Raw genomic sequence first — 288,358 nt, 5'->3', positions numbered from 1 at the left:
GCAAGTGCATGTAGTATGGCTCGTATAGCTAGATACACAAAGGATATAAAAATATATAGTGCATATAGAATGAAATCATCATCTGTTACAAATTTGGTATTGTTTATTTCAGTTTACACTAAGCAAGGATATGGTCTGTATACAGGGTTGTCTTGAATCATAGGAATAATATTGAAAAGCAGAAAATAATGCCTCCTCTAAGTGATTGCTTTTGCCTTTAGACATGCAAATATTTTTTCATCACCTAAACTATTATTCAATTTTGCATTCTTGCCATTCTGCTTCATTTAAAAAGAAAGTTTATTTCCCTTGTTTCACTTATCGTTATGCTTTTGTGCTATTCTTTTGATTTTTATTAAATACGACAATTTTCCACCAAAAAATATCATCCTTCCCAAATGTGACAGGGGTGATTTTTTTATATATATACTTTTACAAATTTAGCTTGTCCACTGTATTAGTGAGTTGGCACAATTACATCTTTCATTGTACTGTGGGTTCCTTTTCCCAGGTACAGACTTCTTGGGAAGCATAGTCACCCTGCAAGCCCCACTCCATGCTCTGGCATTCAGAATTCACCTGTTCCTAGAGCAGCAGCATCTTCTCTGGGACTGCTCAGTTCCAAGTATCTGTCACAGGGACCCAAAGATGACCACGTGCAATGCAGAACTGTATGTTTTTCCCCTCTAGCATCATAATCCAAACCACTTTTTTTTCAGTTTCTTCCCCTCACCTCCTCTCTTACATGAGGTCAAAAAGCAGGGGAAAGGCAATGTCATGGTCCAGAACTCCAGGATGGCTTTTGCCGCTATTCAATCACCTCAAGGCTATGCCTATTCTTAAATATCTTTGATCTTGTGCAGCTGTAAGATTGCTAATACTTTGGGTTTATTTCTGAGGAATAAGATGTTGAGTTTTGAACAAAGATTTTTAAAAACATCTGCATTTTCAACATGGACTGCAGTATGAAGAGAAAAAATTGCCATGCAGGTCACATTTTGGAATGGGGAGAGATCCTGTAATTTTATTTTCCTGCAGGAATTTTCTTCTGGAATTTCCTTCTTGGATCACATCACAGTAATCACACCAGAACTGATCACACTCTGTGCTTTCTCAGGCCCCAGCCCAGGTGCCCATACCTCCCACTTTAAGATCTTCTTAATGTTACCATACTTAAATAGTTTGGATGGAAAATTTCCTCTGAGTTTCTGGCTCATGGGGGTGTGGCGGGTGGGGGGTGGGGGGGGGGGGGGGGTGGTTGGTTGGTTTGTTTGTTTTTAATTTAATCATAATATGATGAATCTTCTGAAGATGCTATTTGGAAAAATACATTCTTTAATCACGTTATAGTGTTTTGGTATTTAATTAATATTAAATTGCAGTAATCTAGCAGCTATATTACTTGACACAGGGTCTTGAAATTTCAGTTGTTTGTAGGGAGGCAGAGAATTACCATGGCTCTATACCTCTTATACTTTTCATGAGACAAAAAATAAGGAATTTTAGATGCTTATAGTTTTCACTAAATTTTAAGCTAACATGTAGTTGGAGTCTCTGCCACTACTTAGTGTGCCACAAAATACAGTAGCAAAGGTTAAGGAAGGCCTTTTCTGCAACTAGTCTTGACATACATAAGTTGGGCAGAGACAGTTCTCATGTTTTTTCTTCTCCTCCTTTTGGCATCCTGGAGAAAGGAAAGAAAGTTAAAATGCAAAGAGTTAGAAAAAAAAGAGATGTCATAGGATGAGGGAGGCCATTATGTTGGGGGAGGGACAAAGGAGAGTTATAAAAAGAGGAAGAGAATAAGAAATGTATGAAATTATTTAGGAGTAGAAAGGGCATTTGTAGGAATTGTATGCTGTGTAAGTGAAAAGTCTATAGAGTAATCAGAAAAGTCTACAGTTGCTATAGCATACCACTTTGCAGAGCCTGGAAATAAATCCAGTGCTGTCAAGGTTCTGAATTCTGCCTACATATGGAAGGTCAATCATTTTTCCGTTCATCCTGCTCTTCTTGCTCCCATCATAACAGTCCACAAGAGGGCTTAATAGCTTGGGCTTTCTGCTGGTGTTGCTGAACCTACTAGCGGGCAGATGTGGAACAGGCAGTAGTACTAGAGAAAAATAATGGGCAGAGATCACTCCCGAAGCGTGCAGGGATGAGTGAGGAGGCAGCAGAAAGACTGGGGGGATGAAGGAGCAGAGAGGAGAGCTGACAAGAGGAGGAAACCGAGGGAAACCTTGGGAACATGAAAAAGAAGAGTTGTGACAGTGACATCCAGCTACAAACAGTTTGAGAAATATTTTAAAAATTCATTTGATAAACTGCCTCTTGTTTGTAATCATAAAACATTGAAGCTTTGGCTCCCTGGCTTTGCTCTGATCCCATTCTGTCATGTGCTCTGTGGGGTTTTTTGTTCCTGATGAAGTGCCATGTGATCTTTGTTACTTGCAGGTCTGAATATTGATTTCTGCTCTGTAGCGTGTTACTCCCTGACAGTCTTGAAGCCACCAACCACTGCAAGACATCGATCACAAAATTCCTTGCCAACCACTTTGGTCTAAAATTATCACTCAAGCTGTCACACCCGAACCCTGTAATGCTCTAACTGAGACTCATATGGGTAAAAGGGCAGAGATGAAAGAATTCCAGCTACTTACTGTTCTAACGCTTCTTGAGCTCATGATAAACATTTATTTTTACACCTGTTCTCTTACTTGACTATGGCTCCTTTTTATTAAAGAACCCTCCTTCTTTCACCATTCCAGCCCTCATCTGTTGGAAAACTACCTATTTTGCTGAGGTTTTTTTGTTTTCTTTCTGCGTGTTTTGGCAAGCTGCTCTTAATAAATTCTGTAGAAGGCAATAGAACAGAATCTGGCTCTCACATTCTTTTAAATTCTACACAGATATAGTCTGCATCATCATCTGGGCTGTGCAATGCATTGTAATAAAATCGCTTTTTGGAGTTGCTTCAGTAGAGATCCAAAATTTGCCAAAAACTACAAGGGTTTCACTGAAGTTTCACAAACCTGGACTGTCTTTGCACTTACCCTGGGCTTGGTTGTTGTTTTTGTCAAACTATGAAAATCTTAATTTTATGTAGATGAAATAGAGCGGGCAAGGAAAAGGATAATATTTTCTGACCTCCCTCTGATAGTTCAGTTTCTTCTAACTTTTATTTCAAATCAAGACTAATAGTTTTAAAACACTGATATTAAGATATTTAGCAATGTGGATCCTTGGTGAAAAGCAGTTTATGAGTAGATCAATATGAAACTGCAGCCCAAAGTGCTTTCTGCAGAAAGCTGCAGAAAAACTGAGAATTAATAAGGGTAATGCATTAAGTCTTAGTTAAGGAATTTACAAGACCTGGGTTTAATTCTTTTTGATCTCAGATTAATTAGATAGGTTCTTGACTCTACAAAGCCCATATTTTACTTTAAGTTCTTGTACAGAGCTATTTGCCTGCAGTTTCTTACTATTTGAGTCACATATCATTCACTGAAACACAAGTTATTCTGCATTTGTTCAGAATGGATGGTAGAACTGTAAGGCAGACCAGCAGCCTGAGCTCAGTTAGAGAAAACATTGCCACTGTTGTTTAAATAGGATTCTTCCTGGACAGAAGAATATGTGCACGTGGTAAAATGCTGTATTCAGGCATTTCATTAAATTTGACTGCATTTTCATCTGTTCAGTGCCTAAGCTTATAGTGCCCCTCGCCGCCTAATTCCTCAGACTCCTACCACTGATAGTAGTATGCATGCAACCCTCATGTTTGCCCTTGGATTGCAGGCTGAATTTTAGACTTGGCACATGTTTTTGAGATCAACAATTACATAGATATATCTCATCTTCCATCATGTAGTTTCTGTCATGTCTGCATAAAGTGGTATAAGGGATCAGGAAGAAAAACAGAGAGGAAGACCAAGGAGATTCCTTTAGGACCAGAGACCCTGCAAGGCTACACTATGGGCAGCCACTGCTGCAGTCTCTGTGTTCACAATGGAGATCGAAGTGTGATAAAGTGTGTAGGTCACGGTCATGAGTACCTGAGCGATGACTGTTGCATGAAAGTTGATGTTCTCCACTAGCAGCCACTGTTTGTTTTTCGCTGTTGACACAGAGCTGAGATGTTGTGTCTTGTTACCAGCTCTACACGGAAAGTGCCACTACCTTACTCTGTGCATGCAAATATTTACTGGATCTTTGGACAACCAGTTGGATCAGTCCAAAGGAGACAATCAGAGAAGTGCATACAGCAGGGTTACTACAGGGTCATCTCTAGGCTGCTACCAGGTTTTCTATATTGTCACTGCAGAGAAACAATAGGTGTGGCAAGGAAGAGGTTAACCCTTTGGGACTTCATCTCTACTACAACTTTTAGAGGAATCAAGACAAACCTGTATACTAGTTTTTTTTTCTCAATTGTTCAAAAATAAGCAATGGCTTTTTTATATTAATTGAGCAATCATCTCCAAAAATAAGATTTTTAAGATGTGTCAAGTTGTCCTCCAGAATTACTCATCATTCTTTTTTTTTCATGTTGATACATCAGTCTTTAAGTATTTTTAATATGTTGATACATGCAACAAAATAATTTATTTTAAATTTTATTTCTTTTATATGAGTCACTTTTTGATGTCCTTATTGGTTTAGCTGAGAAAGATGAGATAGTTTAGTTGCTATTATATTCTTCTAGAATATATCTTAACTGTTTTAATCAAACCAGGCTTTAAGTAAGCTGTTATTTTGTTTTCATTTGAAGCCTTTCTTTCTGACTGTTGTGTGACTTAAAAAATATGATGTGATACTAAAGTATTCTTCTCACTTTCTTGATTACAGTGCAGCTTGAAAATACAAATCCTAGAGGTTCAAAATTCAAAAGACAAGTAAAAATCCTATTTTTAAACATTAAATTTAAAGCTAATGACATTTTTTTTGAGATCTGTCTCAGAATCTGAACTGTCATTACACTCAGCCATGACAGTTTGAATTTTGGGACTTTTGATATTTCACAATATATGCATTATACCTCTCATAGACAAGGTCTTACTCTACACAGCCTTTCTGTAGATCCAGGTTAAATGTAGTGCCTTAAACATAAGACCACCTTTGCATATGCTGTTTAGGAACTGAAGTCTTGCTACTGTAGTGATTTTACTTACTAAATACATATAAAAATAATGTTACAAAAATAAAGTGAACTCTAGTTATCTTGCTAGCCAGAATTATTGCTGTGTCAAATATTACTGCTATACCAATTAAATTGGTATTTAATAACAGGCTTCTGTAAAATATTTTTATAAAATAAGTACAGGAAGGTAATTCACCTGTTGAAACACTTGTTATTTTATGATAAAATTAAGCTATGAAGTACTGCATACTGTTTGAGAAATTATTTAACGCTAATGTAAAAACAGGAATAGGTTTATTTAATGCTGTTACAGAAATCTATTCCTATTCTTACACTAATTTTTCATTGATTTTAATAAATATCTGATATTTTTGAAAAGGTGAATTTTGGTATTGTTACTAGTTAGCTATACCTACTGTTGTTCCATTTGCTGCCTTTTCAACAGAACGCTTAAGGAGATCCTTAAATCCAGCATGATGAGCTTTTATGTATATGTGTAAATGTTTGGAAGGCATATGAGGGGTGCTCTTGGTGAAGCTGCCTGGACTGTAAAGTGTTGCTTCTCTTGAACAAAGGTAGCAGATGCTGGCTGTGCTATATTATATTTGTTGGTTGGTGGCTTTTTCTTCACATAGATTTTGAAAAGGGAAAGCTTTTATTCAACTTTGAATATCTTTGATTTAACATTACTGAAACACAGAAATTAAAAATATACCCAGCACAATACTTGCATGTTTTTTTTCAGAGAATCTGACACCATCCGAGCAAATGGTGGGTGGGAACACACTGATGCCACATCCTTGAACTCCTTTGTGTGTTAAGAACAATGTCTGTTTTAAACAGAACATATACCTTAAATAAACCTGCTAGAATTAAAGGGGATAAAAATTAAAAAGATCGGAGAACTTGCCTGCTGAAATGAATCTTTTACTCAGTATGATGGGTGGCAGCGATAGTGATTTGCCTCTCTTTAAAAAGTGAGAGGAATGTAATGTGCATTTTGGGGTAGCAAAGTATGACTTTTCCCAATAATCCTGTCATCAGCTCATTTATTGCTTGTGACTTTAAATAGCTCCCTGAGAGCCCAGTGTGAATACCACCACCAGAGCGAAGTGGGAAAAAAAAAAGAAAAAAGAAAAAAAGAGGGGACTCGTAAAGAAGAAGTCATAAAGTCTGGAGCTCTCGCCAGATTTCCTTTGCAAGGTGAGGTGTGGCCCGGGCTGTGCGCGGAGCTGCCGGAGGGCCAGCCGCCCTCCCCGCAGAGCCCAGGACCCGGCCTGGCCGGGGGCCAGGCAGCCAGACGCCAGGCTCTGGGCTCCCAGCGCTGGGAGAGGCCGCTCAGCCTGCTTATACAATGGTATTATCTCAGGCCAACCACCGCTGCAGAAACTCTCAATGCTTCCTGTCCTTACAGCAGCAGCACAAACTGTCCGCTTGCAACCGCTTGCTGACACACTCACCAGCACTTGGTCGCCAGACTAGCTGTATAAATGTCTAAAGCTACTTCTTTCCTGGGATTTACAGACACTGCATGCAGTCATGTATTGTATTTTTAGTCGCTTCTGTCATGATCAACAAGATCATGAGTCACATAGGGAAAGAGAATAAGCTTCTATGTCAGGTTCTATAACACCAGCAGAGTCTTATAGAAAAAAGAGTATGAATTCTTTAATAATCTAACACTTCTTTGCAATAAATGTCAATTTTCATTACGTCTAAAGGCAGCGAGATATTTAAAATCAATTCTTCTGTTCTTTGCCTTCGTTTTACTTATAGTAAGGATTTGAGGAGTTATGAAGACTCACTTAATGTGAACTATCTTATGGGTAGGAAGGGTAGAAAACCTACTAGAAAGGAACTTTTATTTTACACAGCATCTTTTAAAAAAACCCTGAGAACAAGTCTGATATTGTCTGTCATGCATGTTTCTAACTCCATTTTGTCTCTTGCTGTTGAGGTATGTTATGTGCCCATTGGTGATGAGGAATAATATGGTCTCAATTTCTGTAAGATATTAATGAAATATTAAAAACTGACTTGTGAATATTTAATAAACATTGCCATTAATTTTAATTTAGAAAATGAATAGCTGTTTAGTATAAATTTATTTTAAAGACACAGTTGATTTAGAAAATCTAATATATGATTGATATATATACATACTTACATATATATATGTATTGTGGTTATGATGGGCCAGATTCTCAGCTTCATTTGAACTAGATATGTATCTGGTAGAGTATCTTCCTAGTGGAGTGGGGGAATAGACTCTATCAATAGTAGTTAAAAAGCTTAACTTATTACTTTGATTTCTGTGCAGTAACCAAATCTCATTGCAGGAAGAAGGAAATATCTTTCATGCTTACTAGTGCTTAGTCTTATATATCCCCTTACATAGTAAGGGAATGTCCATTGTTTAGTGAAGTGTAGAGAGAGGGGATAATTCAGGTCTTATGAAATGTAAAATTTTTATTAATACAGTAGCTGTAGTTTTGGTAAGGTCTATAATGCCAATGCTGCGATTTGTGCAACAGTGAGGTGTTAAAAAGATATAAGCCACAAGTTTTAAAGTGTTTGCCTTTTTTTCAGAAAAAAAGTCCATTATAATCATCATTCAAACCAGTCAAGCTGGTGCAGTCATCATAATGTGACATGGTTTTGTCTACATAGTTTGACTCAAATGGCACTATTTGGAGGAGGGCAGTTTTGTGTTAACACAGTAATGTTTACTAGATGACACCAAGCATCTCAATTTGACATACCAAAGAAATAGAAAGAAATTTTTCATGTAGGTTTTTATACACTGCTTAATGTCCATTAGATTTTTTTTTTAATTCTTCTGTACTTTTCTTTGTATTTTTTATCTTAAAATGAATAAATGACTGACTGACTTATATCTCAAGGAAGTTTTAATAGAATTTCAGGTGTAGAAGGTTTCCTGATAATCAGGAAAACATTGATTATTTGCCATATAGTTATCATGTGATCACTGTCTAAATCCATAGCTCCCTTTACAGAAAGGAAGATTGCAGTGCTTTTTGCTATGATCCAGTGGTATGACAGCCCCTCCCAGTACTGATGGTTGTAAATAAAAATACAGGATGCAGATGATTAAATCAACTACATAGATGTACGGTAAAACCAGTGCACATAAGAGTTAAAGCAAGACCTAGAAAATTGAGGTCCTGCTTGTTCTAAATGGATAGTGAAGATCCTGTGGTGTTTTATCAGAGCTAGTTGTGACTTACCATACATTCCTTGCTCATCACTTTTATTAATAGGTTTTTTACTAAATCCCCTACTGGTCCTGTAGTAGCTTATCAGAGTTCAATGAATTTGTTTAGATTTTAAGAAGGTAATTTGCCTTTAATTTTCTGGAGACCTGTTGGCTGAATTGCTTAGAATGAATAAAGTAGAGAAAAGTAGTTTTTTAGCTGGATACGTCTTGGTTTTGCAATTGCCTTGATGTAGAAATGAAGACCCTAATTTAATAACAGGTGTCTTCACATGTATTGCTGGTTTACTTAAAACTCATTCCTGCAGTTGGATCTGTATATATAACCCTCCCATCTGTACCAATCTAACTGTACTTTTAGAATCATATGCATGCCACTTAGATCAGATCATTCAGATTGGATAAGTTCATTTTACTAATAAAACGGAAAAAAAAAACCACCACCATCATTTTCATACAAAAAGTTTATCAGGAAGTTGTTTCACACATTGTTACTGGTGGAAGCATAGTTTCTGCACTGTTATTTCTACATCAGCCTACTCAAGCCCCCATTCTGAAGTGTCAATTGGAATGTTAATTTTTCTGTAGGTTTCATTACAAAATGGGAAGTGTTTATAACTACCTGTATATTGGATATAAGCAAATATTTTCAGGAAAGAATTTGTCCATACAAAAATTCCATGTATTTCCATTTGTTTTCTGGAAAGTGTCTAAAATAAAATTTGAAAGTTGACTGGAAAACCATTTATAAATTCACATCTATGGGTGCTTCCAGCTCACCAGATAACACACAATATTTGTATGATTCTTTCTCTAGTTATAATCTTTAAAAATGTGTAATATAAAGGATCCTCAGACTACAATGTTAATGTCACTTTGAAGTAGAGAAGTAGCTCATGAACTTAGGAGCTCTTATGTTTTTGTTTCTGAACTTATACTTTAAATATGTAAGTGATTGTTGTGGTTTAACCCCAGCTGGCAACTAAGCACCACACAGCTGCTAGCTTACTCTTCCCCACAGTGTGATGGGGGAAAGAATTGGGGGGGGGGGGGGAAGTAAAACTCATGGGTTGAGATAAAGACAGTTTAATAGGACAGAAAAGGAAGGGAATAATAATAATAATAATAGAATATACAAAACAAGTGATGCACAATACAATTGCTTACCATCCGCTGACCAATGCCCAGCCAATCCTCAAGCCATGGTGCCCCCCAGCCAACTCCCCCAGTTTATATACTGGGCATGATGTATAATGGTATGGAATACCCCTTTGGCTTGTTTGAGTCTGCTGTCCTTGCTGTGTTGCCTCCCAGTTTCTTGTGCACTCCAAGCCTCCACTGGCAGGGCAGTATGAAAAGCTGAAAAGTCCTTTCCCATGTTTTTGCAGCACTGGATAAACAGTCTTGGGGGAAAAAAGGAAGGGGAAGAAAAGGATTAGGAGGCATCAGTGAAGACTTTGAAGCTCTGGACTGGGAAAATCAGACTTTCAGGTGAGAAGGGTAAGGGATCAGATGATATTTCAGAGAATGAGGATGAAGAGGTGCATGGAAAAGTGGGTTTCAGAGGGCCATAGAAGCTTTGAGGAGACATTCTGCTGAGATACAGGATCCTTACCTTTTCTAACACTTCCAGACCTTTCCTTCCAGTCTGGTATTGGCCCTGACTTCCTGGGCTGCTGGGAAGGAAGGGAGAGAATAAATTCCTAATGTGAATAAAAAGGAGATTTGGTAACACCAGAGGTAGAATGATGGGAGAGGTGGAAGCACGGACTGACTGCAGCCACCTATAAAGCCTGTTTTCTGTCTTGCTTACAGCAGCAGACAGCAAAAGAAAACAGTAGGTGTTTGATTCTGAAAACCATCTCTTTTGGAACAGGTGAAATATTGCACCCCTGCTGCACAGGCAACATAAAGTTGTGCCTGGTTCAGATAGCAGCTTCTGTTGTAGCTGTATTTGCAAGTGCCACATTTTAACCTTCAGTAAATTGAGATCACAGCATTCTGAAATGAGGATTTCTTTCACTCATACAGGTTCATGTTCATTGTGGTTTCCAGCTGCTGTACTAATACTTTTTAATTATTACTTATATCTGCATAGCACACACTTTAATAACTACTATAAAGGTGATCAGACTTTGTATCCCACCCTCACGCTGTCCTTGGTACAACTGCATGCTGCATTGTGCTGTACATTTTCACAAAGACTTTCAGAGATGTGTTGAAATCATTGCTCATTAGGATCATAACTTCTGGTTTTAAAGGAAAGGCTTGTATTATGCTGCTTAAGTTAGAGATCCTCCCTTGGAATAGAATATTCTTCCAAGGGGGAAATAATAATTTCTACCGAATCTGTGTGATTGTCAAAACCTTTATAGACCTGAGTATTACTCACCTCTAAAGTCAAGTCAGGAAGGGAAGTGGTCAGGCATTACTATTTTCAGTCAGTTAAGGGTTGAAAGATTTAATAAGAAATTCCAGGAATTATTTTCTTAAAGTTTTGGGGTTTTTGGGGGGGGGTGGGGTTTTTTTTTGTATAATAATAAAACAAAAGAATGCTTATCCAGTTCTTGGGAGATTTCATAATTACAGACAATTTAGGCTGGCCATTTTATGGATGGTTTGATGTTCATTAGTGAGGCCTCCTGCTTTGGTATTACCACCCATACCCAGGTCAAGGACAAGTGCAAAAGACAGTCTTCACGTGGCTGATGAAGTCACTTTCAGATGGTTCCTGCTGCTTAACTAGTGTCTGTATCACTAAGTTATTATTATAAACACATCACTATAAATTAAGATAAGAAAGAATGAGGGAATAAAGGGAAGAGGAAATGACTGAGACCTCATATTTCTGAAAAGGCTCCAATAAAACAATTCTCTATGTATGACGATGGAATACTTGAAACTACTTTAAAATCCCTACCCTGTATTTATCTCTAGTGAAAATCGGAAGTCAGTAGTGTCACGTTGCATGTGAATTTGGCCACTAGCTTTAAACGAACCCATTCCATACCTCCACCCTTTCCTCTTAAACATCCCTCCTTAAAATACACTTCTTGCAAAAGGCTCATAATGTCTAGTTGCCATGAAGAGATTTGTTTGCCAGTTTAATAGCTGATCCCCTAAATGCAGTATGTGATAAGTTTAAAAATAAACCAACATAGCGCTTAGACATTGACTATAATATTTAGTCATTTATGGTCAACTTCCAGGTAAACATATGTTGATTTTATGCCTTTCTTCTTTGCCTGTGCATGTAAATACAATGTCCATTGCAAAATTATTCATAGATGAACACTTAGATGATAAGTTTTTAGGGCCAGCAGTCCTGTTTTCATATGGTACAGCTTTATGAAGCACTAAATTCAAATTAATATTAATTGAAAGAATGATTAAAAGCTGTTTAAAAACTATACAAAAACTTTAACTACAAACAGGGTTTTTTTTCTCACAAGTTCTGGAATCTTTATTTGTTCGTTAAAGCCTCAAAGCTTTTTGTATAATGTCCCAGATGGGCATGAAGGAGCAGCTTGAAATCTTAGGCATCTTGAGAGATTCAGCTAAATGTGATACATTTGGGTACAACTGTCCTGTGCCCATGCAAAAGACAGAATTGAGGTCCTTTAGTGAAGGAACAGAGAACTGTTTTATCTGTCTAATGCTTTGCAGATAACATTAAAGCAAGGGTAGGTGGGTTATATGCATGGGGTTATATCACTGGAATACAACATGCTGGGAACTATTCATGTTAAGGGTAGATATATCATTTACGATATTTAAAGGTCTGGGAGAAGTTGTGGATGCCCCATCCCTGGAAGTGTTCCAGGCCAGGTTGGATGAGGCTTTGAGCAACCTGGCCTAGTGGAAGGTGTCCCTGCCCACGGCAGGGGGGTTGGAACTAGGTGATCTTTAGAGGTCCCTTCCAACCCAAACCACTGTATGATTCTACGATACACATGGACTTCCTGGTATTTCCTAAACATGACTCCAAGCTGGTCTGGATGTTTGACAAACATGTTATTTAGCCAGCTACTAAATGAAAATTTATCTCTTTTACTTTGTCTGAATGCATTCTGCCATTTTCAAAATAACCTTCCAATTGTAATTGTTAAGCATAGATTTTGAATTATTAAAGCTAGATTTGTCTGTCTAGGTCTATAAACCTGTAGAAGCTCAAGCTACTAGCTGTTGTTGATTGCCAGTTGATACAGTTGTCTACATATTGTAGTGATTGCCATTTTAAAAGGTGATTGTTTTAGATACTCTTTGGTTTTGTGACTGAAAACAAACAAATGTAACGAACAATTGCAGAAAGTCAAAAGATAACTCAGAACATGAGTGCATATTTGGATAGAAAAATATGTATTTGGGACTGTGATGTACAAGGATTAATACCTCAGAGGTGGAGAAGTGCTACTACATGATTTAGATTGCAAATCTATGCTTTAGTTGGATGATGAACATAGAGTTTTGGTCCAAATTAATATAGAGGGAAGTTTAGATAGTGCAATTACACTTGGTATGCTCTTTATAGCTAGTGCAATTACACTTGGTATGCTCTCTATAGCTCCTGTCTCCCAGGTATCTTCAGAACTTGAAATGGAGAGCAGATGAGAGAGGAAAGGAAAGGGAGTTGAGAGCTGAGGCTTCTAGGCCTCTGTTTTATATATGAAACAGAACATCTTAAATATTCCATTCCATTTCTGTGGGGAAATATCTAAAAGAGGGATATGTGTCATATCAGAGAGATATTTTATTCTTCTAGATGTTACCACTTTCCACCTTTGTAAAATTTGTCATATCTTGTACAACTTTAGTTGGGTTTTTTAGTCATTATAAGAGTATTTTTGAATCAGTATCAATAAGTGTTTGACTTCTGTAGTAGTTTTAGTGGAAGTAAACTACAAATGTTCACATTAAAATTGAGACTGTTAGGTACCTGAAGAGTTTTAAAAGAACAAAGCCTTATAAACATGCTCAACTGCAACTTTAAATTAGTAGCACCATTTCTATATTTAACCAAACAGATACATTTTCAGGTTTGTTGTATAGGTTGTAAATGAAACCCAAAAGCCTGTGTTTGGATAATACCTATTATGCAATTGGTGTCATATCATTATTTTTTAAAATCAAGAAAATAATCAGAAGTTCAAAAGAATGAGTGTAAAACAGAACAATCTGCTAGAATTAAATGTATTAATCTTTTTTTAAAGATCTAGATGGAAAAATAGCATTTACGTAGTAATGGGCAATGTCTTTTATTTCATGCATAATATTATGGACACTTAAAACCTGGAGGGAGAATAACATTTTAAGAAAGCTTTTGTTATTAATAGTAAGTTTATCTCTTCTTACATTTCAGCTTTAAATAAGAATGTAGTAATAGGAAGTAATGAAAAATCTAACCAGCCTCTTTGAAGAGCTTGTAGAATTGAGGTGATGATGAGGCTCAGACAGATAAGAAAATTCAGCACAAAAACGAGACAGAGATGGACAAATGCCAAGATAAAGAAACCAGTAACATTATACAGAGATAATATATCTTTTTTTTTTTCATAGACCTACACTTATTCACCTTGGGATACTCCCAATTATTTTTAGGACCTTACTCATTTCCTAGATGACAGATTAGAGACGTTACATTGTCAAGTCCTTGTGATTAGTTAAAGAAAGTTATGGAAAACCCCTGTGTCCTTCTGCTTGATTTAATCTACTAGAATATAACTGTGATGTCTCCAGACTTCTAGTCTGAGGCCAAGAATTGTCCAGCATTTGCAATCAAATTAAATAGGTTGGTCCATCCAAGGAGTCATAGTTAAAGCGTTAAAGATCTCGCATTAAAATATAATTTGGAAAAGGTCATGCAGATGCTGTTTGCCATTCTTAGTAAGCAAGGTGATTGCATGTTTCAACTTCCAGTTTTAAACCAGAAATTGTAATAGTCGACCTCAAACTAAATAATGTAATCACTAAGAATATGCTACTGTAACAGCACCTTTATCTTTCATGGTTTTGCTTACAGCTAGATTAAAAGATGCAGTTTCACTCTGTAATCAGATTACATCATCCACACCTCGATTTCTTTGCTGGAGCTACATGAAATTTAACAAAGGACTTGAAATCTCTTTGTTTGTATTGGGAAGTAGATTTGTGTAAAAATATGAATAAGAATCCAAAAGTGAAGTATCTTATTTTATTGAATAGCTATTCAGTTTGATACAATTATTTTAGAAGGAAGGTAGTGCTAATTAAGGAACACCTACTGAAAACATCAGTGCATTCTCAAAACAAAATCTCAATCTGAATACAAAGTTCGCAGTTTAGGCTTGTTATATGGAAACTCAGATGCCTGCAGTATTGAACCGTCTGGCTTATTTTCAGTAGCATTCATGCAAGCAAATCAATCAGCTTTTGAGAAGGATTTTTCTCAGTATCTCAAAGCAGCCTTCAGCACACCTATCCTGCGTAGGACAGATGCTGTTATTTTATGTTGTTTGTTAAGTGCTAGGCATTTTACAGAAACTTACAGAGCTGGCAGTCTCACTCACTTTAGAAGTGACAAAAAAGAAAGCAGTAAACAAAAGATGTTGTAGGGAAGGAAAGACAGAGGATGTGATTATAAGCTGTAGTAATGCAGGAAAGCTTGATCTTGGCACTGAAGTAACCAAAATGCAAATTGAAACTCATATCTGCATGAAGATAAACTTAATTTTAAATTAAAAAGCATCCTAAGATTTAGATGAAGTCACAGTGAGTCTTCAGGTTTTTTTTTAAATAAAAATACTCATTTTGACTTTTTAATTGATTACTCTCCTGTATGCAAAATGGCAGTTTAAAAAAAAAAATTAACAAGCTGCTTGACAAATGGAAGTTACATGAGTTCTTTGTGAAATAACAGTCTGTTAAGGGGGTTGAGAAACAGAAGCATGTAATACAAGCAGGAAAAAGGAGCTACTTCTACTTCATCTTCCCAGTAGCCTGCTGTATTCTATCACATATGAAGCAGATCTTCCAGGAACTTTCTGCTCAGGAGTCACATTGTCATTGTGAGGGTTATTTTCAATTCCTGGTGGAATTTCTTGTAAGGGCTCTTCCTCAAGGAAGGCTTTGGTTCTCCCCTGTGAACGGATAGTTTAAAGAGAAGTTTGCCCACTCACTATTCAAAACAAACAAAAAATTTACCTGCATCAAAAATTATGCAGATAAAAGACATTAGCATTTTAGTCTTTTAAAGTTTATAGATGGCCTTGCTTTCACATGAGACAGTGAAAACTGACAAATTAATTTGTATTTTTCTGTTCCACATTCCTGTCAAGGTATTGCATGCTGTCAGAATGCTGCAGGCACTTCAGGGGAACAAGGGGGTTTTACTTATTCAGATATAGTTTTTCTTGGGTTTGTGAAAACTCACTTTTACATCATGTGCATTTTAGACTAGACTTGTGGTCTATTAAAGGTTAAGAAAAATACAGTTCCTAAAAGTATTATTTTTCCCTTTTATGGATGAGCACCAGGCTTTAAGACATCAGTGTAAATAGAGTTTCCTGTTCCAGGGAAGTTTGGCTACTGCAGGAGCCCAAAGGTCCTTTGGGAAAAGCTTAATAGGAACTATGAGTTGAATGTGACCTGAGGCTCCAGGAACCAAAGAGCCAGAACTGAGGGAAACACATTTCACAGCCCTTTTGTGCAATCTTAGGTCCCATAAGCACTTCTGGGAAAGTACACCCTTCATCATACACACAGTATTTATTGCTAAAGGAGAAGTCATGCTAATGGCTTTCAGAAATCATTCTGTTATCTGTAGATCTGTGACTTCTTTCCTTGAAGCTTGCTGTAACTTCAAAAAAATCTGCAGATTTGCAGAAATGCTGAGCAGGAATAAGAATGCTAAACACTTCTCCATGGCTGGTAGGCATTGTGCAGGATCCAGTCCAAAATGCTGTTTTGCATTCAACGTTTTTAGGAGTTTTCTGAAGAAAGTATGCTTGAATTACTACATGAATTCTGTGCCATTAGCAATGTTAATTTATCAGAACTGTGTGTTTATTTATTCAGAAATCAGTGTTGATTCTTTTCTCCTCCTTTGCTCACCCTTTCCTGTTCATGGCTGGGCAAAATTTGTGCGTGTGAAGAAGGAAGGAGGAAAGCAAGCTGGGTGGGTGAGATGACTTACTGTGATGCAGAGCAGCCACCACACATTTATGTTACTGAGGTTGCTTGTGTGAATATCACTTGAGTGCATTTTTTTCTTCATCTGACCAAGTTTTAATTGGACCTCTGCCACAGATTTTCTAATGTGACATGAAGTCAGTCATCTAACCTGTAACTCTATTCTATATAATTTTAAAAGGAGTAATAATGCTTAGTGGATCTTTTTTTTTTTTTTTAACTGGATGTGTTTTGGTAAAGAAAGGCATTATGCCCTGTCTCTGAAGGTACTGCTGTAATGCAAATAATTGAAACATTAAAATAAGTTGGAATATTTGAAGAACAACACTCAATTGTTTATTTAATGTTTCCATTGCTTTCATATTTCCATTTGTTTTCACTTAGCATTATCAAAAATAAGAGTTAAAAAAAAGAATTAACATTATTGAAAAACTCAAAGTATATTTTGAAAAAATAAAGCAGGTAAATTACATTAATTGAAGGGATTGGGATGAAATAATGCATTCCTCCTTTTCTTCATAACTATTCTTTCTTTGTGTTGCAAGAAGTTGTCCTTTGGAAGTCTGGAGAATAGCTTTCGTAACTAGAAATGAATTCTGTTAGATTACCACAATTTGATAATTGAAATGCTGAAATTAAACAAATATCCTTTTTAATGACCTAAACTTTAAAAAGTAATGTTCTCTCTCATTCTCCAAATTTTGCATATGCTAGGCAGTTTGTCTATAAGGGTTATTCATGTGAAGCAAAACATTGGGTGTGTGCTTTCTAAAGACCTCTGTAAATCAACAAAGCTATACATAGCACACTCTGATGTAGTTACCAGCTGATATTTCTGCAAAGACACTCCAAATGAGAGAGGAAATTCCAAACTTCCTTATTATTCCAACATGCTGAGCTTGCTAGTCAATAAAAGTTTTCCAAGTTTTATTTAGTATATTGGTGGCATTTGGCTGGTTCCAGTGGCAGGTATCCTTTGTTTCCTACTCTTCATTAGCTATGAACTTTTCATTAGTGTTGCATTTCTGAAACACTCAATTTTTATTATATGAGGTATAGCAATCAAGCTATTTCCATTTAAACATCCAAACTACATCCCCTTTTGACTAGCCAGTAGTAAAAAGCAGTATTACAATTAATAGTTTCACAGAGAGCATGCTGCTTTTGTGTATGGAATTTGGAGAGCTCTACTTTCAGGATCTTGTTTTATAAAAGAAAATTGCATGTAGAAGGGGCAATTAAGCCTAAATATTGTACAGCTTTGGGTTTTGCTTTTCAAGCTTTGGTACCATTCATGTCACTGTAAGTCAGTCTACTTCTGCAAACCCAGGCAATCCAAGCTGAAGGATAACAAAAAAAAAAAAAAAAAAAAAGGAAACCAACCAGGTTGATAGGAAAGAGCTGTGGTTAGTAAATAAACATACTTCACATTATACTGGAAAAACTGTGGTGTTGGAATAACAGTGAATAAAAGAAAAGCAAAACCAGAATAGTCATGTTAGTGACTAGAATGGGCGTATGTTTTAATATATGCCCATTGGCTAAAATGGGCATATATTTAGACAAAATCAGAAACATATCATCCTATTTCTAACACACAGGAAGAACAGAATTGTGGAAAAATGCTAAATTATGCACGTAGGAATGACTAAGATGTCATAGGAAAGCATCAGCCAAAAAGTGATTAATAGCGGAACAGATAGCCAAAGAGACGTATCTAGTGAAAGGCTGTCTCTTACCTGGAAAGAAGATGCTTGTTCTAATTTTGGTATTCAGCTCCCATCTCTGCTTTCTGGGGTGCAATTTTCAGCTCTGTGCTGGGGCAGGTTATCAGCCCATTGCCAGCTATATAACTGTCAGCCAAGCAGAGGTAAACTTTTGCATCCTTTTGTTTTTCTGCTTAGTAGATGTGGCTCCATTTTAAAAGGTACCTTGCTTTATTTAGTGCATAAAGGTGTTAACATCACCTTGAAGTCAAATTAAGAAGTTGAGATGACAGGGTGAAGATATATGAGAAGCTGTGGAATGGCATTGACAGAATTTTCCTCTCAAAAGTGCCGAGACAATTTAATTTTTCAGACATGAAAGCATCCTAGAATTGTTGTGGTGGTAAAAATTAAAGGCTCTGTAAGTTAGGTGTTAGATTCTTTTCGTTAACTTATCTTGTGGATCTGCATATGACAGTTCATTTTAATTTCTTTTTATTTTATTTCTCCTCAGATTTAAAAGAAAAACATTCCTTTTCAATTTTGTAAGGCAGATGAGCAGTTAGTACCGTTGTGGTATGTTTTGCTGTTATTGACATAGGTGCTCCAAAATAAACAGCTAATTTCTGAAGTTGGAAGTTTTTCAGGATTCTCTGTATGTGTTGCAATCCTGGAAAAAAGCATGTTTGGCTAAATCTGCTTATCTTTTACACAGATAGTCTGATTGCAATTGCTATACAGCATTGTTGCCAGGTATTTCTCAAACAAGAATGTACATATATTGTTCGTAAACTCTTTGGATTAAAATTCAGTGATCTCTTTCCTAAAGAGCCTTGGAACAAGTTTTTTTATCAGAAAATCATACCAAATAATAAAGCTTGTCAGAGTTCAAGAAGGCAGCATTTGAACATGGGGGTCCAATTTAAAGGTTGTTTTCATAACAAAGTATGTGTTAGAGTATAATATTTGTTGAAGCTGGGCTGAAAGACCTCTGTGAAGTCTTGTCTTGTCAGGTTCCATGATACTTGAAGAAAATATATACTGTTTGCATAACTATGCAATTTCTACTACTGAAAGGGAATTTTCAAGAAACTTTTCTTTTATTAATACCTGTAAGAAAATAAACCCTGTGGATTTTTGCTGTTTCTTTTTCACACTATTTTTTATAAGTCTGTTACCAAACATTCTACATTGTCCTTGATCATAGACACAGCTTCCCCAGAAAAGGGGTGTTTGAATATGACGGACTATAGAATAAAACTCTCTCTCTGTACCCTACTGCAGGCCACCATGGTACTCCAAGTCCTACAAACTGAGAGAAATTAGCCATGCCCTTTAGGAACTATCACTTTCTATTAATCTACATTTCATCATCTGGCATACTGAGCTCCCTTCACTCCTTCAAAGATGCAGTATGTGTTTCCTTATTCCCATACTGGTATAAAATAAACAAAATTCCAGAAATGGACTGTTTCAATGTCAATTCCATGTCTATCTGTTTCAATAATAACTGTTGTGTATTTTACATATTCTTCCCAGTTAAACTCATCACTGACTTGATTCCACCAAACACCTGAGGGCAGTAGGCTGAAATAGAACTACAAACATAAAGTCATAGGATTCTGCTGAAGCCACATTTTTATGTGGGATTTGGCATTAGTCTCTTTAACAAGTGGAAAAAGCAGTGGTTGATGCTGTGAATGTACATGCCTAAGTATAGCAGTGAGTTATTAAGACTGTGACTATTACCAGAATTTTTTTTTTAAAAAAATTACTGTATTCACTAGTTTTTGGGAGCATTCTTGGTGTGCTCTGGGAGAGACAAAAAACCCACAAGTCACTTTTTTTTTTTTTAAGAGAACTAAAAATTCTCACTAGAAATTTCTATACAGTAAATCAAGCTGGCACCCTTTCTAAATAATCAACAACATTCTAAATGTCAATATATTATTCTATTGCATATATTCCTATGCATCCACCTTCTGAAAAATATACAACTTTTGCTAATTTACAGTTATACCATCACAGGCCACTTTTTTCTTTGACTCTTCTAATTATGGGAAGCATGAGAAAGATGACCTTCCCTTTCCTCACCCTCTTCATTGTACATCAGAAGCTAGTATTCTTGTCTGCTGGAGTTCAGACAATGTCAAAGCGGAGGAAAAAAAAGAAAAAGAAAAACAATAATTCGGGCTGTCTGCCCATCCTTCTACTGTGTGAACAGGGAGAGTTTGAGACTTAGCATTTTTCATGGGATAGGATTGTACCAAGACTTAACAAATTAAAAAATAATGTTTAGATACCTCAGTAAAAGGAGTGATTTTGAGGGGAAGACTTTTAGAAACACATCTCAGTTATGGATTACCGTACAAAGAACTGGTACCAATTAAATAAAACTTTTTGTTTAAAGTACAGATATGAATGCAAACCAGGCTTTACCTACTAATACTTAGATTCACAGGCACAGTTTTAGGTTCCTACTTTTAAAGGTTAGCCAATAAATTTGGGCATATTGTTTAGTGCTGTGAACTTCTCATGAATTGAGTTTCTGCAATGTAATTTGCTTTGTTAGATAAAGTTCTATGTTTAATGTCTGTTGGTGTTCATCTTGGAAAGAGAGATGATCTACTTGAGTAGAAAACTGGTATTTATTTCCCAAAATTCTTAATAAAACAAAAAATAGTTTTACTGTTATTCTGCCATTTGATGATAATTGGGTTTTGGGGAGAGGTGTGTCTGTGACTCAATATGATTGCATCTTTTCATTACTTTGCTGGGAAATTTTTTAGAATGTTTTAAAATTTGTGTCTAAAATGATAGTTATACATTAAGGTATAAGGTAACTTCAAAGATAGCTTTAAGAAAGAAATACAGGTTTAAATTTTCTTTATCTTTGTCACAAAGTTTATTTGTTGATTCTGAAGGAATTAAGTTGATAAATGCAGTGCTCAGGTAGCAACCTGTGACATTTTAACCTGGGTTCAAAGCTTCTCTTGTAGTTCAGCTCCCTCAGAGAACCTTTGATGTTCTTACATTCATTCACCCCTCATTTGCTATTGTCTCAAGTATTTACCTTCTAGCGTTTATTTAGGAAAGGTATTCTAGGATGTAGCAGAATATCTTAAAACAGAACCATGGTAGGATAGAGATGCTTGCAGAGATGTTAATCACCCGTGATCTGTCATGTACTTAGATATAAATGGCAAGGTCAATACTAAACATATGTGATTCTGGATTATTTAAAAGGGAGGAAGAAACTGTATGCTTCCTTGAAAGATATGTCTGTCATTTTCTTTTTGTGATACTTTTCAAACTTGAGTACTGATTTTAATTTTTTTAACACCAACATTTAAGTTGAGTTAGAAAAAATTCCTTGAAACTCGCTTGAAAAATAAGCCTTTCAACATATAGTTACTTTTTGTATCCCTTATAATTTTCAATATTAGTTTTTCACAGCTCTGTGTGAGCAATTAGTAATAGGTGTATACAGAAGATTTCTTCTGTCTGATCACTGGAAATATTAAGTAGCTCATGAGGCATTTGATATCCAAAATGACTGGAACACCTGGCTTGTCTTCATCACAAGGCTGACCAATGGGACTAATGTACTTTATGCATGAGGTTGAAAATTAAACTGTGAAGAATTAGCATAATCTGAATGCCCAAGGTGAAATCAGAATTGCATAGTTATAACTTTCTCTCAAGGGGAACACTGCTGAGAGATTATTTGTTTGCATACTTCCTGGGTATAAGATTTATTTATTGAATTTTATTTTAGAAATGCTTTTTTAAATTCCATGCAAGAATCATTAAGGTCAGCTCAGTGAATTCACTGCTTGTTTTAGGGATCTACAGAGGGGGATTATTAAATATTGTTGAGGGCTGAGTGTAACACAGGACACTATTTGTCTTCTCTGCAGTTTCTGAATAGCAATTCCTAAATGAACAAAGCTGTACTATGACATTGAAATGGTAAAAGAAGGATTTAAGTATGGAATGAAGAAAAATTAGCAAGTTAGTTTCACAGTCAAAGCTAAATATTAGCATAATTCTTCATTAAAGTTTAAAAAACTAAGGATAGAAGGAACTTCAGGGGCTGACTAGTCTGCCTCCTCACAGGTTGCCCAGAGAGGTTGTGGAGTCTCCATCCATGGAAATAGTCAACAGCCATTTGGACATGGACCTGGGCAACAGGCTCTAAGTGGCCCTGCTTAAGCAGGAGGGTTGGACCAGATGCCCTCCAGAGGTCCTGTCCAGCCTCAACCATTCTGTGATTCTGTGACTGGATGCAAGGTCAACTGTAGCTGTGCCATTCTTAACAGGTGTTTGTCAGCCTAGTTTTAAAACATATTTATTCTCTATTCATAAAAACTGGAGGGTTTTGTATTTTCCATAGGCAATATATTCCAACACTTCTACTGTCTTCGTCTTCTTTAGACTCTTTTTCTTATCATTAAAGCTAAATTTTCCTTAACGCAGTTTAAGTATGTTATGATTTTCTGTCCTGTCCTCTGTGGATATTAATCTATACTGCACCAACCATCTAGGAACGTGAAGACTGTTATTTTGTCTCCTATTCTGTGAGGAGAAAGGAAAGCTTGCTTCACAAGCTGCAGAGAACATACATATCTACATAGCCCAGTGTGATGGGGTTTTTCTCTTCCTCTCAGCAGCATGACATTGTTGACTGGTGTTTATTCTTTTTCTTCAGTACTACTTCTTGATTTTAAGTTCCTCATCTTTAACATAGATTATTCCTACCTCACTAAAATACCTTGCATTTGTCCATGTTGAATTTTATCCTATTATGTTTAGGCCATTTGTGTAATTTTCAATATTAATTACGGTCTTGCTCTTGAAACTTCTTGATGCCCCTCCTCACTTGCTGGAAGTTTGCAAGTTTAATAAATATATGCCCTTTTGTATCAGTCAACTTGGTAAAAAGTTTATTTTTACTGCTGGTTGATCCATATAAACTCCAGTCTATTTGTCCTTCCATTTTGATAGTGAACCATTAATAAACAACCTCTGATTTTTGTTTTACAAAGAAAATACTTATGAAAAAATGACTGTGGCAATTCTGCTCTGTGTAAGTTTTACTGCAAGAAGAAAAAGATATCTATGAAACTTAGTGCAAGCAACCTGTGTATCTCTAATGACTATACATATTTATAGAGGACCTTATCCTGAAGGATTCAAAATTTCTATGCCAATTATATATAAGTGAATCCTTATCACAAAAATGTAGTTGTTGCTTGGAGAGGGTATAGCTGTAGTTTAATAATTCGCAAGTGGCACTACCCAGAGTTTAAAAATGCAAAATAAAAAAATACAGCATTTTTTCCCAGGGGGTTCTTCCTACTTATCTTTAATAAACTATCTCAAATCCCTAAGCTAAGAGCCTGAAATTATGCAGTATGAAATCACTGTGTAAACAAACTATGAAAAGTAAAAAAAAAAATCCAAATTGGAATTTTATGTATACTTAGTCAGCAGTATCAAAACCTTTATTTTTGTAAAAAGGTAAAAATGGTTTCTTATCAAATGGCCAAGATTTTTTGTATTATCCAAATTTGAGTGTTTAGATGTATAAATTAATTTTTCAGTATTTCTTATTTGTTTTTACTAAGAGTTTTGTATCTTGTGTATTTTGGCATCAAATAGAATTTATAAAAGGAATAATTATATCTGATTCATTCACTTATTTTTTAGTAGAGTAACTGTAAATAGTTGACTATTCATTATTTGCTAGTTTGCTTTTCTTATAGTCAGAGATGTTGGTACTCATTTAAAATCAAACTTCAGCTTGCCATAGTGCTTTTTGTAATGAAAATAAAATAATGAAAAAAATCAGGTACACTAGTATTGGTTATGTAGTCATGTGTATTATACAATAAGTGCTGATTTATATACAAATATAGCCATTTTTGTTCTATCTGTACAATTTGCCACTTTACAGTTTTCTAGGACCAATATGGAAAAACTTTATTAAGCTTAGAAGAAAGGAGAGTTAAGCTGCAGTTCCAGAATAGCTCACAGAATGCACAGTAGAATTGAAGGTTTAATTTTGGCCTTGGGTTCCTCACTACTAATTTTCTTTTGGACCATTGATTTACCCTTTTACAAATTGACTGTAATCAGTCTGTTACTGCTAATCCCTGACTAGTCATCCTACCAAAGGCGAATCTGCTAAAGAATCCTAATGATGCTCTGATTCCCCCAGAGTTTTAACAGGGAGAAAGGGAGTCTGAGACGAGTATCTTTAGGTTCAGCATGGAACTGCATTTAAAACTGGAGAGGGAAAAGGGAGAGGCACACGATCCATGGCCTTTTTCTGCTCTGCTGCAACTTTGGACCGGTTAGTTAGAACATATGTTTGTCCTGAGTTCCCAAAGGTCCAGAACAGAGTAATATTAACATATCTTTTTGTAAAGCATTTGTTGGATGAAAAATAGCATATAAATGCCCTTTGTAGTGAGATGGTATACAAAAGCTGAATTGGAAAAAGTATGAATTCTTTTTTTCAGGATGTCCTCAATTACAAGGTAAGAGCAGTAGATAGAGGCCTGATAAACACAACTTTTAGTTGATCATCTAGCATCACAGTCACATAGGAACTCTCAGGGAGTGCTATATCCACTTAGTGTCTTGCTTTAGTTCTTGATACAATGGCTGTTCAAAATAATGTCCAGTTAAGCTTGTGACAAAGGGGTGAAGCTGCAGCTACTTCTGTGATCTTAATGTGCTCAGTTGTAGACCCTTCAGAACCTCCTGAAATGGTCGTTCTCAGCTTCTTCCTTCCTGGACCACTCTTCTGTTTAGACATGCAGTTATTCCATGGAACTGGGGTCTGGTCAAAGCTCCTCCTCTTAGATTTACCCAGAAAGGTGGTTAAACACTTTGGATTGAGAACTTTGTTTTTTTAATAATTTGTTGCTGTGGAATTTATACAATTGATTTTTAATTGTTTACTTTCTGGAAAATTGTCTTAATACTATTAACCTTGCATCCAACCCTTCTAAGATTCAAGCTGGTTAGCCATTTTTAAATTATTTTTAACAGAGCAGTGGGTAATAATTGGTTCTTGAAAGAAAACTTTCCCTAGTGAACGTATCATGCTTGTAAAGTAACTAGGATAGATTTATTGATTCTGGCTAGAAATTTAAAACATAACCTTGAACGTTTTGTGATCTTCCCAGTGATATGTCCAAATTACTTCTGGTGCCATGTATTGTATTTAATTCACACTATTATTTAAATTATTTCTGTTGAAATATATTTAACTAAGTTATTTACTAAGATATATCACTGAAATTTACAGAGCTGAACAAGTAATTTATTCACAATAATTGCTATCAAATTCTGTCATACAGATATGTCTTTCTACTCACCTCTTATTTCAGTATTGCAGGACAGATTTTGATCTACAGCTATATAAACAATGACCTTAATGCATGTCTATTCTGTGCACAAAATCACATTGAATATATGTGAACCTATAAACATTTCTTATGTAGGTAAAGATGAATAATAACCTGTGCTTTGTAAAAGCAGCCAATAATCAGCAGTCTGTGTCCCTATAATTTATAATAATAGGAGTCTTTTGATCCTAATTAAGTATACATTTTAGGCAACTATATACTTCAGTATTACATGTTATTTAAAGTTTTTGTATGTACTGCCATTGCAGCTGTCTAATCACTCACTGCCGCAACACTGTTAGTTTTTGACTGTAGTACTCTAAGAAGAAATGTGTCATATACCTCTTCTCATCACTATGGTTTTAATCCAATAAACCCAACATGTGCAAGTACACACATAGTAAGCTGGGAAAGTATTCCTGTAACGTCTGTGCAAGTAATCTGCTTCTGTTTGGGACAGCATCTGAATGCATATCACAATCTACTAGTTTTCAAATACACATTTCTTATATTTCCGTTTTATTGAAAATATCTAGCAAAGGAAAAAATAGCTCTGGGTATTTTTTTTCTTTGAATATGATAATGCATGTTTACTAACCACTTGCAGGTATCTATGAGCAGCAGTGGTTTCTTTTGTTGAAGGAAATTTTGAAATGTGAAATTTGAAATTTCAGGCTGAGCCAATGACATTAAAGGCCATGGTTTATAAACACATACATAAAATCCATAAGCATACTATCAAATGTTTTGTAACTTAACTGTTTAGTGGAAAAAATACCTATTGAATATTTTACCTTTTTGTGTGCTTAACAGTAAGAGCTCTCTTGAGACATAAACATAAACCCTGTATGCGTCTGTCAAAGTCATTCCCTAGATTCCATACTCATGCCTGTATGTAATTTAGTAACTGAATAACTTTATCTTATCTCCTTGTTTCAATTTCAGATTAATTTGGTGCTCCTGTAAAGTGAAGTTCTGGTAGGCTAATGTCTAGCCAGTGCTGTGTTAAGATTCAGTATCTAGTTAGGGAAAGCTGACAGACCAGCAAGTCCCCATTAGTATGGAACCCTTCCAAAGACAGGTGATATATCCAGCCTCAGTCCTGTGATCACATATTTAAATAAAAATGAGTTGACTGTATTTCAGAATGTTTATAAAGCTACAGGCTGCAAAGAAAATCCTAATAATTAGTTTGAAATCATTCATACAACTATTAATTAGCAACTTACGTACAACAATTACTTACCCAGATCAAATCTTTGTTGCTTGGATTTTGGTACTGCATTAGTCAGACAAGTGGCAAAAAATGTGTGGCTGCACTGTTGCAAACCTGAAAGGGAGATTTAAAAATCCACCCTGCCCCCTCCCCAACTGATTGCACCAATAGATTTGCTTTTTATGGAAAGGAGATAATCAATGGGGCCTGATTTTTACTTATCAGTAGTTCAGGTCTGTGCTGTGGCATCTACTGACTGCTGGTTAGGAGTATCTGCAAAAACAAAATTGCTGAGGAAATGTATTAATTGGTAATTAAGAAAAAAACATGAAGAACAAGGAAGACATGAAAAGCAAAAGAAGTAATGTAATAATATTTCATGATATTGAAGGAAAAAAAGGACAGATACCAGGATGTATGCAACTGTAGGTAATCTTTTAGTGCCAGGAACACATGCTTGCTGATGTAACTGCATCTTCACTAGCAAGGTTTTCCTGTTTAGATAGGCAGCAGGGTAGTTTTACTGCTGAACGGATCTTGTGTTTAGCTGGCCTAAGATTAAAAAAAAAAACAAAACCAAAACAACAGAAACCAACTTTTGCAGCTCTGTTGGGTTCTGAAAGCTGCCAAGAAACTGCTATATTATGCCCTGTTCCAAACACTGAGTGGGCACACGCAATCTGGCCCTGGAAGGAGCTGCAGGTCCTTCCTGAACAGGACATGTTCTAGTGTTAGCTATGAGCTCAGACTTTTTTCTGTGCTTAGTTGCAATGCAAGTTAGATTACTAAAGTTTTTCAGTTGGACTTTAAAGAATAGATGAGAATTACTACTACATTAGAAGGCTTGATCCTCCCCTTGAGGAAAGATAAAGCGAGAAGTGTCTTTGTTTGAAAAGCTTTTATTTTTCTATTGAAAAAGTAAACTTTTCTTGCAAGAACCTAGCTTAAAGTATTCAATGGCAATATATCACAAATATAGTCTAACAACAGTAACGAGAAGGCTACCTAGGACAATATAAAATGTTTACATCTGTCAGTGACATGCTGCAGATATATGACTGGTTTCCCTCAGAAATGTTCCATTTGAAAGGCAAATGTAGCATCTTCTTCATTAAAGTACCTTTTCTGCTGCAGAAAGTATTAATCAAACAGCTACAAAATTCTTTACAGCTCTGTACTTTACTGTTCACGGTATGTCTGTGTGGCTCCCTTAGCTGACAGATACTCCTCCCAACAGCTGTAGAGTTTTTAGAGGGGTAGTTCTGAGGCCCCAGCAGGTAGCAGGTTGGCTGTACTACAGATGTTGGCTTTTGGGGAAAATGGGCTCCCTCTGGTGAGTGGTTGAGTGGTTGTCAACTGAACTACATAGGTGTTTTGGCTTGTCTTAGTTCAGATTTTATTTTTAAATGGACTATCACAGTACTTGAGCACTCACATGCTCTGGCATATAAAGTGTTGCTAGCAACTGCCAACGCTCGTTGTCTTTATTTCCTGAAGTGGCATCGGGCTTGCAATAGTAAATCTTGCAATTTTTCGCTAACTGGGAGGGAAGGCTAGGAGACTGACTGCTGGAAACAGATGCCTACAGAAGTTAGGTATTACAGTTGTGTAAGATAATTTCGGTGTGCTTCAGTTCCAACTCTGGCCTTAGTAAATCAGCAGGGTAGTTGGTTAATATTTCTTAGGCATTTTTCAGTTTATCATGTGCTGAGAGACTTACTACCTTTACTTTTTGCAGGATGCTGGTCTGAACCAAAAAGCATGAATATGCTTTGCTTTTGTAGCAAGTATATTTATACACATGTAAACCCAGAAATTAAAGCTCTCTAGTCATCCAGCTTGCTTCATTAATTCAAACTTCTCCAGGTTTTAATGGTAGAGGGCTGTCAACGCAGTACATCTAGGTACTACAGAAACTGTCTCCTAAAGAAGATTGGACTGAATTTTTAAAAGCTGAAAAGGCTATTAAATTTATCACTGAAGCAAGGTTTCTAAATTGAATGTTCTCGCAACATTCACATCTAGAGCCCCATTAAACAGGCATCCTATCTTAATGGAACTGGTAAACTGAAGATAGGTGGGTAGAAATCATCTTAGATCTTGCAGGTTGTTTGCAGTAGGAGTGAGGATCTCTAGTTCTTGATCTAGCTACAGAGTAAGTTTATTGAAATTCCTGGGTCAGTTTCTTTTTTAAGTTTTCTGTTCTGTGTGATAACTGCTCTCTCATCCTTTTAGTAAATACCCTTCAAAGGGTGTTGTGAAGATAAAAAGGTGATGTTAAGGGGACAAAGCAGGAGGAAAGGGGACTTTCGGTCTTAGGCTTTATTCAAACAGAAATAGGCTGCGCAAGTAAAGTAGGTGTGACTGCTGAACTGCAGCTAGATAATTCTAAACATATCTCAAGCCCAAGTAATAATGACTGGATCAAAAAAAACCCAGCCTGCATTGTTCAGCTTAGCTTGGAGGTTTCTGTAGCCTTTTATTTAGTTGCTAGCTGTGTCAGGCATGATCCAATGAGGGGCTGTTCCCTTCTCTCTCACAGCTCAGTCGTAGTCAAAGGTGTTCAGAACATTGAATATTAATGGATTCTAGGCAGAGAAATTGTAGACTTCATTGTGCCCTGTAAAAAAAGCAGATGCCTGCCACCAAAAGTGCTGCAAGTTTGGTAAATAGTGGTAGAAACATGATCAGATTGACTGCTTTGGATTTGGAAGATGTGCAGGTGTCTTCTTCTTATAATCTACAACTTTATATGATGTTTCAATGGAACATCATTGGAATGTCAATTAATATTAAATTAATATTAAATTAATATTTAAGTAATTGATATTAAAATTAAAATTAAGGTTATGCATTAAGAGTACTCAAGGAAAATAAATATCAGAAAACTGAACAGCTGCAGCTATCAAGAGATGAAACCAAGTTCATTTCCTGAACCTTGCAACTGCCTGGTTTTTTTCTTTTTGTAGTTTATTTATCTAGATAAATGTCAGATGTCAAAAGTTGTAGTGCACTTAAATCACTGAATGTAATTGCAAAGATACAATGAAAATCCAGAGCATTTCCACTGGTCAAATGTTAAAATTACAACGTTAAACAATTTGATATTTTGATCTGCAAGAACAGCACAAAATTTTTTATTCATATGTCTTGGTTATAAAGAATGCCCTTTTTGGTCATGTAATAGAACAGGTTTTTAAATACCATTACCTCTGCTTCTAATTTCAGGGATTAGGAATTTATTTTAAAATAAGTGTATCGTATTGTCCATCTTGGAAGAAGGTTTTATTCAGCTTTAGTGTTGTTGAGGATTTAAATCCATTCTTAATTTCTCTCTGATCTTACTTGTTCATCACTGCTGATTCATCAGAGCTGCAGATGGCAAGCCATTGACATTTGGATTTAGTCATCATTTAATAATTTTGTTAGTATCACTAACATACTTCTGCTAAACTGCTAGCATAGGATTATTTCCATATGCTAACATCCCAGATCATTTCTTCTGCAACCGTAACTAATTGGCATGATGGAACCATAACTGCACAGCTCTAGGCCTAGCTACTTTCTCATTTGTATAATGTAACAATTTTATTCTGGCTAAGGACAAAGAACTTTACACTTTGAAATTATTATGAAATATTGCTACCTACTAAAAAAAGCAGTATCTAGATATACACTACAAGATTGCAGTAGCATTCTATATAGTAGCATAGCCTACCTTCTAGAGAATCTTATGACATTGGTTCTTCTGGCCTTGTTAAGGATACTCTGGGAGCTGAGTGATGCCAGTGAAGAAATTTATTTCACTCCAGTGTAATTGGGATCAGCTTTTTAATCGTACAGTTACATGACTTGTCCTTCACTAGGAAGTGTCCCATCACTTTAGCATCTAGTGTGTCAGAATAAATCTTATATTAGTACAAGTTTGCAATAGCTCTGCTGACATAAAACCAGCATAAATACAAACGGGGCTAAGCCAAATTGTTTAGTTTCAGTTCAGATCCCTGATCTTTTGGAGTAGCTCCAGCATTGTATAAAGCATTCTTTTTTTTTTTTTTTTTTTTTTTTTTTTTTATGACTTGTATGTACTCAAGTATGAAAACTAACAGGATTTCTGTTCTTGGAAATTCAAGTGTAGGGGGGTTCTATCTGGCCCCAGCCATTGTACTGCTTCGTGGTCCTATGCAACTCATTCTCAAACTGAAGGGCACCGAAACCGTAATGAGGTTGGGAACTCCTTATGTAATCAAACTGCTGGAATTCTGTTTTACAGAGGAAAACGCACAGGTCTGTGATCTTAGTCTCATGAATTAATCTTTGTATTAAAGGAGTAGATAAATTTATGAATATAATGGGTGATGAGCCTTGGATCTAGATTACGTTGTTAGCAATTTGAGGAAAGTGCCATTTCTAGGTTTCCTTTCAATGTCATTTAAACTGAGAAGCATTTGCCATTGACTTTATTGGAATTTGTTTGGGTCCACATATTATCTATCTGGAATAGGTATTACAGAAGTACCTAGCACTCGCGTCAGTTAAACATGTCATTTCCCGTTGATTCCCATACCTTTGATTTATGTCTTCAGACGGGGGTAGGGAAGGCGTTACAGCCGCATTAAAGCCAAGCCCAAGCAGTCCCGTCAGCGGCAGAGTTAACTCCTTCCTAGGAGAAGGCACGGTGGAGGTTCTCGCCTGCACCTCAGGTCCTCCAGAATGTGCACCTCCGGAATTCAGCTTTAATGCAAACGCTCAATAACTTCATAGAAAAGTCGTTTCCTTCAAACAAGGAAATTTTCTGACTGTCCTCCAGTGCAATGACACGGGCATGGTACATGGCACTATGTAGGTGAAAGAACGAGAGGTGGCAAGATGTATGTATCTGTGTATGTACAAAGTACGTATTTCCTAGCACCGAGGAGAAAGGCTGAGCGAAATGGGAAGGTTGTCCAGGGCTCTCCCGCCTCCCCTGCGCTCGGCAGACCCAGGGCTGAGCCTGGCGAAAGGGACAGCACCGCAATCCCTGCACGGGAGTTCGGTTGCGGCTGAGCCCGGGGCCCCTCCGCAGATAAATGAATGGCACCTCTTCCTCGGTGGCTCCTTTCAGACTTCCAGTCTGATCGGTGCCGGGGCTCGCCAGCTCCAGCTTCGCCTCGGCGCAGAGAGGGCTGCGGGAAAGCGGGCCGCCCCCCGGGGAAGCCAGCGGGAGCGCCGGGGGAAGGGACCGAGCGGGGCTGCTTGAGGGGCAGGGCGCGGGGAGACGGCGGGCCGCGGGGGCGGGAGCCGCGCTGCCTCCTGCCCGGCAATGCCCCCCGCCCTGCCCGGCCCGAGCCCACTGGCCGCGGTGCAGGGGGACGCCTCGCCCCCAGCCTGCTGGCCGGAGCGGGTGGCTCTGCGGGGGGGCCCCACTCGTGTCCACCGGGAGGCGAAAGCGCTCTTACCTCGGAGTGGGAGTCGCGCACGTCCCTATCCCCCCGCCGGACGCCCTTCAGTCCTAAAAAGCGGGGACAGCGCTGCTTCACACACCCCAACGCAGCCGCGCACAGACGCGGGCAGCTTGTTGTGCGGGACCGTGCTGTCCCCCCAGCCTGGTGTCTGTCCCCCGCAGCTGCCGAGCCCGGGGCGGTGGTACGAGTTTCCACTGAGGCGGCTCCGCTCTGGGTGCTGCGTGCAGTTACGAGCAGCAAGCTTTCTGGGGGTTTGCGTGTTCATGTGCGTTTGCTAGAAAGCAATTTGCAGATTAAACTGACGCAGGGGGAGCGGTAACTTTTTAAATGTTGGGGACTATTACTTTGCTGTAAAGCAGCTAACGCTGTTTCGATAGTTAGAGTTTCTGAAAGGGACGGTTTTCATTTTTTTTGGTTTTTGATTTTTTTCCTTTCAATAGTGGGTCATTCCTGACCAGGGCCTCTCTGATCCACGCACTTTCCTAACGCAAAGTCCCGAAAAGTCTTCATTCGGGGAGATTTCTTGCACTATGCAGCGTTGTGGGGCTGGGCTGCTTTCATTTAGTGGTTTTGGACTGCTTTAAAGAGGCAAAGCGTGTTGCCTTTAAATACACGTTTAAAAAAGGCTCTTGTCTTGAGAAACTGCTCGATTTGCAGGAAACCCTCCGGATGTTTGCTGCTTTTCATGTGGCATTTGTGGTCGGCTCTGATAACGCTGGGAGCACCACTTCCAACACCGCATTCTGTAATGGACCTGAAATAGAAACACATCTCTCGCCGGAGGATCCCCGCTCCGCGCCCCCGCGCTGTGTACCGGCGGGTTTAAAAGGTCAATAAATCAGAAGGATGAACTCTCGGCGGCATTGTTAGGTTGGGAAAGTTAACGAATGACCCCAGGAGTCGTGCGACCACGAAGGTTTCAGGAGCGTCAGAAGAAGCTCTGTACTAAACACTCCAGGGAAGTGAGGTATTAGCAGAGAGCGCAACTGGAGACCGAGTCAGTGCTGTGCGGTGTGTTTTAAAGTTACAATTCAAAAATACCTAAACAGTCAAAACAGAAAGCGAGAGAAGAGGTGAGATAATTTATTTATGATGCCAGGGGTACTGAAAGGGTCACAAACTGCCAACATTTTCTGTAGAAACCAGGGAGCTTTTACTTTCTCGGCTAAGATTCAAAACACACCTTTCTTCCTTTGATCCCAGATCAATGAGCTGTAGAAGCAGTTTGCACAAATCTCCCAAACAAAGTCAGCGGCAGTTTGCTTAGTTTATTACCTCACGTTCATTATATAGAAAAACATTTTCTTTTCTGCTGGAAGTGACAGCCCCAAAATTGCTGTAAAGTGTATTTGTAAGCAGTCCCTCCACTCGCTGAACTTTTTCAGTGCAAGCTCTTGCAGGATTTGTTCCTTTGGCTCACGAAAATGTTTCTGCTAAATAGAGTAGAAGGGGCAGTTTGGCGTTTTAACAAGATCAGCTTGTAAAAAAGGTAATACTCTCTTCCACGCGTTAAACTCCTAGGCGGTCAGTTTTGTCCGAGTGAGTAACACGGCGTGAGCTGGGAACTGATCTGGGAGTCAATGGAGATGGACTGATTTCGTTAGGGTAGCGCATTGTTGCCTTCTTGGTTTTTGTTTTGCTTGGAAGTCGTCTTGCTTTCCCCCCTCAGCTGAGTATTCTGTTCTCTGCAGGGAAAAATATACACACTTCCCTCCTGCAGGAGTTTGCTTCAGACACGATTCGGATTCTGTTTAATTCTGAATTTCCTCTGGGTATCGGCCGTGCTTCGGTGCGTGACCTGTCCTCGGGCAGCTGGCCTAGGATGAAGGGCTGAGTCCTAGCACGTCGGGTCGGGAAATGTCACAACCTCAGCCACAAGACTAAAGTCACTGGCACACCAGCCTTAAAAAGGTACGCCCTGAGGTAGTGTCTCAAAGGCGTTGGACTAAAAACGATTGAAAAAGCACTGAATTCCTAACGAGTGTTCCTGGTTATTACTGCCAGTTCTGCGATGACAGTCGGCTTTGCGAGCGGATTATGTCCCGATGAACTTCTTTTGCAATCAATTTTAAATGCCTTATACTTTTGCAAGAACGGTGTTATTTTATACTAGTATGAGATCAATTTACACATACATATGTGTAGGAACATTGTTTCCACCTCCGTTTCTTCTCACAGCATCTGATACAAGGAAGAAAAGCAGACCTGTGAACAACGAGCTGCCGCTCGTTGTGTTGGACTATCGCGTGTGTTTGCACAGGGAAAAAAAAAACAAAACCAAAAATAAAACCTCCTCTTTGCTTGGTTTTAGGCAGATACTAGTCTTTTGGCAATGGTTTCGACTCCTCTCAACAGGGATAAATACAGGATACCATTAGTCTGGAAATATATCGCTTGTTTATAATCTCTAACAAACAGAGGGGAGCAGAGAGCATGGATGCAGAAGTGCCTCCAAAATTATCCTCCCCGGTGTTCGTCCTGGGCAGCTACCGCTTGCCACTGCGGTTTTCTTCTTGTTAAAATACCTGCTGGCTGTCAAGTGTAAAGGAGCAGGTTTTACGTTGCACGAAACAGGAAATTCAATGTTAGAATAAGTTAATGGTGATGCTGGCTTCATTCATTTCATTTCAGCGAGAATTCTCACAATATTGGTTTATTTGATCGAAGTGGCTACCCAAACAAAGGTGTCCTTAACCAAATAAACCTCTTTGATCTTCAGTTTAAAGCTAAGCGGTTTCTCAAATAAGCATTGATGCATTTAATAGCACCACATAGCAATGCAAATATTAATCAGAGCGCCCGTGAAAACACCGTATTTTACATTAGTTTGTGTGCCTAAGAAGAACATAAATGGTAGTGAGATAGAATTTGTGTTTATTCTGAAGTGACGGACTTTTTACAGACATCTTTGTATTTACAGTTTATTGATTCAGGCAAATCAGAGAAATCCCGAACAAGGCAATGTGACAAGCGATATGTACTGCAAAGCTCAATTTAAATAATATCTAAGGCAAATTACACTACATACAATAAATATTTGCGTCTTTGGCGAATACTGAATAACTTTATTACGACGGATGAAAAAGTGGGATAGGATATATTTCGTAGGATTTACTGTGGATTCGGTATCCTACTGCCCCACGCAGTTTACATCTTGCATGGGGTTACGAGGCAAAATATGCTGAGGTAGTACTGGAGGGTAGGAAGCTGAAGTGTGAGACACAGGTGATGCCTTGGCTTATTCTTCCCAGGTCACTTTCTAAGTCTGCCTAGGGAAGAAGCCCCTTGCGTCTCTCTGGGTGTTGCGGGGTATCTAGGTACGGTTGAAAATAATCTGTCTCTTCCACCTCCTTCGTGTCTCCGCTGGTCGGGGTTGTCCCTTTCTGGCCGGGCCGTGACGGGGGGCTGTTTGCCGGATGACAGGAGGGTAGCGCACGGCGCCGGTGGGCCGGTCTCTGCTGCCATTGCGGGGACCGGGGCTGAAGTCCGAGGGCCGTATACGAATGCGCTGTCGGTTCCCCCGAACGACTCCCCCGGTCCCGCGGGGGCGAGGGCAGCGCCGCCCGCACCGGGCCCCGCGACCTGCTCAGGTGCCGCGCCGCGCCGGGAGGAGCCCCGGGGCCGCCCCGCGCCGCAGCGGGAGCCGCCGCCACCGTCCGGCGGCGCGCCCGCCCCCGCGGCCCCATTGGCCGCCCCGCAGCTCAAATAGGGCCGGGCGCCGGGCACCGCCAGCAGCGAGCGGGGCCCGAGCGCCGAGCCCGTCCCGCGGCCCCGCCGGAGCTCTCGGCCTCGGCGGCGCGTCCCGAGATGAGCAGCCCCGATGCGGGCTACGCCAGCAGCGACGACCAGGCGCAGGGGCGGTGCTCGCTGCCCATCATGATGCCGGCCGTGGGCCCCTGCCCGTGGGCAGAGTCGCTGAGCCCGCTGGGCGAGGCGAAGGCGAAGGGCGAGGCGGCGCCGTCGGGGGCGGCGGGCGGCCGGAGCAAGAGCGAGGCGCGGATCCGGCGGCCCATGAACGCCTTCATGGTGTGGGCGAAGGACGAGCGCAAGCGGCTGGCGCAGCAGAACCCGGACCTGCACAACGCCGAGCTCAGCAAGATGCTGGGTGAGCGCGGGCAGGGGGGGTGCCGGCGGGCAGGGGGATCCCGGCGGGCGGGGGAAGAGCAGCCCGGGCGGGGCTCGGGGGCTGGAGGCGGGCGGGGGGGGGGGGGGGTGTCGGTGGGCGGCCGGCCGGCCGGCCGATCGGTCTGACGGTGCTCGTTGGGCGCAGGTAAATCGTGGAAGGCGCTGTCGCTGGCGGAGAAGCGTCCGTTCGTGGAGGAGGCGGAGCGGCTGCGGGTGCAGCACATGCAGGACCACCCCAACTACAAGTACCGGCCGCGGCGGCGGAAGCAGGTGAAGCGCCTGAAGCGGGTGGAGAGCGGCTTCCTGCAGCACGGCCTGGCGGAGGCGGCGGGGCCCGGGCTGGGCAGCGAGGCCGCCGGCGGCGGCGGCGGCAGGATGTGCGTGGAGGGCCTGGGCCTGCCCTACGCCGAGCAGGGCTACGCGGCGGGCGCGGGCCACTACCGGGACTGTCCGCCGCTGGGCGCCGCCTTCGACGGCTACAGCCTGCCGACGCCGGACCCGTCGCCGCTGGACGCGGCGGAGAGCGAGGCGGCCTTCTTCGCGGCGGGGCTGCAGGAGGAGTGCGCGCTGGTGCCCTACGGCTACGCCCCGCACCCGGCGGCCGAGTACGCGCCGGCGGCGGCCGAGAGCCCGGCGGGCGCCGCGCTGCGCCGGCACCTGCCGCCCGGCGAGGCGCTGGGGCCGGGCGGCTCGCTGCAGGGGCTGCTGGGCTGCCCGGCGCCGCTGCACGCCTACTACGGGCAGGCGTGCCAGCCGCCGGGCCCGGGGCGCGGCCCGCCGCTGCCGCCGCCGCCGCTGCCGCCGGGGGCGGTCGGGCAGCCGTCGCCGCCGCCCGAGGCGGCGCCGTGCCGGGAGCAGCTGGAGCACTTGCCGCAGGAGGAGCTGCTGGGCGAGGTGGACCGCACCGAGTTCGAGCAGTACCTGCGCTTCGCCTGCAAGCCCGAGCTGGGGCTGTCGTTCGCGGGCCACGACGCTGCCGGGCTGCCGGCGCCCGAGGGCGCGGGGCCCGTCTCCTCGGCCGTGTCGGACGCCAGCAGCGCCGTCTACTACTGCGGCTACCCCGACGTGTGAGGGACTCGCTCGGGGGCGCGCCGCGGACTGGCAGGGAGGCGCCCGGCCCCGCTCCGCTCCTATTTATGTAATTTATTTGAATCTTGAGAACTGACAGGGTGTCCGTGACCTGCTCGAGGTTTAAAAGGCGACGCGCGGTCTCGCTGTCTATGTTGTCCAGGTCTTACCATCGCTGTCCTACAGTGACGTGTAAAACTGTTCCTGCTGTGGAATCGTGATACTAGTTACACATGTGGAATACAATTTCTGAGATCTTATTCAAGATCCATATGCTTTTGTAATGTTGTACAGAGTGCTGGTTTTTATATGTTGGATTTGTACAGAATAATTTTGCACTTTTACAAATAAAGGGGAAATAATAAAACTGGTTGCTAATATCTCCTCAAAGAGATGTTATCGTCCTTTGTAATTGATTTTTATTGCTTTTTTAAACTACTCTTATTAACGTCCATTCCACTAAGCATTAGGTCCTGTCACCCTTTCTCTTAACATCGTCTTTTTCTGTCTCTCCTGCTCAAATTATAAACAAAACTTTAAGCGTTCAGGAACTGTCTACTCTATGGTGTTATTTTTTTATTTTTATTTCACCTTTATTGGTGGTTTCTTAGATGGGTGATTAATATGACTGAATTAAAGAAAAAAGTGACCTCTTTTATGTTTGAAGTGTAAAAAGGCTATACGAATGCTCTTACAGAAGTAGGTTAGGGTTTGGGTCTCTTAATGTAATCGTGGACACATGGGTTGCCATTAAGAGTAGCGACTGGCTGAAGGGGCCGGATAAGCCGTAGTTAAAGCACCTCCCCGGAGAGAATGTCTTTCGTGTCCCAGTAGCTGTCCTCGCTGCGCCGGGGAAGGGGGTGGCAGGGGGGGATATCAGATCTCCGCTGCGGAGAACGAGAGCAGTAAATCGGGGTTCAAAGTAGGTGAAAAACTTCGACACGAGCCTCTGAAGGGGGAGGCCGGCTAGGAGCAGCCCTCTCAGGCACCCAACCACGGCGGCACCTTTAACCGAACGTCACAGGATCTTACCTTTTCTTTCCTAAACAAATTCCTTATGCTACGTCATCGTGACTATAGATAGAAATATCTTTGTGATTGACAAATATGCACCCTGCAGTTAAACTTCAGTGGAAAAAGATGTTTTCATTTAGATGTTAGGGCTGAGTCCAGCTGTGGGGTGGGACTGATAAATTAATTATGTTTATTACTTAAATCGGGGGGAGGGAGTAACAGTAATCTGGGTCGTTTGTTTCCTAAGATAAAGCTGTAGAACTGAGCTCTAGGGAGGAGGGGACTGGGGCCGAAGTGGCAGACTTGTCCACTGATTAACCTGTCTTTCATGAGGACGGGAAATTAAATTGGGTGCATTTTCAAATTACATTTAAAGAGGCTACAAACATAGTTTGTGGCCGTGAAAGATAAAATAGTGTACAGAGACCCACATGGAAACTGCCTCAGTCAGTGAGTTTCAAGCATAGCTTCGTCAGCAAAAATTGACTATGTAATTACATACTATTAGTGAGTCTTGAATTAAAATGCGTTCAAACCCTTAGCATTCTGTAAAATAGTCTACCCTCTAGTTTTTCGATCTTCCCATTTTACTTTTCAGTCTTCAGTTCTCAGAGGTATGCCTAAAATACCCACCCTGCCACTCTCTTCACTCCTCTTCCACGTGTACACAAGAAAAACGATGTATTCCTGAATGAGGTAATGAGGTGGTACTTCCAGAGAAGGACATTAGATGTCTTCTTGATATTTTAATGTGGAAAAAATTATTACGTGTTCCTAAGCATAGACACACAAACCCAGTAAAGAAATACGCATGAGAAATGATGAGTTTGTATTGGTTGAGTTTTCCTTTTATTATAGGTTTTTAACCTACAGGATTAAATTATATTCGTTTTGCCCTTTTCGCATACATTCACAACTTTCTGGAGGGAAATCACTTTGGCTGGTTTTGGAAATAAATCATTATTATGCTTTTGATAACTTTGGCCACCATTTCTTGTCATTTTTATTTTAGGTGCAGCTTTTGCTTCCTTCTTTTCTCCTTCACCCTAACTTCTCGGACAGCTGAAAGTTGAAGTGAACTTGAAACTGTAAGTGGGCTCATGATGAAGGTTGAAAACCTTCTACTTATTTTTTATAATAATACCAGAAGTGATTGACAATAAATTGTGTTAAATAAATATACAGGTTTTGGAAAAGGGGTTGGGCAGCATAGCAGTTCTGGGTGCCAAATAGTGTGTGGTGATGATGTATAGGCAGATCTTACAACAACCCTTTGCACAGAGCTTTTGCAGACTCAAATCAAAGGAGCATTATTTTCCTGTATGTATCCAGATGTGTAGCTTTTTTTTTTTTTCCCCTTCCTGTGAGAACTGTCTGATCCTTCTTTAACATGTCTAAAATGTGGCAGGTTTATGCACTGCCAATATACTTGGAGCAAAATTTTCTGAAGCTCCATCCCAGCCCTATTTTCCATAGAGCATCCTGACTTTCTGATTCTAAATGTTATGCACCCAAATCTCCCGTAGCCCTTTTGAAAACATTAAACCTTCCTCATGTCCCATGAGTGTCTATGACAATCGGGTATTAAAAGAAGGACCCCAAACTGATTAATTCTCTTCCACAAGTATTTTCCATGGCACGGTTCTGGCGGTCAGGTGGTGGAAGTGGTTCCTACCTGCCTCGGGAGGCTATGGAGAAGGCTGCAAGTGTGTGCCACAGACCAAGGTGCCCCTTGGCCTCTTCACTCCGCCATACTCTCCACGCAGAGTCGGGGTCTACCAATGCCACCCCGTTCCTGGCACTGCACCCAGGGCAATTCGCTCCCTGGAAATGGCACCTGCCCTTCTCTTAGCCGTTCTGGTTTACTCCAAAAACTAAACCAAAAAGACCGAGTGACATCTTTAAACACCTCTCTAACCTTGCCAACAGCTGCTTTCCAGTTAAACCACGGCATCAGCAGGGCAAGGCCTTCAGGCCCCTTCCCACAGGAATGGTGAGTGGTCTCTGCAGCTCATGCAGGCCACTTGTGCCCAAAAAGTATTCAGCTCTTCTTTTTTCACCCGTCTTACCAATTTGTCATGTTTCAAGGGATCCGTAGTCGGATCTCGATTTTTCCTAACACAGCCAAGCTCCTCATGTGGGTGTTGCACTGCAATTAGAGGAGGTTGGGTTTTGGGTTGGTTGGTTTGTTTCTTTGGGTTTTTTGTTTGTTTCTTTGGGGTTTTGCTTGTTTGTTTGGGGGGGTTGTGTGTGTGCACGCTCTCTCTCTTCCTTAGGTACATGGGTAGAAAAGTAAGTAGGCCTAATCCGAGAGAAAGAGATTTCAGACAAAGGTACTGAATTAAAACCAGCTCAAGGTTCGTCTATACAGGGCAGGTGGTGGGGAAAAGTCAGGAGGCGAGAATAAAAACACACTTGCTAATGGAGAGTAGCTGGGACTGGAAACGTCAGGAAGTAGTGGTCTTGTGCTCTGAAAAAATCAACATTAACTTAGTGGATTTCTGTCCGTTTCTGGTAGCTGTATGCTTTTCAAACTGGGAAGACAGTAATCCGTAGAAGACATTAGCAGCAATACTGCTGCAGAATTTCTCCTTGTAGACAAGTTTTATTTATTTACGCGGCGACCCTGCTCTTGTTTTGGACTAAATACCTCCCCCGGCTCCCCCGCTGTTTACATCGCCGGTGAAGGACAACAAAAAAATCCTGCTTTTAGCATGCCCACACGGGAAGGCGTACTGAACACTACCACCAGCCACACAGGAGTGGGTAATGGCACGGCCGCGAACAGCACGGGGACACCCAGCGCGGGCGACAGCGACGGGTCCTTTCCAACCTTGTGACAAGCCTCAGTGAAAGCAGCACGGTGCCGAAGCGGCTGGTGGGGCCGGAGGGGGCTGCGTAGGGTCCCCGGCATTACAATAACCGACGGGTTATCGCCCTTCCCCTCCCGGGACACCCACCCCCCGCCGCCGCATCCCCCGTGGCTCTGCCTGCAGCCCGTGGTGAGAGCTGGCTGCGCGGCCAGGGCCTCACAGCTGTGAGTCTCCCGCAGTCCTCAGGGCTTCGCTTTCCCTTGAGACCGGGTGCCAGATTCGGTTGCAATAGCCCAACGATTCAGATGGGACAGAAAAGCAGCGCGAGTATCTCCTGGGGTTCTTTACTGAGATACTCGAGTGGGTCAGGGCCTGACAGCGGCTAACTCTCTGTGTTGCTGCACCGAGTAACGCGTGTTACGGACAGGGCTGTGAAATCCAGTACTTACATACCCACATTTGCTTAACGTTAAACAGACAATTAATGTGTTGACTAATTAAATGCCTGCAAGATCAGAGCTCAGTCACCCTGCTTCAGCTTCCCGTCTACAAAAAGAGGACAGCTTCTTTCACCTTCTGCGTGTTTGGAGGCTCTTAAACACGGCACCTGTCTCTGCGTCTAACGCAGTGCACTGAGCAGTCAAGGCTTCTCGCAGACTGCTACTTTGTGATACTTGATGTATTTTACCATGACTGATTTACTCAGGAGTTCACAAGAGGTCCCTGGCATAAAGAGACTTCGACTAAGATGTGAATCCTGTCCCAGAGCAAATGCTATGTAATTCTCCTTATTCCTTTTGACAGCTGAGTGACCTCTCTCTAGTTTGGATGCTGCTGAATCTACCCTCGATTTTATTCTTTGGGCTGGAGAAAAAACCTCAAAGCCCACAGTTTCCGAAGGAAAAAAAGAAAAAGAAAAAAAAAGGAAATTATTGTCATCGGGAGTAAGCAGTTTCTACACGTAAAACGGCAGGTTATGAACGCGCTGGCACTCGTGTAGGAAGAGGGTAAGTTATTTGTTCCCTCTGCCTGCTTTGAGGGGCGCAGAGCCGCCCAGAGCCCACTGCTGTTGACACTAACTGCTGATGTGTTCCCACTCCGGATTGCAGTGTCCCATAGGCGCTTGTCGCGTCCCAAGGCTGAGGACCGGGCGGAATTACATACTTATATTATTTCTGAAACTTGTTTCAAAGCCACCCTTTTTAGAGGAGTATGTGATTTTTTTGCCGCCCCTCCTAATGTCCTTTCTTTATGCTGCTGAATCTCTATTTTTGGCGCTCGGAAATCATTCGTACTCAGGGGAGCTGCTGATGGCAATGATGATTGGTAGAGCCGCTTCATGGGACAAGCCCTATAAACTCATGCTGTCAAGTTTTCACATGTCGTGCATGAATTGCGTGATGCAATTCACATCGCTGCGTGACGCAGCTCGCCGGACGGTGCTTTCAGCCGGTCAGCTATGATTCCATCCGGCTGGCCCCTTTCGTGTCTGCCGAAGAAAACCTGCAGCGTGCTCGGGAGGCTGCGTGTCTCCCGCCCAAATGTTCGGCACCCATCTCTCCAGCACGCCCCAGGCAGGGACGGGGACGGGGACAGGGACAGCGGGCGCCGGTTCCCAGGTGAAGCGGGCCGGTGCGGCAGGCGCAGCCTGCGGGTGGCGGATCCGCGGGGCGACCCGCCGCCGCCAGCGCTCGCCCGGCAGCCTCCGGGCGGCGAAGCCCCGCGGTGGCCTCTCTGCCCCGCTGCCAAACGGCACGAACGGAGGGCGCAGTGGCGGGCACGAAGGGGTGAATCGAGAGGACGGGGCCGCCGCGCAGGCGTCCGAGAAAGGCAGCGCTGCGGCTCCGGGCTCGAAGGCAGCCCGCTAAAAGCAAGGCGGAGTTGCAAGACGGGTCCTGTCTCCCCCGCCCCTGTCCCCGAGGATGTCAAATTTTTCCCTAAAAATCGACGCCCAGTTACAGCGGGGAACCGGCTGCCTGTTTTTATACTGGGGGAATTTAAAATACGTATCTAAAAAATACAAGTGATCTTTTGTGTGTGTGTGTTAAAAACTGGAGTGGAGAAGCTATCCTTTCCTGCAGTTTAAGTGTTTTAAATATAAATATATTCAGCTAATCTCTGTCCGAACGGTTTTCTGTCAAACGTAGGCTGACATCATTATCATCGTTATCATTAATGGCTGCTTGATCGTTTCTCGAGTGTGTACTCCGACCCTTCTCCCAGCCTGCAGGCATTTATATTCGCTTTTCCGAGTTCCAGACTTCACGTGGAAGATGAAGGACTGAGTAACTCATGTCACTGCTGTTCCTTGCTAAGGACTAACGCAAAATCGTTCAGTCTCGACTTCAGAGAAACGCGATCGCAGAGGTAAGGGGCAAGAAATTGTACGGTGCCTTAAATAATTCCCGTGTCGGTAGCTGGAGAGAAGACGGGGGGTTCCCCGAGGGCAGCGAGCTGTCGGGGGTGCTCCCGCCCCCGCCCGGGAGACACCGCTCCGCCCCGGCGGGAGCGCGGCCCGCCGCGCAGCCGGCGGAAAGAGGCTGACACGGAGAAGCGCGCCTTATTAGAGAGAAAAAAGGCGTTATCTTTAACGGCCGGCAAACTTAATTAACGAGGGCACGATTTATTCACCACCCCACCCCACCCTCCCCGTAACTGCACACCCTTTTTATTTAAGCGAGAAGCTGTAATTTCATGTACGACGGCACGGATGTTTCAGCTTGCACAGTTACGCTGCATAAGAAAACGGTCCAACAAATACACTCCGGGTCATGCCAACGCTGCAGATCGCTCGGCTGCTCGTTTATGGGCAACCTTTCTACGCGTTCCTCCTGCACGAAATATGGCACTACCGAAATACCTTCCGAGGTACGCGGTGAAAAATAGGGTTATTGGTACGATTGAAAATACGATCAAATACTAGAAAGCTTAAAATGGAAGAATTATTACAGCTGATGAGAATGTCCCATTTATCAGGACCGTGCTCGCAATGATGGCACTCGGACAGTAATAAAAATAATTCGCAAAAAAAAACCCCTCCCAAAAGATCGGTTTAGGAAAAACAAACAGTATTGTCTTCACAGCCTTTCTAAATAATGCGATGAACTGAGGGTCGGCTTAATTATGAACGCGCCGTGATTTAATGAAACCAAGTTGCCAAGGAGGCAAAGCACGGAGGGGGAAAGGCACGAGAGGATCCCGCGGAGCAGCGACGGTGACAGCCAGATGGGGAGAAATCTCTCCCCGTGGTCGGTGCTACGCCGCCGCGGCTGGGAGCGCGGCTGGAGCGAAGCATCTCCGCGCCGTCCCCACGGGGCACTTGGCTGTGGGGGGGACAGGGAGCCGCGGGGGCCCCGCGACCTGCTCAGGTGCCGCGCCGCGCCGGGAGGAGCCCCGGGGCCGCCCCGCGCCGCAGCGGGAGCCGCCGCCACCGTCCGGCGGCGCGCCCGCCCCCGCGGCCCCATTGGCCGCCCCGCAGCTCAAATAGGGCCGGGCGCCGGGCACCGCCAGCAGCGAGCGGGGCCCGAGCGCCGAGCCCGTCCCGCGGCCCCGCCGGAGCTCTCGGCCTCGGCGGCGCGTCCCGAGATGAGCAGCCCCGATGCGGGCTACGCCAGCAGCGACGACCAGGCGCAGGGGCGGTGCTCGCTGCCCATCATGATGCCGGCCGTGGGCCCCTGCCCGTGGGCAGAGTCGCTGAGCCCGCTGGGCGAGGCGAAGGCGAAGGGCGAGGCGGCGCCGTCGGGGGCGGCGGGCGGCCGGAGCAAGAGCGAGGCGCGGATCCGGCGGCCCATGAACGCCTTCATGGTGTGGGCGAAGGACGAGCGCAAGCGGCTGGCGCAGCAGAACCCGGACCTGCACAACGCCGAGCTCAGCAAGATGCTGGGTGAGCGCGGGCAGGGGGGGTGCCGGCGGGCAGGGGGATCCCGGCGGGCGGGGGAAGAGCAGCCCGGGCGGGGCTCGGGGGCTGGAGGCGGGCGGGGGGGGGGGGGGGTGTCGGTGGGCGGCCGGCCGGCCGGCCGATCGGTCTGACGGTGCTCGTTGGGCGCAGGTAAATCGTGGAAGGCGCTGTCGCTGGCGGAGAAGCGTCCGTTCGTGGAGGAGGCGGAGCGGCTGCGGGTGCAGCACATGCAGGACCACCCCAACTACAAGTACCGGCCGCGGCGGCGGAAGCAGGTGAAGCGCCTGAAGCGGGTGGAGAGCGGCTTCCTGCAGCACGGCCTGGCGGAGGCGGCGGGGCCCGGGCTGGGCAGCGAGGCCGCCGGCGGCGGCGGCGGCAGGATGTGCGTGGAGGGCCTGGGCCTGCCCTACGCCGAGCAGGGCTACGCGGCGGGCGCGGGCCACTACCGGGACTGTCCGCCGCTGGGCGCCGCCTTCGACGGCTACAGCCTGCCGACGCCGGACCCGTCGCCGCTGGACGCGGCGGAGAGCGAGGCGGCCTTCTTCGCGGCGGGGCTGCAGGAGGAGTGCGCGCTGGTGCCCTACGGCTACGCCCCGCACCCGGCGGCCGAGTACGCGCCGGCGGCGGCCGAGAGCCCGGCGGGCGCCGCGCTGCGCCGGCACCTGCCGCCCGGCGAGGCGCTGGGGCCGGGCGGCTCGCTGCAGGGGCTGCTGGGCTGCCCGGCGCCGCTGCACGCCTACTACGGGCAGGCGTGCCAGCCGCCGGGCCCGGGGCGCGGCCCGCCGCTGCCGCCGCCGCCGCTGCCGCCGGGGGCGGTCGGGCAGCCGTCGCCGCCGCCCGAGGCGGCGCCGTGCCGGGAGCAGCTGGAGCACTTGCCGCAGGAGGAGCTGCTGGGCGAGGTGGACCGCACCGAGTTCGAGCAGTACCTGCGCTTCGCCTGCAAGCCCGAGCTGGGGCTGTCGTTCGCGGGCCACGACGCTGCCGGGCTGCCGGCGCCCGAGGGCGCGGGGCCCGTCTCCTCGGCCGTGTCGGACGCCAGCACCGCCGTCTACTACTGCGGCTACCCCGACGTGTGAGGGACTCGCTCGGGGGCGCGCCGCGGACTGGCAGGGAGGCGCCCGGCCCCGCTCCGCTCCTATTTATGTAATTTATTTGAATCTTCTCGGGAGGGATTCGCAAACCCCGTCTGGGCGGAGATATGCTACTATCGTGCAGATTAAAAGCGTGGTTCAAACTGTTTTTCGACTGGTGTGCCGGCATGTTTACATCTTTTTTACGTCCATGCCCAAAGTTACTGTTGGTCTTGCGACATCATCACGGTTACTTGTTTGCCCAGAACACGTTTTTATTAGCTGTTTTTAACTGTGCTTTATTTATCCTTTTTATTTTTTTTTTTGTACTCCAGGAAAATAAATTTATGTACAGCTGTTCCTGTCATTCTTTTTGGCCGTATGGCCCTTTAGGGAGACTAATCTAAAGTTAAATCAGTCATGCCCTAAGGCGGAGTAAAGCGAATGCAGGTGCTGAGGGACACTCTCTTTAACCATTACAATGGCTCTAAAATGGTCTCCAGCACTAAAGATGTTTGCTCCCAGGCGTGGCTGTATTCCTGTTACATAGCTGAATGACTACACCTGTGCTGTCTCTTGGAGTACAGAACACGTGACTACTTAACTGTGTTTTTTGTAGTTTTTTTCTGGTTTGTAAGTGCCAAGTGGAATTTCCAGTTGTCATTAATGCATTGGGAAAAACCTCCTCCCCAAAACTATAGTCTCCATAACAAAAGAAGCTGGGTAAGTTTGAGATATTACTTCTAAAGTGTGCTTGGAAGCTCATTGGGTTTGGATACTTGTAGAGGTGAAGGTGATTTTGCTTTACATAGTGATTTCTGTTTGAACCGAATGATTCACAAATAATATTGGTACTGTAATTACAAATTCATTTACTCTCTGTCACCTACCTTCATGTAGGTTTATGCCATTTTGTGTCATGGGGTTCAGGCTTCTATTAGTAAGGAGAAGAAACAATGCAGCTCAAATGCTCATCTCAATTGCTCTCTATCAACTGCCAGTATCAATTAGCCATTAAACCAGGAGTTTTTTTCAGTGTGTTGAGCTGTACTGCTCTTGACATTTCTGCCAGTACAAGAGTACAACTACATCTCATTCTCATCATAACACTCAGGTGAGCAGAAAGCTAACAACATTTCTGATGTCTGTCTTCTGTTTGGAAGGCACTGGCTGGGGTCAATCTACAGTAACTGTAGTAGAGAATTTAAAATATTTTAATTTGCAAATGACAGTTCAAAGGTGATACCAATGACATTCATAACAAATATCTTTAGGTAAGTGTACTTTATCTTGCACTAGATTCTTAGACTACTGAGTTGTGGATGAAGAAATCCTGCAAAAATTCCATTTGTGTAATCCATGCTTGGTTTTATAAAAATTATATGATAAGGACCATTTTTTGAACACCTGTTATGTACACAGAGCCAGCTGCATTATCTTCAAGCAAATGATCTAGTAGAAACATAGTTGAGCAGATAATGTTTTATTTATTAATTCAGAAAGTGTAACTTTAGTTTGGAAGAAACCATGATTATGTCCACTGACTTCAGTGACATTTTTTAACTGTATTTAAGTGCAATAGTGAAAAAGTTCACTTGAAATCATGGTTGCCTCAGACTGTTGTAACATCTTTTTTCCCCCTGAACTTTACAATGAGGAAAGTGTGAAGGCCAGTGTCAAGTTTCTAGTATTAGGGGGTTGGGTGCAAGGTGGGAAATAAGACTGCATATATGTCAGTGTTTTAAGAACAACATAGACATTTTAATGAGATATATTTGTCTGGAAAGAAACATTGAACATGTTACAACTATAGGCTAGTATAAGTTTAACAACAGTGAAAACTCTGTAGCTGAACAGGTTGGATTAGTCCAGTTGTGGCTCCTAGATGACCAGTCCTAGTGATGACCATTGTGGTAGTCCTACTCCTTCAGTTACAGACTGCTAAAACTGTAGGAGGTGCTCTTGCTCATGCCATTGCACAAATGCCATTCTAAAAACCCCCAAAGGATAGCAAAGACAAACATTAAATACTTACTCTGAATAGATGTTTAGGTATATTGAAATAATATGTATTTTGTTTGTATTGCTTTTTTTCTTATATTGATTCATTACAGATGTCCTAAGACTCATGTTTTCTATAATAGAGTAGTATTATAGCCACAGTACCTAGCTGAATTATGTTATAAAATTAAAAAAAATCCTGCAGTAAAAGAAAAGCAGGGAAGGAAAGCAAGCTTCATTTAGGATATCCCAAAGTAAGGTTAAACAAAGAACTTCCAGAATTAAGGTTACCAGTGCAACTCTAATTAACCTTTAGTGAGTAATGTTATGATATAGGCATTAATTGTAAATCGTATACACATTTTCTATGGAACTCCAACCCAGTTAATCCATACGTTACACAGAAATGATACGTGAAGATTGAAACCAAAATGTTCTGTAATCATAGCGCTTAACAGCACTTTTTCCTTCCCAAGTTGAATTCCTCTTGCCTTCAATTGCACTTATGAGAGATCAACGCTTTCGTACATCATCCCAAACTGATTGCTTGGTGAAATGAGAGCGGCTGCTGCAGTGCAATCAATCTCGAAGGAAATCTGTTATTACATAGAACTGTGACTGTAGTATTTAAAGGGTGCAGCTCTCCAAAGTATCGTTAAATTGCCTTAACTGTGAGATGAGTATTTTACTGGTTGTTTGATTTCTCCTCTTGCTGGTCCCTTCTTCATTTGCTGTCTGCCTTCTAATACTGATTTCTTCCTAGAACTTTGTCCATCATCTGCATGAAATGAAGCAGCAACTGAGGAATGCCTCATCAAATAACAGTATTTATCCTTTCCTGCTATATGAGCCTGTATTTTGACCTGCCGCAAGGTGAAGACTGAGGAATGAACATTGTCAGTGGGTTTTTGAGATAGTAGTGCAGGACAACAAGATGATGCTGGGGCCATGGAATAATTGGTTCAATTCCCATTTCTGGAATGACAACTGTTACTTTGCCTCTGTCCTTTCTGTACTTTTCCTTTTGCTACAGTCTCCCTCTACTGTACTCTTTGCCTAGTTTATGTTCCTTTTGTTGCTCACGTCAGCATTTTTCCTTTTCCATAACAGCCTAAACACTCCTACCTAGTTTGACTATTCTCTTTCCATTCTCAAAATACTAGGCTTTTTCCCTTTGTTTGAAATCTACCCATATTCTGTCCCTTGATTGCTTGGCTTTTTTTAAACCTCTTTTTCTTTCCTGTTCATAGTTCCCCACTCTCTTTATCCTTACCCCCTGCTCCTCAGTACCTCCTGATTCTGTTCCTGTCCCAACTGTGTGCCCTCTTTCCTACCTCATTGCAACCCCTCACCTTTCTTCTTTTCTCTCTTCCCCCACTGTTGGTGCCTGCTGTTAGCCCATGAGGTAGCTCCATCTTTGAGCTGTTTCTCCTGCCTTCCTGTTTCACATTTCATTGTCCAGTGCTCCTCATCATGCTTTTTAGAGTTCATAGTTCCTATTTTAGTGTTTCAGCTGTAGAACTTGGGCAGCTTTTCACAGAGGACAATGGTAGTCACACCTCTGACCCTGAGGCAATGCTTATCCCAGGCTAAATATTAAAACTGTACGGCAAAAGGGTCCTAAGATTGATTTAATGTGGTTGAAAACATATTTTCTCTAGCCTTATTTTCAGAAATATCTGACCAGTTTTAGCTGAAAGTTCTGTACTCTGCTAGAGCCAGCTGCCTGGGATGAAAAACTTGTGGTCCAAATATGTTGCTAAAGCTACAGAAAACTGATTTCATGTTCTTGAAATGAAAAGTCTGAGATGACTTATGCTGTAGCCATCTGTACCAAGTTCAACATTATCTGAGTATAATATTCAGGCATTTGGGCCATTTACCAGAGGTGGGCACTAATTTAGGAAGAGGAACATAATTTAACTGTATTGGTTCAAGCATTACTTGAAAATACTTGTATTTTTCAAAAAATCCTACGCAGGGATAGTCTAATTTGTCCTATATTCATAGGCTACGCTGAGCACTTTCTCACTTATGCATAGTGTGGTTAACGGCTTCCCTTGGGTGCTCTGGGTACCAAGCTGGTTTGTGTGGCTGCCTGGCTCCTTGTTGGTTGGCTGGGGCTTGCCTGTGCAGCACCTACTTTGACACTGATGTCAAAGTGTGGGTGGTGTGGACTGAAGTATGATTCTTCACCCTGATGCTTTGTTGGTTTCCTGGAGCTGCTGCATGAGGAGTTTATGGGCTGGTAAGTATTGTACATGTCAATCTCTGGTGGTTCTGGCTGTCCCAATCAACTCAGGTTATCAGAGCACGTTTCTGGAACTCTTAAAAGGGGCTGCTTTCTTCTGTCAGGATAAATCAAGGGTCATCATACACCCAAGGCCACCAGCATGGTAAGCTGGAAATCAGGGCATGGATGCTCTTAAATATTTTAATCATATATACAAAATAATTTTATTAGCTTTTGTTACTTGTTTTATTTTATTCCTTAGAGCTGTTCTACAGAGGCCACATTGCTTTAATTAGTTTCCATATTAATATAGTGACAATGATATTGTTCCCTTTACAGATATTCTTAAAACTATTCATTTACTTATTGAAAATCTTAGTCTTTCTTAAAGGAATAGGATTTTCAGACGAGGGAAATATATTAAGTGTTTTAGCAACCCATACATTTATGGCTGTATGTGGAATGATTACTACGTTACTGTAAATTGGTATATAGATTTTAAATTCTGGGTTACAGATTGCAGTATAAAGTGGAGAAACCTAAGATAGTTAGTGGAGCAAAACCAGTTTAACTATTGCAGCATAGTGCTAAATAATGGCTAATTTATAATTCCTGTCAGGTAAATTATGAATAAGCACCTTGGCTTACCCCAGTGATTTAAAAATGTATTTAACTAAATGGGTGCATGATTGTGTAGAGACAGGGGGTTTCTCACTGGGTGTCTTACTGTCCATGGAAGACCTTGCAACTGAAAAACAGGTAGTACATTGTAGCATACTCTCATTATTTCTTTTATCTTTTGTATTTTTTGAGAATAAATGTAGTTCTAAAGCGTCTGTCTTGCATATAATTTATATTCATGCTTTAATTAAATCTATCTCTATAATTTGAAAGTGCCACAGCTCTTAGAATGTTAATGACGTAAGTTTCAAACTTTTGAAAAAAAGAAAATGAAACACCCAAAGGTTATGGTATATGTCACCTGACACAGATAAAACTGAAACACTAATCATGTTCTCATGAGTCCTTTAGTAAAAAGAATCTCAAAATGAGAAGCACTAGGAAAAATACAGAACATCTTAATGCACATGTAGAAATGCCATTTGAGATATTAATAAATTTAAAACACTGATTGTCCTGAAACTTGATGCAGTCTCCAGGAATTTCACACGAAATAAACTTTAAGTTTCTGTTTCCAGCTGTTTTCAGACTATTTCAGAACACTTGTTATAGGAATGTATTTCACCTATAGTGAAATAGTAATGAGCAAAGTAAAAATGTTTGAGGTGCTGAGGCTGTTTCGTTATGGATATCTCCTCTATTATTAAATAATTCATTTATATATCATAGCTGTACTGTGATACAAAAGAATTCCATGTACCTGACATTGAAAAATGCTGAAGTAAGGTTTTAGAAACAAAATTCTTCATTAAAATAAAATTTTACCATGTAGTTGTTTGAAGTAGGATTCTAGCATCTTCTGCATTTTTAATAAGCAGCAGTTCAGAGAAAATAAGTTTCCATCCTTTTCCTTATCAGAGAGAAAACTCATTTCATGGAGTATTCCATGGAGTTATCAGGGGAATATAGTTATTGTTCACATTGAGGGTGGCCGCTCCATTTACCCATAGAGAATATATTTAGGTACCAGTAAGTCTTGGGTTCTTTCCAAGGCATTGTGGAATTACTTTACAGTGTCTGATTTACTTTAAAGCTTCTTGTTATTGCCGTTTAGAAACAAAATTTATCCTGCACACATCCTGTGTAAAACAAAAATTTGTCCCATGTTGAACAAAGATAAAGAATATTAGAATATGTTTTTGTGGCTAAAGGTTGTGTTCAAATTAACTGGAAAGGTAAACCAGTATTTGTGAATGCATGGACTTGGATTGATTGATACAATACAAATTCTGGTTTCAAATGCACAGATTAGTATTACTTACTCGAGAACAGCTAAGGTATAGTCAGGTTAGGTAGCCTTGGTTTTGTTTTATGCTTTGATTATTGTAATGAAAAGTTACTGTGAGCTAGACTACGTGTATTTCCTTGATTACATGCATGTTTTTTCAAGATGTCAATATATGATAATTTTGCTCCTGTAAAATCCACAGTGAAAACAGTGAGTGGTTTCCATGAGCAAAATTAAGTAGACTTGGTATCAGATGAATGCAGTGTGTTTCAATTTTTCATACCTTTGAATTGGGTATGATGTCTGAAAGTTTAATATTACAAAAACACTCACTAGTATTGATGTGAGCACCTTGATTCACAATGGCCTGGGCTTGCTTTAAAAGGAATGGACTTAATTCACCTTTGATTGGAATTACAGGTTAAACCTGTAGAGAGCTATTTAATGCATGGAAAACTTGCTAGAATTTGTCAAGATAAAACTGCTATTGCTTCTATTCTCAGCCAGGATTTCCTGTGTTATTTCACTACAAATATTCTTGAAAGCAGAATGAGAAACCCATGTGCAAAACTAAGGCAAAAAAAAAGAGAAGATCTATCCTGCTGTTCCTGAATAGATCAGGGCAATATCTCGGGGAATAACCCACTGTTTTATGCCTAACGTATGGTCTGGAAATCCCCACAGGAGGTGTGAAAAATAACAAGGCTGTTATTTTGTTGTCATAAATTGAAGCGCCTGAAAAAGATCTACTCCTTCAGCCTTTTCTTAGTGTCCTGCAGGGAGTCTCAGAGAGACAGGTGTGTTTCATCCACATGAGAAGAGTCTGATTTCCAATTACAGCACCTAAAGCATTCCTTACTAACTTCCTGGCAAATGTAGCATCATCTATACTCTGTGTCATTAGTGTCGGGATAGCTACCTCAATCCAGATGGGTTCGTTGTACTGAGTGGGTCGGCATATTTATGTAAGTAAGCTTATGTAGTCACTTACAGTGTGTTCAGTATAATCTGTTCTGTAGTCATTTACAGTCTGTTCTGGTTGGAAGATGTAGAGAAATAGGCTTTGTCTTTCAAAACTCATAAAAATTTCATCCAGGTGAGTTTAATCTCAGGACAGACAATTTTCTAAACAGCCTGTCATTCAGTGAAACACTTTCTTTAGAAATTTGAGAGCTTTTACAAGGTGGAAGGTAAAAGATCTAAACAAAAACTTGCATCAAGGAGGTCAAGCTCAGAACACCACTGCTAAAAGAGGAAAACACTCGGTTTGCAAATCCTGTGTCAGGGCTTTACCCTGAGTGACAAATCTGAGGTTGTAGTTCCACAAACATTTTTCATGGTGACAAAACCAATACCACTGATCCAAGTTAATTACTAATTTTTGGTTTTAGTCCAGTTTTGCTCTGACAGTAGTGTTCATGGAACCGTAGCTGGAGCAACTTGTCTGCTTTGAGTTTCTGTCAGCACTGGGAGTTTTGTTTGTGGCTCATGGTGGACATGCAAGTGCCTAACATTTCAGGTGGCATCTGAGTGGTAGTTTTCAGCAGATCAGTATTGACGAAACTGTCAGAGAAGCAGCTAAGTGGTTTGGGTCTACATGGTACTTCCCTCTGGTTCTAATCTCAGTATAGCAAGACTGTAGCACCTTATAACTCTTTCTAGAGCAAAAATTACTGATTTGGCTTCATAGTTTTTTTCATCTTAAAAATGTAGAGCAGAGTTTGCAACTTGTGTTGTATGTTTTCATAACATGAAAAAAAATCAAATGTGCACAATGGAGCCTGAATAACTGCTCTCCCTCAATAAGCTTCATGCTGAGAATGTAGTTAGGTTCATGCGAACAGCCATACTGCCTGCCTTCAGGGGAAGTCTCACTAGGAAACATGACAACTAGATGGCTGAGAAAGGATAAATAATAGTTGATAACAATTTGTAGTAGCATAATCTTCATTTCTATACTTTATGAAAAAAAATTGCAATGTGTTGTATGTAATGTATGATTAGAAGCAGAGAGCAAATCACTTGTTTGTATTTGTAGATAATTCTCTAGTTTTAGCAGAATTTGAAAAATCCAATGTGACAGACAACTGAAACTCTTTAGGGGTAAATTGAACATGAATATTCTTGCATTCCTAACAACCTTGATGCTTCTGCCAGTCAGGATGAGCTGTTTGGATTGACTCAGTATACGTAAAGTGATTCAGAATGACTACTTATTACTATCAAAATATATGTCCTGTTAATAGTTCAGTCAGTATGGGGTTACTGCTGTAGAGAAGCCACCTACTGCAGTAACACAACATAGCATGTTCAGGCTTGTTCTGTTGCCTGACAACCTTGACATAATTGTGCTATTTCCTCTATTTGTGTAATAGTCCCTGGATACAACACGCATCCTTGGGCAAGAAATTTCATTTTACTGTTCCCAAACGTCCTTCATACAATTTGCTGTGTGCGCATGACCTGAGTATTGCAGAAATAACTGCACAAATCCTAAACTTTAGCAAGGCAGCTAGCTGCCCTTTGTAGTTCACAATCAATTTGTTTATTGTACTTCAGTTTGGATTTACATAATACCATAGCTTTTCACTTTACACAACACTAATACTACTGCTAAGAATTTATTTTACATAGGAGAAGTATTGGCTGCTTTTAGTCTCCTTTGGTTATGATCTCTTGATGGCAAGTGTGGCTGTCAGTGCATCTAAGGTTAGAATTTTCCCTTAAGTGAAGTATTAGAAATTCCTGGGATTCCTTCTGCAGTGTAACCTATACTGTTGCCCACCTCTGCAGCTTGGCAACTAAGCAGTCTCCTCTTCCTCCAGGAAAGATTTGATTCCTTCACTGCTCTGTTTCCTGCATCACTCACTTTTCCATTCAATACTTTCAGAACATGTTGCCAGTTGCTCTTGGTAGTGACAAGCAACCTGCCTTTCATTTTGGTTTTCAACTATCATAACAAGATCATTGCTCATCTCTGTAACAGTGTTGCTGGCATTAATGACAGTCCTTTTTGGGTTAGAGTCTGAAACATGATGTTGATGATGTGTAACCACACTAAATACATTTTCATGAAGTTATTAGAGACCTTTTTAACTTACCAGATCTTTTTCTGTCAAGGTGAACATTTTTGTATTTTACTGAGGTTGGTTAGGGATCTGAATGAAAAGCCAACAGACTTCTCACGATGATCTCCTATCACATGTAAAATTGTATTCCTGTTTCATAGAGAGAAGCTTAACAAACTGTCTTCATAGGCAAATACGTATTGTGGTATGTACTAGTCTTTTCAGGTGCTTTTTCAGGCTTTTGGCCTAATCAAGAATGTTACAATATTCTATTCATTTTTATTAATGGTTTAGAGAATCTCTACCTCTGCTAGAGATAAAATAACTGAACATCTCAAAAAAGGAACAGAATTGTTAAACATTTCATAGCTAGGTGACAGTAAGATTGCCTTTAACTTTGTCTTTGAATTTACATCAACAATAAGGCCATAGCATATCCCTGAGTTTTGGAAAAGTTTGTAATTGTTCTTGTGTGCTATGTTCCCATCTGCAGTCTGAGAAATATTCTCTCAAGGTTTTGAATGTATTCTTAATGGATTTTGTGACCCAAAGACCTTCCAAATAATGCTATACTTGCCTAACTTAAGGGTCTGACACCATTTGAGATGTCCTAGGGGTATTCAAGACAATAACACAAGACTGGCAGATATGACATAGGACCTGTTGAAGACCTGCATCCTTGTGGAGGAGACCTTGGTTGAGAGCAGGGTCTTGACTGGAGTATGTGATCGCTTATGAAGCATAAGTAGCTCCTTTTGGAGCTGAATTTATCATAGACCTGAGGTGTTCTTAAGTTGACAACTGGGAGTGAATCTCAGTGTCTAAGCTAGATAAAACCCCATTTCTGATGCTACCTCTTCAGCTGTCTCAAGCGTTACATGAAATGACTCCAGTTTGTAGATTGCCTGGAAATACTCCAAGCTTCCCTTTGTGCCAAGTGATGAATAACACTCACAGTGTTGTGACGTCCCATATAAACAAACCATGTTAACTTGACTCTTCATACTTCCTAAATTAGAACTACAGTAATATCCAGGAATTACAGATATTTTCCAATATCTGTAACCTCCATGGGTTCTCATGATTTACTTTAAAGCAAGAGAAGCTAACTGATTTCCAAAGTTTACCTCCGTTATCCTTGATAACAGGAAGGCAAACAGTGTCAATCTTGAGTATGAGTGTCACAGCTTGGAAAGCTCATTTGCCAAACAAGTTTTCCCTCCTCTTAAAGCAACAGCAAGGAGACTATCCTCTGAAGCACTGCACTGTATTTATAGCATCTTAAATACAAAGCACTGAGGAAGGGCAACTGATGGAAAAAATAACAATAGTCAAGAACTGAGGGGAAAAATTATTCAACTGGGAAGGTAATTAGCTTTTGTCTGTATTAGGCCTTTAAATCAATAGTTTTATACTGCTAGGTGTGGTAAAATTTTCAAAAGTGATAGTTATGTAATCTCCAATTTTCTAAAAATGATGATGTTGGAACTAGTGGAAACTGATGGCAGAAAATCTAAAAATCGGAGGTAACTTAGAGTAATCATGACATTCTATTTCACAATCCTGAGGAAGATTCCCTGGGATGAAAAAGGACAAACACAGTATTTTTCTTAAGGAAAGCCTGAACTGGAGGGTTGCAAATAATTTGGCCTAACTTTGATAGCCAGAAAGATATTAAAGCAAACAATTTACATTACATTACAAGTGTGAGAGGATAAAGAAACTAAAAGAAAGCAAAATTTTCAAGAACAAATTTTGTCAATTCAACATGATTTCCTATGTTAGCAGAGTAAGTAGTTGAGTGTTTTGGGGAGAAGCAGTAGATATAGCTTGATAATAGTAGAACTTTTGATGTTGGTATATGTTGCTTCCTCTCAAATTGAGGAGATGTGGTCCAGATTAAATCACAGTTAAGAATAGTTATCAGTGCCTTCACTTATAAATTGAAAAGTTGTTTTAGATGGAACCCTTATACAGGCCATTTGTTTATTTCATACTTTTAATAATAAGTCAGATGAATATAGATTATACTTTAAAAGAATTCTGGATTTTATCAATCTGGGAAGGGATGTAAGCATTATAAATGATAAAACTGGAAGTTCAAATTTATCCTGGTAATTTGGAGAAATAGCCTGAGAACAACAAGAAGAAATTCAATTAAAAAAAGCACAATTAATAAATGCACAAATATAAAGAAAAGAATAACTGACTCTATGAACGCTGTTAAAAAAGAGAAGGGGGAGAATCTTAAGGCAGCAGTAGCATGTGAACCAAGCCGCTTATCTAACAGAATACTATGGGTTATGGATGATTTAGAACAGTTTGAGCAGTTGCTGTTCCTTAGTGGGAGTTACTCACCTCAACTGAGACACAATAACTGACTGCAGTTACATTCTTAGTCCCCTGCAGTGTAAAATAAAATACATTACCTTAATCTCTTTCTTTTCTCATCACATTCCTACTGACCCCAGTCAACAAAGCTGCTGTGAAAAAAGCAGAGGTCATCTTGGCAAGCAGGAAGAAGAACATGTGTGACACCCAAGAGTTAATTATTTCACTATATGAAGTAGCTATGAGACCTCAGGTGAGTACTGCATCCAAGTTTGCACACCACGCTTGAAGAAAGATAGAGATAAACTAGGGGTGGGGGCAGAGGTTTGAAAACACGGTTTGTGAGTAAAGATTGAAGGCTCCATCTCTACTCATAGATGAAAGGTTGGTGATCAGCTGTTCTCCTTGGCCACGATGCAAAATTATTTATCTCAATTTATTTCCCCCCAACATAAAGTACCATTAAAAAGCACTTTATTAGTGTTTTGAATGCAAATAGAATTGTACTAGACATAAGCAATTGCTTTCACAATATAAAATATGGTAAGTGTGAACAAACAGTATTTCAGAGATTGTCATAACATGCATTTTGATATTTTCCTTTATCAACAAAACAGCATGAAGTTCTGAAAATGTGTTAACAAGGTATGACAGTAGAGTTGCTCTCGTTTCTTGAGTTGAATCCCAGTAGTGAGGGAACGGTTAGCAACAGACTGTACAGGAAAAGAATGGAACTAGATGCAACACCTAAACACCATATGGAGTTCCTATCTGTTCGCTCCTCACAGGCTTTCCCCTCACCCAGCTGTATGGCAAATGAGTCCACCACCTCCCTTTTCACTTACTCCTCTAAATTAGTCCCAGATACTCAGCCCCCTCAGACAGACATCTTCCACATTTCATCCATCAGTAATCTTCAGTAACCTCACACACTCTTCCCCATCCTGAGAACATCTGTACAGGAGCAGGCACCTACCCTTGGCAGGGGTAGAGAATGTATTGGGTTGTTCATGAAATGATGTGTAATTTTATGAAAATTAGTCTACTAAATAGTTTGCGCAGTATTTCACAGGGAGCGCCACATGCTGCTGAATCACCATCATCTGGTTGTGCAACATGCGCTCCATATGTCTCCATTTTATAATAGTATTTTCATTTTTATTAAAATTTTCATATTAATATTTTCATTAATGTGAAGACACATTCAGGGCCACACCTTGTCCTTAGAGCGTATCTAAACTCACCAATCTCTGTAACGTGGTCAGAAAGCTAGGGTCATCTACTGCAGGGATGTTTCTGCAGATTTAAAGCAAAGATCAGACTCTGAATTTACATTTGATCTTGTACAGCAAGTGGGAAATTGTCCAAATAACATTGGCTTGGATTTTATATTTTACTCATATAAGGTGACTAATTGTTTTAAGATTATCATCTGCGTTGTGGTAGAGGACAACCAGATGACAACCCCACACTAGATACTGTATAATCAAACACAATATAAAGGTCCCCCCACTTCAGAAAGATTGCAATTCAGAGACCAGCCGTAACAGGTGACTGGAATAAGCCTGTAGTTGAAAGTCAGGGAGAATAATAATTCACACCTAGTTAAGAGGACTTACGATATTTGGAAACATTTAGGGAGCAAAACTAAGTATCAGAAGAGTGCAGTTTTCTGCGTGCATTACAGTGGAAAAGAGTGTGTACGTATGTGTATAAAAATATAAAAAAGATCACCTTTCATATTTTTTTCCACTGCAACCTATCTGGAAAATTTATTGGATTAATTATTTTCCATGATTTAGTGCCTACTAAATGAAGTACTTGGTACCTCTGTTAGCTGTTAGTCTCTTGTAGAGAGTTCCTTAATAGCAAAATGCTAGCTGTTGACCAGAGAAGGGCATGTCCTTAGAATCATAGAATGGTTTAGGCTGGAAAAGACCTAAAAGATCATCGAGTCCAACCATTAACAGAACACTGCCAAGTCCACCACTAAACCATAGAATCATAAAATCATTTAGGTTGGAAAAGACCTTCAAGATCATCGAGTCCAACCATCATCCATGCCCACTAAACCATGTTCTGGAGTACCTTATCTATGTGCTTTTTGAGTACCTCCAGGGATGGTGACTCAACCACTTCCCTGGGCAGCCTGTTCCAGTGCCTGACAACCCTCTCAGTAAAGAAATTTTTCCTAATATCCAACCTAAATCTTCCTTGCTGCAACTTGAGGCCATTTCCTCTTGTCCTATCTCCAGCCAGCTGACAGAAGAGACCAGCACCCACCCCACCACAACCTCCTTTCAGGTAGTTGTAGAGAGCGATAAGGTCTCCCCTCAGCCTCCTTTTCTCCAGGCTAAACAACCCCAGTTCCCTCAGCTGCTGCTCATAAGACTTGTGCTCCAGGCCCCTCACCAACTTGGTTGCCCTTCTCTGGACACGCTCCAGCACCTCAATGTCTTTCCTGTAGTGAGGGGCCCAAAACTGAACACAGTACTCGAGGTGCGGCCTCACCAGTGCTGAGTACAGAGGGACGATCACTCCCCTGCTCCTGCTGGCCACGCTATTTCTTGTGGTTATAGGACCACTGCAGTAACAGTTCTTTATAAAGAAAAATAATTAGTCAATTGCAGGGAAAAATATGATGGTCCTAGAACTGTTTTCCACTGCTGAGAAAGCCTGCCCATTGTGGATGTTTTTCTTGACTCTACCCCCATGTGTCTGTGAATTTTTCCGTAGTCATGCCTAGTGAGTAGATTGAAAAACGGAGATGACTTATGGTAAGTCATTAAATTTAGTGTATATTAGAGCCAGAGACACTGACCTTGTCTGATACTCTAGCCATAAATCATAATTATTGCTGTAGGTGAATGTTCAGGCAGCAGTCAGTGGAAATCAAATGGCCATGTAGTATTTTGTGACATGAGAAATGGAACATGGAAAAGCTGGACTTGAACTGTGCAAACTCTTCCCAGTTCCTCAAGGTAATTGTATTGCCATGAACATGGCTAATCCTAAAAACACACACACACCTGATAACCTACATGCACCTCAGACTAGGAAAGAGGATCTCCCTTAATTGGTGAGAAAATAGAAGAAAATGTTATTGGCTTGCCTCAAGATTTACTGGTTGTTTTCACAACTAAAAGCTTTGTAATTGTTGATTTTAACCTTTCAGATGGCCAGGTTATCATGTTATGTTCCTAGTTGCCAACCTTACTTAAATACATTGTAGTAGGGAGCAAATCTCTAAATCAAACATGACCATTGATTCATATTAGAAAAACCAACAATATAATCAGGAATCTGACATAGCCAGTCGTGATGGAATATTTAAGTCTGCAGGCAATGTAAGTCAGGAGTGCATTTTCTTGAGAGTAATCCAAACGTTTTAGATTGGATTAATTTAGTTGTTTTCATCATAAATGCATTTGCAGGAAAGGTGATATCCTGTAAAGTTTTACTTAATGCAGATTTCTTTAGTTGGAAACCTGACTTTATAATACCTGACTCCTCCTTTCATTTACAAAACAAAGCTATTTTCTGATTTTTTTTCTTGATTGTGTAATTTATTTGAAAACAGCATTAAGACATTTTCTGGAAATTACTTTTTTTTTTTTCCTAATTCATGGATAACAGACTTCTTGATTCTTCCTACTAGAAAGATTCACTAAAAACTAACCTTCAAGTTAAACTTATTAATAAGAAACCTGAAAATAAATTTCTTATTAATTTCAAAATACTCTTAGCTGCATTTATGCCATATATATGTGGAAATTATTTTGTCTGATTTGTTTTTCTCAAAAACGAACACTTGGTTTCTTGAAAGTAAGGCATTAAATTGATACAAATAGGCTAACAACTGGTAGTCAGTTTTGAAAACTTTGGTCTGTGTATAACTGTTCTCACATAGACCCACATACACATCATTACAATACCTTATGTTTAAGAGCTTTATAATGCTTATGGGAGAGTAACACTGAATTTAACAAAATTAGTTTTGTATTGTTTGAAATACAGTAAATGCAAATGCTTGTCTTGTAGTATGCCTTAATATTCTTTTATCTGTACAGCCAACTTTCTGTAATGTTTTTCATTTGGAGAGTGGCCACCTATGGTGGCTGTTTATCCCGATGTGTATGCCCATGGGTAGGCAGCTTCAGTCTGTAATCCAAACAGAAATTTTCATTTAAACAAACGCAAGTCTGCTGATCCTGTCTCAGCAGGTGTAAATTAAGAAACTTGTGGAGTTGATGATAGCTTAGGGGCTCACAAGCTCCAGAGCTAAAATACTTGGCAAGATTGTGTTAGGGGACTATTCGAATTAACAAAGGACATGCTAATCCAAAATAAGGGCACAATTGCTGACAAATTATATTGAACTGGTTTAAAACCATGTTTCAAGATAACATAACATATAAAATAGGAGGTCCCCAATACAGCAAACAGAAAATCTAGAATCACTGCAGAACCTTTTAATTAGTGGAACTGTTACTTTCACCTTAAAGAAGAGATGAGGAAGTTTGTGCAGAAATTGAGTATAGGGCCACTGGGAGGAGAGACAGTCAAAAAGCCTATTAGTTCAGTATTTATGGATCAAGTATCATGGTTCTGAAGTTCATAAAGTTTGTTTTCCATCTCTGCAGACTTCCTATTCTTGTATTGAGAAACTTCCCAAGTTAAAAGCAGAAGTTAACTTAGTGTTGAAAAACTACTGACTAAGATACATTTTCAGAATGCTGCAGCATTTTTTAGATAGATATACAAAATATTTCATTTGGTGTTATTAGCAGAAGTTCAAAATGAAAAGTTAAATGATGTAATCCTTCTACAAGTAAATGATACTCCTGTGAGAAACTGCTAACAGGTCGTATAGTGTAGAAGAATGCCGTAGAGAAAATATTTTTTGTTTGTTTGTTTCATTCTTGATATCTTTTCTCTGTACCTGCAGATTTTGGCAGATTTTGGGACTGTGGGCTATAAACCATAAAATGCTGAAGTCAGTCTAGCAATGTTTACCTTACATGTCTGGGAAGACAGAGAATTGCCAGGAACAGAAAGCCAGGAATTTTCTCAAAGTGTACGTACTATCTCATTTTTCTGTGCTTAGCCTGCAGTGTGTATCCTTTTTAATAAAGTAGTTTATGTATTGTATGTAATAAATGGAAACACTGTAATGCAGATGAACAGTTATTTTGTGTAGTGGCAATTATTTTTACTGACACAGATACTTCCACCCCATTTGCAGACATACATGTTAACACAGATATTTGTGTTTTCTTTCTATGCTTTGCAAGCCCCTTCCCCAAATACCAGATTGGTGTCTGCCTTTAACAGGATAACAGTCGAAAACAGTATTACTGTGTTCAAAATGGGAAACTTTTCAGTAAGTTAACTACTCTGGGTTGTACCTTTAGTAGTATTTCTTCCTTTAGGTTTGAATTTAGCACAGTTGTTAAGCAAGTTAAAGCCTGCTGCTTGTCTGTAAAGCACTGCCTTCAGGACGAATTTTTCTGTGAAGACTTGCTAACTGAGTCCTTCAAAGTCAAATTGGGCACCCAAATAAAGACCTTCAGTATAATGGAAGGCTGATGTGAAAGAGAAGGAGCGAATGTGCGGTTGGACCATATTTGGGTGTTCCATACCATTCTGATGGGTTCTGGGGAAACGCCAGGCTCCCGGTTGCACTGGTGTTCGAGGCCATGGGTGCGGTAAATTTGCAAGTGTGGAGCTGAGTAGCTCACGCGTCATTACAAGTCCGGAGTAGGACTTCCTGCTGCTCCACATCTTTTTGTTAAAGTTGGGAGCAAGAGAGGTTTCCACTGCTTAATTTGGATGATACCTACATTGCACATTGTGGGGCTCAGTAGAAATCCCGTTCCTGATTACTGCTTAAATGAACTAGCTCAGGGGGTTTAGTATGGTCTTGGCACAATAGCTCCATGTGGACTAAAGTAACCCATTTCTCTCCGCTGCTGCTGCTCTCCACTCAAGATCGCTCCTACAGACTTAGGTCCCATATCTCCAAGCTTTCTTGTCTGCACAAGGACAAACTATGCTTTGTTTTCAGAATCACTCTGTCTTATCAGGATATAAGGAGTGTGGTACTACATACCGTCTGTCTCCCAGAGACAGCTGATGTGCTATGGAAAGGGAGGAGTCAAAGCCCTTCCCTTTATGGCTGCTTTGGTGACAATGCTGCAATGCACTGCATTTACGTTGAGTCAGATGGCAACGCACAAAACTAATGGTTAACAAGTTCTTAATGATTAAAAAGTGATACTTAACAGAATAATAATTTCATTCAATTACTTTGTCAATGATAATAGAATGAGAGGGGATTGGCATCACTTGCTGACTTTCTGTAAATACCTTTTTAAAAAGCATGTTGAAAACATAGAACCACAAGTGGGTGTTTGCAGGGCTGCGGGGGGGCAGGGGAAGCCTGAACAAACCCGGATTCTTCATTTCCTGGCATAACTTCTTGGGAAAAGATCTGTGGGAAACGGGGAATTTGCTGTCCATCTTTATCTGGGGGGAAGAACTGTTCTGCAAGAAAGTTCTTCTGGTCAATGTTTGCCTATTCTGTTACAGGGCTGTTTTTTATAGTGTTAATAAGACAAAGTAGAGTGAGAAAATACTCAGATTCCCTGCAATTTAATATAGCACAAAATGCCAAAAAAGTTTAGGTTTCAGGCTTCTGCTAGGCCACCTGTCTTGGTTTCCTAGCCTTCTGGCCTCTGTCTGCCCTGTAGATGACAGATTAGCTGTGAACATCCTCTATAAAAGGAAATAGTGTTCTATAAAATTCACACCAGGGTTTCCAATTTAGTATCAGAGTCAGGACATCCTAAAATAAAATTTGTCTCAAAAATAGGTCGGGGGGGTGTCAGGGTTAAAAGCAAACAATCTACTGATGTCAGTTTATTCTGTGAGAAAATATGCGTGGAAAAGGGGTTTAGTGTCTTGTTCAGGTGCAGTAGTTTTTTGCTGATGGGGAGTAAAGCAAAGCAAAACAATAATAGCATGTTCCGTGAATCGAGTGTGATAAAGAAGAGTTCCTATATAGCAAAACAGGAAGTTTAAAAAAGGCCAAACAATTGATCTTTGAGGACAGGAATGATATTTTAATTTTAACCTTTTTGTTTTGGCTTTAATTTAGAAGTTACAAAATGATGCATATCATTGCCAGTAAATAGCATTTTAGTGCATTCAATGCACACATGTTGATACATTAAGAGATATGAAAATATTTTAGATATTTAATTTTCTTTCTGCAAATGAAATAGAGTTTTCGCTACCTGAGGTGTGTAAATCAGGATGTTTATCTGCTTACACTACTTGTTGTCTTCCCAATATGTTTTTTCTATGAGTTGTGCAGCAAAAGCTTTATCTAAACTTTCCCAAGAATTTTATTCTAAGGACTTTTTTCCCTTCCTTTGTTAAAATCTATCTTTTGGAAATATTATTTTCCAGACCTTGTTTATGATTGAGATGGTTTGTTTTGGATGGCTAAGCAAAAACCATCAACTGTCTGACATTGTTAGTAGACTTTGGTCAAAAATTGAACTGTACCTTGACAGACACCTTATCTAGGCATTTGCATCTTGAATCCGTTTATTTTTACAAATATTAGTACTGTTTGTTTATTTTAATAAAATAGGCCACTTTATGTAATTGATAATTAGATATAATGCAATCTGATACTGTTAATCTCATCATAATTTTAAAACTGTGTCCTGTAGTGAACATTATACTAATACATAATTGAATACTATGTGATACAACGTATTAATGCTTTATATAAGTGCACCAGGTTTTTTTAATATTACTTCAATATTCACAATAAGCTTACAGTCTAAGATATTTACTTTTTAATATTGGAAAAAAAGTGGTTTTAACTAACAGGTAAGTACTGTCATTATTAACCTTTATGTTCTATCTCTTTTGAATATTTGGCTTCAACTTCCAGCCATTGGGTCTTATTGTATCTTTGCTGCTAGCCTGAAAAATGTTGTAATTTCAGTGTTTTCCATCTGGGTACTTAAAGAATATGATCAAATCATTGCTTCAGCTGTTCTCTGTTAAGCTGAAAAGATTGAGTCTTTGGAGTCCCGCACCATCAAACCTCTGAATCATTCCTGTACTCATCTTTGATGTCATTGCAGTTGATCAATGTTCTTTCTAACATATTAGCTTGACAACAGGTTATGCTTTTCTAAAAAAGATGCAGCACTGCCAAACAGAGATAATGGAACTTCTGTGCTCCTATTTTCTGCTCCTGCTTCATACTCCTCTTTTTAAATATCCCAGAATCACAGTAGGCCCTTTGGGCACAGGATTCTCTAAAAATCCATGTTCATTTGATGACCTTTTCAGTGTTTCTGATTACCAGAGCAGAAGTCATTGCCTTTGTTCCTATGCATGACTTTACATTTGCTTATCTTAAAATGCATTGGGATTGCTTGTGTCCACTTTACCATGTGATCTTGATTGCTCTGTATCAGTGAACTCTACCCTTTCTGTTATTTGCCTTTTCCCTAGCCTTCACATCTTCTGTAATGACTTTGTTTTCTTCCAGAAGTGTTAAGCTGGAGGAGATAAGAACTGATCCTATGGAATCCCATTGGAAAACACAGTTTATGTCCAGATACTATGTGGCTATGTTAGTCCAGTGCTGAGCAGTATCCTGCTTATAAGCACGTGCCCCTGCTTTCAGATGGGAATTACACAGCCAGCCTGGCCTTTGGCTGACCATTACAGAGTATGGGTGGAGCAGGTATGAAAGTGCCTTAATTTGATGATCTGAATATGTTGCACTGACACTATTTGTTATTATCAGCTGGACTTGTAATGCCATCAAAAAATCTATCAAACCAGTTGCCATGATCTAATATAAACCCACATAAATTAGCATGTAATTATCATTCTTAGCATTTTTATTGACTGAGTCCTGCTGCAGGCACTGTTTTATTTTATCCAGGATTTTTAAGAGCTTGGCAGGCCCTATAGTACTGAAATCATCCCAATTATATTTTGTTAATATTGACACAGACTGGCTTTCTTTCAGTGTCCTGAATCTTTTGTGGCATTCTCTGACCTGAAAATTGTGAAGCATTCTTCAGAGTTCCTCTGCCACTTGTTTTTCTAACTCACGGTCCCAACCTGTTGATCAAAAAATATCTGACTTTAGTAAGCTTTTTATAGAAGCCTTCTTTGTTACCACTGAAATAAAATAGAATTTCATCAACCTTGTGGTATGACTGCATGTGATTATCCATGCATAAAACAGGTTAGTGAACTATTCATTGTGCATTTCTGCTGGGTCCACATTATCACTGAGGATTTTTAGTAATACCATTACATTGCCTTTATTCTTAGTTTACTTAAAAATAATTCCCAATCTTTTCTCATCACATTTTTTTTATTGCAGGTTTTTGTGATTGTCATTAGTTTTCTTCTATGTAATTTTATTTACTTCTAAAATTATTTGTCTCTCAGATTGTGGCTTCTTAAGCAACTGGCTCATTTCCAAATTATTGCGCTTTAAAAAAATATTTTCTTGCAACTAGTTTCACTAAACTATGTTTAGCTTTGTGAAACTGACCCTTTAAAGTAGTCGATACACATATGCATCTCTATATCCATGTGAATGCACATGTGTGTATATATATATATGCAGATGACTGTTTTGTGGTGCCTTTGGCAACACAAAATATGAGGTCTCCGACCAGCTTCATCTGCGCCTTTTGTTTGGTCTTTATTTTCTGAATGTAAATTTCATCATACTGAGCCCTGTTTATATTTGTTATCACTAAGGGCAGTGTAATGGGTATAATTTTTCTATGCCAAAAATTCTGAAACTTTTGATATCAAGATCTAGAAACTATAAAGCCCATATTGTGGCTCGGCTGTCATTATTGGTAGTGCCTGCTAATCCCATTTAAGATTTCTGAACACTCCCCCAAGATTTTGTAACCCATCTTTTCCTAACTTTAGTTGCAATTTCACAACCTTCCGCCCTCTTGATGATGTGTAGGTTTTAGAGCAGAGTGGATAACACCAAAGGAGACCTGCAGCCTCTCGGTTTGCATCTTTGATTTGCTCAAGGCTTAGGCGATACCTCAGGGAAGAATACTGCTGGGAGTCTCAAAGGAAGCTACATAATAAAAAACCTAGTTGAGCTTTGAAAGGACTAAGTGAACTTCGGTGAAGATCACGTTGATCGTGTTCCTGTTTCTTTGAATCAGTAGGTAACACCCTGTGGTTCTGTACAGAGCTGCACGCTGCTGAAAGGCTTTTTCACGTCTTCTTGAGCTACAGGTTCAGCAGCCTGCAGTATCGCCCCCCGCCCTCCCGCAGTCCCGGCGGTATGGCTCATCTCCCCGGGAGCGGCAGGCAGGCGAGCAGTCCGCTCGGAGCTGGGCGGACCCGGGAGGAAAAAGCCCCCAGTGCTTGCTTAGCCTGGCATCCAGTCCGAATCTGCTTGAGGACATGGCGCTCTGGCAATTGCTCAGTGGTTTAGGATCACAGAATACCTGATGTTCTGGTTTAGCCAACCACCTCAGCTAGACAAAGAAGAGAGAGAGGGAAATCTCTCCACTCGCTTTATTAGGGCAGTTATCAATCCAGAACAGCCCAAAAGGCAGAAGACCTGTAGTATTTCCGTTGCAACTAATGCAGCTCCTTTGTAAAAGCACAAATAAAGAGACCTTGTAAGAACGGTTTATTAAAAGAGGCATGTTAGGAAAGTGGAACAGGTCCTCCTCGGCAACAAATGCTTGACCTCTTTGTATCCTTTTAATCAGATGGCTGCATTTTTACCTTTATTTATTTACTTAATACACTTCGACAAGAACAAGGGAACCTTGATGTTGCCTTTTTTTTTTCTTTTTTTTTTCTTTTGGTCATTGTGTAGCTCACAGATATTTGTTGCATCTGTTTCCTGTTAAGGAAGCTTAGTGCTGCCTTTTGTCCAGCAGGTGGAAGACTTGCTGCAGTATGTATAGCTCAGCAGCCAGTCTATATATAGGCATTTTTAAAAGAATCTGGGGGTTTTAAGCCATCGTGGCAAGCAGATGCTATTAAATAGGCAGTTTTTAATTAATACGTTGTTTGCAATGACTTTGTTAGTCAAGGAAATATAATGGTAGAGTAAAAAAAAAGGCAATCTCTGCACTAAAAAAATTAAAACCTGAATTCAGTAACTGAACCTGGGACATGCCGCTAGGGTAAATCCCAGCACTATAAATAGCTGTGCGAAGCCTGCTGGGTTTTGTTCTATATTCGTACTATCATCACAGCTGTAGAAAGTAGCTCCCCTTGAGTTCAAGGAATACACTTCCCCAGAGCACTGCATTTGGGAGATTTAGAAAGACTTTCTTAAAGTTCAGTGGAACAGTAGTATTAGTATTAACATTTATGTTTTTTGATCAGGGAAAATGTATTTGAAAACATTGGCGATATCTGTCCAGGGCAAGTAGAGAAGGCTGTAGGACTTACTGTGACTTACATGCAACTCAGCAGACAAGATACTGCTTCTGAGCCTGTGACTGTTACCCAACCTGTTAATGACGTGTTGCTCATCTTAGAAATGCTCTAGAATGTGTCTACAGATGTCTAATATGGGCAGAAAGAGATGTTAATAGTTGCTTTTAATAAATCATTGATCTGTGTGAAAAAAATTTATTTGTATGAAGTGGCTAAGAGTTACTTTAAATAATCTGTAGTATGTATTGTACATATTAAAGTGAAGGAATGTGCGAAGAGGTGAAATAAGACCTGAAGTGATTTTTTTGACTATGCACCTGTTAAACATCTTTATGTGATTGGTATGAACTAAAGGAAAAGATTGTAAAGAGATGGTTTATGGCTATAGTGATGTTAAAACTCTGTTTTAGGTACACAGCTACTTTGACAAATTAAGCCTCAGCAGTTATACAAACACTTAGTCTTCACCCTAAGTAACCAGTGAAAAAATGAAATTTAGTACATTTCTGTACTAAGGGAAAGAAACATTTGCCAGTATTATTGTCCTGTGTCTTCAAAGAGCATGAACAAGTTGAATAATGTGATCCTGGGACAGCCACAGAGTCGTCTTTTCAACCTTCACACCACCACTGTAGGAATTAAGAGTTCTTTGTCCTCCTTCCTCCATCAGTCTGCTATGTCTAAACACAGTTGATTTTTTTTTTTTAAATCCCACAACCCTAAATACCAGCTCACTTCATGCCTCTGCCTGTTGTAAAGCAGATCTTCCTTGCTATCTTTCACTTGCTATTGGAGTGGTCAAACATCAGGCTTGGTCATCTCAGGGAAGCCCTTGGTGTTATGCAGAGTACTGGAATGAGAACCAAGAAATAGTGAAGTTAATGGACTTAATAATGTATGTATACTTTGGAGTACCAGGAATATGCTAAAAGTTGTGATCTTTGGTTTCAGAGCTCAATGTCTTTCAGTATTTCAATGGCTCAGTGACTTAAAACTAATAATTAGAGAGCGCAACATCTTTTTCATATGACAGTTAGGGTACAATTATTTGGGAGATGAGGATCATTGGGCTGATTTCAAGTGGACTAACAAATACTGCAGAAGAACGGGATTTGGGGTAACAATGACATGGTGAGTCTTTTGAAAGGCCCTTTTTGAGAAAGGGGGAGACAAAGATGATGTATTTCCATTAGACTGATGAGCTTGGCTGCAATTATAGGAGTAGGTCTGGCAAAAGGTAGAGTGTGACATTCTGTCATGACTCAAGCAAATATACTTGTTTGCCAAGCCTGACTGTCTTTATCAAAGGTCTGCAGACATTACTCCTGAGGAAATTCAGAAATAAGATTAATGAGTTTCCCTACTGAATGTCGTGGCTGCAAGCTAGATGTTTTTTCAGCTTGCTCTAGTTGTACAGAAGTCTGATCTAACTTTTCAGTGGTTGTATGCCTAAAACTATTATCACTGTTATGCTACCTTTTGCTTGCCAAAAAAATTCAGATTTTGGTCATTGGATTTTGCTGTTCTGGGGTAGCAAAAATGGTGAAACTCTATGTGTAATAGGAAAAGAAGCGTGTTAAGAGTAGACTACTAAAAAGATGCTCCTAGCACTTACTACAATTCATGATGTAAATGTTGGGTCTGTGGTAAATACATAATGTTCTTCAGGTGAATTACTGCTTATTTTTAAACATAGTGTCTGTTTGACTTGAAAAGCTTGTTCTTTCTTAGTTGCTGTTTGCAATGTGGCGATGTACTATGGCTGATCAAGCTCTTGTGCTTGGGCAGGCCCACTGCTAAGAGGGTCTCATAGGTGTGAGACTGAGTGCACAGGAAGGCTAAATGGCTCACATAAGACTAAGTAGTGCCTCTGCTGGTTTTGTTGCAGAGAGAATTTAAAAGGCCTAATGTAAGGCATTAATGGAAGAAACTTTCTGCTTGCTACATCTGATGGAAGCTATTCAAATGTGATTTAGGTGATTTATAACATGTTTGTATACAGACAGAAGCGTGCAACCATTGTGGATAACTGTACTGAAGTGATACATATGCTTTTCTTCTTTTAATAGCAAAATAACGGGAAACTCTTAGCTGTTTCATTTAACTTCATCACAGCCGAACTGTTCTGTGAGGTGGAAAACACTGTACAGGCAAAACCCAAAGCCTTTGTGGTACTTGCTTGTGGAAGTTTTGTAGACTAATCTACAGCTATGGAAGATGATCTTTGTTTCACAGAAAAGGTTTCTCTTCAGTGTCAGTGAGCTAGGATCCCAGGTCTGCCCTTTCTTAGATGAACAAGCCTAGCCTTGTGCCAGACTCATGAAAATCGCTTAGTAGGATTCTGGAGTGGAAACATTTTTTTTTCCTTTTCTTGCCTTGGTATAAAGCTCTAAGGATGTGCGATTGATATCTGTGATGATACAGATTTCAGCTAAAGAGGAAGAAGAAAGCATTCAGATCAGCATTTTTGTCCAACTACATATTTTCTGTGAAGCGAAGAGATATATGAAGGAGAAGAACTTATTCTGACAACAGGGAGGTCCCCCCTTAAAACAGTGGTAGTATAGTACCTATACTTATTCCTCTTATTCCTCTGACAATTAAGTCAGATGCTTTCTCTGTGCCTGCTCTATGGTCCAGCCATTGGTGGGACTGAAGGGTGGTGTCACCAGAACTGTAAGGAATTTTGTGTTGTTTTAAGCACTAGGTTCCAGCGTGGCACCGTGTCAAGTACCCTGATGGAGCTTAGTGTCTTCCGGACTATTTGACCTGTTTTAAAAATTGAAGAGGGAGGATAAAAAAGCCCTAATTTAGGGAGCAGGAGGGTGTTTGGAAGCAGGTTTGTCTGAATTCCGTGTCCTGCCTCTTCTCTTAGCTGTTCTTCAATTACTCCAGTATACTCTGCTGCTTATATCATCAATATGTCACCAATGAAAAGAAAGAAAAGGAACATTTGGGATTCATTGTTTCAATATGTGTTGCTCATGCTAGTTTTGCCACTGGACATGTACCTGCAACTGCAGGTTTCATATGGCATCTTATTGATCCCACTACTTACTCAAAAAAAGGTGATATGTATGATCTTTATTACTCAGAGCATAGAAACTCAGCATATTATAGGGGTGATGCTAATGCTAATTTTAAAGTCTTTATAAATCTGCACATAACTTTTTAGTGACAAACGAGAGACATTCTAAAGCCATATAAAACATGTCTGGTTTTTGCAACTTGAAATCATGAATCTAAATATTTTTGATTTGGGTGTAATCCTCTTTTAGAAGCAGATTTCTTTCACAGTTCTAGAAGTCTGTGCCGTATGGGCCTGTCTTAATTTTTCTCTTCTTTATACTTTCATTGTGGTGTAGCAGAACCTTCAGAGCATAATTAACACATTTATTTTCAGTAGCGTACTTTTACAGGACTGTAGAAACAGTCTGTCTTGTATAGCTGCCTACACTGCAGAGTGAGCCAGAAAACTTTTTAAATAAACAAAAAACAACTGTACAGTTTAACAGAATATATGTAAAGATTAACTATCATTGTAATCACATAGCCTTCCTTCTCATGTTACTTTGCCTTCGTCTTTCTCATGTTTGAAATACTCGCAGTGACAGAGATTTGAGGTATAGCATCTGACAGGCGATAATGTTGCTGTGCTTGTGTACTTCAGTGTTGGCTTTTACGGGAATTGCACAACTGAGGCTATTATGCCATTCAATGATTTTAAGTAGATAAATAGTGCGGTAGCTATCTCAGTAGATTGAAGAGGTTTTCTGATTAATTGCTTATGAATGTCAGGGTGCGGCATGGGCTGGTGGCTCTCTGGGGCTGGGGCCTGTGGAGCCATGGGGTGTCCCCAGGCTGTCCCTGTCCTACCACCCTGGCCAGGAGCAGGGCAGGCAGGGGCACTGGGGCAGCCACAGCCCAGGCCATAGGACACCTCCCTGGGGAGGGCATGGAGACTGGCCCTGCTGCAGCATCACTGGGGTGGGGGCTGATTGCCCCAGGGGGCTGAGATGGGGTCCTGGGACCTTGGTTAAGCTGGTCAGGGCCAGTGAGCCCGCTTAGTGCCATCAAAGCCCCAGCACTGAATGGCCTGGCAGTACTTGATTCTCCATATTTTTTTGAGTTTCATGCTGTTGTAGTTCTCAGGATAGACCTTGTTAAAAAGACATGGGAAGAATTAGATTTAGAAATCAGCTTCAAAACCATCTGGCAATTTTACAATATGGAAAAAACACAGAGCAGCTCACTACATTTTTGGTAAAAAACACAGGTTTCTTCTGGAGGAAAACAGCTGCCGTATGAGACTTGCGCCCCGACTGCAAGAGGTAATTTGAGAGGTGTTAGAAGTGCCACTGACTTTGTCTTCTGTGATCTCATAATTCAATCCTGCAAACAGGTATGACTTCATACGGTATGTACTAGAGTGCAGGGTATCAACGGGATGACTTGCTACATCACCTGCTAAATAGGAAGTGCTTGAGGGCTGAAGACTAGCAGGGGGATGAGAATCTCCATTTATGTACATCCTTGAGATTTTAACTGTTAAACTGGTGCAACTGTGCTTGAAAATCTTCTCTTTGCTTGGAATTAATAAATACAAACCCAGTGAATTTGTTTCTAGTATCAGTTGACTCTAATTTGAGGCAGCAGGCATCAATGCTTTAAGAATACCTTTTACAAGGCCTAACTAGAAGTTCACAGAAAAATATCTGAAGGAATATTTTTGTTAAAGAATTTTGGTTAATTGAAATAGAAACATTCTCTAAAATAATGAGATTTCAATGGAAGTCTGGCAAAAAGTATTTCTGTCAAGTGCTTGTCTATCTATACATTCCCACTGAGCATAATCTATTTACAGATTTTGAGCCCAATTCCTCGTGCTACCACAGTACTCAGGGTTTGCACACATTCTGCCCTCTCATTAAAGGGAAATGTGCACTGTACAGTTCCTCTTGATTCTTATTTGGCTAAGTAGGATTTGTCTCTTGGCAGAGTAAATTGACCTGATGCATCAGTAGCCTTATCCAGATAAGTCCTCTTTTACCTTAACACTACATTTTATTTATTTTATTCTCTCGTTATTTTACTTTCATTCCTATTTTTTCATTATATTGTGTTGACATTTACCTGATTGCATCAATAGTGAAGATAATGGGAAGGAGTCATTTGTTTTCCAGTAACATGGAATGCTTTCTTCCTTTCAATTATTTATGTTTTGTTTCTATTTTGTTTTGTTATGACTTTTTCTAAATATGACTTTAAGATGTGTTTGCTGTGTGATAAGCCCATATAGGGAGGCCGCAAGTGATATTTCTAGAAACAAATCATGCTACCACACTGTGCTATAGGACACAGGTTGCATTGCAAAGATTGCTGCTGCTTTGAGTTTTTATTGGAAACAGGCTTTGATGGGGTGGTCAGTGCATGTACCTTGTTATAGGTGCTGGACTTCATAGACTTTTCTTTGGGAATGGAGTCCTACATAGGGGTAGACCTCTCCAGACTTCACTTTTGTTTGGGCATGTATGTTACACCGTACATCAGTCGGTGTCAACAGACAGAGGACCTCAAGGGGTTCTTCGGTTTCCTCACATGAAGACAGGGTCATTCCTGGCAGAGTTTATCTGACTTGCAGCTAGAATACTGTGTCCATTTTTGGGACCCCAGTGCAAGAAAGACAACAATAAACTGGTGTGTGTTCAGTGGAGGGCTACTAAAGTGGCCAGGGGGCCAGTTTCACAGGACTTCATTGGGCAGCATGTTTAAGGAGGAAAGGTCTGAATGCTGAATTTTCTATAGCACAGCACAAACATATGGCCCTCCAACAGAGCAAAGAGACTTATTTCCTGTGCCGACTAGGTGAACCATGAGATTATGGCCTTACTGCAGCTCTGGGAGTCAGGTATGTGAAACTGCACTTTAAATTTAGGGCAGGACTTGCCTTAGTGAAGATTACCCCCCCCCCCCCCAGCCACTGGTCAGCGCTCTGAAGGACCATTTCCATTACGGGACTCTAAGACCATTAAGGGATTTTTGCTTTTATGGTATTGTTATAGCTGGTGTGAAAGGCAGAAGTTAGATGTGCCTTGATGCCGCGGGAAACGAAAAGCTCTCTTTCACCTCCGGGTGGCACTGCTTAAAAACGCTTCTGTTTGCTTTAAGGCTCTTTGTAGAAATTGTCCTTCACACGTTTCGCAACTACAGTAGTTTGCATTGTCATGCACAATAGATAAACTGGCTTCTCACCACAAATCACAGATAGAGAGCTCCAGGATTTTGTCACTTTGTGCCCATTTTCCATATCCTACAATTTCAGCGTGCTGTTTTTCTGAGCACTTACTATTAGTATTCTGATTGTTTTTTCTGTATGCTACTTGATAAAGATTTTCCTACAGCTTTTACATGCACTATTTATATGAAGTTATGCTTACCTGGTGACAAATGGTGGAGGACGAATCAGAATAGGAAATACCACTTGGATCATTTACCTATCCCAGAGAGATACTGTGATATATGTTCTTACATATATCAAATATTACTCCCTTCCACTAGCAGGAAAAGTCCAGAGTAGCCATCTCCAAGCTTCTTTAAAGTCACAATTCAGCATCTGAAAACCATGATATTAAAAAGAAGGATTTCTGGTTTTAAATTTATCTGCATCTGGGTTGTGAGTTGTCAGGGAACTTCCAGGTTAGTCTCTTCTGAGCTGTCTTCGTGACTGAGTGGAGATGTAGTTATTCTTAATGAACCTGAGACTATCACTTATTGTCAGATTTTATGGAAGACACCACAGGCTATGAAAGTCACAAGAAAACTGAGACAGCTGGTGGTGTTGCTGAGACACAGGCTGTACACACAATGTCTCCTATAACACCTTGCCTTCCATAATCCCATCTCAACAGCACGTCCTCTCTTTAAACAGAAGAAGAGTTTGGGGCAGATGCAGAGTTATGGTGTTACCTAGATTCTGCAGTCATTTACTTAGGTCGGGTAGAGGCTACTTTCTTCCTGCATTTGAAATAGTCTGTTACTGATCCATTGATGGAATGCAGAGGTAGGATGTGGGAGGAGATCTGAAGAGGATCAGATATACAGTGGGGGAAGGAGGAGTCCTTGCTCTATTTAAAAATAAAATCTTATGAGCAGAGCATGCTAGCTATCATCATACTTGTTTATTTTAATGGTAGATCACTGTTAATTTTGGAACACTTAAAAAAGTTTTTGTGTAGCTTTAATTTACTTTCTGCGTCTCTGAATTTTTCCTTGTCTTCTGGTGCTGGGAAGAAGACCTGCAAAGAATGTTGAAAAGAAGAGAAGAAAAAATACCTCAGCATTTGGCCAGGATATATGCTTTGGTATTTTGCTCTTCAAAACCAGTTTCTATTTCAGACAAGAAGTTGTTCACCTACACACTGAAATATGAATATATTATGTGGTCTATTTTAGGCATTATATTTTGCCCTGATTCACCAGAGCGTTCCTCCATTTTCATGTAACTGCAGAAATTTAAATGAAACAGTATTCTAAACTACAGTGTTCTCAGTAAGGTTCTCAGTAATACCTTATTGCATCTGTCATGTAATTCAAAATGAGTAATATAACATAGCTTTTTGTTACATAATTTGATAATTTGCATAGATTGTTTGTACTAGGTGTAGGATTTGGAACTGTTCCGAAACTCTCCTAAATCTGGTGTTGGATTTCCATGGTTCCTGAACCTTCAGCAAGTCATATATTCTTGAAACAGCAAAGCCCTTTACCTGACATCTATCTTAAGCAAATAAAATGGTACCAGTGTGGTCAGGGGAATACAACATTTCTCTAAGTCACTGTCTCCTCAAATACTTTGCCTCTTTGGTGTGTTAATCTCTGCCTTTTTCTGTATTTAATATATCTAATACAATTTCTCATGAAAATGCTATAAAGATTCATTAACTAATGTTTGTACAATGTTTTGCATGCTGTCTTTTCTAGTGTAATTGATCTGTCTCATTAATAAGTAATGTCAGATTCTAAGAGGTGCCAAACTCTTTATGACACCCATAAGCTGTTATGTATTGGAGGTGTAGAATAAGATCTTAGATAAACTATGTTTTTAAAAGCTTAAAGCAAATATTTCTCTACAGTGTTGAACTGTATTGTGAAAGAAAATGTTTGTACAAGAGAAAGTTTACAGTACAGAAGACATGTTACAAAGAATCGGTCATTTACACACCACTCAAAGATTAACAACTGAAACTATGATAAGGGAGAAATCAGGCTGTTGCTTAACTGTTGAATAAAGTGTTTGCTGTTGCTATAGGTACTATAGAAAATGATACAAAACTAACATCAACATTTGCTTGCAGCTAGGGCAATAGCGTCTGGAGCACATTGTAGCTGGAATATGTGTGAGTGGAAAGAAGCAGTAACCATCACTTAAATATTGTTTATGTGACTTTGATTTTTCTCTCACATATTATAGCACTTCAAAGACCAAGTTGCTTTGTGGAGCATCAGGTAATACCTCTTTCACTTTTTTCCTGATGATTCTCTCTATAGAGTAATAATGTATCAGGATGGATTTATATTCTGATTACTCTGCAGCATATTATATTTGTGGGGTTTTTTTTGGAAGAGTTTGGGCCAAAATATGTTTGCAACATTTTGACAAATGTTAAATTTGTTAATGTGTTCATTGTTCTACCTGACATTTTCTCTGTCAGCCTTAGGAAAGATGTGTACCAATATTTTAAAATTTGGCTGGGAAAGTTAATCACATTACCTCATATCTGTTTTTCTTACTGGTTAATTCCATCTCCACAGGATCAGAGGCCTTGCAACTTTCTTTGACTTCAGTGACAGCCTTGTTTTTAAAAAAGAGACTATTTTTATTTAGATGATTAACCTTAGGTGCTTATATTTGAAAATTTTTTGTTAGTGATTATGAATGTGCCTTCAAAATAGATCAGATTAAGTGATGTCATTTAAAAAAGTTATAGGGCATGTTTCAGACTAGCACATTCTGTTAGAGCATAAAATTGAGGAAAACATATACATGAGAAAGAACAGTTTCATATTTTCCTTTGTAACTGTCAACTGCAGTCCTACCTATTCTTCCTTTATGTTTTTAATCAAGAAAAAATACTTTGCCCTTGTGAAAACTATTTTTTTTTCAGAGTTGTTACTAATTTCACCACTAGTACAGCTCAAATGAAATTAAAAGAGTTTAATTTGCAGAAAATTTGATTTAAAATTTTTGAAAAACCCTATAAACCACATTGGGATATAGGCAAACCAAAACCATTGTCTGGCTTATGTGGCCTATCCCATAAATTTTCTCCCATGTTTTGCTGAGTTAATGAAAAGGATAGTTTCTTATACTTATGGTGCCAGCAGTGAGCCCAAGCACAGTAATTGTCTATTTTGTTCTCTTTTTTCTGGCCACATAGTGCTATTGCCTCTTGGCTCAATGTGGGATGTACATTAGCAAGCAGTGGTAGTTATCTGTCAGTGCTGTTATACTTTTGTAGTATTATAAATTCAAGTTCATGGATTTTTCCAGCCTATCAAAATATATTAAGTGTATTCTGTCCAAAATCCATGAGAATGACACTAAGGTATCGTTGAGTGGCCAGATACATCTTCAAAATATTGCTTGCAGCATTAGAGAAAAACAGACACCAAAGCCTCTTCTTTCTTTCCAGAAAAAAACCCTGGCTGGAAGATTTGCAGTAAATGCTCCATCTCTGTGTGTCTTAAGCTCTAATTCTGGGAGATTGCACCTGTGGCTATGCAGGTCCTCTAGGAATAGGAGTGACAAAATACACAAGCTGTGGCTCTATGTGATTAGTGGAGGAAAAACCCTGAAGCTCTTGAGATGCCAGATATTTGCTTTAGAAACTTCTTAATTCAGACATTATGATTAGCATGCTGTATTAGCTGGCCTTTACTACTGATTTCCAGCGGTCTGCTCGAGTTGCTCTGTACTGGGCAGCAGTAGTTATATTCTTTCCATTGGAATTTGTTCATATTGTTTTTTAAATTACACAATTCTTGCTTTATCAGTTGTTCACAGCTTTCACACAGCACATGCAGATACACCATTCTTGTCTATGCAGGAAAACCGTAATGTTATAAACAGTATAAACAGTAACATACAACTGAAATTGTATGCATTTATGTACAGCAAAGCCTACAGTGTCTTACCGTGCTAGGCACAGTATGAACAACTTGTTGAGCATGGTTTCTGTCTCAGCACCCCCAGCCTAAATATGGAGATGCAAAGCGTGATGAAGGGATAGAAGATTTTTATCTGCCGTACCCTCTAGATCCTATTTTTCAGTCTAAGTGACATGTTTTAGAAATATTAAAACATACAGAACCATAAGGATTAACATTGCAAAGGAGACTAGCAGATCATCTAATTGGGGAGGTGGAACCTCTTCAGGCAGTTTCTCTTAATTTTATTTTATAGTGCATGAAGTCAGTTTGCCTTAAATCAATAAGGTATCAACTTATGGCTAATACCTACAGTGGTTTCATAAGATGAAAGACATGTTTGATGGAAGGAGTTGCTCTTGCGTAAAGAAATAAATTTTGTTGATTTTAATATGGCTAAATTGTTACAATATGTTCTTGTATACAAGCCTACAAAATGCTGGGCTGGGAAAACTGTGCCTTTCTTTACATTTGGACTCATGTTCTGATCATTCTTATGTAGAGATACTTGTGTTTTGTTATCTGCATTGCCAGAGAACAAAGGTGAAAGAGCATGTTCGGATGACATGATACCTGAACTCTCTTTTGGAGCCAGTAAATTAAAATGGAAACTAGTACAAAAATGATCTTAACTTTTTATATTGCTTTTGAGTGACAGAGGCCTGACTTGAGGTTTGTTTGAGAGTCAAACTCAAATTTCTTATTTAGAAAATATGAATTTTTTTGTGCCAAGTAGGACAAAATCATCAAGAAAAGCCATGAATCACTCCAGAAGAGGCAGTAGTGAATGTATTTTACTGGGATGTGGAATGGTATGTGTGATGGACCTGCCTTATTGGAGAAGTGAACTCAGCAGTACATCTTTTTTGATTTAGCTCCAGCTATGCTTTGCAGACATAGATTTGGAGCTGACATACGTCTCAAAGCTGAGCGTGTAAACACAGCAAGTTTATGTTCGCCTTTAAAGACAAACTCAACAAACAATTCTGGAGATGCCAAATTTTCCCGTGAGTTTCCTAGACACCTAACTTGGGACTGCAGATGCAGTGGCTAGGTGGATTAACTCTTACTGATATACTTAAGAGGAAAATATGTTCTACTTCTGTTGATTGTGCCTGGGGATGATTGCTAATAGTAAGGGGAATGACATAGCTATATCCATGTTTATAGTGCTGAAGTTATCTTAACTAACCTAATGGTGGCGAAACATACTCTCAACTTTTGTTACCTTATTTCCTATTTTATTCACATATCAAAAAGCAAGTGGCTTATTTGTATGGTTATAACCCTTTAAAAAATATCTTAATGAGCCCCTCCTTGTGAAGTGAATGTTCAATGCATTTACTGTTTGTGCCATGGCAATACATGCTTTCTGTTTGTTTGTATGTATTCTACTGCCTTGGTATCACTTTTGTCAACAGAACATGCAAAATAAATAGTATCCTTAGAAACTGTAAACTAAACAGGGGAACACAATTGGTGCCATATAGCTTGTGATCACATTTTGTGTTCTGAAATGTGATAAAGATCACCTGGGAATGACTTGTCAAGTCATAGTTGTACAATATTCAGTGACACAAATTGCCATCCATAAGATTTTACCTGAGTGATAGCACAGAAAAAGTATTTGTTGTTGTGCAAGGAACCAATTATGTTGTACCAATAGAACTATGACTAAAAATAGATCATATAAGAACTGTAAGATTGGGCTCTGTTTTCCTGTTTTCATCACGAAGTACTTCAAATGTGTAAATAGTTGTAGAATTTCATTCTCTTTCTATCTAACATGCACATTTTGTGTGGACAGTTCAAACACATAACTCAAACCAAATCAGGCAAAACTTGAGGACACATGGAAGAAGTGCCTTCTGATGGTTTAAAAGCAGTTGGTAAAATAGAATGTATTTCCCAAGAAACTGAAGGTGTGCACTGCAGCTTTATTGTAGAGACTTAAATTAGAGCATAGTGTTTTTAAAAACGTTATCCTCATAATTCCCTTCTCTGTCTGTCCTGCTCTGCTGAATTGTGCTGGCCATAACCCTCCAGATTTCATGAAAGTGATTAAATTTAGTGGCATATTTCAGGAATTCTTTTCTGGTCCATTTAATGTATACACTCTTCACTGTATTGGAGAGTAATAGGTGGTCTGTGCGACCCTTCAGTCTGACTTCAGCTGTGTTGTGCTGGTTTAGTAGAGGGAAAGGGAAGATCAAAAGGAATGAGAGAGAAAAGTAAAATCAAATAAAATTAAGTCAATCAGGAATGATGTTGAGAATTAATCGCTGTTTTTTGTAACTAGGCCAATGTAGTTTTCAGGCAGTAAATTTGAAAGGAAAAGGTTGTTTTTTCCCACAAAACTTGAAATTGTGAAAATCTTTGGTATAAGCTTTCAGGGATGCTTAAAAATATAAACAAAGGAAGGAATAAGGAAAAGCTAATGGACAATATATTAATCGGCAGCTGTTGAACTTCATAGTCTGTAAGCAACCTCAGACTCAGGATGCCACTCTGTTGTGGAATTTGGCAAGTTTGATGGGCCAGAGAAAGTATCTGTAGAGGCTATGTTTATGGGCTTCCTCCCTAAAACTCTGCTGCGGGCCATGGCCAGTGATTCTGGCTAAGCTGATGTTTGGTCTGGCTTACCCCCAGAGTTCTTAAGTTCAAAGATTTTTTTCTTCACAAAGATGAAAACCTTGCTTTTGCCATCCTGGTATAGGAGGATAGTAACACATAAAAACAGGTATTGTAGCTGTGAAGATCTGACTCAGGCATGGTATTTTATCACACTGACTTAAAGCAACCTCTCTTTCCACCACCGCCCCCCCCCACCCCGGTCTTGTTGCTGACAGATGACCCAACAGGATTGTTTTATTCTATCCATATACCCAACATCTCTGCTGCTGAAGGATTTCTGAAGACTATATGTCAAGGTAGAGCTGTCTAAGAGATACCTTCTGCCACAAGTTGTTAGGGTGAGCTCTTTGAAACATAACACATTAGCAGCAGCCTTTCAGAGTAAGACTCCATTAAAGCAGCACTTTCTGCATAATTTCCATTCTGTACGTGGCTCCTCTGCCCCTTCGCCAAAGCGCAATCTGCTGTGTTTCATGTCATCATTGCTCATTGTGATACATTTCTTTAGTAGATTGTAGGTACTTCCGTGTTGGGCCTTAGCTTTTTAAATGCCACGAAGATGTCATGAATATCTTCTGTGCTTCAGTAACAACATAGTTATCAGGAGTATAAAAATTAATAGGAAACAATCTAACTGACAAAACCGAAGACAATGCAACAACATAAGAAAATATCTTCGTCCCACAACTTCTTTACCTACCACCTGCAGCTAAAACCAGCAAGTCTCTGGTACAGATTTTTTTCCCAGCGATTTACATTTGCCAAGCAGTAAAAATGTTGTACTTTTCCTAACCGTTTGAATATGCAGGCCCACTCATCTTAAAAATAGTTCAGCTTTGAGTTTGTCTTTTTGTTCCTTTGACAGCACTCTCTTACAAAGCAGTATTCTTCTCAATGCGAGGATGCTTTGGTGCCATTCTAAATGAATGTGTGTCTTTTGTTAGTCTCTTCAGTCAGCAAATGTCCTATTGTTACATAGTGATCTAGGTCCCCAAATTCATAGAGTACATTTTGACAAATTCAGAACAAAACTTGTGTTTTGTTCTAGTAAAAGAGCCAGTGTAATATGTTCAACATTATATTTGCACTTTATTCTAAAATATATTTTGACCTCAGGTCTCTGCAGGAAGGTGCTGAGGGCTTTATTCAAACAATATACTTCACTGTTCAAATCAGGTAACTAAATTTATTTTAAATATCAAAATTTAGAGGAAGAAAAGGTTGAAGCAAGAACTAAGAGCTAAAAAAAGACAATCTTACAAAGCTTTAGAAATGAAATGTATTTTCTCATTCTGATCAGCTTAAGTTGCAATTATTTTCTAAAGAACGATTTTATCAGCATCTCAGAATCCCCTGAACAGGGGATTCTCTAATGCATTGTAAACTTTCAGATAAAAGCATTTTATAATTTTTGCATTGTTTAAGATCCGGCACTTTCAGAGCACGACTCCATGTACTACTTTAGGAAACAGAATATATTGTTTACTATCTGTGTTATTTTCTCCCACTTAACAACTTCACTTGTCCGTTTAAGAAACTTGCGTAATCAGTTTGTTATATATAGTTAGAGAAATCAGACATCTAGATATTTCTCCATAGCTTTGTGTTTCTGAACGACATTGGCTCTGTTTGTTCACTGTTTACATAATTTTGATTTTGAAAATGTTTATGAATTTGCATTTTGGCATTTTTATGAAAATATTTAAGAAAGAAATGATGTAGAATTTCATTTATTTCTTAAAGCTGTTAAAATTTTTAAAAATTTTTACTTTTGAAAATTTTCTGAAATTAGAAATCATGCAAATACTGCTATGGATAAACAGATGGAAGGCATGTTTTACAGGAAGCCTGAACAGAGTAACAGCTAGAAAAGTTTGGGCAGGTGAGAAAGAATGTTGTAAGGCCACAGTTGAGAGCTGCTACATTACACAACTTGTGCTAAGTTTGATAGTAGCTGAAGGTGTTCAACATTGCACATGATCTGCCTGCTTAAGCTTTAGGCTTTGATCTTGTTAATCACTTAAGCATTTGCCTCCTTTTAATTTTGACTTCAGGCGAGCCAGGCTACAAACATAAAACTACCAGATATTTAAGGGCCTTATTCCACTGGGTCTTTCTGTCAGATAAATTTATAATGTGTTATAATAGAAGTTGAACTACTGAGATGGTAGGAGCTCTTACATCAACATTGAGCGTAGTTCTATCTGTTTTGGCCATTGTCCTGGTTTCAGCTGGAATAAAGTTAATTTTCTTCTTAGTAGCTGGTACAGTGCTGTGTTTTGGATTTAGGATGAGAAGAATGTTGATAACACACTGATGTTATAGTTGTTGCTAAGCAGTGTTTATACTAAGTCAAGGACTTTTCCGCTTCTCATACTGCCCTGCCAGCAGAGCCTGGGAGTGCACAAGAAGCTGGGAGGGGACACAGCTGGGACAGCTGATCCAAACAAGCCAAAGAGGTATTCCATACCATGTGACGTCATGCCCAGCATATAAACTGGGGAGATTTGGCTGGGAGGGCACCGCGGCTCAGGGTTGTCTGGCCATGAGTCAGCGGGTAGTAAGCAATTGTATTGTGCATCACTTGTTTTGTATATTCTGTTATTCCCCCCCCCCCCCCCCTTCCTTTTCTGTCCTATTAAACTGTCTTTATCTCAACCCACGAGTTTTACTTTTTTTTTCCTGTTTCTCTACCCCATCCCACTGCGGGGGGTAGTGAGTGAGCGGCTGCGTGGTGCTTAATTGCCAGCTGGGCTTAAACCACGACAGTCATTTACAGCTCTACATTTATTACAATGTTGGCCCAGAAGATTGAACAGGATTAGTCTGTGGATAAAACCCCAGGCAACTGAAGCTGAAGCAGAGCAAGATGGATGTGATACTGGTGAACAGGAGATACTGAGAAGCTCTTGCCCATTATCCAGTCTTCTTTGGGTGAAAGATACACATTCATAACCCACCCTTTAACTTTGTAGTTGAGGACTTCTCCTGTATTGCTTGCTGATTCTAGATTTCTTCTGTCTTGGTGGCCTGTGGCCTGAATGTTGTTCTGTCTGTAGGCCTGTGGTAAACCTAGACATCATTGCTTAGGAAAGTGGCATGGAGTCCCTTGGAGACCTCCTCAGCAGCACCCTGTATTGTGAACACGCCAGCTTGCCTTCTGCTGGCGTCCCGTAGAATTTTGAATCACATTATCTAAAAGACACTTAATGGCCTGGACTTAGACTATCTTAAATATAGATTAAAACAATAACATCCTTCATCTCAAAAAAGGAACTCTCTAAAAAGAGACTGGAATTATGCTGGAAATAATATTTTTTTAGACTTAGCTTAAATAGATGAATAGAACAGCTTCCACCTTTCTCACTTCCCATCTTCTGAGGACAAGGTTTCAGTGGAAAAGGCACAGTTTTTCACAACAGGAAAGCTTGTTTTTCCAGTCCAGAATTTACTAACAATTTGTAGTCTTCTATATAAAACAAAAGCCTGTTTTAAAGCTTGCCATAAAGCAAGAGCCTGCATTGTGCATACTTCTGCCTCTGGGAAGAGGAAAGCAACATGTGATACAGGAAAATCAAAGTATTCATTGCAATACTGGGGAATGTACATACACTATTGTGACAAGTTTCATACCTTTGATATAATGGATAAATATTCACATAATTTAATTTTGGACTGAAGGAAATTTAAGGAATTTTGATCAGTCTTGACTATCTTACTCAGACACAGCAAATTCCAGTTTTTGTAATAACTGGGTTAAAATTTAATGGAAAGGCTTTTTCTGTGAATTTTTTTTTTACCTAAAACAACTGTTAGTGTTGCGCTTCTGTAGAAATCCAAGAACATCAGATTTATTTTATTACATCCTTTTTTTGATGAATGAGAAATGCAAAGCGTATTTCCAGCTTCACTTTTAGGTAGAGATAAGGCTTTGCTTGAAGTAAGTCTTATCTATCAATAGGCAAACTTTAGACAAACCAAAATATATTTTGTGGTTTAGGTTGTGTCATTAAACTGTTGGCCTCTCTACCACAGCAAAATGTAAAGAAATAAGACTGTGACCATTTCATAACAAGGGAGGGTGCTCACTAAGCCAGATGGCTTACCCGTGTTCAGATAAATCAGTCATCAGGTTTTTTTGACGCAGCATGACACATAGCGGCTTAGATTATGCATACTCTTTGCTTTCCAATTAGTCTTTCCAAAACTAACAGAACCAGGATTTGAATGTTCATTAGCCTTGTTGTGCAAGCTGCTCAGGCATCAGCTTTTAAAGGCTGGGACTGCAGTTATTTCAGTGAGAAATGAGAATCAAATTGTTGTGAGAGTTGCCTGCACACTGTTTAATAATGACATCAAAATAACAACCAGGGTAGGGGAAAAATAATTAACTAATTTGTTCGGATTCAGACACAGCTTTTGTGGTCATGGGTTTGCTGGTGTTCTCAAACTGAGCTCTGTGGTCCTTAATTTCCAATAGCTGTTATACAAACTCATATCTCATGACAAAGCCTATCCTTGTCTTTCTTTTGCAGGGTTAAAGATCGTGACTGAGTGCGTGTTATATATCTAATGCTCTTAATGGGTAATTTCATGCGCTAAAACCCCCAGGTAATAAAACTCAAAACAGATGCTGCCACCATTTGTACCTTAGTTTACTTGCTGTGTGATTATGGATTACAAAGAATTTTAGAAAAGATTGGACTTCTGGAATAGGGCTAGTCATTAAACAAGTTTCTTTCTCTTATATGCCAATGTCCATGTTAAAAATCTTTGCATTCAAATCCTCTGTCCAGTGTCAGCCTGTGGAAAGATGTTGTCAATAGGTAACTCCTGCAGCAATGGAGAGGAAGAATCTCTCCTCCTCCCATTCCTAAGGCAGCTCTTGCTCTTTGGCTGTTTCTGTGGCCCTGACACCTTGACCCTCATCTGATACATTTGCACCAGAAAAGGACATGTGAAAATGTGATTCCACCTCTTGACTGTTACTTGGATTCGGATGAACAAGTGAATGCCTTAAAGGAGAGCTCTCTGCTGTGCTGGTGTGATTACTTCTGGTTTTTTTTCCCTCCCAGGTACTTTTTGCAATAAAATTGTACCAGTTGGCTTGCCAAGAACTTTTCTTTTCTGTAGCCTAAGGGGGTAAAAACCCTGGGAACAGAGCTTACTCTGCTGTAGTAGATATTTTGTATGTGAAATATGTATTTCCAAATCTAAAGGTAGAAGGAAAAAAAGTAAAAGAAAAAACAATTCCTGGTACAAGAAAGACATGGACATCCTGGAATGAGTCTAGCAAAGGGTCACTAAGATGATTAAGGGATTGGAGCATCTGACATGCAAAGAGAGTCTGAGAGACCTGGGGCTGTTTCGCCCTGAGATGAGAAAAGTCAGGGGGATGTTGTCAGTGCGTATAAATAGCTGATGGGAGAGGGGTGAAGAAGATGGAGCCAGACTCCTCTCAGTGGTATCTAGTGAAACAAGAGGCAATGGTCACAAATTGAAATATAGGAAATTCCACTGGAATGTAAGAAAAAGCTTTTTTACTGTGAGGGTGGTGAAACACTGGCACAGGTCACTTAGAGATTGTGGTGTCCCTCCTTGGAAATATTCAAAAGCCGTCTGGACATCGTTCCAGGCAACCTGCTCTGGCTGACCCTGCTCTGAGCAGTGGGTTGGACTAGGCAATCTCCAGAGGCAATCTCACTTTCCAACATCAGCTGCTCTGTGAGTCCAAGCCAAAACCCTTACAACCTATGTCTTAACAGTCTGTTTATAATGATCTGAAGGGACACTAATATCTGCTTGTTCATATGTCTCAAGAGGCACTTGTAACAAATAAATTAATGTTTGATGGACAGACAATTCAGTCTGGATATTAAAGGAATAACTGGCACTTTCTTTGTCATAGAAGAGGACAATAGTCTTTACTCCATATGTATAATTCAGTGCATTTGACTGTATCCTCTAACCTCATTTTTCATCTATTTTGGATTAATGAAAGACTATAACTGCCTTTAAAAAGCAAGAATTTGCACAGCATTCATCATAGTTGAGAAAGGGGTCTGTGCTGGGACCTTGGGTACTAGAGAACTGGAATATTTCCAGAAGACTGTGGGTTCTGTATTTGTGCCATGATGCTCATGTGTAGAATCATAAATATATTTGCAGCTTTACCGTATGAGTTTCAAAAGTCATAATCTAAAGCTTAACTGTCAACTGAATCTGAACACATGCAAAAAGTGTATTTTTCTTCATTTTTTGTCTGCCTCAAAACCCACTATGCTCATTCATGTGAAATAAGTAAATAGTTGCTTGCATTTATATGTAGTTAAAGAATAATGCTACCAATCACTTCTGAAAATTGAGCTGCAGTTCTACATTTGTATCACACAAGTATTAATTCTCTTGAAGCTAACATTCCTTTACAGATCGAGTCAGAGTGAAAACCATATGAAAAATGTTGAAGTCTGCAAATGAATACACTGGGAAGTGATTTATCTCAGCAGGGAGGGAGCTAATCTTTTTCCAGTTTTTGTCCAGAAATTGGTAGGTTCATTTCATAGATAAGGCTCTAGCACCAAAGGCAAACTGAAACGAAGCACTGCAAAAGGCTTATGGGTGGGGACAATATTAGTCAGTACTAGCACAGGAGCAAATTTTGTCATCAGTTATAAATATCTTACTTGATGAAGTTAAGTGATATGAATAATTTTATATGACATTTCAACAGCACCCCTTTACAGCTGTTCTGTCAGTCTAATATTAAAAATATGAGCAAATATAGAATGGCAAATGACTGTGAAATAAGACTTATCAGTTTTATGTGTTTTGAGGTGTGTCTTTGCCAGAGATTGGGGCTGAGATGATAGATAGAAAATATGCCTGAGCATCGCACAACCTAGTGTATTATGCAAAGAATGTATCCCAGAAATATTACAAACTTTATGCTTTAACAAGTACATCTAGTTCTTAGATGTTAACAGAGAGCTCTTGGAAGCACTAGGCCAAATTCACCGTTGGTATAATTCAGTTTACTCAAATCTCTACTTTTTATAAAGAAACAGCAGAAGATTGGAGGAGAAACCAAATGGGCTTCTTTACCTTATACAGATTTTGCACCAGCATTTCTTTTTGCTTAAATGAATTCACTTTAGCTTTGCCTCCCTAGAACAGACAGGGTTGCTCCCTCATGTCACAGATCTCTTAGGTGTCTTTTCTGTCCCTATGAGCCAGCTTGTTTTGATATAATCCTTTCCTTTGTGAATAATTAGTTATGCTATATCAGTTTCTACTTTAGTATACTAATAATGAGACATAAGCCCAGGAAACACAATGCTACTACTTCATCGTAAACTTTGGAACAAATTTTTTTTCTCTGTATTTGTCCATTGACCTCACACTAAGATTCTGATCTGAGTAGAATTTATTGTTCTTATTGCATGTTCTCAAAGCAAATGTAGTGGCTAAATTTGATTCTTGGATACATATTTGTTATGCAGTGACTTCATGTGAGCTTAAACTCAATTTTCTTTAAATAGAAAAAGTTGCCTTTTTTAATTGAAATGTATTGGCTAATTACTGACATGGTTGTGAAAAGATTGAAGCAGTGATTTGACATGTAGTTTGTTTGCATAAAAGAGACATTACTGTTTGGCAGCATAAAAATATTAATCTGTCTTTCAGCAATGCATGCTTCATAACAGAATTTCATAAAAGTACTTTTAATACTGAGTAATTGTTGTGGTTTAACCCCAGCCAGCAACTAAGCACCATGCAGCAGCTCACTCACTCCTCCCCCACCCAGTGGGATGGGGGAGAAAATCAGGAAAAAGAAGTAAAACTCGTGGGTTGAGATAAGAACGGTTTAATAGAACAGAAGAAACTAATAATGATAATGATAACACTAATAAAATGACAACAGCAATAATAAAAGGATTGGAATGTACAAATGATGCGCAGTGCAATTGCTCACCACCCGCCGATCGACAGCCAGTTAGTCCCCGAGCGGCGATTCCTCCCACCCCCACTCCCCCCAGTTCCTATACTAGATGTGACGTCCCATGGTGTGGAATACACCGTTGGCCACTTTGGGTCAGCTGCCCTGGCTGTGTCCTGTGTGAACTACTTGTGCCCCTCCAGCTTTCTCGCTGGCTGGGCTTGAGAAGCTGAAAAATCCTTGACTTTAGACTAAACACTACTGAGCAACAACTGAAAACATCAGTGTGTTATCAACATTCTTCTCATACTGAACTCAAAACATAGCACCGTACCAGCTACTGGGAAGACAATTAACTCTATCCCAGCTGAAACCAGGACAGTAATGTTTGCTGGCTTTCTTCTGAGCATCTCTGTTACTGTAAGTATGCGCTTTTAAAGTCACGTTTTACTTTTTCATGCATCAGTAATATTGAATTACTTGTAGATATTAATTGAATGGCATGGTTATAATATCACAGAAAGATCCACTTGATCTTCTGCTGGCGCAATTTGCTACAAGTCCCCAGGCATTAGGATAGTAATGCCAATCTATGTCAGCTGGCATGTGGCAGACTCCCAGCTACTCAATTTTTATATTCTAGTTTTAGATGTCATGAAAAATGGCATTTATTTTTTAAGATGTGATCATAATGCTGATTTTCCTGTTAAATTCTAAACATGGTCTTTTCCCGTCATGCAAACATTTTTGAGATTTCAGGTTTTTTTTCTCATTTTCAGTGAAGACAGAGTTAAAATCTCAAAAGAGGGAGAAAAAGGAATTGGGAACCAACCAAGAAGAAAAAGCTTTGATCAGTTTGAAATATTTCATTTAAATGATTTGATATTTTGATTGTGATCTTTTCTTATTTTACCGTTTTAAAAATACATGGTAAGTTTCTAAAAGAAAAGTGTCTTCAAACCAAAGAACTGAAATTTCCTTTAGAAAATAGCAGAATAAGGTATTTGACAGCCTCGGGGTTTTTTTGAGCATTTCAAGTCCTGAAATGCACTAAACAGTGCATTTCCTCTGAATAGTTTCACTTTAGAGCTTCAATTATGTGGCCTAAGGTTATAAACTCTTGGTCACACTATTAGCTCCATTTCCTTGAATGGAATTACTTGGCCGAAGGACACAGTTTGTGTCAGTTTGCGGACCAGTTGTCTGAAATCCACCAGTATCAAGAGAAATATTGCTATGACTAAAGACTTACTATTGTAAGAGTGAGGATTTTAGCTCCAAATCCTTTGAAGATAACGAAGGCAAAAAGTATTTTCAGCCTCATTTGTCTCTTATCTATATTTGCTGTTACTAGGCATTGTGTTTAAAAAAGGAATATTTATGAGGCAGTAATTCTCATGAAACACCTTGATTTTTGGCTAGATGAATTGCACAAGTGAGGAGCTGCAGTTTCTGCATTCAGGGATCTGTGTTTCTCCTGGGGAGCTGCAGTGGGTTATCCTCGGCTAAGGGCCAAACGCCCATCCAGCTGCTCACCCACTCCCCTCCTCAGGGGGGCAGGGGGAGAAAGTAGGATGAGAAAGCTCGTGGGTTGAGGTAAAGTCAGAGAAATTGCATAGCAATTACTGTTGTAGGTAAAACAGTCCTGACTTGGGGAAAATGCATTTAATTTATTGCCAATGAAAATAGATTCAGATAGCGAGAAACAAAGACAAACAGTAAATCAACATCTTTCCTCTCCCTCTTCCAGGCTCAGCTTCACTCCTTCACTCCAGACTCTTCCCCCGAGCAGTGCAGCGAGGGATGGGGGGGTACAGTCAGTCCATAACAGATCCTCTCAGCCTCTCCTTCCATCTGATACTTTTTGCTCCAGGTGGGTCCTTCCATGAGCTGCAGTACTGCAGGAAAAATACTGCTCCGGCCTGAGGTCTCCCCAGGGCACAGGTCAGATCTCTGCTCTGGTGTGGGCTCTGCCAGGGGCTGCAGGGCAGTCTCTGCTCCAGCGCCCGGAGTGCCTCCTCCCCTCCTTCTCTCACCTTGGTGCTCACACTACCGTTTCTCACTCTCTCTTCTTCCTTCCTCCCCTGCCTGTCCAGCACTCTTGCCCTTTCTTAAATATGTTATCATGGATGTGCCACATGTGGCTGATGGGCTAAGCTGTGTCCTGTGGTGGGTCTGTTGGAGCCAGCTGGAATCAGCGTGTTCTGCATGAGGCAGCCTCAGCCTCCTGCCACTCCTACCTGTGTCCCCCCCCTGCTACCAAAACCTTGACACCGACACCCAATGTATGAGCTTGTCTGTCTGCCACCCTGACAACAGTGCTTTTGAAAATAAATCAGGGAATATACCTTTGTTGTATGCCATAAAAGATAGCGTAGTCTAAGACTGTTGCAGAAGTAACAAGTCTTTGAACTTGACAGCATATAAAAGCCCTTCCATTATCTAATAACACATATTTATTTATTTATTTATATATAGTACATATATATATATATATGTATAAACAATTTGGTCCCTTTAAAAGAATAGCTTTTATTATTAACTGTTAAACATGCTTTTTGAGAGCAAAAGATCACTTACGAGTCATCATTATCCCTTCCATGATCCCATTCTCCAACTTTGAGATTTACACTTCTGTTCTCGCTTAAAGTGATCACTAAAACATTTATATCATGATATGTCTTACATATTTGCTAATATACATAATGTGATTGGGAGCACATGTAATACAGAATGAAACTGAATTATTGAAGATAGATAAAAGATAAATCAAAATGAATCAGTTCAACAAAGCTCTGATGTATTTAAAATTAAGAAAATGCACGACTGCACTGGGGAAGGGTAAATAATAGTGGTAAAATTTCAAGCAGAATGATAGGAAATAAGGGCCAGAGGGCACTGATAAAAGAGAAGATTAGGAAAGTTTTAAAATTAAACCATGACTCTATTTGAAAAATGAGGGGAAAAAAATAATCTCCCTTTTTTTCTTCCAGAGAGATATCCAAAATTTCTCACTTGATCTTCAAAGTTTACAAATATTGATCCAAAATAGGCTGCCCTTGCAGACCCTCAATTTTCAGAAAGCATACACTAAGTAAGAGGAGCAAACCCTGGGATCTGGCTAGCATACAAATATACCATCACTACAGGTATTTCTGACTACTGCATGTAGCATGCAGTTCTACACTTGTGCAGGTATTTATGCTAAACCTATGTTTAATTGTTATTCCTTCTGAATAAGGAAGGACTTATGTATGTATTTAATTAATTTACTAAATTGATAATATACTTAATGGCATCTTCATTTCCTTAATGTAAGTTTTGCGGTGTTGCAATATGATCTAAATTTAGTTATTGCTAGGGTATTCAGCACAAACAAATATCCGTCTATCTCTTGGTGAATATACTTCCTTCTTTCAATGGATATACTACTTCTCTCTCTCTCTCTCTCTCCATATGTGTACATATTTATGAAAAAAATTTCAAATATATAAAGTAAAATAAATTTAAATGGTTTATGATACAGCAGATGGTGAGAATGTGGGAGAATGACTGTGAGTTATTTTAAAACCAGTATACAGGTAATGTTTGAGAAGGCAACAAAGAGAAACTTCAGATGACCATGAGGAGGACTTTGTAGCTGAACTGCATTCACAACAGCTTGGTCTCCCAGAGAAAGCATGGAATCCATCCCGAGGTTCACTGAAAAGAGTCTAAACAAAATTATCTAGATTCTGCTGTAAAGGAATAATCATGATGTGACTGAAAGGTTCATCGGTCTCAGGAATAACTTTTCACTTCTAATTTGCAGGAATATACTTCCCATTTTACTTTTTTACGCCAGGATGTGTGCGTGCGTGTGCATGCGCGTGCGTGTGGAGGGGGCTTGGGCATGGTTCTCGTTTAGCACATTAGTTTGCCAAGCTGGTGGAAATAGTTCTCACAAATAAAAACCAGCCTATTTTGAATCAGCTCCTTTTGTAGAGTACAAACATGTTGCTACTAATTAGTACTCCCTCGTCTTGTCTTCTTGCCTCTGCAGCTCTTTTAAGTTATATGTTGATAGGGAGTTTTATTTTCAGTTGCAAACAAGTTGTTTGTTATTTATTGGAGTATAAACAAATCCAGGCATGTTAGAAATTTCCTCTCAATTTAAATTTTCATTTTGAGAAAAGTCTATGAAAACGTGTAATTTAAGGAATATCACTGGCAATGAAAAGAAAGAAATATCTAAATGAAAATTTGCTTTTTAGCCCTGAAATGGATCCACACAAAAATGACTTTTCACCCCCATTCCCTACAGTGTTTCTGAAGGGAGATAAAAGTTAAGAATTAGTATCCAGAAAACATTCTGAACAAAGGCTATTACATTTTCTTTTTCTCTGTAGTTCAAAAAGGCAGAAGAGTAACTCAGTTCAGTTTGAGGTTATATATCTTACAAAAATGATGCAATGACTACAATATCCTCTGATATAAGTGGATGTACGATGTGGCATAACACATACCGTGTTTTTCAAGGAGCAAGCCTAATTCCCCAAAGCAAAAATAAACCTAAAATAGCATTAAACCAATAAGACAGTCTAATTGCTTAGAGACAGTTTGCGTGACCAGATTATAGTACGTCACTTCTTTTTAGATCAGTCTCTTCTAAGTAAACAGACATCCTTTAGCATCTGAGTATTTCCCTGTGGTGGTCTGCTAAGAAAAACATGAGAGGAGATCTATCCGACATCACTCTTTCCGCTAGCTGTTCTCTGTGATTTATTTGAAGTCCCAAGGATTGCTTATCTGCCGAGATAGAGAAGCAGAGCCCGCGTGCCCGCTCGCTTGCTCCGTGCGGTGGGTCTATTGTTCTGTCATAGCTCCTGAGAGATTGCTGTGGATTGACCTTGGCTGGTGACCTTATCAGAGGTGATTTTGCAAATACTGGTTTATTTCAGTAAGATTCAAATAACTTTTTGCAAGTTGCTTTTTTCTTAACACCTCTGAAGTGAAAGCCACGAGGATTATGATTCCAAGTAGAAGTTGCTCTGGAGCGCGGTTTTGTATTTCTGCATTATTTTTTCATTCTCTAAAGCCTTGTGCTGTCTTCTGCATCTCTGAAGACAGAGATAGCTGTGCCTGCAAAAAGAGGGAGTCGACTGCTGCTCTTCAGAAGAAAAGTGTAACTACATATATGTGCCTTTAGAGTCTTATGGAAGTATGGCCCATATTGATTCTAATCCATACCTTCTTTGTCGGTATAATATAAACTTCTATGTCATTGGCAGAAGGTTCCAAGATACTAATCTGAATATATCTCTCCAATTTAGCATCTCTTTAAACAATGCTAGATCTATATAAGAATACTACTTTCCTTCATTATGGTCTGAAAATCTGAGAATTTTTTCTTAATTAGTGTTTGAAATTGTCAAGAAGTAGTTAAGGGACAATGACATAAAAAATTAACTCATTAAAAATTGTCATTTTTTAATTGGAAAATCAGTTGAAAATAGATATTTTTCAATATTCAGTATACTGAAGATAAGAGCATGAATGCATGTCACAGAATAGCACAATATAATGCAGCTGTATCCTGAAGGGGAGTGGAGCATCTGAGTGTACCTCCTTTCCAGATGCAGTCACATTCCCCAGGCACTTTACAGCCAGTATTAGCTCGGTGCTTGGTACAGGCGTTGCTGATGCAGCATGGCAGTCCTCCTCATCTGGGAAGTAAAGCAGAAAGAGTAGAAATACATTTGGGTAAAATTCCTGGCTCTGCTCATGCTGTATTAGGCAAGAGAAAAGGGGAGCATGGGTGGTTGGCTGCAAAGCTGGAGTGAGATGAATAGAATCTGCAAAAGCAGAAAGAGAGTATATATTTTCAAAATACAACATAAGTGCAAATTTAAACACTTCAACATTATGGAAAACAGTAACTTTTCAGTTGGTTCAAAATTAATTGTAGATTTAAAAAAAAATTTTTGGTTTATGAATTTTCTGAGATTTTGACTCCCTGACAAAATTTATAAAGGCAAAATGTCAAAAAATAACAGTTGATGGGACAGCAAAGGACTTTTTTGTTTGTCTCAATTGAAGGATAATGGTAGTAAGAGGGAGGAAGCTTGATAATGTATCAACTTTCTGCTGTAATGGAGCAGCAGAAGCAGAAACATTATAAAACTGTATTGACAGCCAGGCCTTTCCATCACTGACTTCTTAGTTTTTAACGGTAGGTGATATGTTGTCTTCTAAGTTAACTCATCTGCTCTTTCTTGGCTTTGTGATGTTATTTCACTGGAGAATGACCACAGGGATCACTCTGGGGATCAGTCTGATCAAGAGAGGAAATGAACAGATCCTTTCCATTACAAATTATATGTACTGGGTTGTATCTGTGTCAAGCACAAAGTAAATGATTTGACTAACTGAACTTAAGAGAATAGAAAAAAATTTTAGCTGGTCACTTATTCTATAGCTTTGCCAACGTATGCTTCCCTTTTTTAAAAAAATTAAAATTTTAATACTTTAGTCTAATTTCAGTGCCTCGCATAATGAAACTTTAAAGTACTCTTCTTATTTTTTTTACTGATAGAACTTCTTGAAGACAGCAGGGATACCTTTTACCATTCTGTCTGTAGTCATATATTTAACTCACAGACCTCCTACTTACAAATATTTTTATTGCTTTTGGTAATTTAATTATAACTTGATTAAAATTTAATAACATTGATACAAAAGTATTTTTATTAAATAAAAACAAATAAATCATCTTATTATCAAAAGTTTAATTAAAATGAAGTAGTACCATTTTGTTTATGTATACTTTTAAATCAATATTACTGTATGTAGAAAAATTTATATTGACAACATCTGAGGCTTCATTTAGATAGTGGAAAAGACTGATAGATGGAAATTTGGTGGTGATAACTCCCCAATATGGTTTGATTCTTTTTGAAAGAGATGGACATTGCATTTCTATTTTTTATTGAGCCTATGTCCAAAAATCTTTATCCATCTAATGTCACTTTTTAGTACTATTTGAGATTAGAAACTGGCACTACGCCAAAAACACAATGCAGAAATACAGGCCAGATGTCTTCATAGAAAAAAATAAATTCATGTATCTAATTGGCTCAAAATTCAATATGAGTATAAAGTCAGTCCTTTGGTAAAATACCTGCCTTGCATGTGAGGGAGTTGAGAGGAATGTACTTCCAAATCAAAATGAAATGAAAGGGAAACAACAGGTCTGGGAATATGCAATCAAGACACTGGAAAATGACAATATAATCCAAAGCATATAAAAGTAACTGAAGATACCTGAGTAGAGTTTGTGTGTGTGCGTGTGTGTGTGTGTGGGGGGGTGCCTATGTGTATCTATATATACTTGGATATAAACATGCATATGCAGAAATATCTACTTATAACATTTGTATATAAGTGTAAGAGAGAATAAATGCAGCAGGGGGAAAACCAAGTATCCTGGAGGTCTACAGTAATAGAAGTGGTGCCTGTCTTCAAGTTTAAAACTCAGCGAGGGAATCCTGGGTTGATTTTAGGAACACACATTCAGCTCCATTTTTTACATCTAGTACTGCAAGTATGACAGTCAATTATAATTCAGTAGTACCCATATTTTCACAGATCTTCTTGCTTGCACCTACAGTTAACACAACTGAGTAAGCTAGGCTCCTACTGGGGATTTAGGTACAGTGATACAACACTGGAGGTGGTCGGCTTGTTTCCTCAGGGCATTGTCAGGTTTGAGTTAGATATCTTGGCTCCTGAATCCTGGGTAGATTGCAGGGCCTTTAGGTCGGGGTCCATATTTGATACTACTTCCATGTCTGTCAAAGAAATGGCTATCTAAACCTCGGCTTAAAGTTAGTTGTGTCTCACCAGTGGGCATTTGTAGCTATGAAGTCTGTTGTGGAATTAGATGTTGTATGCAGATCAGTCTTTTCTTACACAAAACCTTAAGAGGAGGAGCGTTGAGCTAGTACACTGTCTTGAAAGCTCAGATATATGGACTTAAATCCTTGCTTTAAATCAGGCAGTGAACTGGGTCTCTGGAGTGGTAAGAGAGCTCTTTAACTACTAGCCAGAGGAATGGAGGACAGCAACAGCTTGCTGCTGGGGCCATAAGAGGGGACGGTCAGGTTTCTTCAGGCAAGATGGGCAAAACAGTGGCAAGCTGTGCATTGCACCAAAGCTAAGACATTAAGCAGCTTAGTGTTGTCAGAGCTGGAGTGGTTGTACACGTGCCCAGCAGCAAAGCTGTACGGTTAGCAGTTTAGGAGCCTCAGGAGTCTGGGCACCTACAGCAGATCAGAGCAAGTGTTTGAAGATGTAAATTTTGATCAAAGACTTTAAAGTCTTTGTAGGAGGCAAAGCTGTATAATATGTCTAAGCCTTGTCTTTTTCCCTTCTTGGCCTCAATTTATGAACTCACTCTCTCTAAAAACAGCCTCTGAACTCCACCAAGGAAATAACACCAGAACCCAGCAAAGGATTTTATGGTGTCCTCCAGGAGGAACCAAAAGATCTGTCCCTCATAGTCACTAATGCTGCTGGAGCTTCCTAAGGTTTCTTTAGCTTATGCTTCACAATGTCTCTATGAAATAGGAAAGTTGGCAAGGTCATTGCACAGAATTTCACATAGACAAACTGAGAAACCTGGGGTTAAATTCAAGGTAAGCTGATAACAGCTTGGCCAGGGAACTTATGTGCTGCCTGCTTAATCCTTTCCTTTGACCATGCTCTTTGGGAGATGCAAGAAATTATAGTTATAAATTAACAGATTGGTAAGAAGTATAAGGAAGTTAAAAGAGTATAAAAAAATAATGTGTGACAACCCTAGCTGTCTTAATGAGTGAAATTTTCAGTAAAACATTAAAGTCCGCACAGGAGTTTTCTAACCAATACAGGAAGAAGTCAATCTTTAGTAAGCTGACAGCACCAATTAGATCTGCAGTTAGTTGTAACATAACTGTTTTTTACAAATCATGGTGTGCTAAGGTCAGTACAGGTGGCTGCATTATTAATTTGATGAAAGGGCTGGGAGGGTCATGAAGGCAAATGCTCAAGGGAGAAAAGAAGCATTTGAAATATAGGAGAACAAAACTACTGATAGGGAAAAAATTCTAGTCACTTTTTCCAGTTTAAAGTATTTGAGACACAGTAAGCGTTCACGTATCACTGCAGTGCATTATGTAGATGTAATACAAACAAAGCAAAAGGTAGTCTAGGATGGCTCTTTTTTCAGATGCCCATACTCAGAAAAAATTAAAATATGGCTAACCCTTCCCTTCAGCTAGTATATCTTACAGAACAGAGGGTACGTGTAGATGGTTAAATACACCAGAGGCAAGAAAATAAGGAAAACTAAGCTGAGAATGATTACGCATTTAACTCTGAGACAAGTCTTACACTCCAGAATGAAATTCTTACCCACTCAAAGACGATGGGTCAATTTGTACTTCTGCCAGGCGAGAAATTTCCAATAGGAAGCTATCTTCTGAACGCAAACAGGCGTTCAGATTTGAGTTAAATTTAGTGGTGGTCAAAAACCAGAACAGCTCAAACAGGACTTTTGCAGTCCATCTAACCATCCAGGCAGAGATCTCTTAAAAGCAGGGCTCTGGTTTTGTTTTGTTTTCCTCCCCAGAGGCATACTTTTTCTTTTTTCTCATTCTGCATCCCCAGCTGTTGGTTATCAAATCTATGTTGGAGAATTTAATGAATAAAAGTCTGTGGGGATTAACTTGATAAGAAGTTCATGTATACGAAACACCAAAATGCTGTTGTAATGCAATGGCTCAAAATCTTATCAGTAGTAACATATTAATAGTGGCACATTTTTTGGAAGGCTTTACTGGAAAGGATGTAAACAGGCTGGGCACACTGAAGGGAACTTGACCCAGGCCCCTGCTTCTAATGTGATAATTTCCTTTTTAGCTTGATAGCAGTTTCCTAGTTCCATACCGTACTGAGCAGTGCAATTAAAAAAAAAAAAAGCAGAGGTATAAGAGGTTGAAGAGACTTGGAAATATAAGGCACGTTATCAGCATTTTCTTGGGGCATGAGGTCAACAGTAATAGTTTAACTGGTGTAGCAACTGCTCCTTTTAAAGATGTGACTCAGGCTTGAATGATAAAGGTACCCAAGTGTTAACTGCTGTTCCATATGGCTCTGACTTAAACAAAGGGTGTCATTCAAGGGCCATAGGATTGCCAGGCAGGGAGGGCCATATCGCACACAGTTCTGACCCTGCTCTGACTCAGGATAATGCCGCAGAAAAGGCTGCTTATGTTTCTCAACCTGGGATGTTGGTTATCTGCTAAGGAAAAAAGAATATATCAGCAAACATGATAACATAATTGCTAACATATTTTTTCTTTCCTGGGCATCAGTTTCCTGGATATGATGCTGATCTTGAGAAACACTGAAGACCCATAGAATGAGGTGGAAAGTGTTAGGTTATATTTAGGTACTTGTAGCATTTAATCAGTTCAGTTGCTAAAGCAGAGTCCATAGAAAAGGAGGAGTACTTGATCAAAATCAGAAAGAGTAATGATAAAAATATTTTTTACAATTATTTCGGTGCTGTAATTTTCTGGACTGATACAAAGAATTTTGGAGTCAGTTAGAAACTTTTGCTTGACTTTGAAAACTTCTACCTGAGCTTTGGTTCAGCCCAGGGACTGCAGGCCAAGTGTTTGCTTAGGGTACTTGACCTAGGCTTTTTGCTGTACAGAATGGTGTTGCAGGCTAACTGCAGGCACTGGACCTTCAACTGGCCATCTCTGTGCTGCTGTCTTCCTAGAGGACACCCTTTGGAATCAAAACGAAAATGGCCACTGATGCCCTTGGTCATTGGGGTAGATCCTTTGGACTTATCTGTCACTGCGGTCACAGAGCCAAACATGAGTTTTTCTCTTTTCTCTTCTTTTCAGTGAGAGACAAGAACTGAAGTTAGTGATTGCCTCACAGTGATATGGTCATAATTTCAGGGACTGACCAGTCCATAACCCTTACAGAAAAATAGGACCAAGAGGGATATTGAGTACAGGTTAAATGTAATGTTTAGTATCAGAACTGAGAACTGAAGATGTTCTGGAGATAAACAGGCAAGTAATTTAAAAGTGATCATGACAGCAACCCAGAAAATTGTAATCCTGCTTGTAATTACAGTTTTAATTACTGATATGTTTTCTCATGTGGCCTGATTTTGCCTTCTTAAATTTTCTGGACTAATTTTATATTCCCCAATTTTTCTTTGCAAATGGTTTTCATAAAAAGAACAGCTGTTCTCCAAATATTAAGGCTAAATTCTTACAACATCATTTTAGTAGTTCCATGGATGTCAGTCAAGCTGCCCACATGAATGGATGAAGAGTGCTTTTGCATTGATATTGATTGCTATAGGACTGTGATAATTTTTGTGGCTTGTTAGCTTTAAGTCTGAATTAAACATAATTCTTATCGATGCTATTTTTACTATAAAGTTGTTGATTTCTCCTATCTTTTCAGAATATATGGAGTGTTTGTAGTACAAAAAGGAATGCAGTGGACCTTTTAAATTACATATGTCTGGGCAGAAGCTTTGTAAGCCTTGTGAATTCTTAGAGAATTAAGGGGCATTCACACCATTAAATGGTGGCACTTGTTTATCATCTTCACCAGGTCCCAGAAGTATTACTTTTTGGGTCTCAAATTCTAGTGATACACGGAAGCTACTGATGGATTAGTTGGTTATCAAAAGTGGCTTTTCATGCACTGGAAAGCTAATGAGGGTAGCAATGATATCTTAAATCCTGCACTTAAAAGAAAACCAACTCTATAAAAATTCCTGTATAAGTGGTTAAGTTAGAAAACATCAGAATAACACACAGAATTTGCACTTGTTCATCTTCTGAACAAGTGTAAACAACAGAATACTGACTGGACTATAAGCAGTACATTAGCTAAGATAGATTAAGGACCTAAATAATCATATTAATACAATATTTAAGTAAGCAATGTTTATAGCAAAATATCTGTGCAAGATTATGATTCAATGTTTGTGCCTACGCATCTTATGAGAGTGGAACTGAAGCAGTATTTTAAAACTTCTATAAACATTGAATTCTCTGCTAAGGAAAATAGTTAAAAAATCGTTACAGCATGCAGTGGTAGTGTCTACTGAGCAATGTTTTTGTTACTATTCTACACAGCTAGTTTTGAGAGCTTGCTGTAATCCTGATTAAGCAAAGAAGCTCCAAATCAGATTATGCATCTGGTAGCAATTAGATGGAACAGTTACCAGCCAAAAAACACATTCTGTGGTATAATTCAGCTACAGTTAGACATAATCCCCCTGTCTCTTCATAAATTATATTCACACACATTTATAATTGTTGCATTGCCCTTTTTCTAACATGTTGAAATGAAGAATGCCTCATGGATGACAAAAGTCCTTCAGGCTGTCATCTTTATTGAGTGTTGTGAAAGAAACTGTGGAACTATTTTCATTGTGTTATCTGAATAGAGAAAACATGGGAGAATCTTTAGCACAAAGAGCATCATCTTGACCAAATGATTGAACAAAAGCAAGAATTAATGCCAGAAGATAGTTAATAGTGTCAGAAGGTGAGTGGTAAAAGCTCCATTTTAACATATTTAAAATTTTTACCACTAAAGAATTTATTTTGAAGGATAACCCTACACTGATAAGAAGATAGATTAGATGACCTATGTTCCCCACCCACATTTTTATTTTATGTGGTTCTGTGAGTCTCTTGAGCAATCTAAGTAAACAGAAAATTATATAAATGAAATATTTGAAAGGTAAGTACAGTTTAAAAATAATATCAAAGGACTTGCTGAATGAGATGTTGGACACTCTGCTCTGAACAATGGCTACCTGAGGTGAACCTGGTCTGGTGATTAACATTAGCTGAGATTAAGCAAATGGATTATGATGTTTTTTCTAGCTGAGTGCACTTGGAATAAGACTAAGGATTTTCATTTCATATGGCATAGACAATCACATGTACAATTTATAAATCTCTGAAAACAATCTAACTACTCTTTTATTTACATAGGATGTGACTGTGGGTGAGTATGATGAAATTATATGCAGTACTTACCAGCTATATGGCATTAAACATATTCTTATATATTTAGAAGAAAGTCTTCCACTTAGTGTCTTTATAAAATTTAAAATCTTTGTGCATAAACTTTAAATGAGTGGTTTTGTTTATAAGAATGCAGGTAAAGGGATTCAATTCTGAATTCTGTTTGATTTTCTGGCAGAATAAAATTCTTAACATTGTAATTGCCAAAATATCTTAGCAGACATTCTGTATCATGTAATATCAGCTATTTCTTAATTTTAAAATAAAATCATTTAAGTATGAAAATTGATACTATGTTTAAGATGAAATGAAAACTTATTACAGTATGATCACCTGTAGTATGAAATAGTAACTTGTACAATATGTAGATTATTTGTTGAAATGTTTGCTATTTGTAAGATGCAATTATAAGGCATCTTCAAGATGCATAAGCAATTTCCACTATTAAAATTAATACTAGAAAATATTCATACATGCTGTGCTATGCAACCATCAGTCCGCTGCCAAAACTGTTTTATCATTCATTTTATGTTTTCCCAAGGAAAACTTGTTTTTCTTAGTTACTTTTGTGAATTCAAATTATTTCATGGTTATAATGAAAATTGTTTTTTTCTTTACATGTATATTCTCTCTCTGTTTGTTTTGGATTTCGTTACTTCCACAGTGTCAAGACTCAGTCTAATAATTATCTTCATGTAAAATGTATTGTATTTCTCTTCCAAATGTTGATGCTTACATAACTCAATGTTTTACAGAAGTACAAATATCCAGAACGACTTCTGAGAGGCTAATTCAAAAGCAATTATTATCAGTAGTCTCATGAGAAAATCCACCTGTTTTATCTCTTGTAAAATTGAATAATCATACAGTTAGTTAGATGAAATTCCACTCCATTTTCATAAAGGGTGAGAAGTTGTAGTACAGAGTAGCTGAGGAGCTATGTCTGTTCATTTCTGTCTCTGGCCATTAGTGACGATGACTTAAGAGTTTTCTCCCCTTCCTCAGAGATCCTGGATTGGACTCTTTTAGTGACCTCAAGTCTTCTTGACCAGTTAAATGGGGTAACACAACATTCAGTTTGCTCAAGAACTTTACTACTGTCATTGCTGCCTTCACTGGAGTAGAACATTTGCTGTGCAAAGAGAGTAGGAAAGTTTCTGTTGCAGCTAGCAATAAAAATGCCCTTATGGATTTCCTCTAAGAATATCAGTATAAATAGAATGATGCCTGAAGCATAAAATGGCTGGTTCAAATTGTGTCCCTAGTCTTAACTCACCTGTCAACCTCTCAGTTTAGAATTGTAATGCAAATTTAGGCATCTAATGAATAGATGTGTCCAAAAAAATGAGCAACTATAGCTCTCGGTGATTTCAGTTGAAGTGGAGCTCCTCCATACCGCAGAAAGTAAGCCATTTCACTAGCCATCACGGACTGGGTTGTAGAAGTTGCTGCAGCCAAGCTTGAAAATTTCTTCCTGCATATTCTTTAATTAAATACTTACAGATTTTTGGTTGTTTTGTTTTGTTTTAATTTTAAATGGAATTGTGATTACCTAAATCAATCTTTGTGAGCATTCTAGTGCAGACCTGTTTAGTTATTTTTCAGTTTTAGCACTTAGAATGAGTACAATTTACAGCATAAATAATGTATTAAAAGACATTGCTTCCTGTGCTCTGATCATTGTTGAAAATAATGAACGTTTAAAAACTTATTAACTCTTAGTGAAGGCAAAACACCCAAGCTGAAAACAATGCATTATTGGAAAAGCTGTAAGAACAGAGTCAGATAAAATCTTGTCAAATCGGACTTTATTTGAACCTTGACTGTCTTGAAAAATAGCAACATTTTCTTATCAGTTTCAGAACTGATTTATGCAGTAGTAAAATAGTCAAAATATTGTTTCCCATAGCTTCATTAAGAAAAATATGTAGGAGCCGGAAGACATTGTTCCATTAGTCAATATGGCAGCTACATAAAGGTGACATTGTCAAAGAATTTAATTTATATTATTTTGATGACAAACATATTCCCTGAGACTGCTATACAGCTGTTCAGTAAAACTACTAAAACTGCTTCCTTGAGGCTGATTAGTTGACTAACCATTTCTACCCTGTGTTCCAGTCAAAGCAAACCAATCATTAAGATAAAGCGATTTTATTCATTTAAAGGGTTGTCATTACAGTATCTGTATATAGATTGGCTTCAAATGAAAGGTTGCAGTGAGGGTGCTCTATTTTCAAGCATGAAGATTATCAATATAGTTGTCAGAAATAATCTGTTGTTTAAAAGAGCGGTATTTAAATGTTCCAATTTAAAGGCTACTTCTACTGAAGAATACCTGTAATTTTTGTGTCTGTATAAAGGATTTAAAGACTTTTCTCTTACTAAAAAAGTCTTATTTGATCAGTAGTTTTTCCCTCAGTATAAATGCAAATATTGTAGTGGTTTATGTATCATGAAATACAAAACTTATAATAGTAAAGCAAATGATCTGCCAATTTATGATGCAACTTAACTCTAAAACACGTTTTGGGCCTTATTCTGGTATAGTTTACAGTGTAGTAAATCAGGAGCCTTTTCTCTGACTCCAGTGGATTTGCCCTGGTATAATACTAGTATATGAGATCAGAATGAATTGTATTGTCTTTCAGTTTTGTTATTTTGGACTGAATATAGCTAATGCCTAGGCACAAATTACTCCCTCTTAGTAAGGATTTTTCTTATATCTTAATTATGAAATGTTGTCATCAGCTTCATCCTCAAGAAAGAAAACATCTAATTATCATTCTGGACTGATGCCATGGTTTATCCCCAGCTGACAACTAAGCCCCACACAGCCGCTCTCTCACTCCCCTCACAGTGGGATGGGGGAGAGAATCGGAAGAGTAAAAGTGAGAAAACTCATGGGTTTGAGATAAAGACAGTTTAATAGGTAAAGCAAAAGTTGCGCACGCAAGCAAAGCAAAACAAGGAATTCATTCACCACTTCCCATGGGCAGGCAGGTGTTCAGCCATCTCCAGGAAAGCAGGGCTCCATCACGCCTAACGGTGACTTGGGAAGTCAAACGCCATCACTCCCAATGTCCCCCATTCCTTCCCCTTCCCCCAGCTTTATACACTGTACATGATGTCATACGGTCTGGAATATGCCTTGGGTCAGTTGGGGTCAGCTGTCCCAGCTGTGTCCCCTCCCAACCCCTTGTGCCCCCCCAGCCTCCTCGCTGGTGGGGTGGGCTGAGAAGCAGAAAAGGCCTTGACGCTGTCAGCACTGCTCAGCAAGAATTAAAACATCCCTGAGTTATCAACACTGTTTTCAGCACAAATCCAAAACACAGCCCCATACTAGCTACTGTGAAGAAAATTAACTCTATCCCAGCCAAAACCAACACAACTGACAAAGTACCTTCTTCTAAGGCAAGGTCCCTTGTACCAAAATGATAAGAGATTTGAAATTACATTGGAGAGTTTTGGGAATATTTGCAAGCAGAGCTATGCTAACTTAATCCAACAAACAGTACTGGAGTCTTTGTGGAATTTAGAGATAACAGCTTGGATCCATTTAAATCCAGTGATTTTTGTCACAACTTGCTGCTGTTTGTTTCTTACAAATTCTCTTTCTGCACCTTTCAAAATGAAGACCATATTATTATTAGTCATAAGAAAACGTTTACATCCGTCTCCTCTTTCTTCCAGATTGCTGTCAAAATGAGTGAAACACCTTCAACTAGTTATTCAGTGAATCAGCCAAACTCCTCCGAGAGTGAACAGAGTTTATCCACGCGGCATTTCAATGTTACTGAACCTGTTGTGGCAAAACGGATCTGTTTCTATAAAAGTGGAGATCCTCAGTTTAATGGGATCAAAATGGTCATTAATAACCGGTCTTACAAAACATTTGATGCCCTGCTGGATAGTTTATCCAAACGGGTCCCATTACCTTTTGGAGTAAGGAATATTAGTACACCAAAAGGGAGACACAGCATTACCAATTTGGAGGATCTTGAAGATGGAAAATCTTATATTTGCTCCCATCAGAGGAAAATGAAGCCCATCAACCTGGAACAGGCTAGCAAAAAGCCGCTGGCCTGGCAGATCAGTAGGCCTGTCAGCGCTCGTCGTCGAGCTGTGCAATTAGCAAGGGAGAATGAAGATGGATTTGGCCATCGAGAAAGCAAAATAACAACTCCCAAAAAAATGCTTGTTTTCAAAAATGGGGATGTAAGACTCAGACGCACCATAGTGCTGGGAAAGAAAAATACACAAACTTTTGAGGCCTTTCTGGATTATATGAGTGAGTTAATGCAATATCCAGTCGTGAAACTATATACCACTGATGGCAGAAAGGTGAGAATAAAGATGAGTACTGACAATTTGTTCTATAATTTCTTCTAGATTATTTTTAATTAAAAAGGTGATTTTATCAATTCTAAGCTTGGGACACTGGTCTGGTGTAAGATCTGATGTGCTGAATTTCAGCTGTTTCCTTTCTATGCCTTTTGCCCTTCAGAAAGGCTACTAGCTTGGAGGAAATATACTGAAATCTTGCAATCAGAGAGAAGCAAGTGATAACATTTTCTTTTAAGTCATCATGAAAAAACACTTTTCTTTTTCTTACTCAGGCCTATTTCAGGCGTGATCTGAATTCTATATTTTTACCCATTTACACAGAAACTTCCTTTGGTCTTAATGCTGTTTATCTGTGATTTTTAATGTTTTAAAAATATGGTAAGTAGCACCTAATAGCCACACATATTTTATCATTACACAAATGCAGAGTGGTTTGCTATTAATTACTTGGAACTATGACACCTGACTGTCTATTATAGTTTTCAAACCATGGACCAGGTTCTGTACCTCTAAACCCAGAAGATGCAGCACGAATAATCCTGATTTTCAACTCACATACTCTTTTATAGAATTTTATCTCACTTAGTGTTTTATCTGTGTGTTGTTTAACCACAGAAAAGCACTTGTGATTATACCTAACAGGTGTCTAGAAAGAGAATTCCATGCAGAGCTCCAAGAGTTCAAGGGAAATCTTGCATTTACCTTCCATTTGGTAAAATTCTGTATTAGGTTGGGAAACTGTCCATATCACCTATACGTAAGTGAAGTGCAGTTTGTAAGACTTATCTTGCGGTATATTTTGGAACATAAATTCAAAACTGTTAGACAAGGCTCTGAGCATCTTGATCCAGTTAGACCTGCTTTGAGCAGAGGGTTAGACTACATGACCTCCAGAGGTCCTTTCCCATGTATATTGTTCTGTGATGCTGTCCTGTTCATCTGTGGCAGTACAGGTCAAGTACTTCTGGTGTATTCTCAATTTCCCCTTTCTTCCTCCAAATACATGTTCATAATTATACCTACCTCCAAATGTATATTCTTGTTTCATGGCTATGAACAGTCACTGTGCAATGATGAAACAAAATTACATATGCAAACACTTACAATTATAAGAAAATTTTGATCTGGATCCAAGTTGCTTCTTGAAGTCTTTTTATAATATATTTATATAACAAGACATACCCTTACAGAGATAGGAATTGCCTTATAGGAATTGAAAAATTAATTCCGTGCTGTGATACATATTTAATAGCCTGCTGCAAACTAATGTAGAGACTAAGAAGTGAAGATATTAAAGCATGAAAGGGATAAATCTCTTACATTATTTTTTGTGGTTACTAAGGCAGAGAATTTAATGTTACTTTTCTTTCCCAGGTTCCTAATCTTCAGGCCCTGATATTGTGCTCTGGAGCTGTAGTCGCAGCGGGGAGAGAGCCTTTTAAACCAAGCAATTATGATTCTCTTGGGTATTCACGCCCTGCTAAATTGCTTGGAATTGCAAATCGTGTGTACCCAAAAGCAAATGCCAAGTCAGAAAGTGAAAATAGTAAGTTCTTTGAATTAATTTGTATTTTATTAATTGGTTTACCTCTCTTAGCATAAGACATAAACCATGACAATCTTACTAGGATCAAGGATATTCAAAAAGGCCAGCTGAAACTGTTTATATCTGCTCTGACTCCTCTACAAGCATAAGAAAGATCAAAGTATTAATGTTCTTTTTAAAATTTAAGTTTCTGCTAAGTACTCAGCTAGTTTGCATATTTTCTTTCAAACAGACTTATTTAGAATATGGATGCAAATCTATAAGTATATTTTATTTTAATGCACTTGATTGTCATTGTTATTAATTTTTTGGTGTCACGGTTAATAACGGCAGTGGTAAAAGAGAAACCACAGGCTACTTCAGGCTCTTAACTAACTGAATTTCTTGAGCAAAACTTTTGTGCAGTTTTCAGAACTTACCTTAGCAAGTGGAGGTTTGGCTTATCATTGTCATGACTTTCACTTTTTCGTGTGTCCCATGCTCCACATAAACAGGAAAAACACCCAGATAGCACCCATCCACTCGCAAATTCATTGTGTTTTTGAAGCTGCTTTTGTCTAAATAGTGTCATCCTTTCCTATATCCTCATGGCTGTGATACATGTTTTTTGGATAAGTTTGGGAAAAGATACACAAATACGTACTTTCCCTTTGATTAGTCATGGAGTTGTGCCACTGACAAGGTCTGTAGGAGTGTGAAGCGGCCAGTGGATGATCAAGAACATGAGGAGCTATTAGAGAGAAGCCAGGCTAGCTGAATAGCCTGAGGTTGAGGGGAACAAAATGCTGCGATACCAGAGCTTTAGGTCATGTGGGAATCCTCAGCATTAGAGCATCCTGTAGGGCAAAGGTACTGTCTAGGGGGAAACTTGTTAAATCCAGAGGTACCTTGTACTCTTCATACAGCTGTATGCTGTACTGGAGAGCCCAGGGAACACTGTAATTGTTCCTGTACTGAGACTTTCCATGGTAATCTTGACTGTGTCATGGAGCACTTTGATACATAAGACACTTGGCTTCCATTTACTTGAAGGAGTTTCGTCCACATCCCTTACAGTTTATTATGTCCCCACCAAACTATTTTAGTTTTTCTCAACCTTCATGTTCTTTGACTTGCACAGCTTGAGAGCTGTTTGCAGAGCATAATTAATGAGTCAAGAGAGAATGAATGAGAACATTTTGAGAATGAAAGTTCTGCAAAAACAAAATGTCCTACCCAAATTTTGCTTTGAGCCAGATATTGGGCCTTGCAATGGTAGAAAATGTGAGTGGCTGAGAATCTGATAAGCTCCCTCTTCTAATCCTTAGTTAAGAGCAATTACAGAAAGAGAGAGAAAAAAACAACCCTCTTTTGTCTTTAACCTGAGAAATTCATAAGTATCCTGGGTAGGAGACATCACTGATGATGTGAGAGCCTGAAAAATCAAATTTCAGATGCTTTGTTCCAATTCTGTTTCCTGAGACAGAGAAGGTGAGATTTTAACTTTGGGAAGCATAAGGTCTGGTCTGTGTTAGAGGAGTTAGTACAAACTTTTATTTCTGATTCTGTTCATGGTAAAGCATATGCCTGGGAAACTTGCAAGGCGATCTGCCTGAAATTATAGATATGTATCTGTAATAGTAATATGTTAATTGTGAAAGCCTTGATTTGAGACCACTCGAGACTCACTTTAGAAAAAAAAAATATGTTTAAATTCAAGCAATGTAGATAAGTTAACATATTACATGTGTTAAAATACCTTTCTGCAAGTGAAACCTTTCTATTAAATGGTGGCTCCTATATATTTAGGTATCAGTAGCAGTTGTGGATGTCTTTGTGTGGGTGTACATGCACTGTTTCCCTCACACATGCAGAACTTGGAAGACAGCAAAACTTTATTTTTATCTCATGTTCTTTCATCTCTCACCTCTTCAGTGACAACTGCTAGAGAGAGATGAGATAAGATTTTTTAAAAGCCAAGTTATTACAGAGTAATCAAAACATATTTAGGGAATATTTAATGTGTGTGCAAACATATTGGGCCATACTCAAAATTAATTGAAGTCTGGAAGTATTCTCATTGGCTTTACTGATTTTTGCACCATTGTCTACAGTAGTGTAGCATAAAATGTATCTCAGAATGTCATGATTTAAATTCAGATTTTAGAAGAAGTTCAAGTGCTTCAATATTTACTTCTCTATAGAAGGTCAGTCCAGGGGACTGGATCTGAACCCTGTATTCATGTATCAGTGACACTACTCACAGTAATTACTCATGTGCTGCAGATTGTTGGATTAAGCCCAGGGAGATATATGTTCACCTTGACTGACACATTTTAGCACTAACTGTACGAACTATTAGGAAATGATATATTAATGATCACTCAGGCATGAAGAAGAAGTAAAGTTGGTAGCTTGAAGCCCAAACAAGCGAAGGCCTGTGAATCCCTTGAAAAGTTCAAGGCAACCTCAGCTGCCAACTAAGTATAAAATGAGAGTATTTAGTACTTTTTTTAGGCTTTGGAGCTTCAAATAAGACTAGCTCTGGCATTAGAAAGAACCTATTGCAAAATAAAATTAAGTGGAAAAGTAGTTAAATGCTTGATTCTGTATTAAAAATTGGTTGTATTTCTCTCTCTAACAACTTCTTAAAATGAACTGCAAGATTAGCCATGTTTTTCTCTTTACTTTCTAATACTCTGGTAAAATAAACACACTTCATTATCTTATTTTGTACTAATTTTTCTCCTTTCTTCTTTTCTCTTCCTTTGCTGCTGGTCTGCTGTCTCATCATCTGGATCCTCATGCATGATATTTGTCCGCTCTACTTTCCACCTACTGAATGAATTTGGGTTCTTTCAATGTAATTTTTGGTAGTAATTGCTGAAATGAGCTCTAGCTCAAGATCTCAGATATTCTCAGTTTCTTCTGATAAAGGGTCCAGCAATGATAACAACTCAAATGATAACAACTCACATTCTTCCTATGTTCCTGACAGCCATAATGGTATAGGAGGAAATCAGTCAGTTACTGGTGAAGACTTATCTGTGGCACAGTACGAAGACGACATTGAGAAATCTGTTCACCTTAATCAAGATGGCAGTATCACAGTGGAAATGAAAGTTCGATTCAAAATTAAAGAGGAAGAAACCATTAAATGGACAACCACTGTAAGTCGTGCTGGCCTTTCTGATGACAAAAATACCACCATTTGCAATTCTGCAATGTGTGCAGAAGACTGCTTATCCAATGTAAATGTATCAGAACATATAAAACCAAAAGATGCTCCATTTTTGAAGAGCTACAATAAAGAAGAGGGAGACTCATTACAGCAATTCAATGCCGAAGTGTCAGACAAGGAATCAGAGTCTGATTTAAAACCTGCTGGTTGTCATATCTGTGAGAAGGACAATACTGCAGATCTAGATGTAAGCAATGTACCTGAGGATAATATCAGGCCTCGCTTTTATAGGCCTCCCACCCCTGGGCCAAGGCGTGTTAGACAAAAAAAAGCCGTAGTTGAAAGTGTCACCTTGGTATCTGAGAAAGAGGTTCAGGAGAAGACAATAGGACAATTTTCCTACAGTGAGGAAATACAGAACGGAGAAAATAAATCTGAGTATTGCATGGTAGCTCGTTCAAGCAGAAAAAAATCAAGTGTCAGTAATCCAAAGTTTAGCGAGATGACTGGCAATGATATATTAAAGCTTTCTTCAGAGAATATAAAAGAAGAAATGCTTTTTAAAGTAAGCCACAAAAGTAATGATTTAATAGAAACCACAAATAGGAAGACGTTAGAACTGCCTGATGAGGATGAATTGGTGCAGAATATATTGGAGAAATCAGTCGTGGAACAAGGTACATATAATAGTTTAGTATCAACCTGCAAAGCTAACATCAGTGGTTTCATACCATCATCAAAAATTTACCAGGCAGCTAGACCAGGTTCAGCAGACCACATCCATGAGTCATGTGATATTAAACAAATAAAAAGATCACTGAGTTCTTTCATTACATATTCAGAATTATGTCAGTCAAAAGAAGAAACAAAACACAAAGCTGCTGATTTATTACCTATTTCTCAAGATCCAGTGCATTCAGCCTGTCCTGGACATAGCCAGATGAAGATGATGGTACCTCCATGTAGTAAAGCTCCTACTGAGAAAATAAACCCAGCAACTGGATTCTTTCCTACTGTTACTGAAAGTGAGAATCAAATCAGTGTCAGGATTGACTCTGTGGCGGCAACACATCTCATTGATGACAGTCAATCTGCATCTTCCCTCACCAAAAAGAAGAAGAAAAGAAAATCATCTAACTTTCTAGAGCAAGGTACATATGAAAATCAAAAAGATAAAGAAATTTCAGGGATAATTAAAAATGAGGGAATGCATATCACAGACAAAACCACACAGGATTCCACAACAGAGGCTATGGATAATTATTCTGAAATACCTCAGAAAAAAGGAATGGATTTTTTTGTAAAAAAAAATGATGGGTCTGTCAATTCAGACAAAAGCATATGTCCTGAAGATGAGTTCTATCACCAGGATTCAGTGGAGAAGAATGGATTATCATCTAATACAACCCCAAAAAGTAATAACAAGTTGGCCAAGGTAAAATTGAAGTCAGGCAAAAAAAAAAGTATCGTTTCATCTGCAAGGAGTGAAGATGGTTTAATGACAGTTGATTCAAACAATGAATCAGAACACAGTCAGAATACACTGAGTTCTGAGAAAGAAGGCACACATCTCACAACCAATTCTTTTGAACAGACATCTAACAACTCGGCAGTCATTTCATTGTCAGAAGTGCCAAAGAATCTTAACTTTGAAAAAGAAAAGGAAAAGAATGTTTTGGAAAATTTGTCATCAAAGAAAGAGAAAAAGCAAAAGGGGATGAAGAAAAATCTAAGTAAAGGTGCAAATAAGTTAAGCATGTCAGAGAGAGCCATTACACTAGAGGCTCTAAAACAGGAGGATTTTCAAGAGGAAGTTGTTAAGCATTCACTTGAAAACTATGTCCAAACTTGGCTGAAAAACTTGTTACCAAATTCTGTCTTACCCCCTATAAATAAAAAGGAAGGAAATGCAGAGAATAGCAATGTCTGTTATTTTCCTAAAGAAAATACTGATGCTTCTATAGATAAAGAAACCAGATTTATCACAAATAAAGTACATGTGACTGGAAAAAACCATCTGGTTGAACATAATCTGACAAAAAAACCATTAAAGCCTATTTGTGAATTGGGAACTTTAGAAGAATTAGCCAAGGATTCAGGTGAAATACAAACTGACTCTTTCATTCATGCTAATACAACTATAGTAGAAGAGGCCAAGTGTTCACTAAAGTCAGAATTTCATCATGATGGTAAACTACACTTGTTTCATGAGACACATGAAAATGATAAAAAAATGCCAGAAGTTGATATTCAAGATACCAACCTATGTCAAAGAAAAAAATCTGAAGTTGCTGTTCAAGTTGATTGCACAATTGTCAATGAGAAAATGGGAATTGATATTCAGAATAATTGCATGTCTAGCATGTTGCTGCATGAACTACAATCAACTTTGCTTGGTCTGCAGAAAGAACATAGTGGATGTATAGGAAAAGCTTGCAGCCTTTCAGATCTTTCTCCTTCAGCTTTTGGTTCTTCTTCCAATGTCGTCCTAGCTTGGCTACTTGTACTGAATCTGAGAGAGAGTTTGATTGGGACAAACAAAGATGATATGCAAAAAACTACATGTAGCTGTTCTGAAATATTTACACAGTTACAATTTCTGAAACAAACTACAGTCATGGAAAAAGTTGATGAACTGAAGGCTGCCTTCTCACATTTTCACCAATCAACAGAAAACAATTTATTACACTTTGGGGGGGAAATCAAAAAGCAGGACTCCACACATTGCCATGAGAATATGCCCATATCTGAAATTCATAATGGTATACATTTGCACGAAAATGAAAAATCTGTTGAGCCTTGTATTCCAAGGGACAGTGTAAATTCTGAAGAAGCTCTAAAACTGACTGGTGAATTAGAAAGCTGTTTTGATATACAGAAAGATCTTTGTAGAGAAACAGAGACTTTAGACTTGAGTGCTCCCAAAACACATCTAGATGGTCAATATGCTGATACTAATTCAAATACCTGTAGCCTTGCATCAGCTATAGAGCTACCTGAAAGAAATGAAGAAATGCCTGATAGCCTATATAAAAAATCTCAAGATGAAAACACTGATACATCACTCAATAATGAAGAGTCAGAAACTTCAGTAGAACCTAACTCGACAGTTCATAGTGTAACTTCTAATGATAAATATCGTATTTTAGATCAGGATACTTCTGAGTTAGAAGGTGAAAAGGATATTATACTTGTAACTACTGATAAAAGTGAAGATAAGAAAATTGATCCAAAGTCAGCAGATAATGACAAAAAATCAAATAACCAACTTAAACTAGCTGCTGAAACCTCTGTAGAATATAATAATGAGGATTATTCTGTACAGGAAGACAAGAAAGATGTAGAAACTTGTGAGGAAACCTCTGAGAGGTTATCTACAGTCTCTCCATTATCATTTTGTTATGAATCAAAGCAAATTACAGAATGTGATATGAGCGAAGGAGAACAGAAATTGCAAGTAGAAGAACCGGAGAATAAAATGTGTTCAGACACTTCTCAATTAAAAAAATGCTTACGAAGTCCTGCTACTTCAGACTGGTCAGATTACAGACCAGATACTGAAGAGAGTGATTATAACTTTAGAGCATCCAGTGATTTGACCAATGAAAGTGGGGAGGAAGCAGTGCTTGAAAAACATTATAACACTGGCTATGTAAAAAGAACTATTGAACGACTTTATGGCAAGACAGAAGCTTCATTTAAGCCTGACTTTCACAGAGGATTTCCATATATGTCAAAAGTATTTCAAAAAGATACTGAAGAATTCCACTCTGCAGTGGTGGAAAAAACCATTTATTTTTCTCAAGAACCTAGGTCTTACTGTGTAGAGAAATTGTCACATTCTTCACTACCCTCACAAGAATTTCCAGTAAATATAAACAAAGACGACACGATAGTGAGAAGAGAAAATACTTCTTTACCAACACCACAATCTACTCTTAACAGAGAAGAGACAAGTTATACTGATGACCGTTCAGGGGAATCTCCAAAGCAGCATTGTCAACCTAGTGTACGAGCTAATGAGGATGAAGGAATATTGATAGATAAAGGCAAATGGCTTCTCAAAGAAAATCATTTGATAAGAAGATCACCACCTGAACGGACTGGAATGTATGGTAATCTGGATACAACATCAACAGACACAGTCCTTGATACTAACAGTGATGATGTTCCGTACTCACACTTTGGCAATCTGAATCAGTACCCAGACCTCAATGAAATCTCTTCTTCAGAACTTGAAGACATGCCTAAACCCTCTGAAAATTTTTGCAACTACTTCAATATACCTCATAATAGTGATTCAGACCCCTTTCAGGATGACTTAAGTACAAAAAGCAAACCTAGCCACAATGGTAAGATCACTTCCCTTCCTGCAACAAACAAAGAAAAGATCAAACCATCAGTCATGGTAGGTTCTACTTCCACACATCTTTCCACACAGGCTGATACCAATTTTGCAGCCGTCACATCTGTGGAATTTAGATTGCCTGATAACAAGGTGCATCCATTGGAACAGCCTTTAAATGATGAACCCATACAGTTTCAGCCAACGGATGTTACTAATGCTAACAGAAGTGCTCTTCAGGAAGAAGATTCTCTGGATAAACTCCATGCTATATGTGGCCAACATTGTCCAATACTGACAGTGACAGTCACACCAATTAATGAGGAACAGAGAGGATGTGCCTACCAAAAGGCATCTGATATTGAGAACCAGCTGGGTTCATGTTTGTTGGCCAAAAAGAGTGAACATTTACAATGGCCAGGCGAAGATATAGTAAAAGACAAAAATAATCATGTGACTCTGAAGAATAACTGTATCAATAAGATTGCCAATAATATTTTTAATAGGTTTTATGTTAATAACACCTTAGATTTTATTAGTAACTTTGGAACACTTGCATCTTCAGCACTGAAAGACACAAGCAGTTTAGGGAAGTTACATGTTATAGAGGATATGAATGTAAAACCTGTGGAAGTCAGCAATTGTCAAAATAATGTATCCAAACACATACCCAGTGATCTTGTGATAGGCACAAATAGTGAGCTACCCAACAGAAAGCCAAAATTATGCCAAACCCTAAGAATAAGCCTAATTCATATTGTTGGAGAAAAATTTTCTCCCATGTTGGCAGATCCAGCAGAAACCTGTCATTCTGAAACATTTCTGAAGTGTGACACTTCTTTAAATAACATTGAACACAATGCCTCTGAAAATCTGAAAAATGAAAATGCCTTTCCTACAGAAGAAGATAAAGAAGAAGAAGAAGGAGGAAGAGGAGGAGGAGGAGAAGAAGTAGTTTGCTTTTGTACAATGGACAATGGAAGCAGTAAAGATGAGAAAGACTTGTAATAGACATCTTGGAATTTCTATAACACTAGACTAGTGAAAACGTCTTCAGAAAAAAAGTCACAAAATAAATTGCTAAATGCCACACCCAGTGAAACTCCCAATGTGAATACAGCCCAGACATAGATAAATATAAATCACAATTGTATATCATTGCTGAAATACAGATAATTACTTAGATTTTTATAGGGACCAACATAGGAAGAAAAGCTGTTCGTCTAAGACAGTGATTTCTTGGTTAAAAAACAGTTTTTCCCTGAAATGTTGTCTGCTCAGAGATATTCCATTGTATATTGACCATCTTATTTGTAGAGAAACAACTAGTGCTTATTAGAACAGAGAACTGAAATTTGAAATACCATCCTGAGTTTCAATATAAGATTCTTATAGTTCATGACATTTGAGAAAGGGGTTTGAGAATTATCTTTCAGTAGAAATGCTTTTTTCCAGAACAAAATCAACTGATATGTTTCATTTGAAATGAAAAGTAGGAAGTACTATTCAAACGCTGTAATACAATGGAAAGTCGGAAACCAAAGTCATGTTAATTTTATGTAGATTAACATTATCAAATTGCTCTTCTGGTTTTTAAAGGCCAACTTCAGAATATTTATGTGAGTAAAGACATCTTTCAGCCTGTATATGGGATCCCAAATGAAGTTTGCCTCTTTTACCGAGAGGATACTAGAAAAGGAGCGTATTTATTGCTACTGGGGTTCCACAGGAACTGAGAAGGGAAACTGTGTGTCAATGGACTTCCTGACTGCCCTTGCCATAGTCCTTTCTGAGGCAGCACTGCTCACTCTTAAAATTGTTCTACATACACCACAAGTTTTAGTTGTGTGTTCTTCTGTAATGTCTGTACTTTAAAAGTGGTCCATGTTCTTTTTGTCTGGTATTTTTTTGTAAATATGTTGTATTATGAGAAACTAAGGCATATGTAATATGTTTCAGGATTTTTCAATCTGTTATTAGAATTATTTTGGATACCTGTTTACAACATTTTTTAATATTATGTGTGCATAGTAAGCACTTACATGGTTTACAATTTTCAGCAAATGATTCTAAATATAAAATTGGAAAATATTTAATGTATATTGTGATTAGGCAGAGTATTTCAGTTTTTTGGTTAGATTTTAAACTCTAGAGAATGAGAATTTGGCCATTCTGTACTCTTGGAGGCTGTGTCTGGACTAACTGGAATGTACATGCTGCGATAAGCCCTGGATCATGATCTTTTGGTTATCATTGGGACCAAATTAAAGGCTGATGCAAATCCCTTTTGGCCCAGAGGCTCTGATTGTCTCCCTGCAGGACAGAAGGCACATGGAGGGGAAGTAGACGTTGGATCTGGAGCAAAAGGGGTTTGCAGTACAGGCAGGAAACCTAGAAGCGCTTTTCAATTCTTTTTAGGAGTCTGGTGGCAGATATGTTTCCTCATAAATAACTGATACTTTTCTGTTGTTTGAAGCAGTGTATTCTATGTAATAAATTAACACTACCACCCTAAAGCAACATATATAATCTAATATATTTCACACCAAATAGCTGTGTGTTATTTCCTATGCTGGCCTTGTTTCTGATGTTCTTCTCTCCATCTCCACATTTTTTGGTGTCCTCCTTTGCATGTTTTAGAACTGCTCCAAGTGAAGAGTCTCAGTGGTATTTTTTCATCATTTTACATGTCAATACAGAAATAAAACCTATGTTTGGAAAATGAAGCTCAAAATTACTAGAATCCAACTAAATGCCATGTTCTGCTTATCAGGCTTCTATGCTGCAAATAATGTCTAAATGTTAAATAGGCAAATTAACAGCTATATATATATCTCCATCACTTGGAGTCTTTCTGCTGCATTCACAGCACCTTAACTTTTTCAGATCGAGGTTCAAGAACCTTTAATCAGATGTTTATTATAGGGTTACTGAGCAAAGTAAGCACTAAAAAGGTGAGATGTGAGGTAGTGCCTGAGGTTACAATTAGCAGAGACCACAGCAAGTGCTGAAATTATTGTTATATTAACTGAAAGACTTGCTTCTGATTTTAGTATGTTAACTGAAAGAGAAGGAATGAAATGGTCACCTCAGAGCAGGAGAAAAGCTTGACAGTGAGAGGTACCATACTGTCATAGGGTTTATATATTCATTAATGGTTCAGGAAAGATATAGAATATTAAGTGGCTGAGATAGGCAGATAAAATAAAATTGCTTCCATTAGGTAAGATTGGAGAAGGCTGAAGAGAGAACCTCACAATGCTGGTGACTAGAGCAACATACTGATTGACAGAGGGAAAACCACCATGAGTAGTATGAGCTACTTTATATAGGTAGCTTAATTCTGCAAATTAACTGCAAAAGATGTACAGTCCTTCTGAATTAGTCAGGATAAAATATACTTGGAAGTGTCAAGCATATTAAATAATGTGTAAAGAACAGGACAGAAAACAATTCAGCAGGCATTCAAGGGCTTTACATAGATTATGCCATTCTTCTAGAAGGAATTCAGTTTTTGTCTTGCCATTATCAAAAAAGAAACAATGAATAAAACATATAGATCACAGTCCCAGGAAGTTTCAGTTTATCTAGTTTAGCTCCCTGCTAGAAAGAAACCACACAATTAAGTAATTCCATTTAATTACTAAATCTCATTTTAAAACTTGTTGTCTATAGTCATTATAGCTTCCACTGGAGGGATGTTCTAGAGCTTGAGTCCTTCTTCTGATGTCTGTCTTAACTGTTTCCTAATTTCTATCCTAAGCCTAGTCATGGTTAGTTTATATACATGTGTCCCAAAGCCGTCATTGTCATTGACTTGGATATGTCTTTTTCCTCCTTGGTATCTATCAATAAAATCAGACATTGTCTCAATTTTTTCTCCTACATAAACATTTTCTCCTTTTCCTCTAATCGTCATGGTTGTCTTTCTCAGGACCTTTTCTAGTTTCAATAAATCTTTTTTTGAATATGGTTACCAGAACTTTATGCAGTATTTGGAAGGTGTCTCTCTGAACTCTGGGACACTGACAATAAAATGTCTCTACATGGAGATGTCTCTCCTGGTGCAACTTACAGTCACATCGATGACTCACTCCTCTATTTTTTTTAAGTGATAAATTACCTGTTCATAGCATTAAGTTTTGGTAGTATTTTTAAAATGCATTTCCTTGAACTTTATGCTGTTACATATTATCCCTTTTCTACTACTCTGGATTTTCTGATCCTCTTATACTTTGACAATTCTTAGAGATTGTTACAGAAATTACCTACTTTATACAGTATATTGACGAAAATATGAAATCCAGATGAATTCCAACACTGATTCTTGAGAAACTTACTAGTATCCCTATAAATTAATACTTCTAATTTCTGCACAAACTTATAATTTCCCATTTAGCTAGTTATTTTCTTACTCTACAGTCTTGCACTAATCCAATTCTCCATTTTAGCTACTAATTTCTGATATAATGCTGGGATAGATTAGAGCTACTGTAGTTTCCTTGTCTACAAAGATGAATTCTCATCATCATGGAGGAGATCAGGTACTTGAACAATGCAAGTCTGGATACCTTCTGCCATGTATCTGCATTAAACTGATGCTGGTAATCTTTTTTTCTGTTTAGCTGTATATATCTGGACATAACTGTCTATTCATTTAAAATTTGTTCAAAAACAATACCTGGTATTGCTTTGGTGTGAGATACATGGGTTTTAGTCTCTCAGTGCACTCGTCATCCCATTCTGATCTGCCATTTTAAGTTTCCCATTCCATAGCCCATTCTTGTCAACAGTGCTGACACTTCCCAATCACTGTATGTCACTGTTCTTATCTAAAAAAAAAAAAAAAAAAAAAAAAAAGGCAGTTTTCACTTTATTGTAAAGGCGTACTTAGTGTTCTCAAATTCAGCACGTAGTGTACATAGTCGTCTTTGCTTATTCTCTTTTAATGTGTATGGTTAAATAACCTTTTTGGTTAATTTTCCTTTGCTATACCTTGCTTTTCAGTTCTATTGACTTCATTAACATCTTCCTTTAGTTTTGAAAATTTGCGTGTTTTAAATTGAAGACACTCTGGACTAATTTTACTGTGAACAGATATAAATATTGAGGGATTTAAAAAATATTAATCATAGAAAAATCTTATTCAATAAGAGTCAAGATTAGCATTTAATCTAAATACACTATTTTCTGTTTTTTTTTTTTTTCTTCTTTTTTTCTTTCAACAATATCTCACAATTAAATTTTCAAACAGATGTCACTGCCAGGGCATGACAGGCTTATATACAAAACAGTTACATAGTAGAGAATTTATTGGTAATCTTTACTATCCTTGACCTGAAAAAAATGGTCAAACAGGTCTTCTACTGACTTTGCAGTGAATATTCACATATGGCTAAAGGTAAAGACTGGAAACTATTAACTGGAAAGGCTCCAAGAGACTGAAAACAGTGTATTGGAGAAGAAGCCATTGCACGCAGTAATCTATAGTAATCACTACTATTTCTAGTGCGATGTATAGAAAGCTGGATGACATGGTTTTGCATATCTAAAAGTGTATATAACATAAAAACTAATGAGAAATGACTGATTTCTCAGAAGTGTTAGGCTCCTCAATTTGAATGTATAGAAGCAATGCTTTGGTATCGTTTATTGGTTTACATTTCTGAAATGCATAAGGCATATTTATCTTCTAAGGGTGTCAGAAGAAAGCAAGACCATTTAATTGTTTAATTTATCACTATTAAACAAGTTACTTGACTTTTATAGCACTGATGTTATCAATATCATTAGTCTAATTACCATGTTAATCCACTGTAAAAATTAGGAGTATTTAATGCAGTTTTCTTAATTTAATAAACTAAATTAAGACAAGAAGTTAGGTACACCTACATAGAGTGACTTAGATGTTTTATACACATGCTAGTTTCTCAGTTATAATTTAGATTAACATGGAGGATTATATGGTCACCTGTCATTAGTCAAGGCTTACAGAAAGTTGGAGCAGACACTGCTTTGGATAATGTACAGAACCCCCTTTGTAACAGAAACAGCAAGCTAACTTCAGCTGTGGAAAAAGCAGATTACAACAACTTTTGAGAAGGATCACACTGCTCTGTTGTCAGAAAATGTGATTCTGCCAGTTATTTCTCCTCCTCAGCTCTCACAGTTATTATTTTTTCCCTATTCTTTCACTTTAATTTGTTCAGGCTATAACAATTCTTGTAATGATGAAGTTTAACCTGTTGGTAAGCGTAGCTATTTGGCAATTTATTATTTAATAATGACAATATAATTGCTTAGGAAGCTTGGTACTATAGCTGCACATTCACAGTAGTTTCAGAAAAGTGCTGCTTTAAGAGTATCTCTTTAAAATTGAGTAGTGGTGTATAGTCCAAAGTTCTCATGATAATAAAGTATTTTAGATGCCTGCTCTTCAACAATATAACTTGTCTCAGATTCTGTCTCTGTCTTTTAAAATTTCACACTTTCCACTCAGGTTATGGACCTACAAGCATTTTTCAAACAAATAAGTAAATTTCAGAACACTACTGTGGAATTTCAATGTCTTGAGGTTTGTCCTCAAAGATGAATCAAGCATTATGTTAATGTCTCCCTGTCTCTCCCCTCAAGTATGGGAGAGAATATCTATTTTAATAGTTACTGATTCTACAATATTGGATTCCCCAAGGAATGTGTATTTTACACACAAAGCACAATGGCCACACGGAAGTAAAAATTTCCCCAATAGGTATAGCACAGTGGTTATAGCAAGATACAAAGAAGACTTATAGATTCTACCATCAGGTCTCATTAATATGTTAGATTTCATAATGTGCCTTTACTGTGCCTTGTTTTCTGCCTTTTATTAAAAGCAGTATTAATTATTCAAATATAACTGCTAAGTGGTATGGAGGACATATTCTCAAGTCATTTATTTCCTAGATACAAAGATAGTGACATGTCCTGTGCCTAGGTCAGCCTAATTATGAATTTCTTAAATACCTTTTCTTTTTGGACATGGCTAAACATGAGTAAGTAAAAATATTAATCCTACCTTATTTTTTCCAGAATGCCACAGAAAACTAAATGCAAATTCCTCAAATCATTGGTTTCACTAGTCCTCAAATAACATTCTGTTGCACCATAATTCTGTGTATGTATCATGATCAATGTCCACTGACTCCTTTAAGAAAATGCCCATAGCTAGCACTGAAAATACTGAGTGACACTCAAAACAAAAGTGGTTTTGCTGAACCTCACAACAGAACTTCAGGATAGCTTATTGCCTGGGGTTTTAGGGACACGGATCTCAAATAGTATCAAAATAAGTATCTCAAATAGTCAATAAACACAGAATTCATCATATCATTATGAGCTCACTCATCATTGTTATGTTATTTCTTAGTGTTTTAGCCAGAGCAGACAGGGTCAAAGATACTGTGATGGAGGGAAAAGTCAGTAATACAGGTAAAATGTGTAGCATAGATGAGTCATTAGATGATAGGGGGCTTCTGTAGTCTGTAAGGCCCTTTATTACTGCTCCTGTACTTTAAAGGAAGTTCTCTTTTAAGAAACAGTGATATTAATCAGTGGTGCAAAACGATCTTAGCAAGCTTGGGAGGTGCTTAAATGTTTACTATTTGAAATGGTTATCAGCTAGTTTGGAACATTGGGAGTGAGGGTGTCTTCTTAATATTCCTTCCTGTTATCAGCCAGCCCCCAGTGATACCATTTCCCTTAATTCCATGCCATTGATACTCAGCTTCCACTAAACCAAAGCCTAAATCCATATACTTGGTCTTGATAGTTATGAAATTTAACCATGAAAAGAGTATTGGTATCTCAGGGTATAATGCCAACACTGCAATGCAAGCATATGTTGATAACCCTTCAGTGGATTCCAAACAAGCTGTTACATCTGCATAACCCATCACACCTTTGCAGAGATACAGATCCTTTCTTAAAGATGTCTCTTTCAAAGCTAATTTGCAAGTCTTTTCAAAGCTAATTTGCTTTGAGAGACCCTAATGCCTGAAGTGATGAGTTTGTAATTTCAGAGCTAGCTTGCTGAGAGCCTGCATGGCTGTCATTATGCAGCACTGCACTGGGCAGAGCTAATATATCCTAAGTAAACAGAAAGCCATGTTTAATACAATTTAATACAATGTTTCAAAACTGTGTTTGAAAAGTGATCTACGTTCATGCAAATTTGCTTTTGTCATATGGCATATGCAGAGCAAAAGATCTGAATGCAACCTGACATTTCTTGATTTTTGCATGCCCAACATAGCAAACTCAATATTTACCTGAGGTAATTTTGTGAAATACGTATTTCTATATTCGTTGGCATGGTATTATTTAGAATTTTGATTACTGAAATGCATTTTGCTTAAGAATCTTGAGTCTAAGTAATTCAGTGAGTCTTTTTATCTTTTAATAGCTAGGAAATGGAAGGTGTCAGTCCTCACCAGTGATATGCCATCTGCAGGAACAAGCTCAAAGGTTTATATTACATTGTATGGGGATCACAGCAGTTCAGGGCCTATTTTTCTTGATGGAGAGGAGGGGAAATTATTTCAGAGAGGCAATGAAGACATCTTCACAGTAAGTAATATATATTCATTGTGTTGCCCTCTTGTATCCTGGCAGATTGCATGACATTTCAAAATCCATGTGATGGAAAGACAGTTTTTTTGTATGGTACACATATCTGGAAACAAGAAACAGGACTTCAATATAGAACTAAATAGTATCCTTTCCCACTCACCTATCCAAAGCTGATTTGATCCAACATATTTCTTGTCTAAGAACTACTCGTTAATTTACATAGTGCCCAAGAAAATACTGAGAAATATAGGACAAGAGATACTTGTTTAGTTCTTAAATTTGAAATGGCGCTACAATATTAAAAATGAAATGAGGAAGTGAAGAATTAAGATATGGAGTAAATTTTTAACTTTGTTAAATACCTGCTGCTTTATTTAAATAATGGCAATTTTTATACCTGTAATAAAGTCTGTCTAGCTGAAGCTGCTTCTGCTTCCAGTTACACAAGCAAATTTCTCCCCAGTCTGTCTTGCGGCATGGTGATTTAAGTGAGCCAGAATAGGTCTCTTATCAAAAGCTGCATAGCTTGAGTATGTATCTGGGATTGTCAGTGAGTGTCTGTAGCAGGTGCCAGCTATACGGCCATATAACAAACAGGTGCTTCCATTGTTAGTAGCCAGCATAGCAAGTCGCCTTCTGAGAAAAGATATTTAATGGCAACATTGATGAAGAGCTCACTTTTTTCACAGCAGCCTCGTAGCTGCTTGGGATGTAGGAAATGCAATCCTTAGCCCTCTTGAACCTGATGGAGTTTCTCAGAAGAATCCAGCACCTCTGAAAGTAGTATGCCATTTTCCATCTGTGATATCAAAAAACCCAGCTATAAGATTGAAAGGAGCAGGTAAAATAAGTAGCTGGGTACCTGACAGATAAAAATACCTTCTTCACAATAGATGTTGTTGGCTTTGTTTCCTGCTTCCATTATTGCAATTAATTTCACCTCCAATGACTTTTAAATGCAAAATATGGAAGCAGTCCCTGGATTGGGACCTAGGATTCCCCTTTTAGGTGAGTATCCATAGCACTGAATGCAATTAAGGAGTGCCTACTCTGAAATGTATAGAAAGAGAAAAGCCTCTCTGCTTGTGCTGTATGCTAGATCTCAGTTAACTCTGGTCTGTCCTTGCTGCTCTGTCTCTTTATTGTTTACAACACTGAGTTTGGGGAAGTTCATGGTACAGGGAACTCAGTTCACACCCACCTCTACACTGTAACTGAAAACATGAAAATCGAATTCTACAGAAAACAACAGAAGGGCAGCAAATCCAGCCTACATAATAAGAAAAAAAATGATACAGCAAGGAGGGAAGACACTCATGGTGTGTTTCCAGTTCCTTGAAGATAAGCTTTCTGTTTCTACACTTAAGTTCACAACTAGTTGTTTGAGTAACCTTCACACAAAGTTATTCCCTCAGCACCTTGTTATCTGTACTGGACACACTCATCCAGCCTGCCCAAGAGCTAATCTTTCAAATACAGCTTTTAAATTTGATTTAATTGAAATGATTTGTAAAAAAGAAGCATCAAAGCTGAATACAATTGTTTCCAAAATTGCAAGGCATACCTTCCTGGAGGTACTCCAGGTATGTGGGAGGTGATTGGGAGACAGAAATCATTTTGTAGCAGGGACAAAAGGTGAGATGCTAAACTGAGCCAGGTTTTAGGGTCAAGACACTTTTGGTTTTTAGTCATGCATACAGTCTGTATTCATCTCCCACTGAGGCCAATATTCAGTGGGGAGCAAAATAGCTACAGCAGCATCCTTAAGCCATTTAAATGGAGTTGGCAGGCCAACAGGTTTTTTGAGGGTTGTCCTTTAAAAGAGCCAAGCTTCTAATGATTATCTGGAGCAAAATATTTTGGAATCACGTGTTTAAGTATCAGAATATTTAATTCCTCTAAACAAAAATGTCACCTGGCAGTTACTAAACGAGTTTCTGTTGCACGTGTTTTCCTTTTAACAAATGTTCTGTGTTTCATCAGTTGTGTTTCTTTTACAGGTTAATACTGGAAACATAGGACATCTCTACAAAATACGCATAGGACATACGAATGCAGGAAACTCCCCTGCCTGGCACTGTGAAGAGGTAAAAGCAGTGAGAAAGAATTTTATCTTTCCAAAAGGGTATCAGCTATCACTATGACAGTAGGGTCAAAATACGAGTCAGAAAAAATCTCTGGGATAAGTATATTAACCTCATCAAATGCTTGCAGCTTCATTTAGGAGATTATTTATGAAGAAGTGTTTTTGTGTGGAATTAAAGGCAGCTTATGATGGTATGTCTTGGCTGTTTGTTTGCAGTTTAGTGAGACCTGTACATTGTTTCTTTAAAAATGTATGGCTGGGCAGCAAGACAGACTGCTGAAGCTGGCTGCTGTAGTCTGAGTCTTCTACAGTCTTTGTATGGTACAGTGTCTAGAGTTTGCCAAAACCCAGAAAGTCATTGAGCTCACTCTAGCCAAGTCCTCCTCAAATCTACGGCTGACACTGAGTCCTTTTGCACAGCACCAGAGCTACATTGCGAATGTTTCTAGTTCTGTGTCTCTGGGGAGAAAAAGACAATAACAGGTTCTTTTCCCTCTTTATTTAAAAAAGGTCTTGATTCAGGTAAAGCAAAGATAATAAAGCAAAGAGAATCAGCTAGTTCAAGCCTCAGTCATGAAGCATAATATATAGGTTTTCAAAGTATATACGTTTCTGGACTGGGAATGAAAGGATCTGGCTTTTATGCTTAACATCAGTGATGTGCTATGTGTGCCAATGATATGCAATGCATGCCTGAAACACTTCCCTCTGTGCCAGAGTTTCTTATCCTTCAGTTAAGAGACAGCAGTTTATGGAAGGGCTTTAGAAGCTACTGGTAAACTCATTGTTAGAATCGTACTTCAGGGTAAATCTAGATCTATCTAATGCAAAGTGTCCACTGAAGTTAAATATTCACTGATCAATGTTCAAACTCTGTGGCTATTTGATGCTTTAACTAGTTGTTTTCATCTGGGACTGAGACTCAGAAAGAAGACTAAGTAAGGTCTGGGCAGTGTTAACTGAAATTTAGGCAAGATCCTGTGAGTTCATACCTCTAACCAATGCATGTCTACATTGAAATATTGTGTCACTGATAGTATCACTCCATCTAAGAGGTTTCAAGGTAGAATTATAGGCATTATATCTATTTCAATTCAGGTGAGGATTGCCTGATTATAAAGCCTAGGTATTTGTTTTCCAGCTGTGCTGTGTTTTGGGGAATGCTGGAGTCAAAATATCATTTAAGATCCTTATTTCTTCTGTTCCTTGCTATTTTTCTTTTCATAAATGTGTGTGTGGAAGCAGTGAAGGGGTGGAAAATACCTCATAGCTTTGTCCTGTGAGACAGAGGGACAGGTTACCAGCAATTTCTAAACTGTATCTGAGTTAAGAAACTGGAAGAAAACAGTGGGTTTTCTCTTATAGAAAAGGTTCATTTGTATGCTTAATCTTGGTATTACAAGTTTTGGTTGTGATAAAATCTGACTCAACAAATGCACCTTTGTGAGTTTGTTGTACAGCACCCTCTGTGAATAGAGGCTGTACTGCCTGCTTTGTATAATACACACCCATTTAAACTGAGAGCTTAAAGAAGTCTGACAAAAAAGGGAAAGAAAAAATGAGACGTTATTATTCCCCTTCTCACTTCCCAGGTCAGATATATTTAATGAAATCAACAGTAAAATTTTAAAGGAAGGATTCAACACTTCAGTGTGTTCCATTGATTCTTGGCTTACAAATTTTGTTTTTTCTCCTTACCAATTCTGAGTCGATCAGGCACAGTTTTTAGGCAGTGATTCATCAGCCAGGGTTAGGTCATTCGCTCTTTGCAACTTTGGGCACAAAGTCAAGGAAAAGAAATACATTCAACCAAACACACTCTATAAGCAACCTAGTGTTTTGTGTTGCAGGGAGCCAAAGGAGTATAGCCACTGATTTCTAGACTTCATAGAAGAGAAACAACCTACAGAGTGTTGGTCCGACACTTATTATCATTGCTCCTTGGGGAACCTGCATTTTTCTGGAAGATCTGAAATGAAGAGAGGGTGCTTTACAACTGCAGAGCTTTTCTGGTAGTTAGGCATGCTAGTCCTCCATCAATATCCCATGATTTCTGCGGCTGTGTCTGTACTGAGATGGTATCGGGCCTGCAAATGACCACAAGGTGCTGCTTCGCTAACTCAAGATCCCTCAGTTCCCTTTTCAAGATCCCTCAGTAGATGTTGACATGCCAAGATGTGCCAGGTTTTTCAGACAAGATAAGTCTCTTTCTTTAAAGTTTAGTATTCAAGCAGTAAAAGTGATAAAAGTGTTTCCAGTATTTCTGAATTTGTTCAATATTCTAATTAAGGAGATTAGATTCTGCAAAGCACAGAGCAGGAGTGAAATTACAGGTAAAAGTGTCTTTGCTTCTCTCTGTTGGTCCAAAATCTAGTGTGGCTAGTAGTATAAATTAGCATAATTAGGGACTATTCTAATATACAGCAGCCTCTGAGGTGCTTACTAAAGAATACTTTGAAGTACAAAATAACTAGAGCTCCTTCCCTTCTTCAGCTGGTGTGCATATAGTCCTTTTTCTGCTATATGCTAGAATTTGGGCATGGAAGAAAATTGTGTGGGGCAGACTGGTGTTGGGGCTAGCACTTTCATGGTTTATTTATGTCACAAGCAGTGCTGAAGAATCAAAACCTGTTTTTTTCTTTAACTACTGTTCTGATAAGAAAATAAGGTAAAGGAATATAGCTGCAAGCATTGCCAAACTTCCCAGTGAGAACTTCTGCATTTGGTAAGCCATGCCACCTAGTGCCAGCCCACGTGGATATACCAGCTGGAACAACATGGCTATATTTTGTGGGATTGCGCCTGAGCTGATAAACCCTGTTTCTTGGCTGCACTTGAGTTACTCTGCCCTGCACGTTCGAATCTGAGTGAAAAGTTGGATTGAGGGCAGTTGTGTCTGGGAAGCAGACATGCCCCAAAACCATGGTTTTGTGATCGTGCCACAGAGCTCCACCTGCACAGATTTCAACAGCATCCCACACACTTCATGTTCTGTTCGATCTGGACTGAGATCAGCAACTTAAATTGCAATTCTTGGTGCTGTTTAGGTGCAGTTGCTGAATCTGTTCTCAGGGGAGCAGTTTTCTTTCCCTGCACATCGATGGCTGGCCTGGGACAGGGCTGATGGGGAAATATCTATGGAGCTTCCTGTTTTACAGCAGGGTCAGCCTATTCTTCCAGGTAAGCACAATACCACATCAGCTAAGTCAGGCCACAGACTGATGCTGAGAGAGGTGAGTTCATTGTTTTTCATCAGGCTCTCTATTACTTTTTGGCTGCTACAACACTTTTTCTGTGTTGTTTTCCTGTGGTTACTGGGCATGCTCAGGTAAAAGGTTAAGAATTTCTGGAAAGGAGATGGGGGAGTCTTTAATGCTTTGAATTTTACAGGTCCTTCAGAAAGACTCCTTCTTTGGTAAGATTTTCAGCATTTGTGTTTGCTTTAAAATACAGGCAATAGTAAAGACACCTCACATATGCATAACTACCATGAAGCCATCATACATAAGTCAGACGACAAACTCCAGTTTCAATAACTGAGGATTATAGCTCCAGTATGATTGTTGTAGCTGCTGTTTTAGTTTCTTTCTTGTAAGTGGCTGAGACAGGCTTCCAGAATACTTTCAATTTCTGGGTGTAGAACAAAACTTTAACAATATTTCAGAAGGCTATAAATCTTAAAGCTCCGTTACACACATAAAGATTGTATTGTAATTTTAAAGGTGAATGATGCCAAACAATGCAAAAATTATTGGGTGTTGCTGATGTTATGCAGTTTTAATGTCCTGCTCTACCACGCCAATTCCTGTCACCCATGCTGGTTGTTGTTGTTATATAGTCTCTCTGCTTCAGCAGTGGGAAGCGGGTGGAAAGTCTGTGCTTGCACTTCCCTTCTCTCCAAATGGCATTGTTCTTTTCTGGCCTAAGGAAAGTACGAGGGCATAGCAAGATCCTAGGAGAGATGTGGATGAGGGAGCAAGAATGCTGGGGCAGATTCCCATCCTGTAGGCTGTGATGACAGAGGGGGAAAAGTCATAACACCACCAGTATTACTTATGCTGAGCTTTCACTAGAGTAAGATCCACCTGGGACAGATTCCATGCTTCCCTTCCCTTCCGCTCCCCTCCCCTCCCCCCCAAATTATATCAACTGCAGAGGACAAGATTAATGGGATGAGAGAAACTTCAATTCAAAGTTTTCTAAAAACTACAGAACCCCTTTTTCAGAATGTTTAATACTATAGCAATACTTGGTGTTATGCTTATGGTACTTTGTGTTGCTCTTGCAAAATTGAAATGGTAACAGGCATTTCAATGGTAACAGCTGTTGAGGGTGCAGGCTAGAGGAAGAAAATATAAACGAAATTGAGGGGCAGAAGTCCAGAACATGGCCCATGGGTGTGGGGAAACATACCATGGGACAGTCACTCTCCTCGTAATAAAGAGCTGGGTGGCCTGGAGCTATATTTATGCCTATCTACGATGACTAAGCACTGAGATTAAGCGCCTGAAAAGAAGAGCAGAAAAACAGGTTTGTGCCTCATTAATATGTCTTTAAGAGAAAAAGAATAGCAGGAGAGATTTCCTCCAGTGATGTAGTTAACAGCTGTAAATGGCTCATAAAATGCTGTAGAGAGAGGCTGCCCAGCCCTAACCACAATGATTTTTGATCTTGAGTGGTTATAATCTTCATACCCTTGAGGACATGAAAAGCCTCAGAGGCAGTCAGCCTGCTTCCTCATAGGCTTAGTCTCTTTGGTCAAAAGACTTTAATATTACTAGAGTAGGGGGACATACAAGCACACTGGTATAAAACCCAAACAATCCCCCCCCCCTTTAAATAAACGTTAATTAATGATCATTAAACATGTTAGATTGAATATGCTCCAATCCCCTACTTGCTGTATTTGTTCTTCCCCAGATGTTCTCTTGCGTAATATTCTGGGACACTGACCTTACCCATCTTCTAATTTCCAGGCTTTTCTTTCTGAGTAGGTTGTTTCCTTGTTTCTGAGATAAAGATACAATGCAAGATTTTTATTAATAGGTAATCTTGGTGCATTGTAAAGTACAACGGCATACTTAAACTATCCTCTCAATCTGCATTTTGTAGTTAACAATTTCTCCCTCACACAAGAGAGGAAGAAAAGAACTTCAGTGCATTTCTGCCAGCCTCAGTATAAGAAGGGTCATGCTGAAGGCTTTGGAGAAGGCAGTTTCATCTCTAACTTAGTAATTGAAAGACAGGCTCTGTGTCTTTTTGCCAATATTATATTCCTGCATGAAACAGTGAAAAGAGAACACAGCTTTTAACTTCAGTGCAGATAGTTTGATAACAGAACAGTGAAGAGGTCTGCATTCAATCTGAAACAGAGATGATGAGAGGCACTTTAAAAACAATTTCTGAATAAAAAGAGGCTGAAACACTTTCTGATTCAACAGCCTTTCTTATTCAAAGCAAAAACGTCCGAATTAAACTGTTAAGAAGTATTACATAGAGACATTGTGACTCTAATGCTCAGGGACTGAACACCATTCATTTGACTTTTTATCCTCAACCACCCTAATTTTATCCCCTTCTGCTCATGTTTTATGACATAATCTTTAATTATGTAATGATGAACTACTTGCTGGGGATAAATCAGAGTTACACAGTGTTTGGTGGCTGGTGGACCTTTGCTTTTCTTTCAACCGGCTTCTCGGTATCACTTGGAGAAACTGGAAAGTAGATAATGAAGGGGGGAATGGTAGGAACAGAGAGGATTGTTGTGGTCTTAGACATGGGATTGTTGGTGGAGAAATGAATTCTCTGCCTCTGCCATGGTCTGTTCATGAGGTACCTCTTCATTTGGGTGCTGTAAAGAAAAAATTTGGTGAAGTAGATAGATCAGGTGGTGATATGGTAAATGATGTGGGTAAAATACAGTATTAATTAACAGTTCCTAAATGAAAACTATTTTGAGTGTTGAGACAGGTGTACTCCGAGAAAAAAATAGTACATGACTATGTTGCTAACTAAATATTGTCAAAAGCTTCTGTGCCTTAAATGTGGCTGGCTTTTGTCCAAATAATAATAGCTGATCTGAAAAAAGATAGGTGTTTTACCTCCTTGTTCTATCTCTCATATTCGTAAGCATAAGGGAAAGAATTAAATTTTGTAAATAATCTTAACCCTTACACTTTCTAATTTCAGAAAGATGTGTTTACAGATGTAATGTTCTACACTTGTAGACAAAAATAGATGTAAAGAATACAGTTCCTTCTCTTAATCTCTGTTCTGCACACTTTTCCATGGAATATCTGAAGGAAAGAATCATAGAATAGCTGAAGTTGGAAGGGACCCATAAGGATCATGAAGTTCAACCCCCTGCTCCTTGCAGGACCACCTAAAACTAAACCATGTGACTCAGGGCATTGTCCAGACACTCCTTGAACTCTGACAGGCTTGGTGCCATGACCACTTCCCTGGGGAGCCTGTTCCAGTGACCGACCATCCTCTCAGTGCAGAACCTTTTCCTAATGTCCAGTCTGAACTTCCTCTGATGCAGCTTCATTCCATTAAGAGAGTCACTGTTTCCTAGGATAAAAGCTGTAAGCATTGTAAATACTCATAAATACTTATTATAAAGCTGGGATGATCCCTAGGCTTATGAGAAGTAAAGAGAAGTGTAAAAAATTGTGAAAATTGCTTGAATTTTTAAGTTGGCTATTTTAAGCCTCTATGCTGGATTTATTAATAGCATATGTCTACAGTACAATACTTCAGTGGAGTTTAGAGTTACCCAGTCATCATCTCAAAATGAGTTAGCTCTGATGCTAGAAGCAAACTAGCACTAGCGTTCTGTGTGGGCATATTAAAATAACCTGTGCAGAGTGCTTACTGTTTTAGCTAGATTGTTACCATTACCCAAACTGAATTCTTTAAAAACAGCTTGTATAGTAACCTGCACACAAATGCCATGTAAATAAATGTGAGATAATCATTAAAAAAAAAAATAAGCATCAAGGGAAAAGTTGTAAACACTGAACGGCCACTTAGTGCAATTGCAGATATGTACTGATCATGAATAAATTTTCACTGGTTATTAGAAGAAGGTGTTTGTCCATCAGAAGAGTGAGATGTGGGAGCAACCTCCTTCAGAGGATTACAGTCAAGCTTCATAACATGTTTCAAGTGGAAACTGAAAATTGAATGCTGATAATGTTGATGTTGTTCTGGACCCAATGGTACAGAAACTCTTTTCTACGTGCAAGACAGAGAAGCACAAGGAAACCTATGTTTGGAAAAAGAGCTTGTATGCCAGAAAATGAGGTTTTCTCTCTCCCTTTCATTCTCTTCATACCTCACTTGGTCTAACAAAATATTGTTTCTGTATGTTGGCATAAACTTTGTTGTTACCATGTTTCTAATGAAGATTATAATTGAATGCTTTTATCTTAATTCTGATTTTATGGGGTTCCTACATCTGCATTTTAATGACCACCATTTTCTATTGATACATGTTTTTATGTATCATAGTCTTTATCCCAGTTTCATTGGATTTTCACTCAAATTTAATTTTATTTGCATTATCCATTTCTGTTAAATAATCAATTTATTGAATTTGAGTTCTAGGTTTTTCCTCCCAAATTTACAGCCTTTAAAGAATTTCCGTATGTAATGTAATAGAGGAATTCCATACTATCCTATTGCATGAATCAGTAAAATAATAAAACAATGCAACTTTCTGGATTCTGAGGTCCTAGAAAACTAAAACAATGGTGCTAGATTTTTGCTTGTTTGGTTAACCAGTGCATTCAAAATATTAATGGCTCCTGTTGCTTGTTATAGTTTTGATCTCACCACTTACAGTAAGCCTAATCTTGGATTTACGTTATTTACCTTTCAGCTTTATGCTGATTTCAGGTGATGCTGTAGGACAAAGACATACTATTGTGTATTTAAAGTTCAATTCTGTTTGCATTCCCCATAGTGACAGTCTGGGATGAAAAACATAAGTGTAACACCAAAGCAAGTTTGTACATTATTTTACTTAATAGTGAATAGAATTTTTAAGGTTCTATACTCTAACTGTCCTTGACACAGCTGTATTTGGACTCTACAGGCACATTCACAGCTAGATGTTATTGTAACTATAATAGTGTTTGTGATATGAAAGATTGTCATCTTTTATTGTCAGTGACTGTCTATGAAGTGCATGTGACAACAGGAGAATTGTGGAATGCTGGAACTGAGGCTGATGTCTATATTTCTGTCTATGGAGAAAGAGGTGATACAGGATCAAGACAGCTACTCAGATCACAGAAACCCAAGAAATTTTTAAAAGGACAAGTGAGTGAGATGGGGCGTTTTCTGATATGTTTGGCTGGCTTTTCTCTCTCAGGTGGGTGGTTATCCAAGGCAAGGTGCAGTTAGAAAAGAGATAATTACTGCATTCCAATGTTTCCCCAAAATTCCATAATGAAGCCAAAAATACTTTCTAAAGGTATACCAGTGCTTTTGGAAGACTGAATTTTCATTTATAAAATAGGTAAGCTGTGTACTTTTTTTTAATTCTTCTAAAAATTTGATTTAATAAGTGAAGAGAAAATGAAACTTCACATTTTATGTCAGCATTTTTAATGTTGAAATCTGCTGTAATTTGTAATTGTTTAGCCAATTAAGCTTTTGGCAGGTTTCTCTTTTCTGACTCTGATCCCATTCATTTGAATGGAACTACTCCCATTAGCAAAGTGATCAGGCTTATTTATTTCTTCTATTTCAGGAAACCTGTCCTTCTTGGTTTGTTCTCTCCTTATCATTAGCTGGTATTTCAAAGGATGATCTTTACAGAAGAGTTCTGTGGGTTTATGGGTCTTTGGGATTTGGCTGAAGAATGCTCTGCTTTTTAGATTTTACTGAAATTTTGTTGATTGATTACAGACTGACATCTTTGCTGTTGAAGCTGTGCACCTTGGACATTTGTACAAGATTGTTATAGGACACAATGGTCTTGGATCAGGTCAGAAATCTCTCTATATAGTCACTGAATACTGCCTGCAAATTTATTAACCTTTTCTTTGAAATACAATACATATTTCTAAAACTGAATATATGAAAACATTTTAGAAGTGAAAGACAAAGGCTTCTAAGAAAACTGTTCAAGTGACAGTTACCTTATTTATCATCACAAATTTCAAATATTTTGTGTTCACTTTCACTATACTCTCAACCATTGTGTTAAGGACACCATCGGCTACTGTTCTGTCATTTTTTACTAATCCCTACGGAAAAACTGTGAAGAAGGGGAGCGTCTGCATGATAAGACTTTGAATATGTCTTGTGCAGTCTGCGTTATAGGTAAAATGGGCTATTATAATTTTAGGTTGATTAGCATTATCAGTTACACTGTAAAGATGCAGTTGGAAATTTTGGCTACACTGTCTTGTCATTAGACACCCAATTAATGGTGAAACTTAAATTGCTTGCAGTCACAAGACCTGTTTTTCAAACTTGAGCCTAAATACTGTAAAACATAGCAATTTATTTTGAGCCATGATAAGCTGCTATCTAATCTTTTTGATATTTTGATTGGCAAAACAAATAAGTTTCATAGTTAAATGAAGGAGGGATGTGCAGCACTCAGGGCTATGACAGCCAGGGAGGGACCTAGTGGTTTGCAGGCCCGTAAGCAAGCTCTACAGTACCTGGAGCAGGTCCTGTCTTCTCTCCAGTCATCAGGACAGCCGGGATTCTAGCAACCTGTCAGTGGAGCTGCAAATTTTGCAGTTCCAGCAGAAGAGAGAAAGCCATAGGAAGTCAGACTTCATTAAATCTGCCTCTCATGAAGTAACTTTTTAAAAAATGTATTTATTCTAAGGAAACGGCTGGTTTCTGGACAAAGTTGTAATCAAGGATCCTGTAACAGATTTGGATTATACTTTTCTTTGTCACAGGTTAGTGGTCTTTCATTTGGCTTAGATTTTTAATAGATCTGTGATTCCTCATAGTTTTTCTTCTGAAATATCAAGGAAAATATGTGTTTCCTAAAAAGTGAGCTGAAATAGTCTGATTCTTTTTACAGCTCTCTGAATTGTCCCTGCCCCAAATCTCTGGTGCATTTGAGCTAGTGAAAAAGCAATAAAAAGTTCTGCCTAGGAACTTTCCATTCTTGCGCCTTGCGAACTATTTCAAGACGTGGTTTTCTGACACATTTCCCATATCCAACAGCTTGGACCTGACACCAGCAGGTCCATCCATTCTCCCATGTCATGTGATGCAAGGCTTTTCAGAAGAGTGGGTTGCTGACTCTCTAGCAGACTAATTCTACTTTACTGAAGTTAGTATGGAGATAAACTTGGGGTTCAGTGAGCTCAAGTTCAGACTTTAAGATCCTGTGAAAAGGCTATCACAACCACAGCTACCTGACCACAACTCTTTTTCTCATTTGCCTTGCAGCCTGTCACTGAGCTGCAACATAATTCGAAGCAATCCTAACTTCCCTGCCTTTTCCCTTGCAGATGTTGCTGCTCTGAATCTTCTGTTCTATAGGTCGTTTCTAATTTTATCTATGCCTGATTAATTCTCAACACCTTACGGAAAAATTATAATTGATAAAGATCAGTGCAAATATTAGGAATGGTAAAGTCCAGTCACGTATGAATCTAGCTGCAGCTTGCCAGTGGCACCTCAATTCTATTTTCTCCTCTCACTTCTGTGAGTGAATAAATAACTGCCTGAGACAGCTCGGAGTGAGCAATGTGCACAGTGAAACTGATTTATGTGTGAGTAAGGGCTTTCTGCCTATCAGATACAGCACCACATCTTTGCCTGACCTAATTTTGATTCTGTATTCTAGATGAGATGAACTGCTATGAAGAGATCTATAATGCTAGCTAGCTTCATACATAATTTAGGGAGAGTTCAAATCCATTTCAGGCAGAAAAATACAGGGTATGTGCTAGTTACTGTTAGAGTCCTACACCATACTTGCTGATCTTGCTCCCACAGTATGTGAATCCTTTTGACTCAAATGGAGTTAGACTTAACTTATGTAAGTAGATGTGAAGCAGGTCCGATGGCATTGTAAAAGTATAGTTCAGACATGGTAGAAGTGTTGCCAGTGTTGGATTTGCCTCCCTGTATGGGGATTTTCAGGGCATGGAACAATTTGCATCCTGCTGTAGCCTTCTTGCAGACAGTAAGAGCAAACATCACGACCACTGCACCTTTTGTTATTGATCTGGGATCAATATGAGTTCTCTGATTTGTAATAATTGGCTTAGGCCCTTGTACCTCAATCCAGGAAAGCATTTATTTATAAGTTTCATCAAGAACGAACAAACCAACCCATTTTTGCCAAAGTCAATCTCTTTTCACTAAAGCTGGATTTTTGTATTGCTGTTTGTCAGCCTTGAGACTTTATTAAATAGAACAGGAAGTATCAGTATGCAAGTGCCATGTATACAGTATTGTGGGAGTTGCCAGTCAAGGTTATATTACTGAAATGGGTTCTGGTTTTTAGGTGGCTGGACCAGGGGCAGGATGATGGCAATATTGCTAGAGAACTGACTGTGACAGATGCCAGCACGTTTCCAGGACGTAAGTGAAAATTGGTGGGGAGGAGAACCCAGCCTCACTGCAATGGCGTCAAATGGAATGAGAATGCTCTGTAAATTAATTACATGTTTTTTATCTGTACAGGACAAGAGCTAGAACTCAGGAGAGAAGAAACTGTAAGAATGTACCTTTCAATTTTTATTTAAACCATTCAAATTATGCTTTGAGTGAAATCAGGTCAGTTGTTCTCATGTATGTCAAATTCCTGTGTATCATCTTCTCATAAGTCTTTTCTGCTTGTTGTTTACAAAACCAGTGGGCTACCGAAAAGTGGAAATTTCAGAAAGGCAATATGCTTCAGTTTTACAACAGGCTCACCCGTGGCTTCATTTGCCTCAGTCCAGATACCAGAGTTGATGCTCTTGGTGACAAGAAAAACAAATATGGTAAAGTATTTTTCATGTGGGTGTTTGCATAAAAGATACAAGAAAGGAGGACTTTATAGTTCACTGTGATCTCATACAGTGATTCCTGTAATGAATAGGAGTAGATAATTATAATAAACATTTTCCTTACTTAAAATATTTACAGGTACTAATGGCTATAAGAACTCAGAAATTATATGCTTGGTTTATATATTAAGCACAAGAAAAAAGGCTCATATGGTATCTTGTCACTGGCTTTCCCTTACCAAATAGAAACTTGTAATCTGCAATTTAGTGCTCTCATGGAACTGCCATGGGAAGGACAGCTACAGCCTTTTGTAAATAGATCCATCTAAGCTAACAAGTTCAAATTTCCAGGTAAAGGTCATTAATAGGGATTATATAGGTGTGTGTGTGTGTATATATTTATAAAAATTCATTTTGTTCTATCCTTGTCATTGATTTTAATGGCACTCTTCCAGTTCCTCCTCTATATCAGCTTCCATCCTACCGTGTTACTAAGACTTAACTATAATAGATATCCTATTAGGCACACATATTTTCATTACCTTTGCAGTGATGGAGCTACTCAGCCTTTCTGACATCTTCCCAGGGACCTTACGCACATCTTTTTGGAAGTGATAGAACAGAATCTTTCAGGACACACCAAAGAGTGCATGGAGAGCAGTGCAATCAATACTCCTTAGCATGGCCTATAAAAGGACCTCAGAAAAACTGCACCAGAAAACTCAAATGTATAATACGGGAGATCAGTAATATTACAAACATTGAAAGTGGGTGTTAACTATGTTGTACTGAAGCTCTTATTAGTTAGCAGTTTTGGTGCTTGTGTTCAAAGTATTTGGTGATTCAAACACTGAATAACTCAAATCTCTTATCTATGGCTTTAAGATTTGCAAGTGTCTTAACTGTCTGAAAGCAGTTGCACAACATGGTATTGTCCTTCCTCCAAGGAGATCCATTTAGGATCACAAACTGTGAATTACTTGGTGACAGACCAAACTACCTGCTTGTAGGAATTTGGTCTCTAATCTGTGCTGACGCAGTAAGCACATCTTTGCTGCTCTTTAATGCTGTGTCTTCAATTGGTGGATTGTATCTGATTTGATTTAGACAAATCAGATCATTTAGACATCACAGAGTTCATAATCTTCTAACATGCAGAATTCAAGTTCACACTGTAGACTGTTTCCCGACTCTCATCTAGATGCACTTTCCTTTCTATAAATTAATGCATTTCTAATGGTATTTTTCAGACATAAATGTGACATTTTTATTGCATTCTGTACCTTTTCAGTACATTTTTACCTGCTAGATGTAAAATTAATGAGTGTTATCTCCAAAATTTTAAACGAATAATGTGTATAATTGTGCAAGTACCAAATCTGATGCACAACTACTAAATATCAGTAAAGATGATAAATATAACTAAATATATTAGAAAGAAAGATCAAAACAAAATTGGTATAAACTGACTGCTAATTAATTTAGATTCGAAGTCAGAAAAAATAAGTAGTGTGATCTGCAACCCCCCAAGGATTTAGTAATACTTAGGAATTAAACTGGTAATCAAAAAGAGCTTGATTTTTCTGAACAATATGATAAAGTTGCCCTGATATCAGAGGAACAGAGTTAGTGACACAGGAATAACCATGTATTCTCTTTTTATTGTTCTGAGTACAAAATGAACACAGACACCTATCATGCAACTCTTCTGCCTTTAGAACAACATCTTTCTCCCTTATCTTCTTTCAGATTTGTTTGTTTTACTTATATGTGCAGTAATTTACAAACTGTCTAGAATAGTCATGTGCAACAGAAGTCACAAGTGCTGACTTGGGAATGTTGTTTAAATTTTCATTTGGGGGCCCTGCTTCCTTGTGTGTGCTTTGGAATAAAATCCTCTGACATAAATTATCCACCTATCTTTCCTAATAGAAAACTCTGCATTTCAGATACTGATAGAACTGTTTATTTGTCTTCAGCAGATCTAAAGCAATATAATTCAAACACCTTCAAAGTGCTGATGGCATATTATATCATATGATGATTTGGTTTAGGGTTTTTTAATTTCTTAGGAAGCTTTATCTCTATCTGAAAGCAGAGGCCCATTGTGACAGTTATGTGTCTTCCCTATCTTGCCCCAAGGACTGGAAGCCCCATCTGTATTTTATGATTTCTGGCATCATCCTGATGGGCACAATGATCCTGGGCTGTATAATTCTCATGGTCCCAACAACACCCTGAAAATCTTATGTTACGGACACCACAGGAGTCCTCCAGAGACAGCTGCATCTTACAAATAGGCAATGTAATGTACTGGTAGAACAGTTGTTTAAAAAATCAGCTGTTGCTGCTGGGAAAAATAGAAATGGCACCACTTTAGCTTTTATCAGTATTTTGTAGCTATAAGAGGTAATTGTTCAGAAAATTGGCCAGATTTAAAATTTTAGAAGCCATGAACTATGCTGCAAGATTTGCTTTACAAATTCTGATATGGATACAGAGAAAATGGATTCTCTTTTCCTACCCGAGAGCTTTATGTTCCCTACATCATCTGTTATTTATCATGTAAATTCATTACTATAGCCCAGTTCATTAAGCTGGAGTCCTCAGCTCCTTATTATGGATTTTTTTAAATATATATGCTGATAAAAAGAAATTTGTTCCTTATCATTAGCTCTCAGAGTTTTTCTCCTCAAGGCAGTGAAATAGACAGTAGTCTCTAGATGCCCTTTCCTGAAGGAATGTGAGGATTCATTGATCAGAGAGGTCAAACTGTTAAGTTAAACACTTAATTAATTCTTTTCCCTTGAAAATGATAAATCATCAATTGTAATTAAATGCAAATATGAATTAATATACTTTCATGCTTCTAACATTTTTTTCATTTAACTCTTAGGTCTTTTTGATGTAAATGTCAAGAGGAGAAATATATGTATATTCAGCAGTCATCAGATGCCACGTCTTGCTCTTGCTCTTGTCAATGGCCATGTAATTGGAAAGGTAGGAAATGCTGTTACTGAATTCTGCTTCATAATTACATGTCATTGTTTGATTAAAAATAAAGCTGTTTTTAATCTGTCTAATAGATAATTGTGCTTCCAGTCAGATAAGGAGTCAAGAATTGCAAAACTGAACCCAGGAAATTGCCAATGAATAGGCAAATTTAGACGTACAGCTTTGTTTTTTCATAGTTTACTTTTACTCTTTGGTAGGATTTTTTTAATAGACTAAATGATTTGATGCAGGAATTCTAGGCCATTCCAAGCTGTAATTTATATCGGCTTGCCACATGTTGACAAGGTACATGGAATGCCCTAATATCGCCTCTTTTTTGGATAAGTATAAATTCTAAGGAATGATTTTAAATGCTCATTTTTCCTTTGTGTCTTTTTCTAAGTAACATGCCTGTCATAAGCCAACTGATACATTCCAGATTTGTTTTGATTAATTTTGATTTGTTTCATCCCATCTTCAAAGTCTTACTATTGCCTTTCTTTCTCAGCACTTGCAGTATAGAAGTAGGCAAATGGAGTTGTAGAGGTTAGTTCTTTCTGATGAAACTCTTCTACTGATGAGGGAAGAAGCTGTTTCCCTTTCACTTTTTTGACTTCTTCCCTTTATTTATCCAGTGGATAATTTCATAGTCAAAGCTGGTGCCATTCCTCTTTTACATGATGTGCGTTGACCTTAGTGTATTCTCATACTCATAGAATACTCATACTACTGAGTATTCTCAGTAGAGTTAGGTTTCTCAGTGGTGATAGCGTCAGGCTGCCAGGCAAACTGTCAGACCTTCTTGCAGGACTTTCTAGTGTTCATGTTCATTAGTGTAATTCTGATACGAAGAACCGCTTGCAGTCTGTCATGTTGCAGTATATCTTACTACAGAGAGGTTATTATCTGGGTACTTAAATTTGAACTTTCTCTTTTCTGCTTTGCTACTGACATGCTTTATGATTTTGAGCAACCTATGGAAAATCTGGTTCTCAATTTTCTTATTTTTAGTTACACAAGATGTTCCTTTTCCCAGGGAATGTGAAAAATGTTATCATTTAAAACTTTCTGAGGTCCTTGGAATGAAGATAGGTAAATGTAAACCAAAAAGGCAACACAAAAATTGCAATTGACCTTACAATACACACTTAATTATACTTTGAGGACATGCTGGCTCACTTGTTTCACAACCACTTCTAAAATCCATACAATTTTTCCTTTACTTTTGAAGGTATATTGAAACTGATAGACAATTTTTTTGAGTATGAAGCTTTTTCTTCAGAGGTTAATGTCTTGGAAATGAAAATTTTCTCTAGAAATATTGATTCTCTGAAGTCTTAAAAATGCCGAAAACATGTTAAATGATGTAAGGCAGAAGTCTTTTAAATTATTGGGCTGATTATTAACATTTTACATTTATTAGAATCCTAGTTTTATTCAAATATGAGAATGATAATGGAGTTGATAAAGTATTTGAATATGTATTTTGTATATTGTGTCTTCTATACAACGGGATCATGGAGTCTGCAAAACTGAACAGGCAAGCATGGATAGCGTGTTGCTTTACCCTTTCATGTAAAACTTCTGAATCCTTAAGTGTTTTCTGTGACAACAGTGTAAATGAATGAGGACAAACACAGAGGCAAAAGAAGGAGGGCTGGTGGTGGAGAATTACTGTAGTTCATTTCCTGACTATGTCAGGTTTGTACTTCTTTGCCATGTTTGTAGGCCGTGACTGTAACTTTCTCTCCAGTTGAGGCACCCAGGTATCTTTCATGTTATCCTCAGATCTGTGTCATCTTGAGATGAACTGTTTCTGTGCTTTGAAATTCCATGGAATCCACAATTTTAGGACTTAAGTGTTAGGACTGCAAATCTGAAAAATATAAAGATGTTTTCATACTAGACTGGTAGCATTGTGGGAACGCGAACAATATGGAAACTATATTGTGATACTCTCTATTTTGGATTTCTCCATATAGTTCATATAATTTCTTATTCCCACTTTGACTATGCTAGAGCAAAGACAAGACATGCTGTGAGCTCTGTGTTCACCTTCAACCAAATGGTTGTGCCATTCTCGAGTCGGCCAGGAACCCAGGTCACACTGTTACGTTCAATCTTCAAGGACAAGTAGCTGATGAAACAACAGGATATGCTGGACTTTCCAAAGAATTTGTTGTGCATGTCAAGGTAAGGTGAGCAGAGGGAACTTTAGAAGACTCTTCTAAAATTTACTGTTACAAAGCCGATTGTAGCTAATTGAATGTCAAAGGATTGCAAGCTGAAGAGGGATCCTCTCCCACCAGGTGGAGCGAAACCACAGTTTAACAGGGGGGCAGCACTGGAGACTCGTTCTCCTTTACCACTGTCCTGGGACGAGCGATGCCGATGCTGCCCCCGGTACATGCAAATAGGGTGGGCTGTTCCCCAGAAACGATGCACCTCTAAACTTTTTAGTAAACCTTTCAAAAGTAGGAAGGTAGGTGTGTACAGGAGAGCTGCCTGGGAAATTACTTAATGTTAAAAGAGAACAAGCCCCTTAACTTGCCACGCTCCTTGTGCTCTGGATGTTGTGCCGCGTGCTGCTGAACGATAAAAAGCAGGGAAGCTGTGGACTATGGAAGGATTTCCACTGTCCAGGTTAGTGTCTGCACAGAAAGCAGCAAATATTCAAAGGCTGGAGGTATACTTGAATTACTTGGGACTTACTAATTTACATTTTATACATGGAAATGCATTAATAAGTGCTTAAAATAAATTGGTATGAACAACACAAATGGCAAAGTTTAATATGGAGAAAAGCTGGGCTATTCACAAAGGATTTCTTGTCTCTGATCTGAAGGGTGTGTTTCACCATGGTGCCATCATTCTGCTCAATACAAGTCCCTGCCAGGCTCTGTCTCTTAGAGCTGATGGGACCTGCAGCGGAGCTGGTCAGCAGCAGCAGGAATCCTACTGGAAGGTGCATAAAATTGGCTCTGGAGTCTGCATGTTTGAAAGTGTGAGAAACCCAAGAATGTATCTGAAGATCAAAGATGATCAGTGTAATGGAACAGTAAGCAGTTCTTGTTTGTATTTCTTTCTGCAGATAGTTTGAGTAAACTGTCAGTGATAGCAGAGATTTTTTTTCTTTTACTTGTTTGGATAAAAATGGGATAAAACAGTGTTGACAGTTAAAATTTTTCAGATCTTTTCCTCCACTTGCCCAAGGAAAGATAGAAAAATATAGCAAGAGAAGCTGCCATGTCTATTTGGCACTTGATTGTAAAGATCTGATTATATTTTTAAACTATTGAGAATGTGGATGTAGTTAAAATTTATTGGTTGCTAGATAGCTGATGACTCTCTGTCAAGTTTCTGCTGTGCTAATTTAATTTATATTAAACAACCACAGTTATACTGGTGTGAGTTTGGAAGATGTTGAAGTGATGTTGACATCCTAGCTTTTACAAATGATTCTGTTTTGTCTGAAATGAACAACCTGATTTTTTTTTTCTTCATCATGCAACCACATAGAGTTTATTCTTGAAATACCTCACCAGTAGCCTGTATATTTAGTAATAAAATTAGGCTTGGGGGATGATTGAAATATTCTGATTTTTGTACCTATAATATTCTCCGCCTGCTAGGCATTTAGCTATTGCAGATTTACATTTGAGAGCAAGAAAGAGAATGAGACATTAGTATTTGCTCATTAGACTCAGTGTTTACTAATCCTCTGTCTGTTTGCTGATATGAACTGATATAATTGTTTTGAATGTGGCAGAGCACAAACATGTTCAGGGGTTTAAAGTGGTATTGAGTCTAAGTAAACTGGTGATGAAACCCAGTAATGAATAATTAAGATGTAAGTTGGTTAAGTGGGAAACTCCTTTGAATATATCCTAAACTTTGCCTAAATCTTAACAGAAATTGGAATGCTTTCATATGCGATCTTCCACTTACTCAAATTATGTGATCAGTGTTTCTGTTCGTGAAGGAATAAGCAAGGCCAAGATATGTATGTATGTGTGTGTGTGTAATAATGTAGGACATTGTGAAGAACCTAAACTTAATCTGAAATGTTAATTGAAGTTAGTAATATTGAAGTCTTAAGAAACATCCAACTTGCCTAGCTACATCAATTTAATTGTTGAATTCACATTTCTGTTTTCAATTTCCTAGGGCACAGGTGATGAATACTGTCACTTTAAAATTGAGAAGAATTTGGAAACTGGATCTGTAAGTCTAGAATCAGTGCAGAATAAAGGGATATATGTTGGTCTCCTGCCAGATGGCCAGACTAAGCCAGTCATTAACACTGGAGAGAGAAACATTTTTTTCTACCCACAGGTCATCAAATGTATGTAATTTCTTAATATTCTATGGTTTGCTTTAGTGATTAGTGTTTCTGAATGACAAATTCAAAGCAAAAGAGTAAAAGCTAGATTGACACTATTTCCTTTGTTGTGTTTCAGTAATTTTAAAGGTGAAAAGTTTATTGTGCCCACACTTAATTTCTCCTATGTAGTTAGTTAATTTTTCTTCATTTCTTTCTTTTTATAACAACAAATGATGCAGAAGAAATCTATTTCTTTACTGAACAAATAAACTTTTGAACATAAGAACCGAAACAGGTGACAAGTTAGAGATGGAGCTGACTTCCTGGGTCTATTCCCCATTCTGGCCACAGATTATGGAAGCCTGGGAGATGTTGTCTTGCTGTCAGCTATACCACAGTCTTTCCCAATTTTATAGCAAAAGTAGTAGACTTAAGAGAGGGCCCGCTTGGCAGTGTTCAGTTCTTTTTTAATGGTGTGAAATACATTGTACTTCCCCCACTAGTATATTGATTATGTGATTCTTCTGTCCCATAGCCAGCTTTGAGAGCTATTGCAGTCAGAAAGCTCCCTCACTAGGGAGCTGACCTGTTCTAGTCAACTATCCAGGACTCAGAAATTAGCTCTCAGCACACTCTGGATCACCGTCACTGGATTGTCTGCTCGTCTCTTCTCCTTCAGGAGAATGAATTTTTTAATTCGGTGAGCAGTTGGTTACCAAACATAGCCAGCTGACTTGGACTATAACTGAAGAAAACAGTGGAATTATAGTACTTGTATTCTTATCTGGTGGACGTAGTCACAGAGACCAAGAAATGAAACATCTCATGAAAATGCTAAACTAGCCATCAATTTGAAATTGAGAATTTGGTCAGATTTTTGCCACACACAGGCAGAACAGAGTCATTTTGAATGCTTTGACCAGCAAAGGGAAAGTATCAAAACATACAACCAGTCTTATTATTAACTGTTCTATGTATATTGTGACCGAGATATACAGAAGCATTATGAAAGTCACTGTAATAGCATCCCTACCTTTAAGTCCCTACTTGCTACAAGGTGACAAGAGTATTTCAGTCACTGTGTCCTTGTAGAAATGAGGAACGTATTTTCCTTTCTTACTTTTTGGAAGGGCAGGATTTTCAGTGGAAATTCTCAACAAAGCAGGGCTTACTGATGCCATTAAAATAAAGCTAAATGTTACTTCATTACAGGCTTGAGTTCTCCTGAATCCTTGTTACTCAGTAAAAGGAAGATAAAAGGAGCTGGTATTTTGTATGAGAGCAACCAAGATTGTCTGTTTGCCACTTCATATTATCAGAAATGGTCTCTAGCTGTTTTCATTTCAGCATCCCCACTCTTAAGAAAGGAAACATTGGGGGTGGGGCGGGTGGGAGAGAAGCTTATCTTGGGAAAAACTACATTTTAACAAGTCATTTTATTCATACATCAACGTTAAACGGTTACTTAGATTTTCAAAGCAGTAAAGGGGCTTTTATTGGTATGCCAGATTTTCTTCCACTTTTTGTGGCATGCTGCTAACAATAAAAGCTAATAATAGCTAGTGGCTGTGCAATACATAGAGAAAAGATTTTGGTGTCCACTCTGTTGAACAGTTGTGAGATCTGTTTGTCACTGAACATACGGGAAGCTTCTAAGCAAGAAAAAGCAAATGATTTGTAGCTGGTGACAGAATTTACGTTTCATTGTTTTAGTTGGCCGGGAAGAGCCTATGGGAACTTCTGCAGCACCCAATCAAGAGAAGAAAGACTTCAGAGAACCTCAGCTCCAACCAGCAAAAGCCCAGAAGCCAGTATCCCAAAGCCTTTCAACTTTTCCACCCTCAAGTAAGCAACAGTTTACAAACTAGTTGTGATATAGCATTATGTTGTGTCTGCCCTCCATGCACGTTTGCAGTGACTTACCTTAGGAAGGACAATGAATAGCTTTTCTAGACTATTGACTTATGCATGCATACATGCAACATAAAACACATTACCAGTTATTGTTTTTTGAAAGGGCATTGGAATGTGTTTTCTTCATAAGGCAACAATCAGCATGAAACTGTTGAATAATTTCACATTACTTTTTTTTTTTAAAGTAACTAGCCATCTATCATAAGGACTATTTCTGTGGAAATGAAGAGATCGATGTTATACAGAGCCCAATCCAAAGCTCACTGAAAGTAATGGAATATTTCTCATTTTTGCGCGCTCTCACACTTATGTTTTCTGCTTTTTTATTCACCGGGGGAAAGAGTAAGGTTTTGGTGCATTGCATGCCAGCTTTATACCTATGTTTAGGCAGGTAGGAATAGATAAACAATGTTCTGGTCATGCTTCTGGAGTGATACTCTACCAGATGTGTTTTACTAGAATAAACAACCACTTTCTTGTTCAGCTACAGAAATTGCATAAATGGTCTAAGGCAACGATTTCCCCAACTCAAAAATTTTACAGGAATATCCAGCATCTTAGTAACCAAAGCAGGTGTGACTAAGGAACTAAACAAAACAGGGAATGATACATCTCTTAAGGAGTGGAGATGATCATGTTTGCTTCCTGCCTCTTTTATTTCAATGTACCCAAGGACCCTGTCTGCACAGCCTGAATTGTGTCACACTGCCATGAAAAGCAGATGGGATAAATGGGAACTACTGGGCTCCACACAGCACACTGAGGCACATTCATGTGGTGGAAAAATATCTCTTACTTTGAGTGAGCTTTAAAGACAAGATTATATTAGCACTTCCACTATGGGAGACATGCTTAATCGGCTAGAGGTAGTCCCAAAGGCATTCACGTAGCAAATAAGTCAGATGGGTTGCTGCTTTGGTTTTGAGCTTGGTCCTCAGACTGCAATTTCAAAGTGTACATGAAAAGTCTGGCAATGGGAACAAGACATCAAATATGGGATACTTGTTCATAGGGTATAATGTGAAGTATCAGGAAGGATTTTAAATAAATTCAGTTGAACCCAAGTATGCTGGTTAAATTCAAAGCATAGGTGTGGGTTATTATTAATTACCATTAATTGTTTCTGTCAATGTTGATTCCATTCTTAGCTCAAAACACCTGCTTTCCCTTTCTAATCTATCAGACTTCATGTTGTATCATTGTGTCACAAAGCCTTCCCAAAGTGTCGTGGGTTGTCAGCAACTGGTGAAGTATGCTGTATTTGAAACCCATGGCAACAATACACAAGCCATCAAACCTGTTTTCAAAGAAGCTGGATGTTTTTAGGGTTGGATACAAAGGATCCTTTTATAGAAGCAATATCTGCCATGAAATTGGTTACAAAGAGTCTATAGCACTTAGTAGGAAGTATTTCTTACATTTATAAATGTAGACTCTGCTTATGCAAAATGAATAGAAATATCAAAGTTACTCTGCCCTTCAAAGAAAATATTCTTTAGTAAGATATTTTCACTTGGAATACTTGAAAGGTAACTGACTTTTGATATGCAGAGGTGAGCCTTTATTTTTAAACTGATATTCATTAAATACTCATTTGCTTTTTTCACTCCCAGTTAACATTCGAAAAAGGGTGATGTTTGTATTGAGTGTACAATCCAGCAGTACGCCTAGCATCCAAACTCAGAGCAGATTAACCCTTAGGCTGACCAGGCCATCTTTTTTGTGTCTGTGTCTGCTAACCAGTAGTTGTGTTTTTGTTGTTTCCACAAATGATAACTGATTTAGTATTAATTAAACTGAAAACTGTGTTACAGCAGTTGGGGCTTCTCCTGTTGCAGTGTGAGTTCTCTGTTCCTCAAGAAACTTCTTTTACTGTACAAGGATGATGGCAGGTCCCAGCTTCTACCTAAGAGCTCACAGGATGGAGATACTAGAGTGAGTGTCACAGACAAATCAGCTAAAATGCACGCAAAACGCTACATTATAGACTCAAGACCAATCAAATGTGCTGCCTAAAACAGAAGGGAAATAACATATATATGGTTAGAGGACCACAAAGTCTAGGGATAAAGTAAATGAAGCAGAAAACACTAAAAACTCAAACCAAAAATCATGGGTTTTTTTTAAACTCCTTTTTACTCTTCTGTTACCAGTTGCAAAAGCAAGCCAGCACCAACAGCCCTGTTGAAAATATAGACGTGTCATATTATGTATCAACTAGCAAGCATGCACAAATCTTATGGGATTTTCCAAATGACATGGTACTGGGGATTTCCTCTTTGCTTGTTCCTTGTGTTTCTCAAATCATGTTTAAATTTCAATGGTGAAAACATGTCTGTGTGTGCCAGTGAAAGCAAGGGGAGAGATGTCATTGGCTTCCATGACACAAATGCAGTCTGTGACGTCGAGAACATCTTTGTGGTTTGGTATTAACAAATTGTATTGCTGATAAATGATTTCTATACTAGTTACTATTAATTTTGAATATATTTTACTTACAAGAGAAATTAAGATACAAGTAAAATCTGATCTCATTTCCATTTGGTTTACATTGGAAATGATGATACAAAAAACTGTAATAAAATTGCATCAACTTTATTGTCCAAGCTTCTGCTCTAGAGATTAATTTTTCTGATGGTTCATTTCAAAACTGTCACTCAATCATATGTTCTTCTGCGACAAGATAATTTTCTTTTTGCTTTAGATTTAGGATAAGTAAATAAAAAAATAAAGTTATTTTTATGAAACTGTGTGCAGGATTGTGACTTCCTCATTCTCATGCAGGCCTATCAGAATGAATATTTGTTGCAATAGATTTACAGCATGGTGTCATGAAGTGTGTAAACTCCCATGACTAATGCAGGGAACCATCAAATCCTCTTTACAGACTGGAATATTTTTGGCCTGTAGCAAATCAATGCCACTGATTTCCATTTGTAAGAAGAGCCAGTAAATTATGAGGCAAAAAGCATTCCAAGCCTGTGAATTGTTTGGGCATTATAATTGTTTTCAAGAGATAGTAGTTTGAGATTGCAGTAGCTGCTTTGGGTAGCAATAGTCCGAGTATGGAATTCTTGTGCTAAGCATATGGAGCAGCCTGGGATTCCTTATGTTTGTTGAATACCTGTGCGTTTTGTGAAAATTTTCATCTCTTTGCTGTAAGAAAGGTGTGGGTTTAGATAGCTGGAAGGAACTGTAGCTTTCAGAGTTACAAGTGAGAAGCTAGGTAACTACAGTTACAGGAAGTTATATAGTCAAGTTCTCAAAAATATTTATTATACCAAAGCAACTACTTTGCTATAGTTCTCTTATTTCAGTCACTGAAAGACAAGTGTAATTAAGTTTTTATTTGGGTAAAGATAAGATATTTGCCTTTTGCTTTATTTTTGGTGTGTGGATTTCCTTTTTTCTTTCAGAATATCTTGCTCTCAGTTGTGATGAAGGATACAATAAAAACAGTGATTATTATGATACTATTGACTATTTCTAAATTACTATAACCATTCCAAAGTCATACTACTCCTGTTAGAAGCACTGCTGTAAAAGTCATGCTACTACAGTTTTGAATTTCCTAAAAATAGATAGACCAAACTTTAGACTCTTTACCAGGGCTGAAATTTCCTCTGATTCCAGAAGTTAGTCTTTATTTATTAAAGAACTTTGTACTGGATCCTAATTCCTTTGCAATTCCTCAGGCAATTATTTCACATCAGTTCAGAGTTGAATGCTAGTGGATCATAATTCAGGTTCCGTGCTTTAGTTACCAAGTTGATTTAACCTATAGGGCAACCTTATGATCCAAGCAACTATATAATTCCTTTTGAGTACAACTTTTAAGAAAAAAAAGCATTTATTTAATATCATAAAAGGACATTTGAGGAAATTTAAAGGGAAGATCAGGACCATAACTCAGTATTGAAATGATCGTTCTTCACTTACCCAATTTGCTTCAGCGATGTTTCAGCAGGATGTGGAATTTGTTGCTCGTAAAAGTTTTTTAAGAAGCAAGACTCAAGGATTCAAAACTGTTTTCCACTTTGCCTTCAAACTTATATTTCAGTGCTAGCAACAAAGCTCAGTCAGATAAATTTTGCAAATTTCTGTCATAGGTATTCCTTTATTTTGTTTATTATTTGTACTGGTCTCAACTGGGATGGACTTAATTTTCTTCACAGCAGTCTGTCTGGTTGTCGTGGTTTAACCCCAGCCAGCAACTAAGCACCACGCAGCCGCTCACTCACTCCCCCCCACCCAGTGGGATGGGGGAGAAAATCGGGAAAAAAGAAGCAAAACCCACGGGTTGAGATAAGAACAGTTTAATAGAACAGAAAAGAAGAAACTAAAAACTAATAATGATAATGATAACACTAATAAAATGACAACAGCAATAATAAAAGGATTGGAATGTACAAATGATGCGCAGTGCAATTGCTCACCACCCGCTGACCGCACCCAGCTAGTCCCCGAGCGGCGATTCCCCGCCCCCCCCCCCAGTTCCTACACTAGATGGGACGTCCCATGGTATGGAATACACCGTTGGCCACTTTGGGTCAGCTGCCCTGAATGTGTCCTGTGCCAACTTCTTGTTCCCCTCCAGCCTTCTCGCTGGCTGGGCATGAGAAGCTGAAAAATCCTTGACATTAGTCTAAACACTACTAGCAGCAACTGAAAACATCAGTGTATTATCAACATTCTTCACATACTGAACTCAAAACATAGCACCGTACCAGCTACTGGGAAGACAGTTAACTCTATCCCAGCTGAAACTAGGACACTGGTGCTGTGTTTTAGCCCGGTGACCAAAGCAGTGTTGATAACACAGCGATGTTTTAGCTGTTGCTGAGCAGTGCTTGCACAGCACTGACTCCATCTCTGTTTCTCACTCTGCACTCCCAGCAAGCAGGTGGGGGGGACGATGGCAAAAGGCTGGGAGGGGACACAGCCAGGAAAGCTGACCCCAACGGACCAAAGATATACTCATGCTCAGCAATAAAACTGGAGAGGAGTTTTTCCAAAGTAGTCATTCCTTGGGGACTAGCTGGGCATCATTCTGCTGGTGGTGACTGCTTTTGCATCACTTGTTTTTCTGTTGGTTTGGGGGTTTTTTTAGGTTGGGGGTTTTTTTGCTTTTTTTTTTTCCTTTGAAGTAAAGGCAGTTTAATAAGTGAAGAGAAAAACTCCCTCCCAGAGAAACCCAGTAAGGTATTTTTATCAAGCAAATAAAAAAGCAAAGGGTTCTGATAGCAAGGTATGTAGTACAGCAGGAACATATATAGTGATGCATTGGGAATTCTTCAACAAATCTGTATCAGTGGCTATTTATGAAATCTGCAAAATTGTAAGTGAATTCCATTATGTGTTTGGAGCCTCTGGACTCCAAAAGCTTGGTTCATAGAAAGCTACTTAATGGATGAAGAATGAGCTGGGGGATACAAAAGAAAATCTGCAGCACAGATTACATTCATTATGGTTAGCATATTAAAAAGTCTCTTTGCAGTTGCATGAAAAGGCCTCATGAAGAGCAGTTTGGGAATCCCTGCAGGAAACAGCATATTGACAATGTGTTGGTTCATCTTTTCAAATTTTGGGTTTATATCTGCCTCTTGTGTCAGAGCAGATTATAAATCCTTGGGGGCAAGGACTCCCTCTTTTGAAGAGGACTTCATGGTCAATGGTGTCATTATTGAAAAGTAGTGTTCCAGACATCTGATGTTTGTAAACTCCACTTTGATTAGAATACTCAGAACTAAATTCCTTCATCCCAAGAGAGTCTATTTTTTCATATCTCATGTGCAGAGGTGCCATTCGACATCTTTGCATACATATATATATTTTTCTCTTAAGGGTAGGTGAAAGATCACTAGGTGTTATTCTAAAGTGAAAGACATGTTTTCCAAAATTATATTTGCTCAGCTGTTAAAGCTGTGAAATTTATTCATAAAGTGGTACTGTGCTGCTATTGTCTCATTCATGCAGAACCTGCCTTAGCCCAAATGCTGGCACTCTATTGTTGGGCAAAGATATATTGTGCTCTTTTTTGAGTATTTTACAGTATGTAATTAATATTTAACTTGAAGAAAGTTAAATTCCTTAATATTTTTTTCATTTGAAATGAAAATTGTGTCTATTCTCAGACGTGTGATTCTGCTAATAATGTCCCAACACCAGGCATTAGAGGAGTATTTACAAGTAATTCTACTTGTTTCTAAATGTCAGGCTAAGGAACCAGAAATGTCGATTTAATGGCCATAGTTCTGCATCATAGCATCCTTACTCTACACCAGAATATGTATGAAGAATAATATGATGATAGTGCATGTGAGAGATACTCGTTCTTTTCCAGTTGATTCTTGTAGCTCAACTAATCAGTACATTTTAGTCTAGACAAGAAACATAAATCAATCTTTTCAGACTATCTCACTTGCCATGAAAAAATACAATCCCCTCTCTGTTATGGCCTCCTTATGTGCTGAAGTTACAACAGCGACTGGCAGTTTCATGTTGATTTTCATCTCCCACTAATGTTCTGTATTTCACAGAGGAAATGAGAAATCCCCAAGGTGGTGAGTGTCCCCTTCCTTCAGATGATGAATGGAAAGTGTCAATGCTGACAGGAAATCCAGGAACTGAAGCAAATGTCGTTCTCTGGATATATGGAGACAGAGGAGTATCTGGACCAATAAGTCTTGGCAAGGACAACAGAAAGCAGCTGTTTCTTCCTAGGCAGGAGGATGAATTTCAGGTAGCTAATGAAGGCTAAGAACATTATTTTAATGTGTAACTTTCCAAAGATTATTCTGTCATGCAAAAAGAAAAAATGTTTTTCTCCTATGTTTACTGCATACAATAAATCTCTATTTAATCTCTATGAATTCTGCATTAAATCAGCTTGGTGCATATAGTTACCAACAGAGGAAATGCTCTTTCTTTTAACCCCCTCTCCCTCATATAGTAGCCTAAATGGGACAACTGCAGGAGTAAATTGATTTCTTTAAGGTAATTGATTGGAAACTAGCTTTAGAAACTATCCACTGCTAAACAAACCATGTCTGATGTAAGACTTGTATATCATCTAGGGATCTTTAGTAATGAAATCTTCATGCATACAGTTTTCAAAGCATACTATAAAATGTATACTGTGGAACTGGTTCAGTTAAAGAAGAAAAACCTTTTTCAGCTGCCATATTATAAATTGCTGAAATGCCAGAATCTTTACCTATGGAATGACTAAAAGCACAATAAAATCTACATGTTATTATGTCATGAAAACAGAAGGAGTTCTGCTATTATTTAAGAATAACCCTACCTCTATTGTAATAAGGAAATTACATCTAGGTAGGCTGAGAAGAAACTACCAAAGGGGCTAAAACTTCTGTTTTGCTTAAATCTTTCTGTCTGAGATGCATGTAACACATTGCTTTTCATCTAACTAAAGAAGTTCTATTTTTCACATTTTGTGCAAATTTTTTTCTGCACTCATCAAGTCTTCTAATACAATCTTGGCACAAACCAAGATTGTTACTGTCAATAATATTAATAATTATACTCTTTATGAATAGGGCATAGGCAGGAAGATAACCAACTGTAATGTTAATTTTCTAAGCCTGTAGGCTATATATTATGATCCATGGGGAATCCTGTTCTCCTAATTAGTGAATAATTTATAAGCAACGTTGGGTAATGGTATGCTTGCAATGCTAATCCATACATTCTTAAGAGATGGACCAATTTTTCTTCTCTAAAATAGATATTGTCCATTATGGCTGTGCGCTGTGGATATTGATCTTGTGAAAGAGCAGAATCTTTCAGCACCTGGGGCTACTACTCTGATTCTTTACATCAGGCTGACACTATTGCTTTCAGGCATGAAACAGCAAATGTCACCAAAGTGCTTTTCACTCTTTAGTCTGCAGTACATAAATCCACAAAGAAAAAGCCTATGAGTAACAGCTCACTCTTTTTCTTTTACCTCTAAACTTTATCCAGTACTTGTTTAGCAGGATAAGTCTTGAAATGGGGATAGGAATGCAAGACTTACTTAAAAAAAAATTACATCTTTTTATCATTTACATCTTTGAGCTTAACATGGTTTCACTGATATTTTCTAGAGCAGAAAATAATAAATTTTATTTTTAAAAGTAATCAATCGTAGGTCGGGCTGGGAGTTCTAGGAAGAAAACATCTTCTGAAAGCCTATAATAATCAGGCAATTTGGAGTCAGTTTTCTTTAACCTTTCACTTTAACAGCAGTATGCACAACTATGAAAAACTATAGTTTGAGTAGAATTATCTTGAGAAATGAAAACCATTCATATGTGGCCTTCCCTCTCTTACCTCACCCATGTGAGTAGTCATTGTCTGTTTAATCCTTTCTAAGACTGTGAATGAGAAAAATCAAGAAGGTTACCAGAGGGCTTCTTCTAGGAGACCTCCGCTTATTTTAGGCAGAAGTCACTCTTTGCATCCTGACAAAGTTCAGTACATTTATGTTTTGTATTGGTACATGAAATGATCATACAACTTTTTTTTTTTAACCAAAAGCCTAAAGAAGAATTCATTAGAACAAACAGACAACATAACAGCAGTGTATATTCAGTGAACGCGAGCTCTGTGAATGAGAAGACAGTATCTCATATTACTCAAGAAATGGGTTGGTTTGCTTGTGAAATGTGGGAAATGACAATAGTTGTTTTTTTCAGTTGAGCTCTATATATGCCCTTACTTTACTACTGCTTTAATCCCAAAGTCTCCAAGTTACGTCTAACAAGACTACTTATAGAGAGAAATATTATGCAGCATAAGCAAGGATACCAGAATCTGACTCCACAGAACAAAGCTATTTTCTTAAGTCGATGGAAAAGACAGGAACCATATTGTCACACCAGTGTTGCAAGCCTGGAGTTAGCATTTATTTTGTTAATGAAATTCAGGTCGATGTAGCAACTATACCAATATAAATACAGGTGTGAATTCCCCAGATTCTTTCTCAAACAACCATTGTGATTTACTGAGTGCATTTCAATGTTAGCGAAATCAAGGGTAAAAGTTGTTTGCTTCTAGAAATCTTTGACTAAAGCATGGTAATACTGTGACTGTAATAGAAGTTTGTTATGTAAAAGCACAAAGAGACAGCTAAAAGCTGATGTAGGAGCTGAGGCAACTCTGGCTTCTGAAAAGAGAAGGCGGCTTTTTATTAAAAAAAGTAAAGAACGAGTGGATAATATACTAGTAAGTGTTTCTAAGAGAATGAAAAGAAAATAATTTTTGTACAGTGTAAATAGCTTTTTTGGATGTAAATGATGGAGTGGAATAGGCTGTTACCAACATTTTATTAATAGAATTGTTATTTGAGAAATAATATGATAATGCACTTACTTTTCCTTTCCTAGCAGTACATTACAAATTATCTAAAATGATTTATGCCCACTTTAAATAATGGTTAAACTTCAAATAAACCCCAGATAAGTGGGATAGGATAAGGTTGCATAGAGTAGATTTCATAAGTAAGAGCACATATAATGCTTGAAAGTGCAAATGAATGCAAATCATAGTCAGAAAATGAAGATAGTATCAGTAATTTTCAAAGTTTTGCACATGTTCTGCCAGCTTTTGAGAGCTTATTCTTTAAGGTGTCCAAAAGTTTTATATTCTTCACTTTGACATACTAGGGTTTATGGTCATGTTGCTGTGCTGCATTATGAAAGATTTGTGACCCGTTCAGTGGATTTAATTTTGTATTCCACATTTCTCTCATGAATAGCCCTCACCAACGTTTTTTACTTTTCAGACTTTGAAGAGTTCAAGTATGTGCCAAATCATTTCCCTGGCAAGCGCTGTGATTTCAGTAGGCTATAATCTGGTCAAATCCCGATCCTGTAATCCAAAATCTGCCAGTCAAATGTTGTGTGCCATTACTCAGATGCTACAGTGGTTCAGAGAAGTCTGGAGCCAATTGCAAAAATAAAGATGCAGTTTTATGTACCTCCACGCACCCCCCACCCCGTGCCACCATGTGATGTAGCTATATTTTTTCCAGAAATGCAGCCCAGATTGAATGAATGGCAAAATGTGCATAAATGAGAACTGGAATTTTGAGTTATTTCACGTGATGATTAAAAATATGGGAAGGGAAATGTTTAGGGTTTTTTTTTTGTTCCAAGATGTCCTGAAGGCTCTAACGGTTTTAAGCGTGGAATTCATAGCCCTGTGCTTGCAATTAGGATACTGCTTCTTCCATATGAGTGGGAGCCTGAGACTGAAATATCTTTTAATCATGAATTGGATACAGTTTTAGTTTGCAAGGCATAGCCTTAGTTAATCAGCATGCAGCCACTATTGCACAAGTTTAAAGTATACGTTATATATATTTTTGTCTATAGTTATATGTTTTATTGTTCTGGCTTTATTCAGGTTAAAATAAAAAACATTGGGAATATCTACAAGATAAGAATTGAACTTGATGAGTTACTGAATGAACAATCAGAGTGGAACTTACAAAGGGTGAGATTTTTTTATGGTGATTTTTTCTGCTTTAATAATTTTTATATGAACTAAAAGCCCATCTTTTCATGAAGCCACAGCTTCATAAATCAAAAATACTGATTGTGATATGTTCTTATTGTTTTGTCTTCTTAGGTTGCTTTAGAGATGACAAAAGCACTCATACAGTTAATCTCCTGAGAGCTGGAAATATGTGGCATTATTTCACAATTATTCCTAATTCATGTAGTTCATAGATACCAATTTTAGTAAATGGATGGGTTCTACCAAGTTTTGCTTTCTGAAAACTTGCCTGCACTCTTCAGTGTGTGTTAAGAAGATTCTAGCTATAAATTCTAGCTATGAAAAATTTAAAATGATGGAGAAACAATTATCCCATGGCAAGTACACGTGAAGAATGAACAAATTTTGCTTAAGAGTAAGCTAGTCCTAATTGGCCCAAATATAGCTCACAGTTGCGACCATTTTCAGGGAAAAAGAAACTGCATTTTTTTTTTTTTTTCATTTTGGTAAATGAATTCTTCTTTTCTGCTTCTGTTTTGATTCTATTTTTGTCATGATATTTAGGGATGTTCACCAGATTAAATTCATACTAAATTCTTGCTAACACTGATCCCCATGTAAGATTTATTTCAAAATTCCACATAAGTATTTGTCTTCCGTTTCTTATTTTGAATCTGTAAAAGACCCAAGGTTATCCTTCAGCTTTTAATTCATCTTAAAAAGCCTGATTTAGACAACCAGAATTACACAGTAATAACAGATTTTGACATTAACCCAAAGCCCTTAACTGTAACTGTACCAAAACTGAATGGAAGTATAAATATTTCAGTTGTTCAAATGGTTGCAAGAATCTTACTTTCCATTCTGGTGGTTACAAAATATTTTTTTAACATTTTGGTCCAAATTTCATAGGGTAACCCTGGGATTTCAAATATTTATTTTCACAGCAAAGAAATAAATGAGGTTGAAAGCTGTTTTTTTCTGACAAAGCAGTTAATATTTGTGATTGTTATGAATCAGCAGGGGGAGCTCTGCCAATAAACATTAGAGATTAGGAATCGCTGCTGCAAAAGTTAATTTAATGTTAGAATAAATACATACTTTGGTGTTAAAAGAAGTGTTTGTTTTACTTAAAATAATATTTTATTGGAAAAGTGAGATAAAAGCATATATTGTCCTAATTTCCTAAGTGTTAGAATTTGAATGTGAATACTTGTTTTCATAATTTTGTTTGCAAGGCTTGTGCATACTATATGCCCATTCAAAACACAACTGCAGAAAGACAATTTTTTGGCACTGATTTCCTTTTGCTAGTGAAGGCCTGTGGAAAAGCTGTTGTAAGCATTGCTGTAATTCAAGACTGTTGTGGTTTAACCCCAGCCACCAACTAAGCACCACGCAGCTGCTCACTCACTCCCCCCCCCACCCAGGGTGATGGGGGAGAGAGTCAGAGGGAAAAAGGTAAAGCTTATGGGTTGAGATAAGAACAGTTGAATAGAACAGAAAGGAAGAAACTAATAATGATAATAATATTAAAATGACAATAATAATAATAATAATAATAAAAAAAGGATTGGAATATACAAGTGATGCACAATGCAATTGCTCACCACCCACCGACCAATGCCCAGTTAGTTCCCAAATGGGGATTCCCTCCACCCCCACTCCCCCCAGTTTATATACTGGGCATGACATCACATGGTATGGAATACCCCTTTGGCCAGTTTGGGTCAGCTGCCCTGGCTGTGTCCTGTGCCAACTCCTTGTGCCCCTCCAGCCTTCTTGCTGGCTGGGCATGAGAAGCTGAAAAATCTTTGACTTAGTCTAAACACTACTGAGCAACAACTGAAAACAACTGAAAACACAGTGTGTTATCAACATTCTTCTCATACTGAACCCAAAACATAACACTATACCAGCTACTAGGAAGACAATTAACTCTACCCCAGCCGAAACCAGGACAAAGACCAAGAAAAAACTGCTCCCATAAAAGAGAGGAAAAACTGCATTAGTTATAGGACACGAGTAAGACAGATATCATAGGGTACGGTGGCAAATAGCTTGAGAATTTGAATTCTGTCTTCAGAGGAATAAATAGAGGGCACTGGTACCCAGGTTGTCTTTTGTTCTGCAGAAGAGCCAAATATAATACAAATTGATTTAAGTTTTCAACATATCCTCTCCTTGCCAAAGTTCAGAAGGATATAGATGATGAGTTTCATCCTGTTTTCATTTTAATATAAAAACGTGTCAAACTTTCCACATCTTCCAAAAGCTCAGTCTCACCTAACCTCACTTACCAGAAAGTTTTCAGTCTTCAGTACTCCAGATAATGTTACATAGAGGTGGTTCGCTAACAGAAATCAGAATTGGTGACATTTCTTATGGCAAAAAAGGAAATTTCAATTACAGACTTCTTTTGTTCCAAGAATAAGATAATTTTAAAGTCCAAGGCATATTCAAAGAATAGAGGCTGGCAGTTTCAGCTGCAATACCATGGGTGTGAATAAAGATCCTTTCTAGCGAGGAGTCAAGTTGCAAAGTAGTGGCCAAAATAAAAATGTTTTCATACTGCAGTTTTATATGTCATATTTACTCATCATGTTATTGTTTTCTGAGATAGAAGAGAAGATACAGAAAAATAGGTTTTGCTTTTGAGAAGCAAAGCACTGGAAAGAGTGAACAGAGTCATAGTTGGAATTGCTTCTTCTCTAGGTGACACTGCAACATCTAAAGAGCAAGAAAACACTGAATTTTCCAGCAAACACATGGTTGTCAAAGAATCATGATGATAGAGATTTTCTCTGTGAACTTCCAGCAGTGGAAGCTGGAAAACCTATCTATCCAAGTATGTGTGTACTTCAGTTGCACAGTTACATGTATATCAGTTACCTGGTTTTCAGTATTAATGTCATCTGCATTTTATTACATCTGCTCTATATTCATACATGTGGTCTTAGAAATCTTAAAAACAGATAGTTAGACTGATTTCTGGAGAATATATTCCAGCAAATTAATTGCAAATCAAATGTTCTGGCATTGTTTCCATTAAGCTAGAGTGGTGAGTAAAATGATTTGTGATTATACATGTATTTTCTTCTTTTGGTTATTTTTGAAAGTTGTTTTATACCATGTTTATGTCTACACTGGTGACATGGAGCAAGCTGATACAGATTCTGCAGTTTATCTGTGTATCTATGGAAAAAGAGGAGATTCTGGTCTAAGACTTCTGCATAAATCTGGTATACCAGTGACATTTCAGAGAGGAATGGTAAGTCTAAAAAATGACTTGCTTAGCTGTATAAATGTAACTAACTAGTTAAGTTTTACTGGTTTTAACAGGTTCCTAATAAAAAGATCACAGAGATTTAGAAAAATAATTTTTAAGAACTAAGGAAAATAATTTTATACTAATCCAGGAATAACTAGAATGAGTAAAAACACAGGTAGGAAAAGGGGGAGAAAAATGATACAAAGACCCCCCCATAGGATGATGAGAAGAGCTGCCTGTGAATATAAAACATATTCTGTCAAGTTTTAATGAGTACAGCTGATTCCAAAGCACTGCACAGAAATCATTCCACGGTTCCAGATCTTAGTAGGACTGTTCGTTATGTATTTCTTTTAATGTATAATAGTACAATATTGTGATTAATGCAGGGCAGATTTAAATTAATTTTTCTTTCAATTACCTCCAATCCCCTACAGAAGTAAAGTATACATCATCCTGATTTTCTGTGGTAGTGTATGGTTGAATTTCAAGAACTACTGAATTTAATCTTAGCTCTGCCACTAGCCTTCTTATGACATTCTATTAAGCCTGTTTCTTCCTTTGTGAGCTATTGAGAACTAACACTTGTATGTCTAACAAATGGTATCAAGCTGTTAGTGGAATACTTCATCACAAAATTAAAAGCAGTATCTAAAATGCTAAGCATAAAAATAACCCACTGGGAAATTTCAGAGGTATCTATACTATTTTAAAATATGTTTTATACCATTACTAATGTATTAGATATAAAGTTCTATTCCAATTGAAATTCAGAATTTAAGTGGAGTTTTCCGGGGGAATTATTCTAGCCAAACTGATAGTAAATTCAGCTTATTATTTATACAGGGGTTAAGGGTGGTGGCTCAAAGTGCACTTTTTTATGGAAATGGGTGACTGAGACATTGGATTGTATGCAGCAGCAGCACAGGGCCTGGCATATATCATTTTATGACAAAAGCAGTTGAATGCTGACTTGAAAAAGTTCATTTAATCCCTGCCCTGGATATGCTACAAGATATTGGGCAAATCACTTAAAGTAAAGCTTCCCTGGGTGAACGCTTTTTGTATGCTTCTGTTTTGCTGCATAACCAGTTTAACTTTTCTGAGCAACCATAGCTGTAACTGAAGTTTGTTCAAAGAGAATTCTGCTCTGGACATAGTAAGCTCTTTGAAATGCTAAATAAGCTGATAAATTAACCCCTCTGTTTCTCAGTTGAGCAACGATACTACTTTGCATCTTGACAGCTTTTGACAATAATCTCTGTACTTTAACTATATAGGTAAAATGAAATATTATGCAGATGGCCTTTCGAAAAATAGATTTAAGCGTTTGCAGAAAACTGGGGTACTATGGAAAAAGTGCAAAAGTGAAGTCACTGGGGAAATCAGTTCTGCTTCACTGAACTGTTTGGGTGGTTGTGGTAAATAATGCATAGAGTCATCAAGATAATGAAGATAAAAAGAAGTATTAAAAAGCTGCAGTCCTGCCTGTGCACAATTTGAGGCAAGGGATCCATCAGAGAGAATAGCTTGTGATCATATATTACATATCCACGAGGGAGAACTAAAGTTGCACAGTCAATCTCAATTCTGCCATTTACTAAGGACTGAGAACTTTACAGATATGAATTTTCCAATGCAGTTCTTTATTTTCCTTTTACTGAGAAGTGTGACCTGGACCGTTACGTTTAGAGAGAGAAAGCTATATGCTTTTTATTGTGACAGAAAATTACCAGCCTGAACCTTTCACCTGATCAGCTTCCTACTCCTATGAAAACAAACTTGCCAACTGTAAGCTCAAGCCTAAATGAATAAGAAGGGGAAAGTGGCATGTCAGATTTTAGTCTCTTAGAGCAGAATAAAATGTAAATAGAAGAGGTGAGAGCAAAAAGAGAAAAGGATGAGAAAGTCTGTATTTTAAATAAATACCAATAAAGGAAATAATAGCTTTAACTTGTTCTTACCTAGAGAAGAATAATTGTAAATGGTGAGGTATTGAAACAATAGTGAAGGGTTGTGTGCAGCATTTTGGATGATGGCTGAAAACCCAATTTATTTGGGATTATTACTGCAGTCTGATTTTAGTTGTGTTTTCTCATTTACTCTGATACACAATCAAAAGATGTTTAACTTTTCAGATCCAAACACTTTGAATACAATCCAGCTGTCATTAAAAACAGTGGGAAACTGTACATTGTGAGAGTTAATCGGCTTTTAAAATACTTCAACTTTCAGACTGACTTAGTGGTGGCAAATTGCGGAGTGCTGTCTCCTCTGTCTTCTAGGTCAATGCTTTTGAAGTGGAAGCTGTATCTCTTGGAGAGCTGCAGAAGGTGCTGTTGCGCTGTGAGGCTGGTGCCAAGTCCCAGATTTGGTACTGTGATAAAGTCATTGTCAGAGAAGCTGAGAACAATTCGGAGTACGTTTTCAATTGTGAAAGGTAGTTTTTACAAAAATGTTCTTAAATATGTGTCACTAACAGTATTATGCCAATCGATGTACTAAATATTAATTTTCCAGGGAAAGGCAAATTTGGACTATTTTGCAGTTTCATAAAATCCACAAAATGTGTTGTTCCAGAACAGATTGCTTGAGTTAATATGTTGTATGGTCCATAGCAAAGGTTAAATGCTTATATTGTGGCTCTTTTACTAGATTGTCCAGTGCAGCCTTATCATGCAAGGATCAGAGCTACAAGTGTGACTTACCCATTCAGGAAGGGAAGATAAAGCACACAAAAAGATTCTAAATTAAGTGTATTTCTAAATGGGAAAGAAAACAAATTTGCCATCCAGAAGTAGCATTCACTCTCTTTATAAACAACAGCGTTGCCAGAGAGACAAATGTGATGCCAAAAGTCAGAATTATTTTGTGGTCCTTCCATTTAAGTTATTAAACCAGCATCCTAAAAATCAATCGATAAACATTGTGTTTCACATGTTTGAAGAAATATTATGGTAATCCCACATCTGGAGTTTCCAGTCTTGCAGCCTCTCTCGTCGGTATGTGCATCATTTGAGTGAAATGAAGGAAGTGTAGAGAAACAATGTGACCATCTGAGAAGGCACTAGTATTAATAATAGTTAATTAATAATATTTAAGTAATAATATTCAATAAATGCAGGGTGCCTACTTATTTTGTCTGGATTTTTATGAATTTTTTACATAACCTTGAACAGCTTCTTGCAACTCTTGGTGTCACATCCTCAAAAACAGGAATAAAAATGCCCTCTCACCTTGATAAAACTCTAAAACTGAGATCTTTCTTCAATCAGTAACAGGTTTTTAAATAGTAGCATAAGACTGAGGATTTCTCTGGAGTAGATTTGGATGCAGACCAGATCTTGCTGCTAGCTGTGGTTGCTACCTTTCTAAAAAAATATAGGTAAAATTTCCTAATGGAAGTTAGACAGAGAAATCAGGCCGGCTGCCTACGTCGATCCTGAAAAATCAGCTCTGTGTCATAGCTGTCCTCCAGTGGGTAACAGGGCTTAGGGATGATACACGTCAGGGCAACACAGCTTAGGAATGATGCATGTCAGGGCACTTTGCTGTATTAATTCTGTGATAATTAATGCCAGATGTTGATCAGCCAAAATTAGTCAGTGACAGACACTGTCAAGAAGAAACAGAGAGAGGTTTTTTTCATTCCTACCTTTTCTAGAAGGAAACACTGCCACTGAAAAAATTTTTAAGTTAGTTAAAATAGATCAGTGGTGGGGGTCAGGGGTAGCTTCCATGTTGGCCAAAATGTAAAGCTGAAACACTGTGCTCTATTCAAGGAGGGGGGAAGTTTTTGCTCTTCAGAAATCTCTCTAATTTATGCCTCACAGCTTTATTTTACATTGATATTTTATGATACAGGGTATGAACAAAATGCAGAATTTTTTCTCATTTAGCCAAGGAGACATCAGCATTTTATCTGACATAAAAAACTGATATTAGCTTCTGAACATCCAACAACAATTTCAATTTCAATTATACAGTATTTGTTAGTTACAGGCTGATACTTTTTAATATGTAGGATTGCAGAAGATACCTGTGTGGTCAGGTTTTAGCAGAAGTGATAAAAATAAGTAGTTGTCTAATAAGACAAAGTTTATTTCTTAGGGACTAGTTCTTATATGAATTGGCCTGCTAATGTTTTCAAGACAAAAAATAAGGAACCTTCAAAAGCTGCTCTGGACTCATCCTGCCCAGTTTATACTGGATTCCCAACAGGATTCATAGTAGACTGAATGGTTTAGGTCATTCCTAGAGAGTCGATGGGAGTGAACCAAGTAAATAAAAACCAACAGCTCAGAAGCTTGCTGATTTTTTTTTTTTCCCTGTAGAAAACCAGCTGATTTTTTACCAAGCGGGAGGAAGCTAAAGGAGTTGGTAATCCATGTTCTGAATGAAAAGGTTTCAAAATTATCCGTAGCCTAGAGTAACATGATTAAGAATGTTAGCAATGTTTAATTAAGCCAATGTTTGCCTTAATTTATACTTTTTCAGACTCATCTATCTGTCCTCAATTTGTAGGAGGAATAAGGAAGAGCAGTATTTGCTTCCATCTTTGCTTATAACACTAAACTTTGATTTTAAGAAATAGTGCAATAGATAGATACAAATGATACTTAGCACTCAATCCATAGTACTGAAAATACGTTCTGTGCCATATTCTTCTGTTTAGCTATACAAATAAGTACAGTCATGCCACATAAGTCTCTTAATCTGACACAGGTATATTTTACACTTACACAGCTCTTACATTTGCACAAATAAAATTCTTCATTGGGTCAAATAATGTCTATTTTAACATCTATCAAATCAAATACTAAAATTTTAGAGGTAGAGACTCTTTGCTGTTATATGTATTCGGTATGAAAATAAGATGTGGATCATTGAGTTATATGGTAATGTGGTGGAGAAAATATTGATTCCTACCTGCTTTCTTATTTTCTTTCTTATTCTTAGGTGGCTTCCATTTACGTCCCAAGATGTAATTCATTCAGAAATTGAGCTGTACCCTCGAGGTAAGGTTTATTGTAACTTTATGGAAGTAAGATCAGTAATTTGTAATTTTTTCCTCTGAAGGAATCTGGGCTGAATTTACACTTTAAATATCAGAATTAACCATTTTGCAGATCCCTTTGTTATATTTCTGAGATAACACAATTTGCATTGTATAATGGGTATAGGTGATAGTGAGAAAGTAATGAGGGAATGAATGAGAAGGAAAGTTTTCTTGTATTGGCTAGAATCACAGATTGTCATTTTCATCTCTTCTTTCAAACCTTTTCTTTAATGTTAAAAGATAGATCCTTTATTAACTGCCTTTTTTTTTTTTTTTGGCAGAATTTCAATTAAATCAACAGCTGAAAATGGAAGAAGAATCAAACGGTAAATGCTGCTCTAGTCTTCTGTCTAATCAAGACTGTTTCTGTTTCAGAACTAATTGCTTTACACATTTGTTGCTGTTTATATTTATTTTAAAACATGAATTACAGCACACTATTTGAACATTTTAGTGAACTCTGAACCTCACATTTTAATTTAAACAATAAATAATTTGGTTATGTTTTCTTCTTATTCCGTCATGTTTCTTTCCATAATGTTAATTTTTTCTCTCTGTTTGAAAATTCGTATATTTCTAGTACTCATTCCTGATCTAATCTTAATTTTAATTTTTTTATAGTTAACATTTTAAATCATGTTTCTTTCTACTGGGGACTATATAGTTTTGTTCTCACCACTAGTTTTTCATTTTCTGTTTTACCTGTGATTTTATATTTGTTCAGATTGACTTTTCTGTCCTTGCAACCAGCACAGGTTAAATTACATTTCTTAACAACACACAACAATTTCTGAGCTGTGAGAAGTTCTTCATGCTGTAGGTTAAACAATAATTTAGAAGCTGTTGGGAGAAACTTTGAAAATGTTTATTCATAATTTATTTTATCAATCAAGATATCCACGAAGACCCAAATACCTTGTTTTAAATAGTGTCCCTATGGCAAGTTTTTAATGATAAAATTTGTACCCAGTTATTTTACAAATTATGTTCAAATCCCAACCTACTATAAGCTTTATTTTGAATCACAAGTTTCTCTGCCCTTCTTCCTTTCTATGCCTTTTTCGGAAGGCATTCATTTTCTATCTGTTCATCACTCTGTGCCTTAGCTCTTCTGCACACCTCACTTCCACAACGCCAGCACCTAGAGATCCTCCTTTACATAGTTCCAATCAGTCTGCTTAGTCCTTTCTGCACCTACAGCTGGATCTCTACGCTGTGTCATTTAAGCTGTGCTTGTCTGGTTATACAGTAAAAGTTGCAGCAGATAAAAATTGCCACATAAGCCTAACAAAAGATGACAAAGAGCAGGAGTAAACCAAGTGTATATCCAACTGGCTTATCTTCAGTGGAGATGGGCTGGGTCTTGCAGTGACCCTGTGAGAGAGATGATGTCTTTGTGCTGTCCAGAAGAGCTCGTCAGCTTTGTCACTGACAAAACTTACCCTCTGTCAAAACAGACCTGTTTCATGGAAAAGCAAGGTGGATTTGTTGCAAATGTCTCAATCAGAGTTAGGTGGCCAAAAGCATGCGAACTAAATAGCCTCTTGTTTGGGGCACTTGCTGAAATATTGAACAGTGGCATAGAGACTTGAAGTTGCGTATCCCTCACCTACAGGGACTGCTCCAATTTCTGGCTGAGTGGTTGATCGGAGATTTTGTTCACTTACTTTTTCCCATGAGCTTTTTCTAATCTAATTTTCATTCTATATAACATATTTTTTTTTTATAAAACAAAATTATTTTTCTGGGAAGTAGAACTTCCTAGTGTATTGTGTTGTTTCTAATATTCTAGAAAAGAAAAGAAAAAAAAAAGAAAATTTCTAGAAAGTCATCTGTGGTAAGGTTCTTCTTTCTGATGTCCCCAAGGAAGTGCTTGGTGTCAGGTTGCACCTTTCCGCCAAGTATGCTAAATGAAAGTCACCTCATTACACATTTTTCTGTGTTCTTTTCTCCTCAATGTGTATTCCTCTTCAGTCATCAAGGAACTATTGGTATTCTACCTCAGCAGAACAAACCCCAGGTTTTTATGCCAAAGAGAAGGAGAATTATGTTTGTAATACTTACTGTTTCCAGTTTCTCTTTGGAAGCATGCAGGAATGCAGTGAGGATTTCTGGCATCAAAGCGATTAGAAATTTTAGGATTCTTCTCCTAGACCCACATTGTCCTTCAAACATGAAGTTCTGTCTGTTTCCAGAAAAAGAAAAAGCCTCAAAATCAATATACAGGAGTGCAATCCAAAAGTCTTTTTTATCATGTTTTTGGGGAAGTTTGGTTCCCTTTTTTACCTTGAGAGTTTTACTTGTGTGCAAAATAGTTTACTGATACTACACTTATCCTTTAGAGGCAGGAGTTGAGATGGCTAGAATATACAGTCTCAAGAGTACCAACTGCATCATTTCAAAACTGCATTGCTTAAAGAAATACTTGGGGAGGATAATAGAATAGAAAAGGCCATCAAAAACACTTGAGGTACAATAATTCAGACAATGAACAAGTCCAAAAGAAAATACATTTTGCCTGCTTTAAAATGAATATTTGTTTCTGAATGACTTTTGAATTTTTAGGAGGAGTAGTGGGTTGTATTTTATCCTTTGTCTGCACCATTCTTCATAAGCACTTGTAAATTGAATTGTCCTTATTTTCCAGCCAAATGGTCCAAAGGAACTTTGTCTTTAAGGAATTAATATTATATTGTTTGAAAACTGAAGAGGCTGACTTTTTTTGGTAAATGAGCTCTTCTATGGGGCAGGGAACCCCTGCCTTAGGCTCTTTGTTTCAATATTCAGTGTATAGAGGCTTTTCACCCTTCTAATTGATGCTGGTCCTTTTGTAGCCTGGTGCTATGGTTCTTTTGTTAAGAAAGAGGATCTGTAGAGAGGGCTGTGACGATGCAAATTTTCAAAGGCACAGAAGAGTTTGTTACAAGCTGGAGTCTGACAATTTTTAGTGGAAATTGGATGGTTCACTTTCTTTATAGAATCATAGAATGGTTTGGGTTGGAAGAGATGTTTAAAGATCATCTAGTTCCAACAGCCCCGCCATGGGCAGGGACACCTTTCACTAGACCGGGTTGCTCAAAGCCCCATCCAGCCTGGCCTTGAACACTTCCAGGGATGGGGCATCCACAACTTCTCTGGGCAACATGTTCAAGTGTCTGTCTTACCACCCTTATCGTAAAAAATTTCTTCCTTATGTCCTATCTAAATCTCCCCTCTTTCAGTTTAAAACCATTCACCCTTGTCCTGTCACTACAGGCCTTGGTAAAAAGTCTTTGCCTTTCTTACAAGCCCCCTTTAAGTACTGGAAGGCTGCCATAAGGTCTCCCTGGAGCCTTCTCTTCTCCAGGCTGAGCAACAGCCTTTCTTCACAGGAGAGGTGTTCCAGCCCTCTGGTCATTTTCATCGCCCTCCTCTGGACGCACTCCAAGAGGTCCATGTCTTTCCTGTTCTGGGGTCCCCAGCGCTGAATGCACCGCTCCAGGTGGGGTCTCACCAGAGCAGAGTACAGGGGGAGAATCACCTCCCTCGACCTGCTGGCCAGATTTGATTGATCAGACTAAATGAGCTATTGCTATTTTCTGAATTCCCAGCTGTGTATTTATGTGTATTCAAAAATCTATCACGTTCCAAAACCAGGTGTCATTCAGACCTCAAAAATTTGGAAAACTGGAGGTCAAACTTCCTGCTCCAGTTCAGTCTTTGTGGGACAAATTACTGAGGGATAATGGGGCTGGCCCAAGGTAAATACTTCTGTCAGACTACAGATTTAATTCATGCAGGCATTGTCACTAAGTGGAACTTGTTTCTTATAGGCAAAAGCTGCAATCAAAAGACGGGTGGAGAATGTGCAATCCCAGCTTTTCAGATGTAGAAATGCATTTTCCAATTATGAATTGTTCTTTTTTAAAGTAAGATTTATATTAAGCTGCTTTCAGATATTTAAATAACTTGTGTGCATTGCATGGGAGCAGAGATGACCTTTTAGTATCAGGGAAGCTTTATATAAAATGGTTTTCTAAAGAGTCCTTGCCTAGTGTCAGAATTTTCTCAAAAATCTTTGTTTTCATGCTCATCTCAATGTCATGCCTCCATCCAGGCAAATAGAGCTCTTGTTGATGTGTCATGTCAACATAAAATGAGAGGAAATTGTACTATATGGGAATGCTTTGATACTTTTTCCTGTTGCATTTCTTGGTTATACATGTTGTCATAATCCAAATTCTGGAAGTTGGGCTTTTTCCGTGATGACTCACAGGGTTATCGCTAGAAATCTCAGTAGGCTCTGTGTTCATATTTCCAGCTGTAGTACGCTGCAAACCTCTTAAATCTTTAAAGTTACACAACTTGCCTAAAGTGAGTTTGAATGATGTAGTGTTTAACCAATCTTCTGTTGCCTCTCCCAGCATCATTACCTTTTGGGTGCATAGTAGTTACGGTCCCTGGGCTCAAACTATGCTTTTATTTATATCTTTCAAGTAACTTGCTACATATCAGTAACAGTTATAAAAGCATTTTGATTTTATTTTTTACTTTACAGAAGGAGACTGGAAGATTACTGTAGTCACTGGGGATTTTGAAACAGCTGGCACAACAGCAACAGTATCCCTTTACGCTTATGGAGAAAACAAAGCTTCTGGCCCTATTATTTTGGGATCTGGGAAACACCAGCTGTTTAATCCCAACAGTGAAGATACATTTAAGGTATAGTATGGCTGTTACATAAATACTGGAGAATTCAAAACATATGCAAAATAGCTTTTCTCAAAACTGGATAACAGTGGTAATAAAAAGGACTCAAAGCAATATGTAAGGATCATTAAGAATTTCTGAGGGAGTGGCTGACTTTTATGATAGTAAGATTTGAATCAGCAAATGTATTCAGAACTGCATCAAGCAGACGTGCCTCTCAGAATCTGCTTCATACCTGCATTTGCTTGTGTCATGGTGTAACCCCAGCTGGTAACTAAGCCCCACACAGCCGCTTGCTCACCTCCTTCACAGCGGGATGGGGAGAGAATCAGAAGAGTAAAAGTGAGAAAACTTGTGGGTTGAGATAAAGACAGTTTAATATGTAAAGCAAAAGCTGCACATGCAAGCAAAGCGAAACAAGAAATTCATTCACCACTTCCCATGGGCAGGCAGGTGTTCAGCCATCTCCAGGAAAGCAGGGCTCCATCACGCCTAACAGTGACTTGGGAAGTCAAAATGCCATCACTCCCAATGTCCCCCATTCCGTTCCCTTCCCCCAGCTTTACATGCTGAACATGATGTCATATGGTCTAGAATATCCCTTTGGTCAGTTGGGGTCAGCTGTCCCAGCTGTGTCCCCTCCCAACTCCTTGTGCCCCCCCAGCCTCCTTGCTGGTGGGGTGGGGTGAGGAGCAGAAAAGCCCTTGACGCTGTGTAAGCACTGCTCAGCAGGAGCGAAAACATCCCTGAATTATCAACACTGTTTTCAGCACAAATCCAAAACACAGCCCCATACAAGCTACTGTGAAGAAAATTAACTCTATCCCAGCCAAAACCAACACAGCCTGATGTGCTAGTTTTAACTAGGTGTTATTCTTTTGCAGAGGTAGAAAAAACTTTGCCTGTTCTTTGCATTGATGTAGTAAGATGGTCCTGGCTGTGGCTTGTGCTGCATATCCATCTTTGGAAGTGTCCACTGTAAATTCTTCCATGGGCTTCCTCAGACTTCCACTGAAGCACACTGTCGTGTGAACCTTTTCTTGGAGAAAGTAAGAAGGAAAAGGGGCGTGGCTAGGGACTGGAGTCAGATCACACCAAGTAGGTTAACTCAGGTGATTTAGGTTAGTGATGTCCTACTTCTCCAAGCAAATGGGGAGATTTCTCTCTTCTTCAGAGAAACCTCAGAGAGATGCTTCAGAAGCATGACATTTCCCAGGGCTTCTCCAAGTTCCTATAATTCCTCCAGTTTCCTCCAGTTCCTATAGTTCTTCAGGACCGTACCTGGTGCAATCGTTAAATCTGTGATATGTCATTTAGATTGAAATAATTTATGCATAATAAACAGATGATGGGGAATCAGTGGCAGATAGGACAGGAAGTTTCTCTGATTTTTTAAATTTTTGTTTTCCAGTTTGAAGTATAAATAGATAAGTTCTTGCAAAGGCAAGTCAATGCTGGTCTTTCTCTTACATTTATTTAAGTTGAAAGTTACTTGGCTAAAGTTTGCAGATAATGCTGGTGTAAGATTATCTCATATCAAAACAGGAAGGTGAAATCGGTGTTTATCTGAAGACTAAATTTGAGTGTACCTTTTCAAATCATTCTGGCTAGATGATCATCTTGGATATTTACTCAGCTGGTTAATGCTGTCTGACAGCAAGTTCTTACTCATTTATTCAGTTCATTGAGGGAAGTACCAAGAACATTTGTTTGTTTTCTTTCTCTTTGGAAGGAACAGTAGGTTTCTCAAAGCATCATTTTTATCCTCCCAGCATCAAAGCAAGACCTTATACCTGGTCCAGGACCATTGATGATCTGTTGCTATCCACACTAGCACCCAGGTTTAGGTCTTCTACACTGTGCCTAGGTCTTCATGCCTGATGTTTTTCTTTGGTGGTAAACCACTGAAAGCGTGGAAGAGGCTTGGAGGCTAGGCACGGCACTTTGGTGCAGTTCAAGTGCAATGAATCTGGACTGAGGAGTACAGCTTAAACATTTTACAAAATCTAATTGTGTAATCAAACTTTTAAATTCATGTGTAATGAGACCTTTAAACTTCAGAGGTTCCTGACAAGGCTTCTCCATGAATTCTAACCATACCATCAAAGCTTCAAGGTTGACCAGTTTACTGTACATCCATTATTTCTTAAAACCAGTTACTTAACTTTCAGTCAGTGCTGATCAATGGGCAGAGAAAGAAAAGAACAGGTAAAGTAATTTTGCTTCCTTTTCCCACATTGTTTTCCCCCTTAAATATCTCGATAATTAAAATAGCTGAATTTTTGTTAATCCAGAAGAAAGCTGTGTTCTCCAAATATTTCAGCACTTTGTAACTCTGCAGTTTTCCAACATTAAGAGCACCATGTCATAATATCAATATTGCTAAAAACTGTGGAGTTGCCGAAAAATTGGATAGCCCTTATTGCTTTCTATTACACTAGTTTATTCTGTTAAGTACATTGGGGAAAGCCTTGACTAAGTGGTTCTTGATTTGCAGCCTTTGTGTAGAAATGTGCTGCATATTTGAAGGTTTTTTAAACTTCAGGTAACCCTTTTTTTTTAAGAAATTGTTAACTGATGCAGGGAGCTGCAAGAGTTCAGCATAATATAATGGAAAAAATAAAGCACAATCATGTCCCACAAAAACAATCAAAGTGCCATCTCATTGCAAAATCCCTTTGCTCACAGATATAATCATAAGAAATGACAGAGAAATGACCCACAAAAAGAGAATGAGACAAAATTGTACTGGATTATCTTAATAAAAATCAAGACTAGTAGTGTGATAAAAAGCACAGTTAACTGCATACTAACTTGGATACCTAAAAGTAAATAATGATTATTTGGTAATGGTAAAAAAAATGAAAAAAGAAAGTTATTAAAATTTGACTAAATCAAATGGTGCTCCTCTATATACTCCTGAGATTTTGTTTCTCATCTAGAACTTGATTTTGATGTTGTTTGCACTGCTGTATACAGCTGGGGTAAATTCATTAACTTTGCCTATCTCTGATTAACGTTTGTGTAAACTGGATTAAAAACTGATCAACCTCCAGTGTAATGCAGGTAGACTGTAACAAGGCTATTGCCTTTGGAGATTTCCATTTGAGGGTGGCACATGAAATTCATTGAAGGTAATTTACAGTTGTTGTGTGATGGGGGAGAGTTCTTGTTTCTGACTGGAGTCTCGGGTTCTAGGTTCTCACAAGATAGTTGTGTGTAAACTACACTATATTTGCCCTTGTGGCTTAACAATTTTTCCGACCAGATGGGAAAGTCAGGGATGAACAAAATGGGAATGGGAAAGAAAAGAAATTTAAATTTGATGGATTTCCCTTTCTGCTCTGTAATTGTTCCTGCGTGTTCAAAGAAACTACTTCTAGGCTATGGTTTTCTGCTTCTGTTACTATTCAGGCATATTTTTTAGGGCATAATTTTTCTGTGGAGAGTCATTCCTCCTCCAATAGAGGGATATCAATCTACCATAAGTTACAGCTTTCATCACAACTGTGATCTGTTTCCTGCATGTTCCTCTGGTGTCATCGCAGTCCCTGAGTATTTCTCAGTATTTCAAAAATACAGATTTTGGCAGTATGCTGAGTTGCTCAAGACACTGAAGCTTTAATTATATTGTAAATTATATTCTCCAGAGCCCTGTATTCTCCATCATCATTCTTTGAAACATGACGAATTATCTCTCATGAGCGTACACACTGTTTGATAAAGAAATTCTTTTTATAAGTATTCTTTTAATGTTTGGTCATGCCCAATATTCCCCTCTGTGTCAAAGAGAACTAAGCAGAAGACTGTAAGCCTATTATCTTCCATAAAAGTCAGCTACAATCTCTCAATTTTTATTACTTCAATACAGAATAATTCCATACCTTCAGGTACAAGTTCTGCTCTTCTAGTAACAATGAAGTCAGTAAAAGCACTAACTGGTTCAGTAGATCTCCTTTCAAGATATTGTATGCTAGCCTTAGTGAGAGTGGCAGGTCCTAGCACCTCCTTAACAAGAATTTTTCCATGCTTTGCTTTGTGAGTTTGCTTCATTATCAGCTCTGCAATCTCTTTAGGGCAGTGTTGGTCTTACTGATCTCAACACGTTGTCAAGTTTATCTTAAATAACACTTTACTAAGCTATTAAGAGTACTGGATTTTTTTCCTAAGAAAATTTCAAAATCTTCACTTTAACCTTATGTTATATTGTTGTAGTTGGTGGCTCTCTTTGTAAGGAAGATAGTTGTTCTGTATTTGCAAGCATGGGACATGGAGTATGCATGATATTTTAGGAGAACTGGAAACTGAAATCCATCCCTGGTGTGAATTTTGCTGCATGAGCCCATTTGTCGAACTTGTAAAGCTGGTACCTTATCCAGTTGCACTATTTAAAGTTTCTTCATCTGTATAAACAGTCCTTTAAACATTGCCATACTCTTATCAGGGCAAAATGCCAGAAAGTAATATAGGTAGATGAAAAGCAGGGCTCCTACTAATACTTGCAGAGATACTTGAACATAAATAAACAGTGTTCCTGTGATGAGGTTGATACAGTACTAAAACCAGCCTTTTTCCTTCCAGTTACATATACTTTGTTTGTAAAGAATTGTGTTCACCAGATGCGCCTTGTGCTGTTTTGCACCACATGGAGGCGTTACACTTAGAAGTTTATCTGTTGTTTTTCATTTTGATTTTCTCCTGTTTAAATAAAATTATCAGTCATTTTAAATAATCCATGCATTAATAATTGACATTCCTTCCTTTAGAATCAGCCCTATGGACTGCAAGTATCTGTCGTGTTTCACTGTGTGTCTTTCACTCCTGTACTTTGGATCCAAATTCATTCTTTCATCAGTCAAAACTGAGATCTCTAAAGTAAAATAAGAAGCAGTGGGAGAAAACCAAATGTTATAAAAATAGGTTGAAACAAATCCATTTTCATGCTTTTCCTCCCATTGTTAAAATAAAAGAGCCTGTAACAAGCTCAGTGAGAATCTTCCCAAGTGGGAAGATTGCAAAAGTGACCGCAAGCACTAATGTAGCTATCCACTCTCTTAACCATGGGACTGCCAATGCCTAAAAGCTGGGCATAGCTTGTGTTCTGCTATTTTCCAGCTGTCCCTGTTTGCCATAATGTCCATTTAGGTCCAGAAACAGTTGAATAAAACTTAGAGAAACCCAGGCTTTAGTCAGATATGCTTAAGGCAGCATAAAACAGTCATACTGCTGGCTTTAACTCCACTTGAAACTGTCCATCTCTCTACAAAATGTATATGATAACAACATGAACCTCATTCCTTACTGAGATAAAAGGGAGAACTATGTAAAATGATCTCCATCAGCTACTGGCTGTGCATGAAGCAAAACTTAGCTTGTTCCAAGAAAACCACATAGAAGGATCTTAAAGAGCTCACAAACAATCTTGGAGAAAAGCACAATTCATTTCATCTTCAAGAAATGAAAGTGAGTGAACATGGTGCTACTTGTTCAGTAATTCTGCAGTATGGAGTGTGTATACATATGTATGTTTTTCCCTTTTAAGGTAGTTTCTTGAGGGAACTTTATATACTCAATTTCAGGTTTAATCTTTCAGCCATGCATCTAGAAAATGTCTTTTTTCCCCTACCTGATGGCAACACAAGTCCAAGATGAATACCTATTAAAAACCCCTGTCTGTCTGTCTTGAGTCACTCCTCTATCCCGGGTTATGCTGTCCATTTAGCCCCCCTGGTAGGCTTCAGGTGTTTTTTTCTGAAATTTTGTGACACTAATTTCCTTTGTTAAAGGTCTCCCCCTGTTAAGAGCTCCCCCACCTTCCCAAGTCAAGAGCCCACATCCAGTTTCTGCCTTGACTAATCCATGCTTTTGCCTTGCCTTCTGCTCAGCCATTTTCTAGTCTATTCACATTCATATGCCTCCCCATCATCTCAGTATCTGAGCACTTTTCAGAAGTGAGTGGTATGACTAATATGTGGCTTATTCTCTCACTCTTGCTCTTAAAAATAATTTTTTTTGTTTGGGCTTGGTACAACTCTATAAAGAAAATAGACACTTTATACCGTACAGACCTTATGCTAAACAAGATGAGATCAATTTATCTTGCATTGAAACAGAAGATGATAAAGTGATAAAGTTTTTGATGGCCTTTACTTTATATGGCCAGCTCTTTGGCAGCCCTTTAACAGTTCTATCTCCTGCAAAAATTATTTTCATTGTGCATTATAGGGATTTCTTAGTACTAGCAATGTTGAATCTGGTTCTCACCCTAGAGATAATTATGTCAATAAGGTCATGCTTTTGCACTGAGTGCTACAGGATTACAGACTAGTTGAGCTTAGAAGGGATCACTGAAGATTTCCTAGTCCAACCCCTTGCTGAAAGCAGGGCCAGCTTGAGTAGGTTGCTTGGGACATTGTCCAGTCAGATTTTGAATATCTCCCACTCTACAACCTCTCTGGGTTATCTGTTCCAACGTTTGACCACTCTCACCCGTTTTTTTTCTCATATATTTAAGTGGAATTTATGGTATTTCAACTTGTGTCCATTGCCTCTTGACTGTTCACCAGATACCACTGAGATGAGTCTGGGTCTGTCTTCTTTAGCCCCTCCCATCAGGTATTTATACACATTGGTAAGACCTTCCCCTGAGCCTTCTCCTCTCCAAGCTAAACAGTCCCAGCAATGTCAGCCTTTCCTCATGTGAGAGATGCTCCAGTCCCTTCATCATCTTCATGGCCTTTCACTGGATTCTTTACAGTATGTCCATGTCTTTTGTACTGGGGAGCCCAGAATTGGACACAGCACTCCTGGTGTGTCTCATCAGGGCTGAGTAGAGGGAAATAATCACCTCCCTTGACCTGCTGGCAACACTCTTCCTACTGCAGCCCAGAAGGCTGTTGACCTTTATGTCAGGAAGATATAAAAAAAATCTTTTAGTCCCTAGGAAGGCAATACAGAAAGTCAAAGTCTGGTGTGCTCACAGTAGCCTACATGGTTCAGAGCAGACAGTGTTAGATGTAATTTTTTTTCCAGAGCTCATGACTTCATGCCTGAGTGATAAATATTGCTGTAAATCCACCAAGAGATGACAGACATATATTGCAGAGGCTGGTTCATAGTCAGTCAGGTTATTACAGAATCAACAGTCAAAAGCAGAGTAAATCAAAGATCCAGTCCTACTCCTAGGTTATGGACTGAGGTGACTACTCCGTACATTTTCTTAAATTAATCTTCATGTGTCTTCAGACTCTTTGAAGCACTATTATGTACCCACTTGCATAATCTTTCTTATCGTGCATCACTTCTTCACGCATAAGGTGCACTTGTCCAACCACAGCATCATTCTGTTAGCATGTGAAGGTTAAGTAGAGTTTAAATTTTCTCACATGGCCTGACCTTTGTTGAGCTTTCTTACAGCCAATGCTGGGCTGTATTCTAGTTAACATCCTCTGGTAGGCAGTGTTTTAACTCCTCACCTAAGCACTGTGGGAAGCTTCAAATCCAGTAAAATACTCCTGGTCTGACTTGGAAAAGTGCAGGTCAGTCACAAAAACCTCAGATATGTAAGTGGTTACGTGCTCCTAACATGGGAGTTTTGTGCTTACTTTCAAGGACTGACACGCTGATACTGTAAATAATTGGTGTTAGCATAACTTAATTAACCACACAGTAAAAAAAAAGTTCTTGTAGAGCTTTAACGTTATTCTTAAAACATTTTTCCATTTGTTGTCCTTGAGGGTGGAAAAAAAGCTGTCTGTTGGTACCATGAATTTAGCAGGTAACAACAGTGTGACATTTCTTTTCTCTAACTAACCTGATAACAGGTAATTGGCATCCATTTTAGTGACTAGTAGCACATTGTTAGCCCGTATAGGAAGGTCAAGTGAGTGAATATTGATATTGGACTAGCTACAAGACGAAAAGAGCTTGAATGGTTTGGAAAAGAAAGTATTTAACTGCCACCATGCAATGAGCAGTACTTGTTTACCCAGTTTATTTTTGTGAGCAAAGAAAGTATGAAGTGGGGAAGAAATTATGCTGATTTTTGTGTGGCCTTTAATCCTACTCCCTACATGTTACATCCACCTTCTTCATGAGACTGTTAAGTTTCTGTGTGAGCACCTGTGATGTATTCTAATTCTTGAGTTAGTGCATAGCTGTGCCAAGTTTGTTGGTTACAATTAACAAATGGGCTGAATTCAGACATCTGGAAAACGCAAGCACCATGGGTGGACCCTGAGTACTCTACTGGTACATTAGTTATATTTTTGGCAACATTTACCAGCTGTATGCTCACTATCTAAAAATATCTTATACTTCCAAAGATTTCTCCATTATATGCAGATGCTGTAGAATTTAAACTAATGCAGTCAATGATTTCACTTTCTTTTGGGAATCCAGCTGCTGCACATGATTTCTCTGAAATTCTGTTAATGACATGGCCTTACATGAAATTAATAACTGTCTGTCAAGCATAGCCTCTAGCGGTTGTGTTAGACTTTGGGATTTTGGTGTAGCTTCTTCTGAAATGCTGACTTATCCAAATGATTTTCATGCTAGCCTGAGTTTATTTCAAAGAGATTGCAGGATGCTTTCCGTACAACAGGAATACAGTGACGTTATTTGGTTATTCCAGTATATAAAAGAGAAATGGAGTCATTACATAGATTTTTTTCCATCCTTTTATTGAAGTATCTTTCCACTGAACAGTCTCTTCTTAAGCCAAGGAACTCTTACTTTACTTTTCACTTAGTTAAACATTTCAAGTACATGAAAATAGGTCATACTGACTTCACTCAAAATATCATAGGTATGCTAGGGACTGAAGAGTATTTGCATAGCTTATTTAGCAATGGAATTAAAATTTAGTCCTTGCATCCTCTTTAGGAAGAACATCTTGCTGATAAACCTGGATTTCAATTTATGCTTAGAGACAAGTTGTAAAATATGAGCTTTGTTAAGCTTCAATTTCAAAAAGTAAGGCCAAGTTTTCTAATGTACGGTTTAATGAAAATGTTCCCATTGGCTTTGGTAAGAAGAGAATTTAGTCCTAAGCTTGTACAAAAAATAAACCGTAGCAATGCACAAAGTACATGGTTGTATTGATTACCAGGCTAATCGTGTTTAACTGCTTGCAAACATTTAGGATATGAGTGTAGCTGAGCCAAAGCTACCATTGTTTGAAAATGTGGCCCTTTCGAAAGTGGTGGACAGTTTTTACAATAATATGTATTGGTACTAATACTATAAAATATAATGAGTGTTGATATTATTCATAGAATCATAGAATGGTTTGGGTTGGAAAGGACCTTAAAGATCATCTAGTTCCAACCCCACCTGCCACGGGCAGGGACACCTTCCACTAGACCAGGTTGCTCAAAGCCCCATCCAACCTGGCCTTGAACACTTCCAATCATGGGTCATCCACAACTTCTCTAGGCAACCTGTTCCAGTGCCTCACCACCCTCACAGTAAAGAATTTCTTCCCTATGTCTAATCTAAATCTCCCCTCTTTCAGTTTAAAGCCACTAACCCTTGTCCTATCACTACATGCCTTTGTAAAAAGTCCCTCTCTGGCTTTCTCGTAGGCCACCTTTAACTACTGGAAGGCTGCTTGCTATAAGGTCTCCCTGGAGCCTTCTCTTCTCCAGGCTGAACAACCCCAACTCTCTCAGCCTGTCTTCATAGCTGAGGTGCTCCAGCTCTCTGATCATCTTCATTGCCTTGCTCTGGACTTGCTCCAACAGGTCCATGTCCTTCTTATGTTGGGGGCCTCATAGCTGAACACAGTACTCCAGGTGGGGTCTCACAAGAGCGGAATAGAAGGGCAGAATCACCTCCCTCGACCTGCTGGTCACACTTCTTTTGATGCAGCCCAGGATATGGTTGGCTTTCTGGGCTGCAAATACACATTGTCGGGTCATGTTGAGCTTCTCGTCAACCAACACCCCCAAGTCCTTCTTCTCAGGGCTGCTCTCAATATACTCATTGCCCAGCCTGTATTTGTGCTTGGGACTGCCCTGACCCATGTACAGGATGTTGCACTTGGCCTTATTGCACTTCATGAGGTTTGCACAGGCCCACCTCTCAAGCCTGTCAAGGTCCCTCTGGATGGCATCCCTTCCCTCCAGCATGTCGACTGCACCACAGAGCTTGTCATCGGCTGAGGGTGCACTCAATTCCACTGTCTATGTTGCCAGCAAAGATGTTAAACAGGTCCAGTCCCAATACCGACCCCTGAGGAATGCCACTCGTCACTGGTCTCCACTTGGACATTGAGCTGTTGACCACAACTCTCTGAATGCAACCATCCAGCCAATTCCTTATCAGCCACGTGGTCCATCCATCAAATCCATGTCTCTCCAGTTTAGAGACAAGGATGTTGTGCCGGACATTGTCAAATGCTTTGCACAAGTCCAGGTAGATGACGTCCGTTGCTCTTCCCTTATCCACCAATGCTGTAACCCCATTGTAGAAGGCCACCAAATTTGTCAGGCACAATTTGCCCTTAGTGAAGCCATGCTGGCTGTCACCAATCACCTCCTTATTTTCCATGTGCTTTAGCTTAGTTTCCAGGAGGATCTGCTCCATGATCTTGCTGGGCACAGAGGTGAGACTGACTGGCCTGTAGTTCCCCGGGTCTTCCTTTTTTCCCTTTTTAAAAATGGGGGTTATGTTTCCCCTTTTCCAGTCAGTGGGAACTTCACTGGACTGCCATGACTTCTGAAACATGATGGATAGTGGCTTAGCTACTTCATCCGCCAGTTCCTTCAGGAACTGCAGATGCATCTCATCAGGTCCCATGGACTTGTGCACCCTCAGGTTCCTTAGATGGTCTTGAACCTGATCTTCTCCTACAGTGGGAGTTCTTCATTCTCCCAGTCCCTGCCTTTGCATTCTGTGACTTGGGCGGTGTGGCTGGAGCACGTGTAGGTGAAGACTGAGGCAAAAAAATCTTTGAGTACTTCAGCCTTCTCCATATCCTGGGTAACCATGCCTCCTGTTTCCTTCTGGGGAGGGCCTACATTTTCTGTAGTCTTCCTTTTACCACTGATGTACCTGTAGAAGCTTTTCTTGTTGCCCTTGACATCCCTGGCCAGATTTCATTCTATCAGGGCTTTAGCTTTCCTAACCTGATTCCTGGCTGCTTGGACAATTTCTCTGTGTTCCTCCCAGGCTACCTGTCCTTGCTTCCACCCTCAGCAGGCTTCCTGTTTGTGTTTGATTTTTGCCCAGGAGCTCCTTGTTCATCCTGGTGTTTTTGCCTGACGTCCTCTTTGTTGGGATGCATCGCTCCTGATCTTGGAGGAGGTGATCCTTGACTATTAACCATCTTTCTTGGGCCCTTCTTCCCCCAGGGCTTTACCCATGGTACTCTACCAAGCAGATCCCTGAAGAGGCCAAGTTCTGCTCTCCTGAAGACCAGGGTAGCAAGCTTGCTCTGCACCTTCCTCACTGCCCTAAGGATCTTGAACTGCACCATTTCATGGTCACTGCAGCCAAGGCTGCCCTTGAGCATCACATTCCCCACCAGCCCCTCCTTGTTGGTGAGAACAAGGTCCAGCATAGCACCTCTCCTTGTTGGCTCCTATTGCCTGAAATACTACAAAGAGAATAGAATTGCTACTATCATTGTATTCACAATGATATTATTAAGGTTAATAAGTGCTGGCAATCTCTCACATAAGCAGGGTCTGTATGAGGTCCATCCCCTTTAGAGCTTATCACAGAATTTGGTGCAAATTGGTTGACTCCTCAGAAGGAGTTTCACAGTCAACCAACAAGTGAACTGTAAATGATGATTCAAGTGTTTTGTAAACTACTTGCTCGGAAGGGCATGAGGTTGGCATTTGTCAGAAGACCTCTCTAATAGACAGTCCCTAAGAAGATCAATATATCTGATGTTTGTGATACCTAGATTCCTTTACCTCAATGAGATATCTCTGTTTCCATGCCCTTGTTTGTTACCTCTGCAGGAGTTTAGGTCTTATTAATGTTCTGTACATGGCTGACGTAAGCCACATCAGAATGGCAGCTTCATACTCCCAAACTGTTATGTCTTAAATTTTACGACTTTGAATTTCCACCCATGTCCAAACTCTGCCATATCAAGCTGAAGAATTTACAGGGAGAAAGGAACTTTGCAAAGCAATTTTTAATATTTTAAATAATAAATAAATGCTTTGACTGTGTGCTTTGGTTGAGGATTAGATGTCTGATGATTTTGTCAATGCTCTGTTGCAGAAGCCAGCAAAGATTAGCCTCAAGCTGCTACTTTTGCTGCAGCACTGTTGTTCAGTGCTCACCAGCAGCAGTGTGCCTTGAGAAGCAGGACTGGCCAGCTGAGGGACTATTGTGCTAACTCAGGTGTATGGTTGCTAGGACTCTAGCAAGTTTGTTCAGGGCAGGGTAGACTTATCCCAAAATGCATCAGTCTTCCATCTCTGTGGGTCCTTGTCATTTAGGAAGTTTGAGCACCTGCAACATCCAATTACAGTGTAGCAGAGGAATGACTTTATTATATTTACCACCTTCTTCAGTAGATTTACAACATATTTGCTGAGCAGCTTGTTGCTATTCCTCCCTTATTCTGTCTGCACAACTTCCGCTATTGGCAACAGAAATTGCGTGATTATATGAGACACTAGGTAACTGTAAGTGACATCACATTATCCTTGAGCAAAACCACTAGCTTTACAGTTAGCTGTGAGAATTACAATTGATAATTTTTGATCTGTCAATTGAGTTATGGAAAAATAGCAACTAACCCAAAATGAACAGAAAATTTTAGAGAAAATACAGAATTTTGGACTTGTGTCTTCTTCTGAGCATCTCAAAATTTATGAAGAGAGCTTTGCAGTGTCCCTGTGAAAGACATGTAAGTGTTGTCCTTGTTGTATAGTTAAGAAAGAGAAACAAAGAGGGCTTGTGAATTATGTAATGTTTCTCAGGAAGCTAAAGCAGACCCAGGAATAGAAACTAGTTGCCTGATTTCCAGAGTGATGCTTTAGTCCTGGGACCCATCCTTACTTTTTTGCATGGCCATTTATTGCAGTTCTGTTTCCATATAAAATGGAATGTTACTTTTACAGCCATGGTGCTGTAATAGAGAACTTACAGAAACAGTTAATCCTGACACCAATGCACGTAAAGATAGAAGACAAAGAGAAAAGTGGGTCATAGCAGACTGATAATGGTAGGAATAGTTAATAGGGCTCTGCTGATGGTAACTCTATGGACTGCAAAATATATTTTTTCATGCAGCAATGACTGAAAGTACTTCTGCTTGTTAAAGTATTTGTCTAGAAATAGAGATTTACATTATAATGCTACAAACTGGATTCTGTCAAGAGATCTAGAACCAGACTGAATTGTTTGAGCCCTTTAGTCACTTTAAATAATATGGTACTGAAATAAATAAAATTACGCTTGCAGACTACTCCATAAGTCTTTGCTTGATTGCTCTGTGATTTGTTGTATATTAAGGCTTCATTTTCTAAAAAAATCCATTACTCCAGGTTACATTAGCTGCACATTTAGCTTGCATGGTCAGTGTAAGAAGGATTGCTAACAGACAACATTATAATTTCTTATTAAAATCTGTTGGGTTTTCTTTTTTTTTTTTTTTTTTTTGTGGCCCTTACAGATTAATTTCAGAGATCTTGGGCAGCTATATAAAATCCGCATTGGCCACGACAACACTGGAAATGATCCCAGTTGGTACCTGGAGGAAATCAGACTTGAAAGAGTAGTCCCTCTTTCTGATGAAGAGATTTGTCTCCCCATGGAGTGCTGGCTTGCAGAAGACAAGGGTGAAGGTGATACCTGGAGGGAAGTGGCGATAAGAAACCCCACAAAGGAGCTTTTGCCATGTATGTGCTCAGTATTTTAGATCATGTGTTCGCTAGCCATATCCTGTGAGTATATGACAGCTTTTCATGCTTCTTCCAGGGCAGACTGCCCAAAAGCCAGCATAATCATGAAACAATCCTTTCCAGATACTTTCTAGTTCCCCAGAAGTGGAAAGTGATCATTTTACCCCACTCCTTTCCTCCACAAAATCAGAATAATAGCTGTGGCCAGGGCATCTTACCCCTATAAAATTCTTGGTCTCTCAGAGTGCCCCTAAATCACTGGCAAGTACTGCTCCTTAGAGCAACACATCAGGCAGGAAATCAAGGCGTTATCAAGGTATGTAGTCGTGTGACATCCAGCTCCTTTTAGCAAGTTTGATACCATCCTTTCTTGTGCTGCATAAAATACTCTTTACCAGAAATCCCTGATCTGAATCATCACACACAGGTTTTCCAAATCAGACTCAAGTCACAAGCATTCATACAGAAATTGTTAGCTGCAGGGTGGCACTTTGGTACTTCAAAGTTTACCACAGCTTTGACACACTTTGTTCTCTTCAAGTGAAGTGGGAAATAGCCCATCATATAAAGTTATTATTTAAAAATTCCTGGGCCTCTACAAAGGAATAAGGAGCCAGTGTAATCATTTAGCACGATGGGATTTTTTAATAGAATTCTCTTTACATTAACAGAATGACAATGATGCAGCTGATAGACAATACTGTCTCACAGTCTTACATAGATAGGTGCTATCATTCAGGCAAACTGTATTCAAACTGAAGGAGTGAATATTGCAAGGAATCAGTGATTCAACATAAAAAAGGGTCATCATGCATTTAGTGACAATCAAATAATTTCAGAAGAAAATATCAAACAAGTGAAAAACCTCAAATGAAAAGAATATAATTCTCTGAAAAAGCATCAAGACTGGTGATGTGTGAATGTTTGCCATGGGTTTTAAGGCCAAAGGGGACTACTGATCTCTGTTACAGAGGCCAGAAAATGCTGAGAAACACACGTGCCAGCACACATTTGCCCTCTCCTCTTTTTTTTTTTTTTTTTTTTTTTTTGTTAATTATTCTGCAGAGTATTTAGTGACTTCAATAAGAGATTTCAAAACCTGGGACTGAGCGGGATCAACCAGGCCCTATAATCATTAACGTATACCACACTACAATACGCCACCTCTTATAGTGATGTAAATACGGTATACTGGTGCAATAGAAAAATAGTGCAGAAGCCAATTTGTTGTATGAAGAATTAATTCAACATCAATAACTCAAATCTGCAGTATGCAGTCTGAAATGCAGTATGCATTCTATGAATGCACCCATTCATAGAAAAGTACTAATATTCTGGTAGGTGCACTCCATTTACATACTTGTATGTGAAAAATCAAGTCAGTTCTATCAAAGGCTGGGAATATGTTTAAAACAGCACATTTACTTACTTTTTAATCATTATATTACTGCACCTTTCCTTGCTTTTGCAGGAACATTATCTTTATTAAAATATGTGTCTCAAGTTTGTAAGAAAAGATACATTAGAAAGAATTTGGAAATTTCCCAAAATTGTAAGTTTTATAAATTAATTATTGATTTTAGGCACATTTAAATTGAACATCAATATATACTCAGCAAGGCCTCCCAAGGATTTCCTATTTAGTTTCTCAAGAACAAGCAAATTAAACACTATCCATTTGCATTTCCCATTTAAAAGCTAATTGCTTACAAATACCGGACAAACCACATCAAGTCACTTTCTCCAGCAGAACAAATGATGTACTTACTACTTATTACTTAATGATAATATCTGATATGATTTAGTAATTTGTATCCTGTACTTTTAATTCAATCTGGTATCTTCTAGTGCTACTAAATTTGCTTAACTATAAAAGTGATGTGCTGGAAACTTTAAACAAAATGAACAAATATAAACTAATCTCAGAAGACATTGGTTTTTTTATTGCTGTTCTTTAACACTTACTTTATTACTCAACTTCTTTCTTAGAAGAAAGGGTAATTTTTTCCTTATCCTTTTTTCTCCCTTTCTCCAGCCAAACTCTACTATGTACCCAATATGGACCCAAAACCTTGGAGCTGATTTTTGATTCCTTGTCTTTCCTTTTTCTAGCTTCATTTCTTAATGTCCTAAGTTATTTCCTGATTCTGTCAGCTTTTCTTTACCTTCCTCTCTGAAATTGCTTTTTTTTCATCCAAATTTCTCACCTTGGTAAATCCCCTTACTTTTTCTGGCTGTGCCTCAGCCAGTTCAAAACCTGACACTAATCTGGTCTCCTATTCAAGTGATGCTTTCATTTCTTTCTCAGTATCTCCCTCATACCAGTCTCAACTTCCATATGTAACCCAGGTTTCTTATGCCTCCAATGTGTGTTTGCCTTTGTCTTCCCTTCTTTTCTTATTTTTTTCCCCATTGCCAAGGCTTCTAGGTCCATGGCTTCTTTTTCTCTTCATATTCCATCTTCTTTTTTGCTTTTCCAGCCCTGGAGATTTAAAAAACTTCACCTGATCTGTCTTCGAAGTTGTCCCTGAATTGAGCATGCTGTTGAACCGAATGAACCCTGGAGGTCTGCTCCAACCTGTTTTTTTTCTGTGATTCTTCCACCCAGTCTCACTTTTTTTCTGGCAGTTCCATATATTTTTAGTTTACCAAACTTTATAAGTATTGAGTTGTTTATTTGTTGCTGTTCTGATATAGTTTCATCCCCTAGTTACGTTGTGATGCACTAAATCAAAGAAAAATTATTTAAGTATTTTCTAAGTGATAGGTATAGGAAATTAGTGATCATGTCTTGAACTGGGTAAATCTTAAGTGTCATTCAATGAAAATAACATAGAAGCTTTATTCTGAATGCTTTTGACTTAGCTTTATAACATCATGACAACGCAGGAGTGTTAGGGGAATCAGACCAGATCTGGCAGCTCAATGTAGTGAGGCTGCCGCAGCTGCATGGCCCCAGGTCCAACCAGCGGCGAGGCTGAGCACATGTTCCCAGTCAGCACACACAGGGAGACCACACGTATATACCACATATATATACATGTATACATGGCCAGCTGCACAGGTGACCCAAGCACACAGAGCAGTCGCCCACACACAGACAGCACCAGCAGCCTCATCCCCCTCCCCTCTTTGGCTGAGCAGGGTGGATGTCCACAATAGGAGGGAATATATATGTCTATGCATATATACAAGGTGGATGCTTCTGGCAGCTAGGCTCACACACTCCGTCTGCTCAGCAGCTGCCCCTGGATGCCAGTGTCCCCAGCTGCTGGCACCTGGACCTATGAGCCCCTGAGGCTGCAGCCCCACTCCAGCTGCTGGTACAGACCACCTCACACACACACACATGCACACACAGAGCTGTCTCGCCCTTAGAGACACACGTACACCCCAGCACACACAGAGCTGTCTCGCCCTTAGAGACACACATACACCCCAGCAGGTCTCACCCGTAGAGACACCCGTACCCCATGGCGTCTCTGGCAGCTAGCTGGGACTCCTGTGGTCCCTCCAACAGTGAGCTGCTCATGTGGTCTTGCACTTAGAGGCATGGGCCTCTGACCCCTGGTCCCACCCCACTTGCTGACACTTAATTTCACTCCCTCCAATCTCTCCAGTTGCTGTGATGCAGGACCCCAGCTGGGTCCCAGTCCAGTTGCTGGCACTCAGACCCCATACCCACACATGCAGACGTACACAGAGAACAGAGAGCCCTTCACCCAGTAAAAGAGTTAGAAAGCAAATTAATGTGAAGGTGGGACAAACTGCACTGATCAGGTGCAGGACACAGCCAACCATACTAACCAGCCCTTTTGATCCCCTGATCTCTCTATTTTCCCACACCTGTTCCTCCCCAAATCACCTAGATCCATCTCTTTCCCTGCCTTTGGTTTCTCCCCTAAATGTCCCATAATAAGTCCTGTGCAATCCTAAAATGCTCTTCCCCTCTGTCCCATATTGCGTTCCACACCCCTAGGCAGCAAAACCCAGCACTCTGAAAGATACTCCAGAATTGACACATTGTGATGGGTTTCATGCCTGGACACTGGGACTGAGACTCTCCTGGGACAGTTCTGCAGGGCTGGGAGAGGGTGTCCCTTCCTCTGAGTCCTTGATATGGGTTCCCACCTGCCCCTGTGCTTGTGGAGATGGGCTGATGGCTCCTGTGATGGGCCTGGGAGAAGCCAGCGCAGGGTGTTAGTTGGACTGCCAATATCTGTCTGTGCTCCTTTGTGAGTGTGCAGAAGACCTTTATCACACGTCCTAACATGGATTGTCTTCAGATATGGCTGAAGTTTTGATCTAAAGGGGTGTATGGTACAAGAAGTGTTGAATTTTCTTACTGTTCTGTTTATGTGAACATAAACTTCAAATGAGAATATAAATGGGGAATTCTGCCCTGTTGTTGTTCACATAATCGAAGGAATAACTGTACTGAATTGAGATAAAAGACAAATATTGAGGCTGAGGCAGGAAAAATTCCAGCTCAAAAGATTTAGATTTCTTTTCCACTTGGAGAAATGTGCAGGCAAATACAGAAAGGTTAGAATTTGCCCATTGACTGAAATAGTGCAAAAGATGACCGAAGCAAATAGTAATGACTCAAGCACTATCTCTACAAAATTTGTATCCCTGTTTAATCACTCAAGAGGCACCAACTACGCAGCTAAAAAGTCAGGCTTCTTTCTCTTTCCTGTTGTAAAATTGATTAATAAGTGTGTTTTTTCAAAGCTAACAATTTTCTTATACGTTATGAAGAATATTCCTGTATATTTTTTAGAATATTGCTCCAAATAGCAATAGTGGAGATTAGAAAGCCTGAGAACTGTAATTCTAATTGAAATGTCTTCACCTGATAGTCGTTTTGTATTTATGTCTTCTCAAATAATATATGCACCACTTCTGAGGAAGATAGTCCCTCTCAACCACTATCAGCCATTAAGAAACTGTTCCCTATTAGCCTTAATGCTGCACCAATCTGTATCTCTACCCTTCCATCATGGCAAAATGCCAAACACTTTTTCTGCAACCCAGGTAGTAAATACCAAGTGATAAAACCACATGACAGAGATTCAACCTTGCTGTTTAACAAATCAAGCCAAAATGACTATTTCATTCAAGTGGGCATGTCATATGGAAGAAAGGCAGAACCTGGAGCAGTACTGTGTAATACTGTTCTAATACCTTGGATCGCCACCATTAAGGGAGGACCGAATAGAAACAGTTTGACAATTTTAATGTTGTGTATCATTTACCATCTCTCTAGGTTTTGTGTTCTTTGGCCATTTTGTCTGTTTACACTAGCAGCCTGATGGGAGTGGATTTGCGCAATGAGGGGGTTGGTGCTAAAAATCCAATGAGCTAAGGGTCCAATGTCCTCATCATGTGTGTTTAGGGGGAAAGTTACTCTGGGCTTGTTCTGGTCTTTTCCCACAGACTGACTGCCAATTTGTGGCAAGATTGTTATCACTGTGTTCCTGGAACATATCCTCTGGTTTAATTTAATCCAAAAAGAATCTAGTTTTCACTCTAAAATTACTCCATGCTGCAAACCGGAAAGAATTAAGGAGGGCCAACCAGGGGATTCAGTTTCTTGATTCAAACTAATGTGCTGTTGTAGGCACACCAGTGTCGTTAGGCTCAGACAGCTGTAATGCAGAGGAAGCTTACCTAATGTACTTTGAGTAATAAGTGATAAGTATATTTATCTTGAATTCATCTGCTCTTAACTAGAGTTCTAAAATAATGACTGTACTTTTCTTTTAGCAGAATTACTTCAAAAAGAACTGACAATAGGACAGTAGCTTATACTAAGTCAGAAGAAAAAGACCAATATTTCTGCAGTGAAAACTTTCATTATCTTATTCTTATAAATAAATTTTTCTTTAATTCTATTAGGATTGTTTTCTTCTTCTCCCAAAACATATCAAAATTTTAATTTAGTCTTTAATGCAAGGCAACCTGCGATGCTTGCTTACCGTTTATATTTTCCAAAGGAAAATGTCATAAGTAACAGAATTCTGTACCTTACTTCTTCAGAAGGAAATGGGAATTATACACTGTGATTGCAGATTGGGGCCAAACTAACTCTTAGCATTGGTGAATGATCAGGAATATACCAACCTTCTATATTGGAAACTCTGCTTCAGGTGCCCAGAATAAGAAGTCTGGAAAAAAGGTTCTCTAACTTGCATTCTGTTGCCCTTAGTATGCCCTTAGGTTACCTTTTCTTCACAACCATAGAAACAAAACTTCCTTTCTCTCTCCCCTTTATTCCAGGTAATTCATGTTCTCAGGTTATCAATAGATGCCAGAAGCTGGAAGTGGGACTTAAAAAAACACCTGAAGCCTCATGATAACATCTCAAGCGGTAGCAGTAGTAGCATTTTTATGGACTGAGCAAGTATAAATTTGCTACTTGTACACTTGACTGCTCAGTGACTCCTATAGTATTTTTGATATATTTTGATACGTCATTTTTTATCATAGTTATTATGCTGCTTTAATGTCTGTCTCTCATGGAGCCTTTTAGAAGCTCCCCAGCTCTGCCTGAAAACATTTTACCTCCCTTTTTTCCAACAGTTTCATCCATGCATTCATGTCACAGAGTTTTCTGTTTGGTTATAGAGCTTATCTAAAGTTACCCTGTTAGCAGTTTGAAGATTTCAATCACTTACTTTCTGAAAGGTCATTTTCTTTTTTAGTGAGTGCTAGCTGAGATTTTTTTCCTGCTATTCTGTATTAATTAATCCTCTTATATCCTTTATCAAAGTTATTGTGTTTTTCAAGACGTTTCTTCTGTTACTTTGATGTGCCCCACATTAGACAGATGCCTAGACGTGAGTCTAACAGGTCCCTCATAATGCTGAAATGGTATTTCCCAACCTCTGTTGAGTGGTTGGTTTTATGATATAATTTTCAGCTTTTTCTTTCCTTTTTTTGCCTATGGGCCTACCTCTCTGCTTTGTCACCCCTGTTTTCAGCTGGTGTAGTTTCACTAAGTCAGCGTATAGTAAAATGAAATTACTGATACAGAATAGAGGATTGGGCCATAGAGTTCTAATTCTCAGAGTTTTGGGATGGCTTTTTCTTCCTGCAGTGAAGCAGGTCTCCATTTCAGATGTGGCAGCAGTGGAGGTCTTAGAGTAGGTCAGTTTCTCAAAGGAAATTAAACCACTGTCCCAGAGACTGAACATATTTTCTACAGTCTACACAAAACCCCCTGTGTTTTGTGAACAATATACAGAAAGCTACAAACAGGCAAATTTCACATAGGGTGAGTCTTGCTGTCTCAGCAATACATTCGACTGGTAGGTTTGTTCTCCAGATTTGGTTGTATCTGCCCCCGTGCTCATCAAACTACTGGTGCACCTTGTCTTACCTGTTACAGAGTGGCATCATCCTTCTTGTTCTTATATTTAAGCAATCTGTAGCTCAGGAGCCACTAACACTAGCACCTTTTGTAACTCTTCTGCAATCTAGCGGAACTGCTTGACAAGGTTAGAAAAAATTGCATCCGCTCGAGCTGGTCTGTGCCTAGGTTTCCATTTGTACAGAAAAGCCTTAACCTTCACAATCTATTTAGTGGATGTTTATATGAATGTCCAAGCATTTCTCCATAGCGACATGTTCTAAGTAGGCATATACAGCGTGTTTTGGAGAATATTTTTGTTGCTTAATTTTTTTGTGTATTTCCTATAAAATGCATTGTAATATATACTCAGGTTAAGGGAAATGAACATTCCATTTATTATCCTAATACAGCAGCCTGTATTGTTAATTTGTACAAAAATTTAAAGCACGAACTGGTCTTTTTGTTAAAAAGGTTCCTTTGTAAATAATGCAGATTGTGTAGCCTAAATAAATGCCAGACCTACTGTTTTCCAGATGGCGAGAGATGTATAGACACAAGGAGCTATGGAAAATATTTTGCAGTTCTTTACATTTCAACATGTGCATGTTTTCTAATTCAGACTGATTTATTTAGGCTTGTAGCAATAGAAAGCTGTATTTGATTAGATCATTATCATCTCTCTAGTTACCACAGAGATGCACAGTGCTACAAAAGCAACTGTAATTTATTTATCTGTTAATATCTTTGTGTTGTGTTATAATTATCTCTTATTCTGTTCTGGTGTGTCCTGTACTTAATCCATTTGGTTTGGTCTCCCTCCAGAAATAAAAGAGCTTGTTGGTGTTTTCTTCTCATAATCACTTGTTGTTAAAGGGCTTCTTAAAAAAAGCCTTGAATATGCTTTAAAATTGTGCTTATAGTAACTTAAATGTTGCAGTTTTGATCATGGAAAGTACTTGTAGGTGTAAGTAATACAGATACCAATACCAGTCATAACATAAACAGTCTATACACTTTCCTTAGCTCCCACAGATGTTTTGCTTTTTCAAAACTGAGAATGTAAGTAAGAATGCAAAAGCATGGGGGAGACTTCATGTCGCTATGTCTCTGCTTTTACTAATCTGCAGCATCTTGCTCCATGAGTAGTTCAGCCCTATTATTCAAATGGCTGGTCACAGATTAATATAATAGTTAGCTTGTCTTTTGGAAATATGCCCCCTCTCCTTCATTTTGCCCCTTCATGATCAGCGTGACTCTTTGCTTTGTTGCATGTTTCCTTTCATAGTTGGCTGTCACCCCTTATCATCTGTCCTTTGGCCAGTTTCTTGTTTGTTTTATATTCTCCTGCTGCTAATCTGCACACAGTTATGATTATGCTAAGAGTTATGATATAAAATGTCATTTGGATATATTGCTCAATTATGCTAATTATCAGGTCCGTTTATCTTTGTTACTTGCCATTCATAACTACCATTTGTTTTAACATGACGTTTTTAGGTTAAAAACCTTGAAACTAGGTTTCAAGGCTCTGCCAAATTTTTGAAGGAGTGTGTGTGTATTATTGAGATCAATTATATGTCACGGGCTGTGTTGGTACACTAATGCATGGGTGTGAGAGCTCAACGAATGCTTGGAGTTACAGAAAATAATAAAACTGATCAAGGGACACCACTCCTATTTTGACTCACAGTTGTAATAGTGATAAAGAGTTGGAGATGCTGTCTTTGCCATTTTATGATAATTTTATAGAGATTAAAAAAAAAATCCTGGCTTGGTTAAGCATACAGTCTATCCATCAACATTTCTTTCCTACCTTTTAATATATGTGGGTCTATTTTTTTCCCTTAAGTATTGGCAGTATTATTTTACTACTTGTTTAGCTTCTCCACTGGGAATCAGAAATAGCTATTCTTCAATGATGGTGGATGACATGATGTTTGAGTTTTATAATCTGCCTTAGGGTCCAGTGAATTAAAAATTTATGGAAATGTCAGATTCTACTAACTATTTGGTGGTTTAAGAGTAATAGTATTTTAGTTAGTTTTTGTAGAATATTGTCCAGTTTCAAGCATTTTGTTATCATTTTCTGTTTTCATCTTAGTTCCTTCTTAAAAGTAGTGTTTAATTGTGTTTGTTAGGGCTTCTACTACCTTTCTTCACTCCCAAGAACTATTAAAATTATCCATTAGTGAAACAGTAATCTCCTCTGTGATCCACTACATGGCAGCAGAAATGGCCAGCTGTGATTAGAATAGGAAAACACTGCATGGAAAAATTGCCATTAAGATGTAAACAGGAAATTTTTTTAAAAAAGTTGTAATAAGAAAACCTGAAATTAAATACAGTAGTATGTGATTACTACAAATAATTTTTTTTAAAAGAAGTTTGCATATCTGGATAATTAAAAGAATAATATTAGCATGGTGCAAAATATGTTAATACTGTAACTCTGAATTATATTCCAGAATTCTTTGAAGATAAGTGTATATTCTTTGTGTGTACGACTTCGTTTTAGAGTAGAAGGAGAGGCATTAAAAAGTTGCAAATATATTTTAACTGAGAGCTGTTTTTAAAAGTGTTAACATCCACTAGTGATAAAGGTTGAAAGCCTCAAAAGCAAGTTGAGTGTCTGCTTTTTATAGATGAGGGAGGCCATTCATCTGCTTGCCCACCTTTATATGTGAGGTGAAAATCTAAAACCCCTAGGATTTATGATTGCTATTCTCCTTTTAAGATGAAATGAAGGTTAACCACCCAGAAAATTCTGTTTTGCACAAGTCTGGAGGTTGAAAATGCCTTGGTATCAGTGAAATATAGCTATTGTTTGAGACCATGACTAGGCAGGTTAGGTGGTCTCCAGATAACTTGCCAAGAAAGACTTGCGAATTAGGTCTTGAAATCATGAATAGTCAACAGGGAGTGAGAGAATAAAATGGAGCACTAGGGAACACTTGCTTGATGGGCTGCTTTGCTGAGCAATGCACAGCTATACTCAGCATAACGTGTTTTTCTAAGTTTGGTATTTCTATAGTTTTGTGCAGAGAATTACAAGATTTGAACCTGGCAGTGACAAATGTATGGATAGCTGTTGCTACTTCCAAACTTGGAAGTCAGTACAGTCTTCTGGCAAAATTTTGATGGGAAAGCTTTTGAATCATGTGCAAACTACAAGGATAATCTCAAGCTTTTTCTTCTTCTAGTGTTGGTGTATGAGGTCCATGTATACACGGGTGCTAAATCTGGTGCTGAAACAGATTCTAATGTTTATATCAACCTCATTGGGACAAGAGGAGATGCCGGCAGAAGGAAGCTCCATAGATCTAAGAATAACAACATAAAATTTCGACATGGACAGGTGAAGTAAAAATGATGCTACTTCTGATCAATAAGAGCAAATTATGGCTAGCAAACTGTTTCTTCAAATATCTTCTTATTTACAAGCTTTATTCAAGCAGTTTACCATTTTCTTACTTATTTTCTTTATTCAAAATTAGAGAATTACATCATAGGAATAATTTTTATCTGCTGGATCAATCACTGAGAGCATTGGATAGTAAAATTTGAGTACTCTTGGTTATTTATATTGCACATACAGATAAAATGGTAACATTTTTGTTCTCCTGAACAGATCACTTTAAATTTTAGAATCAAGTTCTAAATCCTTATTCCCAAGTATATTTTCCAGTCTTGGTGAGGCAGATAGGGCTAGAAAATGTAATACAGAGATGACCAAATAATTATTTGCAACCGATCACTGTGTCATGCCAAGGAAATCAAGTGCTGTTTCAGTGGAGGAATTTTAAGGTGTTATTCACCTTAGAAAGCTTTAAAAAATCCTCACTGACTGGCCAGGACCAAGATAAGACACCTATATTCATTCTGCAGAAACAAAAAAGAGAAAAAATAAGCTATTCTATGCTGTTATACACAAAGCAATAGGTGTGTTCAAGACCTTTATCGTTTTCCTTGTATGGTTCCACAGATGGATATTTTCTGCATAAAGGCTGTCTCACTGGGAGACTTGGAGAAAGTTCTGATTAGCCATGATGGAACTGGTCCAGGTAGGATTTAAATTCCTAGAGACCAATCTGTTTTCAAGTCCCTTTTAAACACAATGCGCTTTATTTATATTGCATCCTTCATAAAAAATGTGACAGAAGGTCTTACAGTGATAAAAAGTCTTCCCGCAGACTGATCACTGTGATGCGATGGTGAAAGACAGTGGTAATGGGCAGCAAAAAAGGCATGAGTTTAATGTCAAATACTGTCATTCCACTTTTTGTTTTCAAGTTTATTTATAAGAAAGCACTATTTATTTGCATATAGAAAACTCATGAAAGCGTTGCTCACATAGGTAAAACAATCCTTCATTAGAAAAAGACTGAAGACTGGCCAGAATAGAATTAAAGATATTCAACACCTGCTTTACTACCGAACAAATTTTGAGTAGCTATAGCATAATGTCCTTGCTGCTTTGGGCAATGGTAGATTTGGTTATTTATTTAATCTACTCAAGTCAATGTGGAGCTGCTCCAGTGGGTGACATTGCACTCAGCTTGTAGGTTTTTCAAAAGAGAGAATTTTGTGATGAGACAAAATCTTTTCTTGAGGTGTGCATCTCCGGAATGAAATAAATTAAGAGAAAGCTAGCATTTAAAAGCTCTGAGGATGTAAATACAGCAAGTATGTTTGCAGATTAGTAGCTAGGAAGAAGCTCAGTGAAAAGAAGGATTTTTAAAACAGTTCAGGGCCACACTGATACCGGATTATAACAGCAGTTTTACCCTTATCTGTTCTGAAATGGCCTCAAGCAACACCCATCTTGCTGACTGTACTGTCTAAGGCTCTGAGCAGACTTGTGACTGTTACAGAAGTAACCTTATTAGTGCAGCCTTGGTATGGGGTGTAAACTTGAGTCTTGTATCTTTGTAGTTCTCTAGAGTTTGCTGCCTTCAGCAATATGGATGATTGTACACCTGAGAGTTTCACATCCTAGTAGGCCAAGACATAACACAGAAGGCAGTGTCGTGGAGCCTACCTTCACGCTATGCCCCAGGTCACCATACCATACTCTCTTCCCTTAGCTCTCCTTTCATAGGCAGAAAAGTCTTCTCGCAGGATCACCATTACAAATCTAAACCCAGACTCAGCTATCTTAAGATGTTCTTTGACAACGGAGTTCAAAGTTTGTATTTTTGGAGGATTGTCTGAACAGGACAGTGGATTGAATTCTGTCTATAACAAAATTTATGTCTCAGTAATTAAGATTATTGTTCATTGTACTCAGCACAGATAGATCTCACAGACCTCTTTTGAACTGAGGTGACCAGAGGGGTTGACAGCTGGAAAAGGATGATGAGTCAGGAGAGAGGGCATCTAGAGACCCAGTCTTTTAGGGGTTGACAGGGAGGAAAGAGGGTTCCTTTAGAGGTGGGGCTGCCCTTTTTTTTAATCATATCACTTGTCTGAGTGATAGGGCAGAAGGTCTTTAGTCTTGATTTGGAGACCGTCTTGAAAGGATCATGGAACACATACTTTCTTTGGGGGTCCTAGACTGCAGGGCATAGATCTTCTCCCACAGCCACTGTGAATGAGGAAAGAAAATGAATTTTGTCGTAGACAGCAAGGTTTTGGGATTGGTCAGGTGTGAGTCACTAGATGATGTGTCTTATCTGCTGAAAGAACCTTCTCCTCCGTAGAAGCTTTCCATGCATACCTGTACATTTACACAAGCAACTCCTTTCATCTTATTTGGCCTGTTTCAAAGTGACCTGCCTGAATGCTGGTGAATCTTGGCCAGGCTAGTAGGCTCTTTCCAATGAAAGAGCATCTGAGGTATAGAAGGGTGACAGAAGCAGCTTGCAGAGGGTTCTAATGTGCCCTGGGCCTGAAGTCTTGTAGGGGAAATGCCATTCTGCTCCATGCACTGCCTGGGCAAGCCCTCCTTACGGGACAGAGACTGCTGCCTTCTAGGGACTTCCAGACTCAGATGTAGCCAGGAAGGCAGAGCGTGAGAATAAATAGGACAGTTGTCTGCTTCTGACCAAAACATCCCTCATGCTGTTTTGCTACAATGTGCTGATAAATAATGGTGTGAGTCATGCAAAACCTCGTAAGCAATATGACAAGTTGTGAGTGGTGCCGACGCGGTGACAACAGGATATTTGAAAAGGGCTTTGCAGGAGAACTGTACCAGTCATGAGGATGGTTATTGGAAGTGATCTAAGAGATCATTGTGGATGTGGCAGTGGTTACTGCTGTTAGGGAGAAGATGAATTCAGTTGCCCAATGGAAGTGAGGCTGCACAGCTCCATGCTTGCCAGTCCAACTAGTAGCAAGGCTGAGTATGTGTTCCCAGTAGGCAAACGCACAAACACATTTATAAAACACATAAATGTATGCACATGGCCAGCCACGCAGATCAACACAGACAGCACCAATGGCCTTATCCTGTTACCCTCTCCAGCTGATCAGAATGACAGTCCATCAATGGCAAATATATACATATATATACAGTATGGATGTTTAAGGCCTCCAGTAGCTGGCCTTAGACACTCAGTCTATCCAGTCGCTGGCCTTGGATCCTTGGATCCTCAGTTTTCCCAGTTACTGGCACCTAGACATAGAAAGGCCCTCCAAGGCTGCAGCCCCACTCCATTTGCAAATGAGTGCAGTAGTCTTAATGATTTGTTAATTAATGCTTTTATATATGCAATCACAACTTCACTCACAGGGGACCAAAATTTCCAGCTTTCACACAGATCTCAGTTAACTGCATAAACAGATTTGTCCCAACGTCCTTGTGCCTGATCACAAGGAACCAGAGGATGTAAGCTGGGATGTGAATGGTGTTGGCAGGTCACAGACGTATGCATATACTTGCCTCCAAGCAAAATCCCCCACCCTTCTTAAAATTAAAACAGAGCAAGGTAGAGAAGAATTAACATTGTACCTCTTGTGAGAGACAGAGAATAATAAAGCTTTCATTCTGTTAATATATCTTATCTGTTTAGCTGAGCTCTGTCTTAATATGACCTGTGTTTCTGCTGGAAAAAGATAATCTGAGCCTTTTTCTTTTAAATTTATTAAAAAAATTTGCATTATTTCACATGATAAACTTTTGTCATTTCAACACAGGCAATGGATGGTTCCTGGATAAGATTGTCATCAAACATAAAGAAGGAAAGGAAGCTCAGGAGGTTGTATTTCCTTGTAATAGGTATGCCATTCACTGAGAAAAATAATTTGTTACACTGCCAGCAACCTAAAGAAAAAATTGCACAACAGGCATGAGCACACAACCTAGATGTATGAGCAATGCCCCAGAGTTTTTCAACATACAAGGGATGCAAAATTTTGCCATTGAAGACAAAGAACACAGTTGCTGTATTGGTATAGGAGGGAGTCATAGCCTAATGCAAAGAAGCCCAAACCCAAACGTTGCACAGGAGGAAAGGTGCATTGATCTTTTTTTTAATCTAAAATATACAGAGACCACATGAAAATAAATAAGCTTGCAGTTCTCAATCTTTTAAGAAGTATTATGTGTAAAGATCTAGCTGCACTGATTTTGGTCAGTTTCTCTTTCTCAGTCACTGAAAATGTTATATATATCCTGGAAATCTTTGGAAAGACATTTAACTTTTCTCCTAAAGGAGAGCTACAGTATTCCCTTTCATTTAGTAATATCTACTTGTCTGTCTTACTAGGTCTAGAATTTTGGTACCATGGGCAAAATTTGAAAATGCTTGACTCTCTCAGTTCTAATAATTACTACACAGCCTATTCTTCCAAATATTCTTATTATCTGAGACAACTGCAACCTGAAATTTTAGCAGTCATTGAGTTGTGTCATATGGCTATAACAGAAAAAAAAACCCCATAAAATAAACCAAGAGATGAAAGTAAGGATTTATGTGTGTTATTTATATATTAGTATATTTAATATGACAGAAGTAGTTTGAATTGTAATTTAGAACCAGTTAATTATATTCTGTAGTGTGTGGTTTCCAGAACTCATGAGTTTGGGTTACATGGCTGAAATAGTTTCCATGTTATTTTGGGAACTGTGCCTTAAAGTCTTGAAAATCTTTAGGGGTTCAGTAAAAAAGGCTCTCCTTTAGGAATCCTACCTGTTTACGAGAAAACAGGGTTTCGGTTTGCAAGGCTCCTCGAAATGACTGGCTAAGAACCATTTACTCCTCTCAGAATTATTATTCCGATGATCAGGTTTTTGGTTTAGTTTTTCTTTTTTGGCTGTTAGACTTCTTAATTGGTTTGGTGTGCATTAAAGATGGGTATTGGAAAAGAATAATTTCTTTAATTTCAAGGAGATTTTATGAGACTTCTTTAAAGGGTGGGATACTTAATAAAGACACTGGGCTCTCCATAAAACTGCCTTGTCAAAAGGAAGTTGTTAAGCTCTTACAAAAAGATTAGGGACTTTATATATAGAACTGGAGGAGTTCTGTCATTGTTTGCCTGAGGTGTAAGTGTGCTGCCAATGTTTCAAAGTTTGCTTTCTATTTTTGGAAGCTGCTAGTGATCTTTTGTTTCTTAGGAGGAAATGAGGAGATAGATAGGTCACAAAAGTTAATCAAGCTATTTATTACAACAATAGTTGAAATACAGTGGAGTTTAGACTTCATGCATAAGAGATTTATTCATAGAATTTTGTTACATGCAAGAAGTGAACTATATTATGGATCCTTGAGTTTAAACAAATGCAACATCAACACGGAGCCAATAGAAAAGGAGCTGATAGCGAGCACGTATTTATTTATGTCTAAATAAGTGAGATTGTTAAAGGCTGTAAAGTCTTATTATATCAGCAAGGGAGATCAACTGGAGTACGGATGTATGTCTGTAGTGAAAAGATATTGCAGGAAAGCTCCTTAAATTCATCAGTATGAAAGAAAAGTAAAAAGAGAAGTTCAGTTAATTGCTGCAGATCTACAGCTTTAGAAACTTCCAGATCTGCAGGGGTTATATATCATTTTAAGTACAATGAATATAACTAACCACTGCAGGTTATATACCCCCCCCCCAAATGTACAGTTGAGTCTCTGATCCTGTAAATACTTAGTATTTCATATAATGTACTTCATATAGTACTATAGTACTATATATAGCTGCCATGAAAATTCCTATTTGCCTGGAGCAGAGTAAGCCAAATTCTCCTAATATGAATAAGGCCAACTATGATGAATATATGAAAGAAAATACTGGGAAGTAGTTTCAAGGCATAATTTTATAAAAAAAGTATAAAAAATACACTATTGGAGAGAGAAGGTAATTGTCAGATTACTTGTAATATACTGATAATTTTTATTAATCTTATTATTTTTGTTTTTGCAATGAAAGATGGTTAGATGAATATCAAGATGATGGGGCAACTGAGAGGGAGCTAACTGCCAATAGTAAGTATTTTGTTAAAGAATATTTGTGTTATAACAATATAGTGTATACTTAATGCCTCGTTATTGCTGAAGAACCCTTCTGAATAAGACTGTAACTTAAGAAGAAAAGTGATAATAAAGCTTGCTCATGTATTTTTTTTTCCTGTTCATATTTTAGAGGATGGCAATTCAATGAAGGCATTCCTTAAAGGTAAGAGTTGTTTTCTACACTGTTGTGTTTGCTGTTTGAATTTAACCTGCAAATCAGCATTAAGTGACAAATATGTGAGCAAGTGACCTCATTGTACGTGTAAACGAACAACTGTGAAAGAAAATGAAGACAAATTCTCTGGCAATAGTCTACAGAAAGGACTAGGCCTTTAGAAATAATTGAGAAAAACATGCTGGTCATAAACTGTTTCTGGTTTTCTTCATATTTCTACTATTCTGTCCTAAAAGCAGCCAGGAATTCCTCTGAGAAGAGATTCAAGTGTTGTTTTGCTTATCCCAATGTCACTGTCATTTAATACATGGGGACAGGTCCCTTAGCAAACATCAGCAAGCTGAAAAATGTGTTGTGAAGTGTCAGTGGAAGCATTTTCAGGTCAAAATCCATCAGGGTATTCCCGAAGTAGCCAGAAATAATGCAGGCTTAAACTCCAAATCCGTTAGTGAAGCTAAATGTAGTATATATGCATTCAGTTGACTAAATCTGCTTGAATTAATAAAAAGATTTTAATAAAAAACTACCCACCCAGCTTTCTGTTTTTATACCTACAAAGACAGCCTCATCACTGTAATATGCTAGTACCTCCCAAGTGTTTAAAATTTGAGATACCATCTCTGTGTTTCTCCCTAACCAGAAAAGAGAAATACACTGACACAAGTATCTTATGAATATTTAACTTTAAATGTGTATTCTGTGCAACTGTGTCTGGGAAGTGTATGGGAGAAACTAAATTTAAAAAAGTAACATTTACATTTTTCTCTGAAAACAGTGACTTGCCTTCTGTAGGATGAGTCCTGATCTCTCAATCTAATTCCAGTTTCAGTGAAAATTAAATCATTTGCATTCAATCAAATTAGCCAGTTTAGCCAACAGCTTTACTGTTCCATGGCAACATAACTTTGACAAGAGGAGACTGATTAACTCAGGTAAGTAAAGGCTCTCCCACAGAGAAATTTGGTTTTCACAAGAGTGACTTGGAATTGGATTCGGATTCTGCTAAGTGCACAGTGCAGAGATGCAGCCACAATATCTATTTCACCTTATGTTCAGGAAATAGTCTATATTTTACTACTAATCTAAGGGTTTTTTTCCAGTGCAGCTTCCTCTTTATTATGCTGTAATAAGCAGGCACAGATGCAGACTGCTGAGAGCCTGTGCATGTCAAGAGTGGTTAGACACAATATATTGATTATGAGGAGAAAGGAGTGGCTTATGCTTAATCGGTTTGTGCAACATCACTCTGTCAAGATGTCCAGGAGGACCCAAAGAGCGTGTGCTGATTTCTTAGGTTGAGATCAGAGGTTCTGAATAATGAAGGTATAAAGAAGAACATTTTCAGGAAGTATTCTGATGATTAGCTATGCATAAGCTTAGCTTGAATTGCTCTTTAGCCATCTTTTCTTTACCCAGGGGCTCATTCCAGTGAGGAACTGAGACAGGTGAGAGATCGTGCTTTTATGCTTTATATAAAAAAGGTGATGAGCATGACTGATCTCAGGATTGTTCACAGTTTAATTTGTGTTGTCGTAGTGGTTATCTCATAAACCTTGCATGTGAGAAGACTGAGCTTTATAGGAGGGTAGCAATCACAAGAGGTTTGGAAAGGTGTCTTGTACTCAGTTCTGTGTCAATCTATAATGACACAGTACCAGGGTTAGAGCTGATAAGAGACAATTCCAGAGATGTAGAGTCTTGGAAGAAAAAATGATTGCCTTAAATTCTCCCAGCAGCTGTAGCAGTGAAGATTTCACATGGTAGAGCAAATAGTAGTGATAAGCAGTCCCATTCACAATGGAAGTGAAAACTTTTAACATAATATACATCTACTGAATAAAAGGCAAGCAGCAGTGTTGATGTTAGGGAGCCAATGTTTTATGCATTCATGGGGTCATATTCTATATGAGCTGCACTCTGCAAGTGGGCTTCAGGGAAAGTCATAAAAAGTTGATTGGCATGATTCAGTGTTGTTTGGTGATTTTCAGGATAAGATCAATGTGCTTAGGTCAGGTCTAAAGCAAAGGTAACAAAACAAAACACTTCATAAGTCACTCTGAAGGTCAGAAGTCTCATTCTCTTTAGATAAGGCTAGTAACCTGTTCAACCACCTAGCCAAAGAAGAGAGTTTGAAAGTCATCATTGATAAGCAGGTTTCTTGAAAGCTCCTGGTCCTTCTTCAGCCAGGCTGGCATTATGCTAGCTTTCATGAAGCATAAATCCCAGGTCCCTGTGAACGCTCCTGCTGGCTATGGATTCTGCCAAAATTCAGTATGCCCATATCAAGTTTTCTCAGCAACCTTTGTACATCTGTAGATTACAGAGAGGCTCTGGCAAATCAGGCATAGGAACAGATTTATTTGTATTCTCTTGATGCCACCTTGTATGTCTGATGCAAGATAAAAAGCATATTGCCCTGGTAGAGAAGGCAGATAGCTGCTCTCAGCTCTCAAATGATGAAGTTGTTCTGAGGGAGAATGGGACTTTACATCACTCTCTAAAAGTTTCCTACATTTTAGGGAAATTTTACTACTTCCTCCTTCTACTTTCTCTATTTCTTTTCCTTTTCTGCCTCAAAATGGGTGGAGTATTGTAATAACACATAGTAAAGAATTTTCTCTCAAAGCAAGGAGACAAAACATAGTATATTCCAATGTTGTCCGCACCGCAGTCGGTTAAAAGGAGCTGGGTTCCTGTAATGTGATTCCTGTAGGGTGCTCTGTGGTATTGTGGGCTTTTGTGGGCAGTGAATAAAATGAACAGAGCTCAGTTACTAGATATTTCTAGGTTGGCTCTTCTTGTGTTGTGCAAGGTTGTTGGTATTAAGGTATATAGAAAATTCATAAGAAAAGAAAAAACATTCAGTAAATTCTCCCATGACTTCTTTTGTTTTTAAATTATTCCCTACATTGCAAGTATTTGCTAATGGAGTAAGAATAATCACAGAATTCCCAAATTGTAAATGGATTGGTCCTGCTTCTAAAATGCAATGACAATATATATTGCCGGGCGGAGCTGAATTTCCTAAGAAAATAAAATAAGTAGACTGACTGCTCTGCCTCAAGGCAACATGAATTTCTACAATCTCCAGGAAGTAAGCAACCTGCTCCTACATCTAGCAAAGTGTGAATGTCATTCTAGGTCTTAAGACTAAAAAACACCAGAGGAAAAACCTGGAATAATGTATTGTAAAACCAATGGTGTTCATATTTTAAAAAACAGAAATAAAGCCTTCCTTTTTCAGTTTTCTGAATTATATTTACGAAACATTGACTTTATGTTTTACCTTGCCCGGTTTGCTATGTGCAGAAGTCATTGCAGGTTTGATTTTCACAGTTTTACTGCAAGCATCTTTCAGGTTCCAAACTAGTGGTTAAAAGACTTTCTGGAAGGAAATTGTTATAACTGATTCCATTTAATTGCTGAAAGTCAACAAATGACCCCTGCTTCTAATGTATCTCTGGATACATCTCTGTAATGTGAAATCAGATCCTTGGTTATATTATTTTAGAAAAAAGGAATTCTGGGATTTTTTTCACAGAATTCTGTTTTCCCCCTACCATTCATTTTAGCATTTGCCATACTGAAGTCTCAAAGAAAATGTCTATAGCTTTACACATAAGCTGAAAGTACAATAATACACTAACACACTAGTAACTCTGAAAGGAAGCTAACACAGTTCAGTAGTACTGGGGAAAATTCTCTTTTTTAATGTGGCCACGCATATGAAACACAGGAGATGACCTACTCGAGCCCAGTCATCTGATTTCCAGAACTTCAGAATATCCTGAAAAGAGATATAGAAATCACTGAATGCAGTAAGTATTTGGCACCTGTCTCCTGTCTGGTATAGCCATCCTTACCAAGTAGCTGTCTAAGTGAATATAATATTAGAAAAAAGATTTTTTTTCTTTCTGGCATGAGCAGGTTAAATGAATTTGCTGAACTGAGAGAAAATGCAGTCAGTCTGGGTTAGCTCAGTTACCAAATTATAGAAGCATTAAAAGTAAATGTAGGAGAACAAACAGTCGCAGATGCTAAGAGGCCTTAAATCTGTTAACCACTGATTTATTTCCTGGAAAACTCCCAACCCGCGTCTTAGCCTTTCTTCTGAAATAATAATTAAAAACACAGTCATGGATATTAATTAAAATAAAAAATGCTGAAATACCTTCTCTAAACATGCTGCCTCTTTGAACAGGGAACAGGCAGTTATGCATCCATGTTTTCTCTTAACTTGGGGCTTGCTCTGTCCTGAAGCACAAGGATATTAGAAAAAGAAAACAACCCCTCACCTGGGAAACACAGTAATGCAAAATTATCTTAATTTCCTCTCTGCTGTGTTCCTGGGACAGCCTTCAAAATGGGGCATGGTTGGAGAGGATAAGAGGTTCAGGGCTATGTTGGGAGTCTTTGTAAAAATTTGAAGCCGCTCATAAACCCGTGGAGTGCTCAGGAACAGCAGAAGCTCAAATGATGCTTGACTTCACCAAGCGTGACACCCTGAAGGGTACCACATGCCAACCTGGCACAAGGAGACAAAATTCAGAGCTGGCACATATATCAAACAACAAAAGTTCCTCATTAGGCAAAGTGTGGATCTTCCACATACTACATCTGACTCATTCCTGGAAATGACCTCAAAAAAAGAGTTCAGATGGAAGGATCCTTTCAGTTAGTGTGTTACTCAGCAGACTGATGGTGAGATGTGTATTTGCCTGCTGTTTTGTAGCTGAGCCCAGAAGAGTCAGGGAACAGTCAGATGTAATGCAGAAACAGCTTCTATAACAAGGGGAAAAACAGAATTAGCTAAAGAAAACAATGTGAAAACCAGAGGAAAATTATAAATCAAGAGAACCAGATCAGGTTTTCATGCAGTCTCCATCTCCAAGCAGGTGGAGGAAAACAAAAGGTATGAAAAAAGCACACAGTACTGTAAGAAAAAGCATCACATCCAATTTATTTTTGAATTAAACTATTCTAAAATTTATTTTGTCAGCACATTGAATTGTAGGTTTACACACAATCACAATATAATTCTCTTTTATATTAATCCCATTAGCAAATTATCATATTATCACAATACCAGTCACAGTCTAAACACAGGCTTTTGATTTCCTTCCACTGTTAAGTCCCCTTTACCATGCAGGATAAAGTGTCTTTTCTACAAATAATTCATTTGAATTCAGGAGGAGATTTACTTTCAAGCAAGTAAGTAACTTTCTAATCTATACTGTCCATCCAAGACACAGTATTTTTTCCACACCTGGATTCGTTTTCTGTAGCTTGTCGGTTGCGTTCTGGACTTCAAACATTGTTATGATTACGGGTCACCTACCAACAAAGAATCTCTGAAAGGCCCAAGCTATGAGCTGAAGTCAGTGCAAACACCTCTTTGGAATTCTGTAAATTTTGGATTCAACCCTAATGAATGATCTTATCTGACAAATGAGCAGACTGAACATGACACATTAGGTTAGAAAAATCTGAGAAATGAAGTTTAAGTTTCATTGTTTAACCAGTTGAGTATTAGCCAGCAGTTCTTACAAATGGATCACATACAAGTCTTTTAAAAATGTTAGTTTTCTCTTTCATGTTACATAAGAACACTTTAAGAATGGAAATTTAATAAATTAATTACTGTAATTAAAGCAACTATTTTGTTACAAAGAATGCAAAAACCTAGGCAAAAAGTCCTTTTTCTGCTTCCTTGGTGTTAATTCCTGCTTTCATACCCAATTCAACAATCATCTTGTGTTTATCAAGTCTGATTTAAGTTAAAATTACCTTCAAGAGAAGGAATGTCTGTCTATTTTTATTAAATGGGATGTAAGTTCATAGTAATCTTTAAATTCTTAGTTGTAATGATGACAAAGACATCCATTGCTCTCTGCCATTGATACTAAAAATGTTTAATTGATATGTTGATGCTAAAGTTGGTTTTATTTTTTTTAGCACAACAGTGGAGAGTGCAGGTTAAAACAGACGGAGATTCCCCAGAGCCACAAGAGTGTAAAAGGACCCTTGTGATTTATGGCTCAAAGGGAAAAAGTGATGAGCTTCTGCTTTCTCCACAAAACCCAGGATACGTGTGCTTTCTACCCAGAGCAACAGATGAATTCATTGTAAGTCATAAATATTGAGTACTACACAGACCTTATCATGACATTCCTCTCTAGCCAAAATATATACATATATATATATATATACACACACACACGGAATGTTAGTTTGACTGGTACAAATGATGTATTTATTTAAAAAGATAGAATGCTATAACTTTAGATCTTGGGTCATCTGCTGGTAGTCCTGTTCTACTACAGCCAGCTGCAGTGTTGAATTTTCAGTGCCTTCAGGGGGTATGCACCATGGAGGAAAATTGGTCCCTTTTGTGTTACTTATTGCATTGACCAGTTCATCTTGCATTTTTTCTAATTCTCTAAAGATTCCTGAATTGCAGTTTATACAAAAGGCAATATACAATTATTTGCAAATGCAGAAGATGAAGGATTTGACAGTATTCCCAGGGGACATAAGTGGGCTTTTCTTTCCTTTATTTCAGTCTTTGTAAAGCGGTATCCACTCTCCCCCAAAATAGTTCTGTCTCTCAGGCCAGTACGCAGAGGATTTTTCTGGCTAATCATAAATCACTGGAGAATGCATTCACGCATATCAAAGTGTGATGAACCCTGAAGCAATAGCATATATATGGCCAGTATTAAAATCAACCCTAACACAGTCCTGACTACCTGTACACCTGACATGCATCCTGCTGCTTTGAGAGGATTCATCTGAGGCATCTTTTTAATGTTCAAATTCTGTCCTAGCTTTCTAGGCTAAGTCACTGCAAATTCTGTTGATTGGCATGAAGTACAGCTTCTAGCCAGTGAGATGAGAGAAATAGCTTGCAATTCAAAGCAGTTTTATAAAGCTCAGAAATACTTTTCAATGGCTGAAATAAATGTTCTGAAAACAATGGCAAAACTACATTTAGAAAATGTTGTCAAAGCTTCATCATAATGACCTGATCGAGGCTGAATTTTTAATTTAAATAACAAGCTAAAGCAATTTAGGAACTTTATGGGGAGTAAATGAAAAGATAAATGGCACTTCTTAAAGTCAAGAAAGCAGCTGCTTATCAGAACACAGACGGCAAACACACTGAGCAACAAAAGGAGCTTCCTAAGCCATCGACATAAACTGAAGAGGTCAATAGAGGCAGAATCTACCTATGGAGCAACCACACCAACTGGCTGAATTTTGGCATCATTGCACAAAGCAGACTTCTGCAACAACCAACTTGTCGGTAATTTCCCAAATGGCATGTATTTCTCGTTAAGACTGCCTAATTTCAATGACTGGGTACCATGCTAGGAGAAATTAGTATTGTTATGTGTCAGTCATGGTTGTCCCTCATAGTCTACTATCCTAGGTACCATAGTACCATATCCATCGTACCAGGCTTCCACCCTAATGGCTTTCTAAATGCTTGTTCATACTTTGGATTGGCTTTGGGTTAGTGCCTATATTTTCCCTTTAGCTATCTGTGTCCTTGTTTTTGTTGCTTTGTATGAAGAAGTTAATACTATTTGAGCATTGTTTACTGTGCATGAAATTTTGTTTCTTTGCCACATTGCTTACAGTGTTTTACAGTTTTTGTTGCATTCTAAGGAAATCAGAATAGCAGGTCTAATATAAAGGAGTATTTGGGGATTTGCAGGTATCTCTACAAAAACCTTCATAACTTCTCTAGGTGGCTCAGCTAATAAACCCAGTTTCTTGTTACTCTCCCTTTCTTTGTTCTTACTAAGGCTATTCAGAAGAATGCAGAAGCTTTGCTCATGGTCTCCCACTGTAGCAGAAGGCTGGAGGCATGAGCTTGATATCACAAGGAGGACAAGCTGTGAATTCATCTTTCCAACAAGCAGGAGTAAATGAACTTTTAAACCCCCTCAAGATCCTGGTCCTAGACAAATGTCCTTAGTAATATAGTGCAGTAAAAAGAACACCAGGTTATGTGCTGTAAGCAGCTCACATTGTTTTGAAACAGTAAGCTTAATTTTGATCTCAGAGATACATTTATGGCACACTGAGGACAGAAAGGCATGTAAATTCATGATTTTCCAGGTGCTCTCACACAAATACATGCACAGATGTGTATCGTATTCAGAACGATTATTTGATCCAAAATATTTCTAACCAACTCCTATGAAAGAACAGGTGTAGTTTAATTGCATGTAGCAGGCATAAAGAATAAATTGTTAAAAGAGATAAAATAGCAGCATGCTATCAGGTACAGTTGTTGGGTTTCAGTGGTCTCAGGCACCTGTAGTACAGTGGGTGAGCTGCTTAAAGAAGAATAAATTTAATTAGAACACTTTAGTTCTAATGACTAAAATGAGAAATAGGTAAATGTGTCAATGTTATTGAATCTGCTGTGAGTTCTAGTTGAAGATAGCATGGCAAACACCATGCCATCTCCAATGAACACACATATTGAATAGTAACTGGGAAAATGAAAGTAAACTAACAGTGCAGTAGTAGAATTTTTTTCCTTGATATTCCCGTGGTGATAGGAATCAGTTGTTGATCTCACGTGGAATGAGTAAATTTGTAAAGTATATATATCTTTCTCTCAGTCATCAGTGTTTCTTGGTTACTTACAGAGTAGGCTTGTCAGAGCATGCCTTTGGAGAGTCCTAGTGTATCACGCACAATCTATTATCCAGAGAATCATAAAATGCAAAGATATATCGACTGACAGATTGGGATCCCTAAAACTACTCTCCAAAGCACTAGCACAGGTAGTATGATATGAGCAACAGAGCTCTGCAAGTAGGACTGTTCATAAATACACAACAAATATGGAATGTATGCTGTGTTAAGGACCGTGAGGGTGACAGAAAATTGTAAATCACATAACGTAATACTCCATATGTTTTCCACAGTATGAGATGATGCTCCAAACCACAAGCAGTAGGATTTCTGGAGTTCCTGACAGAAAGCTGTTCAGCTGAATTTTAGGATGCTTTGACCACACCCTTTTAACTAGAATAATTTTTGTGCCTTTTTTTTTTTTTTTGAACAGGGAAGTGATAAAGAATTTACTTTAAATGTGTACCCAAACAGTAAATTTTTAATGCTTTAATTACATTAGGCATGATGTCTTTGGAGAAGACCTGTGTGAGTCAAAAAGGAAAAGATTTTAAATATTATGAAATTCTCTTATCATCTTCATCAGTTACCTGTCTCTGAGAACTTCAATACCCCAGTGGCTTTGCCAGACAATCCTCTTGATTATAAAAGCCATCCTCCTTCAATCATGTAATGGAAAAAATATTGTGTTGTTTAGTATATGACAAATCACATCCAACTCAGCTAAGATTTCAAGTACTGAATATTACATAAAACTGTTCAGAAGAAATAAATGTGGAAAAATTAATTAGGAAATTATTATCATGAATAAAAACAAGGTAAAGTGTCCTCTTGCAAACATTCTGCAAAGTTAAAACTGGGATATTCATTGGTTATATACTTTGTGATGGATTATTTGTCTGTCTCTGCTTTGAAGGTCATGTTACATCAATTAATAGGCATCGATGGAGGGAAAAGCCAATTATGGGATCAAAGATAGGATATGGTATTCCAAAGGGAAACAGATGATATTAAATTGCTCAGAAAAGGATTACCAGAATGATGTAATGGCAATGCTCTGTTACAATGATGGAGCTGAACAGAAAGGATAATAATGGCCAGACCTATGGCGGAAAAAACCAGACCCATGAAAAGGGGGGAAATATCTAATACACTCAACTGAAAATAGTTGGTGGTGTTTAATTCCATGGATTATAGACAGTATGATTACTAGTGCTTGCTTGTTCAAAGGCAATCATGGAATTAATTGAAATTGCAATTCTAGAAACAAAAGGGAAAATAATGGCTTTTAAATAGTCTGTCCTGTATTCTGAAATTATTTTCCTATATATCTCAACTGTGCATTTCCTACAAGGATTATAACACATGTATTTATGACAATTTAGAAGCCCAGAGAATTGCAAATTTGGGTAGCAGAAGACAAAGTAAAATGTGAGGTACAGCTTGCCCTGTCATATAACAATAAACAAGTTCTGTAATGTTGCAACTCCAAACCAGAGAGCTTTATGGAATAAGTTGTGCATGGCATTTAGAGTAGCTGTGTGATACAGTCATGAGTTCCATCTACAAGAAAGAAAATCTGCAGGCAGTAATTTTACAAGTCAGTGGTCTGGTTCTGAAAGAGAAGCAGCAATGATTTTGTTGCCTGTGAAGGAAGTGTAGTTTAGATGGGTGAAGAATCCATGTGCTCTCCTCTCAATGAACCCAAATAATTCCCGTTAAGTTTAACAAGAGATGAATGCATGTTTTAGAAGGAGTTAGACTACTTAGTCCATCATATTTAAGGATTTCCTTTGCAGCGTACACAGCATGAATGAAAAACTCTTGACATGAAATTCTGCCCACGTTTCCCTTTTCATGGTGCAATGGTGGAGACCAAGTCAGGAATCTGTGAGGATGTGGTAGATCAAAGAGGCATAATCCCTCTCACTTGTGCACCATAGTCTGGGACAGCCTTAAATTCCATATGCGCCATGGCATACAGACAGGGAGGGCAGGCTAGGCTTAGAGAGGGGACAAGTCTGGTGCCATCTTCTTCTGTGTAAAGCTACTGCTGTGTGGCTGTTGTGGGTACTGTGGAATTGCAGTTCAGGAACTGAGAGATTCTCTGCAGCCTCAGGGATGTTTTATAGAGAGCAGGAAGGATTTCTTCCCTGGTCCTTAAAGAACAATGCCTTGAATCTTGACATTTTGTATGAGTGACATGGCAACCACTTATAACACTTACCTTAAGAAATTCAGATTGGAAGGGATCTTTTAAGCCATCAAGTACAATTCCTTCCTACCACAGGCCTCTTTTCATAAGTTCTACATCATAAACAGTTCAAGCTCCTCTAAAATGATCTTGGCAGATTGCTTTATTTTCAATTAATTGTTCCTCCTCATACTCTGATGCTTTACTATTTCTTATTTGCATAGCAGTTATTAATGAGGGTGGCTAACTCCCCAAATGACAAAACCACATTTTTTGTATGGTTCCTCCCTAATAAGAATAAGGTAGCTGATACTTCTGTACATGTATGGGTCCACTGTGCAAATGCATGTAAACTAGCTTTAAGCAAGCTAGGTCAGCAGTGAAGGGTTGTCAAGTGCAGAGCTCTGTTGAGAAGCAGAATAAATAAATCTATTGGGAGCTCTGTACTCTGTCTTAGGAGCCAGTCTGCTGGTGATGCTGCTGGTGCCAGCACATGATTATGTGAGACTAATTTCAGTTTCTTACTGTGATGCTACTGTGATGCGCAAAGGATTTATTTCCTGGCAACAGTCACCAAAGCTTATGTTATGACTGGTCTGGAAAAAATTTTAAAAAAAGCAATATGAGAGAAGAACAAGGCCACTGGCAACATTTTCTGGTTTGATCCTTCTTAAAAATAATTGTCATTGTTACCTTTTTAAAATAATAGTTCTGTCTTGTTTCACTCGAAAATCACTTCCCACCCTGTCTTTCTTGCAGTTGCCCAGTGACAGGCTGCATCACTCCACTTCCTGGTGTTCAGAAGACTTATCATGCAGTGGTTAATGTCATGCAGATCATTAGCACTTGATGCAGTTTGGGCATCCTGGTACCCACAGCCCTAGGTTGGATGGTTTAGCCAGATCTCACAGAAGCCCACAATCAGCAACTAGATACTGCATTTCCCATATGCAGTATGGGAACAGGACTGTGTTGTTCTACAGAGTTATTTCTGTAACGTTCATGATTTACTTTTATGCAGGGATATGCCTTCTCTTTTCCAAAGAATTGGTTATAAAGTAATTTCATGTTCTAAATCCAATCATTTTGCAAATGAGAATTTAGTTAAAACTTTCTAGGCTCATAGTAATTATCATTAATTTTAATACCTCACTTGTCTGCTGATATCAGAACCTTTAATTGTAAGTTAATGCTCTCTTTATCCAGTAGGGTCAAAGCTTTACATGTTACCTTTTGTCTAAAGAGCTTAAATGCACAGATGTTACTAATTTTAACCTTGTCTCACCCTAATGGTAGAACATCATGCTTACAATACTAATAAGGGAACAGAGGAAAATAAGGGAGACAATCTCACCCGTGATCATACCATCAAAAAGAGAAGAACTGATTGTCTCATCATACTTATCCCAGCCTCCAGTTCAACTTTTTCATTGGTTAATGTTAAGTTTAGGAATTCTATACAGAGATTTGGGAAAATCTCTGTAAGTGAACCAGCCCTGACAGTGTGCTCTTCCTCATCATATTTGTTGCAGGTTGAGACTGGAGATCTGGGAGATGTATACAAGATTCGGGTCTGCTGTGATGATGTGCCAGGCTTTGAGGGTTGGCATTTGAAGTCTTTTCACTTAGAAGAGATACGTACAAAACGAGAACTGAACTTTGACTGCAACTGCTGGCTGTCTCTTAACAGAGAAGACAAGGAGCTAGTGAAAGAATTCCCCGCAGTCAATGAGGACCAGAAAACTTTACCAGGTAAAAACACTGAGAAGATATAAATAATGTAAACTAACCTCCTGGAAAGAAATCAATGCCACAGATACAATATAGCACTTTGGATTTGATCTCTTCAGTGGCTCTATTGTAACTGTCTTCGTATATACACTGCAAAAATGCTGACTACTTAAGAAATTTTAATTTTCCAGTTAAGCCGCATATTGGGTTTCACAGTTGCTAAATCTTCTGTATGATTCGAAGTGTGCAAAACTGAACAATATAATTATACTTTTTAAAGATAAAGCACATGTTCAAAGCCATGGAAGTGATTTGTGGTAGACTTACTAGTGAATTACTTAGCTTATAATAGCTTTAGTTACTAACACAAGTATCAGAAGTAAGCCTCATTGTACAAAAAGTTTTCTATTTGTTTTTCCCTGACTATTTTTTGACATGCTGAGAGTTTTTGAGTATATTCAGAGACGCACTTGGAACGTGAAGACCTATAGAAGTACTGCATTTGTTCAGAAAAGTTAGCAGTTACATATGAGATAAAAGTAATTAGAGACATGACTGCTTTTCTAAAGTTCCAGAAGTTCTGGTCCCTGAATACCTCAAAACTATTCATGACCTTAGAAGGAACTATAGCATTACATTAGTTAAATGTTAGCTCAGCAGGACTGTACATAAAAAATTACATTTGAAAAATTTTGGTTATTCTTTTTGTATGAGTATGAACATATATGCAATTTAATGATCCTCCTCAGAAGAAAATCCAATCTGACTGTGTAGAAGTGCATTTATACAAGAGCACTAGGGAGGCAAAAAGTTTATAGTTCCTGTCATGCACCTTAAATTAATAAGTGCATTTTGTAAATTTTTAAACTTGTATGTCATGCATCCAGATGCTATGCTACATCTGTCTCTGCTATTCTAATTTGCATAAAGTTTACATAGTGTCTTATTCTTTGACCTGTGATAGTTATTATCTACTGCGAAGATAATTCAGTTTCTAACAGTCCCTGAGCAAACTCAGATGAATTCTTATTTTCCAGACCTTGCACACTAAGATAGAATTGGGCAGAATTCATCTAGATATTAGTAGCTCTAAGCTGCATAAGTCTAAATTGTCCAAGTCCATTGTCCTTCAAATTTCTAAGGAAATTAATGGAAAGTCTTCATTGAACTTAGCATGAAGAGATCAGATTCATAAAGAGTAACCTGACTATTTCAATTGCTGTGTAGCAGATTTTTTGGTAGCTGCAGAAATAAAAACAAGCAGTAGTCTTACTAAATACTCTGTGTTGCTGTTTTCTTTTAAGTACACCTTGTACTTAGTCAGCTTTATTTAAACTTTTTTTCTTTTCTTACAGTCTATAAGTATGTTGTCTCTGTACATATTGGCGACTGCTGGGGAGCAGAAACTTTTGCAAATGTTTATATCACTCTCTATGGCAAAAGAGGGGACACAGGTGTGAGGAAACTTCATACATCTTTAGCAAAAGGAAGAAAATTTCAAAGGAATAAGGTAATGGCATGATAATGCTGTCTCACATTTACAGATGTTAGCACTGCAGTAAGTGTCACCTAATGCTTGCTCAGAATACATCTTGCTACAGATGGGCAAGAATTTGGAAACAGAATTTATCTTCCAGATATTTGCAGTAGACCAATGCCAGTGTTATTTCCTTCCTGTACAAGAACATCCCCACATGATAATAAAGTCTCCACATGAGCACAGAGAAAGCAGATTACTGGGGAGAACCTCTGTGATCATGCTTCTTACTTCTGTTCCAAATATAAGACAGCACAGGTAGCAAAGAATTAAAAATCAGTGATTTGATTAAGTTACAGAAATTGCTGTGAGACTTTTGCAAGCAGTGATGTTTCTGTAACCACAATCCCATATGAAACACTAAGTCAATGTCTAGCCAATAAGTTTAGACAAGAGACAGGAATTCCACTTAAGAGAATGCACATAAAAACAGTGTTTCTAGATGACCAATAACAATAAAATTCTTCTCTTTTGTATTAGGCTTTCCTATGAGAGGTTCATTCACTGAACACTGAAGTTTGAAAAAGCTCACTACCAAGTTGTACATTGTCAAGGAGAGTCTTAGATTTCTGTGAAATTATTTCATTAGACAATTACCACAGCACTTGGTAGGGTAAAAGTGGAATCAATAACAAACTGAGAGAATTTCTAAATTTCATTTCTGCATATATCTCAGGGCTATGCCTATATACAGAAGATAACACCCTACAATAATTATTGTAATTTACCTTCATGCACAGATTTCTTTCCTAAAATGTCCTAATTTAAAAAGTTAATGATTTCTGCTTACAATCTGCTGTTGGGTCCTGATTATTGTTTGAAAAAAAAAAAATTCAATATTTTTGTCTTATGAGAGTACTTTTAATATTAGTAGCAGAAAATCTACTTCTCCAATATTTTTATTTAAAAAGTAGCAGGAACAACACATAGGACTTTGGCAAGGACTACATTTTTTAGAGATCACTTTCCTAATATCTTCTTTTTTAATTTCCCTGACATCTGGTTTAGGAAGTTCCTACTATTGAATTAATGTTTTATTAGGATGAGAGTGTTAATTATAATCCTAGACATTGCTGTTTAAAACTCCAGTTGTTCATAACCTTGTTGACCTTTATCAGTTACCACCATGTCCATCTGGCCCTAGGCTGGGCCACTTACAGAACACCTGGCTTTCTTACAAAACAAACAAGAATTTAGTGGGGCATATAATTTCTTTCTTTGCATTTCACATTTTTCCTTATCTTCTTGTTTTTGTTGTCCCTATTCTCATCCACTGATGCTTGTGTTTACTTCTCTTTTGTCTTACTCTGCCTTCTCCATTCTGCTTCCCTTCCCATCTCTCATCTTTTGCTCAGATTGTTCTCCACCTTCATCTTAACTTCCTCCCTTCTATTGCTTACTATTTTCTCCATTTGCTGTGTCCACAATTATCTTCATTTTGTAAGAAAAACAAAAAGGCAGGCTTTTCTGACTATTGGAGAAGAATTTAGAAGCTATCTTGGAGTGAACATACTCTTTAGAATTCTAAATTTTCTTTAGGACTATTAATATATATCTAGGTTTGTATGATAAACTTTAGAAACTAGAAGTACCCTGAAAGATAGAAGTTTCATTAGAACCAAAATCTCGTCATAACTGTTTGACTATCAGAAGGTTGAGATATATGCATTTTAATGTAATATGAAATGACTGATGAAATGATCCATATTGTCCAAAGATCAAATGAAGTTACAATGCATCGTTAACGATGAATGTGGGATTCAATGTTAGGTATAATCAGCGTGTGTTTTCTTAGATTCAGAGGGGAGATGTTGTGTTAAATATTACAAAAAAACAGACACAAATTTTAAATCCTCAGCTTAATCCAGGACTACATTTTCCCTGAAGTTCAAACATATTTGGGTCCAAACTCTGTTTTATTAAGCATTTCCCCTTTTTTGCAGGTGGATTCATTTATGGTGGAAGCTGTTTCTCTGAGTCATTTGCAAAAAGTGGTCATAGGACATGATGGAAAAGGCTATGGGGCTGGGATGTACCTCAGGATGGTAACAGTCAAACAATCACAAGACTCAGACAAAGAATGGGTCTTCCCATTGTGGAACTGGCTTGATACTCATCTGGGATTATATGACACTGTTTGTGAGATTGCAACAGTTGGTAAGCTGTTCTGCAAAACTGGCCTGTCTGGGGGTTTGGAGGGGTTTTTTTTGTTTTTGTTTTGTTTTGTTTTTGATTTTGATTTTGTTTTTGTTTTTAATTTGGCTACAGCTCTTTCAGATCTATATAGTATCTTTCTTTTATTGAAAATGTGAATTTTCAGTTTGATCTTACTATTAGAGCAAAACCACATCTGGTAAGGTCAAAGTTAAAAAAATTCCATCTTGTCAATGTATTGTGTATGGAACACTTGCCTTCCATATTAATTATAGCACATTGCAATGAAAGATTTAAAGCAGATTAGAGTTTGGGATATGTGTCTCATAGGGATAAATAGCTTAAGTTTTATGTACCACTTTTCAGGTAGCTTAGGATATCATCTGAAATCCAGAGAAAAGTTACTTTAGTGAAATGAGCCTAGTCTTTATCTGTGGTATTATTCCACAGCACAAAGCAACAGTTCTGGTATGCTCAGTTTCTGCTCATTTCAAGCCTACTACGCCACAATTTGTGCAAATCTAAACCTGAATTTATTTGGCAAAAGAACACTTACAGCGGGACCATTAGTCATTTAGAACTAGTAGAAAAGATCCTTCCCTTCAATCCTGTGAAAACAATTCCATGTAAAGTAAATGAGCTACAAAAGTTTGTCCAGAGGTAGTAAGACAGCTTAAAAACATAAGGTGCCCATGATAGATATGCAAGTATTCAGTTGTGTGTTTTTTCTAAGTTGTAGAAAGTACATTTTACTGAGCAGTTCCTTTCTGTTAAACCATTTTCATTTCCCATAGAATGTTTAAAACAGAATGAAAATGAAGGATAACAGTAATTAATGAAGAAAAAGAGAGGGAGATAGTAATATTGATCTTTTGAGGATCTTGCAAATATTTTTGTGTGTTTATTATAGGTTTACCTGTCAGTCTCACACTATTACAGGACATACTGTATTGGTAGGTAAGATCTAGTTACAAGCGGAGTTCATTAGTATTATTCATTTTGCATTAGGTGCCTACATGCTACAGATGGCTGGTGTTTCTAAATGACAGATTGGTTTTAGTAACATTGATTGCTTTTTTAAGAACAATTAATTAGAACTCTAAAAGGTGTCTGAATGTTCTCTTAGCAATTACTTCCAAACATGACAAGGAAAATACCTTGGCATCAAGAGAATACCTCTGAAACTAAATTTTAAACATGGAAAGAACATTAAGCTGTTAAATTCTTGGCAAAAAATATGATAAAGGTATTGATGTGTTTATTCTTAGTGGACTGTTGCTATAGATACAACATAACCTGCAAATAGAGCTTTGTTTGTGTACTGTAAAGGCTATGGTCCTGCTGTATTATGCCATTCATTCATGCTGTTATCTTTCCTCTTTCTCTTTGATAATTTTTAAAGGTAGAAGGTTGACTTCTAGTCCTAAACTGCCTGAAATCAACAGGAAGTCATCAGGTCTCTGGATAATGGACATCGCTGGATCTGACTTGAGCGACAAAGAGGATCCAATATGCCTTTCTTTTATCTTCTATGGCAACCTGAGTCACAAAAAGTTGCCACTTCTAGTTACCGGAAAAGCAATTCAGATCAAAGTACTTCAACCTTTCTCTATTGAAAGAAAAGCCTAAGAATCATGTAGCCAATAACCCACTTCATTCTGAGATATATTGTTTCTTTAAACTAAACTACCCAATTGATTTTTAAGTCCTCTGTGTAGTTTGGCACAGGTCATAATTTTTGTTTGTAGGTAGTAACACTGTCATTTGAACAATGGTTTTTGAATGAGCAGATTCTCCTGATATCTCATACTGAGAATGCTTAAGTGAGCAAATTGGTCCCTTGGTACATATCACAGTATATATCATGCTGCAGGTACTGATTTACAGGTTTTGTTGATCTCACAAAAGTAATTTGTAAACATACACTATGCCATGGGATACTATAGAGCTTTTGGGGCCAATGATCAAGAAGGAAGAATCATAAATGAGATGAAACTTACAGAAAGTTCTTTTTTCTCTGTCATGTAATTTATTCATCCCTGCCACCACATTTCGCTGGGCTAACTGTCTTTTCTTGAATGGTTTCTCTCTTTTTTTGCCTGTCATTATGACTGCTTTTCCTCTTGATCAGCTCCTTTTTACCCACAAGTTTTCTCCTTCTTTATTCACTTCTTCTGCCCTTCCATCATTGGTCTTCACTTCCTCCTATTACTCATTAACTGAAATATTAAGAAGCGTTTGAGGTCCACATTCATTGAATTGTAGCCTACTTCTTTTCTCAATGCTCTTACTTCACTCTTGTAGCTATAATTCCTTTCCAGTGCCAACGCTGCATTGCTCTTACACTTTTCTGGGTTTGCTCTCCATGAAAGACCACTTCAGTAGAATTTGGAACTGACCCAAAGGTAAACACTGCAGACACTTCTGCTGGCTCAGGAAATCCCTGAGCCACAAAGTACTGGAAGCTAGGACAATATTCAAGGGAAGTCTGACTACTACTTGTCCTGTTTTTGTACTGCTTGTTCCATCCTTCTGTTGTCCTTTGTGGGTTTTGAGGAAATGGTTTATGCCTGTGAGAAAAATGATTTTGAACCTTGATTGGTTCCTCAGCCTTAGTTTTAACCTTGATCAGTTCATCCTGCAGCTGCAGAAACAAATATAAGGCAGGACTGAGGGAATGGGAGCAAGGGGGCAGACAGGGAAGTGGGAACTTCACAAGCCAGCTTTGCATCAGAGAAATATGTCCATGAAGCCATATCCTGAAAGATTCTTCAGAATTGACTGCTGGAACTGCGGAGGCAGGTAGCAAGAGAAAATCAGGGAAAAAAAAAAAGGAGGTGAAAAGAGCCCTGAAAAAAACCCGAAAGAGTGAGTGAAAATACGTTAGTTTTTATTTGGGAATTCATCAGAAAGCAGCCTTGGAGTTGTGAATGAAGAAACTGTTTCCTGGTTCTTCTTCCTACTAGTCAGGTAAATTGAACTTAATGATTGAGCTAAAGAAATAATTGGCTGGTTTTTGATGTTCCTCTTTTCTTTAATGGAAGAGGAACTAAGCAGAGTAGCTTAGGCCATAAACATCACCCAAAATGAGGAGTATCCAGAAGGTTTTCCTAAGTTATTTCCAAGAACCTCTGGTAAATATAAAGCAATAGTATGGAATTGGAAGTGCCCTGTCAGAGGAAAGGCTGAAGTCAGGTCACATGCACTTCTACTAGCTGGGGAGTATTTGAAATGAAAGAGCAAGGGAAAGAATATGAGAAGTAGAGAATAGGAAGAGGAACAGATAACTTCTGATTTCTCCCTTCTTTTTCCCTTACAGGGAAAAATTATTGGTTTAAACCAAGAATTATCTATTGGTTTAAGAACAATAGTTATCTAAGGTGTCCTCTACTTTCACTTAAGCAATAGTATGACATAGAGATGTGGTACTATTCCCTGTAGAACTAGAAGATTTTTTCTCAAGCATGAATGCAACAAGAGGGAGAATTTTATGGACAGCTTCTATATGAAAACATGATGTAGGGTGAAGATGGAGGATCTCTTGGATCTTTCCTCAAAATCGGATTAATTCTTCAAATTTATGGTTAATTGCACCATTGTTATCTTGCAAGTTGGAAGAAACATTTCTAGTAGTGTTCAAAATTTTTAAAATTGACTAAAGTTTCTGTGCCTGCAAATAGTCTACTGAATCAGCATAATATATGTGAACACCGTGCCTTGTTCTGTGTACAAATTTCAGCAGTGACTGCCATCACTTGTTCCCTGATATCAAACATCAAGCATTCTATCTCCACGTTCACATTAGAAAGGGGAAAAATCATAGCAGTTATAAATCTGCCCCAATTCTTTAACTACTGAAGTTTGTTCAACTGTTGCATACAGCTGTCAACTACATTTGATCTGGCACAATTAGAATGAGATCCATTAATCTTCACTTTTTCCTAACATAGGATGAACTGGCAGATATTGGCTCAATATACAAAGTTCAAGTAACTGGCCCACATAGCGAGCTAAAACAGCCATGGCACTTAGATTTACTGCATATGAAGCACACAGGCACAAAGGAAGAGATGTATTTAGCTTTTGACTGCTGGTTCAACCGTAATGAAGACAAATGTGTGGAACTGCCAGCTCTCTATGCAGATCAGGAGCCTTTGCCTGGTAAGCCAAGTCTTTTTTTGTTACTGGGGTCAGTATCTGTCACTGGAATACCAGTGTACCTCTCTTGGGCCTGAAATATTGTGTGAGGATTTCCACAAGAATTTCATATTAAGGAATATGATGTTTTTGCACATGCATTTATCACAAAAGAAAGCTGAGAAAACAGAAATCATTGGTATCAGGATTATGAAAGATGATGTAACTGCTGACACCAAACATAGAATTTGGTTTCTTTCATGTTAGTTATCTTACAGTTTTAGCTCTTGATTATTTATTTTCTCTTCAAATTAATGCTATGTTAACTGAAGGTGTGTACAAAATATAATCTACTGTGTGATATTACCTGAATCTTCTTATTCACAAAGAAATTTATGTAACCTAGAAACTTAGTAAATTTTTAAGAATGAAAGAATTGTGAAGACCCCTTACAAAACAGAGGCAGAATTTTAAAAATGTGTTACAATCAGCCAGCAAAGAGATATCCAAGAATTTCAATTGCACTAGTGCTTTATTGACGTTGATGAGAAATTTATAATACAGCAAGTAATAGTCCACAGAAAATATATATAAGTTGCGTGTTTCTCTGCTGTTAGTAACACATATGAATTGTATGATGCCAGAGAGATAATAAAGTGATTTCTCCCACCCCCCTAGGAATATGGAGAGGAACAACCAATTGCATACTGATAACTTGATCACTAGCTATTTAAGAACAGGCTCCCCATCTATCTAGCTCATTAGAATAAAGAGGATTGATGGGGATAGTAAAGATCATATATTGAAGCTTTTAGTGACAGTTAAGAGGTTTATTGCTAGAGGCTATAGTACAAAGAATATTCTGCTTAAACAGAAACTAGTATAAAAAAAATGGAAGCAGCCCAGAAAAAGGAATAAAATATTCCATGTGAACGTTTACACACTATTCTCTAAGGAGATTTTCCTAAATATTTCATCCCATTTAAACTTGAAACTTGAACAAATAAAACACTGAAGACCTTTTAAATCTCTGGTTTTGTATGGGTTTGTATAACTTTAAACAATTAGTAGCCTTATATTCACTTACTGAAAAAATCTTGGTTTTAGTGTTTTGATCCATCTGATTCAAAACAACATTGGATGTTGGATGTAGTATATTCAGGATGTACAATCATGAATACAGTAAATCTAGAGTTTGTTAAAAAGCTCTTTTTCCCCAATTTTTTTATGAAAAAATGGGGAAAATTATAAGTATTGGTAATTATTTTCAGAATTCAAATTGCTAAATGTTTACATATAAAAAGTCCAGAAATTCAAACAAAAAAATTTTCTAGAATACATCCCTCAAAGCCTCTATTATGCTAAGAACCAAATGGCAATACTGTGAGACAGCACTATCCAGACTTGTAAAGCAATACAGTTTTGAGGTATATTAGAAAATTAAGTTGTTTTTCTTGGAAATTTTCCAGGAAAAAGATTTGTGTATACACTCCCTCAAAAATTATTCCATAGATGGCTAGTAGCTACTAACCTAGGAAGTTTCTCACAAATCATTTTGTGGATTCCAGTGATCTACAACTGGAAGTGTTAATATCAGTTTTAGCCTTTGTAGCCCCAATACTAATTCAGTCTAAAATTTCTGTCAGCTTCTTCCTTGAATTACAGTTTGATTACTAGAGACAAAAAATTTTTTTCATTTTTATGTGTTTGCTTTCATTATTGCTTTGAAAGCGACATCCATTTATGGAGATGTCTTTAATGAACATCTTGATAGAATAAATTCAAATAAAGACAAAAGAACAATTTTGAAAGATATTGATCATTTCTATCCCCAGACAATGAAAACAACAGGCGTATAACTTCATGGTACACAAAGTAAATGCTAAAAACTAAGCATCCAAATAAACAGTAACCTTTACCAGTAATGTCAATTGCCTGACAATACTAATATAATTACTTCTGTTCTAAACTAAGTAATTCCACGAGATTTAGCAAGGCCAAAATACATACATATGCTAATTTGTAATCTTCAGGAAAATTGCAATTCCTTTGTTAAAAGCAGTGGCCACTCCCAATTTTTTCCTGCATCTACAAACACATTTGTTCCATGTTTTTTCATCTCTTTCTGAGCATTGATGTATCCTCTGTCCATGTCTGCTGCATATCCCACCTCATCTGGTGGGGCATGAGGATGATTTTTCAAGCCCAGTAAATCCCATCACAGTTATCAGCTATCTATTATTAATAATTAAATAATCTATTATTAATAATTAAAAACAAAAAAATGAACAAAAAATAAGCAAAATTTAAATGGGAACCTCTGAAATTGCTTTTTTTTCTATCTGTAGAAATATTTCTTCTTAAAAGTGAGTGCCCAAGCCCAGACTGTAGGTAACTTCCCAGATACAATTATATTAAAAAAGCAAGGTCAAATGATTCTGTTGCATAATTTCATTAGGTTCTGTGGGATTATCTCAGAGCTGAATTTGTATTCTGGATATTAGCTAGTATCACAGAAGCAAATGATTTTTTTAATTTCTTTTCTTTAGTCTGTCCATCTTAGTGTTTGTGAGCACATTGTTTTAGTCTATCTGTGTCATGGGCCAAATTATTTAGCATGCACCTTTTTGGACTTTGGATTAAAGGACATTGAATAAATTTTTTCATGAATTCTGAGATAATTCTTTGATAATTCTGTGCAGGACATTGATATGCATATTAACACACTGGGACAAAGTCATTGCACACAATAACAATTAACTTTTTAGAAATTCTTGATATTAGACTCCACATTTCTTGACAATTACTAGATAATTTCTTGATGATTTTTAGAATGCTGTTATTTGTGACTGCAGTTGAAGGCATGCACCAGGACTTATATAGCAATAGGAGCTGTAAGAAGCTACAGTAAGAACTTTGCAATATGTAACCGTCGAAGTAACTATTGAAGATCAATGTTACCTTTTCTTTACTAAAGGATTTTTAATACCATTTGTGAACTGGATTCTTCTGGTGGACATTAGGCTCCTGCGATGGATAAAGTGTTTTTTTTCTGGAGTCTACTGACAACCTGCTCCTCCTCCCTCCCCCAGTCAAGTCTGTTGACATAAGAACATGAAGAATTTAAGTGTTTAATATCTGTAGTGAGAAACATCTGTATTAGCAAACATATTGATCTTTATTAAAAATCACCCAACTTTATGTTTTTGTAGTTAATAGATAAAGTATAACATTTCCACTGCTTTGTTAATCGTAATAGATCAGTATTATGTAGTAGTGTACCATGATGTGTTTGAGCATGGAGTAGTAGTTGTTCACTACATGATACTTAACTTTGCCAGATACAATGCAGTCCAGACTCTCATATTTATCAAATAATTCCTTTTTCATTAAGGTTAATGTTAAGTCTCATGTTGTTTTCCAAATGGAAGTAGTTTAGAGATGCTTCAGCTAATGTAGTCTTTTGACTTACTAGGCTTATTAGCTCAAGCATGGTATCAAACTCGCACAAACCAGGCTGGCTCAGGTGTAGGGCTGGTGAAGTGAATCATGCTGCTGCTTACTTTTACTGATTCAAATTCCTGCTCACTCAGGCATCTCTCTACCACACTCTGTTGTGCAGGTTAGATGAACTCTGTACTTTTGACTAGATTAATAAAATCAGATATTCAACTGGCATAAACTGATTTGCTCCACTGTCTTGAGCGTTATTAGCTGTGTGGCTATATCAACTGAGGATCTTGTCCTGAACCTTTAATTTCACAGAAAGGATGATTTTAATTTTTTGAGACCTCTTATATGATAAATTAGCAGGGTTAGGCATCAAATTTAGTTTTCCACATTTTTTTTGGCCATAGAACCAAACGAACATTTAAAAAATATCCCTCCCTACTCTACTTGCCTTTGATTCTTAGTTGCCTAACTTTCATTTAAAAAAAAACCCTGATTTAATGGGGAATTATGACAATAACCTCTGGAATACTCATTCCCCATATTGCCTTTTTCTATTTATTTTACTATTTTGTAGAGTAGAACTTCTGCAGAAGCCCATGAAAAAAAAAAGTCCCTGTCAGCTATATCTAACACCTCTGAAATACAGCACCCTACCCTGCCCCATTTGCACTCCCACCCCTACTGTCTTATCTTTCCATGGTGAACCTGACAAGCTACAGAGGAGAGCAGAAACAGAAAAGGTCTTGAGAGCTCCAACAGAAGAGGAGTTCATTTGATAGTTCATTTCTTCCCCCACAGCTTTTCTTACTGTTTCCCCCCTATTGGAAAAATTACCTACATTGCCTGATTTCTTTACAAAGCTAAAATCACAATGGTGTAAAAGGTTTAACTATACCTCTGACATTCAGAAAGGATGTGATTGTGTCATTTAAACTGTTCACCCTTGAAAGGCTATTGAGAGTTCTGTGGGCAAATGTTACTGAATTATCACAACAAATGATATTTGAATACATAGTACATAGTAAATTCAACAACAACAAAGGCAAATTCAAAGCAACACCTTCTGTCCTATCTTTAATTCATGTTTTTTCCCCTTTTTAATGAGCATTAGGTGATTGCTTTCAGTTTCACACCATGTTGGCTTACATCCGAAACAGAGCTTTTATAAATAGGATTGGGAAGAGACAAAGAATGGCAAGGTTGAGCAGAACATCTTATTTTAGTAGATTTTTGTTGTTGGGGTATGTTGTTCATCTGAGAGTCAGAATGGTCCCAAACTCACCCTTAAACTTTTACTCCATTTCCCAGCACCTCTTTTGTGTTTTGCCTTCCTTTGTAGGGGTTACTTTGTATATTTTTATTTCACTCATATAGTGGAAGTCCTTTCTCTGATCCAAAACCTTTGAAAATTAATGGAAATATTTGCTGTGACTACATAGAGCTTTAAATTATGCATCAATAGATTCAGCAGATTCCACTGAAAATACTGACTCAGCAAAAACATTAGATATGTTTCTAATTTTCAATGTATATCTCATTTGAATACTACTTGTGTGATTAAAGCTAAGCTCGTGATTAAGTATATTAATGATTCTGGACCACAGCAGTAAAGATGATTGTGAGCACTGTGATTTCTAATCCACCCTACATGAGTGATCGAATCTGTGGACCAAACTCTTCCAATCTTATTCACACAAGTAGCCTTTTGACTTGCAATGAATCTGCTTATATGACCAAGGTATATAGGCAAGGCAATGCTCTACATGATTAACACAGAATCTTACCTTCATAACCTAACTCCTCTAAAAGCAAAAATGCCATTGGCTAAATGCCAAAGACTCACCTGGATAGCTCATGTACTTTCAACTATCCGGATCTCCAGCAAGGGCAAGTCTGTGTAGCTATGCTGACTTTCATGCATCTATGTTGTCTTTCACCTGACAGTGCATATTTAACTGCCTCAAAGAAAAGGTTGACATACATTAGGGCCCCAGTCTAGGAAAACTCTTGGTTTACTTCTTATCACCAAACATGAGTGATGTCATCAATTACAAGTACTTTCCCAACTCTTGGTTTAAATGATTTAAAAAAAAAAAAAAAAATCCCAGAGGAGGTCCCTGAAATAAAGTAAATAGTGCTGCAGTGAAATAAAGTTACTTTTCAGAAAACAGAGTTTCTCATACGTCATCCCCATGTAGTAAAAGATGAAGAGAAACAAAGATATTTCAGAAGTTTATTGCAATGAGCACACCTTTATTAGTGGACTGATACAGCCCTTATTATTTAATGAATCCTTTTAGATACTAATTTTTCAATCAGTATGCAAACCTACCCTTTAGAACCCTTGTTCCAGTTATGTGACCTTTTTATTTTAGACATGTAAAGAAATAGCTATATGTCACAGTATTTGAAATCAGGCCTCTTGATTATAACACTCAATATGAATAGCACCAACTTGTGAAAAGAGCTGTAAGAAAAGCTTAAAAATAAATATCTTCAGAACACTTTTTTTTTTCCTCCCTGTTTTCCTATCACCTACGCATGAAAACAAATGACAGCCTTAGCTTCTGGGTTCTAACAATCATTCTCAAACCTACCAGAAATTTCTCTTAATTATATCTTTTTAAAGGATGTATGGTTTGGTTAAATTGGGCCATTTCTATCTTGGAATAAATTTGATTCAAGAAGCAAACTGTACTGAAAATATCGGATGTTTCCGGGATGTGTACTTAGATATTTGTGTATCCCGTGATATATTTTAGACTGAAATACGTATTTCAGACTTGAATAATGTGTATTTCAGTGCTCTCGGGCTTGTATTGTCGATTGTGAGACTGAAAGTGCTTCTTAGTTTCTCCTCGGTTTCATGTCTGTCTAAAGCTCCATTTCCCTTCTTTGTACACATGTGTTTCCTGGGAAGGCAGACGTTGTACAGCCAGCCAGGTCCCAGGTAGGGACAAGCAGCAGAGTGAGGCTGGAAGACTTTCTCCAGCATGTAACTGTCACATAGTCTAGATGTTGTCTATGTCTGCTTTACTGTACCAGTGATGAAAGCTGTGGGAGTTGGGGCTGAATAGTTTGGAGTAGTCAACGATAGCTCAGTACTGGTAAAATGTTGGATTTTAAGGGTGCTCAGTCCTTAAAAAAAAATCAGTCTTTTTGCACTTTACAGTGGATAAAAATGTTTTCCTCCTTCAGAAAAATATTAGAAAGTTGTGTTTTACAAACCTGTGTTTCTGCAAGATAACAGCTTTTTTTCTTAGGCTGAAGTAATGATGTTTGTGGTTGGAAGCAGAGACCATCTAAGTTTAGACTCCTAACTTTTAGTGTCTATCCCTAGAATATATGGGAACCCATCATAGGTGTTTTCTACAGCACCTGCCTTTCCCTGCTGACTACCTAAGGATCATATTCCTTAATATAACCACCAACATGAGATTCCTAAAGTGACAGCACCAGCATTATACAAATGAGCACAGATTTATTATTGCAATCTGAGGAAGAGCAGACTTACAACACTAGGAGGAAAAAAACCCCAACCCCCAAAAATGCCTTCCTATTTTTTCCTGGGCTCCTCCTTGTTAAAATGATACTCTAAAACCATGAATATTGAGATTGTGACCTGCTTCTGTTTAAGTGTTTCCTTGTTCTTTGTTTCCATGATAAACTCAGGAGCTAAAATAGGTAATTTAAAAAAATGAACATATGAGTTTTCCATGAAGTTTCTTTGGAATTAATGCAATCTGGTCTCGTCTGCATCACTCCCTTGTGTATTCTGTCAGAAAGAGGCAAGGAAGCAGAAGCTTCACAGAGCGGCCATAAGTGTCTCTTCTAATCTCTATACTATGACCACAGCTGAGAAAATCAGGAATGCTTTCCCCGAAACTCAAATTTCACTTAGCTGACCTGTATTTGTGGGTTATTATATAGTACATGGGAGGTTCTTTGGAGACTGATACAAACTGTGAGGAGGTTTTTCTATTTATGTATTAAAGTTGATGTTGAATGAATTTTTAATTCATTATTTCTGTTTCACATGAACATGCTTTAACTCAAGAACATTGTAATAGTATTATGGTCTGACTAGTGAGAAAGCTTGATAGTCTTGGTGTGTTCATTCATTGGGAGGTAATTACGTGAGTTTAAAGCTTAAGACAATCAGGTCCCAGAGTTCTTCTAAGCCACTTCATAAGTATAGACTCCCATTTCATTTCAAGGAGAAAATAATAGGCAGAGAGGGAAGGAAGAAACAAAGAACTATGAGTAAATAGTCTTAGAAAGCAGAACTTAGACTTTCCAAATAGCACATAAACATGAAGTATTTCTTAGGAAGGGATTTCCTACCTTGGGGGGAAGCGGGCAGTACATAGGAGAGAGATCCTGTGCCCCAAGCAGCAGCCAGTAGTGCTGATTTTCTGGGAGTGGTGTCAGAGCAGAACAAATCTGTATCCTGCAGATTGCCAAACAGGGAGTTATGCGGCAGGAATGTGTTTTGGTTATGTATGTCACCAGGACTGAAGAGAACTGTACTCCTTGTTCTGTGGCACAGTATGGGATTTGGATGACATTTGCAATGGTTTCTACCAGGGATTAGTACATAATGCAGGTGTTGGACAAGAAGACAAGGAATAATTTCTCCTGCTGACTTTTTGGTTTTGTATGTGTATTTTTTCTGAAGTTGTGGAATATGCAATCCATTTGCACACGGGAGACTTGAAGAAAGCAGATGCCACTGGTGAGGCTTATCTTTGTATACAAGGACAAAGGAGTGACTCTGGGAAACGATGGCTTAACTCGAGAAACAGCCTGATCACTTTTGCTAGAGGGCAGGTAAAACAATGAGGAAAAATGTAACTGAATCTGTGAGTGTCTTTTTGTCAGAACTTATGTTTGCATAAAGCCTTTCATGGGCAGAGTATCAAAAATACTAATGTTTTATATTCCATATAGACATAATTTTCTCATGCCACAAAGAGGTGATTGTCTCCATAGGTAACGTTGCTTTTAAGCATCACCAGCATTGTGCAACAATGAAACAGTTAAGTTGACAAAGTAATTTTGAGCTGGACTAAATATACTCTAAAAGTTCTATTTTAATATTGAAGACTTTTAAGGCCAGGGAGGTATCAGTGCTTTGTTAAAATATGCCAGATTGATAGAACTGATAACATTTCTGTAGGATATCTTGCCTTTTTACCTGCATTAGACCGTGACCTTTTCTTGTTAACTTTTCTGAACACTAATGTCAGTGTTCCAAGCAGAGTTTTATTTTTTCATGTTTCCAATTCTTCCATCCACTTACTGCTTTTAAACATGGTAAACACATTCTTGCTTTTGAGGCTTAAAGGGCTTTTCCTAGAAGGGTAATTCCTGGAGTAGTTATTGGCATAAGAGCAAAGTAACTAAAACGAATTTCAGATCAAAAGAAAATGTCTAGCTGATACTTTACTAGACCCCACGGTTTGCTCCGAGTTTAGGTTTGGAAGATCTTTTAATTTTTGTTTTAAGGGAATCATAAAATCATTGTGAAGTACATAGGAATCCACTTCTGGGGAGGGCAGGAGAGAGTATTTCATTATTGCCAGCCAACCCAGATTAGTTTGTTCTCTGATGTAGAAATCTAAAGATCTCTGCTTGCAATACGCTTCATTTATTCTTTAAACGTGCCTCTGTTTATTTTATCTGCTTTTGTTTTCACTTCTAAAGATTCTAGAAGACACAATGGTTTTTGTGTGAACACCAAACTAAACCTTTGTTAGTCGTTACGTCCTCTGTATTCCTGTATTTTCTCTCTCCATTGTGGAAGAGAATATGTGTGCCCAATGTCATGTTTGTCAAGAACTGATCAAACTGCTGTCTCAGACGTCACGAAATAAATCTGAAAATAATAATGACAGGATAGTAGGGCTTACCTGGCTTTAAGGAGTAATATAGGAAATTTTATAGATTAATCTTTTGGGTCATATAGATAATAGTTATATACAATATATCTTAAAGATAATACCTTAGAGAAATCTGAACAGCAAGACTGCTTGCTACAATGGATAAGGTAACAGTACAGACTGAAAGAGGGACTGATTCCTGTTTCTTTCAAAAACCTGAACTGTCCTGAGCTTTTTTTTTATTCTTTATTTTGTAAGTTTGTATGTTAAATTTTCTTTAAGAATAAAACTTGTAGAGAAAAATATGTGAACAATACAATTGACTTCTGTGAATACTCACTCCAGTGGAAATATAACTCATCTGCAAATTCACAAGAATTTTTTCTGTATAATCCAGCTTCTGTGTCAGTTTTTGAATGGACCTGCTCAAGAGGCTAAATCCTTCGTCTGCAACTCTAAAGGGCCTTTCTATATCCTGGGCTATAGAAACCTAATCTTTTTCTTATGGAAAAGATTTTGAGTAACAACTGTTTAGGTATTCAGTCTCTCAGTTTTCTTTACTCCAACTTGCCCTCAAATGCCTAATTCTCTGTTCTTAGTCTTTGCTCTTTTTTTCTAGATGACTCCCATGATCAGTATGGTCCTCACAGGTAGCATGAATTTTTGTATGTCATTTTACTTGGCAGCAACTATGGGAATAATACAATGTTTTTAATGTTTGTTTTGAAACCTTCAAATTGGTCTCCAAATTTGTCTTCAAATGCGCTTTCAACCCAACCTTTCCAAGACAACTACTTCTGTCTACAACAGGATAGCTTACGAAGTCACAGGAAATAAAACAGTATTACTCATGGAGATTTTATTCTACAGCTGGTTTCCCAAAAGAGTAGATGAATCCATTCATGAACAGTATGTTTCCAAACCTCGTTTCTTCAGGCCCAGTTCAAAAAAGCCAACAAATACACACTTTAAGCAATGTGTGTCCCCAGTGTCAATGTGCATACTTATGTGAGCTTTCCTACCGATTATGAAGGAAGATGACTGTGCAAACTTGAATATGAAAGAAGGTGAATGTACTACAAAGATTTACAGTAGGGAAAAAAGGGAAGATTCCATGAAGTTTACTCATCATGCAAGTTTGTTGTATGTGGAAAATTTGACCTATTATTATAGAGACGGCTTCAGTGAAAAATCCTTATCCCAATAGCATAGTGATTGAAACCTTCCCAGACACTATTCATTTCATTCCCATTTACCTGCCTAATTCCTACTAAATTAACTGTGAATTTTAGTGAAAATGAAATTCGTCCAGATTTTCCGAATTATTAGGCAACTGTTGTTCATGAGTTTCATTGGGAGTTAGGTTCTGGATCAAAGTAACTTTCAACACAAGTAGTAATTGATCTGATTTGGTTATTTCAGGACATGACAATACTAGAAATGAGCACTTTATTGCTAGTGCGTGTATCTGATGTTTCCAAAATTACTTCCTATTAAATACAGCAGCATTTTGAAATTCATAATATTAACTGGATCAGAAAATATCAGTCGTAGCATGTAATGTTTAATTATGAACTCAAAGACAATGGAATGGCATAAGCAAGATAAATTTGCTTCCACTGAGATACAAAACAATGACCAGACACACAAGGCTAAACTGATAAATATTCAAAACAGATACATATTAAGTTTAAGTAAAATATTATTTTGATTATTTTCGTATTGCAGGTGGATGTTTTCAAAATCAAAGCAGTATACCTTGGCAAGTTGAACCAGGTTCTTGTTGGATTTAAGAGTCTAAAAAAAGGTCAGCAATTTTTTCAGTTAACATATGTTAATAATAATGTAGATTATCAGATTTAGGAGATCCTAGAACTTCTGAAATGTCTTAAATTTAAGATTAAAAATCACAATTTTTTTTTAAAAGTTCTAGAAAATTTGAAATTGCTCTCCATTTTCTGCAGTTCATTATTTCTGTTGGACTATACACGTGAAGTATTCAGCTTGGTTTTACTAAAATGTGCAAAAGATTCCTAGGAAATGTGGCAATGTAAAATGGTAAAATTATATGTGAAAATTTTCTCCATAAAAGTTATTATATATTTATGAGTAGAGTCAAGAAAGCTTTTGTTTTTCAGGAAGCAATATGACATCATGCTTTTGCAATTTTTGACATTTTTTTTTTCTTCCTCTCCATGTTTAGATGATGGACATTTTCATTTTAAAAGAGATTTTTTTTTCAGGACTAAACGCTTCTAAGATAAGGACAGAAAATCAGTTCATCATATTGGGAAGTGGAACATGGAAGAAAGGCTGTTCTGGCCTCACAGCTTTTTTGCTTCTAACCCATGAGAAATACATTCTTTTCTAAGGGATTCTGCATATGTGAGGTTGAGTGGCAGATAAAAAGGCGGCACTTCCTGCAATATTTTTTCTTGTCTTCCAACTCCACAGCAGCTGTTGGAGTTAAAGAAAATTACTTACTTCTTAAAAATACATAGCAACAGCAAAGAGCATCATTAATTGATATTTTATTCAATACTTTGGCTACAATTTTGGCCCATTGTTTTTAGAGGCAACAGACCAGAGATGCTACAGATATCCTACTTCTGCAGATAATGTTGATACTGGAAATAAGATTGTTCCAGAGCATGATAAGCTGAGTCTTTTGGGTTTTTTTGTTTATCAAAAACCTAAGACTATAAGATGATGTAGGTTAAACTCAGACTCAGAAAAACTGATTTGGAGACTATTATTTCGTATGTATTTCCTAGATAGTAACATTAAAAGGAATGATCAAACTTTCATTGACTTCACCAAGACTTGGAGTATAACCAAGTTTACCAAGACTCAGAGATCTAGGTCTTCAAATGCTTTGTTTCCAGAGAATCAACACAATGGTCTCAATCAAGAGAAAACCTTCAGCTGAAGTTTGTGCCTTATTAGATAGCATAGAACCTCACCAGAAAAAAAGTTGTGTGTTGAGTGGATTTTCTGATGGCTAATGTGGTAGAAATCCTGATCCTTTTTCCTTTAGGACATTGGTAATACCATTTCCTGTGGGGAACTTCTCGTGCCTAGAGATCTCATACAGAAGCCATTCCATCTTTTGGGACACCAATAGATCATTAAATCAAATCTATCCCTATGTTTAATTTCACAAGATCTGTAAAAACTTTAAGACTTCTTTACTTTGTTGAGTATTTTGGAGAGTAGGGGAACACACAGAAACACATATACACACAGCCAATATATTTTCAGAAGTCTTATTTCCTTAAGAAGTGCAGCAAAAGAAAACATTTTATTGATTTTCTAAAGATAGAAACTTATGACTGCATACACAGAACATTTTGTTGCTTAAAATGTATAAATTAATAATGTCCTGTTTATTTTCAATCAGATGAGTGGTTCTTGGAAAAAATTGTTATACAAGAAGTACTCTACCCTTTTTCTGCACATGTTTTTATTCACAATGACTGGATCAATAAACACTCAAGGACAGATTTTGTAGAAGTGGCAATTCCGCTCAAAGGTAATACTAGCAGAAATGTCCTTCATTTGCATGCATCACTACTGCATGGCAGAGCAGAACAGAACCAGTACAAAGCTACTTCACAATGTAGGCAGAACTGAGCATTGATGGTGTCCTGGTTTCAGCTGGGATAGAGTCAATTGTCTTCCTAGTAGCTGGTACGGTGCTATGTTTTGAGTTCAGTATGCGAAGAATGTTGATAACACACCGATGTTTTCAGTTGTTGCTAAGTAATGTTTAGACTAAAGTCAAGGATTTTTCAGCTTCTCATGCCCAGCCAGCAAGAAAGCTGGAGGGGCACAAGAAGTTGGGATGGGACACAGCCAGGGCAGCTGACCCAAAGTGGCCAATGGGGTATTCCATACCATGTGATGTCATGCCCAGTATATAAACTGGGGGGAGTGGGGGCAGGGGATCACGGCTCGGGGATTAACTGGGACTTGATCGGTGGGTGGTGAGCACTTGCACTGTGTATCATTTGTATATTCCAATCCTTTTATCATTACTGCTGTCACTTTATTAGTGTTATCATTATCATTATTAGTTTCTTCTTTTCTGTTCTATTAAACTATTCTGATCTCAACCCACGAGTTTTACTTCTTTTCCCGATTTTCTCCCCCATCCCACTGGGTGGGGGGGAACTGAGTGAGCAGCTGCATGGTGCTTAGTTGCTGGCTGGGGTTAAACCATGACAGATGGTCACCCAATGGTGAGGGGCAGGGGCCTGGAGCAAGGTGAATCATGCTTTCTGTAAACAAGGAGGAAGAAATTATGCCTGGGATGGAAAAGATGGAAATGGCAGTATTGAAATAGTCTCTTCTGGCAGCACATATCCTGTCCTTGGGACAATACAGAGAAGATAGGCATGGATTCATGAAAGAGCTGGCCTGGTTTCTACACCTCCACAGGGCTAAAATGAGTAATGAGAGTTTTGTGGCTTTGTTGCCTGTCTTGACTGTGCTAGATCCAGCACTACCAGGCACTGTAATCTTGTACCTTTGGGTTTATACTGCCTTACAACTTGGACACGAGCTCTGAATATGTGTTTGTTTGCATTGCAGAAACATCTGTGACATCTCTTCTCACAAAAAATTTTGATACTAAAAGCAGAGGACGATGGCAAACATGGGTGCACTGCATACCAGTACCAAAAGATGTTCCTGATATTAAAGTTGTTGTATTTGGAAGAAAAGGGAAATCCCCTGCACAGGAAGTTCAGAATCTGAATGACAATCCATTTTTGGTCAGTTTCTTTTTTTTATTTCACACAAACCTTACCAAATAGTTTCAGTAAAGTAAGAATTGCAGCCAACATATGTGAGGTTGTGTGGAATGATTTTTTTATTTGTTTTGATTTTTTGAGTTAATGTTTATACGTCTATGTCTTAAATAAACAGCACTTGGAGAACTTCTCACATGTGGGCTACTACATATTGCTTAGGAAATCTCTCTTGAGCAAATGCCAACTTTGACATGAAAAACCTCATTAACTTTGTATTAAGACTAGTAGGCCTTAACAGTTGGGCAATAAATAATGAAACTATTCCATACTTCCTTTACGTTCTACTTCTCAAACCTGTGTCTCTCTACAATCAGCTTGGGCCTAGGCAAATATCAGTTCTGTAGTTTGCACATGAAGTTAATGGCAGCTTCTAGACAGGTGTGTGAACCTGGGTCACGCCTTTTGAAAGGTTTTTATTCCTAAACATGGAAAAAAGTCATTACCCCTCTTGCAAAAAGGCAATATAAACATCACTTGCTTAACTGCTGCAAGATGAAAAGCCACAAGCAGCAGTGTGTGATATGACCTACAGAAACCAGCCATCCTTTCTTCTGAGCACTAGAATAACGGAGAACAGAACCAATAGCCACGTCTAGAAATCATCTTGAGTTCAAAATTCCAGTTCAAGCTTGAGAAGAAAGATGTGATGGAGAGGCAGTAAATAGGAAAGTGAAAAGAATAGTAATATGAATTCAGCTTGGAAATACAGAATCAGTCATGGATTTCCTTGCTTTTCATATGTTGGCCTAGGCTCTGCAGCCAATTCTCCCAGTTAAAAATAAATGTAAATTATGATACAAATGTGAGTCCAAATTAACTTGCAATCCTAATGGGACTTCTTCACCCTAACATTAATGTCTTTGATATTTTTACCTATTTTATTTTTCTTTTTACAAGGGCGTAAAGTATGTCATCCAAATTGTTACATACAACATATAGTTAATTTTTTTTCTTTATTTTCCTAACAGTTGACTGTTGGTGATATTGGAGATATAACAAAAGTTTCCTTTGTGTTATTTGGTCCATGCTTGGGAAGAGGAATTAAACTTCACAAGGTATTCCAAATACACCATATATAAACTTGTAATATTTTCATAATACCAGTAAATATCTTTTGTTGAGAGACAGATTGTTAGCTTCACTCTGCACCACACTAGCAAGGCCACACATCTCTTGGCTCAGTTACCTGGTATCTACAGGTGGTCACCTAGAGCTTCCACATCTCTCTGTGGGCAGATCTAGCTTGTTTGCGCCTGCTGAAGTGCATATAGCTATACATATTCACTGATGTGCAGATCCATTCTGCATAGCTCATCGTGTCATGGAAGGCAGTGTTTTCTGCTGATGTTAGGAAATGTTAATCCCTGCATTGAAATACCGACAGTCTCCTGACACAGAGCAACCTACTTGTGGAAACCAATTAAGCTGATACTTTAGTATTTATTCATTACAACATGGTCATCAGTGGGCCTTAAACATCTGATTGTAGTTTAGTATGTACTTAAGAAGTCTCATAAAAAAGGATGGAGATATGACTTAATGCTGTCAATCTTATAATTCAATCAGATTTTAAATGTATATCTTTCCCTAGGGTGGGTAGGAAGATTGAATAGAAAGTTGTTGAGCCTGATAATACTTGAGCTTTGGGGAAATACTTAAAATTGAAGGTTAACGCAAAGAAAAATTGTGTCAATGAGCTCTGTCCTCTGCAAGGGCCAAAAAACATTCTGGACAGAGCATTGAATTATTCTGAAGTCAGTAGAAGAATGTTTTTCTGAACTGGGCCTCACAGTACCTTAACACTACTATGGATTTAAAAGAGCAAAGGGTGATTTCCTATATGAATAAACAGTCCAGAAAGTGTTCTGATGGGAAATGCTAGAGACAGCTGCATTCCAGCCTGAAATTTGAATGGGTTTATAGTACTCAAAGGAACATTAAGTCTGAGTTTATGAGCTCCTCTGAGGATAGAGGAGGAGTTTATCTATCTTGTTCATGTTTGCTCCCAAAATGTGTTCTTTATCAGCTAATTTTGTAGTCTCAGTTTAGGCTACAAGAATGGAAAGTATAGGTAAGCACAACTTATGATTTCTCATTTTAAATATGCATCTCCAGACTATTTGATAAAGCATGCCAAAAATATGTTGACACTACCCTCACTATATCCATTGTGTGATTATGTAATATAAGATTTCAGCCTACAGAACTGGTGGCTCAAAACATGGCAGAAAATTCATAAATGTAATAGTCTGCTTTCTGCTTTCTTTTCAAAGACAATCCTCTGCAAATGGCTAAGTGATTTTTGTTCACACTTTTAAATACTTCAAAAGTTATTTGGTAATTGGTTTATTAGTAGCTATAAATTGTTATAATCTGCAAGAAGTCAGTAGGTTGCTATAGACCTATGTAGTCTCTTCTACTGGTGCACTTACAACCCACAACATAAGGCACAATAACATATACTGCTTGTGCCAGTAATATGCTTATAACATCTATTACTCATTTATTAGTCAGCTTATAAATTATTTATACATGGAAGCATAATCTAAAATGTAACAAGTTGTTTTCACTTTAATAGGACTCTTACAGTGCAGTGAAAAATAGAGATGCTGTACAGAAATAGAAAGACTACAGGAGGCAGTCAGTATGTGTAAGCTCACCATGAATCAGTGGTCAAACCCAGGCTCAATTGAAAAGAATTCCCTTCCTTGCTTTCTCCTTAAGTGAAAGAAGTAATAGCCAAAGTTTCAGAAATTTCACAAAAATGCAGATTACAGATGAAACTGCAAAGGCTAAAAAGGAGATAAAATCCCTACTTTGCTTTTGCTACTCTCTTGTTTTCTCTATTCTGGTGTTCACAGCAGCTTCAGAGTACCTGTGTTTTTCCTGTTAATCTCCTATGGTTTTCTGCACACCTCTGTAGAAAATGATATAACCTTCGCTAAAATTTATGTCTTTTCTGTAACTTTTGAAGATTTATGTACTATAGAATGAGTAGCTTTTCCTTGCTTAGAAATAGAGTTTCAGGCCCTTTCCAAAATAATATACGAAATCACTTTTACTTTTACACAGAATACAGAAACACTGTATGATTTGGAGATAAAGTTCACACTTAGATGTAACCTTACAACTAACAAGAATTTGTCAGGTACATTTTATTTTAAGGCCAAAGACTGCATAAATTTACACATCTCATTTTTATGAGGCCAGTCTCTGCAGGTCGTCTGCCTGTGTATGCAGGTAACCCTTAGTCCAATTTTAATACAGATAGAAGTTTGTGATACTTATTGATATTTAGTTAGGGATGTTTATATTGATAGAAGTTAGGGAAGATATTTTTTGTATGAGAAGAAGTTAGACATTTAGTGTGAGAAAATTCAGTTATTGCAAGTGCAAAAAATGGGTAAAAAACTGGCTGCAATTTTAGTGGAATTTAATACTATCTAAAGAAAAACACTGTTTATTCAAGTAATTACTGGTTTAATTCTGGAAATGGTCATGAGGAATTGTTTGCTTTCATCTGGAAGCCTTGTGCCTGTTCTCATGAAGAACTGGGCACAAAGCATAAGCAGTAACGGAAAAGGTTCAGTAATTACATTTCTAGGAACTCCAGGGCAAGATAGCCTGACAAATTTTTTAAGAGTGGAACTGTCAAATTCCTAATTATTTCCATTATATAATTAAATTATATAAATATTTATGCATTTCAAAGCTTGCACTTGAAGTCTATGTAAGGAAATCTGTACTCAGGATTTTCAAACAGTGGTATGCGTATCCTGTACAATGAGCCACACAAACTTTTGCTGCTGCCGCCGGTGTCAGTAGTGGTAGTTAGTCACCACAGTAATTTTGGGAATCCCTGCCTAAGAATTTCAATTACTTAATGTCTTGATGAAATTCAGGTTTTGTTTCATTTTGTTTTGTCATTAATGTCTTGAATATAATATTTCTATACAAAGAGATTCTAAAGGCTGATGAAACCATTTCTGCAAACTTGTAGTCATTAGCTCTGTACCAAGTTCAATCCTGCATATAACAGTTACCAGAAATGTTTCTGCATATGCTTGATAATTTGTCATTCTGTATTTTATAACCTGACCTAGGATGAAGTTCATGATCTGAGTTGCCCTCCTGGGAATCTGATCTCCACATTGACTGTCTCAGTAGCTAGGATAGGTGGGCTCCCAAGGCTGTGCTCCCTCAGTTGGTTTGGAGGTTCTAAGTTCACAAATTTGGAACATAATTTGTTCAGTCTCCACTGAGTATTTAACATCAGGTGGAATGAAGCCAGACCTAAGCTCGCACCTTCTATTGGAGTTCATTCTTCAAATAACTTATTTCCACAGGGAGCCCTGAAGGCCACTGGACGCCTAATTTCTGCCAACTTTGAAAATCCTAGCTGAGATGTACCAAGTCACACATAAACAAATAAAAAGCAGCAAAACAAATGTTTTTGCAAAATGGACATATGCTATTAAGATTGATGTAACTGTATTCGTTCATTTGACATTCTGAAATTGCAAGTATGTACAGGTCAATTTAATCTATACCCTTCATTGGTTCTCTACAAATGGGTCCTACGCCTGTGTCAATATGCAATGAAGAATACACCTATAACCATCAGGCTGCAGAATCAGCAGCTTGCAGCAACTACTGTAGCTCTTATGCAGAATCAGGTAGCTTTTATAAAGTGAGTGCAAGCATTAATAATGGGAAGAAATATCAGTTTCTGTTGGGATGGAAATAAGAAACTAAATAATTCAGATAAATTAATTTCTTCCTCTGATTCTGCCTGCAGCTTCTGCTAAAAGACCTGGACACTAAACAAGAGTTGGGCTTTCACACTGAAGCCCAATGTCTGTTTGGAGAAGATGGATCTGAGACTGTGACAGAGCTAGCAGCCATCAGGCCAGACAAGCCACCACTCAAGGGTATGCTGCTGAACTTAAAAGTAAATACATGAGCAAATGCACACACACACACACAAAAAATCATGAACTGCCTAATGGGATGAACACAATGGGCAAGATTGCAAAGCATTTTATATATATTAAAAAAACACTAAAAATTATTTTTAAAAATTCATTCAATATACCTGTGTAAACCATATGGGTTCTTTAAAAAGATCTATTGTTAAAGCGTTTTTTCTGTTTTAAAACATCTGACATGTATTGTTTTCACTAGGCTAAGTACCAATTTGAAAGTCTGAAAAATCTGCAAAGCCCAATTAGTATATTTCTGTTGAAATTTTCAAAAAATTACTGATTTACACTCAGTGAGGGTCTAAATAACAGATTTGAAAAAGGCATGTGCAAAGTCATAATGGCATGAATCACAAAAAAAACCCAAACCAATCTTTTTTGAGGTTTTCTTCAGGCCCCATTTCTGACCCAGAAGCTCTGTTTCATTTTGTCATTGTATTTAAAATATGATAACATCTTCCTTTGTTCTGATTACATTTTATAAAATATTTAGAAAAGAATTCTCATTCACTGCACTCTATGAACAGAAGTCTTAGTTAAAATATTTAAAAGTTTTTGCATTTAATATCTAACTGAAGGCTAGACTGCAAATGGAAGTTTATCTTAACAGTCTGTTACGACATTTAATTCTTCACAGAGCTTACAGAACCCATAAAAAAACTCCTCTGTCATGCTGTCTCAAGGAATATGTACTATATAACTCATCAGCCAAAAGTCATGGCAAGCTTTCCTTTGTGATGAAGAATAATAATACCAATGAAGAGCTGTATAAATAGCTGAGCCATTTCTCATGAACATAGTAGTTGATATTGGCCATAATTATCAAAATGCCAGACTAAAACAGAATTCAGCTGATCCAGAACAAAAAGTGGATTTCACCTGTTATATCTGTTTTTTTTCTTTGGTAAAATGTTAGAGTTGATAAATCCTAACTCAATTTAAGACCTTTAATTACTACAAGAATTCAAGGCTTTTTACACAGCCTGATAAAATCAGTATGATTCTTTCAGCTGATTTCAGTGACCATTGGATAAGACTCCAGAACTATGACATTTTCTTTTTCTGTAATGTAAGCATGGATTGGTGCATTGATTCATAAAGGACATTTCATCTTTAATGATGTACTGTGCTGTTGTGAGGTAGCGAGCAATCTATATGAAACTCAGACAGAACATTAATGTCAATTACTATAACTTCATTCCTTGGTCTTGAAATTAATCTTTTACCTGAAATAAATTGGTTTATAATGTTTAGTAATTACATTGCTAAATAGTCTGATTTGGTGATGTCTTGTGTCACTGATTTTTCATGACAGAAGTTCTTTACTCAATCAGTGTTCATACGGGAACATTGCCTGCATCAGGGACTGATGCAGATGTATTTATCACAGTATTTGGAGAGCAGGGAGATTCCTGCAAAAGGAGGCTAAGACACTCAAATTTTGAAAAAGGACAGGTTAGTAATGAGTTATTTTTGTTACATGTTTGCTTAATGTGTTTTATTCTATTAGTTTCTTCCAATACCATATTTCTTTTCAATTATCAAATACGAGCATTGATGTTACACCATGGTAACCTGTGGAAAAGATGTGTTGCTTACTAAGTGTAGACATTTTACCTGAACTGGGATTATGGTTTAAGAGTAATATGAGTACCAATACATTTAAAATCCACAAACGATCAGTAACTCTTCTTAGAAACTGGAATTGAACCCAACAATATATAAAATTCCATGGCTAAACTTTCAGTTATTTGTGAAGCTGGTGTAGAAATATCAGGGCTATTTCCTGTGACTGCTCCTTTAAAATCTTTTTTTTTTAAAAGATCTCTCCAGATATAGTTGAAAGAGAGATTTTAAATGTGTTAGCTACTATATGTTAATTAATCAATTTATATATAGAATTGCAAACAGGTAAAGCTGCTTGTAAACATACTGTGACTGCTCAAGATAAATCCTAGGAGAGATTTTCTGGTCGACCTTTGCTTATTACCATATTAATGATTATATCTACACAACATGTTCACGCATACCCTGGACTCAGCCCAGATATGACTAGATAGGATTTAAAGAGACCTTTCAATTGATCGATTGATCCTGTGCAATAAAGCAGGATCCTCTATACTTATTTCATAGCATTTCTTAAGATCTCTAATGGCTGAGATGCCATAACTTTCCTAGGCAACCTGTTCCACTGCTTTCCTAGCCTTGCACTTAAACAATTCTTCCTTCATTTGCTTTATAATGTCAAAATATTTTCTACAACCTAGAAACATAGAAACCAGCCATGTCATCCTTGTGTTCCACAGTCATTGATAATTTTTCTTCCATGAATTTGTGTAAACTCTTTTTAAACGTGTGATGAGCACCCACAGTCTCCTGTGGTAGTATGGATTCCACTTGATCTGCAACCTGTGTAAAACTTCTACATACTAATTTCATCTGATTTCCCTTCTTTTACTGTAAGACACAGTGAACGTTTTTTTCCTTGTCATCTTCTCTTTGCCATTCTTGCTTTTATAGGTCTCTATCCTCTGCACACCTGTTTTGTAGCTGGATTGTTCATTGTTCCTTGTGTAAGAACATCTCTTTAATCATCCTGCTTACACTTTCCTATATCTTTTTCTGACTCTTCAGTAATACATTCAGAACCTCTTTAAAATTTGCCATCACCTCCTCTGCTTCTCTTTTTTTCTTCTTTGTCAGAGTTCTGTTTGCTTAGCTCTAGGTACCATCTTCAGACAACTGTTGCTCTAAATGGACAGTGTGATATAGTGTATAAAGCATTCACAGGCAGGATGCCTACATTCATTTCTAAGCTCAGTCACTGGTTTACCTGATGATCTGAATGTATCAGTTTACCTTCCTTGTGTTCCTCATTTCCCACTGTAAAATGATGATAACCAATAGTTTAGGCAAGAATGAAAAGAGGTAAGCATATATATTTCAATGAAGTTTACTTCCCTTTTCATTTACTACTGAGGAAAATTAAATACATCTTTTAAAATTGTGCTTAATCTCTTCTTTTCATGGCAATAACCTAGTGCAAGATTCATAATAATATCTAGTGTTCTGGTACCTAGTGAAATTACTATGCACTGGGAGGTATTTAATAATTTGGCCACAGTCTTCCCACCCAAAGTATTTAGGCATGTTTTTCTTTCCTTTTCTTACAGTCTCTTGCAACCATTCTTTTTTTTTTTTTTTAAAGATGTCATTGTTTGCAGAATCCTGCTGCCTTAGTCCAAACTGTGCTGTTAAAATATAGGAAGAGGTTTGTGCTGTTGATTGACTGGATGATATTATTGAAAATACAGGTTAATTCTTGGCATTTTTGAGGGCAAATGTTTATAGGCAATTAGAAGAGTTAATAAAAGACATAAAGGTACATAGTCTGTGACATAACCTGGAAAAGAGGTCTAAAAAGAAATAATTTACCTGGCACTTTCGAGCTGGACATTAATACAGAATCAGCTGTTAGTGTTAAAGAAATCAGAGCCACTATCTTGAGCAGTAGAGTGCTGAGTGTCTTCCCAAGTAAAACCTTTGTTTTAGGTGAGCTATTTTTGTACTCTGGGCAATGAAATTTTTCTTCAGCTTAGATATTTTGTGTATTCATGTTCTTCATTGTGCAATAGGTTCTTGGGAAAGGGTTGAGCAGTGAGATGGCAAAATGTTCTGATGATAGTAAGTTATTTAAGGTAATAAATATGGAAGGTGGTGGCAGAGATTGCAGAAGGACCTCATGCAGAGTGACTGGGTAATAAAATGGCAGATGAAAGGCAGTGGCTGTGAGGGGGAAACCCCTTTAAATTTGCATGCAAAATGATGGGCTCTGAAACAGGAAAGTGATGTTAGCATTAGGACAGCTCTGTAATGATGTCAGCCCAGTGCTCAGTAGAGGCAAAACAAAAGGAAAAAAGAACAGATCAAATGTTTAGGTATTATTAGAAAAAGGAAAAAAACCCAGCCATCCCAAAGTAGAAAATACAGTCATGCCCCCAGGTAATTTCTCTGGTGCAGATGCATAATAGATGCTGTGTTTTGTTCTGATTCACTTGTCTTAAAATGTGCAAAAAGAATGCCAAGCGATATGAAATATCTTCCATACAAGGAACAACTAAGCAAATAAATGCTGTTTGGCCAGGAAAAGGGATGATGAGAGGAAGGGAGAGGGAGATAAGAAATATAAAATGGCATAGAGAAATTAAGTAATTCTATTTTCTCACGAAATACAAGGGCTCGAGAGCATTAAGTGAAACCTGCAGGTGGCAAATTCTAAATGAAAGGAGGTGGCTTTTTACACAATGCATAATTAATACATTTAGTTTCTGGCACACAATGTTGCAGACGGTAAAATGCATGTTGGTGCAAAAAGCCATTGCACATTGTCATGGAAGACAACTTTCCACTGAGGGCTGTTAAGTGCAGAGACACAATCTGTGGCTCAGGAAATCTCTGAACCACAAATTGCTAAAGCCTGAGAGACTTTATATTCAAGAAGCATCTCTATATATTTTCCCCATTTTTCTGCTCTTCCCTAGAAATCTGTTACTGGTAGCTCTTGGCAACAGTATACTGGACTAGATGGATCTGTGGTCTGACATACTACTACCAGTCTTACATTCTTTTTGCATAGAAGTAGATTCATAAAAAAGTTGGAATGATGCTTTCGTGAGACTATGTAAGAATAGAAGGTGAAAGAAAGGGATGTAAAGGGCAAGCTGTCTTGAGAGACAAGGTTATGTCAGCAATATCCCTCGAAAATATGGAATGGACAGGTAAAGAAAACAAAGTTAAGGAAACTTGAGATATGAAAAAAAGGATCTCTCTTGACTGATAAAGGACTGAAATATAAGGAAAAGCTAGGAAGACAAAATTGCAACAAAGTGTAAGAAAACAGAGTAAAGTTGATTTAATTACTGCAGGAAGTAAGGTTGGTTTATATTTATTTAAGTAATCGTATGTCTAACTTTTTCACCAGTTTAATGGGTTAAATAAATGGGGATTGTAATTTTGTCTAGATAACACTTTATCTAAAGCAAGACAATTTAAACAAAATCCTTTTGGCTTTCATTTCATTTCACACACTTTCAGTAGCGTGTTTAATGCAGTTCTGAATGTCTTTATACTGAGGGGGAAAAAAAAGAAATGTAATGACATCAATCAAAAGTACATTCTTGCTAATGCTGAGGGAGTAGGCAATTTAATGTATTATTATGAGAATTCAATGATAACAATGGGTGATTATGACCACTGTTGTCTAATGACTGTTAATTATTACCACAAAGAACAAGACTAATGATAGGTCCCTTTTTCAGATAGAGTTAGCTGTGAAGGAACATGAATATTAGCAATACAGGCTATTCCCTCTAAGTCAAGGGTCATGTAGACTGACAAGAAAATTGTATTTGGCTTGGAACTACGAAGAATAAAATTAAAAAGCAATGAGTGCTCCCAAAAAGTTATTTACAAGATATTCCTCAAAGCCAGATCTTTTTTGGGGCTACATATGCGTTAGATGAAGGGGTATAACTTGCCATGGTAACTGTTTGGTGAGACTGTGGATATAACAAGGTAAGAATGCTGGCAGTCCTAAGGCTGTGATAGGAATAATAACTCTGATGTTTTGTTTTTCTCAGCACATTGTAGAGAATAGTCCGACACAGACAGAAGAATGGACCAGATGACATAATTCTTTCTAAAAATCATCTCTTCCTTTGTTGCTTTCTGGTCCTCATGCTTTTTCCTGCCTGGTGGCAAATTGGTTGGCAACAAATAAAAATTATAGCGTCTGTTTCTACTATCCATCTGGGTTTTTTTTAATGTCACCCACACACATGCCCATGTATCTACCCACCCACTTATATTATCTTTTGCATGGAACACATTCATTCTCTCACTCACATAATTTATTCATCCCAACATGCACTAGTGCTGTTGCCATTTAGCTTTTGTTTACTGGTAGCCGTAGCAATATTTAAACAGATGTCTATTTACATCTGAAGAGCACATCAGTTCTTGCCTGTATGCGTGCACAGCCTTAGTTATAGTTTCTAATGTCAGTATCTTCCTTTGTTTGCATAGTCATCAACAGTGTCAGTATTTCTGTTCAGAGTTGAATAATATGACATTTCCCATTTGAAAAATAGGATGTCTTAGAACAGAAAAGACTTTGAAATGTTTAAAAATAAAATGCCTTACCTAAACCAAAGTTCAATTTACCAGGCCTATCCTGATATTTGAAGCACTCCCTTTGTTTCAGTTATGAGGGATTGGTTGTAACTTCAGTTTTCATGAGACTTCTGTAAGTAAATTAATGATCAGAGGTTTCTTTCTACCCAAAATAGTGGGATGTTTTTCATAATAAAGCCAGAGATGCAGTCATCATGAACAAGGCAAAATGTACATATTCAAGGATCCACATATTTTCTGAACAGGGTCTCCAAATGTGAATGTCAGACTATAACATCTTTCTTTACTATCAGAAAGGGAAAGATACTTCAGCATTGAAAGGAATGTCTTTCCAAACATAATCTTCTTAAAGATGGGTGGTAAAATATACGGTTTAATCATTTTGCTATTCATTTTGCCTTTACCTTCTCAGGTTTGTATCTCTGAAATGAGAGCAGTAGACCTTGGACAGCTAAGCAAAGTGCTTGTTGAGCACCATAATGTGGGTTATGGAGCTGGATGGTACCTGGACCAAATTGTCATCCATGAATCAGGCAAGACTGATGGCCAATATACATTTCTTTGCCAGCAATGGTTGGACAGTGGAGTTGGTGATGCACAGACGGAACGAATGTTGAAACTTCTTGGCAAAGTTAGGAATGGGATGTTGTCAGGAAAGATTTATGGTAAGGTCCAAAGTCATCAAAGCTCCTTCCAGCTTTTGTTTTAATTGTAACTTATTAATTTGGGGGTTATTTTTAAGACTAAACCCAAAATACAAAAATAATATATCTTAAATGTGAGTTGCATCTCTTACACAAATTGCCTCTCCAAACACTTTCCAGAGCTGGTAAATACAATTATAATGTTCAGGGAAGAAAGACTGGAGCAGAATGGAGATATTAAGTGATAGAGGCAATGAAGGAACTATGTTCTTAGTTGAGGCTGGAAAAAAGCTGAAGCAGAAAGAGGTAGGTTGTTCCATATGGCAGTCAATGCAGAACAGAAGGCTCCCGCAACAGTGATGAAATCACAAGAAGAGATATAAAAACTCTTTTAGCAGAATGAGATTTTCCCGTATGTTCATATATTTGCAGAAAGCATTTGCTTTTATTTACAGTTTTCTTTTTTACTTACATCAATGGCACAAGTTCTTGCAAACAACTAGTTGACCTGAACTCAATATTCCATTCAAATTGTTTAATGAAAAAAAGACCAAAATTCAGAAACAACTTAGACACTGAAAACAGGGTAAGTCTTTTCTGCTTTGCTGGGGTGCTGAATTTCTTAGCGCTCTCACGTCTTTTTTGAAGAGGTGTAAAAGAGGTTGGTTTGGGTCCATTTAAGAAATCTGAATCAGAACTGGTAGACCAAACTGTGTAAAGTTTAACTAACCCAAAGGTGTGAATTTTGCATTCTATATCAGCAGTTTTGCAAACTTATCTTTGTTAATTTCTATGCTCATGGATATTTCATAAAAATGCTCAGAGAGTTTTATATTATACATGGTTGCAGACACAGTTAGTAGTGTGTATCCCCATATTTAGCTACCTGTACTTAGTTCACTAGTGAATATCTTATATCATCTAAGGAAATAGAAAAATAATGTGGCTGAGACAACAGAAGGACAGAATACCATGGACATATAAGCATAGGATGAACAGCTAGAGTAGTGACAATTTCAAAATAAGAAATAGCTGTATTGCACCACTGCAAGTATTCCAGGTCTCTAAAAAAGTAGATTCCATAGGTGCCCTACATAATCCACAGAGTGAGGCAGGTGTCTTCTGAGGGTAATTCCGAGCAGAAGCCCGAGGTTGGTCAGAGTCTGTCGCATCTTTCTTCACTGATATTATGAAAAGTAAGAGAAATATTGCATCCTTGTTTATGCACCTTAATTAGTGTCTGAACATAGCTATGTAAAAACATTTTCCTTCCTCTGTTTCACACACACACATAGTCCTCAAAAATCTGAGTGCCGACTTGCTAATATTTTCTAGTCTGTGATTATTAATACTCAACTCTGGATCTATTGAAAATCAGTTCTGGTGTGGGTGTATAATAACTTTAGAAAGAATATGACAAGTAAGCAGAGAGCCTACAAGGAATGGAGAAATAAAAGACCGATCAGCAAAGAGCGCTGTACCTTAGAGGTCAGAAAGTATATGGATACAATGGGACTTACTAAATGTCAAGCTGAGTCAGATTTTATAAAAGAATTAAAACAAATAGTAAAGGTTCTTCAACCATTTACTTATAAAAAGAACCTGGAAAGATGTGTAACTATGCAGGAACAATAGAGTGCGAACTGAAGGTGATGTAGGTAAAATCCCTAAACAAATAGAATACTTGACCTCTTTTCATTAAGGAACCATAATGTTGGCAAGGGAAACAAAACGAGAATTACTAATGGGAATGAGGTTATTAGAAATCACCAAATCTGAAGTGCAAGTAGAACTTTGAGTTTCATGTAGTCAAACAGTGACAACCAAAGGCGTCGTTAGCCCAGAATATTGAAGGAATTGGGAAATGAAGTGGCAGATCTAGTAGCAAGGATTTGAAGCAATTTTATGAAGACAAAAATATGACTTGAAAATAGCAAAGGTAATACCTCCAACTAAAAAATAGAAAGCATAATGTAGGTGACTATAGACTTAGTAATCGATCACATGCAAACCTGTATAACGCACTTTGAAGGAAAGAATAGTTAAGATAATAGAGGCAAATAGGAAATGAGAAGGAACGCCTCATGACTTTACTAAAGATAGATTGTAAAACAAAGTTGATACTCTTTAGAAATATTTTCCAGTAGGAGAAATGTAATGACATCTAATCTGTCTAAATTTCGGTACTGAATTTTATTTGCTTTATGGGAAATTATTAGGTAATAATAAGAAAGTGGAAAGTAGTAGCAAAAGGAAGAATTGTAAAGAGCTGGAGAAGAGAGAATGAATACGCTGATGAAATCTGCTGGTGCTACAAAGCTGAGAGTACTATCAGGAGATGAAGAGGTTGTGTGATAAACTTTGAGAACTGGAGGAAAGAAATGGAACTGAATTCTGTAGCACAAAGCTTCAATACAATTAGGCATAAACCCAACTAAATATTTGAGCTTTTAATTCTGGTACCGGTTCCTAATTTCCATTGAGTTTGGGGGGAAATTAGGAACTAAGTAGTAGCTAAAAGTCTAAAAACTGTATCGGGTCTGTATCCCCATGCCTTGTAATGACTTCTGCTACAAGAGTTCATCAGCAGGATACAACTAGGAGAAATACCTGGATTTGTTATATGATCGCAGGATAATTTTTGAGACAGTAATGTGATGTGGCTGTGGGTAAAGTAATTGTGACCCCACAATGTATGTAGGCATTATCAGTGAAGATCAAAAAGAATTAATGTCACTACAGAGAAACAATGATGATATTTCACCGAGAAAGCTGTGTGCAATTGTGGTCACCTCTGTCCAGAAAGGCTGGTTCAAGCTGGAATAGCTGTAAAGAAGACATGATGACTGGGAATGTGGCAAGTCTTTGTCGTGAAATGGTATTGAAAAAACTTGACATATTCAGACTAGCAAATTAAATGCTCAAAATGGACACAGTTGTGCTCTATCAAATTAATGGTGGCTTACACATCAAGGAGGGAAAAGAGTTATTTAAGCTAATGGACAAAGTTGTCGTAAAAATAAATGGGTTTCAGCAGTCCATTAATGCCATTCTGAGAAAATTAAAAGATTTCTGAGAAAGAAATAATAAATTTTTAGCACAGCTCTTTTTTAGACTTAACTAAAGAGAAGGAAAGAAGCTTAATGCAGCTGCTTTTAAGTTGAATCTTGACAAACTTATCAGAGATTATACAATACAGTTAAGATGTAATAGCAGTGTATGGTACTGTATGATCCAACAGAGATAGTCCTTGCATTCAGTCTTCCCAGGCAGCTGTACATTGATAGTTTAAAGGCTTAATGTTTCAGTCCTAAAGGGCTAAAAAATCTTGGATTATGTCACAGGGGATATGATAAATTTTCATTTTACTTCCATTTTTTCATGGATATAATTGGTTTTGTTTATATTTAATATTCATAGACATGAAAATGGTAGCTATTTATGATTATCCATAAAGTCATAACATCTGAAGTTATTTTAGATGATTTTAAAGATGGTGAGTACTAACTTTTTACCTTCACCAAGACCCAAATTTATGGCAGAGATACTCACCTGATCTAAAGTAATAAAGCTTTATTTGCATTAGTTTATAGTAGGAGATAAAGATTTGCCTGTTGTGGTTAGGAAGCTGGACTTTACAGGACTAGGGACAAAAACTCAGAAAGTCACTGTTTCCATTACTCAGAGTAAAATACCCTGTTTTACAAAATAGCTATTTGAAATTATTAAATCCATACTTTGCCCCACTTTGCATAAACAGAGCTAAGTTATCGTAATAAAAACATGGTCATGCTCAATTCTGTACCAGCCCAGGTGACAAAAGCCTCTCTGTAGGAGCCATGTTTTTTTTAAAATGGAGAACATGGTTTTGATAGACCTGAATTTTCTATATATTCTGTTAACATGAATTAAAATGTTAAAGCTAGCTAAATCAGTGGGATTTTTTTTTGATGGGTACAAGTTTCTGATCCTGAAAACTTTGTTGATTAGAGTTTTAACTAAATATCTGTTCAGTATAGTGTTAGAGAAGTTACTCAGCAGCCTACCTGGTATCAGTCTGCAGTCCTTATGAATCTTCAGGTGACTGACAATTCATTAGAATGTTTAAGAGACTAAGTGGTTCAAACCAGACCTTTAGTTTGAACATGAGCTATTATTCTTTTTCAATATAATTTTGCCTTTTTTTTTAAGTAAAACTGCTGGTTTTGAGTGTTTTCTGTGTCCCTAAAGTAGGCAAATCTATGTGCTGTTATATAGGACTATTTTTAATCTCTCAGCAAACATCACTTCTTCACAGAAGAAATGGATGAAGTTTTGTACTTTGCTGGCATGGTAATTGTGGTGATCTGTGATAAAAATACCACTTTTCAAGCTCTGAACCAGTTTATCTCGTCAGCATCTTGTTATAGAATATATGTAGCAAATTTTAACATTCTAGTTTAAGTGGCTCCTCAAAAAGTTAAAATGAAAAAATACCCTCCCCTGACAAAGGCAAACTTGATAACCAGTACTATCTAGTAGAAAATCTGCTGCTTTTGCATGGTGATTAGTAAGAAAAAAATTTTTAAATCATCAGAGGAAACACAAGGGGAAAAAAAATCAACAGATTGGCATGGCTCTCATAAGTCTCTAATATGGAACTGGCAGTCTTATCTGCATAGTGCTATTGGACTGGTCCATCTCTGAAGGGTCAGTTATCACTATGGAAGGGCTGGTGTCCAAATCTGCTTCTCTCTAAATCAATGATAATGACTGAACCTGTTACGTGCCAATATTTTAGCTCTGCAAAGGTAGGAATAGGTTGCTAGTCGCTCACTAACTCATCTAACAGTAACTAACTGTTACAAATTGCTGTGGTATTTTGTATATTCAGCAAACCCATTAACTTTTTTCTACTGTTTTGTTTCAACAGGGATTTGGGATGTCCTTGTCACAACTAGTGATATTTCTTCCAGTTCCATGAATCCTAAAATGTCTCTAACTGTATGTGATGAAAAAGGTACCTGTACTTCAGTCATATTCCCAAAAGGATCACTTAAAAAAAAGCAAGTTTATGAGACTTCAGTGGAACTGAATAAGAAATTCAATACTATATTCAAAGTTCGCCTAGAAATTGAAGAAGCTGGAGAAGGAGAGACTTGGCATTGTCGTGAGGTAAAAAAACTAAAAACTAAAGCAATTGCTTATTGTGTCTTTATTGTAAAATTCTCCTGGTTTTCACATTCTATGGCCATTGCTTCCAGTTTCCAGTTCTGTCTGAAATTACATAATTTTTAATTTACAAGAGTAAGTGCATCTGGTAACAACACTTGTAGAGTGATAACTTCAGAGACTGCTCAAAACACTTACTAGGGTAGCTATGGATAACAAAAATCTTGTAAAATTAGGTGGATTTCTGGAGGGCATATATATAGACGTGCCATCATCTATAGCATATCCAGTGGTGTCTTTTCAGAACTGTACCCACTGGCATACATTGCAGTATTTACATAACTCCAAATTGGCTGTTACATGTTTAGACCCAGTCATTCAAGGCAAATAATTAAGCCAGACACTAGAAATGCCTTTTGATGAAAATATCTGCCTTTTAAGTTGGCATGTGAAAAAAAGAAGTGAATAGCAAAAGTGACAATCTTTCTTCTGATGTCCAAGATGCTGAAGCTAAAATCTGACATCACACTGAAATTGTTGTGGCACTTCACTATACAAAAAATACCTTTATCCTCTTATGCTGGCAAAATAGAAAGAAGTCTAAGGGAAAGAGTCATCTTCATTCAAATTGCAGACAGACTTTTGTCCATTAATGTTTGTATTTTGTTCTCATTAAAAACTGGAGAAAAAAATAATTTTCCTGTCCAATACATGATATTAGTGAGCTGAACCCCCTGACATTTAAATGGTAGGCAGGTTGTTAATTTCATGTTCGTAGCCAGATGAAATAGTCATCTAACAAATCTATTGATAAAATTAAGACTGCTTCTTGGATATTGTAGGAGACAGTGTATCACAGTAAAAATTTCAGAACAGAAACTTGGCAGGTGAAAACAGTGACATCTATTAGTCTGTTTTACTTCATTAGCTCAGAACAATGACTCAAAGCTAAGTTAGAAAAAAAATCAGTATCAGTTATATAAATGAGGAAAAGGTGCAGATTTACATTAGGTAGGATTAGAAAGAGAAAGAAAATATAAATTTCCCTGCTTTGGGATGTATGTAAATTATTGGGGTTTTAGGAAGATATTTCCTCTGTTATTCCATGGATTCTATAGCAGGACTGACTGATTCCTTGTATGAAATAACTAGGTTGGTATAAGAGGTTGTGGATAATATCTGTTATTAAAGACAGTTTAGCAGTTTATTTACACTGCTGGTTAGAACCAAGATGGTCATTTCTATGCTATTTTATTTTGATTTTACAAGATTGCACCTCACAGAGACTCTGAGATTTCCCCCTTCTGCCACAAGTAAATGCAGGTGCAGTTGGTTGAATTCTATATTTAGATTCAGAATTCATTTTTATAACCATAACTGCAAAATAATTCTCTTGGTGGTTTTGAGGAAACTGAAATCATTATAAAATAATGTCCAGAACAAAATAAATTAAGATATGCTTTATTTCTGAAGCATGTAATAACTAACATCTTTATTCTTGCTTCTTTCACTTCTTGAAGAAATAAAGCACAGTAAATGAAATCTGATTTTCAAGAAACTGTTCAGGAATGTAGATGTTTGTTAGTATGGAAGGGAAATTGTATTAACATTATACTTTGCACTGCATTTTAAAAAAGCTTTTCAATGTATCTGTCATAATGAAAAATAATAGAAGTCTTTTGGAGGCAAAATAATGCTACTGTCTCTCAGTGACAACTGCTAACCAAAGATGGTTGAGCTTACTGGGTTAAGGGTTTGGTTATTTTAGTACGTTAGGTCATGAAGAAATGTATGAGTGAATTCTTTGTGCCCTCTTCAAAGCAGGGTTACTTCATGCAATGTATTTTCAAATATGTTGTCTTGTCTAGCTTTAAATAGTTTAGAAAATGGTACTTTATCTCTTAGTGTAGCTAGTAGTACCATAGTGTAAGAAAGATACTTAATAATTAAAATATGTTTTCTTACAGTAAGACTAAGCTACTTAGCTCTGGTTCACCCTTTTGTTACTTTATATACAGAATTTCATAGACATTAAAAATATTTAGTAACATACTCTATATATTCATATGATACATATGTACAGATATATATACATGCCATAAAACATTCTTAATTTCTGTTTTTCAGTTTTCCCCAGAAACACTTAATTTTCTTTCTACCATTACTTCGAACGAGAAAACATTCTGCACTGAAAAATGTTATGGCATATTGACATTTCTCACAAGCTGAAATGGGCATATCAACACTTCTTTTTCTTCCATATGCTGGATGAATAGGTTACATAAAGGAATCTTTTTGAACCATTCCAAATATTATTTTCCCTTACTGCAGTCTCTACAACAATAATGTTGACAACATTTTAATTGTTTTTAATTGGGAAAGACATCTATTCCTTCTCTTTTAAAAGGCTGCTTTCAAAAACATTTTAGAAAAAAATATTTCCTCTTCTTTTTTAATATTGAGATGGTGTGTCGTAGCTGTTTCATAGTATGTCTTTTGCTATAGTTTCCATTAAAGCGTAACAGATGCTGAAGGTATTTCTTTTTGCTTTTTGCTAAGGTAAAGCTTCAACACAGAGAAAGTAAAAATATTCTAGAATTTCCATTTTGTCGCAACTTTGCAGATGAAGAAGGAGGAAGAGTTGCTGAGCTTCCAGTTCTGACAGCTGGCTCCCCTTTTCCAGCAGGTTTGTCACAAAGCAGAAACACTGGAAAAAGATGTGGTCAGTGATGAAGGCTGATTTTCAGAGCAGTCCAAATGATTTAGCAGATACTTTCTGTTCATCTTAGTCAGTGATACATGGCTAGGTTCAATCCACTCCAGTGTTTAAAGAAAACAAATCTCAGACCCTGTAAATGAGAATTGTGCATTCAAGTCTGATTGGTATCAGTTTGTGACACGTAAAAGAGCAAGCATACAACACTGAAAACATTAAAAAAGTTTTGAACAGTACTCAGAGTTCAGCTTTTTCTCAATAGTATGATTTGGTTGTCTTCCAGAGGAAACAAAGGAAGTCCAGAGGAAATAACTCCTGTACTGTAATTTCAGATAAGAGGGAGATCTGTGGCTCCTCACAACAGAAACTCATCTGTTGTGTTCCTAGAATTTCAGGCATTCTTCTGTGACCTAGCAGTTATATGCCATCAAACTCCAATGCAGAGGATCACCTCAAGACTGGATTTTTTTTAGTTTGCTCTGTGTTTCTTAGGAGGTTTTATAACTAAAGTTAGTGAAGAATGGAAGAGCTTTTGTCCTAAATGGATATTCTACCATGAGAATATCCCAGTCTCCTCCAAGTGTTTCCCAGGAGTTAAGGGTTTACATCAATAGCCCAAGTAATCTGTGTATTCCTTGCCTTTTCTGCTGTGCTTTCAAAGCTAGTATCAAAAAAAGCACTTGGGCAGAAGCTCCTTGAACATGAATTTGAGAAGAGTACTGCTGGGATATTCCCTGGGAAGGCTCTTTCTCTTTGAAATACTTTTTTTTTTTTTTTTTTTTTTGTCCCCTGGAAGAGCACAGATATTTAAATCTTAACAAATGCTGCTCCTCTTTCCAAGGAGCATTTACCATGAGCACAGATACTGTTTTCTTTACCTTCTCCGCATATTTTTTTCTCTTTTTCAATTGAATGTTTTGGGGATGTGGCTTCTTTCTCATTTGGGGGGCAAGATCACCAGTGTGTTATGCATTTCTCTGGGAGTACAAACAGGTACTTAACATAAACAGCCATCCAAGAAATGCTCAGCTGAAGAGTTGTAAGGTGACATGTCAGAGAACACAGAATGTTTCCGGAAATCCTCTGCTGAGGGCAAGAACTGCAACTGGTACAGTGTAGAATCCAGCCACTGACCAGACCATGATCCAGAGGAAATACAAAAGTTGCCACCTTTCTGACAGAGTTCAGCTTCATTTGAACTCTGTGAGGCTCAGAGCGGACATGTGCTTTTTGAGTAATTTAGTATCATCCATAGCCTAGGAACTGTTTCATAGGAGTGTTACATATTTAAATGCATGCAAGTGTGTGGTAGAGTATTATATACAAGTTTTTATAACAATTTGTGATGTGTTTATTTTTCTTTCATTTTCTCTTCTACCTGTGTTTCCAGGTCCACTCACAAACTATTTGGCTTATTATTCCTTATAACAGTGGTTCTTAAATTTTAATTACAATGCTTCTACATGCTTTTCTAAGCATTATAATACAGTTTGGCATTTTGATCACTCTGGGCAGGACCAAAAATAAAACTATAATAGTAGTAATTATTAAATAACATATTTTTTAACTGATTAAGCTTTGGTAAACCTTTGATTTCTTTTTTCCAACAGTGAAAAGCTATGTTCTCTATATCACTACGGGAGCACCTCCCGGGTCAGGAACAGACGCAGATGTCTATGTCATGCTGCAAGGCCTTTTGGGAGATACTGGCAGAAGAAAGTTAATCAGAAAAGGAGACAATAATTTCACTAAAGGAAAGGTATACTTATCATTTCTGCATGATATTTTGCACTTTTAGAACCCAGTCCAATTCACGTGGACTTAATAGGAGTGGGATAGAATCTATGAAGTTTGCAATGCTCTGTGATTGTAAGTGCATGTGTATATCAATTTCTGTATCTATCGTCTGTGGGAAATACTGATGCTTATATAGCTGATGCTAACAATACTGACAAGTAATAAAGTGACTATATCAAGTGCTTTTACGTTCAATTTTGCAAATATTGAAGGTCTTCAGTGACATGCCAGTGGATTTCCTGCGCATTTGCTTCACAATAGAGCTATAAAGAGACTCAATTTCTTTTAATATCTCTTTTTTCCCCAAGCCATTCTTCAGGCTAAGGATCCTTTCCCTGGCTTTTGCCTTTCCACTGCCAGTCTGCCCCTCAGTCTGGCTCTGGGTCTCTCTCCAGACAGTCAGCCACTACCCTCCATAGTTTTCTTAGGTCTACCAAGGGGGTCATTCACTCACTGTGCAGGAGTGAGTCTCTCAACATTTCCTAGTGTTGAAATTCAGATTATGGTTTATTGATGAGCTGATTTAATTGGATTTTAGAGCTGCAGTCCTTTTGTCCTCATGGAGTAAAGGTAGTTTAATGTAAGTTTTACTGAATTTCTCCTTAAATCATAATTCCACAAGCGAGCAATCTGTTTTCTAGACTGGTAGTTTTTAATGAAGAGGGACCAGGGATGCACACCCAGAAATGTTGCCTAAGAGAACAGAAATGAACTACAAAGATTCATAATCTGAAGGGTGTTTTTATAGTATTTGCATCTACTTCACTGTGGCACAGAATTTTTCTGTTTTACAGAGGCAGAGCTGGCATGTACCCATCTTTTCATTACTTATTTGACATTTTATAGGAGCAGTGTGTGTATGTAACATAGTATCCTTATATTTCTAAAAGTAGATATCAGCACAGGAATATTTTAGGGCCCTGAAAAGAAATTGCTTGTAGATAAGTAATAGAGAAACACAGAAAAGTCTTGATTTGCTCCTTGTTCAGTGAAACTAAAGGTATTTATTCAATGGACAAAGTGTAAATTGATTCTGCAAGCAAGACTCCTGCCTTTGCAGCAACATTTTGTTCATGACATGTTTTGGAAATTTCCCAGTGTTTTCTTCCCTTTATAAGCAATCTCCAAACAGACTCTCAAGTGTAGAATGTCTCTTTCTATACCAGCCCGATCACATATTGTGCCGAGCAGCCCTGCAATTAGAGAGTCTGGACTTGGTGGTTTAGGGGATTTTGGAGTATAACAGACAGAATTTGCATTCTGAATCTTAACAGTTGTTCTGACATTTTAAAATGTGCTTTTCCTTGCAATAATTTTTGCCCTGACTATACAGTAACAGCTAGTGAACTGGAACAGGGTTTCTGTTAGAAATCACATCAAAATATGGCATTAATCTCCCAGAATGCCAGGGCTGCTACAAACAACAGTTTAGCAACGCAGAAATACATAGAAATGTTTAAATATTCAGAGGACTGTGCAGTGGATTGGAGATACACTTCTCTCATTTAACAGGTCTTTTATTTACATGAGCTAAGTTACATGATAGTAAGACTGAATTAGCTTCTTATATCTGAAAAGATGCTTTGTGTCTTTCCAAAGTCATAACACCTGTGAAACTATCAGAGAACTGGTAGATAAAGTAATGTGCATGATATTATTAATTCACCAGTAAGCTCCCTGTGGTTCACCCCATGTCTGAGAGAGCAGCACTGTCACCAAGAGAGCTGAGCTTCTGGTGATCTGCTCAGACAAATGAGTGTGAGGACTAGTGTCAAAAGAACAGTATTCTTTGAGATTGCTATCACATCGATGCCTTGTTTGACGTTATGCTAAAAACTGTAAGGATAGACAAAGCAATCTCAGCACACTTCATGCAGTTCAGCTTTCATGAAATCCTAATAGTATCTACTCATACTTCATGAGTCAGTTTAAGTCTGATAAATGTTACCCGCTACAAACAGTTTCTTGAACCAAAGTATACTCAGTGCAGACATTCTGTAAAAAACAGGGCCCAGTTTTGTGAAATCCTTACGGTATCTCCATATTGCTTCTGGCACCCAACATTTTTCAGTGAATGAAATTCTTTGTGCTTCTTTATATGGTGTTTGATAGACGTCCTGTATGCTCTGTCATATGGATGTGAGTTACCCACAAATTTCCTCTTTGAGAATGTGGCTTTTTTCAAATCAATTCCATCAAAGTCAGTAAACTACACTGAATATGTTATGACTAATATTTAAGTATTTTAATCTCAGTATGATGAAAGTGGCCAGTATTTTAAGTACTCTAAATTACTGGAGCAGTAAAATCTCTGTGAATTTTTACTTGATTCTATTAGTTGTTGAAAAGATATATCCTTTATCCTGCCCTATATTTAGACATCAACTGCTCAGGTTGGTACCATGGTAACTGCAGCACATACAAAAATTGTCAGTGAGAGGTGACTATTGGTGTTCAGTTTCAGTACTCACTTACAGATTAAGCATTGGCAATTTAAAAAAATTACATTAGGAGAAAATCCAAGTGTGCCAGAATACACTAAGAAGGGCCAGAATGTGGGACAGAGTACTATGGCCACTAGTAGGAAGTCAATATTTGTCTGTGGCATCCACATCCCATCACATCTAGAATGCTACTATTTTGTAACCACAGATAAACTTTCTCTTATGGAAAGCATATCTGACAAAATGATTAAATAATTGCAAAATACCATTGATCCAAATGTATTAATCATAGTGGTAGGCTGTTGGCCAAGTTATTGTAGTACAGAAGTGAACAGTAAAATGGTCTGGTCATCTAGCAGAAGGATTAATCAGATGGAAACTAGGAAGATATGGAATACCATCATAGGGAAAGAAAGACTGGTGGAGGTTGTCAGAAACTCTGAGGAGAAAAGCAGAAAGAAAGAACGTAACTAAAGCTTTATATAACCCTAGGAGACAGTGGCAAATATCTGAGCCATGTGCAGTTCTCAGTGATACCTCCAGGGTGGTATTTCCCAGTCAGTAGTTACAGTCAGTAACAGATTCATAGGAGGCAGAGCTAGAACATACCACTGCAATCACCTAGCTTGCCTACATAACACTGGCCAATGGATTAGAGCTCTGTGAGTAATTAATTTTGGTTTCCTGACATATTTTTGCAGGGCAACAAAAAATGTAAAACTTTGTTGCCAAAAATTAAAAATTGTACAAAATTAATTAACACTAAAATTAATTACTTGGGTGGGGTGGCTTTCTGTCTATATAGACCTCAAAAATAAATTACATAAATTACATTTCTAAAGCTGAAATACATCTCACGAAGCTTTAGTTGCCTGTAATGTACCCATTTCTTCTAAAATGATGGCTTGAGCTTCTTCTGCAGAAAGGGAGTGAAGTAGATGCTTCCAGGAGGTGGTTACCCTCTCTCTTTATTTGGGCATTTATCTTAAAATGAAATTAATTATCCTCAAAGAGCGCCTGCTGCTTTCTCAACATTTTACAAGGAAATTATCTGCCTATAGACTTATTTTAGATAGACAAAGTTGGATGAGTGAATTCTATACCACATTTATTTCAGTTTTTTAATAAACAAGATAATTTTAAAATACAGCTGACTTTGTTAGCTTGATTTATCAAAAACCTTAAAATAGTTATGGTCAATCCAAGTCTGCATTTTTCAGCAAATAAAATATTCAACCATTTTCCTCAATGCAGCAAGAACTGAATTAGCTTCAATTCAAGTTAAATAGTTTAGAAAATACATCTAACTCAGAATGAATGGCTTCTAGTGATGAAGTGCTCATCTAGTTGGAAAGTTGTTTCAAAGCTTAAATATCCTTCTTTTTTTTTTTTTTTTTTTTTTTTTTTTTAAAGATTCACGCTATTCTCTGTCTAAATTTGTCAAGCTTTAACTTCTAGGAACTGGATTTTGTCATGCTGTTGACTGTTAGCCTAGATAGTTCTCTCACACCAAATTTCTGCTGCCTTTGACAGTATTTATGACAATAAGAAAATCAGTATGCCTTTGACAATTTAAATAGATTAGGCTGTTTGATTCACTGGAAGGCAGGCTTTCCAGTGATTTATTAACTCTCAAAAATCTTTTCAGAGCACTCTTCAATTTAGTACCCTACTTCAAGTGTCATAACTAGCAATTATTTTTGCATCATCTCTAAAATCTTGTTTTCTTCCAGTTAACTCATGAAAATATTAAAGAGCATAAGCTTATTAACTGGCCTCACTACAATGAAATGTGCTTGAAAATATTCTCCATTTACAGCTGCACTTGGAGACTTACCAGTTAGACATTTTATTGTCCCATTATCAGCCAGGTTGAGCCCACCTGAGAATCATTTAAATATTGGATTATGGTGTCTTAATCAAAATATTATACAATCATAAGCATTACTAAAGTTGAAGAAAACTACATCCATACTATTTTCTTTGCCTGCTAAACCAGATCTCAAACTTGGACTGCTGTTAAATCAGTCCAACAGTCAGGTGCATCAGATGGGTTTGAATTTGTCCAAAGTGATGTCTGTCTTTGGTGGCTTTTTGGTTTGGTTTGGTTTTGGGTTTTTTTTTGTTGTTGTTTGTTTTTTTTTTTTTTTAATTTCTGTTGTGTAATATAATGTGTGTTTACAGATTTGGATGTGGCTGATGATATGGTCTCTGTATCAGTCCTTTTGCATTTTATTAAATGTATTTTACTTGAAGTCTGATTGAAATGTCTTTTACAAGTTAGTTGAATGGTCATAGCTGATGATTATTATAATGTACCACTATTCTTTCTTACTCCTGTTGCTGTTCTATGCATACAAATCCTGTTTCAAAAAGATTCTGTTCCAGTTATACTAAGCAAATTAACATAAGGTCAGTTCAGGGCAAATATTATTTGTTTTTTTTTTTTACTGCCCCTATTCTTTCATTTATTATTCACTAATCTTGTTGAAGATGGATGAACCATGATAATTGTAGGTTATCAGAAGCCTCTAATTATGCATTCACTGTAATTTAAATTAATTTAATTTTTTTCATGTAAAGTTTTTCAATGAATTTCTGGATGAGAATTTAACATAAAACAAAAACATGTTTGCAAAAATATGTGGATTTAGGAGAAAATTCAGGGTTGGCTTTTTCAGATGCATGGATAATCCTATTCTTAAAGAAGCGTTTGTACAGAACACAAATCAAAAGACGCTGAGGTCACAGTCAGATGCACTGTTCATCCTTCCACTGAGCTGGGCTGCGACAGTCCTGCTACCAGTGCTGGTTATCACTGCTGCTTACCACCCAATGTTTCCAACCCTTGAGTCTGCTGGCACAGTGACATACGTTTACTTTGTCCAAATGTTTATTTCATTTAAGCAAATAATATTGTTAATAATTTGGGTTTTTTCCATTGGTCTATCTTGATAAAATTTGGCTGGAGCGAAGCTGATTGTGTGGTTATGCTGGCACAGCTAAAAAGGTGATAATCTCTGTCTAAGAGAAGGTAGTGATGTGACAAGTATTTGGGACAGGGTGGAGGAGTTCTACTTCAGCACAACTGGAAGAGCCCATGGGACCACAGTCTGAAGGGTGATGTCTTAGCAAAAGTAACTTTTTCTCATTTATTTCTCCTACAGGAATGTTCAGACACTGTTTCTGATTTGGGTTCAGTGTTACAGGGGCCTTTATTTTGCCTCCCAGTGGTAAAACTCTTTTGTTTTCAGTGGAGTTTCTCCAGATTAACAAGTGAGATCAAAATAATCAGGCAGCAAATCAATAGGTTTGCTAAGCTTAATAGAAAAAGTCCTTTATCTAGACACTCTAACTCCTTTTCCAATAAAAGCCTATTAAAATGATAGTAACATTAGCAGTACAGGAAATCACTTGTGCATACAGGTTGATGAAATTAAGCATATGGTGTGTCTTGACTTGCCATTTTCAGTTCTGCTGGGAATATCGTCATTAACCAACCATCAAGTCTCAATACCGAGCTTATAAAATGATTGTCATTTATAAAGGTAAATATTGCACAGTGACTATTCAAATGCTTCTTTGGTTACAAGAGCTCTTGCAGCTGCTACAGACAGTGATATGTTTCCAGCACTGACACTGAAGAGTGCAGAATAAAGTCAAACTGGTTCATAGATTCAAAGGAAATGCTCAAAACATGGGTCCCAGAATAAAAAGAAACATTTGAAGAAGATCTGAAAAGGAGTTAACAAAAATTAAACTTTAAATATTCTGAAAGTGTTGCTGGAATGATTGTTTTTAAGGAATTTTCAGTGCTTATTTTATTATCCAAGAAATACAAAAAGTGTCGATTCTGGTTTTGCTAGGGCAGCCCTTCTGGGTCACAGAGGATGTATGGCTCTCCCCTTGTCAGTCTCAGATGCTCGGTCTTGGAGAATATCTTTCTTTCTCCAGACAGTGTTAGTTACGAAAATGTAGTGGACTGTACATGCACACAAATTGTTTTAATGCTATCCTGAGAAAATTCAATATAAGCTCTGCTGAATTAGACTATATGTATTATTATCAATATTTAAGGTGACTTTTCTCCATTCAAACCTAACTTGCTAGTAGTAACTAAAAAGCAATTAACACTTTTCCCTAAGGGAAAATGAAAAAGAAAAGTTTTATATTCTGTAGGTTTACCTATCTTCTGTGTGTTTTCTCCCTCTCTCTTTTTTTGGAGAAGAATTAAACCTCCAGTAACTTAAAAGGTCCCCGTTTGTAAATCAGATAAGATAGAGTATCATGTGACATACAAGACCTGACAATAATTCAAATATTTCCTATGTTTTATGACTAATCCGTGGACTGAAATGAATCCACAAAAATATTAGCTAAATTATTAATAATAATTCAATTTCTTAAAATCATAATGAAATACATGTCATAATCTGTCTGTTTGCAGACAGATTACAGGGAGAAAAGTGGATTGAATTTGACAAATAAAGTATCTCTAGCAAATTGTTCATCTAGCTCTAACAATTATAGTTGCTGGTCTTTCTCTGTTCTTTTTGGTCTCTTGTCTACAATAAAGCTCATTACACCATATAGATTTTCAAATGTACACTAAAGAGAAAATGTAACCTTGTCTGTGAAGTGAGTTTACCCCAGTTATCACAATTCCTAGTCTAGTTAATAGTTTTTCAACTTGGCTGAATCGTCTGCAAATTTGACTATGGATTTCTGAGATTTTACATGTTGTAAAATGGGCTTGTTAAAATTGCACATTGACAAATGATGAAGTAGCGTGTCTAATGCAAACCAAACATCAAAGTTTTCACAAATGTTTATTCAGCCAAAATATACCTATTTTCAGAGGAAAAAGGATTTGGAAAACCTTTCATGCATTACCTATATATACAAACTTGCTGTTACCTGTAGCTGGATTATCCAGGTTATGAATAACCCATAGTACATGCTGCACCTGAGTTACTAAGTGATTTCAGAATCACTACCACTAGGAAGAAGGGTGTACAAATACTTCTGCTGATGTTGTATGAAGTTTTTCTAGCTTAATAGAGCTTATTAACTGCCAAGCTTAGTGCAAGTCAAACCCAGCTATCCTCCTTCTGGAGACAACAAAAGTCTAGAAGTCTGCAGAATATTGTCTGTATTTTTCCTTTATTCCTAACTCTCTCTTCTTTCTAAAAGTGGATCACTGACAACAGATTTTTTGGAGAAGCTGATGATAGTGTCACTAAATTAGTCATCCTCTGGAAAACTCTTTTCTCTTAAAAGGAAATCTATTCTAACAAGTATTCTAATCTGACAAAAGCTTCCTCATACATTTCCAATAATCATGCATTAATAACCATAAATCATGCATTAATAACCATAAATCATGCATTAATATAAGCATAATCATTTGCAAGGACAAGCAGTAATTTTTAAGATACATTTTCACAATTTGGGCACTTAAAATATGTATTTACTAACAGAGACGGGGTCTGTATGTTTCTTACTTGAGCTTATCTGTGGTTTTCACCCATCTTCTAGCCCTGTGTATTTTAATACATTTTATTTAATAAGCCATTTTATTTTATTCAAACATGATGCTATAACTTTACCAATCCAATTAAAGATAGAATAAAGCAGTGATCAAACTCATATCACAGTTAAGGTAAATTAAGAGTTCAGATTAATGGTATTCAATCATCAAATTAGTCCAATAGGTAATAAAATATAATGGTGGTGTTGACACTAAACATAACTTTTTTGACTTAACTATGGAAAATGTGAAGAGGAGGCTCTTTCCCTGCAGTCCTGCATTCAATCTAGAATTTCAGCCCTTCCAGTGTAGTCGCTCTGCTGCCGCAGGACATTATGCTGGGAACTTTCATTTTCATCTTATGTTTTTGCCAGTCTAAATTCACTAAGCAGCTGATAACCTTGACTCATCGTATGGAAGTATTCAAGTGCCTCTTTAACACTTTTTCCTTAAAATTATTGTGAGCTGACTGTTCTCACTTTCCCTTTTCACACAGTAACTTAGGGGTGACAGTACAGATGTGATGGTTAGATGATGCACTATAGCAGTTTTTGAATAACACTGCCTTTCAGTCTAGAAGAAGCCACAGAGTAATTCAATGACAGGTTGGTGCTTATTTTTAGGAAACTGTTAAAGATGTAGTTCACAAACACACACATTCACATTCCTATGTACAGATATTAATAAAGAATGAGAAAAAAAAGTTAAAGAAGAAAAAAATTGAAATTTTTCTGTTTCTGGGGATTCTTTTTTTAAATGGGTGGTCATATACTGTCTGCAATTTCAAGCTCAATATTTTAACTCATGGTGGGTCTTACTAAGTTGCAAGCTGGTCAGGCTGGTCTTGGTGACACAAATCTTTCATCAGATCTTCACCTGGGAAACCTGTCCAGGGAAGACACATAACCATGGCTGGTGGAGCAAGAAAACTGCTTTTCTCTGTCTCATTTCTGCATAATCCTTTAAATAAAGATTGCTGCCCTCTTGCTCTGGCTGAGCAACTTCAGTGTGAATTAGGTTGAGAAGGCTTCTCAGGACTCAAATGGTTTTGATCATTATTGCAATGCAGTCCCCTCAAAATCATCTTTATATCTTTAAATCATGCTGGAAATTCTGCCACAAATAACACTAGATTTTACCAGTTATCAACCCTAATAGAAATGAGATGATAATTCACAAATCTATAATGCAAAACAGGTGGAAGGTCTCTATGCCAAGAAATTAATCTCTGTTTTCCAGCTGAGGAAGTAGGTGTAAGACCCACAAAAAGCCAAAAATCACATATTGTGAAAATGTTTAATGTCTGACATCTCACCATTTCCTTTAGGGATCTTACTTCAGTGTTCCAAACATTTTAAAAATATTGTGGACTTTTTAACTGATAGAGAATAGTAGAACTTATTTAAACATAACTTTATGTAATATTTTTCCTTAAATTCAACTACTTTTATTAAAACTAATCCTATAAATTAATTCAAATCTGGGACCAAGTTTGTCATTCTTTTCTAAGAGAATAAAATACTGTCCTGTGATGTTCACTTCTGCCCTTCTCACTCCCTGCATTTCATCCCTCAAACGGGAGCCTTGGAGGTCTATTTTGTTGAGAGTAAGAGATATTTAAAATGGTATCCCTGTAAATCATTAAATGTGAAATTTGGGAAGGCAAATCTCTCAGGAAGTGAGCATAAGCAACTGATTGATCTGTGTGGGGAAACAGGTAGTTTAGCAGTAAATTGCAGAACAACAAAGGGACTACTGTTTAATGCTGCATTTTAGCATCTTTAAACTTGTCATCTTTGGTTCTGTTGGTATTTATTGAATTAAGAAAAAAAAATCCTGATTTTCCTCTCACTTTCATATTTCAAAATACACTGTTAATTTAGTTTGATGGTTCTGTTTCCATGTCTTTTTCATTCTGAATTTTTCAGGTGGATGTTTTTCAAGTGGAAGCAGTAGATGTTGGGACTCTGCAAGGGATGGTGGTTGAAAAAGGGAGAGGCTCTGACTGGTTTCTGGAGAAGATTATTGTGAAAGAGTCAGCAGCTGCAGGGACAGAAACATTGTTTATGGCTCAAACATGGCTAAAAGACAGACGCGATGCAAAAAGATCTGCCACAGTAACTCTGAAGGCCACAGGTCAATATTATTTTCAAACTATCATTCGCTAAGAAATTCATTCCAAACTGAAGAACGCAGCTATGTCATTTGCTTCTATAAACAAGTTATCATTTAAAATATTCCAGTAGAACATTGTCATTACATAGGGAATTAGTGTGTCTGAACACTTTGGGTTTTAGTACTATTTAATAACCACTATTTGCCAGAGGATAATTTCTGCTTTGTTACTCCAGATTTACAGTAGCATAAATGGCAGCAAATTTGGCCTATTCTCTTTACAAATTGCTGCCTCTCCAAGTCTTCTACTTTGCCACTTGCAAACAATTTTTTAATCTTCAAATACCTCTGCTGAGTACTTGCTAGGCATAGTGAAAATGAGGTAAATAGTGGGGCAAACTCTGTTTAAGCAGTGGAGAAAATGCCTCCATTGTATTCAAAAAGACTGGTTTACATTATTTATGCCACACTGTTTGGATAGCTTTTGCCAGAAACTGGGCATACTTTTGACTGACACTATGTGGGTAATCAGTCCACACAGGAGCAGTTTTGATCCCACTGCCCGTGACCGCGCTCTTTGTCAAGGCAAGAAGGGAATGTGCACCCTCCCTCCCTGTGCTGCGGTTTCAATACAAACACAGTCTGGTGTGCAAGCCGGGAGGGAACCGCGGCACAGGCCAACCGGATCAGTAGGCAACCAAAGCCCAGTATATATGTTTAAGGCTGATGTTTTTCTTATGATCCTGCCCCTAAAAGAAGTAAATAGTACAGATGAGTCCTTAGATTACAGAATATATTCCAGTTCTTTTCATCCTAACTCCTAGGGCATCTCTGTTCACTGTAGCAGCATTGGCATGATGGTGCTTCTCCAGCAATAGCCTATTGAGACTGAGTAGAATTCCAGCACAATCCATTGCCTCTGCTTTATCACCTCTAACTTTTGATCATTTGAAACCCGGAAAGAGAAGGAGGAAGCTGTTATTTCAGCTTTGGTTTAGCTTGTATGTTGGGACTTTTCTGAATAAAATATAGGAATATTTAGTGTATTTAAGGTTATATAACATGGTTCTATTCAAATTAAAAAAAAAATTCTGTTTCTACCAGAATGCATTGATTTGGTAGAAGGAGAAAGTGTTCCTGTGAGTTTTTTAATACAATAATAGGCAAATCCAAACTTGGTTGTGATCTCAAAAGAAGGCTTTTCATCTTTGGTTCAGGCCTCTATCTAATGTTTACAGGTAGTTTTGGTCTATACCAAATCCCCCTGAAATCAATAGGAGCTGGTATCAGTGGGAGGAACATCAGCCCCCTCAAATGGGCATTAAAAACACCCAATTAGTTCTGATTCATCCAGAGCATAAATTGTATAAATGAAACAGAAATGCTTTAAAATGAAAAATACTTACAACCATTTCATAGTAAAGAGCCAGCTCTAGAGTCAGTGCATTAAATAGGATGATAAGTAGGAGATGACGCTTAAGTAGAAAATCACATTGTACACTTCCTAGTTAAATCTTTAATCTAACTGATATAATAGTCAATTGCCTCACTAGAGATGAATACAGGCATTTGTTATCATTTAGACACTGTTCTACAAAAGCATTAATTTGGTCTTCAATCTTTTTTTAATTAGAAATTCAGGAGAGGAGGAGCACTTCTACCTGGCCTTTAGGAAAAGAGCAAATGAATTCAGGTATAGCTTCTGCCATTACATTGACTGTTTTATTCATCAGTTCTGAAATAATGTGAGAATATTTTCATCACGATATGTCATTACACTTACTAGTACTGTCAGTATTTCCCCCTTTGTAATAGTGAGAAATGGCTATATACTTAGGGAGCTGATCAGCCCCCACATGAAGTGCTTATATATTAATACTCCCCATGTAGACTAAGACATGTGTTAGGAATTTTATGTCAGGCACCTTGGTTAATATAAGAAAACAGAAACATCTTTAATTTTTTTTTTTTTTTTCGTTTTTATTTTCCTTATTTTATTTGTTCAGAAGGCAGATGGAGGATTTATTTCACAAAACATCAAGAAGATACAAAAACAGACTTTGAAAAGTTGTCAGAAAATGTATCCAAGTTGGTTATGGTTTTTTATGGAAGCAATGGCAAGTCAAATCCGGTTTCCATGGAAAACAAAGTGGAACATCAGGCTAAGAACCAAATAACATATGATGTAAAATAATATATAGCTTCATCTATATTTAAATTTCCTTTGAGTTTCCTTTTAAAGAGAAATAATGTAGTGCTGTAAATATTGCAGATATTATTGTTTAAATATTCAAGAAAAGCAGAATGGACATTTTCAGTTGCACACCAGATTTCATTTTTAATTTTTGGCTTTCTCAAGTTCATGATGATCAAGCATATTCTTTTTTTTTTTTGTCAACAAATAGTCATAGTTAATAATGCATATCAATTTAAATGGCATTAACATTAATTATTCATATTTAGAAATCAGTGCAGTATGTAATTTGAATTTGATAGAATAATTACAATGAATGTCCCTAGAGTATAAAGCTAATATTTCTATAACTGCTTACAGTCAACCTGGTTCTGCTGTCTCTGAACTCAGTGGGGCTTTTAGCACCAAGACTGATGCAAATAGGGCTAGGTCCATGCTGACCCCTTTAGAGGAAACTTCCTCTCTTCCTGTAAATTAGCTATGCATGTATCTATGTATCTCTGTTTGGATGATAACTCATTGTTTTGTTGCTTCCTAGGTACATTTACCATCTGATTTGGGAATGCTTTATAAAGTGAGACTTGGTCTCCAGAGTTTGGAAAACAGTATATCCCAGTTGTCTCTCCGTCACTTTAAAATGCAGAACACTTCAACCCTGGATACCTTTAGTCTCACCATAAATAAAACACTTCCTCTTTCTCTTAATGGAGACAGATGGATTGAATTCCCTGTAGAGTGGCCATTAAAAGAAGCACTTTCTGGTAGGTATAAATCTACTTTAAAGCAGTAGAGTAGTCCAGGAGGTTAACATGTCCTAATATTACAACTGAAACCTTTATCAAAACAGAAAATTTTATTGTCTTTATTTAATGATTCATAAAGTCTGGATAAGAATTTAAAATGTATGAAGGAAAATACTATCCACTCAGCTTAATTTCTGTACCATAAAGTGGGAAATGCAATATTCATTTGATTGCATAGAACCATTACTACATGCTACAAAGAACAGTTTATAAGAAATATCCCTTTCTTACAATACTGTAATATGTCTACTTTCCTTTGTTTAGTCCTCAGCTGCTCATATTACTGACATTAACAACATGTTTTTTTATAGCTCATTTACTATTAAGAGATTTGTTTGTTTGTTTGCACATTCCAAACAAAGATTCTCAGTAAATAACAGCTCAAAACTACATATAAGCATCAGCTTTATTACCTTTATACGCTCCAAATATTTATGCCTGTTAAAATTAGCTCAACAATTGTCTTATACATGTCACCTTTGTTAAGCAAAACAAAAGAAACTCTTTCACCTAAAATCCACCATATCTTCCATATTCTTCTAATGGGATGCTTACTGAATGTCACCATATGACAGAACAATTCTCAATTTAATAAACAGACCCAATTTAATATACAATACTTAATATTCAAATAATTTGTGCCTGAGTTTTATGCAGAAAACAAATTAGTTACCTGGGTAAAGAATAAGTCAGTTCATCCAAAGTGAGCTGAAGAAGTTGTTAAATGAACTACCCCAAGACACTTTGGATTGGAATTTATGGGCCATTTTCAGTGAGGTGTTCGCACATGTCTAAATATAAGCATCCAAGTAATCTCAGTAGAATTAACAGGGGTTGAGGGTTTTTTTTTCGTATTTTGGCTGCAACTGAAAATTTAAATTTTTTATTTAGGCTTTAGATTTTATATTGCTTAGAGCTGTTATTTTCACTTGAAGTCTTGCACAGTGTGGGTACAGAACAGGGCTTAACAGCCTTCATCTCCTATACACAAGATTGAAACAAAGAGGACCTTCAGACTAACATAAAGCACATGAGTGTGCCCCTTGCAAAAGACTGATTGCTGGCACATGCAGAAGTATTTAGGATACATGTACAAGCACATAGGAATGGTGAGAGAAAGATGCAGTGTGGGTGATAAATGGGCAGTGAGACTGGAACCCCCTGTGACCTTGGTTCTGACTCTGGCTCTGTTGTTGACCTCCTGGTTGAAAAAATAATTTCCCCATTCTTTGCTTTTTTTTGTGTCTGTAATATTTTCCTTCTTTGTAAAATGCTCTGAGACCAAGAGATAAAAAATCACAAAAAAGGAATAGGTATTATATTACCTATGTGTTTAGGTAAAAGAGTGAGCAAGGAAACAAAATAGCTCATCTCTGTTGCATTTATTTCTTTCCACACATGCTTTAGAATTCTTAAAGGAGGGATTTGTAACCACAGTGAAGAAAAAAATTAGGACAGTGAAAAAACATATTCCCCCAAATCTTTGCCATTTTATGTCCAAGAGAGCCTTAAGCAGCTCCACAGCAGGTGGCACAGGTGGAGTTCAAAGTGATCCCTTACAGACAAACTTACTTGCAATTTATTGTGCAAAACAGATCTGCTTTTCTGTCAGCTTCCTAAATGTAATATATTTTCTCCTTGGTTTTCTTTTTCTCAGCTAAAAGCAAAACCAGTATTGTGTTAATTGGCATGGAAAGCAGCGGATCATAATCACTTTAACCAGAAGCTGTGTGCTGTTAAATTTCAGATACAGCTCTGTCATTCATAAAGTGTCTTAGTATTTCACCCCTTAGTTATCTTTTCCTTTTTTTGTTTTGTACTTGGGATTGTGATGAAGCATATACTAATGGCTAATTGAAACCATCAAAACACAGCTGATAAAATACAGTGCAGACCCTTGAGATCTGTCTGTGCACACATGTACCTTTGGGTGTATTAATGGGGAGAGGCCTCCAGCTGAGTATATACATAAGTAGTTTCTCTTCAGTGTACCTTCCTTTGAGACGCTTACACCTCAGGAATCCCCAGGGAAGAAATGGTGCTCTCTCTCTCTCTCACATACAAGGCTGTACAGAAGGTGAATTTTGCACTGTTGTAGCTTTTAAGGCAAAACAATTAAATAGTGAAAAGGTCAAATAAAAATGTAGTATGCTACTTTCAAATAGCTAAATATTTCCAGAAAGTTAACACAGAGCCATAATTCACACTGAAATTATGAAATCATTAGAATTTTATAAAATTAATGGAGTTGCAACATTCATGTATGTTATCCTTATTGTATGTAACTTCTTTTCAGAAATTTCTTTCATCTTTCCCCTCTCCAATTTATTCAGTATACTACAGAGATAAAAGCTTACTTGCCCACATTTGCCCTGTGATGGTCTGATCCCACAACCTGAACAAAGACCACCATTTAAGCATTTTACCCCACTTCCCTTGCCTAGATTACTCTCCTTCAATTGCTCTTCTTTGTACAATGTACCCTGCCAGTTCTATCCACTGTATAATCTGATCCAAAGTTCATTCAACAAAATCGCTAGTTGACTACAGTGTATCAGGGCCATGATAAGACAATAGATTTTACTTGCCTTGGCCAGACTCACCTGGAACCTCCAGCCATGGTGGACATAGGATGTCCACATAAGATCATGCTTGAGCTATGTCAGATGTGTGTCTGTCTCTAGTCCTCTCTCTGACCCTGTCTTCTGGATGGACCTTGGACCTATTTTGTAGCCTTCTTTTCAGTCCCGTCTCTGGCCCTTTCTCCTGCTGCTCCTGTCTCGACCACAAGGATGGATCCCAGATCTTTTTCATTGTTTGCTGCATCTGGGACTGTCGACAGGTCTGCCTGTCACATGCAGATGCTGCAGGACTGTTACCTGGTCAGTGAGGGCACTGCCTGCCCTGGGGTCATGCTCAGCTCCTGTCTTCTCCATTTTTGCAGGGCAGGCCCACTCTTGCTGCTCTCTGACACAGTGATCCATGAAACAAGCCTTCCAAATGCAATCCTTTCACTCTTGTTTGGGGCTGGTCCTGCCTCACTTCTCAAGTTTCAGATCTGGGAGACTGTGGCAAAACAGAGATCAAGTAAAATAAAAAGAGAAAATCAGAGTTACAGCCAAAACAAGCACTGCACAGGTTGCTTTGTTCTGTGTAGTGAGCCACTCGCTGCATTGCATCCCTGACCAAATACATAGTTTGCTCTCCTGATCTCTCATCTTGGTTGTAACACCACCCACCATATTCCATACAGTCCTTGTATTTAATCTTTTCTCTTATGTCTTACTATTCCATGATTTGTTGTTCCTTAGGCAGCGTCAATTTTTTATTTCCACTTTAAACTTAGCTGTATCCTCTGCCACTTATGTTTTTACTAAGAAGTTTTACTTTTATAGGTAAAACTAAATACCTTTTTGGCACTATGGATTTCTTTCCATGTACCTGCTCAACTGCAGTAGGCTTGCAACAAGGGTCTGTTCTCTTCTGTTGCTGATGCTGGGGAAAGAGGCAAGGCCCATAGAACAGAGCTGATTCTTGTAGTGAACTTAGTATTTTAGATGGTCATTAGATCTGAAAGCTGATAATAGCTTGTTATCTGCTTTACCTGGACTTTGTCTTCTTGACTTCCAAAGGATGCAAGTAATCTGTTTTATACATGCAGTCCTGTATGGCTGTCTGTTCTGGTTTCAGCTGGGATAGAGTTAACTGTCTTCCTAGTAGCTGGTACGGTGCTATGTTTTGAGTTCAATATGAGAAGAATGTTGATAACACACTGATGTTTTCAGTTGTTGCTAAGTAGTGTTTAGTCTAAAGTCAAGGATTTTTCAGCTTCTCATGCCCAGCCAGCAAGAAGGCTGGAGGGGCACAAAAAGTTGGGATGGGACACAGCCAGGGCAGCTGACCCAAAGTGGCCAACGGGGTATTCCATACCATGTGATATCATGCCCAGTATATAAACTGGGGGGAGTGGGGGCAGGGGATCACGGCTCGGGGATTAACTGGGCCTTGATCAGTGGGTGGTGAGCAATTGCACTGTGTGTCATTTGTATATTCCAATCCTTTTATCATTACTGCTGTCACTTTATTAGTGTTATCATTATCATTATTAGTTTCTTCTTTTCTGTTCTATTAAACCATTCTGATCTCAACCCACGAGTTTTACTTCTTTTCCCGATTTTCTCCCCCATCTCACTGGGTGGGGCGGGGAGTGAGTGAGCAGCTGCATGGTGCTTAGTTGCTGGCTGGGGTTAAACCATGACAGTGTCTCACTGATCTAAGCTCTGAGCCACATTTTACAGAAGCCTTCTGCAAGGTCAGGATTTATCCCCTTCTACCACAGCATCTCCAGGAATAAAAAGGACATGATAGGTAGATGATTAAAAGAGGTAAATATTCAAGACTGTCACATCATTTGGTTCTATGAGTAAAATGTAAATTAATATAAACAAATGCTCTGTGTATGCATTTACTTTTAAAGGTGTTCAGATGTTTTCATCTAGTCTTCAATTAAATAACTATAACCATTGCATAAATCACAAACAGCACAAATTCATGGGTGACAACTTCAGCTGAGACAGGCTTGTCTTCCTGACCCCGCTCTATAGTCAGTGGATGTGCTCCGTCACAGTGAAGTTCAAAGCAGCAACTTCGGTGCTCTAAATCACATGTGAGGAGCTTCTCTCTCCATCTCTAAGATGATGAAGTCTGAAGGACTTGTCTCCCCAGCTAAAGTCAGTCTTTGTAAAGATCCCAAAAGTGATTGATGAGTCTGAGGCTTATTAGGATTTTATCTATTAGGCATTCACCATTAGAAAGAAAAAGGCAACTCACTGCGGTAATTTTTCCATAATGTGCTACTGTTACAAACAGCATAAAGCATAGGCATGCTTTTCTCTAATTTAATGTGAAGTTGTCAGCATCACCAGTGTTTATAGTTACAGGACAAAATTAAGGAAAAAATTGAAAAAAAATTGAATTTTACTATCATTTTCAAGTGTTTGCATTTTTAATTACATCTGATGCATATTGCTCTGTTGTCAAATAGCTGTGCAAGGTCGTGGCACTGTCTTAACAAGATCTCTTTCTGCTTGACATTGCAGTGATTACATATCATCTAACAGTATTTTCTAGAAATATTTTGAGTGAGAGAAATCTAGTGCATATGACTGCGTGTATATACGGTACTCATGGTGACACAGGGGACAGATCTCTTCTCTGGTCGTTGCAGGATGTCCAGCAGGGAGAGGACAATGAGGTACTTGATCTTAAAGTACTTTAAAATTTATCCTTTAATCCATTCTTGTACTTCCTATATATTATTTTCAAATCTTCCCAGACACTTAGGTAATATAGTTTGAGATTGTAATACTAAATAATTTTATTTTAGTCATTTGTAGTTATCGTGGATGCTGTTGAATTGGGAGAACTGGACAAAGTTGTTCTTTTGATCAGCAGTAAAACAGGTAAAGTACTTTTGCTGCTCTCTAAAGTCGGTGATGTGAATCACACAGCTAGCCTCCTGTTAAAGGCAATGAAATCACTGCCAGAGTTAAAACCTGATTAATTTTCTTCGGCTATTTTTGCTAAAAGGCAATATTTTATAAAACAAAATCCTACATTTTGACACATTAAAATCCTTGGATCTAAAGGCTATATCATTATTGCATCAAGAAAGTAAACTATTCCTTTCCATACAAGAAAGAAAAACAGAAAATTAAGATGAGTAATTATATTCTGTGATTAATACGTAATCTATTAATAAGTAATTTAGGAGAATAGTTATAACTCACATAAGAAACTGGTATTGTTTATTTTTCCTTCTGTGATTCAGCTGTTTTCACTGTTTTCCCTACCTATTCTGTTTTCTCCCTGTGACATTCAGAGGGGGATTTTACCCCTATTAGGCAATCAGCAGTTTTGTCACTGAATTTCACCAAAATCGTCATAACTTCAACATCCCTTTGCCTCACCTGTAGGATGGCTATCATGCTACTAAGGAATATTCAAAGAATTAATTGTAAAGTTTTTTAAAGTCCTTTAATGAAATTTGCTATATAATTGCAAATCATTACTTACTATGTATTATAGTTGACCATCTTCAGACAGTTTTCTAGGAAAACAAGGGTTCTATATTTGCGCTTGATCTGCCTTTTTTGTTTGCCCATCTGTTGGCTCCTCATAATAACCTTTTAGACTCACCAGCCAGTTTCAGCCAAATCTGTAAAATGTGTAGAGACGTCAAAGACATTTGGGCAGTAAGCGTGTACGTACTGTTTGGCTGGCCAACACATCCTGCACCACAGCATGGTCTGCCTCAGCCTCTGGGTGCTTCAGCGGGGGCACGGTGTGGAGCTGCAGTTCCTATAGAGGGGAAGGGAAGGAGAAGGACAGCCCTGCCATGCTGCTGTTGGGGACCAAGGCGTGTAGCTCACTGCTTTTGCTTCCCACAGCTTGAGTTGTGAAAGTTAACTATGGCTGTCTGTCTGACTGACAGTCATTGAATACAGCAATTGCCAAAGGGCACCACAGAGAGCATGACAGGCAAGATTTTTCCAGTCAGGTTTGAAAACATGATTCACAAAGGAGGGACTTTAGGGCCCATTGGCTCTGTGTGTGTTATGAAGAGAGGATTGGGCAGATGTATAACACATTTCTTCCAAAGGAGTTACTTAGATGATAAAGCACTTCAGATGAGTAAGAGTGTCCATATTGTATCTAGACTTGGTTAGACTAAGACTAGTTTGGACCAAGACTTTGAACGAAAAATCCCCAAACACAAAAGCTGTTTAGCTTACAAAGTCAGATGTACCCTACAGGACTGGTCAACCCAGGCTGCTCTAATGCATTTATGCTTCTTCCAGTACCTGAGCAGGTTTTTAAGATCAGGTGGTTCAAGATCTCTTCCTGAAGCTTCTGACTCTCTCCATGCACTGCCTGGGCAGTGCAACATGATGTCTTGGATTCCTCCCCAGGAGCCTAAGCCTATTAACTTAGACTCCTATTGATATAATTAAAGGGAATTGGACAGTAGTAGAAGACATTGGGATGCAGTTTGCTGAACAGGGCTGAAGGGGCAAATAATAGAAGAGAAGGGAAAATGAATAGTCTTCATGACTAGTGGCAAGAGATTCAGCCCAGTGTTACAGACAGCATGTAGCTGAAGCCCCCAGCAGAAAATTCAAAAGGAAGCATAAGTCAGAGAGCAATCTTTCTCAAACAGCAGAGATATACAATAAGTTGCTGAACTTCCTTCATACCTGCCATGTAACGAGATCCTCTTTGTGCTGCATGTGGAACGGGGCTTGAACCCTCTTGTCAACCCGTCACTGAGGAAGCACCAGATATGTATTTCTGCTCTTCCTCCTCAAATGTGCCTGCCTGAGTCATGTGGAATCTCTTCTGCATGCCTGTCCAAGGATGGTGAGGACAACACTCCTTTGCTTCATTAAGACAAAGGAAATGCTTACTCTAAATTTCTAAATTGAGGGTTCAAATAGGAACAAAATAAGGAATGTTATGATGATTCCAGATTTTAAAAGTCAATTGTTGGTATTCATAAATGAATTAATAAATGATGTTTTAATATAGTAGGAATGACAGCATTGTATCAACAACAGACTCTACCTAATTCCTTGACATGCAGTACAACATTTTCACTATACTTTATTTCCTTCTTTGTAGACTGCAAACTGGACATTAAAAAACTGCATTTGAAAGAAGCTGTAAAGGAGCATCCTATCTATGTATTTGAAGTGAATGAGTAAGTATATTATGTAAAGCTAGTAATTTTTTAGTCATTTTATAGTACAATAATTGAAAAAACTGAGCGGGCATTGAATTAAAATGACTGTCAGAGAGGTTCAGTCAATGGATATTTTAAAAATAAGTCATCTTTAACCGTTCCACATGAATTCATAAGATTTTTTTGATTTAACATATGATTTACTTACCACAAAACATGTGCGGTTTTGTTTTTCAGAGCATTTTCTGTGGATGCAAATAAGCCAGAAATCCAGAGAGAAATCCCAGTATCTTTTATTATTAGAGGAGACAAACAAAGGAATGACATAGATAACTTACTTAAAGAAGGAAGCCAAGCAGGAAATCTGACAGAGTATACTATTAAAGTATACACAGGTGACAAAAGGGGAGCAGGGACTGATGCCAATGTGCATGTTATTTTATTTGGGAATGAGGACAAATCTGAGGTATTTCAACTCTCTCAGTCACTGGAGCATCAAAACCCATTTGAAAGAGGAAAGGTGAGTACATAGATTTTATCGGATGTGTCGATTTCTGGACTGGGAAAGCAAACTTTAAATCTATGCAAGATCTTTATGGAACTTAAGGCATTTATCCTGTTTTCCCCATCACTAGATGAGATATAGCCTCAGCTATCTCTGTGTTTCACCTTTTCATCAGAGTAACCAAGGGACATTTTACTTTTATCGTATCTAGCTGACTCTGTTGCTCTTCTGCCTCTTCTTCTGTCCAAATACAACTTCATATTGCATCCACTCATCTGCCCAGTTATGCATTTCCTTCCTCTGAAATGCACAACATACATTGCCTATGAATGTGCACATATGTGCAATATCCCTCGCTGTTGCACAAACTTTGAATATTGTGCTTGAGAATACATGAGTCCCTTACATCCCATCATTTTACTTTGCCATGGAAACTGATGCTGTGAGCCTCACTGAATGTGTAAGCCTATAACCAGGTAAAATGGAACCATGCACATCTACCTGACTCTGATATCCATCATGCTTTAGGCTATTCAGAGACCCCTAGTTCAGATACAGATATTTGCATAAGAATGCTGACTCTCTGCGTGGTGTCCTAGTACCTTAGCAGAATGTTCTCCTATTTTAATAAACATATTACTCTGGCAAAAGAATTGCTCCATTTGCTTACCACCTGTGCAATGGAGTATAATGATGGTTACCCTTATGTAGCAAGAAATAAATATATTTTCCATATCTTTCTCCTGTGGATTCCTTGAAAGGTAATGACTGAATAATTAAAACTCCAGTTAAAACATCTTCCTTATGAGATCCACCTCATTATCTCCAGCAGTACTAAATATCTTTTTACTTGCAGTTGGTCTGAGTTTCTTCAGCCAGGATGTCTGTGAATATCTTCTAAAAGATCTTTACCCATGTGTTGTCTTCCATACTGAGGAGGTTAATAAATCTAGTTACCTATCGGCATAAGGAGCAAGTCAGAAAGTGTCTTGAGTAGTACTTCCTTTTGCCTAGTACCACACAGGAGGCGTCATTGCTCTTTGAAAAAGACTAGTAGATACATAGAAGTCATGTTAGCAATCCAGCTAAGTCAATGGGTAGTCAGTGATGTCAAATGTCCTATGAGAAAAGGATCTCATTTTTTAAAAGTCTGTAATAAGAAACAAAGTAATGTTTTAAATAAAATTTCTCATATTTGAGAGAGATAATGGTACAGGTAGTAAAAGCCTTTATCTTTTATGTTCTTGAATGTAAATTTATGTACCATATAGTGAAAACTTTTTAGAAGTCTATATCAGTTGAGAATCCATAAAGGAGCAAAAATACTTTTCTGGTAGATGAAAGTCAGGAAAGAGGTAGGGATTGTTCTACTGTAAGTTGAAAAGTGAATCTTTCATGTTTAAACTGAGACCTAGTAGGAGAGAATCTATACCCCAGATCTTCAGTAAGGAAAATAAACCTCATCAGGTGTCAGCCACCTATTTTGAATTGGTATTATTACATTTTAATTAGTCTCAGAACTGACCTAAGCAAATGTATAAGTTTCCAGACATTGATATATTATTTTTAATAGCTATATTTTAATATTAAAGGTTGATACATTCAAGATTAAGACAAAAAAATTGGGCAACCTACATTCAATTGAAATTGGTCATGATGGGAAAGGATTTGGTGAGTATACTGCATGCGTGCAATAGCCTTGTAAAAATCTTCTGCTTAAAGTTCTTCCTGACATTTGGAAAGATTTTTGAAGTTGTGCTACTGCTACAGCTAGCTAGTACAAATCTGTATACAAATGAGGTCAGTTTGACTGCTCTTGCTTACACCTTCTCCATCTTTGTCACATTTCCCTTGACTTTACCTTGAATTTTTTTTTCTAACAGAGATCTAGTTAGCATAAACCTCAGAAGGTTTTATCCTTCAAACACTGCTCAGCCAAAACTCCTATTAGATGCCTTAAATAATGTAGGATTGAATTTTCAAACTGCAGGCTAAACTTTCCATGCTTTAAACAGTATCTAAGAAATGTTTCGGCAAATTTGGGCCTCTGGTCAAAGCATGCTGTAGCTCCCTCTGACACACATACACCTTTTCTTCTTGTCAAAGCTAAACTATGAGGAGAACACTAGTGTGCACCAGATCTTGCCCTGATGTTAAGTTAGGATGTGGCTACAGCCATACCCACACATGATGATGGAAACTGTTTCTATGTACAGCGTATTACATGTAACTTCTAAAACCTGAATTTTACAAAAAAATAAGGTGGGATACTAGGACATATAATATTTTGAGCTTACATTTAGTGGTGCTAAAAACCCGTAGAAATACACAAATATATAAACAGAATTTGCAGGCAATGTACAGCTTGAGTCAAAAAGGTCTGATTGTATTGAGATATTCTAGTCAGGTGAATTTTGCTTGACCTATCTGAAAGAAATTGGTTTAGGTTTAGATAAAACCTGATTTATCTAAGTGCATGAGCCACTGTAAGGTGGCAAGGGTTTATCATATCTAGGATGAGCCATGCAAAATTCTGCAAATAGCAGTTCCTGTTTAGCCAAAAGTTGAACAGGTTTTTTTCTAACTACCTAGTCATGTTGTACATGTTACAGTATTGAAAACTCAAAAAGAAAAAAAACCAAACCTGTTGAAATACCTGTAATAAATAAAATCCTCCTGCTGACTTTCATCTTATTCGTGTTAGCTGCTGCACATGCACACAATTCAACTTAGAACTGATATGGGAAGGTAACTCCACACCAGCAGACTTCCAGTGCTCTGAGAGTTGAACAGAAGTCTTCAGGGGAAATACAGGTTGAACGTTTATTTCCCGGGTCCCAAACTATCAACAACATGATTATCTTTCCTCTCTGTGTCCTGATCAACATCATGTAGCTGCTAATACTGCCTTCCTAGCACAGCTGGTGTGTGTTGATTCCTCTTACATCCATGACTACCTTCCTCTAAATTTTTCTCTGAAATTATCTCCAAGCGTCTTTTGTCACATCAGCTGTTATTCTCACAAGCATCCTCAAACGTAACACCTCTTTGAAATGTCATCTGTTTGCTAATCTTTCTTAGCTGCCTCTGGATTTCTCCATACCTGGAGATTTCAGTGAGGTTTCAGTTGGAGTTTTGTCAATAAAGGATAAAGCATTAGATTTTAAACTTTTCAAGAGAGCAAATATGCCTTCATATCCGTTTGTAAAGTGCCGTGTAAATTTGAGAGACTGTAAATTTTTATTGCTGATAATCTTGACTCTGAATTACAAAGATTTCATGAAAGGTCATATATTCCAAGTAGAGTCTATGATATATTAAACCATTCACAAGATTTCATTAAAGAAGTTCCAGAAGTACTTCACAATATCAATAAATGAGTCTTGCAAATTGAAGATAAAAAATGTAGATACCTTTATGGCCTAGTTATGCTAGCTAATTGTTTGAAAATGTTCATGAAACGTGAGAAACATTGCTATGCCTTTATGTTTTATCTAAATTGGTATAATTTGCAAATATTTTTATATTACATTTGTAGCCTACCTACAAATAAAAATATTTTTAATGGTTTAGCCTACTTAGTATTTTGTCCAAATATTTGAAACACAAAATAATTTGTTAGAATATAGTATTTTATCTCTAGGCTATGCAAAGAATACCGAAAGGTTTTCAGCTACTGGCAGTATGATCCTAATTAGTTTTTAAATGTTGTCATTAAGTATTTGCATTGGCAAACATGACTAAAGATGTCAGCACAAACATTGTATATCTATAATAAAGTTTTATTTTTAAAATCTTCATATTTTAATATTCTATGAAATAAAATTCTATAGCACAAGAATAAAGGTATTTTTCACACAGCAAACTAGGAGATTATAACAGATTATTAAATACATTCTGAAAGCTAAAACAGATACGAGTGTTGGCCTAAATGGAGATGCTATTCTGAATCACGACTGCTAGAGAAATATGCATATGAGAAGCATTCAGCTTCACCACTTAGTTTATATAAGTATTTAGTATTTATATCAGTAATTAGAAAGGAGTAGTAGAATTTCTCTTTTCCTATTGTTTAAGGGCTTGGGTTATCATTAAAGAAGTTACATCTATTGACAAAGGCTATCTGTTTTTATTGTTTTGGTGGACACTGAAGATCAAAGCCCACCAGGGGTGTACTTTGAGTGCATTTCAGAGTACCAAAAAGGGCAAAATGGGATTTCAAGAATGTATTCAATATTACCATGCATTCTGCTTCATTTGCCTGTTCTGTTCAATATGGAAAAACGAGTTAAGCTGTAATAAAAATCTTACTTTATACTTCCTGTCAAAAACTTCAAAGACCTTCTCTGTAAAATTGAGAGAAGTTGGTAGTAATTTGAATCATCTACATTTCAGTTTTCTTATTGATATTGAATACATTTGGAAGTACTGAACCCCAAAGGATTTGGAAATGAAATCAGAAATCTTTCTTATGTTTTATTTGTGTTTTGGTTATATTAAATTTGCTCTTTTTTTCCTTCTACAGCAAGTGGCTGGTTTCTGGAAAAAGTAGAAATCACAGATGCATCTAGGAATTCAGTGTATTGCTTCAACTGTAACAGGTCAGTAGATCAGTTCATCATCACTCTGTAGGTGCTGTTTTATTTTTAACAAGAATTAGTAGTAGTCTTTTTAGTCTCTCAGTTGTTTCTCTTCTGGTTTTCTAAAAAAGTAAGAAATTTTAACCATGCTGTGTTCCTATCAGTCCATCCCCAGTAACTTTTGAACCCTTTGGCCAATTTCAAACCAATTAGTCAGAAGAATATATAGAGGAAGACACTATATTTTTCCAAGTTATTAAAACTGGATGACTGTAGGAGGGAAAGACACAATTTAGTGCCTTTGCCAAGACAAGATATTAGTATGCCATTTTCAAGAGGTAGAAACTGTCTGGTGAACCATTACACAAGTATTAGTACATATGTAGCTCTGACAAGCAGATCATGGGTATGCAAAGAGGCATCGGAGTGAATCAGAAATATGGGATGGTGGGAGGATGGTAGGATATGTCAGTATAGATACAAAACTGGAGAAAAAGTAGTGTATTTATTTTATTGAGCAAAAGCAACATTAAAATTCTGTTTCAGTGTCTACTCAGTATGGGTCTAAGACATATTCAGCAAATAGGGTAAAGATAAAAGAAACCTTTTTATAATGTAATGTAAGAGGATAATGATCTAAATTTAGACATTTATTTGGATAAAGGGATGCTGGGGTAAAGGCCTTTTAACGTACAAAAAGAAAATCCACTTCGGTCTGTGTCAGACTGAAACAATATACTTTCAGAAGTTGGAAATTAAATTGAAAGGTATATTTGGAGTTTGCTACAGTATACAGTTTACAGTCTAAAGAATTTCAGAATAAACAGCAGAAGCAAACATATTCATGTCTTCCTAAGTGTAAAATAGATTTTTAATGCATCTGGAGAACAGACAAGTGTGAAAACTTACAAGTTTCCTACATCCAGAAAGAGGGACATTACGTGGTGGTTTGAAAACAGAAATGGTAGCCAACAATATTTAATTTTATCTTTCCCCTAAATGTTTCTGTAAATTTGACGATTCATGGAAACCAAATCCCAAACCTGTACCCTAAAAAGCAATATTTTTTTAGTTCTTGGATAGTCAATTGGACTCTACAGTCTAAGTCATGAGAATGTGAGGCGGTTACCAACCTCAACATTCAACTTCTTCCAACAACATTAAACTTCTTTCAACACATGTTCAGGTACTATCTAATCTTCTAGATACCTAAATTTAGGTTAGTGGGCATGAGCAAAAGTCCTTAGACCACAATATCACTCAGGTGCACAACATAATCCATGATGGGATTTTCAGTTGATGTCCCTCCGCCTCTTGTAAGAGTTCTCAGACCACACTAGTCAGAGGAAGATTCCTGAAAAAGATAGCTTGCAACTAACATCTTTTTCTAGAGGCGTTTTTTTTTTTCAGCTTTATTTAAAGTCTTATGGTAAAAACACAAAGGTATGTAAAAGACCCGTTTGGAGCAAGAACTTGAATCACATCACTGATGTGGGGGAGTGACTGACACAGATTGATTCTACAGACTGCTGACTAGGACATTTAACTGGGCCCTTGGTGGGTTAGAGTCATATTCTTACCTTAATGTATACCTACTTACTCAAAATGGAAGAATTACAGTAGGAGAGATTAGGAGGTCCACTCCAGAGTACTCAGTGACCCAGAGGCTATGGGACACTGCTCAGATGCAGGAAACTGTAAGTTCATGTCCCTGTTCCAGCTCAGACATGGAACTTCTCATCTTATAACCTACTGGCGGGAATAGGTTCATTCTCTCACAAAGAAAAGAATCCTCTGATACAAATACTGTCTCTAAAAGATAATCATCACTCAGAAACCTGAAAGGAGGTGGGCATCCTTTACTAACTCATTTAAATGCCTGTTGTCTAGCTTACATGTCACAACTTTCCTTGGCTCTGAGACTTCCACGAGCAATTTTACCTGCCAAGATTAGTTGTGTTGCAGCCTGGAACTGTTTAGCTTCAGCCATACCTCCCAGCTGTTCAATGATGCAGCTTCAGATGTGAGCTACATTAACGCTGTACCGGCTCAGAATCCCTCCCATACTAGTTCCTTAGCAGACGTCACATCAGGTAGTCTGTCATAAGCCTTGCAAAAGTGTTAGAAGCTTTTAAACTCTTTCTGGAAATTAATATCATTGTCTCCATGGTTCCAGTTAACACCGGTCTACCTGAGCTTTGGACTCAGGTCTATTTACCATACAGTCAATCCTAAAATCTCCATAGGCTCTTGCAGAGCAGGGATTGGACCCACCATGCAACTCAGTATTTTGTGAACCAACAAGGAGATATAAGAAATAAACAGTCCCTGGAATGGAATACATGCCCAATAACCTGCTATCACAGAATAGTTTTGCTTACTCTAAATTACCCTGATTTTATGCCACTCAATGAAACAATCTACTTGCCACCTATATGACCAACAAATAAAATGAATGTATATTTCATAAATACATTTATAAAGTTAATTACACTTTTAAATTATGCATATATGGATACTAAAAAGAAATAATCACTGTTTTCTTCAAGTTGGCTACTGCTTCTGTATAAAGCAATATAAAGACTCTCCTAGAAATCCAAAGGTGCAGAAGCAGGCGCTCATGATTTGTCTGTTTGTTAAGTTTTATATATGCTGTGTCTATGACAGGTTTTTATGTTTTTCCCTTAAGGTGGCTTGCTGAGGATGAAAGCAATGGCCGCACCATAGTGCAACTTTATCTATAGCTGCTTGATTTCTGATTCTTTCTGCGTGTGTTGCTTCTCCAAATTCACACTGATTTGATTTACTTGTGTTTTATAATTCTGAAGGTATTGTAATTACTGTGAAGGAATGTCAAAACAATGCATTAAAAACATCACAGTAAATTAAACACACGTAATGTTGAACACTGCATTCTGATCCTATTAGAGATGCTCAAAAACTTTGCATGACTGAAATTTAGAAAACAGAAATTTAAATCTGTAACATGGCTCTGTGGACTTGATCTGAGCATTCATAATGGTAGACATATGTAGTAACATACTCAAATATTTTTGTTTCAGCAATGATTTGTGGGTAAGTTAAATTTAGCTCTTGTGTCAAATCTGTAATATTTATTAATTTGATGAACCTGTTTCAGTTTCAACATTGATTAAAATTTAGATTTTCTCAAAATCATTTTCCAAACAAACTGCACAACTCTTCAGCCTTACCATATATTGCTTCCTTTTTGTATAAGACCATAACAGAAAGTAATAAAGAATTTGTTATTCAGGAGTTCACCCTGTGTCAGTAAGCCTCCCACTGACATTTGATTGTAAAATCTTGTAGCTGAGCCAGAACCTCAGCTGAGAACCTTTAGATTCAAGGGGTCTCTGAAGAGAAGCTGTTATCAGTAACATTGCAATATCTTACTGGCAGGCTTAGGCAGCTCCCTGCTCAGCTTGATGACTTTTGCAGTGCCCCTTCTTAGCCACCTAACTGGCTTTCCAGTGCT

At 37.9% G+C, this 288,358-nt stretch overlaps 3 protein-coding genes across 3 annotated transcripts; all 3 read left to right on the top strand.

Moving 5' to 3' along the window:
- Positions 1-36,073: 36,073 nt before the first annotated feature.
- On the top strand, positions 36,074-37,892 carry LOC115340856 (transcription factor SOX-17-like). Its single transcript, XM_030012895.1, has 2 exons — positions 36,074-36,433; positions 36,599-37,892. Exons 1-2 carry the CDS (start codon positions 36,136-36,138, stop codon positions 37,522-37,524), a joined length of 1,224 nt encoding a protein of 407 aa, XP_029868755.1. The 5' UTR covers positions 36,074-36,135; the 3' UTR covers positions 37,525-37,892.
- Positions 37,893-44,871: 6,979 nt separating this feature from the next.
- LOC115340379 (transcription factor SOX-17-like) lies at positions 44,872-46,664 on the top strand. The gene is made up of 2 exons (XM_030011935.2): positions 44,872-45,231; positions 45,397-46,664. The coding sequence occupies exons 1-2, from the start codon at positions 44,934-44,936 to the stop codon at positions 46,320-46,322; spliced, it is 1,224 nt and encodes a 407-aa protein (XP_029867795.1). The 5' UTR covers positions 44,872-44,933; the 3' UTR covers positions 46,323-46,664.
- A 56,349-nt stretch (positions 46,665-103,013) lies between these two features.
- Positions 103,014-287,899, top strand: RP1 (RP1 axonemal microtubule associated). The gene is made up of 59 exons (XM_030012421.2): positions 103,014-103,201; positions 106,915-107,565; positions 108,943-109,114; positions 125,063-125,226; positions 127,230-127,316; positions 130,363-130,495; positions 135,495-135,646; positions 136,238-136,316; positions 137,175-137,250; positions 138,819-138,895; positions 138,998-139,029; positions 139,170-139,299; positions 142,202-142,305; positions 144,319-144,492; positions 145,145-145,357; positions 146,467-146,644; positions 148,337-148,468; positions 155,077-155,279; positions 158,948-159,037; positions 161,756-161,888; positions 162,160-162,311; positions 164,597-164,751; positions 167,271-167,329; positions 167,652-167,696; positions 171,908-172,071; positions 185,705-185,930; positions 196,491-196,645; positions 197,273-197,351; positions 200,428-200,509; positions 202,654-202,709; positions 202,867-202,899; positions 208,867-209,036; positions 215,293-215,512; positions 216,847-217,001; positions 218,972-219,185; positions 220,585-220,775; positions 223,133-223,343; positions 231,451-231,602; positions 234,383-234,461; positions 236,055-236,186; positions 237,248-237,429; positions 238,437-238,523; positions 242,267-242,399; positions 243,766-243,905; positions 249,055-249,307; positions 254,199-254,440; positions 256,997-257,123; positions 258,764-258,912; positions 268,853-269,060; positions 270,673-270,732; positions 271,046-271,224; positions 271,772-271,994; positions 277,136-277,290; positions 277,423-277,498; positions 279,717-279,795; positions 280,015-280,297; positions 281,875-281,953; positions 284,808-284,883; positions 287,552-287,899. Exons 2-59 carry the CDS (start codon positions 106,927-106,929, stop codon positions 287,604-287,606), a joined length of 8,484 nt encoding a protein of 2,827 aa, XP_029868281.2. The 5' UTR covers positions 103,014-103,201; positions 106,915-106,926; the 3' UTR covers positions 287,607-287,899.
- The last annotated feature ends 459 nt before the right edge of the window (positions 287,900-288,358 follow it).

This window comes from Aquila chrysaetos, chromosome 4, assembly GCF_900496995.4.
Source record: "Aquila chrysaetos chrysaetos chromosome 4, bAquChr1.4, whole genome shotgun sequence".
NCBI lineage: Eukaryota > Metazoa > Chordata > Aves > Accipitriformes > Accipitridae > Aquila > Aquila chrysaetos.
Note: the sequence above shows the minus strand (reverse complement) of the source record. Positions and strands in the feature narration are given on the sequence as shown.

Bases quoted from the DNA above. Each gene is read 5' to 3' on its own strand.
- LOC115340856 (XM_030012895.1), top strand. From the start codon at position 36,136: ATGAGCAGCCCCGATGCGGGCTACGCCAGCAGCGACGACCAGGCGCAG. The intron at 36,434-36,598 runs GTGAGCGCGGGC...CGTTGGGCGCAG, and splicing joins CGAGCTCAGCAAGATGCTGG to GTAAATCGTGGAAGGCGCTG.
- LOC115340379 (XM_030011935.2), top strand. From the start codon at position 44,934: ATGAGCAGCCCCGATGCGGGCTACGCCAGCAGCGACGACCAGGCGCAG. The intron at 45,232-45,396 runs GTGAGCGCGGGC...CGTTGGGCGCAG, and splicing joins CGAGCTCAGCAAGATGCTGG to GTAAATCGTGGAAGGCGCTG.
- RP1 (XM_030012421.2), top strand. From the start codon at position 106,927: ATGAGTGAAACACCTTCAACTAGTTATTCAGTGAATCAGCCAAACTCC. The intron at 172,072-185,704 runs GTATAGTATGGC...TGGCCCTTACAG, and splicing joins ACAGTGAAGATACATTTAAG to ATTAATTTCAGAGATCTTGG. The intron at 269,061-270,672 runs GTCAATATTATT...TTTTTTAATTAG, and splicing joins AGTAACTCTGAAGGCCACAG to AAATTCAGGAGAGGAGGAGC.